Source organism: Atractosteus spatula, chromosome 2, assembly GCF_055471065.1.
Source record: "Atractosteus spatula isolate fAtrSpa1 chromosome 2, fAtrSpa1.hap1, whole genome shotgun sequence".
Classification (NCBI taxonomy): domain Eukaryota; kingdom Metazoa; phylum Chordata; class Actinopteri; order Semionotiformes; family Lepisosteidae; genus Atractosteus; species Atractosteus spatula.
In genome coordinates, this window is record NC_142707.1 from 58,325,026 (window position 1) to 58,613,383 (window position 288,358).

A 288,358-nucleotide genomic window follows, 5' to 3' on the forward strand; every position below is an offset into this window, starting at 1 on the left:
CTGAACCCCAAGTACAGTCAGAGCAGCCCTTATATATCCCTCAACCACCTGAAGTGTTGACGTAGTAAATTGTCTCCAGGTGATTCTGGTCTCCTTTCCAAACAGTGTCCACAGCATCCTAGGGCTGAGTGACAGGTGGGTAGAGCAGATACCGGCTGCATGTCCATCACAAGTCTGTGATGTTTGAAAAAACCATTTACATTTCCCTGAGAAAACAAGATGTTTTCATGTCCACATTTTCACTTTCAATGCAATAATCTGCTATTTTTCTTATCACATTCTTGGAATTATTATATCCCCTAATTATACGAAAGCATTTGTTCCTGGCAACGTTTGTGGCAATCCCTTGGAATTATGGTTTTAATATAGTTTTATAAAAGAATATTAAAACCTAATTTTAATGTAATTACTTGTTGTACAATGTCATATATATAATAAACACCCCCTCCACCAAATGTCAAAAATGTACTTTGATGTTATAAAATTAAGTATGTTGTTTGCCTGCTGCAAGCAAATGAGTAGAGGCACAGATACATCATTGATGAGTTTGCCACCAGGCATGAACAAAACTTTCTCAAGCTAAATTTGTGCAAGACCAAAGACATGATAATTGACTTCAGGAAAAGCCCCAATACCTCCATCTTAACCTACATCAGAAAATTTGTCAGAAGGTCATTGGTGCTGATCTTCCAGCCCTTTCCATCATCTATCATTCACAAATTTCGTGTAAAGCAAAATCCATCTGTGATGATCCTTCACACCCCTTGTTTAATGAATTCCAATTACTTCCATCAGACTGCAGATACCAACTCCCCAATTCCAAAACCAATACATTTAAGTTCTCATTTATACCTGTAGCCATATCCTTACTTAACACTTGATTTTCTATGCAATATATATGCATGCGTAGTGCTGTTGTTGTCATGTTTTTTTTCCATCTGTACATCATCTACTGCTGTAAAAATATATTGCCTTCTCTGGGATAATAAAGACCCTCTCTCTCAAAGGCTTTTGGTTTTCCTTCTACCTGAGCCCTTGAATTGCCTAATTCAGTTCATTATTTGCTTAATGTCCTTAACAAACTGGAGATTCAGAGAGACCTTTAAAGCCTGCTGGGAACCAGTCCTTGACAACCAGAGTTGTGCACCTCTGGACTAAGCGATTTAGAAAGTGGATGATGTATCGACCTTCCCTTTCAAAATGCGTTGGAACGCCTTTCACAGCACACAAAACCGGCGTTCAATATGTCCTTCTTAAGCTTCCTTAGTGCAATGTTTCCCACGTGGTATACGACAGAAGGTCAGTTCAGTCACACATTTTAAAATATGGCTGCGTCCATGAGGGAGGGATTTATGGTTTGTTCATTGCAAATATTAAGGAGTTTTGCACGAAACAGAGTTCAACAACGTAAGTTATGATTTATTTGAATTTATTTCAAGGTATGTTTAACAGCGGATAGAACCAGTGTTCTTGCGGTACATTTAGATAGGTTAAATATTATACAGTGATTTTAATTTTCACCTTGTCAAGTCTTAATTTCTCTAGGAGCTGGCGATGAGAGATGGACATTCATGATTTACAAAATGCTTATCTGATACATAATACATTAATATCTAAAATGTTTATAGTTTATATGTGATATGTTTTGAATACCTGTATATTTTGCATAAATAAAATAATCATATTTTGAACATTTACAGTGACTAATTAACTGATTAAGTTTATTTCGTTTGCGGGTGTCGAGGTTAATCGATGCCTGACACTCAACTCGTTTAGATGAAAATGTTTCATGTTAACAGTCTCCTCTTAGTAAATTATATATAAACTCTCATAATGTGTGCCAAGGTGTCCTGTCGTCGTCTGCGAGACTTCTGAGTGCGAACAGTGAAGATGGACAACCATCGAAATTCACGCCTCCCCCGAAACCTGTCATTGTGGACAAGACACAAACAGGGGAAACGCTCAGACGGTAAACTGAAGAGCCATGTTCCTGAGATGATCAGACAGCAAATGTTTCATCTTCTTGCGAGAAGAGAAAAAATAGTCGTCAATGATTTTTCTAATTTAACTCATATAACGAAAACTGTTCGTACGGCGGAAATTCGTAAATCGAATACCTAATTCCCGTTAGACCCCTTGTAAAATCATGTATGACCCTCACACAGAGCATCCCCCAACAGTATCTATACATTAGAACAGGACACCAGCCGGTAATATCAAACATTGTTTTACTTCAGAAAACTCATTAATACCCAGTTCATGGATGGGGATTATAAGGAATCTATATTAGTTCAGGTGGGTAGCTCCATCAGCATGGGTAGGCTGCAAAATTATTAGGAATCTATGACTGGCAAAGGCCTGGGGAAATTTGTCCAGGACATATTAAAATATAAACAAACCTAAACAACATATGCAAAGCACTAACAAACAGTGAAATCATATTAACCAGCCAGATAACTTTAGTAAATATGTTGATAAGAGTCTGGCTTTTCAGTTTCACAAAGCAAGGTTGAATTGTATCTAGTTATGAAGACCAATCATTATCATCAGCAACATGTCCTCTATTGTTAACCTGCTGTGGGCAGGTTAGTTCAAATTGAGCCTGAGTTTGTGATTAAAAGCTTGTCTCACCTGCACCAGTCTCAAGTATCTCAGCCTTATGCACAGAGTTTCTGTTGATGCCAAGCTAAGACAAGTAATATTAATAATGTATGGGCTTAACAGACCCTGAATGAAAATTACAATGTCTTTTGAAACAGTATCTTTGAAATAAAATATTATCAGTGATAGGTAAAGGGTTTTTGGCATTTTCTAAACTCTTTCTTTCTTCAAAGCTCTCTTGACAGTTTCTTTAATGTCAACTGGATCCTTTAAGAAAGGTGGTGTTATTTTTGCAGGAAACTTTTAAGTAAATGTAAGGGGGACTTACATTTGTATAAAAGAACGAACAATCATCCCTCTTTCCAAGTTTTAATGTAATTGTTAAATGTGGAAATAAAGAATAAATCTCTTGCCTTCCTAGTGTGATGCAGTTTCACAGCATCAACACTAGATTCTGCCATGCTCTTCATCTTTTCCTTTTACAAACAAATCACACAAAGTGTTGAAACAGCCAGATTCATAGCAACACAAATGTCTTTTTGATAGCCATCCACATGACTTATTAATTCCATTTTCTTAGCTTTCTCAGCAACACCCTGAGAGTTTTTCACAGGTTTTGGACCCGTGATGGATATTGATTACACAGATGATGCAGAACAAAATATAATAAAAGAGCATGCGCACAACACAACCAACAGAATGTGAACATGTCTAAACGGGGGGAAAAAATCAAAATAGTGGGATGAAGTCCTACGAAGCTGGGCACGTCTCCCTAGATTCACAGCCCTACCATGTATTTCTTCACGTATGATGACTTTGCAGGCCAGGAATACATTTCATTCATTGAAGCGAAAGTGTAGATTGTAGGGTGAAAATTAGATACATATTTAGTGGTTTCGCTGTAGCAAAAATTCGTAAACTAGGGGATGACTGTAAGTTAATCATTGTGTGCTTGTTAGCCATGCGTATAAATTCATCAGTGACAGATGCTTAAAGAAAGTATTTTTTTCTTTTGCTTTCCAGGTTCCTAAGTCCAGAATTTATACCTCCCAGACAGAGAACCAACCCGCTCAAATTTGCCTTGGAGCGAAAGGACATGATAGCGAGGCGGAAAGTGCTGAACATTCCAGAATTCTATGCTGGTGAGATGTTTTTTTTTTGCTGAGTGTTGTTTTCAGTAACTTGAATGCACCTGTCAAAACACTCTGTAGTTATGAAGCCTGCATCATTAGCATTTTAATGTAATACATTTTGTGATTAGCAAAGTGACTGTCTTTGGGAAGACTTAATTAAAAAAAAATTATCAGTGAATATTAACTGAATTTAAGATTACTTTATTAGTCATTTAGTAGCTCATTCACATTCTGAAATCATTTCAAATACAGCAGTGAATGGTTTCTCAAGATTGATGTACAGATTATAAATTAAGAAAATCATTATCATTTTTATTTCAGGGAGTATTCTTGCTGTAACTATGGCTGACCCTTATGCTAATGGGAAAATTAACCGCTTTGTGGGTATATGTATCCAGAGGTCTGGGAAAGGACTTGGTGCTACGTTTGTCCTCAGGAACATCATTGATGGACAAGGTGATGATTTTACCATGTCACTGATTAGAAAGAAGAGAGATTATTGACAATCCCAGGAATGGCCTATTGTTTGGATCAGCTAATTAAAATTCAGGCAACATCACTCGTCAGATAAACACCTCAGGGGAGGCATTTAGAGCAACTCTTTTAAAATTAGGTTTACAGCACACAAGCATTCCTGGCATACTAGAAATCCAAAATTGAGAATTATAAATACCAAACACTTTAAAATCTCTAAATAATAACATTTATTACAGATTACAATAAGAATTTTTAAATGTTTTTTTTAAATGTTGTGTTCCAGATTTCACTTTTATATTTTAATTCTTTCGGATCTGGTATTCTGAACTGCATCTCACTACACAATGTGATAATCCCAGTTAGTGCATTAAACTTCAAATTTAATTTCCTAAAATACATTTATATAATTAGAATTAAATCCCTCACAGTCTTTTTTTTAGTCTCCTGTATAACATACAGTATACGTATGGCATTACTCTTTCTTATTATGTGGTGTTCAGCTTTTACTGTTGGATTGCTGTGTTTGTTTCACAGGTGTTGAGATATGTTATGAAATGTACAACCCCCGAATCCAACAGATAGAGGTGCTGAAATTGGAGAAGCGACTGGATGACAACCTGATGTATCTGCGTGATGCTTTACCAGAATACAGCACCATTGACTTTAACATGAAGCCAGTGTTCCACACTGCAAATGGAGAAGTGCCTGTCAACCCAGTAAGCTTATTGCTTTTACTCAAGCCTGAAGCAGGATGAGACGTGATAGTTTACCACTTCTCAACTTTTCACTTGGGACTTTGCTTTAAGAAAATAGCTTTATTGTATACCCACTCAATTTGCTGCAATGCAGAGAATCCCAATCACAGTTGACTGGTAACATGAAGGGAAGATTGAACCTTTGATGTTTTAACTTTCAGATGAACCTAAGTTTGGAGTGAACAAAGAATAGGCAGGGGATTTTCTTTGTGTCAGTTAATTTACAATCATGATTCCGAAGTCAGGGATATTTTATCCAAAGCTGCAGATCTCTTTGCTGTGTTTATGCATTGCTTATACTGCTTGTTATGTGTTAAGAATACCACTCTTTTAAAAGTTTTCTTCCACAAAGAACTTAAAAAACCCCCACTAACTTGTATAATAGTTTATACATAATCTTTTGAGAATTTATGGCCAAGCATAAAAAATAATCATTAAAGTCATGAATATAAAGGTTACAAACAATAATAAAAAAGACATTTGGCTTCTCTGGCCTGATTGGTAATTAGTAGTTAAGTGATCCAAGAATCTCATCCCACTGTTTCTTGAAAAAAGCCAGGATATTGTCTTCAATAAAGTGGCCTGTGAAGCTTGTACCACATTCCCACAATCCTTTCTGTAAGCAAATGCCCCCCGTTCTAGGATTTAAATGCATTTTCATGTAGTCTCCACGCGGTTTGTGTTTCACTGTTTCTGAAAAATCCACTCGTTTGACTTTGTCAGTGTCATTGAGAATTTTGAACATAGCCTTCTCTATTCAGTACTAAAAAGGTTCAATTATTTTACCTAATCAGTGTAGGACATTGCTTTAATGCTTCTATTTTGCATACTCTGGAACTATTTTAAATATTACTGATACTGAACATAATGAAAAAGAAAAAGTCAGCTCAAGAAACCTTAAAATACATTGTACTGTTTTTGTACTGTATTAGTTACTAAACATACAACATACAACATAGTATTCTTTACAAAAACTCTTACACTATATAATTGTGCACTAAATGTCCCTTGCTTCTGATAGATTATCAAGTCATTGCTTGAAAAGTTGCTTGCATTTCATTATTAAACTGTAGTCTTTCTGCTGACACAACCTTTTTAATAATTTCATTTTTTTTTCTTTCCACTTCAAAGCTCAAAGTGAAAATGAAGCCCAAGCCCTGGTCCAAGAGATGGGAACGCCCAAAGTACAAGGTCCAAGGAATTCGTTTTGACTTGTGCTTGACTGAGGAGCAAATGGAAGAGGCAAAAAAGTGGGATCAGCCCTGGCTGGAGTTTGACATGCTGAGAGATTATGATACCACCAAAATAGAGGAGAAAATCTGGAATGAAGTTCAGAGAGAAATGAGTAAATAAACATTGGTTGTATAAATTCACCTGCTGTACAACAAGTTGGTGGCTGGCAAAGACTTTTATGAACTATTCCAAAGTCTGTTGTTTAGCCTGCTGAACATTGCAGACTATCATAAACGGCTAACTTACCTTCTGTTGTACATTTCAGAATGGCCATAGGTAATTGTTCCCAAACATTTTTCTCTTGTAGATCATTAAACATTACAGTGCCCTTTCGTGTTTATAAGTAACCATTCACATGTGTTTTTGTATATATGCAAATAAACTACTATTGCTGCTCATGTTCATTTGAAAAGTTAAAATTAACTTTAAAAAACTGAACATTTAAAATCAAACAAATGCTTTGGTTATACTGTACTTACATAGACTAAATGGTAACTGGAAGGAAGAAATGAGGATCAACAGGTAAAAATGTTTTAAAACACTTTTCTTCTTCTGATGGACTTTTGGTAGTTATGAAACATTTTGTTCATGGGATAAACAATAGTATGAATTTGATGAAGTGCAATGGTATTTTTACTGTATTTTAATGGTAATTAATTAAAAAAATCAAAAACAATATAATGTGGCTATCCAGAAACTGGGAAGAACAAAAAAGTACTCCCTGATCCAATAACAACACTTGATTGACATCAAGTCTTCTACTGATCTGTCTGCTTAATACCGATGACCTATAAAAGCATAGCTCACTTTGAGGAAATAATAAACAACCCATTCTTACTAGGCCACCCAGTATCACAACACTAAACAAATCCACTCCAGCACCTGTTAGCTGATAAGAGTGAGGGAGCTCAATCCCTGATCCTGAAATGTAGACCAATTCAAAAAATGGTGGTTGTTGTCGAGTTTATGTTCCAGAACAATGCAACACAGATGTGCAGCAGGAATTACAAGACAACCATATGCAGTCTTCCTGGCGTTAAGGTAGCTGATACTCTCCTTAAGGTCAACGTGGACAGTCAAATCTAGTTATCCGTGTCGGTAGAGATGACATCAATATAAACAGCACATTTTCAAGATGTAAGAAATTCAAATACATTGGAAGCAAACAAGAACAGGCCCAAATTGGTCTTCTCGGGAATTATAGTACCATTCAAGATAGGTGTAAAACCCAGTGACTGGGATTGCTTATGTAGTGACGATCTGAAAACAAAGAAACAGTTACAGAACAATAAGTCTGATTTCTGTTAAATGTAAGGTAATGGAAACAGAAACAGAATTTATTTGGAAATTTAATCCTAGGGAAAAAATGAACATTGGAAAATCTTGCTTAACATTGTGATCTTTCATCAACCTACAACAGTAACATGTGCAAAGAAAATGTTCCAGACTTTCAGAAGGCTTTTGATAGAAGTACCTCATAAAAGATTAAAGAAATTCTCAAATCTCAAAAGGGTAGGCTTTTGTGGTAACATTTGTGTTTGTATTAAGAATTGGTTAGAAATACAGTTTTCCTATTCAGGAAGTGGATATAAAACGATGAGAGGTCAATTCTCATGATGTAATTAGTGTAATCTAAACCCCTGTGGTACTGGACTGCTTTTCCTAAAATAAATCATATAGATTCTTAAAGTAATACGGGAGAAACACTGTAGAAGCAGAAAATGAAAAACAAACAGATTTAGATAAAATTCAAGACAGGTCAAACATGTGGCAGATGACACATGCAGAGAGTAAAAATAAACTATACATATAAAATGTTGATATTTAAGAGGCCACTTAGGTCTTTAAATTGACACATTTGCATATTTTAGACTCAAATTAAAAATAAAACTAAACAAACTGTTAGGATAGTTAAAAACATTGTATAGTACCCACATCAAAGAATGTTAAAATGGTAAATTCTTATTTAAAATAGTGTACAAATACATCAAAATAATTTGATTAAAGTACTGTGTATATTAAGAGTCACAACATCACTGAAAAGATTGCTTTTCTCTGGACTTGATTCCAAAGCAGCAACCACATACATTCCAGGGCTAATAGGAATGTGCTACACATTCCTTGCAGGACAGGCTGAACAAACTGAACCTTTTAAGTACTGAACAGAGAAGACTCTGAGTGAACCAGGTCCAAGTATTCAAAATCCTCAAGGGCATTAACAAAGTCGACCCTGTGAACTTCGTTAGCATCAGCAGTGAAACAGGATCCAGAGCTCACAAGTGGAAACTATGTGGAAACGCATTTACATCTTGGAACAGGAGGCACTTTGTTACACAAAGGGTTGTGGGAGTATGAAACAAGCCGCCCAGTCATGTTGTTCCATCTGAAACTCTGGCCTTTGAGAAAAGGCTGGATCAGATCCCTAGATCAATTATTTATTAATAATCAGGCTAGTTGGACTGAATGGTTTCCTCGCCTCTCATTTTAAACCTTTTTTGTGTTCTTTCAGAGGTTGCATGATTGAATCAAGGAACAGATAAAGGTTCACTCCATGCTGAAAGCTAAAGAGAAGAAACAATGTTTGGCAGCGGAGCCTTCTTCAGGTGTCAGAATGTGTCGGTTACCTTTCAGCGTGGAAATGATCTTTACCTGTTCCTTTGCAGGCTACTCATGCTGACACAGCTACCACCTCGAAATTGATTCAATAAAGCTTGTGTACTGCTGTCAGGTCATATAAACACAAAGAAATCAATTTTTACCCTCGTTTCATGCTGCCCATCTGGGAATTTTATTAAACAACAGAGGCTTGGGAGCACAATAAGGCCTTTTACAGGAGCATCTAAAAATACTACAAAATGTAAATTTACAAATCTGAATCAGTATATTACACTGTCATCTTGGTACAAAAATCACAGCTGAAATTATTTTAAAAAAAACCCTGCAAGGATGAGCATAACTCCCATTTAATGCATGTTGAGAGAGGTTTTCGGGTCTTCATACTGATACTGTTCAATAATAGCTGCCACATGGTCCAATGCATTAATGCTTCTCAGAAGAATCAAAATATTGACAACAATGTCCCTACAAGACAAAAGATGGATATTATCAAACATTAAAGCCTGTGCCAAAATACATACTAAGTAACTGAAACTAAAAATGCAAGAAAGTAATCTGTTCATCTTAAAGACATTGGGTACCTGATTTTATCATCACTGGGATTGCTTTTACACAGTGAATGTACGATCTGAAGTAAATGATTACTGAAGTTTTTGAGTTGAGAAATAGAGGACTTGGCTTCTGCATCTTCAAACCAGCTTCTTGGAAAGCATGCAGCTACCTTATTTTAGAGGAACAACAAAAAAGACAAGAATAAATCATTTGCCATAGACCTTTTTAAAAGTTTAAGGCTATAAATATATTCAGGTATATGGAAAATACAATATTTAATGAAGTACTGTGCCTACAACTGAATGAGGAAATGAACATTTCAGGTACTAAATCAAAATAATCCACATTAAATCTAAACACTACTGAGTTAGACTACAGTGATTCAAAAAAATCTAATTTTCTATTTCAACATATGGTAGTAAGGTAGGTAATATTGGTATTTTTTCCTTCTTTTAGGAAACAGACATGGGTATTTTTACTAAGTATCAGGATATTATTGAAAATGAGAACCTTAACGGTTGGTATGCAGATATGCTTACAATATCCACCTTTCTAAACATTCCTGCCACCTTTCTTCCCAGATTTTTCTCAAGATCCCAACTATCCTGTTATCAAGTTTGCCTACTTAGTGTAATTGTTCACTAGTTATCTACACATACTGTATAAATCAAATGTTATTTTTACTCAAATAAGGCACGCCTTGCAAAGATATATACAATTTTAAAAGGAACCATTTTTTGAAGAAAATACCTTTTTGCATTTCTCCACATTCTCTGCGTCAGGTAATGTGTTCATTAAAGTCATCATAATGTAGCGGTTTAAAACTCTGTCTAGACTCAATTCTTTCATAGTATCTTCTGGAACCAAGCCATCCCACAGCATAATGTTACCTAGAAGCTAAATCAAAACACAGGAAAAGGAATCTCAGAATGGCGTATCTAACATAAATGTAAGGACTGTACAGCCATTAAGGTCAGATATGATGTATTCATTATCACAATTTTCAGTTAACCTTATGCTACAAAGTTGTCCTTTCGAGGGACATTTCTGTAATTTACTACAATTTCAAGTCAGAAATGAAAATGAAATATTTGTGCGAGTTTAAAGAAAGAAATGATCACATTCCATGAAATTAATGGTGTAGCCTTTGAAGGGGTCTGCATGGCAGCATCCATGTTCCCAGTGTTTCCACTCTTTGGGTGGAAAAAACTAAGTGCCATTCTACAAATTAAAGAATTCTGTCTGATACGAGGGTGTATCCCAATACATAATCCCATTTAGAGCACAGTCTCTCAATATATATCTTTACCTTAGGAGCTTAAAAAAATGAGAACAGGCTTAAGATAAGTATTGGCTTACAACTGACTGCAATGTGGTTTCTTACCCTGACCGCCGACCAGAATTGTTTATCCTGAAACCTACGCTGTGGGGAACACCTGTCATCAACATATCTGTTTTATAAAAGAAAATAAAACATAAAGACGATATTTATTGGGCAGTTATGTAAGAAAATAGCCTATAAATGCTTAAGATACAGTAAATCACAATAGTTTCAACAAGCTGTATTTTAATAGCCCTCTGTAAGCTGGAAGTCCTTCCGATGAAAAATGCTTAGGTATTAAGGATCATACATATTTGGTAAACAATAGCATTAGTGTTGCTAACATAATTCAATAATTGTACTGATTGTACAATATTGTTGCCTGTTAGTTTTTCAAGGCTCTGTTTGAAAAATCACAAAACATGCACTATTGATATAAGTCAAAGAATATTATTAAGTAATAATAATGATGATACATCGATAATATAAATAGAAAAAACAAGTCACATCATCAAGATTTTTGTCTGAAAAAAATAGAATCTACTTACTTTTTTGGATAAATAGGAATGAATACATCTTCATCAACTGAACTTCTCATTCTCAGGACAACAGCATTTACAAAAGCCTAACAAGAAAAAAACAATTACAGGTGAAAGATTATCTGAAAACAGCCAAAACATAACCTTTAAGGAAACATTGGTAGCCTAACAATGCAATACATGGTATAAAAAGGGATTACCATATATTATAAAAGCTTAATTTGGTCCTCAAACCTGCCTGTAAGGTGGGAACTTATAATGGAAGTTAAACTCACATTGCTTCCCGCATTATAATCCTCAGTTGGTACCAGAACTAAAAAAGTTGGGGTATTTGAGTAAACTTTGTCTTAATATATTCTTTGTAATAATTTGAACAACACGCTTATAGTCACTAGCCATTGCATAAACACTTATGCTCATTTATGGTACAGTAGTTACATCATAGAGTCTTAGCAAACGCATAAATATTAGGTAATATCCTGAACTGTATGCACAACACACACAAGCCTTTATTTAAAAAATAAAAGTCCTAATCTGAGAAGATGTGGAAAACAAATAATCCTGGCATTGCGTTACTAGTGCCCGGCTCTTAAGAGTGAAAATCTGCTTGTTAAATTAAAAAAAGAGTAGGAATTATTACATCTAGTATAAATGAAAACTCATATAGCAGTGGCTCATGCAGCTGCGGTTTACTGTACTTCACTATAGTATAAACAGTACAGAGTGTCTTGTCTTTTGCTGTTGTGTATTGTCTTAAGTTCAGTTTTTGTGTTAAGACTGTTTACTCCAGAAAACTATTTTATTATGTTAAAATATTTTCAATTCCTGTCACAAGCTGATGTAAGGTCTTAAAAACATTAAGAATTCCAAAGAAAAACAATTTTGTGAATTTACATTTCAGTGAACACATTTTTATACTGGTAGGATGGTGTATTAAAACTTTAAAATACATATGTTTCAGCAAATAAAAACAACTAATGCAATTTTTTTCTTTCCAGAATCTCACTGATTTCTTCAGATCAGTGATGATACCTTCCCAAACTGACTGTACCTGCCTAGGGAAATGTATTTCAAGTCTTAATTCAACACTTTAGCTATGATCCAAACCTAACCTGGATAGATTTTATTAAAAAAACCCAACAACTTCACTTACTGATGTGGCTTTATCTGGTGAGTGATTGTAAATTGTCTTCTTCTACTTAATCAGAAGTTTACCCAGAAAATCAAGCACATTAATGACAAGATTAGATTTTTGAAAACAAAGTTAAATTTACCTTTTTAGTTTTGCTCTGCTCACTGTTAAACACTGAATAACCATCTTGTAATTTCTCACAATGTTTCACAAGACACTTTGTTTGTTTCGATGACAAAGGATCCCAGACCTGTTCCACAAATCCTGCAATGAAACATTCAAGATGAGTGAAATGTCCTTCAATGATGTTTGTTATTACACGGGTTTGGATACGTTATTTATTTTCTAGGATGTCTTCATGGTGTTCATACCCATCTAACGTACTAAATATTCTTCTCACTCTCCCTGCAAAGACACAGGAGCTAACCTTGAATTTTGGGCAAGATTGTTTTCTCTATGATGGATGGCAGAGTTTTAATGTCAGCAGCTTCAGATTCTTCGTATCCATGACCATGACAGAACGTTTCCACAGCTGAGTACCAAGGAAATGCTTCAAAATCCTTCCCATCATCCTGAAAAATACATCCATAAAGACCTTAACCGATTTAAAAATTACCTTCTCGATTGTTTTCACTTTTAACTACACAGAGAAACAATTAGAAATATAAGATGTGAAACAGGGCTCAAAATTGTATCTCCAAATAGCTTTAAACTTTTGTTTTGGGATGTTAACAGCTAAGGTAAACCTGAAGAGAAAACACACTATAGATTTTTAATCTTTTGTTTCTTCTTATTAAACAACATATATAATTAAAAAATCATAATAAGATGGCGCCTACACGTAAATTGAGATTTAATGATTTAGGTTTAATGGGATGCCATTATTCAAAATTACACAGTATTAAAATATATTAGAACTTATTATTTAAAACCATCGTTTTTACAATGAAAAGTATCCATTTCTCCTCGCTGAAATTTTTTTTCAGGACTATTTAAAAGAACTGAATTGCAGTGCTGTTTTTTACAGATATAAAATTAAATACAGTAAGTGAATTAAGCAGAGACTTTAGAAGACATGATACTTTTGCTGTTGCAAAAAAACAGAAAACAAAATACTCTTATGGTAAAGGCAAATACCTTGAGGGGATTCCATCCAATGAGTTGATGTCTGACTAAGGGACCCAAGAGTTTTGGTAAACAGAGTCCGATATAAGCACTATAGTACGAGTCAGGAAATCTGCATCTCCACTCATCAAATTTAGAAAGTATTTTTTTAACATCACAGAAGTTTTCTTGTACATCATCAAAGATCTTCTGATGCCTGTCTAGTATGTCATCTGGGAAAAAAAACAGAGTAAATGATAAGTAATCTTAAACATATTTTATCATTCTTTGAAGTGCTGTCACACTGAACATTAAAGATGTCATCTACTCAATCAACCAATTCCACAGGAACAAACATCCTGCAAAATAAATTTAACTGAATATGCAAATTCTATGTTATCTGGCACATACTGCAGTTCAAAGATGAATAGTTTTTCTATGTTGCGAATTCTGATTTGAACTTGTGTCCAGATATTCAGGTCTTGCTCATCATTATGTATTACAATCCTGCTTTTAAAGTGGTTTTAAAACAGATTTGTTGTCGATACTTCACATACATGAATGACTTGCCAGAACTAACATAACTGAGCCTCTATTAGCGAATACAGAAAGGCATGGCAGAAAAACATTAAAACAATTTACTGTCTTATTGTGTGTAACTGGTAATACTTCATTTGTCCTAACATTGATTTATTGTCACACAAAGAAAGCACTTTCCAAAATTATTAAAAAACAACAGGATACAATTAACCTCTTGTCCTCACATTAAGCACGGTTTGTATCAACCTTTGAGTTCCAACATGTTTGTCAGAGCTGTGTGTTTCCCAGTAACTTGTAAGGAGTCTGTGCGCCATTCTGACTAGCCAAGTTTAATTTTGAAACCGTTTCTGGGACATACGAGTATGAAAGAAAACCAGTAGGAGACAGAATAAGATATGTAACAAGCAGAAAATTCAACCTATCATTTGAGGTTCATAGTAGTTCTTTATTTGTAAAAGGCTATCCAGTTGCAATAGCACCATTTCATTCATACCTTTTCTTTTGGCAAAGTGTGCCTCAAATTCAGGCTGTGTTTCAGCAGGTGTTTCATCATCACTTGAGAGCCTGTCACAATGAACGCCTTCAGTGCCATGACTCTCCCTGTTGCGACTTCCGATGTCACGGTCAGTACTAGACACAGGTATTTCATCAAGCGATACAAATAACCTCCTTTCTAAATTCTCCTTATTTAACCAATTTTTAAAACAGTTTACTGTTTGGGGGTTTGGCTGATTGCTATGAATGTATGAATTCCCATCTAAGCATTCACAATTGGTCAATAACTGCCAAAATACCTGTTGCAAAAGTTACTGGCAGGTGCAAATAAAATACCTATATAAAAATTACATACCTATATAAATTACATATAAAATTTTGTATAGTCTTATCTAGATGTTGACATAACAGATAATTCATATGAATGCAACTACTAAAAAGGAAGCAATGTGACTGCGAAATGATTAGAGGAAATAGGAAAATTAGAATTATGGTCCGTTGAGTAAAATAGTTTTTCTACATACTGGAATGTGTCAAACTAAACAAACTAAACTAAAAAAAGCTGTATAGATACAATTACAATTACTTTATATAGTTCAAATTCCTTCAGCAACCTTTCCTTCAGCAAAGGTTATAACTAAAATCTATTTCCTAAGAGCAAATTTCATTTAAAAGCAAATTGTTACACTGGAGGAACTTGAAAAGGCAGCAAATTCTACCTGTTTATCTTTTCCTCCACAGAGCATCCCTTTCCGTCTCCAATGTTATTATTACTTTCGGTACTGGATGAGTCTCTTTTGTCTTTAAAAGAATGGGAAACAATCTTAAATCACTCAGCTTCCATGGCTTTTCAACAACTGACAGCTTAGAGAAGTGAGAACATTCTGACCTCACTTAATTATTTAATTTGGTTCTCTTTCAATGTTCACCTCTTCACTGAACTCAATTTCTAAACCGATTAGAGATAGTAATTCGAGTAGTCAGGCTTTATCTCTAACAGCTCACCTACATCTACATACAAATACACATGTATTTCAGGGACATTTTTGAGTAGAGCAATATTTATGATATTGCCAAGACATGACATATTTTGTAATACAACAAATCTGTTGAATACTTACAAACTATCCTAAAAATGTCACATAGTAAAATATGTATGTTTTACAATTATTATTGTTATTTACAATTATACTACTCAGCTTTGTTTAAAAAAAAGTTAAATTGTAAAACAAATACTATATACAGAGTTGAGCTTTTGGTTTGGTTTAACTGTACTTTTTTTACAATAGAGGTTGTATATCACTTTTCAGGAGAATGAAAAAGTAAAATGAAACACAAATGGCCATCCCTTCAAACTCAGTTATATGTCCAAACTCACAAGTGAGATTGTGGATGTATGACGATTCCTCTCTGATTTTCTCACGCCTGTGATTTAACAGAGATTCAGCCTGTTCCTTCAGCAAAAAATGCATCTCCGACTCCACTTCGTTAATAAGAAGGACCTTGTAGAAAATAATAATTGAAAAGAAGAAATGAATAATATTTACCTTAGCAATTTAATCTAGAATTGTTTCAGGTGCTAAAATACAACGATTGAGACATCAAACTATGAAACTGGGTATAGTGTTAACAGGAAACTCAATGGTGAAGAAAGACAGTTTGTTTATCAATCAATGTTAATAGTTCATTTAGCTTTAATAAAACTGCAGCTCCATTATAATGAAACAGACATTTCTAAATCCTTTAAAAAAGTAAGAGATTTCTTTATATCTGTAACTTTACTATTTTGTATACTATTCACTTTCGTGGCATTTTTTTTGTTCTCTTAGTCTTATTGTTCCTTAATATATGCTGCTGTGTGCAGTTTGTTGAAAATGATCAAAAGTAGGTAAAACTGTCAATATACTACTAATGGCACCTTTTCCTACCTTTTCAGTAAGGCAGTCCACCAGGTTCTGGACATAGATCTTCATTTCTTTATAGAACTTGTAACGCTGGTCTGTGGAGGCACCTTCCAGCTGCTCGACTGAAGCCTTGGCACTTTCAATGTCCATCTGGATTCTCTTCTGTTCCTGCTCATGTGCACGATGCACCTCTCTCAGGGAGTCTAACCTACCCCAAAATGTAATGTTTCAATTAGAACGGAGTTACATCATCACTCCACACACCTCTTGAGAAAATGTCTACTAATAAATAGAAAGCATTAAGAAGAAATATTATTATTTGTGCATGTTATGCCTGATGATGTAACTGTGACATGCTCAAGTGACTGAATGTTGCATAAACACAAAATCGCTTCATTAATGAGTATTGACTGGGCACAGGTGATGCGATTTAACCGTCTGAATACTTAGCCTGGTAAAAATCAAACATGAAATCACATTTTAGGAACAATATTCACAGATTAAGCGAACAACTACTTAATGCTACCAATATGCTAGAGCAATACTTCAGGTGGCTGGCAGAGAATTAATGTTTTTTATAGATCGCACCCCAATAGACAACATTAGATGTACTACTTTTTGTGTAAATGATGTTTGTTTCTCAGCATGTTATTGTCAATGTTATCTAAAAATGAAAATGTATGTTTTACATTCTGCTAATGAACACCTGCTGGAGCTCTGAAATGCAGCAGATGATAAAAACATATAACCATAAATAAATCTGTATTACTTACTTTCCAGTTAATCTCTTCTTTATAATATCAAAATTGACTACTGGCAGGGACACGGGCAAATCTAACTTCACTTTAACATCCTTTACAGGCTCACGGGAAATCTCCCCATCCAAGTTCTAAATATAAAGACATTTCAAGCTAGTGGTTACTTTTTCCCTGCAATGCATTTCAATAAATTTCAACATAATACAACAACAGTGCCTTGAAAATGTATTCGCCTCCTGGAAGTAATACATTCTGAAGAATATAGAAAAACCATTAGGAAAAAGAAAGCGCTTTATGAAATGATCAAAATCAACAGTATCCCAATATAGAAAAGGAGTACTGAAACTGAACTGCAAGCACTGTTTAAAAAGTAATAACGCCATGTAGGCTAAAATGTTATTTCACTATTACATCAGTTAAAGAATCATTCAGGATGAGGTAAAATGTATCTGTAACAAGTGATAAACAACTAGACGTTGAAAGGGAAACTGCAGATGTACCAGGTGTATTTCTCTCAGGTGTTCACTAAGGAGAGTGTCAACAACATGCCTCAAGCAGCAGGATGGTGTTATTTATTAAACAGTTTTTGTGTAGAAGATGCAACAGTGTTTCAGCTACCAGACGGACTCAAGAATAATCAATCTCCAGGGCCTGAGAGCATCTTACCAACCGTACTCAAGGGAACAAGAGATGCCACTCAGACGTCATTGATGCCACTCTTCCATGTGCCCATGGACTCGAGAACAGCTATTGAAGCTCTCATCCACACAAAGGGCAACAAAACTGACCCACGTGATTATAGACCAATAAGTCTGACCTCTGTTACATGCAAGGCTACAGAAACAATTGGTAGAAAAAAAAATAAGAGGTTGGACTGTATGGAAATAACACCCTAGGAGACAGCCAACAAATGTAGAAACGGTAGTTCCTAAATAAAGTATTAAGAGTTCTATGCACACAGAGCATAAAATATGTTTAGGCTTCCAGAAGGCCTTAGATAAAGTTAATCATTTATGGGGAATTCTTAATTTATAGGTTTTATTCAACAAAGGAGGCCAATCAGCCCATCTAACTCATTTGACACTTAGTAATGAATTGATCCAAGGATGCTCTTGTCTGAGCACAAAACCTTCTGCCACATGTCTACCTACCTCAGATTATAAATGTATTTTGCCACACACCCAAACAGAACACCACTGTACAGGGTTCAGGCACTGCTGATACATGAACAGTGACTCCCATCACACTATTTTGCAGATATTTCAAAGTTACTAATGGCATCACAGATCTAAATAACCCTTCACTAAAAATCTTGTGTTTGCTGTTGTTACATGAAGAAATGTACAGGACATTAATGCTAAAACAGGATGGATGAAATAACAGTAAGATGCCACGGAAGCAAAAGTTATAAAGAGCTTTAATTATACTCTGCACTATAATCATGTGAAAAGTTAAATTCAGAGCTTTGAAATATTAACGGCACAAAGACAAAAGCAAGACAGAAGGGAGTCCCACCTGAGGCCTCTTCACTCCTTTTCCAATTTGCTGTTCCACCCACAGATTCTGATCCTCATCTTGGCTATTTGATCTTTCATCTTCACTACCGCTCTCACCTGTGATTTTCCCAAGGAAAAGCGTGTAAGGCATAGAACATGACAAGACAGCCAGGTCTTTCCAAAAGCTACATTTTTTCAAAATACGGTAAAAACATCCAGGGAACAGGGAGAAGGTTAAGTGTGTGGAAAGTCTAAATAACAACATCCTTGTAAAACATTGCTTGTAAATCACAGCATGCATTTTATTACTGCAGCATTGCAATGGACACTACACACCTACTTCCCCCAGACAACCTGATTTCCACAGTGTATCTTGCTGCTAATTTCTGTTCATTTTGACCAAATGTGAAAACTGATGACATCACAATCCCGATAAACCAAGGAGACTAGGGTCCACATAAAACAGTGGTCTAGTTCAACTGAGGATCAAATGTCATTACCCTTTAGGTTTGCGCAATGTAAAAAACAAACAAGTTTTCACTTTCCAATACCCTCCTAAGAAACAAGTTATGGACTTAGTTTGATGAGCCCGCTGTCCAATGTGCAAATAAAAATTAACAAAAAACCAATGTTGTGACAGTTGAGTCAGGGCTGGGAATTAAACCAGGTTTGCTGGGACGCTAGCTTATCACCACACCTCTAAAAGCTCACGATTCTATAAACGGCCATTAACCTTATAGCTTTAATCCTGTTAGAATAATGGTACTCAAACATCCATTTTGATCAGTCAGAACTTCATCAGATTGTGAAAGGATATTATACAGCCTCACTCACTCATCTTCTCAGCTATTCTCTGTCTCAGGGTCTTCGGTTTAGGTGCAAATGGAATTCTCCGCTGGTGGTCATCGGGTTCATCATCGCTGTCTTCCTCCTCTTCATCTTTTAACACTGGACTGCTCCCATGTCTCGTGGCCAAAGGAATATAGTCCTGCCGTGCTCTAGCCAGTTTACGTTGCCTTCTTGCAGCCTCAATTTGTAGAGCATCAGGGATATCACCTGCGCTGATCAAAGTTTTACACCGTGTGTAAAAATAAACTACGTTCAAAAACCAGCAGCTGAAAGACTACATGCAAATTACAGAAACTTTAGAACACATTACACCTATTAAATTCTTCATAATCCGTTGATTTAGGAGATTCATCTTACTTGCTGTACACATACGAGGTGTCAAAAGCCCCCACAGCCATCTCACATATGGATGTCTGAGAAAGGAGTTCAAGAAACCAACACTTGTTTTTGGTTTTATGCCTCAGTATTTGTCTAGCCACAGTGCAGGTAGGCATACGCTTTCCGAGTTAAGTTCAGTCTGGTCTGTAAACTTTTTTTTTTACAAACTAGCTTCAGAAAGATGAAGCATTGAAATGCACCCCTCTAAACCTCAATGGAATATTATCCTGGACACTTCTCGGAAAACACTTTTCCGGAATGGAAATTTCAGATGACAACGATAGAGCAATATTGAAGACCAATTCATCACTTACTTTCTAAAAGATCATAAGAATGAGAAAAAATGCTCAAAATTTCTAAGAAACCTCCAACAAACCTGGCTCAGACACTGAAGAGCTGGAAGAACTGGATTTTTGGGAGCTTGTATCATCGTCGCTTCCATCCTGCTTTTTTTCACCTTCGGGTTTATCATCTCCACAGTCACTCTGTGAAACAGGACCCTTGGGGCCTATAAAACACAAGCAGGAACTGTCAAACTCACATCTTTTAATTTTGAAGAAGCAATCTTAACCCCCATTCCATTTTTAGATGCAGAAAAAAAAACATTTACAGAACTAATGTTAAGTTAGTTACTTAGAAATAAAAACATTACTTGTGCAATCAACTACAGAGCAATTAACAGCAATTAATTAACGCTCAGTAATATGACTGTAACATAATTTCACCTCTTTCCCCATCTTGCCTTTTGTTAATGTTAATAATAAAATGTGAAACTTAATTTTCAGTGAAGAGCTTTGCTTCTCTTGAGATGTTTTTTTTCCCCCTAACTGAGTGAGGTTTGTTTAGTTTTGAATGCTCCAAGAGTATTCGGTCCAATTCAGAGTTTGTTTAAATGGCATTCAGCTGAGCTCATTTTATGGCCTGTTTTGAGCAGTGATTGTTTTTGCACTCGGTAAAGTGCAGTTTATGTGGAGAACAGCATGAAAACCAAATGTCAATTGGGAAATAAATCAAACTGAAACAGAATAACAGAAAAATTCATTAGGACCATGCCAAAACTATTTCACAAATACAAATATCTACTATATTTATGGTATATTTACTATTTGTTTCTCAGGGGTTGAAAGACAAAGGGTTGCAGAAGCTGCAAACAGTGCAGAGTCTATTTAAAAAAGATGAGCCAGATGAATTTCAAAATCAAAGACATAATGGCCACATTTATGGCCACTGAACATAAAAAGGTTATTAACAAAAAAAGAGGCAGTTTGGCCTACATAGCCCACTGGGTGACTAGTAGCTAAGTGACCTGAGGATCTCATCCAGCTATTTCTTGAAAGAAGCCATGTTGAAGAAACCCGCTTCAACAACATGGCTGAGTAGTTTGTTCCAGAATGCCAAACAAAACGCAATGAAACTCATTTCCAGTTAGAATGCACTAACTCTGGTCCAGCAACACCTCTTTGAACAGCAAACAGGTTTTTCTTGGAGGTCTCCCATTTCCAGGATTAACCAAGGCCAGACTACTCAAATCACGTTGGCTTCTAGACTTCTCCATTTAAGACTACGGAAAAAAAATAATTTTGCATCTAACGCAACGAACAAATTACTACACATTATTATTGCAGTGTAGTCACAAGCAAACCAATTCCCCCTAAATATAAGGATGTTAACCAAGAAAACAAACCTCAGACCACTTCCACACAAACTCAGATAAGGTATGTGAAGTGTGAATCTTGCCTGGATTCAACCACAGTTGGGAGGGTCTGCCCATTGCCGGTGGTGGAGGGGAGTTATCATTACCTGTAAAGTGTCTGGAAAAGCGCTATATAAATGTAACAAATTATTTTATTTACCACAGTTGAACTGTACGACCCCCTAAAAAGTAGCAAACTTTGCTCGAATCCAAAGACCAGGTTTTCTATCACCCCAGATTTCTACAATGATGACCGTTTCAAGAAACGATGACATCATTTCAGGAAAATACACAGTGCCACCGAGCCCCGTTACGTCGAACAGCTAACATACACATCAGTTGTTATGAAACCCATAAGAACGCAGTTGGCAATTTACCTTGTGAATTAAAAGCGGGAGGATTGACCTCTTTTGTTCGCGCTTTGAAAACGACGGCCTTATCAACAGGCTTTTTAACCTTGAAGTCATCTTCGTCCACTGAAATGAAAATGCACCAGCAGGTTAGGAAAAAAACCGTGCACATTAATTTAATGCGAAAAACAGAAACGAAAAACAACAAAACAATGTCAATAACAGACTTTTGATTACATTTTCTATAATGCAATTATAGATCAGAATGGGACAAACTTTGTATTTGAGTCCCTTTTCGGCTGCATGGTTCAATTAATCAATGACTCCAGCAGGTCTGAGCTCTAGGCATGATCAGCGATGACCCTCCCTACTGTGTCTTGGCTTAAACAGATATTCTTCGTTTCTGCTTCACCTGGGTTACGCTCCTTCAGCTTTAATTTAAAAAACTGTTAAATTTAGAGTTGTTTTTTAAAAAAAATGTCCCTGTCTTGGTTTTGGTCCACTACACTTCATTTTGAGCTCTTCATCTTTATTCTCTTTTCCATCGGCGTACAAAAAGTTCGTCTGGGCGGAATCGTTATGGAGCCGAAATAAATCGCGATACAGCGACAGCCCGCTAAAATATCAATTCCGTGAAGAGATCCCATGCATGTAATTTGCATCTGCAGAATCTACAGCAGGCTGTCTCCATGCATGTACCACATCAGATTTACGCAGAAATATAAATACTGGGGCGTACCTTGTTTTTCATCACCGAAACTCAATAGAGTGATTTTATTTTTCGTCAGTTTCTTATCAGCAACATCTTCCGCAGCCGTATCTTCGCTTACATTTTCTGTGTGCGGATTTTGTCCGGCGACTGAATCCGACCTGGAGCTCCCGGACTCCCGCTTAGACGTGCAGGAAATCCCCCGGCTCTGCGGATGCTTCAGCAAGCGAGGTGCAACCGAGACCTTAACTTCGTCAGTGGCTTCTCCCTGCTTTTCTTGTGAAGGCTCATCTTCTCCGCTCGATTCTCCTTTCCTCCTCCTGAAGTTTCTCTTTGGTTTCTTACCGAACATATTCAGGTGGGAACTGCAATAATATCGCAACAGTGCGGATCGCAAATGATTATCTTATGTATTTAAAAAAAAAAGTACTAAGCCTTACAGCATCCCACGTGTTTCTCGGTTGTGAAGTAAATGAAAGACTAAAGCACAATGAAACACATTTACATTTTTAAATGCTAAGCAAGTTAGCATAAACCAATTACTCCATCTTCATTTATGGGGGAAAAAGTACACTTACTACACTCCTTCCGATTTGCTTCAACAACATTTACGTTTGTATTTTCCGGTTCCCTGCTCTCCAGCTGCATCATGGGTAATGTAGTCCATAAACAAGGTGTCGCTCTATTTCTTCCTTCAAGAACTCTGTGGAAATGAAAGTAAACTTGGCATTTTGAAAACCTTCAATACAAATGTTAAAGAAGAGCCTTTTTGAAAACGCTTAATACTGTTTAATTAGAAAAATAGGAGCTTGCCCTAAAGCAAACTATAATTAAAGGACAACCTGTTAGATTGCATCAATCTTAAAGAGCCTCTTAAAGTGGATCTCCCTTGGTCGCTGTCCGGGTGCAGCCAGTCCTTGCTTGTTAAAGTCAAATAGAGTTGTATAGCCACAGTGGGGCCCAGAAATCACACTCCTTAAATGTCCCCTCAGGCTGTGAGAGGCAACTTACTTTCACTCTCCCTCCTACTTATTTAAGAGAAGTTAAGAGATACAGAGCTGGCATCCTATGAGTCAGTGCCAAAAGGAAAACCTCTGAGTTGTCCATGTAGCAGGTTCTCCTCTGTAACGTCTTGATTGCAGATTTCAAGCTTTCAATGACTCTAAGGCAGAGACAGACAAGTGTGCTATCTGAGTAGCAGAAGAGTGACATTCATTCTATTATGATGAGGACTTGGAGTCCTTGAATTTCTTTGGAATAAAACAGACCCAGACATCTTGGTCTTTCTTGGGCAACCAGGACAAAGGTTTTAGGTTTGGCACTTAGGTGCCTTTTTGGTGTACTTCTAACCTCATGAAGTGGGGACATTGGTCCCTATTCAACAAGCATAATGTTATCACCAAGATCCCCATGACATTTCCTGGACACTTTTCCTGGACATGCCTTGTCCCTGTCCTGGCTCAAGGAAAGTGAATTTTACATATTCATCAGAAACAGGCTTAAAACATTGAATAATTAAAGTTCAGAGAAGCTGGACCTTGCTGTTTTCTCTTCCTATGGTGATTTCAATAGACATTTTAATCCAGTATCCTGAATAAGATGGGCTGAAGAAGGATGCCTTAAGACTCAACAAATAGTACAGTTAATGCTAAAGGGTTCATAGCTTTGCAGCATGGCTAGCTATTGTAGCCAGTATGCCTTCTGTATATCAGGAGTCATAGGCTCTGACCTGTCACCCCACTTCACAGCAGAGCAGTGGGAGCTCATTGTAGCACAGCTATTCTGTTCCAAGAACAATGGTGTCTCTTTCTGTTTTCATTCCAGCCCTTCACATGCTAAACCAGCTGTTTAGTTGTTCAAGTAGATTGATTTATCACCATAACCCTGCTCTTCAGGTGCTGCTGCTTTAAAGAGACCTTAAAAAACCTGCAGACGCACCAGGTCTCCAGGACCAGGAGAGCCCACCCCATGCTAGTACTGTATATATACAGTGGATACAAAATATTAGGTTGAAATTGTATGATGTACACGCTAATTTGTACATTTGTAAATGATCTAAAGTCTACTACATTGGTACTCCATTAATTACATCACCACAGTTTGAACAATCTTCCCTTTTCTATACTCTCTACTTTCAGTCCATTAACCAGTTCTTAATCCCAAAGCTGAAGTTTCCCCAAATGCATCTAACTTTTAATTTGAGAATTAATTTTTATGGGAAACGTTTATCAAAAGCCTTCTAAAAAATTTAAATACATCATAAAGCCTGCTTAACTGTTGCTTATTCAAGAACAAATCCCTTAGGCAAATACTTTTTACCTTCTTTAACTTGGTCCAGTTTTGTCACCCTTTGTACTGCCAGGCACTGTATTCACTATTTTTTGTCTTGTTCCACTAGATATTATCATAAAGCAGTACATTTTAGTGTGTGTATGATCTCCAGCAACTTGAGTTCCAATGCCTTGCAAAGTCAGATTTAGTCATTTCAGTACATTACAGTATATCATGCAGCCACATTTGAATGAATTTATTTTATCATCTGAGATGTGAATAAATATAATTTTAAAACTAAAAAGGAGTCTCTGTTGTTTCAACCAATTTTATTTTTTGCACGGATAGCTTTTAAGGCGTAGTCCTGCAGGTATGCTGACAATGCATAGCTTTTTTGCAATTAAGTAAGACAGGCTGGATGTGATTCGTACCTGAACAGTGAGAGGGCAGTATGTGCAAGGTTGCAAAAATGAGATTTCCCCTCCCATCCTGGGGTTGAATAGTAATCAGGCTCCGTGTTGTCAGCCATGTTGTTGGTGTAACACTACAGTGCTGCTTCTAGCAAGCAACAGGTACAAGACTGAAGCACGTTTTCTGGAAATAAACATTGAGTCTCACGTCTAATTACTTATTTTGACTGAGAACATTTGTTATCTGATAATGGGGATTTTCCAGAGTCGGGATTAAAAAAAATCCAAAATATTTTTGGTGTCCTTCCACGAAAAGTAAGTACATTTAAGAATTATGAATACTTCATTATACATATACAATATGTATATAAATTATTTTACCAACAAGGAACATATACTATATATGTATATATACATATACATAGTTTGGTGCTGGAATTTTATCAGCAAGTAATGTAATTAAAGCTTTAAAATTGAAACTTGTCGGTTACATTGAAAGCGAAGATGTAAACAAGCACGAATAGATAGGATGTTTTGAATCTAGTGTTATAAGAAACAGGATTACTTGATATATTGGGGTTTATGTTCTGAATCATTTATTGTGGTTGCAGCAGTAAAGAAATACGTATTTGTAAATTTCCGTATCAGGACTCGCTTGGCAGGTTGTTGCGAATTTGTAGCAAGTGTCTTGTAGCAGTAGGCAAAGGAATGAAACTTCATTGCACTGGTTTCACTGCTTTATACAAGGAATTGAATGAATTTCATGACTTTAAGAAATAGATTTGAATAACGATTTTCAATTTTTAGAAACATTTACACACTGTTTTATTGCACTTCTGATGTATGGGTTGTTTTTCTTTTTGGAGATTGAATTGTCTTTCATGTATTTTAAAATGTTAAGAAAAAATGGTCTACATGTTTCGAACCACTTTTCTTTCGCAGTTTTTTCGTGTTTAGAGCGTCAGTACAAGAACCCTCACTATTGTGACACGATGAATACTAGGAAATTAAACAATGATAAAGTCATTTGAGTCTAGTGAGTCATTTGAAGGGCATTTGTTCAATTAATGCAGGAATGTACTGTATATAGTGGCAAAATCGACCAGGTTCTTGCATTTTGTAAAACTTTTTACAGTGAACAGTGAAAAGAAATTTGATTATCTGGACGTTTTGTTACTTTGAAATCATTTGCTTTCTAACAGGACATTTTTTATTCTTCCTGGCAAGCTGTGTGAGAAAAAAAAATCAAAATCAAGACTCATTCGGTTTTCATTAATGGATCCCATCCCCCCCTTTCCTTATTTGAATAAGCGAATCTCGGGTCAGAGATAAAAATAGAATATTCATGAATCTAGTTTGTTGTGTCCCTGCACGGATGACATTTAGATGCACCATACAGTCCTCTTCAATAAGGTTTAGAAAAGACTCTGTGGAACTATTACTAGTACTATTAGAAACTGCTATTGGCTTTGTGTTGTTTAATGCAAAATAGGCTGAAAGTGGTTCGAATATTTTAACACTTCACAAGACAGGTGTGTTGTCTTGGGCAGCTGGGAGTCATGGCTGAATTTTTTTGAACTTCTGAAATTATTACAGTAATTTATCATGCAACGCACAATGTTTTAAGTTCCTTTCGTTCCCCTTTTTAGAAAGCCAAAATAAAACAGTGTCTTAAATTATTAGTCTTGATAGGTTCCTGCATCCTGTTCGTCAGTTGTCAGTGAAAGCGGTCATGTCCGATGTTACACGTGGTCAGACCAGGATGTGGAATATAACCAATCTCTTATTTCTTTGTATCTTCGAGTATTTGAACATATTGGGGAGTTTAATTCAACAACTGTTTTTTTACTTTATTTGAATAATTATTTTGTTACAGGATAACAGTCCACTTTGTTAATACTCTCATAACCTTAAGCCACAAGATGAGAAGGAATTTGCTGTAGATCTAGGATGATATTTTTCCTTTTTCTGCACTGTAATCCCTTTTGGTGTCTCTTAAAACCATCTCCCTTATGAATACAGAACACTTAGAGTTTGTCTGTTTTGTGTAGGAGTTGTGGCAGCCGGAATGTGGAGGAGGATGTGTATTTTGACTGATGAATTGCAGTGCATAAAGGGGTGGATTTATATGATATGAGCATAAGCAAGATTACAAATCTAAGTCTGCCATTTGGAACATCTAGCTCGTTTGGTTGCTAGTAGCTTACCCAGGTATTTTATCCAGCCATTTTATGAGCTATCGGGTTCAACAACATGGTTGCTGGTTTCCAGATTCCCACAACCCTTTATGTAAAATGTGCCTAACATTTTCATTTGTAAGTGCCTGTCTCCTTAGTTTGCACTTGTATCATGTAGTTCATGTTTCACTGATGGCTCTGGTATATTGGTTTGTCTTTGTCTGCACCTCAGGGAATTTTAGTTTATGCTGGCTGGTGACTTTCACTGGTGCTACGTGTATATGTGAATATTGTTGCAAGCCTGATGTTGTCACACATGACTTTCAGTTCTGTGGATGACGAATCTTTCCTTATTTTAATCCAAAGGGTGAGACAAGCAAATGAATCATTCTGTTTGTGAACAAGGAGGCATTACTGCGCTGAGAATAAACTACAGAAACTGACAACAGAACCTGCTCATGTTTGTTTCCTAGTAGCTGATTGGTCAAAGCATTTCGACTATCCATTTCTTTAAAGAAGCTAAGTTACTCTCTTCAGTAGCATAGCTAAGTATCTTGTTCCAGACTACCACAACCCTCTGTGTAAGAAATGCTTCTTGTTCTTCGTTTTGAATTCTTATCCATCTAGTTTCCACTTGTCCTTTGGTTCTTGTTTTGCTGTTGGTTCTCAAGAAGTCTGTTTTGTTGACTTTGTCTGTGCCTCACATGATTTTGAAAACCTCAGTCACATCAATCAGAATACAGTAAAAAAGAACACCAACAGCAAAGAAAAACGGCAAAAACATTTTTATCTCAAAGGTGCTTTACATACCTACATGGCTGTAAGTGAGCAGCACTACATACAGTATTTCTTTTGTGTATCTTAATGTAATTTAATATTGAAAATTCTTGAGTTGCTTTGCTCTCATTTTCTGAATAGCTACTTCTGTAGCTCCGATTTGTGATTGTGTTTTTGAAGTCTTTGGTCCAATGATGCTAGAAAATTAACCGTAATCACAAGAACTGGTCCTATACCCATTTGAACATGAGTGTGACCCACAAAGATATTACTTAATAAAGTGCGTTGATCTGTCTTCTCCATAGGAATGACAGATCATACTGAAAGTGATACTAATATAAAGATTATTGAAGATTATTGAAAGAACAGAATTAAATACAAAGTTTCAGAACTCCAAAAATAGCCAATAAGGTCAGTAGGTTTTATGTGAGAGTGATTGCATGAAATTCATTTCAGAAAATGTAATGGAACACAAAAATAAGATATTGATTTTACTGTATATCTTCAGCTGAGATATAGTAATTTATCACAAGCAGGTAGTAACATACCCTGAAACAGACTGATTGATATTACTGCTCAGTGATCCAGAAAGTTGTCTGTAAGAATGTGACATTTCTATTAATGCAGGCAAACATGATTTTTAAACATGAACTAAAACTAATCCTTACACAGTTTGGCAAGTTTGGAATTTTCATCTTGTTTCATGGAGTTTACTTTAGCATTGCCTGCATATTTAAAAAAACAATATTTTGCTGTTTTAGCAACTTTTAGTCGCCGCACTTTGTTTAAAGCAAACATATTTGAAAAAGATTTTTAGTTGTGTAATGCTGCAGATATGCGGTGATTTTTCTGTAGGACCAAAAGCACTTTGCATAACATTTTCAAGGCTGGAATTTAGAGAGGAATACTGATTAGAATGGAAAACAACCAGTTCTACCAGATGTTTTCTCTCAGCATGTAGATCAGGTTTTCAGAGATATGCAGGTTAAAGCTAATGTCTACTTTGTTGGTGTTTGGGATCATTATTAAATGCTGACAGTGGTCTTTTAAACTTTCTTGTTTTTCTAACATTCTTTCAACTAGCTAAATAAATGCAAATGTAGGTATGTATGCAACAGAAAAGCTAGCATTTAGCATTTGTTTGGAGAACAGGAATATGGTAACACACCTAATGGAAGTGTTTGCAGTGGATACATACTGTACATTGAAAATGGCACATTGCCCATACAATAACAGAAGAATCAATACAACTGGAAGCACTGTAGCATTACAATTTAACATCAGGCATACTTTCTCTTTAAATTCTATTGTTATATTATTAGTTTTGCCCTTTTACCAGAGGTGTTAATCTGACATGCACTATAGTGGCATATCTCTTGAAGAAATTATACTGCATGCTCCTATTAAATGATTTGTAGCACAACAGATGTTTTATAATTTATTGTACTGTCAGTATACTGTGATCAGCAGTATGTTATAACTGCACATCATACATAGCTTGGCTATATGTCTTCAGTCTTTATGATACCGGACTTGTAAGCTTCGAGCTTTCATTCATGTTTTCATCTCTTTTTTTCAGAGCATTAATTTTTAATCTAACCAAGCTGACCTGTCTTTAGAAGGATATCATTAAAACTGTGGAAGTTTTCAGAGTGTTGTATTTAAAAACAAATATAGGAAATAATGAGTAAAGCTACATGTGTATGCTTACTAGCCTGTGTTTTTTATTGTTAACTGAACTACTTGCGTTAAAATACATCTTTTACATCAATCAATTAGCCTGATTCAAGAAGCAAAGCTGCTCCGTGTGACTAATAAATTGTTTGGATAGGTTCCAGTGTTAATATTAATTATTTTATAATGCAAATATGTAATCATATTTCCTAGTTTTTGTCATTTCAAATTTAACAGCAGGTGTGCCCACAGAACATATTTTCTGAAACAGGCAGTGGATAGATTTATTTAGGTCGATGATTTCACTTTTTGCTAAAATAAAACAATCATGCAATTAAAGTTCTGATGTACAGTGAAAACTATAGGACCCTATAGTCTTTGGGTTTGCCCACACTGATGTAAGGGAAGGTGGAGAGAGGAGAAATAGAAGTGAAAGCTGTAAATACTAGAATAACTAAAACACTGGTGACCTCAGTACAGACTTTGGAGATTCTGGGAGCCAGAGGGGAGCTAGTAAAGTAAAGGGACTCATGGTCTGAGTGAAAGGAAACACTGCGGTTTCTGTGTGTGGCCTGAATGCAGACATTGTATTGAATCTGGTTTGCTTTGCTTGCGAGCACTATTTTGTGATTAAGGGTGGCTTGGCAGTTCCTGTGTCTGCCTTAGCTCTTGAATCCTGGGTCTGATTGCAAAATGGGATCCGTTCTTTGTGGAGTTTCCATATTTTGCAGGTTCAGTATCACTTGGGTTTTCTTGGACTGCCAGAGAATGAGAGTTTTTCTCACCTTCCAAAGATATACTGGCTTGGTGAGCAGGTGCCTCGAATCTAACAATCCCCCTGCTCTGTGTGCTTCTGTTCATGTGCCCTGCGATAGACTTGTATCTTCTCCTGGACATTGTTCATCCTTATGCTTCCTGTTTTCTTATGCCCTTACCAGAATTAAGGTGCTTTCTGATAATGAATGTATGTTGTGGTTAGTTTATTGCATTTGCCTACTGCTTTGATGTGTGTGAAGGTGAAATGTCATTACCCAATAAAATCTTAGAATTCTGCTTTACACCTATGGCTGGAAAGTACTGTGACATGTCTTATTTTCTACTTATTTTAGTATGCAGCAGGCCTCTCAAACTTTATTACTGGAGAGCTTAGTGTCTTTTGGTTTATTCTGTTGTTTCACCTGAACTTTCAAGTACAGAGCTGGTCTAATTATATAATTATCAGTACAGAGTTATCGGTTCTACAAATAAGATTTCTTTGTATTTGGCAAGTTTAGAGTTGGAATTTAGCTTTGTAGCTTCATTAGCGTTATAGCTTAACAGGACAAGAGGGTTAACAGCCATACTCTTTTGAACAGTGGTATGGGATACTTAATGGCCTAGTTTAAGTAAGTTAAGTTTAACATCTCATCTGAATTAAGGCATCACCTACAGCTCAGTGTCCCTGCTCAGCACACTTCAGTGCCTTGCAATGACGATAAAGACACTGGTGTAAATCATGTGAAACACCTCAGCTGCACACAGGTGGACTCCAGTCAAGTAATTATGTAAGTTGGAGAAGAGAGTTGGTTACTTCAGAGGTAATTTAGGTGTGTCAAAGCAAGGGAGTGAATACTTATGTATTCAGTTCTTTTCTATTTTTTATTTTTAATTAATTTAGTAAAATGTCTGGGTTTTTTTTCACTTTGACATTGTAGAGTACTTTGTGTTGATGAGTGGCAAAAATTCTCAGTTAAATACATCATGGTTCCATGCTGTAACACAATAAAATGTGAAAAAGTCCAAGAGGGGTGAATACTTTTGCAAAGCACTGTAGGAGCATTGGTTTCCAGTTGTCCGGTGCAATGAAATTATTTGCACATGTAATGCAGTGACTTGGGTAAAGTTCCTGTAATGTCATAAGAAGGTTAAAGATTCTGGCTTTTTGACAAGCATGGGATATTATTTTTGTGCCTGGGTGCTGTACAAGCTGGCACTGCACAAGCAGTTTGTTCTTTCTGCAAGAGTCGTACACCTTAAAGTTTCAGGGGCATTGGTATGATAAATAACTGACAGCAATTATTGTATCTGGCATTGTAAGCTTGGGGGCTACAGTGAGCTTTAAATATCTTCATTAAATTGCGAATTACTTTTCAAACTGTTTCAGGATGCACAACGTGGAAAAGGATCTGTATATCCATTTGAAAATTGAAAGTATTGAAAATGTTATTTCATGTACAAAATCAATATGTAAACTAAAGTTGAATGGTCTGATCAGGTCACCCAGAAATGCACATCAGAAAATAGTTGGTTAGCACTGAAAGGAGTATGTTTGACCTATTTTCTTCCCTGAAATGTGTTTAGTGTTTACAGCAGGGCATAGTTTATTCTGTAGAGATATTCCCTCTTGCAAAAGAACTGTCATACCTGAAAACAGTTCTTAAACGGAACAGCAGTACTTTGAATTGCAAGGCATTCAATTTTTTTGGTAATTTGAGTACAGTATGAGTTACATACATCGGTTTGGCCAAAAGAGGTTAAACAGGCAAATAGCGTAGCTGCATTCTCTAGTTAAAAAAGTGTGTGTGAGGCTATTAGATCTTGAATGTTTAAGATATGTATGTAAAATATAAAAAAATAAATGTAGATATGTAAAATATGTAAGTATTTTTTATTAACATCAGGCATAGTATCGTATAAAGGAAGTAGACTTTACTAAGTATCCAGTATGACTAATAAATTGAGGTCACTGCTTTATCCATGCTCTTTATAAGTACAGTTCACATATTTCAGAGAAATTTATCATTTATCGTTTATCATTTAAAATCATTTCTGCTGCTTTGCAAAGTAAATTCAGGTAGCATCTGTTTTATTTAACAAACATTACTACCACCATAAAAGGACAAATTACACCACAGCCACTAGATGTATTTGACCTTTTCAAAGTGTAACCAGCAAACTGTGTCAATAAAATAGTTGGGAACATAAAGGTGTGTAGATAAATCTCTTTTAACCTCATGTAGTTCATGGAATGAGACCGATAAAGTAACGTTTAATTCTACCTCCTTAAATCAGATTGAGTTCCACTCAGTTGGTTAAAATATGTTTTTTTTATCTTCCAAAAATAAAAACTGTGCATTCCTGCAATATGCCTGTGAAGCATTGTTGGTTTATAGATAAAAGCCTTCTTAGCTGCTAAATCAATAAAGTGAATGTAACTTCTGTAACAGAGATACTGGTTATGTGCTGCTGTCATTTCTTTTTATGTGCAACTGAAAGGCTGAACATTAGCAAGGTCATTTCAGTCTTGTTGGTGGAGGAGGAATATGATTATGTTATATAAGCCTAGAAAATTAACTCCTTGTACAAATCTATGGCCACAAAAACAAATGCAATAAGCTGTCCAAAACCCAAGCTTATAGGACTTGTTCCTCTCTTCAGTGGTTTGAAGATGTCTTTGGTTTGTATGCAATATAATGCATAATGCAATATAAGTTATTATTATTGCTCTCCTATATTAATTTGGTTGCGAATGGCCTATGCAGTTTATAAAGAGAATATAAAATCATAAGAAAATCTCTTAACATGTGGGCCTTATTCTGGATTAGCCTATTAATAGATATTGAACCCTAACTATTAGTCTTATTGCTCCATCTCTTCAATAAACCACTATATGGAGAATTATTATTTCTAATTAATAATTATAGCTAATGCAGTATTTGTTTTTTTATTTTAAGTAGATAATATTTTCTTTAATTTTTGTATCTCATTATTATTGCTATTATAATTGCAGCTATACCGGACTGTAATAAAGTTTATTACAAACAGTAATAATTGACAAGAAAGAAAATTTGCTAACTCCCTTTTCTCTATCATCTAACTTCTACTCTTGCAATTTGTCTACTTCTGTTTCTTAGAATTATTTTCGTATTCGTTTCCATGAGACTAGAACTAGAACTAAAACTAATAACTTAGGGGACCACTGAGGTTGTTTATATTTAACATTTATTTTGCAGCTCACTGACTCACATATAGGCATTACTCTGATAGCAGGTCAACATACAACACAAATCTAACATTTTCCTAAAGGAAAATGAATAACTAAGGGTTAAGCCACAATGCTCCACAACATGTTAATTCTTTACACAGCCTGTAGTAAACCCAAGCTGTGAGTTTACTACAGAGACCGATGCAGGTCAGGTGAAGTAGATCCACCCGTGGAGGTAGAAAATGCTGTGGAAGTGTCAGAGGACTCTGTCCAACTGTTGGAGCAGTTAAAATCCAGTCCCATCTTTGCTTTGAACCTCTGCACAGGGCATTTTCGTGATTTTCGAAATGATTCTGGAGAAGAACTGGATTGTTTGGTCTGGAAGTGTTGGGGTGTGCACAGGGAGTGTCGCCACAATGTGGGGAAACTAACTAAGGGCTAACCCACAGTACACTTCTACATAAATGTGTTTAAAGGTGGAAGAGGTGTTGGTGGGACCAGTCGGGGGCGCTAACCCTGCAGTCTGTGTGGGTCCTAATGCCCCAGTATAGTGACGGATGCTCCAGTGTCCCGGCTCTTAGTAGGACATTAAGGCAAAAGTCCTCATCATCGTCACCACTCACGGCATGCCTCATTGTGAAGAACTTGTTTCCATCTACATTGAGGACAAATTAAACCAGAAGCATTAAACAGCATTAAAGCTCTTCTTTGCTTTATCATGAAACAGGTGCTTATTTGGATAGCCTTCCACTTCTCTCAGAAGTAGGCTAGTTATCTCGATGGGCAGTTGTAAAATGAGAGTGTGACTTTTGAAAAGAGCAAATTCCTTTTATCAGGAAATTCTCCATTTGTCAGATATTTTGAAAACCAATCCTGAAACTCACGTACATGTCAGATGAATTCCAGATCGTGGCCTGTGCTTGCAAGAGAAATATCCGGTGTCAGAAATTTGGAAATCAAATGCCCTTTGGTTTCCTTGTCAGAGTTTTGGATCTATGTGAGTAAGGAGTACCCACTGGTAAGTGAAAAAACTACAATCAATGCCTTATACACTTTGCAAAACCTTGATTCTGTGAGGCAGGCTTTTCCATTTTTTCAGGACTTTCAATAACACAGTGTGTAAAGATGTTGAGAATGACATACAGTATGTCAATACTAACAGGAATGAAATCAGGTATTGATCGGTTAAGAAGGAACCATCAGGCCCATGTGTCACACTAGAGAGGGCAAGTCTGATTTTTATTATGAATTCTGCTTGACAAAGCAATTAGGGTTATTTTTTACTGTACACCTCTAATGATGATCTGCAATTAATGGCCTTTATTTAACGTGTCTCATTGCATAAGTGCATTTTACCTATTCTCTGCATAGCAAGTTGTAGTGGGCAGATCATTGTTTCATGGAGCTGGGGATTCCTGGGTAGAGTGCAATCATTTTAGGAGATTTTGGGTTTGTGAAGTCTGGGATAGGTGAAAAGTAAACTGAAGCTTAGTTGTGGAGTGCAAATGACTTTAATGATCTGTGCAAAAATTATATATAATTTGATAACGGCTTTTTGGGGGGAAAATATGTAAATGTGAACTATTCCGCAGTTACAAAAAATAACATAACCACATTTTGTATAGCTACTAAACCCAAACACAGTTGTATGCCTGAATTACTAATATTTCCTTTTTCTTAAAGAACACTGAAATGAAAGTAATCTTTCCTGGTAATGCCTTCAGTAGTGTCACTGTGGTAAAAGTATTCATGCGTCAGAGTTATGCGCCACAATTTTACCACAGTGGAAAATCATGTTTTGTGCAGCCTTAATTTAGTATTTTAGATTTTACTTGTATTAAAACATGTTTTTATTATATATTTGTTATTTATGCTTATTTTGTGTTAAATCTTTAATGATTTGCTTTGATTGTTGTTTCTAAGTTAATTTGTGTGTAAAGTTGTTGACAGTGCACTTACCCCTGTTTTAAGGGAGCATATCAGCTTGACCTCAGGCTGGATAATTAAACCTGTAATAGATGTATGGTTCCACAGCATAACTGCAGATGCAAAGCATAGTAACGAAAGCAAGAATGTACTGAATGCAAACTGGTTTTTTTTTTGTTAATATTTGATTGATACAGCTTGCATTTTTTTTGCATTCTTTTTTCGCAGTACAGAATTACAGTATATTAGGTTATCCCATATATAATAATAATTGCTTTCACTAGTGCTTTTCTGGACACTCCACTCAAAGAGCTTTACAGGTAATGGGGACTCCCCTCCACCACCACCAATGTGCATCCCCACCTGGGTGATGCGACAGCAGCCATAGTGCGCCAGAACGCTCACCACACACCTCACTTCCAGCTGCAACTTTAGTTTTTCCCAGGAGTCTCCCAACCACGTACTGACCAGGCTCACACCTGCTGAGCTTCAGTGGGTTGCCAGTTGTGAGTTAGAGAATGACATGGCTGCTGGCAAGTCATATGACTAGTATGACTCTATATGACTAGTAAGTGAAACCAGTTTTAGATTGTAGTCAGAGCTAGAATCATTTGACTTCTTGAATATCCAGACGTCATTCTGGGTAAACAGGAGTGCCACACACATCTGTGTTGGTGGCAGAGTCATTTGGAGTAAAGGCATGATTTCATTTTAACTGTGTGGTGTTCGATCTCATAGCCTTGTGGTTCTCTTGTGTTGCCGAGTGCTATAAATCTGAAACTGCTTGGTTGTGGTGCATTTCATGACTTATTATTGGTTTTGTCATTTAAGTATTTTATGGTAGTTTTAATCCTGATATGGATTTTGAAATTACCTGGCATTTGCTTGTCTGTCCTGTTTCTTTTGATTTTGAGCAAAGTGATAGTCATTACAGTAGAATTCAAATTCTGTGAAATATGAAAGATTCTATAATGCACAGACAGAAGTATTTTAAATATGCTCTTTGTCATTTGGTTGAATCCCCAGTGTGCATGAAGTGTCTGTCCTGCATCAATAACAAAATGTTTAGATAAGAGAAGTGAAAAATACCTGAACAACCATGATACATGTAGGTTTAATGATTTACAGAGAAGAGATTTTTTTACAACAGGGATTTTTTTCTAAATACCTTGAACAATTTAAACATAACCTGCAAAATGTTAATTGCTAAATTAACTGAGAGATCATATGAAGTTGGGTGTCCCCCAAGGCCCTGTGCTGGAATCCCTGCTGTTTTGTCTTTATACTTGTTCGTTATGACCTCACATCCCTCCATTTGCTCCCCATAGCTTCATTCATTCATTTATGAATGCTCTTGTCAACTACAGTCCAAACCAGTCAGCCCCAGTCTATCCCCAGTCCCTTGTTTCTCACTGTGCCCCATCCTGACCTCCTGGCTCCTCCTCCTTTGTTCCTCTTCTCTGTTCACCATCTCCAGGCTGTCACATTCTTGCCCCTGGCTCCTCCATGGTGCAAGGAACTACCCATTGAAACCAGAACTGCTTAGTCTCTGTAATCTTTTGACATCTCCTCAACACTTATCTGTTTAGAAAGCACCTGTAATCTCTTTTGCGCTGCAATGAACTTTTACTGCTGTCTAATGCTGTGCTTTGCTCCATGGCATTCATTCTTTCACTGTAATTCACTGTAATCAGTGACACCTTACTTAAAGTACATGTTGTTTACCGCTTGAAGGACATATCTTGTACTCAGAGTGACACAAGCAGTACCCATTTATCATGTGCCTGCCTCACCATTTTTTTTTCTAGTTGTGTGTACTGTAGTTACTTTTTGCTGTGTTTGAGTTTTCTGTATTGTTTTTATTCAACTTTGGTTTTCAAGTGCTGCTGCCCAGTACGTTTATAGGTCTCTGAAAAGCATTTTAAAAATAAGCAAAGTCTTCAACTGGTCCTGTTCAGTGCATAATGAGTTAATGTAATTAAAGATTCTGTTGGAAGGAAAACCTAAAACAATTTTTCCCCCCTGGACTGTTGTTCTGCCCCCTTAATGTAACTGAACAGACTACTGGCTTGATTGATTTATTAATTTCAATGTGTTCTGTTCTTAATCTTTATAAAAGAGCTGATTTGGGCGACCTATAAGAATAACTAGGTTGGGTCTCTTCAGGATCAGGGTTGGAGAATTGTGCTTTACAAGGATAGATTTCATCCAGAAATATTGGAATTATTTTACCATTCTGGACTTCATTCTCTCTTATCCCATCATATCATCATATCATCCCCTCAAATTTCTGCTCTGGTTTGTAAATTGTAGACTAGTTCACACATGGATTCACAGTGTATTCTCTAATTGATATTACATAGATAAAATAATGGAGTGGTGTACTGACACAATCAGCTACAGACCATTTTACCCCTGTGTATTCTTTAAGATTGTTTCCTTTTCTGTCTGATATTCTGCTGTAGGAAGTATGACCAACTGAACTGACATCTTCCACCCAGCCTGCTCCACCCTAAAGCAATAGAGGGTGACGCTGAAGTCATGCTGTAATGAGCTAGATTTAGTTCTCCTAAGCAGAATGAATATCTAAAGTTAGTAACTAGCTATTTGAGGAATTAAAGTTAATTTTTGCATGCTAAATGGAAGAGTACTTCCATAAGTTAGTATTTTGTAGCATAAGCTATGGCTTTCTTAAATAACAAAAGAAAGGTCTGCCATAGCTTCATTCAGGGTAAAACGCAAGCCAGACACACATGGAACATACAGGGAAGTGCATATTAAAATTGAATAGGAGGCACGTCTTTACACAAAGGGATGCATGAGTCCAAAACAAGCTATCCTTCCACGTTCTTAAACTTGCCTACCTTCTTTCAAAAGACAGCAGGATAAAATTCTTGGATAAGTTAACAAGCTTAATGTTGTGGCTTGTCTGAGGTTTTTGTTTGTAGAAAGCCATACTTTGTTTTTTTGATGGTATTTTAGAAGGATTAATTAATTGCCACCAGATCTAGCAAGTTCTTTCGAGTGTAATCTGTGCTACACATATAAGCTTGTGGCTAGGACAGTCATTAATTGAGCTGATTGTGTCATCTGTGCATTACAGAATTGATTCTTATGGGTCACTGTTTGGTTAGCTAACTCTCACCCCAGACAACTTATACTTAATAACATAATTGAATTATATAAAAGAGTATTATGTTTCATAAGTAACTGTAAAGGGTGACATAAACTTAACGAGGTAGTAGAGTGTTTTAACACAGATGTATGATGTGCGATGCAGATACACCATAAACCTAACTTTGCATGTTGGACAGTGAGGAAAAATAGAACACATGGCTAATTTTTAACAATGCTGCAAACAGTAATTGCATTATAGTACACTTAAAAAGGGTGCATGCCGTAGACCAGAGAGTTGAACAAAAGGTACTTGTGATCTGGTCTTCTGTGGTGCCTGGACTTTGGTAACGCAGTGCAGGTTATAAGTTTACACAGTAGGTGGCCAGGCTGAAAGGTAAGTTGTGAGATGTGCTACTGTGTCCTGGTGTTTGCAGTTGGTCACTTTCCCTGCACAGGGGTGAGTGAGGAGTGGGTACAATGAGCCATTTCTGGAACAGTGGTGTTCAAGGGAGAGAAAATGGGCTGGGGGGGGTGGGGTGGAATAAGATCATAATAGGCAAGAGCAATAATAATCTAGATGAGAGCAGATGTAAAAGGTGTCGTTGTGTAAATATGAAAAATAGTTCAGGTGGGTAGCTGCGTCAGCATGCGTGGTCTGCAAAGGAACAAGTAATAGGTTTATTCCATGCTGAAAAGAGAAAAGAAACACAACGTTTCGGTTGTGAAGCCGTCTTCAGGTGTGACACTTGAAGAAGGCTTCACAGCAGAAACAGGTGTGACACCTAAAGAAGGCTTCACAGCCGAAACAGGTGTGACACTTGAAGAAGGCTTCACAGCCTAAACAGGTGTGACGCTTGAAGAAGGCTTCACAGTCGAAACTTTGTTTTCTCTCTTCTCTTTTCAGCATGGAATAAACCTATTACTTGTTCCTAATATGAAAAATAGGCATACGTAGGTAACACATGTATAAACTCCGAAGAGCCAAGAGGAAAGAAATGTGGTGGTAAAGTATTAGATGTTGTCTGCTGAAAGCCGTATGTCTCTAATGCGGTGTATTGTACTTTGTTACCTCTCCTGTAGCCTTGAGCAATGTTTTCAGCTCAGTTTATGTTAGAACTTTTTTTGTAGTAAGCAACAATTTGTAAAAAACAATTGTGAGAACACTTAAAATTTACCAATTTGAATCTAGCCTTTGTATCCTGTTTCTGTGTTTGGCAGAGTGTTTTTCACTATGCTGATTTTCTGTGGGTGTGACACACACCCCAAGGGATTTTGATGAATAACACTTACTTTTGTCCTCCAGTTAGACTCCCAAGCAAGCCTTTCATTATTTCTACTGAAAGGTAAATTTCCACAGTGGCTGGTTTTCATGAAAGCTTTTCTGTGTTATATCAAATCTTGAATGTGTGTTTATAGCAGTTTCTTTAAAGGCTTCATATTAGGTTTGTGGTTCTCAGGCTGAATATTTTCTATCGGTATTTCCATTCATTTTCTATTAATTTGTTAGCATTTTATATGTAAAAAATGTGTTTTAAATGTTTATTGTTATTGTTTGTATTGTAAAATATTTCTATAGTTTTTTTCTGCATCTTTATATGCTATATTACCCATAAATAAAAGCTGAGATTGTTTTTGATGATAACAAGTTTTCTGTTACTAAAATGCATACACCAATATTTGTGAACGCTGACATGTGGTCATGTATTATTTGAATACATAATTGGTGTGTATTAATATTCCTGGAAACAGTCAACCATTCCATTTCTTATCAGACATATAATGGGCAAAATCCTACAACAAATCAGCTGATAAAATAATATTTACCACACTCTGCAGATCTCTACAAAAAATCACCCATCACCCTGAGGTGGTTGTGAATAGTCCTTTTATTGGAACTTGTCTTACAGGACTCTCAAATGTCTACACTTGTTTTCCTGCCAATCAACATGAATTTGCTTTTTTAGATTAATATTCCTCATAAATACTTCTGTAGATTTAGACTTTGCTATAAAGATGCATTTTATGTCCATAATGCTAGTTTTAATTTAGATTCTATTTGTGTCCCCTGGTATACTGTAGAATAATGTGCGGATCATGGAGAATTTATGGAAGCTCACTTTTTAAGTCCCTTTGGGTATTTGGACTAATTTAATTTAATTTTCATTTGTGCAAGTAGGAAATATCTTGTTTTGTTTTTTTTATATAAAACCACATAGAAAACCACATATAAAACCATAGACACTTCTTATGTAATTCAAGACTTAAAGTGGTTTCCCTCACCTCTGCATAGATTTAGATTGAGAGATTCGGCATTAGGTAAAATATTGCAGAAGATGTATTGCAGAAGACACCTGAACTGCTGCTTTAATTTCTAACAGTTTTAGTTCATTTATTTCCTCCATTCTTATAGCTTTGGACTGTATATTTGTGCCTGATTTATAACCCCAGAATGGTTACAGTCCTCTTATGAATGTCATATAAAAAAGTCCTACTTGTAGCCTATAGACATATAACTTAAAACTTGCATAAGTGTTGGGCTTCCATAAGATATGGGCTGTGTGATTTGAATATTTTTCTTAATGGAGTGGCACATTCTAAGATGAGAATTTCTACGTGCGGATTATGCTGGGTAGGTTTAATTCATGCCTCATTCATAACTCATGCCATGCCTCAGCTTCTGTTTCCAATAATCACATTCCTGATGGGAGGACAGCTCTGGTTTGCCTCCTCCTAACATTCTCTTACTCTTAGTCTTCTGACCTGAAATCTTAACAGATGGCTGCTTGTTTTTGTGGTTCTCAGTTTGTTCTGTCTCAGAAAAGTTCTGAATTACAAATGATTGTAATTTGTGCAACAAGGTACAGATGTGTTAAAAAGTTGCTTTCTCTTGGAGTAATAATATCCAGTTTCACATGTGAAATTAGCAATTTGGAAGCATACTGTACATACTGAGAAGATATTTAAATGGCACTTTTGTGCACCATAATTTAGCCATGGAGATTGTATTTATGTTGTAAGTTTTCCCTTGGTCATGTTTTAGTAACTTCTTAGTTTTACCTGCCTATGAATTTTACTGTAAACCATAATCTATTTCATACCTTTTATACATTTAGCTTTAGATCTTTAGCTTCATCAGTAGTTTTAGGTGTTATATTAATTTTAGGGATTGCTATGTGATTGTTTCCTGTTCTCTATACCTAGAAAAATGTTCATTAAAAAATTCTCCATTTTCAACATGAGAACATACTTTATATCCCAATTCACACAGGTGTCTTAGCCTCCCCTTTTCACTTCCTCTTCACTTTTATTACCTCCAGGAATTATCCTGATAGATTCAGAATCACATAGAACACCCAGCAGGCTTGCAAAATGATTTACCCCCTGTTAATAATGTCACATTTTGTAGAATTACAAATGATGTGCACAAATCCCTCAGTTTATGAAAGCAATTAGTTTCTCAGAAACCACATAAGTAGAGTTATAATCTCATTGCCAAGGTCTACAAAAAGCACGGTATTCAGTTATCTTATGATCACTGAATTTTCAAAATAATACAATTATTGCAAGTTTCTGATAAGTTGACAAGTTTCTTGCACCTTGGGGCAACCTTGTTGTGAAAGGCGCTATATAAAAATAAATTGAATTGAATTAATAATTAGCCTATTTATGTAACTGAGCACATAGGGAAAAGTGACGGTGAGATGCACTCTACAGTATATCTATGGGACACAGTAAGATAATGAAAAGCACTATATTAGAGATATTGAGGTATGAGTAATATTGTTTTATGTAACATGTTGTGCCATTATACATTCTTTCACTTTTCCCAAAAGCAAATTACTTATGGATAAGTAGCAAATGTTTCTTCTTGCAGCAGTAGGTTCCTTAGTGGAGGAAAGAAAACAAATAGGGGCTTTGTGAGCCTATTCCAATGAGAGCACTTTCCTGGTTTCCCAAAAGCCTAAAGTGTAGTTTAGTTGCTGTTTGTTTGTCAGTCACTGTCTAAAGCACCTTTTAGTGCTTATCCCTACTTCACTTAAGAAATGAATTGACTTTGCTGCTGGAATTATCAGAGGAATTTCACTGATGGGAGATTACAGGTTTTTGCCTCTTCTGGAGCAATCCAAAGTAACCAATCTAAAGTAACAAGAGTTTCTCGCAAAGCTGGTTGCCAGTCTGAAGGCTATTTAATCAAGAGCTTGTAGCAGAGTGCCGTTTGCAGTGTTTTTGTGTTTTGGTTTCACATGTAATTTCTCTGTATGGTTTAGTTGATTAAGGTAGCACAGGTTCTTTTTATAAATATTTGCATAGCTAGTTTTTGAAGTATACATTCTATGACTTGACGTAGATAGCAGTACAACACGATGTATAGGCAAATATTATTGTAAAATTTGAAAGAAAATACTTTTGTTTTTTGCTCTATTTTTAGTTTTTCTTTAAGTAGAGTTTTCATTTTGGATTCATTTTATATTTTTAAAGTGCTATATTTTCTTGGATTTAAAACATGGAACGTGTAAAAAATACATTTTTGATTTGTGAAAACATTTTTTAATTTCTGCTTTTTATAACATTATAAAAATTCTAAAAAGTGTATTTTAGAAATGGTTGAAACCCAATAGCAGTTTTAGCCCATTGTAGGGTCTGGAGTGCAGTACGACAGGCTTTCAGGATGGAGACATTCAGGGAGACTTCAACTGTGAATGCTGTCAGATGGTTGAGCAACTTGAGTCCAACAGCTATGGTGCTGAGACCCAACTTTCTGATTTCTGCTTCAACACAGATGTAAGAGAGTTGCAGGCTCTAGTAAATGTGCCGTATACGGAGACCAATGTGTATGAGAAATGTGAGGAGGGGGAAGGGGGATTCAAACTATAGAGCAGAGGGAACAGGTACAGTAACTGCGTGATCGCAGGCTATAGCTTCAGGCAAGGGCATTCACAGAGAGCCCTCAGAGCTCCCTGTGGAACACTACTTCCAGGGTCTCAACCAAATCACATATGGTCCCTGACTGTCTGCAGGAAAATGGGAGGACTGCCGAACACAAGGTCACCCAGGTGCCCACTCTGTCCAGTAAGAGACATACGGAAGGGCTGAATTATTAAAGATACAGATCATGTAATGCATGAGCATTTGGGAGCCTAGTATGTGTGTGGTTTGCCAGTCCCAGTGAATATAAATTTCAGACTGGTATCGATGGAGTCAAGGTGATATTGTGCTCCCTCATAAAACAGCCAGATGAAAATGTTGATTCTCTTAGATACAAAACCACTAAACAAGCGAAATGAACTGGACAGCCTCTTGTTTAGATTCTTTCTTATGTTCTTTTTTGTAAGAGGAAGAAAACTGTTACTTTCTCTGTGGTGTCTTTTTATATATATAACAAGATTTTGTTAATTTTAGTCAGAATGTGGGCCCTAAAGAATCCCAGAAGAATAAAATGTTTTGAATATAATCTGTAAAAGTGCTCTTGGAAATGACTTTTCCAGTGTGGCATCCTGTATCTACCCTGAATGTCTTCTGATAGTTCGTTTGAAAGGTGCTTTATATATAATCTTAAAAAAGGGTTAGTTTGTTTCACCATAGAGCACTTTTTGATAATGATATAGGGTTAAGTTTCATAGCAGTCATAAAAATCCACTGCATGATATAACTACACAATACCCTTCTGGTTTTGCAGGGTGTGGTTGTGATGCAGTGCTCAAATAACTTAAGAGGTCATAAAGCTTCTTTCTTCATGGAAATCAAAGAATAATGAAGACAACGCATAGCCTACTCCGTATTCAAATTTAAGAAGATGATATGACATCTGGTTAACTAGTGAATCACTCAGCAATTGCTGAAGATAACCTCGTAGTACGAGGCACTGTTTGCATCTCTTTGCATTTTATATGTTAATACTGCTGCTATAATTGCTGTAAATATTCCGTGCCCTGTTTGGCACAAATCTGAGCAAAGGTTTTTGCCTTAACATGCTGGAAAAGAATAAATAACCAGATGAAGAAGTTCAAGTAGGTAGCTGCGTCAGCATGCGTAGGCTGCCAAGAAACAGTTAAAGGTTTATTCCATACTGAAAGGAAAAGAGACACAAAGTTTTGGCAGTGGAGCCTTCTCCCAGAGCCGAAACCTTGTCTCTTTTCTTACCTGTTCCTAAATAATCAGATTATTGGAAGTTCATTTTTATTTTTTAAACTATGTAAAAAGTATTGAACTTATTTTCAATAATACGTAAGTAATTTTCAGAAATGAAAGAAAATAGTAATTGTTTAATAGATATTGATAAATACAAGAGGCCTTTGCTGCACTGTCACATAGAGAATTCTAGAAAAATATTTAGAATATGTTTTGGAAGCTGCAACATTTGTAGGCTGCATTGTACATTCATAATAAACCCTGTATGTCCTTTTCTCTGTAAATGTTTGCTTGAAGCGGTCCATGCAAAACAAAACATTGGTAACTTTATATAAAATTTAAAAAAGGGCTTAGATTATTAATTTTCAGAAAATTAAGTGGCTATGTGGTGAAATGCTAAAGTAAGGCCAATTGACCAATAATTCTGACTTCTATTATATGTAAAGTTATGAAAACAATTATTAGATTTAGAGGATCAGCTACTGTGATCAACTTATTCATTGAGCAAACAACAGTAATGGAATATAATATGATATATTTACATTGTCAGAAGGGCTTTGGTAAAGTTTTCCATAAAAGATCAATTCTCCAATTATGGGAAGTTGGCATTCAAAGAAATGTGTGCATCTGATTGGAAAATTAATTATTAAATAATAAAAGTGAGTACAGATAAGAGGTGAATGTTCAAATTGGGCTGATGCAATCCTATACCAGGGATCTGTACTAGGACTACTGTGCTTCCTAATTCATATCACTGATCTAAATTGTGATATACTGTAGTTAGTAAACTTAAGTTTGAAGACAATAACAAAGTAGAAAGATCAACAAATACTGTAGAAGCAAATCCAGGATTTTTCATGCAGGTAACAAAAAATAACTAAAAATACAAACCTGGGAGCACTAAGCTGGAAGAGGCTACTTATGAACACAACTTGAGTGTTTACTTTATACAGTATACTGTACATCTTCCAGACAATGTGGGAAAGCAATAAAATAGGCAAACTATGTTAGGCTAGATAGATAGATACTTTATTGATCCTGTGAGGGAAATCGCAGGCTAAATAGTAAATATACAATTCAAATTAAGGGACTATGTAAAAATTGTACTTAATACTTCTTTGTTCTCATTTAGAACAGTGCAGACTTATCCAAAGTCCTTTATACTTTATTCAAAGGGTTGGGGGGGGGGGATGTGTGTGGAGCAAGATACCCACCCATGTGTTTACCCTGTCTTCCTTCATGAAAAAGGCCGAATAAGTTATTTGGATCAAAAAGCTACTAACTACCAAATAGGTTAGATGGGCTGAATGGGCTCCTCTTGCTTGTTCTCATTTTTAAGTGAAGTGTATAATTTTCATCAAATCTATTCATTTAAACTGAAATGATCAACCTGAACAAGCAAGTAGTTGAACGTTAGAAAATCATGACACATTGCTTATACAGTAACACCTGGGAATATTGAACTCTGTAAACAGCCCTTTTAGATCACTGTGCATGTACTGTAGCACTTGCCTGCTGCAGATTAGTCTCACGCACCAGATGCCCAAATGCAATTCTAAATTGTATCTTCCAGCCCTTTCGACCCCTGATCACCATCACAAAATGGAAATGTTCTAACTTCCATGTTATGTTTATCTTGGTACTTGAACAGGTGACAGCCAACAAGTTGACATTTAGTAAACACTGATTAAATTGTTTCACTACATCAGTTTCAATTTACTTAAAGCATTTGAGCAATTTATTATGCTTTTTATAAGCCGTGTAGCAGGTATACATATACAGCAAAGAAACACTCAGGGTAAAATGGAATGGTTTTATAACATGAAACTCATAATCTAGATGATGTAGAGAATTGTTTTAGGTGCTTTTCATTTATGTCAGGTCTGGTCTGAAAGGTAGAATTACTGGATAAAGTTTCCATCTGAGCTGTCTGGTTTTTGTGTACACAGCACTTACCAATGAGTGGGTTTGAGTCTTTTTTTCCTTTTCACAGATTTTGGAATGCAAGCATATTTTATCAGTACAGTGAAATTTAATTCGTTGTATTTACTAAAGATTATGCATGTACTCATTCTGAAGTGTAAATAGCCAATTTGGGCTAGTAGTAATATATTTTTTCAGGCTAAACTGTTGTTTCTACTGGCTTTGGCCTATGAGCCATGCTCTCTGTTAATCTCTAACTGCTTAATGCCTGTTCTTGTTCATTTGTGATCTTAAAAAAGTCTCTTGGTTGACTTTGTTAGTGCTTTTCAGTAGTTTGTATCCTTCTGCTTGCAATGTCTAAGTTCACAGCATTTATTTAAGACCAGGATATTTTTCTGGTTACTTGACTTTGTACCATCTTCAGGACGCTCATATAGCATTGAATTGTGTAGTATTTTAACTTTACATCCATTTATTTTAAATACTACATTTCCATTGTATGGTGAATATCTGGGACAAATAAAAACTTAGCTGAGCCAATTTATTGAAGCTTTCACATAGAAATTCTCCAAAACAGATGGGTGAGATTTTTATAATATAATTGATAAGCTGTTAGCAGCAAAGAAAATCTGCAGTTTGTTTTTATTAATTTGTTAATTTTGTTAGTGTATAAATTTACAGACTTGAAGCAATTCCACAGTTTCGCTTATTAAAAAAAACCTTGCTACAGGAATTAAAAATGCTTCTTGTATCAGTTTTAAGGTCGTTTGGCATGGCCATGCAGAAGATTTAAAGGAATATTACATATTTGTGTTAACCTCTTTTTAAGCAATTTAATATCATTAATATTGTAACACCAAGAACACTAACATTTTAGAAGGTTTATTTATTTATCATTTGCTGCAGACCTAGTTAATTTAGTCAGCATTAAAAAAAACTCAGCTCTGAATGTAGGCCTTCTGTACCTCTCAGGATAATATTCATACTAGTAAAGTAGATCTATTTTAATTTTTTAAGTTTTTTTAAAAGATTGCTGCTGTGTTATCTCATATGTTCTAAAAAGTATTAAGCATATTATGAGAATAATGCTTTCAAATTGAGTAAGTCCCATATGTATTTCAAATAATAAAGCAAACTAGCAAAGAGAAATATTATATTTTTAGAATTCTTAAAACAAGGACTAGTGAAAGTGGGAATACCACAGTGAAGACCCATTGATATTAACTTATGCTGTCTTTTTTTAATCCTTTGTATTGTTTGCCTTTTCTGAACAAAGAAATTGAATTCATAGAAATATTATATGCTCAACTATGGAGAGGGGAACTATTGCTATTGGCAGTGCTCAGGCACCAAGCAAGCTGAGCTCCAACCTGCAGCAGTGGAACACAGAGTGTGCCCTGTTTTTCTGTCAGGATGTGCTAATGGGCCCTGGCAGCTCAGCGTATCCACTGAGGGCTTTTTTTTTTCCGTGTGTGGTGGACTCAGCTTGTTCAGCAGAAAGGCCTGAGGCTGTGCATTGTCTGCTTTCGGAAGAGTCTACCGGACTGGAGGGTAGGGAGGGGTGGGGGGGAGTATCTGATAGGGATTTTAATACCCCCCCCCCCATTCAGAGAGGGACTAAGCTGTGCACTGCCCTCCTTGCATTATTAATGGAAGAATGTTTTTTTTTTTACGTTGCAGATGACTGAGAGCTAGCCAGGCGTGTTCGACATCAGGATTGTTCAGATTCCCACAGCCATGAATGGTAAGCAGGTTGTTTATTTTTGTGTTTGAGTCTCTGTCTCTCGGTGTATGTGGTACTAGGGAGGGGGGTTTGTTTTTGTGTGTTGGAGCACTGCTGAGCCCAAAAGGACAAAAAGATCTCCTGCAACTGTTAGTACTTTCTCTAAGCCAGTGCTGAATCAATCCATACCTAGCAGATACTGTATGCACTGCAGCATAGCTCTTTTCTTCAAGACTGCATTTCACCATTCACTTTTCATTCCTAATACAGGAACAGGATGCACTGTGTTTGTATTTATATCGGTGACTGTTGTTTTTGTCAAGTCCTTTCTTTTCCTTTTGCACCTTTTCACAATATTGAGCTCAGGTAACTGCAAATAAAATATTAGGTAAAGTGCCCTTACTTTATTTAACATTTAAATTTTATGTTTCTGAAACAGCAGTAAACTGTAAACCAAATGTTCTATCTAGTGGTGCATTTAATAGGTTTTTTATTATCTACGTTACATGTGAATTGCATGTCTAATGTAGATGTGATGATAATTCCTGTATTTAAGCAAGCATTACTGTCATTATTGTATCACCCTTAATTAAGTGCATATTCTTTGAAATTTTGAGTAAAAGGACATCTACAAAGTGGAATACCTTATCTGTCAGTTTTTGTGCCAGCCCAGTTTTCTATACAACCTGAGCAAAATCTTTGCCGTTTGTAGTTCTTTTGGTTATATTAACCATATAATTTGAATAAGGAGATGCAAATTGAACTCCCCATTGTTCTTAATGTGTATATTTTACCCTGATTTAGTTTTTTTTAAGTGCTCATGTATTGTATGTATCCTGACTGGCACTAGTTGACAGGAAAGAAGACAAAGACTAAATATTTCAGACAGGTGGTTTGTCCATGAAAATATTCATGCGGTGTTTAGCCACTGTCATGAGCACTTCAAGAGCTTGTAATCAAAGCCTACAACATACTTCATTCTTTTGTACAACGTACAACACACTTAATGCTTTTGCAGTAAAATAAAACTGCAAGTGTTAGCTACAAAATTGGAATCACTCACAAGCTTGGGTTTTGACACACTTAATTTGAAAAAGTTATTTAATCCATACACAATACATCATATTTGTAAAACTGTATTTGATTTTTATCCTAGATTTACTGAGCACATATTCATCATAGCAAGAGGTAGTTGGAAGTTCGAATATGAGCTTTACTGATCTGAGCACATTATACAGTAAATATTTAATTCTTTATATCTGTCGAATTGTAGAAATGTAATATTCACATCCAATATGTCTGTGACTGCTTATCATATAAACAAATAAACTAGCATATAACTAAGACTTTTATGAACATTGGTAAAAGAATAGAGCAATATGGGGAAATCACTGCAGTTTTTCCTGTTTGGTACTAAGATGAGGAAGAAGTTCTAAAAAGGAAAGTTGTGGTTCTGGGTAGCGGGTTCACGGCTGAACAATTTTCTGTGATTAATCTGCTACAAAAATCTATCCTGTTTCGGGTCAGTCTGGATTCATTACATCTAACTGAATCTTTGCAGCCTTTTTACAGAATAGCTCCTGTGTAAACTTCCTACATCATCCCTTCCTGGTGGTGTAATGGTTTTCCCTTTTAATGTAATATTGTATATAATCTAATGTCCTTAATTTCCTTGTGTATAATTTCCTTTAGTTGACAACAGTGAAGACGCTCTATTGCTCTCAGTGCTCTTCTTTTTTAAAAAAAAAAAACTTTATTTGCATTTACATACTGATGAGATTTAGTGACCAGGGCTAGCTAATGAAGATAATGGTAATACAGTATGTCAACATAGATGGTGGTATTTTATATTGTTTGGTATTTACAGTACGTGGTTACACATGGCAAGTGTGATAAATGCCTGGGAGAAGTCACACTATGGCTGGTAGTAGGGAGCTGCCAGCCTAGGACCCTTGGCCTAAAACATCTTATAGTTTTCTATAACTGAATTTTCTATAACTGTTCTGTTGAGTTCAGGTTCACAAATTTTCTTTCAAATTATTCCACTGAATTCACCACATGCTTAATGTGTTTTGTTTGCAAATGTCACAAAAGTGTATTGGATTTAAGGATGTTTTGGCCAAAAAGTCACTTCACAGAACATGCTTCATTGTCAGCTGAGCCACTGTAAAGAAAATCAAATGGTAAATAATACCTGTCATATTTTCTGTTTTTTTTCTTTACTGCGCTCAGGATGCCTAATTCCTGCTCTCCACCATCTGCCAGTTTCAGCTTTCTCATTTGTGCCATATCCAACATAACAATCCATCAATTTGACAAAATGTAATGCAGATTATTTCAGAAATGAAGTACTTTATGTGTATGTATTTTATGTCATCTACCGATTCCTTCTTGCTGCTAAAATGGGGCTACTTTTATTTATTTTCTTTCCCTATAAATATGGATTTATTTCAGCAAGCAATAGTGAAAGCCAACTGGTGAGGAGGTGGAGATGTGATGAATTGGGGAGAAATACCCCTGGGAAAACAGTTTTTCTGTTCCTGAAAGAAGTGTTAGTTACAATGACGCAGCTTCAAAAAACAATTGGTTTTCAATGTTTTTTTCCCTGACCAGGTTTTATTCTTAATATTCCCAACTCCCAGCACCCTTGTTCTTCTGACCCTAATTGATCTCTAGTTTAAGTCCATCTTAAGAAGCTGGAAGTGTGTAGTAATTACTTTCACACCTGAACTGGTTTCTGGGTTTCATTCTTGCACTCCTTCAGGTTTATACAATGTAAGTAGTCAAAGCTGTGTGGCACAGAGGTGTATTATTTGTAAGTTTTTTTTAATACAGTGTCGTTCAGTAATTGTTTAGAGAGAAATAATGGAGCAACCACGTAAGCAAGCTGAGAAAGGATGAGTGAAATTGTGTTTGTTACAGTTTTTCACAGGAACACAACTGTAACAGCATTTTTGAAACCACAGGTTCAGTACAGGAAGAGGATGTATGTATATGTTGTATTGAGCACAAAGCTGATCAGTTAGCCCCCATTATCCCAAGTTCATCTGGAATGATAAGCAGGAGATACAGGGTGGCTCCAGGACCAGGTTTGCAAACCAAGGCAAAGCATCTTTCATGGGATGAACTTTGCCAATGACATAAGCTGGAGACGGCTGCGGCCGGACATCCTTGGCTGGATCCTTGTAAAGAACAACAGAACATCCCACAGCAGTCAGTTCAGAGGCAGATCAGGTCTGTGCTTCGTCACTGCTAGGATTGAGCTACTAGTCAGGAAGGTCATATCTAAAGCTAACTTTCTAATCTTTTTGTTTTGTTTTTGCGTCTTGTTTCAAACTGAGAACATATCTTGATTCCTATTTTTGTTCACATTTTCTGTGATAATATTTTGTGAAATTTAGTAGATCAAGATGTTTTTCATACATCAGTGTATTTTAATATCTAGTGTTATTATGATGAAGATAATGATGCCAGAGCAATACATATTTTTATTACTGTGCATATATCATTATCCATGGTTATGCATTGATTTAATCAATACATGTAGAATACTATATATCTATATACTATATATCATTGCTAGTACATCTGACTAATTTACAGCATCTCAAGTAGGGGGTATGCTTTTGTCTAGAAAATTGTCAGTCCGTATATCTTTTATTCTGAAGAAAAAATAAATGATTAAATATCATTCAGTACATTGGTCAGGATGTTAGCACAGTGGTTAACATGGCTACTTTGCAGTGTTGGGGACTTGGTTTCAAGCTGTGTGGAGTTTGCATGTTCTCCCTGTGTTCACATGGGTTTCCCTCTGTGAGCTCCATACTTGTAGGTTATTTGGATTCTGGGAAAAATTACCCTGGTGTGAGTGTGTGTGTTGTGACTCCAAGTGTCCTGTGATGCCCTGGCATCCCATCCAGGGTGTATCCTGCCATGTGCCCTTTGCTTGCTGGGATAGGCTCAGGATCCCCAGCAACCCCATATGGGATAAAAAGGTTAGAAAATAGATGGATATCATACATTGATTGATTTGTCTCAGCCATTATTAATAATTATACATTTGTTTTGTAGCTTCACCCAAGGTGATTGACAAGTTATATCACTGAATTAGTATAAACGATTTAGGAGTTGGTATAAGATACCATAGAAAATGTAAATACACAATAGTATAAAGCAGAAGGGTACATTGTAAGACACACAAGTGTAGATTTTCAGTGACATAACATTAATTCTTAGGATTGTTCTGATAGTTTTCGCTTCTGCTCTTTATAAAGAAGCAAAGTAGAAAGTAGTTTTTTGTGAGGAGGAGAGAAGGGATCTTTCTACACCAGTCACACCAGAGGAAACTGGTTGTGCATTTAAAAGCACTGTATGAACAATTTTCCAAGAACCCAGTTTCATATTGACTTATTTATAAAATAAATGCACCACCTTACTTCCAACATCGATTACATCACTGGTGCTGGTCTTCAGTCTTCTCACTCCAGAGCTAATTGGTGTTTTTACCTCCTTTTGGATCAGCACAACTCTTGTTTGTCGCTGTTTTCAGCCAACTTAAAAATAACATCCCCCGTTTTTTTTTCAAATAGAGTTTGGGAAGTTGCTGTGGCTCATATCATTGAAAAGTTCAAACTCTTCTTGGTTCTAAAAACAAAAAAGAAAAAAATCCAATCTTTACCCATCATGTTATGTGTGTGGGGAGATGCAGCATATGGGGCTATATGGTTATTTTAATTGATGAATGTCTGAATGATCTGAGGATGACATTGGTTATTACATGTTTTTATCTTTACCTTACCAAAAAAAAACATACACTCAATTTCTTTTCGGAATTCCTTTTCATGTTTTTGAACATGCTTGTTTATTTGTGTGCAGTAATTCCTTCAACTTTCTTTTAGAAAGTCATTTTTCTCTGTGTACTCAGGACGACATCCTTTTCCTGCAAAATTTCTTAATGATATAATCCATCACTGCCAATTTTCATACTCGGATTTGCTGACATTTAGAAAAGTTCTGGGACTGTTCTGTCACTAGATATATTTGGAGAAAATACCATCTAAATTAGTGAGTATGTTAATTTTCTAGGGACAAGGCTTTGACTTTTTCATGCATTTGATGCTGTAGCTGTGTAGGAAGCTTGGTTTTTGAGGTTTGCCTACACGTGGAACCTAGATGTTTGTCTTGATTCTTGTCTGAAGGATATGATGTCAAGGGCTCAGTGGTATTTCCTGTAGATAATGAGTAAATAAGCAAACACTGATTCAGATGGTAATTGTTCCAACTATATACAGAGATGTGAAAGGTTATGATTTTGTGGCTGACGTTTGAGACTAGTGCACAGCAAAAACATAGGCTGTAGGGAGAAAGGTATCATTTGAGAAGAATAGTAATAAATCACCAATATTATTTTTAGCAAAATTATAATAGTTGATGCATTATGTATTTGTGGGAAAGTATAAAAACCTGTCCTGCTTTAAAGTTTTTTGGGTATTGTATTGGAGCTTCATGTCAACCTTGACTTTGAACTATTTTGTTTTAGAATCTGTGCTAAATTAATTTAAATATTTTTGTGATGTAATATGTGTGTAGAATATTTATAATTCATTAGAAGATTTAACTTGATGTGGGAAGGAAGATTTAAGCATATCTTTTAGAATAAAAAATGTTTTCATTCCTAGTGGTATCTGTTAACTATGAACACAGTCAGAACAACAAACCAAAACTAACTTTTGAATTATTTATTACTTGAGAAGATATGCTTATAGCTGTTGACAGGTGATCTATAAAAAACTAACAACTTCAAAGTTGTTCAAGATGATTCAATATTCTTAAACAAGCAGCTGGATTCGAAAACACCAACCAGACAAGCAAGATCAGCCGAATGGTCACTTTGATGTTTTTTATCATTTCTCAGCTTGAAAGTGCTGGAAACTTTTTTGGGGCATGCATCGGTTGGTATTCTAAAACATTTATATTATGAAATATCTTTTGCCTTAATATTTGACATTAAGTTTTCATCTCTGAGACATGGTTCAGGTTTAGATGAAAGATAAAATGATCCTCAAGTAGACCATGTATGAGTGTTAAATACGATACATGTAAACTTAGTAAACTTAGTGAATATAGCTGAGAATATTGTATTTGCGAAGACAATTTTTGTAATGAAACCTAAAACTTGGTGTGTGTGTACAACACCCATATTTTTAAGTGAAACAGATTTCTGTCAGTATGTTTGGTACCATTATCCTATCACTCTGTGTAGTATCTCTCCACTCTTCTGTTTTCAATACGGTTTGGTCTATGAAGATTTACAGTATATATATTTAGTTTTCAAAATACACTTAAGGGCCTTATGAAGTTAGACAAACCAACTTTGACTCATTGCTTTCTTGCCAGAGCTGTCCACTATTAACAACTGTTAGGGAAGCATGGCTCACCATGTTGCAAGTCCTTCATTATGTAGCGAGAGCTACTTATCAGTACTTTGATATTTAAAATGTGCTTGATTTTGATGGCACATATTATCCTTATACAGGTAGTTACTAAGAAAAAAGTCCCTAGTCACTTTCTTCCTCTGTAATTTCTGTGTTATAACATTGATACTGGCGACATATTCCACTTCATATACCTTGCTGCTGTTTCCATAGATAGGGGTAGGATCCCTAAGAAGTCACGAATCTTGCATAAAACGTCAGTACAGAGAAATAATTATGTAATTCAGTGTGCATTTCACAGGCAAACTTGAAAGTTTACTTGTGATGAATATTTAGAGATTTCTTCCAACTGAGATTCCATCTCTCACTGCCTTCTGATGAAATATTTTTCATACTGAAAACCCACCTGGCACGTATTGACTGTTAGACAGCTATACACTTTTGTAATCCCATTTCTGTGCATATTTTATATTGGACTTGTGCTGTTTATTGTGTTCTGCCATTTTCCCTTGCATTGTGTAAACTCCTCTACTACACTTTGGAAACTACTCAACTATGTGAATTATCATATCATGCTGTTGTAGTCTAAATTTGTACATCACTGTGTCTTGCAAATCATCTTGGATGAAAGATTTGGCCAAATAAACAATTGCATGGATAACGGGAGTTTGAATTATTATTACTGTTAAGAGTATAGTGATTACTGTTGTAAAAGCACACAATTGTGCAGTTTAGGACTGAAATTAAAAGTTTACCCTCTGTTTCTTCAGAGTGTGAACAGTTTAATTAGCTTCTACAATATGAAAGACCTTACCGTTGAGAACAGAGCTTTCAAGAGAATCAAAAACTTTTGAACCATGATGGAAGTTAAAAGCTATTTTATTACATATTACCACCTTAAGGCCAAAACCTTGATAACTCAGTGTATATGCAGGCTTCTGGTGTAAGAGGAGTACTTACACAATTCTAGACAGCAGTAATTTGCTAAAATATAAATTAAGAGTTCCCTTAAACCAAGTAATTGTAATTGAATTAAACCAATTAAAAGTAATTGGTTTAAGGTCTTTCTATTAAAAATATTAATTTTGTTTACGTGAAGGTAAATATATTTTATGTATATTACTTCATAAAAATGTTTTTTTAATAAAATACATTAAATATGCATAGACCATTATAACTGGTTATAATTTATATTAGGTATTCACCAAAAATAAAGCTATATCCATCCAAATACATGTTGGAGATTAATATACAGTATACTTCATAAAGCAGCCATTTATATTGTCCCTGTGTTTTTATACATTTCTCTAAATTTATTAGTTTCATTACTTCATAGTCTTTCTAATATACACCAGACATGAGTCAAAGAACAAAACTAATTTGAGTCTTTGTGTAACTGGCTCAAAATCTCAGATGTAATGTAGTCTCATCAGTTCTATTTTAAAAAGTAATTGGGTGAGAACAAATCGTTTCTTAAGTGCTCGACACGTAAGAAAGTGCCACAAGATATATTCCTGGGCTAAAATGAATGCTCTGCATGAATCTGATAGAGTAATTGAATAATTTAAATCGAAGTACTGTACTCAAAGTTCTCAAAGGGATAGGCAAAGTCATTCCAGTCGTCTCCTTCAGAATCAACAGTGAAACATAAAGCGGAGGGCACAAGTAGAAGATATTTGAAAGTGCATGCAAGGACACTCCTAAGTGTCATGAATATGAAGCAGTTCTATAAGAAAGAATGGGACAGTGAGAGACTGGTGCTGGATTTATGTTTTTCTTTTCTTCTTATAGTTTACCTGTTCTAGTAAAACTAATGTTGTCATTATTGTTCTCTTTATAAGAATAGAATAGAAAAAGCCATTTTTATCCTGAGTATTGTTTTTATAATTATCAAAATTAAGTGAGTTTTATTGAACCCCACATCGCATATATTCCTCTTTTTCTAGGTGGTCGCAGCGTTTGGGCCATCACTCCTGAAGAGAGGGATAAACATGACAAACAGTTTGATGCCCTCCAGCCTACAATGGGCTTTGTATCAGGTAAGAGCAAAAACAAGATTCTGGTAACTGGTTGTGAGAGAACACCTTATGGGTGACCAGTGTCAAGCATTGTTTTGATCTTATTAACCAAAACTGAGCACCCAAAAATCTTACCATTCATCACTGGGCAATTTGAGTTACCCATGCTGATTCCATGATTTTTGACTAGTGTTTAGTAGGAAAGTAGAGATCTATTGAAAACCAGGTTTCTGCTCTAAGTGATGCTGGCAGACTAGTAGGTGTACCTCTGTAGGAGGTACCATCCTTCATACTAGATATGAATTCATGTAGGGGAGTTACACCCATGATCTGGCTTAATTCCACTCTGGACATGCAGAGTTTTACCTCCTTAAAAGACCAAACATACCTTACAGATAAAGCCATTGAAGGAGTTTGTGAAGTTTGCTTAGTAAACAGTATTTAACAGTGGTTTGAAGTTATGTGATATTGTGCCCTTTTTTCACTTGCAGTTTGGTCTGAGTACACTAGTTCACCATGGGGTTAGCAGGAAAAAAAAAACATTGTAGATTTCCACTTGAAAAAGTAATTATACTTAATTAGATCAAAGAAACCATAGATTAGTGGATGCTATCCAAGTTTATCAAGCTCATCTAGTTACATGTCTCTAATGTCTAATAGCCAGCACTAGGATGACCCCCCTCCCATGTATGAAATCCCTTTGAAACCTACCCAGGAAGGAACAATTTAGTATGGCCAATCAACCCTAACCTGTATATCTTTGGAAAGTGGGAGGAAACTGCATTTATTGATATAGTGTGTTGGTTCCTACGGTTCAGGCTCATTGAATTGCCTCTGATGTTACTTTAACACTATCTGAGTTATGTTCTGCATGCAACATGCAAGCTCAATCAAAATGCAAGGCATCTGTGCAGGTTTAGTGCTTAGTATTAGGTGTTTTCATAATAATGAAACATTACCATATTTACAAGTAGTTTGGGATTCTTTACAGAAAAAAATAAAAATGTAAAATAATAATTATCGTATTTTAAAGGTGACATGAAGTAGTTCAGAAAATCACATACTTCTAAACTCATTGATGACTCAACACCTCATTACCTATTCCCTACTGAGACTTTGGCCTTTTAGTTAATGTACTTGAATTTTAGAGAAAAAATAGAATACATTTTTGCTTCTCTATTGTATTGTTCAAGGAACTAACAGCTTCATTTTGGTTTCTATGTCACTGCATTGCTTCCTGATGTCTGTCTGCAGCTTTGTGGTGAAGTACAGTACAGTTGGGCACAGAGTCCCAACATGATCTCAGACCAACACAATGGCTTCATCATAAAAATATCTGCATTCAAATGAGAAGGTGGCTACTAATGTACTTGCGGCAATTATATTTTTTTCTTTTTCACATAATGTAAAACAGCTTTCCTTTATTGCTTCTTGCATGCTATTGTTCCTATGTGAGAATAAGTCCTAAACTCTCACATTCAGTATTAAAAGAACACAGAGAAAAGTAATTTTTATTTCACTTAAATATTAAAGATGTGATTAGATTTGTGTATCTTTTAAAGCTTTAAGCACAACAAATGGTAACCCAATATTTGTTTGCAGTGTTTTTTGGTATATTCACTATTGATGGAAAAGTAGGGAAGTTTAGTATCTTAAAAAAAAAGAAACCAAATAGTCTTCATACACTGACTCCCCCATTTATTTCCTTTGTAACAATTGTTTATGAAACGCTCTTTGTCATGAAAAAAAGATTGTGTTGATAGCATTTCCCAGAAATGGGATGTGGTGTAGGAGTAAACCTCAGGTTTCCTTTCAAATTCTTCTTTCTTCTGTGTTGCAACACCATATGGCCTGACAAAAAATAACTAGACACTAGAAAACGTATATTTAGTTTACAGGTACTTTTGTGTCCCTCAGATAATTTGTTTGTATGAATGTCATGTCATTCTACCATTAAAAGCTTGTTTACATTTAGCATTTTTATTTTTATTTGCATGTGTTTATTAAACTATTTAGTAGATTTTCTATTGTCGTTAGTTTTATTTCAACAAGTTATTTGCTTTTTGGATCTGGATATCTGGATCTTGATACCTAGTAGTAAGGCCTCAGTCAGCAGATCTCAGAATAGGTGCATGATTAAACCTATGCCATAAGACTTTAAGATGACCTAGAACTAGACTGCTCAGTGCTTTGTATGTGATCAGGTTAATTTTGAAATCTGTATTCGATTTCACAGGAAGCCAGTATAATTACAGAGGATGGGCATAATGTGCATAAATAAATATGAGTACAGTTACAGAGTACATTTACATAGCATGTGAGCCAGAATTGTCAACATACTGAAGCCTATTTTAGTACCTTAAACAATACCCAAGTAACTACTTATGAAAACAGACATGAGGAGGCCTTTCGGTCCATCTGGCCTGTTTGGTATTTCGTTGTTAATTGGTCCAAAGATCTAATTCAGTTGTTTCCTGAATTAAGTCAAAGTATCGGCTTCAGCAGTGTAATTGGGTAGATTGTTTCATATACCCACAACCCTTTTAAGTAAAGGTAGTTATGTAAGCAGTTGTCCTTTGATAAAATAAAGCCAATATTTCGGCATTAGATACATGGAGCATAAATCTTAACCAAGCAGTCTTATGCAGGCCCTGTAAATGCTATGCATAAAAATGAACTAATAATCCCTACTTCACAAACATCCTTGACATCATCCTATTGCTTAAATAGAGCTTGTTCATTTGTGTACCAAGAGAGGTTTGTGTAAAGTGGCTGGATGGGATGAAGGGGCTGCTCTCTTTTGTAACCTCTCTTATGTTCTTAAAGAAGAACAAGGAATGACACTGGTTTTTCTAGGAAATGCAGTAGATTAGTTGAATTCCTCAAATTCAGTCTGCAGAAGATGATAGATATAGAACTATCAGGTTCAGTAAGACAGCCCAGTTAGTATTTCATGTTTAAACACAATATGAATGGATTGAACTCTGAATGGATACAGTCAGTTTTAACTGCCCTGACTTGGTTAGTACAGTATGTTTATTGTATTTAGATCTTACAGAAGTTCTATAGCATGGAAAGGGTGGATTGTGCACCACCAGGCATCCTGAATAATCACATCATTGCTGTGTTTTTGTATTTAAGGGTTTTGCTGTATATTACTTATTCACTCAGTTGTATTGAAATCCCACAGCATAATGAGCTACATCCATCAACTGCAGAGGTGCAAAGTTTCGATTCAATCTTTTTGTTTGTTCAGGAGATCAGGCTCGGAAGTTCTTCTTGCAATCGAGTCTTCCTGCTCCAGTCCTGGCTGAGATATGGTGAGCCCAACGGCCAATAGTTTCTGATATTTTATCATGGACTTGACAGACTAGCATGGATAATTTGAAGTCTTTTTTAAATAAAAGACTAGAAAATGTTTATAACATTGTTTATGTTACCTTCAAGTTATCTTCATTTCTAAATGTTTATATTACCTTACCATGAAAGGTTTTCATTTATAGAACTTAATGCTCCGTTAATACAGAACCTAGAATGTCTATTTCACACAAATATTCAGTTTACACATCATTTTATTCCATATTATTTCTGGGGAAGGAACATTAAATGGGCCCTTTTGATAAAAACAATGTTTACTAATATTTTTTAAAATTGTTTAGTTTTATTTGGAAGGTATTAAAAAAAGTTTAGGATTGTAAAAGAAATAAACATTATCCACCATATATCACTACGCATTAGTGAAACAGGTTTGTTTATGTCTTTGTTGTGGTCCATTGCCAGGAGTGAAAAGGGATTTTTCAAAATGTTCTCCTAGCAAGTCACTTTCTGTCTGCAATCTGCATCTGTTTCTCCTGGAATTACTTATTAACTAAAAATAGCAGTTATCAGTGTAGAATTTCAAGATGTATGCATGGGAGAACTAACACCAGTTTCCATGAAAAAGACACATGGTTAACATGATAATGATTCCTGTTAAACGACCACTTCATTACCTGGCCTGAACATCACCATGTGGTGGCCCAGCTTCTTCCTTATGTGACTCTTAGACATGTCATATTTACCGAATGCAGTATATTGAACTTCAGCCTGGCTTCACAGCTAAAACAGATACCTTTTTGAACGTATATATTTTTTTTAATTTGTTTTTACAAACAGGGCCCTAGCAGATCTGAACAAAGATGGGAAAATGGACCGCCTAGAGTTTTCCATTGCCATGAAATTAATCAAGCTCAAACTCCAGGGCCACTGTCTGCCATCAGCTCTCCCAATCATAATGAAGCAGCCACCAGTGCAGTCGCCACTGACGTCATCACGCTTTGGTAAGGTCAAAGAGTGAAGGGTAGGGAAATCATACAGATTCCAGATCTAATCTAAATGAATAACTAGTCTGCTTGGTTAATTGTAGAGGATCATTTGACCATGATTTGCTTTGGATGAAGCCACTGAAGGAGACCTTGAAGCTGTGCTGTATTTGAGTTACCTTGCAGTGAACAGGGATTGGTCTGGATTCATCAGTCCACACCATACTTAAATTGACCTCAAATTAATCATTTTAGTTATAGCTAATCTTAAAATTGCACTTTTGATTTAGATTTCCAAAATAATTAAAGCCATGAACATACCGTATCTCTTCTGACCATTCCATAAATTTAGTTCACTTTCTTTTTAGAAGGATTATCGAAATGTCCATTGCTTTTACTAATTTAAATAAGCACTGTGGAAAAACATATTTGATTATCAAAGTATCTCAGATATTTTCAATATGTTTATGATATTTGAATATTTTTACATTTGGGTTTCCTGTGATTTAATGATGTACGACAAGTCTAAAATAACTTTACTATTCAAAGAATTTCAACTTAAATTGAAAGGCATTTTAGTGTTCCATTACATGGTCCCCAGTGGAAATCCCTTTATCCTCCGTGTGCTTCCTTTTTCATTTGCTTTTACATGAATTGGAGGAGCAAACTTGGTGATTTAAGGGCTTTGTTTTGCAGAATAAAATGGAATGCTTTAGGTGATGCATGCTTTCACAAAAAAAAATGTGAAAATGAAATAAATGACTGGTCTATTCATCTCAGTGCTTTTGGTTTGTGAAATGAAAATTAAAATGGCTTTTAATGTCCTGAGATCTGTCTTGTGAGGTTTGCTGATTTGCTTTCACCTAGGAATGGGAAGTATGCCAAATCTCTCTGTTGTTCCTGCCATGCCCATGACCATGCCCATGTTCGCTCCTTTGCCACTTACTACGTCGATGAGCCCCTTGAGCCCGATGGGGCTGAGTGCCCCCCTGGTGCCTTCTGTGAGCCCCTCAGCGTTGCCGAATGGGACCGCTGGCATCCTTCAGCCTTCCCCTGCCTCATTTACTACAAGTAAGCTGCAGCATTCGCTGACAATTCACATGTTCTCTGATACTCTCCTGTACTATCCTTCCCATTTCATTTCTCATCCTGCAGCTTGCTGAGCTTTATTGGAGGAGGTGCTGGAACCTTACGCGTGCTCTACAGTAATCTGAGGTTTCCTTTGTAGAACTCCATTTAGCATGAAGTGATCCAAAAGAAAAGAAATAGTATATCTAGATAGAAATAATAACTAAATGAGACTGAGCTGGTATAATACTTATCATTGTGCTTCTTTTGGAGTTCAAAGAAGGTTAATGTTCAAACCATAAAAGTAAAAATGAGCTCTGAGTGAACACCTGGTTTGGGTAAGGAAATATTCCAGATAAACCCCAGCTCTCATTTGTATAGTTTATCTTATATGTTGGGTCAACATCCACAGTGAACACTGAATACAGCGAATGTCTGTGGTGTGTATGTGGAGGAGGTGGTTAAATTTTTTTTTTCTTTGTAGTTTTTGCTGACATTTTCTTCTTTTACCCATGAAGTGTTCAGCTTGAACATTACAACCTTCAGCTAAATTATTATATTCACTCTAAGAAATGTGAATAAATCATTTGAACTTCAGCTAAATGGCATATCATTAGAAGGAGGCAAATACCTTTTCAAGTCACTTTAAAAATATTAAATGAGAGAGAGAGGGCAATAATCTATACATATGTTTCAGCTTTTAGTATATTTCCTATTTTATTTTTAGAGTTGATTAGCTTTAAAATCACAATGTAATCAAGCTACACATACTCCAGAGTTAATATTGTGTTATTGTGACTGTTGTTTCTGTTTTCTCAGTACTGCCTCTGACTAGTTCTGTACCGTCATCTTCAGTGGGATTAGGAGGTACCGGAATGACAAAAACACAGTCCTTATTAGACTTGGGGTCCAGCAGGTGAGACTGACCTTGAAATCATAAATACCATAATAGGAGCCCACAAATTTATCATTACTTCATACATTATGCTATGTGTGTTAGATTAATATTATCCCATTTTATTACAAATTGATCATTAATGCGTTGAAGAGATTTTCATTTAGAAAAGCAGCACTAAACTTAGATACCTTTGTAATACAAAATATGATATATACGGATGTAGTCAAATCGATATCTTCTACCAAAGCCAAAGTCCAGTTTTCAAATCTGCTGTCAGTCAATAGGTTGTTCTCATAGCAACAGAAGCCACTTCACCACAAATATCAGCCAGAAGCTGGTATTTCAGTGCTTGTCTAAAACTCAGTATCTACAGTATTTACCCAAATACAAAACAACATAAAATGATACTATTTCAAATTATTGTGCCTGAAGCACACTCATTTTTTATTAAGTGAACTATAAATGCATTGGATGGAAGAAAAAATTAAACTCTTGTGCAGAACCAGTAATACAAAACATGTAAAATATTAATGTCCCCATCATTTCTCTGGTACAGCAATTTTTTTAGAAGAACAACATCAAGGAAAATACATGCATAAAAATAAATGTCTTTTGCCTTGTGCTTGTAAAATTAAGCCCACATTTGACACATCATGACAACAGATACTGCACAATAACTCTGAATTTCATTTTTACTAGTGGTAATTAAGTAAATTAAGTCATTTTTAGGCTCTTATTGTGTCGGCTAGGCTGAGTTTCCATTAGATGTTCACCTTGCCTTTGTCCAGTTTTAATACAGTCATACATCAACTTCTTGGTCATTGATCTTCAGAGACTTTAGTTTGCTTTTGCAAACTTTGGCTTCTAATATAAAAAATAATAATTTAAATTTGTCTTTTTATTTTAAGAACACTGAACATTGGTTTGTTTTTCAGCCTACAAACATTTTATGAGTGATATCATCAGAACTATCAATTTATTCATCATATTGAAGCTGTAACGCCTCTAAGATGGCACTAATGAATAAAAGAAAATAGGGAAAGTTCTTACCAAATTAGTGTTCCATAAACTGATTTAGTGCACTAAAATGTAATGTCACATTGCAGTGGTGATTATTAAGGTTCTCTCCGTTCAAAATTCTTTTTTCATTACAGAACATTTACTTCCCAATAGACGATGGCTTACTGAGATTTGTTCTGCATTTCTTGAATAAGAATAAGGTTCTGTGTTCCTTCTGAATATTGTTTGAATGTTATAAAAGCAGGTCATCATATTGCAGAAACCTTTTTATAGTCAAGTTAAAAACTAAACAGGTTTATTTTCCTTTTCTTGCAGCTCAAATTCATCCTCAACAACCTCTCTCACAAGCAACTCTCCCAAGGCTGGTTCTGGTGACTGGGCCGTACCTCAGTCCTCACGGCTGAAATACAGACAGATTTTCAACAGCATTGATAAAGCCATGACGGGCTACCTCTCAGGTGATTGGTTAACATTTGTGTGTTCTCAGGACTGCACTGTGCAGATATTTCATAAATCAGGACATGAGCAACATATGCATTGATCAAAAGTTGTACATTTTTTGTTTATTAATCCAGGACTGATGTAACTGTAGTATGTTCAGTGTCGAATAATATCGCAATGCGCTCTTTTATTGTGCGGTAACTGAACTGAGTAAAAGCTATTAAAACACCCTACAGCAGAATGGTTTATTATAGTATTGAAATCTAAAACCATACTGGTGTGTCTGATGTCAGAAAACAGCTATGAGGTAATTACCTACAATATTTAGTGTCAGCAAACGTATTTCAAAATCATTTAATGAGGCATTTGGACTTTCTACAATTTAGCATCTATTTACATAAGAAATAAGCTATATATTCTTTGTGACCTGTAGAGAGACATGATTTAAGGAGAATCCCAAATTTCTCTAAAACACAAATGTCAGTGTTTTTGCTTATCCAAATTAATTTTGTATCGTGGGTTTTAATTATCAGTACATTATTATTCATTACATAACATTTAACCTGATTTAAAAATAACCAATTAAATATATCCAGATAAATTCTTTGTTTTCACAGTTAGTTTCCCTATAACAACAGGAGTTCTGAACGGCAAAGTGCTGTTTATTTCTTGGCTGTTACCTCATCAGCAAAAATAACTCTGTTCCAGCTAGACCAGTTTTATTGCAGCTGAGGTGTTAAAAGGCTGAATTGTAGTGGAACATTTAAATCTGTAAAAGGTTATCTTGTTCCTTGCCAGTGTAAAATGAATACTCTTATTGAGGTATTAGAAATATGTGTGGAATCAAAGAGGTGTTGCATATTACATGGAAAATGAGTAGTTACTTTTGGTACAGTACATTGTAGATTTAGACAATTATTCCAAATCGAACCTATGTTTTTGTACTGTTGCTTACTTAATATATACACAAATCCTACTCTGTTTTCAATGGAATATTTATTGGAAACTGTTTAGTACACCTTATTACTAGCATATCAGGAACTTTTTTCACAGGAAATTTCAAGAAATCAGATATTGTATAGAGTTTAAAAAACAGCGATATAAAACAAATTAAATAAAAAGTTTGTTTGAAATCATGAACCACTATTACTGCACACAGACAGAGGCCATTCATCCAATTGTGTGGCTTGTTATAGTGGTTTTTATCTACCTAAATTAATATTGGTTTGCCAAAGCAAAATTTTTGAATACTAAAACAACCATGACTTTTCCATTTTCCATTAATTGTTGCATTTATTTTTGCTTTGAAAGTGTAGAATAGGTTGTGAATATAACAAATTTTAATCGCTATTTCAAAGTGTCTTGACTGCAATCAGTAAAGCAACAAAATCTAAAAAATGTACAAATGTACATTCACACAAATGTGAATACTTTTGCAAGGCATTGCATGTGTATACTTGAATTATGTAACTCACAAGTAAAAATATAAACTTTTTTTAGATTTACTTATCTATAACCCTGTTAACCAGCTTTCAAATTACAGTATGATTCAAAAGTATTACTTGAGTGTGGTCACATTAGTGGTATTTGTCAGGATTAAAGGAATTTACAGAAAAAAAACACATTATATTTACTCTAGCATAACAACGTGTCATTTTAATATTTTCTTTCTACATCATAAAGGGTACAGTGGTGATTGGGTAATATTGGAATATTGCTTCATGATACTGGTGCAGAGCAGTACAGTGGTTAGCACTCCTGCCTCGCAAAGCTGGAAACAGGGGTCAAAATCCAGACATGGGTTGCTATCTGCCAGGATTTTGTATGTTCTCTCCATGTATGCGTGGGTTTCCTCATTCAGTCCAAACACGTATTTGTAGGTTAATTGGCTTCTGGGAAGGTGGGCCTTAGATGTGAGTGTGTGCGTGTCTGTCTTTTTGTCCCGACACACACACACTGAAGCTGCCTTGTGCCAGTTACTGTCAGACATAGGCTCTGACTCCTGATTGGAAAAAGCAGTTAGAAAAAGAGATGGATGGGGACAGTAGTAGAATCTAGCTGGAGTAGCTGTGTTTTTTCTTGGGTTAATGTCCCTGCTCTGAAGTATCAATTAAAGAAGATAAATGCCTCTTTTTTTGACCAGATGCTTACAGGAAAGGCAGCTGGCACCGAATCCTTGTGGTTTACATATGTTGCAATCATAAAAAGCTTGTTCTGTCAGTGGCTCACAAAACCTTTCTGAGAAAAGTAATACATAAAGGAAAGCTGAATCAATGGCCAGAAGTAACAAAAACGCACTCAGGGTTTTCTGATAAACATGTAGATTGTAAAGGCATACATTGTTAATACCTCAATCTAAACGTACAGTTAACAACTCCATTTCACAATATCACCATCCTTCTGTCAACACAGAGCACATTTTGAACACTCTTCTAGGCTACAGTTCAGGAAAATTCAAATCATGTTGTTATTGACAAAACTATTGAACTCATGTTACATGATGAAAGGAACTTCATGTCAGGAATTAAAAATATCTATAGACCTTTTTCGTTTAAATGTGGCGCATCATGTGTAACCGGTGGCCCATAAATCATTTTTGAAGGCCACCAGAGAATGCTCATCCCCAGCGCAGTCTGGCCATGTGATCCACACACCTGCGTCTGTTTTGTTTAATGATTTGACTCTTCTCATAGCACACCAATTTGTTTGATCTTAGCATCTGTTGGCTTTCTGATCTGCTTTTCTCCATTGATTTTGAAGTAGCATTTGGCGTTTTGTCAGTCTTTCGTTAGGAATTAATCTTTTTTCCAAGCTGAAGCAATTCTTTTCATTTAACTTTTCAGCCTTCCATTTAGATATCTGTCTTGAATCCTTACTGTTCTTCTTATCTGGACTCATTTCAGAGCAGTATTGGCCTTTTTGTAGTTTTGTGGAGGACAATTTTCTAAATGAGGTTGTGCTTTTAACAATTATGATGTCATTGTTATTTCTGACCAGGACCTTTCGTTTCCATGGACATGTTAAGTGCCAGATTGTATAGGAAAAATACAGTTTCTGTTGTAGTGAAAACAAAATCACTATATGCCTTGTTTATTCCTCGTGGTAGAGAAGAGGTCTTTACGAATACATTTGCATTTTCCAGGTCCTCAAGTTAGGAATGCTCTGGCCACATCAAATCTCACTCAAACTCAGCTGGCTACAATATGGTAGGAACTTTTTCTTCATTTTACTGTTTTACATAACAGCAGTCATCAAAGTAGTATTAAAGTACCATCTAGGCTTTATATTTTCTCAAAGGACTACTATTTTTAGTTTATGTAAAAAATTTTTTTAATTCAATCTTATTTTGATAAATAAAATAATACCTTAAAGGGGAACTGCGTCCCAATTTCTCAGACCAGTTATTAAATCTCAGTAACAAAATAAATTAATTTATGGTATTGCAAAATTTTACAAATTTCGCATTAAGTGCAAAATCATGAACTTTGTGAAAGTATTGTACTGTTGCCATGTTGTCGCAGGCAGACAAGAAACAGCTGGGGGGTGAGATTGAGAGTTCACACAAATTGTGAGGCGAAGGTGGCCCTTCCTGCTCACTAGTCGCTGTAAGCAAATGAGAAATATGGTCTACTGACAATGATAATCCTTCTTTAATTCTCTTTGAACTCACATATTTATAGTACATTATAAACAACACCTCACTGTTGTGCATTTGGGAGGTTCAGAATGTAATGGTCACACGGATTGGATCAGCAGAAAGTCTGTTTCCTTTTCCAAGAGATATTCAGCTAGCCAAGGGTAATAAGCATCGACCAGTTTCTCAATGAGATTCAGTGTGACGTAAGATCAAAAGAGTACAGGTTGTGCAGCAGACATTTCAACCCAGAAAGGTTTCAGCATGATCTGTATGCCGAGTTAACAAGCAAGTTATATTTGTCTGCAAAACCGTCTCAAAGTCGATATGCTGAATTCAATTCAATTGCACTCATTCAAATCAGCTGCTCTAGCAATGGCACGGGCTATGGTGCAAAAATATAAGTCCCGCTAGATTTTTTCTTTTAGGTGTAATTTATCATAAAATATCCACCAATGTAAATGACAGAGTCGTTTTGAAAAACTTCAAAGTGACTATGAGTGTATTTTAGTTGGTTGGCAGGTTGCTCTTTCTTGTAAAACTAAAATATCTAAAAAATGTCACCTTGTATGTGTCAATTTTATGAACATATTTAAAATTAATATAGTAGCAACATTTTGCTTGTTTTAGAGCATGTTCACAATGTAATAGGGCCGCTTTTGCATCACCAGAAGTTTCTTTGGCTCATTCTGTATCGGAAACAATGACGACAATATGGCCTTATGCATACATTGAAACGTTGTCTTTTTTGTGATGTAAATTTGAGGTTCTACACGTTACATTTTAATGTGGTTTGAAATGCACTCATCTTTGCCGATTCTTTATAATGTTGAAATATAACAAAGTAGCAATAGCATTGCAGTTCCCCTTTAAAACAAAGACACAAACAGTATAAGTGAGTGGGAGATGTTAGTTTTGTAAGAATAGATTATACATTAATGGATACAGTATTCCCCAAGACAAGAACTAAAGACAGGGAAAATCAGGTGATACATTCTTCTCCATTGATCAGAGCAAAGCCTCCTAGATGACACAAAATGAAATTTGTAGATCACTATAAACAACTTTCTCAAAAGCTGGTGTAGGGATTGATTTGTGTACGTAAAAGGTTCATTCAAAATATGGTAAAGCACTCTGCATGGGGAGGAAGAGATGCAGACAGCTGTTGTGTGAAATGCTTGCAGAAAGAGTATGTGACATTTCAGAGCAACTGGAAGGTGAAAAGTGCACTGTGTCACAAACACTATGGTATTATGTACAATTATGGTATTCTTTATGTTTGGCCTAAATACAGTATAGTTCAAATGTTTCTTTTCTGATTGAGACATTTGTGGTTACTCAGAAGAATATTCTGAGATATAAAAACTGTTTGGAAAAGTTTGTGTTTAGAACACTGCAGACAACAATATACATTTTGTGTTCCAGTCTTGCTCTCCAGAAAATGTCCCTTCTGTAAAATTAAACACAATTTAAAAATTCACTTAGCTGTGCTGTGACTTCTAGCATCCTTATACTGGATAAAGAAAAATGATTCATTTTCAGTAATCTAGCACAAGAAGTATTTCTTCTTGATAACTCAGAAACTGTTACTTTGATTCTGAGTTGTTTAAAGTCTTTATTTTTGATATCCTCTTCAAAACTGTATAAACATAACATACATTTAAAGATGTGTAGATAACACCATTACTAGGATATACACAGAAGTTGACATGTAGCCAGTCACACTTGACACATTTATTCATCTGTTACAGAATCAGACCAATGTACTTAGATTATGACATTTTTTTTCTCTACACTGCACATCCTTGTTTTACAGCCATTAGACATGATATGAAAGTTAAACCCTCACACTTCACACATAATTGAATATAATGTGTATTTTTATATATGTGCAATTTTATGTTTTGATCTGGTGTGTTTAATTGCGGAAGGAAAGTGTTGAAAGATCAGATTATCATTAAAAAAATACAGTCTAGTCTCATTATGTTCGGTTATCAATGTAGGTTGAAAAGGAGTAAAAAATGCTATATTATTTGCAATGTATATAATGAAATGCTACAGAAGTATAATATGAAGTAATGTCTCTCTTCATTTAGTGCATTTATGTTTTAGTTATTTTTATATTTTGCTGGAATGCCAGTCAGTGAAACCAAATTTTGTCAGTACAGATAGAAATCCTAAGATGCCATCCTAAGAGCCAAATTATAGAACTGTCTGTCTTCAGGAACCTTGCTGATGTCGATAAGGATGGAAAGCTCAAAGCGGATGAATTTATTTTGGCCATGCATCTTGTTGACATGGCGAAAACAGGACAGCCACTTCCTCTCACTCTGCCTACCGATTTAATACCTCCCTCCCTCAGGTATGGAATCATTGCTGGATTTGTTATACGTTCCTGTGCAAAGTGGTCAATATTGAATTTTGATTTATGAAAATAGATCAAGTAAAGCGGTACTCATCGGTGAAAACAACTGCTTTGTGATCTAATGTAATCTAATGAAAATGGGTCATCAGTGAAAAGAAGTTCCTAGTCAAGGATTTGGAGAAATGTCAATGGCCTGTTCAGTGTCTTCTCTAATTCATTGGCTATGAAAAGGCAGTAGCCAGGTTTTTGCCACCAGTACCAGTATAGCAGTTGTTGAAAGCAGTAACAGCCTTTAAAGAGGCACCTTAGACATGTTCCACAGGATTGGTGATTCCTTAATCTGGTCAAAAGTCCTCAACCACAACCCTGGCTTGGTGAGGACAAGAACAGTCAATTCAGATAAAAGTGAACCCACAACTCCAGTTGTTGAATCAGGAATCAGTTGAATGAACAGATGAACTATTAAAGAATAAACCAGTAGTTGCCTATTAAGCACATAGAAAGAAGTGCAGTTAATAACAAAGAAGACTCATTCCCTCATTTTAAGGGTAGCCTTCTCATACACAAGCATGTTTCTGAGCTCTGGTTGCACCTTGCCTGTATGTTGTCATGCAAAACCTATGGACAAAACAACTGCCTGAAAATGTAGTGACAGGTTTGTGTTTGCCTTTGTCATGAAATGAACATCCTATAAAAGTGACCATGTGAAATAAAAGTCATCTTCCCTTCAGACCATGTCTGCAGCCGTGGAGTGACAAGTTACTCCTCTCTTCCCTCCCCCTCTGCTGCCTGTTGGCAGTCTGTAAAAAGGAGCTTCTTTACAGAAATGGGTCAGAGTGTTTATTACAGGTTCTGTGTTTGGGAACTGCAGTGCAGCACTGCAGTAGTGTTTAAATGTGTGTTTCACATAAAGGCAACATGCCTTGGTTTTCATATTCACACAATATAGAGGTTTGAGAATATACTGTATGGGCAAATTATGACATAAATGATGTATGTCTGTGAGATTGCTGACTAACATTATGCCCAACATTTAATATTTTAAAGATAGTTTTGGAATAATCTCTATAATGTTATTTTGAGAATAAAAAACGTTCCTTTATGCTCCTAGACATTAGAATTGTCATGATTTAGTCCTAGATATTACTTTGTATACTGCACGAATGTAAAATAAATTTGTTATTGAACCTCCAATAATTTCTGAAGTTGTATATGATACACTAAAATGCATTGCTTTAACATTTTATTCCTTAGAAGTGGAAAATCAGGTGACACGGTGAATGGAACTGTACCTATTTCTAAAGGAACTCTAGAGGAAGATCCTGAGCCTCCACAGAAGAAAACTCTAGGTACTTACAGATGTTTGTGGGAATTATCTTTGTTGTGGTGTCATTTGGTTTGTATTAAAAAAGAGAATAAATGGTGTTCATCCAATCTCACTTATTTGCTTGCTAGTTGCTATTGCAGCAATTTTATTCATATTTGTGTTTCAGTTTCCAGTTTGAGTGAGAAGATGTGCTTAACGTTAGACACTGTAAGGCACTTTCATGATGCTGAACATGGCAATCAAAACTTCCTATCATAGATGTTGGGTTCTTTCAAGCTGTCTGTGAAAGCCATCCTTTCTAGTCTCTTTATAGGAGAGCCTGGTGTCTTTTAGAGAGTGCTGACCAGAGACCCTGTTGCCTCCCCTTATTTTAATGTGCACTTTAAGACATTCTGTTATTCTTCTTGTTTGTTGTTTACAATATCTTCTGGAAAAATTGGGCCATCCACAGAAAAGAGCTCCCAGTATTTTCCATTTTTCCTATTTCATGCAACATGTGCTAAACAATTTCATTGTTTAGATTCCCTCCTTCAGTCGTCAGGTTACTCTTGTCGTCTTTTACATATATACCGACGCTACACGCGGGCAGTGCGGTTAATCGCCCTCAGTAAAACCGTAAAAAGTGAATTAGGCGGTCCGTGTTAATGTCCCCCCCCGCGTCTGTGTGTTTGTTTCCGCCTGTGCGCGGGCCGAGCAGCCACGTTCGAGGACCGGCGGAAAGAGAACTTCGACCGGGGCAACGCGGAGCTGGAGAAGCGGAGGCAGACGCTGCTGGAGCAGCAGCGGCGGGAGGAGGAGCGCGCGGCCCAGAAGGCGCGGGAGGAGCGCGAGCGGCGGGAGAAGGAGGCCTGGGAGCAGGAGCTGAGGCGGAGGCAGGAGCAGGAGCGGCGGCTGGAGAGGCAGCGCGAGCTCGAGAGGCAGAGGGAAGAGGAGCGGCTCAAGGAGCTGGAGCGGAAGGAGGCAAGGGGGGGGGGGGGGGGGGCTTCTTTCTTTTAAAGTACAAGCAAATAAAAATGACATAGCGGTTCCACCTGTAATTTATCAGTTAAGCTAGAGGCCTTAGATCGGGAAACCCGATCGTAATACATCTCAGTCCTGTGTCGGTCCTGATCGGTGTATCTGTGTCTCTTTTCATCGTGTACTGTACTCCCAGTTGTAGACACAAATGGGAGTCCTTACCCTTCATATCCATTTCATTGTAATATTAGAACTAGTACTAGTGTTAATATTGCTGGGCCTCTGGGCACATTATTATTAACGCCTGAGACTTGCAACAAGTCTGCATTCCTCAGGCAGCTGTTTAGTATATGCTAAACATTACTGGTGGTTTCTGTAGAAGGCAAGGGTTCCTGCCTTAAGAATTACCAGAGTGATAAGCTTTTGGTTCATTTCTTACATTGTAGAATTTCCTCTATTTTCAAATACACTATACTATATGTTAGAGTAGTGCTGTAGGACCTATGGGTGACTTATACATTACACTCTGTAGCGTAAATCTTTTTTAGTTTATTTTCAAATCTGTTGTCATTCTGGCCAAATTGGGAATGAATATTTGAAGATTTGACGCACATCTAGTCTTGACAGCTCCTGTGTGCTAGAAGATGGCACTTTGACAGATCTCCTGATGTCAAACTTTGATCTTCAGCAAAGACATCCAAGCTATTTAAGTTTCTAATACAAAGCTTCCACAACATTATATATTCTTTGTGTATTGCTCCAGTCCGCCATAATGAAAACAGGAACAAATACAGAGATGTACTATGATAGTGGTTTTTCTTTCAAACTGTCACTGAACCAGAGATCATGCAGCATTAATGTACTTTAATGGATACATCAAAACGATTGAGGGTGTATACAACATTAAATATTAGTATTATTTTATGTTGAAAGAGTGGAATTTGAATGAAGAAATATGTATTGCTTGTAAACTCTTATTCTTTGAAGTATATGTTAGATAGAGGACATCTCTGGTGCTACCGTCAACAGGGCCCGTCTTGTGGTTGAAGTAATTGTAGTTGGTGGAAGTGTTCACCTGAGTGGGGATTGAGGTCTAAGATCCAGGTTTCGCAGGTTAGACCTCAAGTGCTGACTCTCTAGCACACTATGACCAGGATTTGTCAAACTGGGGAATCTCAGCCAATTGTACTCCACGGGGTAGAGAGGGAATAGCTGGCCAGAGTTCTTGATAAACACATAAGAACATCAGAATAGTTACCAATAAAAGGAGGACATTTGGCCCAATTCCCCATTGGTTGTTAATCAACTTATCCAAAAATCACATCCAACAGCTTCTTGAAAGAAACAAGGGTATTGGCTTGAATGGTATGGCTGAGCAGCGTCCATGCTCCCACAACCCATGGGACAAAGAAGTACCTCATGTTCTCACTTTTAAATGCACTTTCACTTACGTTTCCACTAGTTTGTGTTTCACTTTTCATTCTGTCAACACAGTGACCCCTGCTGCCTCCCAGGTGCTAGCAGGTTGTGGCGCTGCTGCTTAGGAATGTGTTACAGTCTCAGATGGCGCAGAATCCCCGCTGCAGATCTGTGCTTCCTGCGAGCTGTTAAAACAACTGGCTCGTGGATGTGTGGGTCAGAGTAGGTTGCCAACATGTTTTTGTTAGATCCTGCCTATGGTTGCAGCGTTTGTAGCCATGAGCTGAGAAATGCGAAAAACACAATTTGTAATTCCAAAATCATATGGGTAAAAGAAAGAAGGTGTATATTGATTTAAGGAAGACCAGTAATGGAACGGCAATTCGTCTCTCCTTACCTGCAGAAGGCAAAGCAGGAGCTAGAGCGCCAGCGCAAGCTGGAATGGGAGAGAACTCGGCGGCAAGAACTTCTAAATCAGAGGAACCAGGAACAGGAAGAAATTGTCAAGCTGAAGGCCAAGAAGAAGAGCCTGGAAATGGAGCTGGAGGCTGTGGTCAGTGGACAGCGCTCTCTATTGTCTTGAGGCTGACATGCCAGATTAATATACGTGTTGCTTTTTTATAAATGTAGGAATTTTTTAACACCATCTTGGTGTTTGATTAATATGATCATTGTATCTTTCTCTCTATCCGTAATGAGAGGTCTATGGCAGGGCAAAGCAGACACACTGAACTTAGTCTGTATTATTAAATTGACTAAAAACATAAAAATCAAGCACAATAATTTTTTAATTTGCTATTAGTTGGTTATGCATTCATTTTAGTCATCCATTATGCATGCAGTCTAAACCCCATACAAACCCTCCATATTGTAACTTTTGGGTAGCTCCTGAAGGGTCATACATGAATAGAGTGAACTGTCCAGAAAGACCATCCACTGTATTAGTTGTTTTTTTCCTTAGAGAAGTTTTCGTCACTAGCTGAAAATATAGTTTCAGCCTTATTTTGTGCCTTTCCCAGGGTGACAAGCACAAGCAGATTTCCAACCGTTTGCATGAAGCTCAGAGCAAGAGGAAGATTCAGAAGGGTGAGCTGGATCTCATCAATCAGAAGTGGGACCGTCGGATCATGGAGATCAATAACTTGCAGCAAGAATTTGAGGTTTGATATCAGTCATATTGTCATATAAAGAAGAGCTTCTCCAGAGAGCTTCGTGTTTTTTGATGCATTTATAACCTTTTTTTAAAAAAAATTAATTGGCCATAATTGGTACATCTAATATCCATAAAACATAAATCAGAGCTTGCATGTATAAGCTACAAGAATAAGCTTAGTTGGTGACAAGGTGACAAAATATGAGCTGGCCAATTGGGTCAATCACCTGATTTTTAAAGAGCCGATATGGCTGGCAGTTAAAGAAGCAGTGGAATTGTACTCTTTTCCTTTGCTGCTGTTATTGCATCCACATAAAAAATGAGCTGGAAGCAAATTTCTGAGGATGTATCATGAATTTAAAAGCTAAAAAGCTAAGCTAAAAGGACATTACAAATGGCTTTGAATGTTACTGTTACATGTCTTCATTCGTTGAGAGTTTAACTTCCACTTTACACTAAAATGAGCTTTAAGAAATGAGTTCAGGAAAGACTTCATATCTGTAAAACAAATAATGTGAAGAAGCAGTAAAGAATCACACCAAACATAAAAGGAAACAGTAAGATGCCTCAACATAGATACATATCATCAATTCCTTCTCTACAAAGATTTAACTTTTTTAATTGAATGTTTCACAGTCACATGTGTCTCACAGTAAATCCTGGTGTGCAAGCACTTGAAAAAGCAGTTTCTTTAGTGAGTTTGGTAGAGTGTCTACAGTATTTCTGCAGTTTTGATTTTTATATACTAGCGCATGCAAGACAAAAGGGAAAAGGTGGGTGGCACAGTGGCATAGTGATTGGCATTGCTGCTTTTCAGCGCTGGTCCAGTTCCTGGGCTGCTATTTGTTTAGAGTTTGTATGCTCTCCCCGTGTTTGTGTGGGTTTCATCCCACAGTTCAAAATCATACTCATTGATTAATTGGCTTCTGGGAAAATTGGCACTGGTGTGAGTGTGTTTCTGTGTGTGCCCAGCAATGGACTGGTGTCCTGTCCAGGGTGTATCCTGCCTTGCACTCATTGCTTGTCGGGACAGCCTCCAGGTTCCTTACAACCTTGTATTGGATAAAGTGGTTAGAAAATGGATGGATGTAGGTACATTGCACAAAAGTATGTGGTCTGATTTTGACTTTGATATTCTTAGCAAATAGCTAATAATGATGACACAGATCTTCAGCAGATATGGTGAATAGGAGTTCATTTTTAGTCAATCTGAAAAAAAAGCACTGGTGAAATAGTGGATCATTATGAGGATGACAGCTGTATACCCCATCATTTTCCATACAGGGAATACACGGATTGGGCAGCATTTCATATTCTAAGACTATAAAGACCATGTGCACAGTTTTTAATGTTGAATTTGTTTTTAATATTAAATTCTAAATTTGCTTCGGAAAGTATGTTTTCATCGATTAGAAATAATTATGTGCACTTGCAGTATCTATGAATTAAACTGCACACTGCCTTTATATTGTTTCCATGCAAAATTGCTGTCTTCACCAGCATCTTTATTATTAGTTGCTCTGCAAAAGCCCTTATGTAGAGGTAATTTAATTATAGTAAAATTATGAATACAAGGGAAAATTATGCACTGAAATTCCATGACTAGTAGAATGACTGTAAGGCTTGCATTAGCTGGAGGTGCAAAACAAGTGCTACTTAAACAAATGAAATAGGAAGGCTAAGACAATATAGAGGTAGTGTGGATACAGAACAGTAATGTAAACATCCTGTAGCTGTATACACCTTGTTTAAATGAGTAGGTATAAATAGCAGGTTACATTACTAGTATGATCATTAAAAACAGTGTAATGTGATACTGTATAGTATCTGTTGAAGGATGCTAATAAGTGCTAAGAGATCACAAGTGACATCTTAACGATGAGGCTTGAGCCGTTGTGGAAAGGTAGCCAGGGACTGAGTTGTTGTGATTTCTATGGGTAGTACATTTGCATTAGTCACAGGATACTGATTGATGAACAAAGGATGTAGCCTATATAATGTGCTTACTTTAATCAAAATAATGCTCCGGTATACAGCTGTCTATTTTTACTTACTGCCGTACAGTATGTTTTATATTACTATGGATTTTACTGTTTTAAAAGCTTACTTTATTGAAGTACCTTTGGTAACGGAAATTTACAGCATTACGGTATAATACTAACCACTATTAATTCGTGTGTCAGGTTATCTTTCTGATAGAATTTCCTTTTGTTCTTATCAGGATTATCAGAAAGAGCTCTCTCAGCTTGTTCCAGAACAACAAAAGCTAAACGACAAGCTTAGGAACATGAAATCAAGCAGTTTCCAAAGTAAGCATAATCCACATCGTGTTTTTTGGAATATGTAAGTAAAATGTAAACGGCCAATGAAATATACTGCATCTAACAATATGTCCTGGAGCCACCTTGCATGTAACCATTTTCTAACTGACTGTACCATAAAGTTAGCCAAAAGTTAAAAGTTTTTTCAAAAGTGAAAACAATTTGCGAAAAATTAAATTCCTATTACAAGAAATTGTATATGGTCAATAAAGTGATGTCTCTTATCTCTCTCTTAAGTATGGATTTTCATTAATTTGCTGTCCTGTGACTTTATAATCTCTGAAAGAAAATGGATTTAATTTTTACAGCTTCAGCAGTGACTACGTTAAAGAAGAATATAACAGAAAAAGATGTCTCATGTCGCAAACTGAAGGAGCAACTGGATGCTTTGGAAAAAGAAACATCAGCCAAACTTGCTGAAATGAATCAATTCAATAAGGAATTCAAGGTATGATTTATGAAATTATGAAAAAGAGGTGCACGAGAGGCAATACTTTGTGTCTTCAGTTTCTCTTCTTGCTGTATAAAAGTCTTTGTTTCCCCCACTATTCTTTTTTTACCAATGAAAAGATTTGCATTAGAATTTGAACTGTATCCCTTTCTTAGAACTCCAGCGCTATAGGGCTAAATAACAGTTGTCTCGGCTCCTGCTTCAGATGGATCTCTTCCCCATTTGAAATAGGAGCCTGTGGTGAAGAAGACAAAGACAATTGAGTATATCAATCTTTAAAAAAACACTTGGTCATAAAGTAATCTTAATATTAAAGGGATCAAGGGATCTATGTACATACATATGGTTCTGTAACAGTAAAAATATTGGGTTTAAAATATTATTGATTTATGTCATTTTCTTTACATGCTTCTTACAATAAAACCACATGTTGTAGCAGAACTGAAGGAGAATTTAGAAACCCTTATACAAAGTTGACGCTTTAAAGCCTCATCCAAGAAGAATATTAACCTCTCAGCTGGATAGGGAATAGGACCATCAGTCACCATTCCATTGTTAACAGCACATGAAACTAATCAGTAATCCTGCAGATGTCTCTGTCTGGTTAACATGCTACTTGATCCCTTTACTCTCTCTTCCTTCCTTGCCATTTTTACAGTTTGAGGATATGGATGACTGCGTCCTTCAGTGCCTTCTTTCTTTGCTGGGCTGTCTCAGCAATCTCTTCCTCTTAATTAAGGTTATTTTATATTCTTTCCTTATTTTGTGTTCCTTTCCATTCTGCGTTATTAAACCCCGTTTTTGCTCATTTCTTTCAACCTTGTGTGACTATCATTCCATCATAAAAAAACAGTATATAATCCGTTTTGCTTGAGATGTTTCTCTTCATTGCTTTTCATTGCTTGTATTCTGTTTTCTGAATTACTGCCTCACCTACTAATATTTGTAAAGAATCGGAACATGGAAGACATGAGACAAATTTAGAATTCCTGTGTCTTATACAATAATTGTATGTGCTTAAAATACATTATAAGCTTTCCAAAATTTATTTTATAGAAAAAAATCAAAATAGAGATTTTTCACAACAGTTGGTGAGTGCTGTTCTTATCTCTGAGTTGAGCATCAGAATACCATGTTTTTTCTTGGGTTAATGGAATCAATTTTCTTGAGTTCTTGCCTTTCCTGTTCCCAGTGAGTTTAAAGGAATGTTTAAAGGAAAGCAATATAAATACACACCAGGTTGGCAAGAACATAAGACATAACTGATTTTTTCATTACTTTAATTGTCGGTAAAACACAGTCTCTTGCCTGTTTTCTTTCCATTATGTGCTGAAAGGGTAGTTTGATAAAGAATGAGGGTTTGGTTTTTCCAGGAGCTCCGTGACAGCCAAAACAAACAGCAGACTGCCCTAGATAAGCTCTGCAAGATCAAAGAAGAAAAAATCAAAGAATTGCAAAGGCGCAAAGAGCAAGAACTGGAGAGGAAACAGAGGGAAGAGGAGGAAGCCATCAGGTGATCCTTCTGTCCTTTAATTTTAGAAAACAGGTTTTAAAAAGGAGAGAGTGTGGGCCTCCCTAGTGGCTTAACTGATACAGTAGCTTGTCTGCACGCAGGTTGAATTCTATTATCCAGAAGCTGTGGGTTTGAGATTGGGTCCTGTTACTAGCTAACTGTGACTGGGACTCCCGAGGTGGTGCTGCATATCTGGTGTGGTGTGCGCTTCCATGGTTATAGTGGGAAACGTCCATCCGTTTTTTGTCCGCAAACACTGGGACCTCTGCACCCTCCCGGTGTGCTTGCAGCTGGAGAGGTTGGGATGTGCCTGTCTTCTGTTAAGTGTTGAACCTCTGGTACGAAGCTGTGATGCTTGGGATGCACTTAAAGATGAGTGGTTTGATGGTGTCAGAGGAGTCTGTCTATTCTTCCTCATATATTAAGTAAAATATTTTGCATGGACAAAACCTGAAAACTAACATTATGATGTGCAAATCTTTATTATTAATGTAGTGAAGAAATAAAACTTTCAAATATTATTATTTTATTTTAGTTTCTTGTGTATTCTTATTCTTGTACTCACTGAATTAGAACAAAACTCAATATTAATAAGCAGACAGTGATGTTGGTGAGTCAACTAGTACAGTATGTACAGACTTTTTAAAGTTTTTTGTTCAGAAATGGTCAGTAGATAAAATAATAACAAAAAATAACAAAATAATATTAAAAGTTTTATGTATTCATAGTTTCTGATTTCTTGTTTTAACTTGTTCTGGCATGATATAGCAAACAGAGAATACTATATAAAATGGCTATTGTCCACAAACAAACACAAAAGACTCCTTTGCATCAGGTGTACGTACAGTATGTAAAAAACAGTTATCAGCAGCTGATGGAATGTGGAAAATCTTGGAGATACTCTTAACTGCAAGACTACATCTATGGTAACCACCACCAAATCCTTATGCTACTTGAAAAATATTACATCCTGGACAGGGAGCTGAAGGAGCTTTAAAAGATTTCAAGAAACTGAAGAAATGACAAAACCAAATTTCAGTCACTTTCATGGAAATGTGCACCCTGAATTGTCAGAGAAACAACAGATGGAAATTGAGAAGCTGGTCTCAGGTGGTGACAGGAAATAAAATCTGGCACTCCATCTCAACTTTACCACACAACAGTACATTAAAAACAACCAGGACCAGGCAGCCAGAATGCAGGAACTGAAGACAATAGCTCCCAGGACACCATCATAATGGTCTCTGAGTGACACTGGCTTACAAATTAGTGCTAGTACTGTCAAAATTTTTAAATGTTAAGTGGTCATCATTGGAGATGTAGCTGATATCATCCACAGAGTAGAGAGGCTCCCTAGTCTATGGAGGTACAGATTTTCCTTCTGTAACATATTGAAACATTTTGGAACCAAAATAAAGAACGTGAACAAACATGGTCTTCCCAGCAGTCATAACAGTACCAGGCAAAGGAAAATGCAAATGATATGGTGTGCAGAAGATGGTGTCAGCCATCTTGAAGACTGGAAACTTCCCATGTCGAAGGCCAACTGTGCAGACTTGATCATTGTATCTGGATAAAATGGGCACCAGGGGTCTTGGCATGATGATCCACAAAGACACCAGTAACATCTATACTAAAATGGAAAGTGGTAATTATGGTGTTAATGAAATCACAAACATGGCTTAATGATGAATGTAGCAATAGTAGATATACTGGAGTGATGTAGCATTATTTGTTAAAAGGAGTATTCAGATTATGAATTTATGTACAAAATATATATATTTTTTGGAGGACTTCCTTACACTCCATGTAGACTAGAAATAATTCTAGAATCCTATAGAAACTGTGAATGTCTGCTTCAGAAACTGAAATGGTAGTTGTGGTTATTAATGCAATTATTCATCCTGGCTTTTCAAACAAGGCAGTGAGATGAATACAAGTGACAGAATTATCAGCGAACTGTGGTCAGAATATGATATGCTTAGAAATATATTTTGAAATTGTATGGGTAGAGTCAAAATGAAAAAATCTACAATTTCAGTAAAGCAAAATCTGCAAGAAAGAGACAACTTAAAAAATGATATATGGAATCAGTGGATAATGGATGGATGTATCCCAAGAATGAGTAAATTAAAAAGCTCAAGAAATAGTATCTCATGGACAAATACATCTGGGAAAATCTAAGGGAAAAAACACAACAATATCCAGTAAAAGAAAAGGAGCACAGTGATTTGCCAGGGGCAAAATAAAAAGGATACTGGAAAGGCCCAGAGGGATAGAAAGAAATATTGCTGTGAAGGTAAAAATAAATAAAAAAGATAATTTCTGCACAACAACAATTAAACGAATGTGAAGGATGTTCTGAAGCGTATCTGGGACAATCATGGAAAACTTCTAATGAAAAGGAGAAGGCTAAGTAAATACTGAATAAGTATTTCACTTGGGTGTTCACAAAGAAAAAAGTAAATAGGCATAGAACAGGCAAAAGTGTTTCCTATAGGGACCCTAAGGAATACTCAACAATTAGCTGAACTAATTTGTTAGATTTCTTCAAACAAGCAACAATGGCAAAGAATTTACACAGAACCTGATATGATATGGTGAATTTAGATTTTCAGAAAGGTATAGATATAAAAGAAGAATTCTCCAGTTATATAGGTAGGCTTTTGGAGAGGTATGAATGTTTGGACTGATATTTGATTAATGCAAAGCATTACATATTAGAGAAGAATGATAAACTGATGCAATTAATGGAGTACCTCAGGGATCTGCACTAGGAGCATAATTCTTCCTAAATTAGATGAATTATCTGGATTCTGGTATAATTAGTATACTAGACAGGTTTGCAGATAAAACTAAATTGTTAGGAGGATTAGGTAACGTGGGGAAGCAATAAAAAAGACAAACAAATTATTAATAATTCCTTATACTTACATAGCGCTTTTCTGGACACCACTCAAAGTGATTTACAGGTAATGGGGACTCCCCTCCACCACCAATGTGTAGCACCCAACTGGATGATGCAACAGCAGCCATAATGACTAGTACGCTCCCCAAACACCAGCTACCAGTGGGGAGAAAAACAGGCTGACAAATTCATAGATAGGGATTATTATTAGGAGGCCATGATTGATAAAGGCCAATGGGAAATATGTCCAAGACGCCAGGGTAACACACTTTTTGTAAAACGCCCTGGGATTTTTAATGACCACGGAGAGTCAGGACCTTGGTTTTACGTCTCATCCAAAGGACAGCACCTTTTTACAATATAGTGTCCCTGTGACTATACTGGGACATTAGGACCCACACAGACTGCAGGGTGGGCACCCCACTATGGGTCCCACTAACACCTCTTCTAGCAACAACCTCAGCTTTGCCAGGAGGTCTCCCATCCAGGTACTGACCAGGCTTACACCTGCTTAGAGTCAGTGGATTGCCAGTTGCCAACCCTTATAAAAAAAACAAACCTTACTAACCTCTTCTGGTAGTTCAAGATATTAAATATAAGTATAAAACAGTAAATAAAAGTAAATATATTAAAAGTAAATAAGACAACTGTATAGGCTCACTAACTAGCTCTTGTAGGTGTGCTTGACAAATGTTTCAGAGAATAAAGCATTTCTTCAATATTGTTTAATTTCCGGAGCCAACCATGTGAGGCTGTGCCCACGTGAGTTGCGAGTCAACTGTTTTCAAAATCCTCCAAGGTCTTGAGGAAGTCAACCCAGTGGACTTCTTCAGATTCAACAGCTAAAACATGGAGTGTGGGAGTGTATTTAAACCTCCTTTACGCAAAGGGCTTTGGAAGAACGGAACAAACTATCCAGCTATTTCCTTGAAGCTGATACCATTGCATCCATTAGCTACCATGGGCTAGATGGTCCAAATGATCATCTCCTGTTTGTAACCTCACATTTTTAAAACACATCTCACATTTTTAAAAAGTCAAGACAAATTCTTCAGAACAGGTGTTCCTCAACAAGGGGGGAAAAGCAAAAATCATTCAGCATTTTGATAGCTGAGTTTTGACTACTGGTTTGATTGTTTTTTGGTGTTCAGCTAAAACAAAGTGATTTGCTACGTCCTTGCACATTCTTTTCAATGAAAGCACGATAGCTGTACAAACAGATATTTTGGTAGCAAGGAGTAATTTCTTTAGTTTAAAGAGCAGTGACATTAGGCAGATGGAAACCAAAATTTTGGCTTTGATCGCTGCGTAGCGTGTGTTGCAGGTTCCTGAACAGGAAGTCTCCCCCAGATGTTTGCCTGCTCAATCCCTGTCTGTTTTTGTCTGCACAGGAGAGCCAAGCTGGAGAAGGAGAGGCTGTGGCAGGAGAAAGTGAAGCGCGATGAGGAGGAGAGGCAGCGGAGACTGCAGGAGGAGAGGCTGCAGAAGCAGCGGGAGGAGGAGGAGCAGGAGGCCCTGGCTCGGCAGAGGGAGGCAGAGGAGGCCGCCGAGAGGGAGCGGAGGGCAGCTGAGGAGAGGAAGAGGAGGGAGAGGGAAGAGGAGCAGCGCAGAAAAGCTGAGGAGGAGAGGCGGAGGGAGGAGAAGAGAGAGGAGGAGAGGCGAAGGGAGGAAGAGAGGAAGAGAGAGGAGGAGAGGCAAAGGGAGAAGGAGAGGAAGAGAGAGGAGGAGAGGCGGAGGGAGGAGGAAAGGGAGAGGAGGAGGCAGGAGGAGAAGGAGAGGGAGGAGGAGAGGAGGAGGCAGGAGGAAAAGCGGAGGCGCGAGGAGGAACGAAGGCTAGAAGAGCAGCGTAACAAGGAGGAGGAGGAAAAAAGACGGCAAAGAGCAGAGGAGGCTGCAGTCAGGGATGCTGAGGAGAGGAAGAGACAACAGCTCCAGGAAGAAATGTCCAGGAAGCAGCAGCAGCAGCAGAACTCCGAGCCATTTACCAGCACTAAGATTCATGAGAAACTCTCCGCCCTTCTGAAGGGTATTGACGAAAGGCAAAATTCTCGGAAAGGTAAGGAAGATGGCATAATCACAAAAACATACCTAAGTGTTTGAGCCAGAATTTTCAGCATCACCCTTAAATGTACATTTGAAATGAGCAAAACTGCCATTGAAAGATCTGCTTTGGTTCTTAGTCAGTGTTTCCAAAATCTCACAACTGAGTGCTGAACAAGACCTCTCCTTATTAGCTTTTCCCAATATTTTAATATAAAAGCTTTCAGAAACATAGTTCATTATGCTGATATGTGGACCTTGTGTAAATTTAGAAACTAGGTTTGACTGTTTATGTGTTATGTGGTCAATAAAAAGCATAAAAATGAAATTAAGTAAAAATGCAGAACACAAATGAAAGCATTATTAATATGGAGCACCTAATACTTATTAGTACATTCAATATGGTTTCAGGCACAAGGCCAGTGAGTAAAGGACACCGGAAATCGGCATTTCTTGTGACCTACAGAGCTCTCTATCCCTTTGCCGCAAGAAATACTGATGAGCTCACCTTTGAAACAAATGACCTAATTGAGGTAGGATTTATTTCATTCTTACTTCACATTCTGTGTTGTTCATATACTTGTTACATGGAAAAGGAGTTAAGCTGCCATTTTGACTTAGCTTTAACAATGATGGATGAAATAAATAATGACTTTGTAGGAAGAAAACACAAATTTACAGGTGATTTAGGAGTCCTCCTCTGTAGGATTACAACCCAATCTAGAGAAATGTCACAGGGAGTAGTGGGGGCTGGGACTACTTTTACGTGGTTGTCTTTGCAGCATTCTGCCAATAATGACATGGACCTACTTCAAGAGAATTCATGTCCAGTGATTGAAAAAAAAAATTTTTTTTTGTAAAACATTGACTCATATTCATTCTACATCATCCTCATCTGAAAGCAACCAGAGAATCACCACAAGATAGGAGGTGTTCCCCTAGAAAATCTTTTTTGTGAAGAAAGTTCTGAAAATAATTTTAAAATATTTTAAAATTTACTTGGTGGCATTAAAAATGTAACAAATGCCATTGACATCATAACCTTGAATGCTTGATGGCGTTTATTCTGGATCTGCTAGATCCAGGAAACCTTAGTTACTTTGCTCAGAAAACCCTGACAACAGATTGAGGATAGTAGGATCCTAAACTTCAGCTTTGCAGAGACTGTTCATAATCTATTACCACTGAAATGTCTTGATTTGATTAATATTCACTCTCTTTGCTATGATGCTGCAAATCAAGTCTAAATGCATCTTATTTCCTTGGTAGCTCACGCTAAAACTTGAACGGTGTCCATCTGTTCAATTGGTTGACATGATTTTAGAAGAAATGAGGTCCTTCAGTTGACAGTGCATGTCAGAGCAGGAACTCTACCATGAACTGTCTATGCAACTCAGTGATGGGGTTGTGAGTTGTGAATTGAGAGGAGGCATAGATCTGGAGAAGGGTATAAAAACTATTTAAAAGTTCTCAACAGCACAATCGGGTCCAGGATTAACAAATGGAAAGAAAATGGAACCACCCTGCCTCTTCCTAGAGCAGGCTGTCCTCCTAAACTGAGCAACCATGCAAGACCTTTAGATGTGACCCACAACCCAAAGACCACTCAGAATTCTTCAGCATTTCGCCTCTATGGGGGAGTGGCTAGATGGAAGCCACTCCTGAGAAATGTCCACATAATAGCACACCTGGTGTTTGCAAGAGGCCATGACCCTGAGACCACACGGAAAAGCGATTCTCTGGTCTGGTGAAATAAATACTTGAAAGGAAAGCGCTCTGCCAGGTGCAAAACAAACAGTGCTCATCACCTATGTTACACCATTCCTGTTATGAAGCATGGTGTTGGCATCATCTTATGGGGCTGCTTTTTAGGGCAGGGAATGCTGAACTTTTCAGGATAGAGAAAACTGACAAATAACAGTCATATCCTTGATAAAACCTGCTTTAGTCGGAAAGAGACCTTACAGTAGATTGTAGTGAAGATCCACATTCCAACAGGACAACAACCTCAAATATATAGCTAAAGTTACAAGTGAGTGGTTTCCAGCTTGACAGGTCTTGCAAATCTGCAAAGAAGAATAGTCAAAAATCCCCAATATACAGATATACAGGGCTGATAGTCATAACCAAGAAGACTCAATGCTGTAATTGCTGCAAAAGGTGCTTATACGAAGTATTGATTCAGGTGTTATCTCAGTTAATGAGATTTCCACTTTTCATTTTTCTTAATCGTTTGTTACACCAAAAATAGTTTTGCCCCTTTACGTTGTTGTATGAATCTACTACTATTTCTATGCATTAAAAATCTGGTCTTAACATCAATACTTGGAATTGTTTGGGGGAGTCATGTGCTGTGCCTTAAAGTTATTTGTTGCAGTAAAAGCGAATTGTGGGAACTAAGAAAAATAAGTAACTTTGTACTATATTTTATGTACTATAAAGACACATACACTGGTTACATTTTCAAATAAGCTTACTATATGATCGTTAAAAAGTATATTCTTTTAAAATCCCCGCTACGCTTAAAGTATGTGTGGATAATAAGACACCCGGGAAATGCTAATGCTGATATTAATAAACCTTCCCAAATGAATAATCCTACAGGTTGATGAGACAACTAAGGGGGAGCCAGGCTGGCTCTATGGCAGTCACCAGGGACGTACAGGATGGTTTCCAGAAAGCTATGTGGAAAAGCCAAGTAATAATGAAACACCCTCCGTCACCAAACAGGACACACTGCCTCAGAACTCAGCCATTTCTTCTACCTCAGTCTTCTCTGGGTATGCTGGTTTCTTCAGGAGTTTTTTTTTTAAAATAGCAAGCATGCAAACAGACTGATGTGTGGACCTTGTTCTTTTCTCAAGTTCTTAAATAGAGGTTTAAAAGAGATCGTAAAACCCTCATTTACAAGAAAGCCTATCAACTTTCAGTAGTATACTGTAAATTGTTTACCTACCTTTTCCCTTATTAGTAAATTTTACGTTCCTTGAATTCTCAATTAGCTTTTTTATGTGGAGCAGAGATTCGTATTGAGTAATGAAAGGTGTTGTATAAATGAAATGTATTATTATTCGCTTAAGTTATTTTTAAATGGTCATATCACTGTATAATTGGTTGAATGACAGATAGTTTGTGCACAGTGATAATAGCACCAGGGTCCAGAGATTGATTCCTGTCTGCCCACATGTTATTACATTGCCACAGGTTCCATGAGATTGATGGTGCCTAATATGTTCATTAGCAATAAATAAGTTTTATGTAGACCACCCTGGTGGACATCAGTGAGTGTGGCGATGATATGCAGACTGGTAAAATGCAGAACACTCTGTGGGTTGGTCCAAGTGTGATTTTAAACCAGGAGAGTGTAGTTTCTACAGAATTCTGTAGAATTGATTGATGGCAACCTTACTGCATGGTGCTACATTAACCAAGTACTGGGACCTCACCCACCTCACTTCCTGGGGGGTTCATTGTGATGTGTCAATATTTCACAGATTAAAGAACATCCTCTTGCTGCTTGTGTAACAACGGCTTTACTGCAAGACGAATATCTGCTGTTAATTTCGTGATAGACTCTGTCGATGACAAATATTAATCAGCATAATGAATTTACCTGTGTCATGCCTGTTCAATAAACTGTAAGCGCACCACCTACAAAAACGGTTGTCATTTTCCCAATAATAACCTTGTGAATGTGTTGCAGTTATTTTATTTTGATGCTCTGTATGCTTTAGATACTGAAGCTTGATTATGCAAATTAGGTTAAGTTATTTTTGTTTGTTAATTCAACGTACCATGATACTTTACATCAAAAGATGTTTCAAATATCTGCTAGTGCAAGGCTACACTAATTTTTCTTATCATTTGTGTGCCTTGTATTGTGTAATAAAGCTCATTACAAAGCTTTTTTTTATTGCACTGCCTTTCAAGCCCTTGATGTTAAGAGGAGAAATAACAGGTGTCCTCTTTTTTGTCCATCAAGCAAATCTGAGGAGGAAGCCGGTTCCCAGCAGAAGCTAGTATCTGGCGTGGTGGGACAGAACTCTGCTTTCACTCCAACCCACTCTCCGGGCTCTTCGTCAGCTGATCGTGGACGGGTAAGCATGAAGGAGAAGCATGTTCACCTTCTTCCAACTTTCTTATTCCTGTACGTCATGAGTGTACTGAAGAAAGCAGAGAACATTCTTTGAAGTCTGAACAAGTTTGTAAGAAAGTTCACAAGTGAAATGTGAACAGAATCTTAAAATAGTTTTAAAAAAAATCTTCTCAAAGTTTCTCAGCTATGGTCCTCATGGCCCTGATGTTATCATCTTTCTCCTTCAGCCTTAGGCCTTTACTTCATTGAGCTATATTTACAAGGACTGGGCGTTGTTTTAAGAATGGGTCATTTTCAAATGTTTTAAAAACATTTTGTCTGAATTTTAAGTGTTAGTTCAAATTTGGTCTCATGAAAGTAGTTGAGAGCCTAAGTGGCACAGAAGCTTTCAGAGGGAGGCGGCAGGGATTAATTTTGCTTTTCAGCTTGTATTCGTGTACACAGTACAGTATGTCTGCTTTCATTTCCTTGTGTGTGCTTTGCAGCAGGTTTCCCTATTACGTTGCTTTGGATTGTTCTCTATCCCTCAATTGCATTTCCCACATGTTAAATGTTAAATACAGGATGACAAATTGTCAGGTATTAGGGAGTGTTTGCTTACAAGTGCTCTCATGTGGGTTTGGGAGGCCAGCTGTAGTAGGGAAAGCAGTTACAGCTGCCTAGCCTTAAAGGCCTCTATTGTCTGTCTATACAGTAGGTTCGCATGAGGTGCAGTATTTGTTTAATTAGTTCATTGGTGGAGGGCTAAGAGACACATTTTCACATGTTACAATAGGTATATATACTGTAGGCACTTGTGGTGGTAGTTAGTGCTGGGTAAGTCTTGTTTTGGGTGTACAGTAGGTTTGGCGGTGTGAAGATTGCTGTGTACTATATTCTTGCTGTCCAATGTGATTTCCATGTGCTCAGGTCCAATTAGCCACTTATCAGTAGGGAGATGTTCAAGTGGGGACCTGCGTCAGCTTGTTCTGCCTACAAAGGAACAAGTACAGGTTAATTCCACACTAAAAAATAAATAGGAGAAAAACAGTGTTTTAAATGTTGGGCCTTTATCAGGTGTCAATAAGGAGGCCTGGCATAGTAGGGTTATGTCAGTATGCGCTTCTTTAAATAAAATGCCAGTCCATGATATAGTGCATAAAAAGGAACATTAAGTATGTATTCCTTGTAGAATCTATCTGAGTTGTTTGCCCAGTGTGAACCAACTGTAACACTACAAAATGTACAGTCAGCACAAGGCAAACAGCCAGCTCCCTTCTGCCTGACTGTAGTGCATTGGTTGGAAACATTTTACATGAATACCTGCGCAACAGTGAGAAAAGACCTGACAATTTGATTAAACTAAAATGAACAATTTTCAGATTGGAAAAAAATGCAGACCAATTTTCCTAGAGACTAATTTTCCTCTGTGACTTAGTTAGGATGACATTAGACACACCCATTTTAAGAAATGGATTAGCCCAGTTTTTTTCTCATCGATAATCGTGTTACTCTTTCAACTAAAATTTGATTATGTAATTTATATATATAATATATACCTGAAGGCTCACACCTGAAGAAAGCTTCACAGCCGAAATGTTGTGTTTTCTCTCTTCTCTTTTCAGCATGGAATAAACCTATTACTTGTCCTTTGTAGACTACGCATGCTGACGGAGCTACCCACCTGAACTACTTCAATATATATTATATGTTTTCTTTTTTTCAATTTAAACTCAAGTGAACCCAAAATCAAGTTTCCTCTTTTTGCACAACCAATTTATTAGACCTTAAGTGTTTATTGCTGTATTTTTTTTCCTCTCCCTGTGTTTAGGTAGTTACTAACTTTCAGGCCCAGGCTCTCTGCTCCTGGACTGCAAAGACTGACAATCACTTGAATTTCTCTAAAGACGATATCATAACAGTGACAGAACAGCAGGAGAACTGGTGGCTTGGGGAGCTTAATGGAGTCCAGGGTTGGTTCCCTAAAGATTATGTGAAAGTGCTGAATGCTTCTGATGCACAAAATGAGTAAGTTATTTATTATAACTTATTATTCATCTTACTGTTATGAAATAATAAAATCATGTGTGCATTAGATACCAGGAAACCATTCTAATGTTTTTCTGATTTCTTTCTTTATAGACCAATTTATGCCTGTGTTGAAGGTTTTGAGATGCCAACAGACCTGACTCAACATGAAGGTAAAAGTCCATTTTCTGTGTAAAATTATATGCAGTCAGTAAAATAAAACTACATTTTTGTTACCTCCAAGATATTTTATGAACGCAATAAATGTTTGAGATGGAAAATTTCATTGTGTTTATCTTATCGTGTTTGGATATTGCCAACGCCTTTCTGCCTGACTGTAGTGTATTGGATTATATGGAAGTCTCTGGTCTGATGGTGTTTTTAATACCAGGCAGCAAGACATAATATGGACAGTGCTGATTGTGATGTATAATCAGACTGTATTTGAGAGGAATAACTGTTTTATTTTATATAAGAAGATAAAGTTAATGTTTTATTTCCTTTTACAGAGTATGTGGCCCTTTATACATATGAGAGTCCAGAGCCCGGAGACTTGACCTTCTGTGAAGGAGACACAATCCTGGTGACAGAGAGGGAAGGGGAATGGTGGAAAGGGTGCATTGGCGACAGAAGCGGACTTTTCCCCTCCAACTATGTCAAGCCAAAGGAGACTGATGTAAAAAACGTTTACATTTCTTCGTAGACATTTTTATCATAGATCTGTAGTTTAATTTTGAAGCTTTTTTTTGTTTTCTTTATATGATTGAAAGTGCAGTCCGGAGTGTCATTTTCACAGTACGATTGGAATACTTTGAAGTTCAGTCACTTTGTTGTGTTACCACCCTGTTGCCTGATTTAATCAGATTTCAGGAGTTAATCAGGGCTGAACCTGGTCACTACGTGGATGGGAGACATCCAAGGAAAACCATGTTTTTGCTGCAAGTGGTGTTGGTAGGCAAATAAGACTCTTCCCACTGGACCAAAATTTTCGAGAGTAATACCCCAGTATAGTAACCGGAGGTGTGATTCAACAAATTGGTCAATCCAATATCACTGTTTCTAAGAGTAGGGTTGTTAACCCCAGTGTCCTGAATGCATTTCTCACTGATCTTTCACTGTCTGGCATTCAGTTTTCCTGATCTATTGTGTAGTGTGTCTGCTGGTGCATATTGGCTGCTTTGCATCGCCCAAGTGAGTACAGCATTTCAGTCGTTGATGATGGGACCCTTTTCTTCTTTTTAATGTGGCTTGGGATCCTTGGGGATGAAAAGCACTATATACTGTAAAAGCCAGGAATTCATTATTTGACAGAGCACTCATTAGGGCGAAACACCCAGCTTGGCAGTTAATTAATAAAACTAGTAATATAACTCTTTTAAATAGTGAATTAAAAGAATTCGATAAGTATTTCATCTTACATTATGCATTTGAACTTCACTGATACACTTAAGGCGAACAGATTCAGTTTTAGTTTAATTTGAAATCAGACTGGTCAGAAAAAGGCCAGAAAATAATGTACTCTCAATAATGTTGTGATGAGGGAATCACAGAGACCAGATAGATAAATGCATTGCTGACCTCATTCCTGAGTCCCAGGTTGTCATCACATGATTTATGGCCAGCAGACTGTGGATGAAGCAGGAAGGCACATAATCAGTAACACCACCAAAAGTACATACATTGTTACACAACCATATCCCCATCTAACGTTTTCTCTTTGCAATAAAAATCCCGATCAGCAGTACGGGACTCTTGAGTTGTCAGTGTTACAGACCTCCGCTTGTGTCAAGTTCAAATGGTAACAGGTGATTAGTTGGACCTGGTAAGTGGGAGGGACATTGTGTTTAAATGTGTCTTTGTCCTGTGTTAATTGTTGGGTTAGTGGGAGTTGAGGATGTGAGGTGTTATTAGCATAAGAAGGGAGTTTGGAGAGTAACTGCAGGCAGTAGTTGTGTATGAGTTTATGGTAAGTGGAGTTGGAGAGAGAAGCAGGCTGGAAAGGAATCATGTTGACATGTTCGTGTTTACCGTGTTTTACAAATTTATGACAATGGATGCTAATATCACAAGTGCAATGTTACACGTATGTTCATGAAAGTATTAGAAAAAAAAGTCAAACAGAAATGTGATATGTGATGGATTGAAAGTATCAACAAACACATCATGAGCGCCACCACCATTGCCCCCAACTCAACAGAATTGTGATTGCTGATTTTTTCTTTTCTTAAATAATGCTAAATTATGTAGAAGTAGTTAAATGAGATATTTTTTTACCATGAGTGTTAAGAGTTCAGAGTGTTAGGATTAAAAAAGAATATGCATTTATTGTGTTTTATTGCTGATGTTTTTGTGACTGAGAAAGAAGAGTTACGTTAAAGCAGCTCTTCAAATGATCAGTTTCTGGAGTATCAGCAGTCTGTTTTATACATTTGAGCCCCCCCAGCATTTTTAAAGTAGAGAAATTGGACCGTTTTCATTTTTTCCATCAGTTGCATTTTATAATCCACATTTACAATTCGTAAATTCTATTAAAACCCTACTGTAAAGGCGTAGGGACAGAATCTTGATTCTAATCAACATGTTGTTGAACTTTCCTGTTCTTGTCTTGTCATTTTATTTTCAGAATTCAGGTGTTGCTGGTAGAACTGGGGCATCGGGCAAAAAGCCAGGTAAATTCCCAGTTTGCTCTTGTGTGTCAGTGTTACTACTGTAGGTTCACATGTATTCTAAAAACTGTAAAGGAATAACAGCCCACAGCCTCCTGTTCGTAAGTTGCCATGGTCGTGTACATTACATTAGTCTGGTTGAGTTCAATATGAATATGGGGGAATATCCACAGTAACTGCAAATCCAGAAATTGTTGAAAGGGGTAGATTGTGTGATTTTGTTGTTGTCTTTTATTGAAATGAGAAACAGCAATTATAAAGAACATGGGTTCCAGTGTGTTACAAGTTATTTGTTCGTGATATTCACATGGATCAGAGGAATTCTGTTAGTGTTTTAGCCCGTTGTACTTTTTTATCCAGGAAGATGATGAGTGGACAATAGAGAGCTGTTTGTCAGTGATATACTGTTAGTAAAACCTTCTCACTTTTCCAGTGCCAATACATAATACAGTAGTGTCACATTATTGCTCATCAGTTATTTACAAGTTTCCTTTACAATTTCAAATTTCAAATTGAATGAACGTTTGCTGTTTGAACACCTTGTGAGTAGAGATATCAGGTTAAATAGTATTGTGTACCCGTTGGCTTACACAGATGACCACATACAGTATCACTTAGTTCTCATTGATGTGTTGAGAGCACCCGATTAGGGTGTTTTTTGAAGAACAAGAAAAGATACTTGCTGATGTTCCAGAAGTTTTGAACAGAATTTGGATGTTTGATAGACGTGAGAAAATTAGTAGTTATCTTGTGCCGAAAGCGCTTACATGACTTAATGTTATATTAACCTGCTGCACGATATGGTTAAGGTATTTGTAAAAACGCTTACTCACCCTTTTATTGAGAGACAACATACATTATATTCTGCAACGTTGTATTAAAAGCACATGTATGGTTTCTATGTGCAGATCTGAAACTTGATCTCTTGCAGTAAGTGTTTTGTGTTTGTGGTTTCCAGAGATTGCCCAGGTGACCTCAGCATATACAGCGACAGGCACGGAGCAGCTCAGCTTAGCCCCTAACCAGCTTATCCTCATCCTCAGTAAAAACTCTTCAGAATGGTGGCTTGGGGAGCTGCAGGTTAGTTACATGTAGTCCCTTGTTTTTTAAAATACAGATCACATAGAGCTGGTTAACGTGTGAGGTAGGTTAAACACAGTCAGATAGCTGTAAGCACTAGTTGCCTTTTGTTTTGTTTTTCTATTTTTTAAAATAAACTGAAAGTGCAGCTACAACCCCTGTAATACACAAGAAAAAGGGAACTATATGCTCTCCTCTGACATGTGCACCTGACAGCCATTAGTCATTTGTCCTGCTGCAGGCTTTACAGCGCCTTACAGATGGACATTCGGGGACACTGTTTCATGGCAAACAGTTGCAGAGTCACAGTGTCAAGTCAGCTGACGATATAGACCAAATTCAAACTGGCAGCCATCTGCAGCATTCTGACAGTATCATCCTGTATTGGAGATGTTGTACATAGGACCTCCTAAATGGAATCATTGTTAGAATAATGTCAGATGTACTCAAAATTAGTAAGGAAACATATCCTTAAAAAATAATTGCATATGGGAATTACAAAATACATTCTCTAAAATTATTTTGAAGGTAATGTTATATAGTTTATTTTTGTATTCTCAGGCAAGAGGGAAAAAACGCCAAAAAGGGTGGTTTCCTGCAAATCATGTGAAGATTTTGGGCCCAAGCAGTGGCAAGACAACTCCAGCCCCAGCCCCAAGTAAGAATATCTACATGAGGGAGAATTGACCGCCTTTAAAAGGTCTTATGTTAACAAATAAAAGGGGAAAGTATAAATAGCCAATCAAACAGGGAATGGCATATCAGTTAGAAAGCTCTTCTGACTGACACTGGTAATCCAACTAATAAAACTGAGAACAAGAGGGTTTTCTTTACTCAAAAGGAGAGTCTGGAACAAGCTCCCCAGCCATGATGTCAAAATCAAAACCCTTGTTCCTTACAAGAACTGGTTGGATGCGATCATTAGCCAAACAGGCTAGGTATGGTAGTTAGTAGCTATGGATCTGATATCCTCCTCTCTTTTGTAACTGTTTTTCAGATAAGCTTTATTCTGACCTTTTTGTACATCTTCACAATTGGTGTATCTGTAGTGTATTAACGTGTTGTAAAATCCCTTGGTTGTGATTCTGATTCTGAGTAAAATGTGCGAACAGCTCTTGGTATTCAAAATAAGTGTGTGTATTTATTTTATATATATTCCTTATTATATCCCATATTTCCATTATCCTGTTTTAATAAGTCTTTTTATTTTGACACAGTTTGCCAGGTCATTGCCATGTACGACTATAAAGCAGCGAATGAGGATGAGATGAGCTTCTCCAAGGGTCAGATCATCAATGTGCTCAACAAGGACAACGCTGATTGGTGGAAGGGAGAATACAATGGCATCACAGGGCTGTTTCCAACAAATTATGTGAAGATGACAACAGATTCGGACCCCAGTCAGCAATGTAAGTGAAATGTTTAATAAACTTTCAATGCAAAGTGAACCTCAAGAACAACATAGGAAAGCCAAAAGCTATTCATTTTACTGTATTGAAACCCAGGGTGATAACTAGGATTGTGTTTTGAGGTGCACAGCAGCATCTGCAGCATAGTTTATATCATGTTTGTTAATCGCAGGTTTTCAGAAATTAAGTAATGCTTAGAATTTCATTTTCTGTAGGTTTGGGAACCACAAAGAGAAATCTACACCTTGAGAAATAAATATTTTCACATTTTTAGCATTTGTAGTGTAAATGTACAGTCAACCTGAATTTTCACTAGCTGTCAAACACGTTTACGTTTTTAAAAAGGGAAGAATATAAAAGCTGTTTGCTAAAAAGTCCCTGAACATATGAGAATAACACTGATCAACTCATGAAGAAATTGTTTCTGTCCTTGTTCGTTTCTTGTTGTTTTTTTGTCATGGTCCTGCAGCAAAAGCTTATATTTAAAGCAGTGCATTAATTGTAAAAACATTGTTTTACATAAAACTGATATCTGCCTTAATAATGAGTCAAGTATAAGAAACAGTGGAATTAAAACAGTGAAGCTTATTTCTGTTGTGAAGGGAAATAATCCAATCAGTAGAAAATGGTCACTTCCATCTGACTGCATATGGACTGTACCTCTTTGAAATAAAATGTCACCAAAGAATACAGTATATCCATACTTAATATCCATACTTAATGGGTCTTCGGAGAATAAGGAATCAAACTACCCAATACTTTAAACTGGAAATGAAAATGATCAAGATTTGAGCCAAATGTTAAAACATTCAAGAAAATGAACTAAAACTATAAACAATAAAGGGCCACTGCTTTTTGTACTGTATGTTTGAAAGTGTGAGACCTCTCTTTGACAGGGTTCATGATCACTCTCAGCTGCTGCATGTACCTGACAACAAGATAGCATGATTCCCAAACAAGAAGTTGATACATTCTTGCAGGATTGTCTTCTATAGCCTCTTAGACAGTGATCAGCTATAGACTGTTTCCACGGGATTCTTATTGTTATCTTGGCTATTTTTTCCTTTGCTCTGGTTTAGTGTTTGAACATATTGGCTCAGATTTTGTAAATTATAGAGATCAAAGATCATTATCTGTAAATACATGAAGTTTGATTATCTGATGCAAACTATAGAGTGATTGATGAAGGAACAGCTTCTGTCTATAATTGAAAAGTCACACTGACCTTTTTGGAAAGATTACTGTAATGCTCTGTGATCTCTCCTGTGCCATTACACTGCCTTTAAAGTATGAGTTTCATTTAGTCGCCACAGCTCGAAAATGTCTGTGAACAAGTGCTCTCTGTTTACATGTCTACATGTCAGTCCTCCCCATGAATAGTCCTCTCCTGGTACATGAGCAGCACTTTATTTAATGTCTCCTTCAGTACCCTTGCTGTGAAAGTACTTGTACAGGCAAGTACTTAACTTGAAATCACATGGGATTCCTGATTCTCTGCTCTGACAGAGAAGATCTAGTGACCCCTGTGGTCTCAGAACAGCTCCAGAGCAGTTGTCCAGGTCTATTTTTCTACAAATGTACAGTATGCAGTCTCTTGGAAATGTTCTTGCTCTCACTGGTTCAATTTGATTGACCTCAAAGCTCAGGCTGTGCCAAAGAACCGCACAAAGAACTTCTGCACTAACCGTTTCACTTCTTGCACTCCTTGATTCCTTCATATACTAATACTTTTGCAAGGCTGCTGTTCTTGTGTCTGTCATAAAAAAAACCTAATTGCTGTGATTTTGAAAATGTTTCTTCCAAGATTTGTGGAAGTGCTCTTTTATAGTTCTAGGGAATTTTCTGCTCTTTCTGCTAAGGACAGCCCCCTTTCTGAACTAAAGAAAACAATTCATTAATTTAATTTGTATTTGGAACAGTTACAGAATATTTTATGTAGTTGTGCTGCATATTCAGCAGTAGACCTTAATGTCTGCCATCTGTATCCTTCCATACTCCTTACATTCTGTGTTTCCTTCCCTCTCTGTTTTTGCTTTTTTCCTTCATTTTTTATAGGACCGTAATGTTGCCTTCCTCTCCACGTACGAAAGCCTCTCAAAGAGACCCACTATCCCAGCTTAACCACATGGTGGATGCTGAGTAGAGAGCCATGATCAGTGCTTCTTCTGCGATTGTTGCCTTTAGGAATTTTAGTTTGGTTTAATGGCTTAATGTTCATAGCATGATATGATTGGGGCAAGACAGTTGTTTTTTGTGTGTTGCTTTGTTTTTTTGAACAGTTACTAGTCTTTATATGAGGGCAGATGCTTCAGATTTCAGTGTGTTTATCTGTAATTAATATGCTCTTTCTTCAGTAGCAGAGTATTGCATGAAAGTAATTGGCATTTATCAAAGAGGAAAAACAGCTATCTAACCTAGATTTTTTAGATAAGGACATATGGAATTGCCTCTTTGCTCTCATGTAAAGTGGTTTCTGTTAATGTAGGCAGAAGGGACGGATAGTGGGTCTTTCTGTGGCTTTCACATCTGTTTCGCTATCCTCTGTCCTTCCTCCCTACTTTTTTTTTGACTGGGTCTGGTTTGCTCACATAATTCATTTTGCTTTGTTTATCCTGTCCGGTGGTGGGCATGTGGTCACAAAAAACCCACAACCGTTTTTTTATCTGTGTTATCCTTTGGATTTCTGTAGTAGTGATGATATATACAATCTGCTATTTCTGAGTCTTTTTTTAATTTGTTTCAAGATATGTTTTTAATGTTTCCATTAAATGCTTTTCACTGTATGGGACACACATTATAGATTGCCTGTGAGTTCAGTATTTCCTGAATAGTGGTTTCAGGTGTAAGGTATAGGAGTTTAGTTGTTAGATATTCAGTAGGTGGTCTATACAGTATCTGCAGCCCAAAATGTATCCAGAATGACAGCAGTCTTGAATAGCACCAGCAGGGGTCAATTTCTGTTGCACTGTATCAATTACAGTGACATTTACACTATTTACTCTAGCTGTAAATTTGTTACCAAACGATCTAATTTCAGATTAGAAAAATTACAGAAAAATAAATACTATTGCATAGGCGAAGGAGTGGCACTCCACAGTTTTAGCAGCAGTATCTTTGAACAGAGTTTTAATAAACTGGGAAAACTGTTTTCAGCCACTTTTCAGTATCAAAACACACAGTGTTACAGTATTCACTTAAGTTATTTCTCCTCTTTAGAAAGCAAGAAAAAGCTCAAGAAAGCTCAAGCTGAAATGTTTTTTCCAGAGTATTATGGGATTTTGTTCTATAGCTGCATGCATATACTGCCCTTGTGTGCAGTATGAATAAACTTTCTCTTTTAAGCACATTGGCATGTAAGTCGTAATATAAGTGCAGTATCCAGATCTCTTGAAAATATGGAATACACATTGATTTTTGTTTATTTTTGAGGGCATAATAAAAAAGAAAAAATATTATGAGACACTTTAATTTGATTTTTACATTATTGCCCATTTGCAATTTTATAAACAATGGCAGCATTGTGTTACTTAGCTACATGCAGCTAGGTTAATCATTAGATTGAATTTTGCCATGCAATGAGTTAAATCCCATTTTCCTGAAACTAAGTTATATGTCACAAAATGGTATTGTAGTCCCTCTGCCCTACATATTTGAATTCTGTCTTTTTTTCACATAGTTAGGGTTTATACTCCTGCTAAATCAGGTATTAACTTCACCTACCACTGAGTACTATATCAGCCCCTTCTCTTTCAGTTCCTCCTTCTTTTATACAGTGAATCCCAACACTCTCCTATTGCTAGAATAATCTAGGTTCCTTTTTAAATGCAAGAGCTTGTTTTGGACATTTGTAGCAAGGTTAGAAGTATAAGAAGGTAAAAAACATATATACAGTAAGACGGTAACATAAGAAAGGTTACAAATGAAAGGTCTTTCTGCTCACCTAGCCTCTTTGTATTGCATGAAGTACACAGTCTCTAGGGTGAAAGGAAATTCTGTAGATCTGTTTGCAAAAATAAAATTCCAATTCTGAAGCTACTGATCCTTAATTGGTAGGCTGATTCCCATATATTTTGTCTTAATATGTGTTTGATTACAGCTGAACTACTATACCTTTAATACCTGCATTATGAAATGTGGTGTTTGCAACTTACAATAAGAGTGTGAATTCTAAAAAAATGTCTTACAAATCACAAAAAACAGAAATTGCAAGACATGGGCACAAATTCCACAGCTAATACTAATCATATTGATATAGTTCAAGTAGGTAGCTGCGTCAACATGTGTAGGCTGCAAAGGAACAAGTAAAGGGTTTGTACCATGCTGAAAAGAAAAGGAAAGAAACGCAATGTTTCGGCTGTGGAGCCTTCTTCAGAAGGCTCACACCTGAAGAAGGCTCCACAGCTGAAACATTGTGTTTCTTTTCTTCTCTTTATATATTGATATAGTTATATATACAGTATTTTGCTTCAGTTTTGTGGTGGCTGCTATAACTATTGCTAGCATCAGAGTGTAGTTTTTTAACCATTCATAGAGGGATACAGTTTGCTGGCAGCTTTTTAAACATGATTTGTTTTTCATGTATTGAAATGTTACATTAATACTTAATGTCACTATGCAATTATTAGAAGAGGTTCTTGCTTTTATCTAAAAAAACATGGGTGGTGTTCTTATTAGCATTTTTATTTTAAGCTCAACACATGTTTATACATTTTCAGAATGTGCCTCATTTATATAGAGAAATACCTATAATGAATAACAGAAATAAACGCTTGGTTTAAAACATGTGCACCCTTTTGGAGTTTAGTGTTTTTTTGTGCTATGATGAAAATCATGGGTTCCTTATATCATATTCTTCATGTTTCCAGTAGTTAAAGTAGAAGTGGGTTAGGAACAAATCATATTAAACAAAGAATAAGAAAATCCACGTCTCCCACCCTTCTGTACAAAACAGTTGTTTTCAAGACGTTGAGAAGTAGTGTTTGTATATTAAGTAAATACAATGGTAGTTTGAATCATCTAAGAAATCTAATCTGTATTATTATAATAGTATTTATTTTAGTATCTGAAAACTCATGTTTATTATTTTAAATCAAAACAGAATATTTCAGTTATTATAGCCCATACCTATACCTCACAGTTTTTCAAAAGAATTTAATTTCAGGTAAAAAGTATGTTGTGAATCCATTTTGATATTTCTTTAAATAGTTAAATACAGTAGTTCTCTATCACTGACTGCCTCACACCCTAGTCTAACTATTAATATAAATAATAATAGGAGTTCAATCTTGATCCTAGAGTGCTGCGATCTAGCTGTTTTTATAGGTAACCATTACATTATAAATTTATAAAGACATGTAAAAATCTATGAGGTTTGATCAATTTAGTAAGTTAATTGGTTCAATTAAGAAAGTCGTTACAAATTTCTGATTTAGGGATGTCCCATACCTCTGGGAAACTGCTGGGCTAACTGCTTGGCTCTTAATAACCAAGGTTAACCACTCCAACTCTTAACAGTTTAGAGTCACCCCACCCCTGGGGTGGCTGTCAAGTAAATATCCTTGTCATTCTGCCTTTGGGAGTCTTTTCAGAGCCGTTGTTGGTAGAACAGTATGATAGAATGGCAGGTAAGAATGCAAGAGGAAAAACGAAGAATGGAGAAAGAAAAACAAAAAGGACATGCACTTAATAGAAATAAATTTATCAATTTTAAGCAATTAGAGTGAGAAAAGAAAATGCTTTCAAGAAAAGTTAAGAGTGTACCGTCAAACGTAGGAAACCTATCCATAATAACCTGTTATTAATTTTAGTGAAATATTTGAACATGAATACAGTTTGTAAGTATAAAACTGGGAAACATGATGTATTGATACATGTCAGTTTTCTGTGGCGGGGTCATATTCACACAGACTAAAGTGTGTCATAGAGACAGCAGAGATCACTGTCAATAGTAAATGCATCGTACAAAGATTTATTCAGGAAACAGAAAAAAAGCTAATAGGTGATGGTGTCAAAACATGTCAAAAAGCTAGAATGTAAATGCATGTGAAGAAACTTTCAAAAACTGAAAAAGTAGAAAAGATATCCTTCATGAATGAATGCAAGAATGACAGGCAGACTCCCTTAAGACCAGTTCACAATGTGTGTGTTTTTTTTCTTGCCTATGTGACAGCCCGTGGACAGCTTGTTAATTTATTTTTGTTTCTTAAGTCCTGCAATGTTCCTGAAGAACTTAGCACACAAGACATTTCTTTGTCAGACCACCTCTCATACACAGGAACTCCCTTGCTACCCAGTACACAGTTACTACCTGCATCTCTGTTTATGTAACTATGCTTTTATTGGTTGCTTTTCTGTAAACATGCTATTTTTACTTACAAAAATGTCATTTATATAAACTTACATAAATGTCACTTACATAAATGTCACCTTTATTATATTGAGAAAGGTTTCTTTATCAATATAGAGGCAAGTTACCTTGAAGCTCAGGTTCAGGATAACTCAGGAGCTGAGTTATCATATCTTCCTCTTCTATGTTCATTTTGTTCTTGCATGTCTGTGGAAGTGCATGAAGGAAAGTGTATAAAGGAATGGTGCTTATCAGCTGGACTATTGTTTCCTTATTGTTTTGCATATCCATTTGTGTGTGTCTTGCATGATGTATGTTATTTCTTAAATATTATTTAAAGTACTTTTTGCCTACTATATATTAGGGTTTGTTATATTCAAAGGGGATACATATTATGGTGGTGGGGGTTATGGGCAGTCTGTGAAAATACTAGAGGAATTGGTACAAAGGTGTTGCAGCAACCAGCTGAAGTGTGGGTCTTTCACCCATAGGTAAGCCTCTTTAATGGATTTTTGCTTTTCGATGTGTAAATTATTCCTGTATACAGTAGTGTAGTGCACAGCTCTAAATGTTTGTATTAAATGCTAAAAGACTGGGCTACAGTGGAATACAAATAGACTTTTGATGTACATTTGATCTACTTTTTAATGTCTTAAGCGTCTCAGCCTGTTAATACTATTAGTGCAGTATTTAAAAGTCTGTGATCTCTATTTAAAGAGTTTTTTTACAACCTGTTTGCACTGATGTGTGTGTGTATCTCTTCTTACAGGGTGTGCTGACCTGATGAGCCTCGACACTATGTCACCCCTGGAAAGGAAGCGGCAGGGTTATATCCACGAGCTCATTGCGACTGAAGAGCGATACATGGATGACCTTCAGCTTGTATTGGAGGTACAACAAGAAGCAACACAGAACGGTCTATATGTATAAGAAAGTTCGTTTAACAGAATTGTCTCTTCCCTTTATGAAGGCAGTAATCTCAGAAATGTTATCTCTTGGAGAAGTGGTTAGGGGATTATAATTCCTAACTGGGTCATGGGGGTCAGATTCCTAGTGGGATGCTCCTGTGGTACTCTCAATGAACTTCACTCAGATCACTCCACTAAATGTCCTACAGATTAAACAGGTCTCCAGTTTGCCATTGGAAATGAGAATTTCCTCACAACTAACTTACAGTACCTGGTAAAATAAAGGCATCAAAATATATATGGAGCAATATCCTTCAACCACTTCAGAATTAATTAAGTCCCAATTCTTCTTTTGTAGTTATTTGTAAACAACTTATTTTGCTTTAAAGCAAAGACTTGTGCTTTTTTCAGGTCTTTCATAAACCTATGGCGGAGTCTGGAATGCTTACAGAGAACGAGATGTCAATGATTTTTGTGAACTGGAATGAGCTCATTACCTCAAATACTAAGCTGCTAAAGTGAGTGTTCTTATGTTGTGTTTGTACACCCGTTGTTCAAGGCCTTCTGTCATTTTACAGAATATACATAGGAAAAAGTAGTTTGACTCAGTTGTGGGGGAGCTTAACCAGGAATGTGTGTCCATCAGGGCCCTGCAAGTGCGGAAGAAGACGGGGGGAGAGAAGATGCCAGTTCAGATGATAGGAGACATCCTGGCCTCTGAGCTTGCCCACATGCAGGCCTACATCCGCTTTTGTAGCTGTCAGCTCAACGGAGCGGCTCTTCTCCAGCAAAAGACTGACCAGGAGCCAGACTTCAAGGAGTCTCTCAAGGTGAGCTTTTGGAAAAAGTGAAGAAGTTAGGTCATTTAAAAATCTGAAGCAGCATCTAGAACAGATTTGATACATGTTTGAATGTAAATGAGGCTTAAAACTGTCAAAACACTGAAATAAAATAGTGTCTTTATCATACAGAATTCTGTAGCATTATTATTATCTTTATTCCGTGTTTGTATATAAAAGGCAGTAATCATTGCTGACTTCTGTTTATCTGTTTATCTAAGAAAAACAAGGTGTGTAGATTTTAGATATTGATTAAAAGTGTTTGGAGTCATTTTGATTAATCGATCATTCATGACTGGCTGTGAAGCACTTGCATGACTTACCTATCTAGGTAGCCAAAGAATTAAGTTGTCTTATAATTGAGAGAGTTTATTGGGCACAGGCATTGAGGTGATGTAACCTGTTGAACTGATATTGATTTTCTTTCATTTTGATCTCTCCCATATTATGCAGAGATTTGCCACAGATAACCGGTGTAAAGGGATGCCTCTCTCCAGCTTTCTTCTGAAACCCATGCAAAGAATCACCCGCTATCCACTCTTAATTAAAAATGTAAGAGTTATAGGATTCAGATTACATAACTATTTGTAATTTTTTTTTGTTTCTGGAGCAAACTCATAATTTATTGCCTTTTCTGCTCTAAAAAATATATGTAACCAAGTATTTCTATTGATTTCTTAAAAGGTAGGTAAACGATTTTGAAGTTTAGTTCTGTTCATTTCACTGCAGTTTTGCCACACTGATGAAACCCTTCTAGTACAGGGAGTAACTCAAGATTGATTTGTCCTTTAGTGTCATGGTTTTCCCCATACAGTACATTAACTAAGCAGCAGATGTAACTGATTTATACAAGCCAGAGTGCAAACATCAATCCAATTAATGTGCTGAATGAGGTCAATCATATTTCATACTGTTGCATTTTATCATCTCTTGCCGAAAGGGTCTCACTGACATTGGTTAGTGTTCCTAAGGGTTGAAGTACAGTATGTTTGCCAGTTAAGAATACTAAACATTGTGGCTGGAGTATAGAATGATCTTCATCATGAACATCCAGCCATTTTCTTCATCCAATACAGGGTTGCAGGGGCACCAGGACCTTTCCCAGCAAGCAATGGGCACCGGGTTTTATATACTCTGGATGGGACACCAGTCTATCGCAGGGCACACACTGGTGCAAACACACACACAGTCACACCAGGTCAATTTTCCCAGAAGCTAGTTAACCTAGCAGTATGTGTTTGGAAGTGCACTCAAGAAGAGCATACAAACTCCACGCAGATAGCACCCCAGGTCCAGAATTGAACCCAGGGCCCCACTGCTGTGAAGCTAACCACTGCACCACCACGCCACCCTCATCAGGAACATAAAATCCCAAACTAATAATGCGAATAATTATGTGGCATCATCTACGAATAAACTTTTTCCTACTCAGAAGGCAAACTACTACTATTTTTCATTTCTAATGATGAGTGCAGGTTGTCAGCGGAGGAACAGTGAGGATTTATTGTCTACTTCAAGCCTTTGCTTTTTGTATGAGCAGATTTTGGAGAGCACTCCAGAAAGCCACCCTGACCACAGTCATCTCCGGGAAGCTTTGGAGAAGGCAGAGGAGCTGTGCTCTCAGGTCAACGAAGGTGTGAGAGAGAAGGAGAACTCTGACCGCCTGGAGTGGATCCAGACACATGTGCAATGTGAAGGGATCACGGAGGTGAGACGGCAGTACAGAAACAAGTCCAAATCAAACTCTACTAAATTGCACCTCAGCTTTGGCAGAGAAAAACTAATAGCTGATCACCTCAATGTTTTTTCTTTCTGCTTGTTTTAAAACCCATCAATACACGTGAAAAAAACAATTGATGGTTCTATGCTACCAGTTTAAAATTGATTGTTACGTCTGTTGTATAGCTATTTTACACTAGTAGTTCAAGTAGGTACAGTAGCTGTGTCAGCATGTGTTGGCTGCAAAGGAACAAGTAAAGGTTTATTCCATGCTGAAAAGGAGCCACACCCGATGAAGAATTCACAGCTGAAACGTTGTTTTTCTTTTCTTCTCTTTTCAGCATGGAAACCTTGACTTGTTCCTTATTTTAGGCTTTGCCAGAAGCACAACATTAACTTTACCACAAGATTAAATTCGCACTCTGATCTGACTTCAGGGTTATTTACAGTTGATAATGACAAGGAAATCTGTTATCACTTTATTATTCATTAAAGCAAAACAGTGTTATTCTATATGGACCCACCTACAAATGGCAAATTTCCATTCCAAGAAGACGCTTTTATGCAAAAAAGATTATTTAGTTTGTGTAAAGATTAATCTGACATGATGTAAATGTGATCCTTAGTGGTGTCTTTTGAGATATGTGCATTCAGCACTTGCTTACTGTACTGGAACGAATCTAAAAGAATTGGTTAGCTATTAAAATGATGGTGCTTCGCCTTTTTTCAGGCAGAAAGACAAAGTATAAAACCTTCATTGAATTCTCTGTGTTTTGTTGCCATTTCACTCAGAATTTAGTCTTCAACTCCCTTACGAACTGCCTGGGACCCCGAAAACTGCTTCACAGCGGTAAACTGTACAAAACCAAGAGTAATAAGGAGCTGTATGGATTCCTGTTCAACGATTTCCTCCTGCTCACCTACATGGTCAAGCAGTTCACTTCATCTGGGGTGGAAAAGGTTTTCAGTCCCAAGTCCAATAGCCAATTCAAAATGTACAAGAGTGTAAGTTCACTTTCAGACATTTTTATGTTTTTGGCTGCATTATTTTATATGAAAGTTGGGAAACGTGAGAAACATCGGGACGTGATCTAAAGGGAATGAAACTCCAGTGTTGTTAGCTGAACCAATGATAGTTTATTCTAGTACTGTATTTGTTACTTACATTACATTCACTGTCTAAATTTTTTATAAAACGTTCCTTTTCAAAGGGTCATGACATTTAATAACAGTTTATTTTTTACAGTACACATTTGCATTATTTTGTTAAATAAAGATGGGATTTGCATTGAAGACATCAACATTTAGGAAATGCAGATTATTAACATACATACATTACTTTATATAAAACATTTTAATATGGTATAAGTACCCCAGACTGAATGGTACTGTATTAATCCTCTGTTTCTGGTTTCTGAAACTAAAAAAAGTTTAATTTGGATTTAGTTTTTTATTCTTTCTTATAAAGCCTTCCTAAAACTTTCTTATGCAAGTGTTTTTGTAAACTGATACACTGATTTTCTGGTGTATTCCCTCTTAGCCTGTGTTTCTAAATGAAGTGCTTGTGAAGCTGCCCTCTGACCCCTCCAGTGATGAACCAGTATTTCACATCTCACACATTGACCGTGTGTACACCCTGAGGACTGAAAACATTAATGAAAGGTGAATCCCAAAAAGCCAATGATACTGGCTTCATGTCCAGTTTAGTAGATGCTTTTCAAAGCTTTAGATGCTTCTAAAACACTGTTTTACTCCCAGAATAAGTTTCTTATCTGCCAAAAAGTCAGTGAAAATGTATTACTTTAACTTTTTCCATTTAATCTCAGGTTTTGACTATAGCCTTCTGCAGTTTCAGGAAATGACAGAAATTCATCTTTGAGCTAAAGGTTTTGTCAGCTGTTGTGTTGATGGAGTATTCACTTGTTGGTTTATTTTTCATAGAGCACATTTTAAAATGCTTTCTAACAGTGCAAAATGTCAGTTTCTGATTCTCCAGCTTCTTGCAAAATAGTGACACTATCTGCATCTGGGGCCTGAAAAACAAATCCTAAGTGTTGTATCTAAAGACACCGAGTTTTGTATTTTATTATTACTGTTGTTGATGATGGATATGTTAAGCTGGCTTCCTTAACAAAGGTAACTTACAGTGCATAGAAATATTTACATTACGCCTAACTACAAAGGATACAATCAATTTGGCTTGATTCAAAAATTCAAGTACAATAAAATAAACGACTAAGGCTAGCATAATCTTGGAACTGCAAGCACTGCACAAAAATGAAATTCTAAAAATTTTTAAGATAATGCAGAATCTGTGGATGCACATCAGTAATGAAAACAACCTGTTGTTATGCATTCCGTGTTTACAGTAAATAAGCGCGTTTTGTTAATTAAACAATTATATGTCTGTTCAATTACTTATTTGATTTTAAAGTCTTTTGGGGGTACCCTGCATACAGTATACTGATCTTAGAATAGGCCTAAAAACATATTTGAGTCCATATCATGAACTTCATTGATATTTTTTCACATTCACCCAAACTTTAAAATGATATTCGAAAGTAATTTGATTTAACATTTTCATTTCTCTCAAAGCAACATGTTTCCCTTCTTGTTTCACATATATTCCTAGGACGGCCTGGGTTCAGAAAATTAAAGGTGCATCCGAACACTTCTTAGAGACAGAAAAGAAGAAACGGGAGAAAGCTTACCAAGGTAAAACCATAACACACCAGCCTTTCTGGATTGTATACTTCTAGTCAAATGTGGCTGCAGATTTGCATGTACTGTAGCAGCAGTCTCAAAGCACGAGAAAGCAGGTCACGGGTTCGTAATATATCAGGTCAGACATGATCTGCCTTAATATAAAATAAGAATTGGATTATCTAATTGCTATTATGATGGTATACTGCAATCATCAGGTTAGTCTGTGGTAGTACTTAAAAGATCAGTCAGGGCTCAGTGTAAGGTCTCTTTACCAAGGGAGGGAAATGTTGATAGCATTCAGTCTGTAAATCCTGCATCCTCTGTTACAGCACGCTCTCAAAAAGCCAGTGGAATCGGTCGATTACTGGTAACTATCCTTGAAGCATCCGAACTGAAATCCAGCAAACCAAATGGTGAGGAATGTTGGCTGAATGTTTGCTTCAATATTTAAGTTGCATGACGGTCACCTTTATCAAAAGCAATGCATATGTACCCATTTAAACAGTTGAGCATTTTAAGGAAGCATTTTGCATGGAGTATATTCCTCAAAGATGCCATGGAACTCTACCTTGGTTTTGAACCCAAAACCTTCCACTTACAAGCCCAGAACCTTAATCACTCTTCAACTTTGCTGCCTATAATATATGGCACATTACATTTGTAATATATGGCACATCTGAGGAAATGAAGGGAAACAATATTATAACTAATGTACCGGGCTGGAAAAAAAATGAGTGTTATGTGCATATCCAGTGCTTGCTTTGGCAGCACATATACTGAAATTATGCCACGTATCCATTTATTCTGTAGAACACTTGTGATGTTAAAGTAATAATCAGGTTCAAACCTGGACAAAACAAATGTTTGCTAACATTGGTAATAAGTAATTAACACAACTAGGCAATCACACTATACACAGATATGTACAGTATGATCTGTGTGTTTCAGAGTCCTAAAACTTCCAGGATTCTGCACCTACATTATAATCTTAGCACGCCACAATAACAATTTCACAGGCTAAGAAGAGATAACATGCATCAAAATAAAAATGGATAACACCCAAGACTTAAATGGATAACACCCTGGAGTAAATCTTTCTCTTTAAAACATACTGTATACTGTATGTCCACAAGTGAATGAGAGCCCGTTTCCCTGTTCTGTCAATCATGAAAATAGGGGAGACATGTTTAGCCTGAAAAATACTCTATGGTCATAATGCTCAGATTACCTAGACAGAATCTTCTTCCCAATCTGTTTAGAAAAGATCTCTCATTCGCATCTTTGGAGTTGATGAAAGATGGTGGTGATGATTGATGATGTTCTACCTGCCTTCTTTTTTATTTTCTTCTGTCCTCTCTTCTGCTTCTTCACGGTTCTTGTTTTCTTACCACTATGTCTGCTCCTGTATTCATACTGTAGTCCATTATTCTGGATGCTGTTTATTCTTTAATATGGTGGTCCCAATGATTTATGTGAAGCTAGTTGAATTAACTTGAAATTGTTAGAAATACCTTTAGCTCATCAGTGCTTTCTTCTACGTTTACTTGCCTCCTAGTCCAAAGACAGCTAAATACAGTACATACAGTATATGCAGAAAAACAAGTTCCCTTTTTTTCTGCTTTTTAATTTAATTTTTTTGTTTTCTGTTTTATTGTACAGTGGCATGAAAGAGACTCCTGAGAGTGTACTGTGTAACGTTCTATGGATTTCATGTGATCACTTTTCTTTCAGGGCAATGTGCCTCTTGAAATTTATTTTTTTAAAGAAGAATAACGAAGCTATTATCAGAATTGTATTTGCAAAATAATTAGTGATTGATTTTAGGGCAGTTCCTTAAACAATCAAAAACAGTGCTGATTTTGGGGTTATTTCTGAAAACCAAGATGTTTCCAAAAGATAATTTCTGATCCTCAAAATAATGGATCTTAATGACCTTTGTTCTCAATTTGCAGGAAGGAGTAACTCATACTGTGAAGTAACCATGGGAGCCCAGTGTTTTACAACAAGGACAATAAATGACACCTCGAATCCCAAATGGAACTTTAACTGCCATTTTTTTATCAAGGACCTTTACCAAGATGTGCTTTGTATAACCATCTTTGAAAGGGATCAGTTTTCTCCAGATGGTAAGCCTTCTATTGTAAGAATCTATAGTTCTGCACAACACATTACATTTTAATTCTGTAATACTAAAGTTACCTCACAGTCAGGATTTATCATCCCATATATATTTCTACTGCATCACTTTTGCCATTTTATGCAAAATATATTTATATTCTATTTTGCCTGCAACATTTTCACTCAAGAGAAACTTTTGAGCAGCACAAACAGGATGTTCGCTTACAGCTTTCTGCAATTACTTGTGTTTCTGCTGCCCTAACAGACTTCCTGGGGCGTACTGAGGTTCCGGTGGCGACAATCAAAAAAGAGCTGGAGAACAAGGGAGCCGCGACCAGGCGCTTGCTGCTTCACGAGGTGCCGACAGGAGAGGTGTGGGTGCGCTTGGACCTGCAGCTCTACGACCAGAAGACTCTCGTGTGAGCCTGGGGCCGCAGGTCCCCTTCCCGGCTTACAGAACCATCACACAGCAGTTGGCATGAATGTGGGAAAGACACTGGGCCCCGTCTTTATCATGATACTGTGGCACCCCTGTTTCCACGGTGACCGGTGGCTTGGCTGTTTAACTATGCAACTAAACGTGACACTACTGAAGGGCTGCATCTTCAGTGATTGTTTTTTTTCTTTTAACTACTTAACTGTGATTTGCCAACTGTATATTTATAAAGGCCATAAAGGGTATATTTTTGAAAACTGTAAAGTTATACAAGGTCTTTCTAATGACTTAAATCTACATATGTAATTAATAAATAAAAAAAAAATTGGGATCTTAAGTTTGGTTTTGCTGAGGCCAAGTAAGTACATTTAGTTTTGTTATACTACTGGAATTATCTCAGGATTTATTTTTTGTTGTTGTTACTTAATATATATGTCTCAGTCTTGCATGTGGAAATCTTGAAACAATTTGCTACTGTTTTAGGCAGAGAACTGTAAATCTTTGTGTTCTGCACTGAAATGAAAGGATTTTTTTTTCTCTTTTGTCAAACATTATACTGCAGCAACAAAGTCACTTAAAAATACCATAGTCAATATTTAACCTGCCTTAAACATTGACCTATATTTCTTAAAAATAAATCAAATTATATTTTTTGAGATTCATTTTATTAACTGTACTGTACATCTGTATATATACAACTGTTTTCCCCACATATGTATCAAAACATCTTTAGTTTTGGTTCTGCCATAGTGTCATGTACATAAATTAGAACCACTAACTATAAAATAGTCAACTTTTTTTTTTCATTTGCTGTATTTGAATTTTTTTCAATTTAATTTTGCTGAAGGTACAATAAAGTACAATGGTAAGTGGGTGAGAATTCTGAGGATATAAAATAGAATGGAATTCAGTGCAAAGAATTTTATTTATTTTTAATTTAAGTAAAGAAAAAGATGTTTAAAGTACGTAAAACTTGATTTTATGCACAGTTATTATTTTAATAATTTTTATTTCTTTCATAAAGGAAAAGGACATATTGTTTTTGATCTTTTCATCAAGAGTATGAAAAAATATTTAGTATATATCCAGAGATGTCAGAATAAAATTTTCTAAACTTGTTAATGTGTTACTGCTGTGGAATATGACTGGATATTTAGTTTTATTAAAACATGGTAGACTTCCATGTTGATTGTTTTCAAGCAACTCAATATTTGAATGGTAGTTTGCATTATTGTAAGTGATAACTGGAATTGTTATACGTTGTGCATTGTGTTCAGAATGTCATTTGAAAATTTATGGAATGCCTCAGTTCCGAAATGGTTCTACAGTAATTGTTCTTGATATCAGCCAGTCCTTAATATGGTCATATGAATTCAGCCATATTCTTTTTAATCATGTTCTGTTTCTGAATAGGCTACGGAATTATAGAATGGAATGACTGGAATAAAGGTTCTTTAAAGGTTCTTTGCCTGGATTTATTTTCATACAGTACTTTCATAATTTCAGCAAGATTAACACATTCATTCACATAAAATGCATCCACAGTACCTGCATGTTGAATTTGCATTTTATTTCACTTAAATTAAAACAATCATCAGAAATATCAGGGCTGACCATTTTTTTAGAAAACATTTTTTCAAGATATTAATTTATTATATCTTTATTAAATTAAATATTTGGTTATATTTTTAATATTTAACTGGAAATCCAAAAGGACAATTAACCCTCTATTTCATGTGAAATATACCATGTATAAAAATTGTGAATGAAGTGAATGACCTTTTTCAGAGAGAAAGCAATATTACCTTCTGGCTTATTAGAATATTTGAGACTCTCATTAGCTATGTTTACTTTGCGCTGTACCACAAGCCCTAAAATAGAGACATCTGATTTTCTAAAATCAAATGAAAGCCTTCAGAATTATTCCAAGATACAACAGGTATGTAACATTTTTGGTAATATGAATGGCTTGGATATTTGTGTGTACATGTGTACTGCGAGCTGCAGATAATTGTCTGGAGTTACAGAAGTATTGGGAATCTGTATCATAATATTTACAAGATATTGTTTATCAACCATAATGGCATGTGTACCATTTCCAGGTCTTTTTTTGTGATTGAGCTTGATTGGAGTCAAAACATCAGCAACCAGGGGCGTCATGGTGACACAGTGGTTAACATTGCTGCCTCGCAGTTCTAAGGCTCTGGGTTCAATTCCCGACCTCGGGTGCTATCTGCATGGAGTCTGTATGTTCTCCTTGTGTTCACTTGGAACACAGGTGCTCTGGCTTCATCTCATAGTCAAAAACCATACCGATAGGTTAATTTTCTGGGAACACTGGCCCTGGTGTGAAGTTGTGCGTGTCTGTGTGTCTGCCCTGTGATGGACTGGTGTCCCACCCGGGGTGTACCCTGCCTTGTGCTTGTTATATGTTCTGCCTGTGTTTATGTGGGTTTTCTCCAGGTGCTCTGGTTTCTTCCCACAGTCCAAAAACATATACTGGTAGGTTAATTGCCCCTGGGGTGGGTGTGCATGTGTCTGTATTTGCCCTGCAATGGGCTGGCATCCCGTCCGGGGTACACCCTGCCTTGTGTGTGTCGCTTGCTGGGATAGGCTCTGGCTCCCCCCTAAACTGAACTGGAAGAAGTGGTTAGAAAATGGATGGACCTGCAGTGGTGTTGGGGATTTCTTCAGTTCACATAATTTTAAAAACACTAGTTTTTAAAATCTACTAATGCTACTAATGTACTTTATATAAGAACATTTGATTTATTATCTTTCCCTTTAAACAAAAATCCAATCCAACAACAGGTGGGTGACTTTGCAAACAAGAACCTGCTTTTTTAAGAAGACAAAAGCTCAGTTTACAGTAGTTGCACAGATGCCTGTGATCAAGGACAGACACTTTATAAGTTAGAGTAGTCTTAATGTCACTTTAAAACTTCCATGCTTGAAATATACTGACATGTGCCAACACTCTATGAAAGCATCATGCCACTTAGTTCAGAAGTCTAAAGAGGGCAATGCCACATTTAGCAATAGGAAAAATATGAAATTTCATCTGTTAGCAAAAAAGTCACCCTATGATTTTTATTTTGTGCTACGTCACATTTTTATTCAAAGGTTTAATACTAAAACTGCAGTATGGCCATGCATACATCTACTGTATGCTGGACAGTGCACTTGAAGAAGCAAATAAGGTTACCATTACTTCCAAGTTGTAATAGTTGTAGGAAGTCCTGAAAAGAATGTGAAGATTGGTGATGAAGAGATGTGATGAGAACATAGGCAGAATATTCTGAAAAACTGATATTCTTGTGCTTCATGTTTCTTCATGTTGCATGATACCCTCTTCATGGGGCACTGTACCATGCATAACTGCACTTGTAGTTGTCTTCTAGTTTATTTGCAGTTCTACGGGCCTTCTTTCTGTCCCTAGACACACAAAATAAGAAGTTTTTTGACTGACATCGACATTACATCTCTGTTATCCAGTGTTGAAAGAATGCTTAAATATTTTTTTACAAAAATATAACCAACAGAGCCAAAGAATATTGTTTTGGATATTGTTTTAAATGACAAAGATGCTTCTAAAAAGTGGAAAACTTATTTTTATAGTACAATTTTTTTAAATGTCAATAACAAGTAAAAACTTTTGGTGATACCCTTTCTGGTAGTTTTGGCACACTATTGGTAAACGTACCGTATCAAGCACTAATGGTTCACATTGTGTACGATTTGCTTTTGTGCCCCTGCTAAAAGAAGCATACATCACACTGACCTTGCACAACTCACCATTTCTAACCTTTCTAATCAGTTACAGCACAATTCAGAAATATGGGTAATGTTAAATGTTGTGACGGCATTAACCTCATGTGAAATAGAGGTCTTTTTAAGCAAGACTGCTGGTATCTTTTAAATTATTATTACTGGGAAACTTAACAATCACCTCTTTAAGATTTAATCTAAGTTAAAATATTGTGTTTTGTTTGATTGTATGTGTTTTAGCAGCATGTGTTGTACCTGCTTCGTTGCCACAAATCACTTTCAATATCCCCAAGTGGCATTCGTACCCATTTAATACTGTTAACACCATGGCGACCTTGTGGTACTAGAGGCAAATTTGGTTTCTGAAGCTCCTCAATTTGTTTGAAGGAGTATACATTTCCTGTAATAAAAAATGGATATAGCATTTCCAAAATATAGGTAGCTGCCAAATTAAGTATGTATCTTTAAACTTATATCTTAAAATGTAGTGGTGAAGCTGTCATCGTGGCTCTTGTTTTTGCTAGTATGGATTACACAACAGGATTTGGAAGTGGTTGTAATGCTGAACTTGTTAACCAGCCTTTGAAATGCCTGACTCACTCTGGTTTGCTGTTATTAGGAGTTTGGTTGCTTCACTTGTAATGGTGTTGAAACTAGTATCTGCATGAATGCAATGAAGTCACCAGGCATGATGTGGGAAAAGAGCAGCTGACCAAAAAAAGTTACTTCATCTTCATCAACTGCCAGAAGATTAATTGATTTGCCTTAAACTTGTTTTGACAGCTTCATACTGTATATTGCTGTTCAAATAGCATGTTCAGTGCAACAGTCTGTTCTCTTATTAGTCCAAGTGCATAAAATAAAAACATTGTGTTATTTAATAAAACTGAGTTATTTATGTTTCCACTCAAGATGACACATAAAGTAACCGCAGATGCTTAGTCTGGTCTTTTTTCTCTTACTTTGTAATCCAGTTCCTACAAATATGTAGTAGTATTCATGGCCTGAACATATTACATGAATCAAACAAATAAAAAGCTATTGTATGCAATATTTCCTGCTATGTGTGGTACTTGTATGGCACTATACACCTAGACCACAAATTACATTTTTTTAAAAGGGACCTGTTTGACATTGAAGGACAATTCCCTTCTCCCTCATTCGATCCTGATGTTGAATCAAAAGAGGATCTTCTAAAATTGGAGTTGAAACCTACAGGGATAAAAATGAAACACATGAAATGTTGTTACCTTATTGTTTTTTAGCACTGATTTTTGATTGGCTATCCAAAGTTCAAAGTCCATTTGCCATTTCATGAAAAGTACATTGGAGTTCTTAATTCCAAAATTAATAAAAAGTAATTGGAGTTCTGTGCTTGTTCTCTTAGTGCACAGACAGGTGAAAACAGCAATAAATACAGTAAAAGCGTAGGTGAATAGTGCAAAGACAGTCTCTCCCAGTACACAATACAATACAACATATAATAATTCACAATGTACAATAGTAAACAAAAAATGTGCAGTATGCAGTGCAAAAATGCATCTTCAACAGGCGGTGAGTAGTCAGTCAGTTTCCAGTTAGCTATGAGCTATTTAAGCTACAGTATTTAAGATACTGCTTGCGGATAAAAATTGTTTCTGAACCTGGTGGTCTATGTTTTGATGCTGTGGTACTACCTGACAGACCATAGTGGTGAGAACAGTTTGCTTGGATGATTATAATCCTGTATTATGGCACAGGCTTTATACTTAGGATCTCATCAATTGATGCCAAGTAAGAACCTACTGTATGTTTAAAAAAAACAAGTATACCCAGTTTGTATAATAGACCTCTTCATGTGATAGGGCACTGGCTCAATTTACTTCAGCTGAGAATCTGATTTCAGGTCTTGAAAAGCTGAGTGGGGTTTTAAATGGTATCAATCCTCTCCAATTACTAAGTTTCATAGATTCCTTTATTCTTATGTGTTAACTGAACAGGAACTCTTTGGAAGGAAAAAAAAACTACTGGGAGCGCCTGATACATTTTCACCCCCGTTTCTGTTAATCAGAAACTCAAGACCACTTAAGACCTCTTATTTCGTAATACATTATTGAGAGCTTGTAAAACCTCATATACCTATGGTAAAGCTGATTGGACACCAACAAGTCTGACACTTTTTAAAACACGGATGGAGTGGCGTAACAGGTAACAAGTCTGAACAAGCAAGTTCTATTTAAAGATATCAATTATCATCACAGATTAAGTGCTCAACTGGAACAAAAACCAACAGGTTTCTCCAGGACTGGGGACTGGAACAACAAATGACAGAATGTAATACCTTGCTCAAACATTCAAGTGTATCAACTCAAAAGCTCAAGTTTTGCATCTTGTAGATTTGCACAGATAAACTTGTCCACCTACACAAAATATATTGAGAGCCTTGCAAAAGAATTCAACTCCTTTCAATTACATCCCATTTTGTTGTATTATGAATGCACACATTTGAGAAGGGGAATATTTTTAAACGAAGTTTTTAATGCTCAAACAGAGAAAACTCTGGGTGAAAGAAATTGTGTTGGCAAATAATAAATTATATTGATTGGATAACTATTTACTCCCTTTACATGTACTGTACCTGTACATACATGTACAGAACATATCTAGGGGATATTCAATATGTCATTGGAAAAGAGGCTCCTTTACTACCCTGTTAGACTTCTTTGAAAAAGCAATAAAGAAAATGGACACAAGGTAATCATATATATTGTATATTTAGATTATCAGTAGATGAAAAGTTCATTATAGAACATTAATTTTTAAAAAATACAGGAGGCAGGCCAATAAATGTACTGATATTAGAGAAGGGGGTAAATTCTCAAGCTGAGATGATGAAATTGTTGGGAGTACCACAGGGATCTGTATTAGGACAACTGCTTTTCCTAATTTACATCAGGATTATACATGGGAATAGTAAATACAATTGTCAAGTTTGCAAATGATTCAACACCAAGACAGATTAGCAAGTGAGAAATTTAAAATATTAATGTCCTTATTGATATAAAACTACAGAGATACTCTTCAAGGTATAGTACTTTTCTATTTCTCAGACTTCAAAATGACAATCTTCATCACTATTAAGTAAGTCATTTGTTGAAGTCTTTCCTTAAAGAACACTTACCTTAAAATAATGCGGTCTGTTTATGTGTAGAAGAAAGGGATTGTATTCACGTGGATCGTAGTCTTTTAAAAACACAAAACCCTGTAAAAAATATTATTAAATAATAGTGTGGTAAAGAAACTTTTTTAGGATTTTTTTTTTCATTTTTACAAAAACAACGCCATTTAAAGACATGCAAAATTAATGCCCTTACTGATATTTTATGCAGTTTCAGAAATACTGTATTGAAACAAATTAAGTCATTCAGGGAAGAGAAAAATGATACAGTTTTAGATAAATACAAATACCTAGTGCCTCATACTAAACATGAGTATTTATCTTAAACAAACATTTAAACACAAACCACTAACTTGGAAAGCATTTTGGTTTTCTACTACTTCTGGTGGTTAAATTAGTTAATTTAAATTAAAAAGACACATTAAAACAAGAATGTTTCTTTTTAACAATTGTCTCTACAATTTTAGTCCGAGAATTTTAGTTAGTAAAAGAGTAACTTTTTACTGTTACTGCAGAATGACTAGATGAATTTTTTATTCTGCATTATTATTCATGAAAAGTTTTTTTTCAATTTTTTAATTTGTTTCACTACTGTCTACATTCTGTTTATTGCCAGTTTTACATGATTTTTTTAAACAATTAAATTCAGAGAGAAATTTAATGTTACATACTGTATGGTTGTGCAATTTTAAGAGTACAGTATGTTTTATACTAAAGACAACATATTTACTAAAATGTCCAGAATAATCTGGTTAGTCAAACCTTATGCAACTTGGAAGTACAGCAATTACTATAAAATTACTATAAAAAGGAATGAGCAGTATTTAAATACAACAGTCAAAACACTTCCTAAAACATTGCCATCAGAATACCCATAAAATAGAAAAGACTTTCTCTTCAGGAATACCAGGATATTAGTAAGCCAAGGATCAGTGTGAAGAAGAACGAGCAAAGCTATATTTAACAACAGTATCTCTGCACATCAGATACTTTCAAATATGGTCTGGACAGCATGTTGCTCCATTGTACTTTTTTTGGACACTCAATCTTTATATACCTATGCACATTTTGCACATATTTTATTGTTTTTACAGGGACTATGAGCATATTTTTTGCACACACCTATGTATTTGTTTTTTATATTTATTTTGTATTGCTCTGCTAATTTTTCATCTATTCTGATGTCTGTTTTTTTTGCTTGTCTTGGGCTGGGCTGCTGTAACATATCAATTTCCCTTTGGGACCAATAAAGTCTTATCTATCTATACTGAATAATTTATGCTTAATTATACACACAAATATTTTATTTACAAACATGACATCTCATATATTAACAGCAATCTGACATAATAAGCAATCTTGTGTCTATTGGTATTTGTAGATTGTCTCTGCATTCTTGTAACGGGCAGTCTTGCAATGGAATAGGTACATTTATAGTCCCACCTTGTGATCTGCAATATTAGAAGTCTTACCAGAACTTAGTGAGTTTCAGAAAAAATGTTCTTAAATTTAAGCAGTAATAGTTTAAATATTATGAAAATTTTTCATATGTATCCAGTTTCCTACAATTCAGGGTGTGACTGTGTGAAAAGTTTTTCCACTGCACACCACTAGAGGGCTCCCAAACTCTTCCCTCTCTAACCAGTTTCGCGTGAGAATGGAAATTAGCTCCAACTGGGTCCTCATTAGAGAACCCTATAAAACATTCTCACGCCATTCTCCTTGTGTTCGCCTGTAAGACAGCGGACGTCCGTATTATTTCACGATCAGTGTCCAAGAGTCTCTAGCTGTTAGTTTAAGCTTGAGGGCAAGAAGAAACGCATCTTAGAGACTATGCGCGGGCTCTCTAATTCTGCCAGAAGTATCGACCCTCTGTCAGCGAAAGGCAGCCCGAAAACCCACTCTGTCACAAGGGTCACAAGGTAGCTGGAGCCTATCATGGCAAACGACAAGCACAAGGCGGGGTACACCCTGGACAGGACACCAGTCCATCAGGGGCCAGACATGCAGATACACACACACTCACACCAGGTACCCATACCTCAAGTTTTTCTTTTTCAGATTTTACTTATATTATACAGTACATACTTATTACTTTACCTTGGTATTACAGTAATCCAAATATTGCAAAAACATGTTTCTCATCTGCTCTGCTTCTTGATAGCAGTATTTGTTTATGTGCTCTTTAATTTGTTTCTGAATTGGCTCAGAGACACATTCTTTCCATTTCTTGTGAAGAAGTTCTTTTTTACGCAACTCAAGGATGTCTCTGTAGTTCAAATAATTGTCCAGCTCCTGTTTAAATATAGCACAGGCTATTACACTACATATAGTGGGGAGAAATGTACATATTAATTAACTTTATTTCAGAATCACATATCATTTTTGTATGAAATTATCAAAATAATTTGCAAAAAAAAATAATTAGCACAATATTTACTTACAGTACGTAATATTTGAAATTATTTATTTATTTTTGTGATGTTTTTTTTGGGGGGGAATAACATCAGTACAAACTACATGAAAAATAATCAATTTTTTTTTACCATCTTACCATAAAAATACAACCCATTCCCCTCCCTCTCGAGAAAGATTAGAAATAATAAAATGTCTTACCTTAACAAACCCATTTTCTGTGTCCAAAACAGACTGTGCAAGCAATTTTGTCTCATGATTTTCAGCATACAATTTTGCCTATAAGGGAATGAAAAATTTGTACATACTACTTAAAGATGTGATTTTTTAGTAATCTACTATAATTTCTTTAAAAGGCAAAACAGATAACTGTCTTGATTTTAAAAAAATACAGTAATCCTTTGTGGTTTATTAAAAGTTAACCTCCTAAGAAATAGCAATTGTCATATTATACAATTTAAGCACTAAATAGAGACTAGGTTATACAGCATATTACTTGTTAGTTTCCATCTAAGGGAAGAAATGTATAATTACTTCTATGACCATAATATCCTTAGGGACAATCACTAAGGGGACTCAGAAAAGGGCAGGTTCTGTTTAATCATACTAATGTCTAAGCAAGTGGTCATAACAGTAAATGATTGGGCATAAAATATAATTTCTGTAGAAGTTCTAAAGGCAAATTTTAACAAACATCAGTAGTAAAGGTTAAATATAGATTCGAAACAGCAGAAAGTAGACTACTAATTACTGTGTATGAGTGTTATTTAATTGATCTTAGTGCATACTTAGGTAAATGACATTTAGTGACATTAGACGAAAAGCTTCTAAAATGATTTTTGGCTAAAAGGATCTCTACAAATCAACACTGATACTGTATACTGCTTTATAATATTTGCTCTTCAAATTTGAGAAAGATTTTAAGTAGGTAATCAGTTTCACAGGGAACTACAACTAAGTTACACAGCACAAGATCTAATATAGCCGGGGTACATCATAACTTATTGAAATATAGAATGCTTTCTACAGAAGTACAAAGTATAGAAACGTCAAAAGTTCAGGTGAATAAGATGAGGCATAATATGATTCAACACAGAAACTCTAGTTACAAGCATGATTTAACAATTTTGGAGAAAGTTATTGATCTTGAACCTGGTCTTTATTTATTTAGTGTGTCACATAAGAATCTAAGTAGAATCCACAAAAGAGTGTCCCCCATTACATACAAAACGGTTAATAGCAAATACAAGGACATTTGAGAGAAATGCAAATGCACAGCTACTCTAAATGAATATTGAAATTTGTTTTAGACAGGTTAAAAGTTTCTTGAAAACTGCAGAATTGTCTTTGGTACCTGCATACGTGTGAAAGGGTTGCGTGACAGCCAGTCCACTGCATCCTTTCTTTTCAACACACAGTCAGACACACAGGGGATTTTGTTTCTAGCACTATGTGATCTCCTTGACCCAGACATTGATACCACCTGGTCTTTATCGAGATTTCTCAGTGGCTGTGGCTGTGGAACAAAACAGTTTAATACCTCTCAGTTACACATATTTTTACACTAATGGTCAAAAAATTAAAATGCCCAGAAGGACATGAGATAGATACAATACAACTCCTTTTCTCCCATGATGCTCCTGGGTAAATAATATTTTGCTTTATCTACTGTATGCAGATAGGTAATGCCTATTTTCAAATATACAATAGATGTTTATAAAAAATATATTGTAAATACGTTCTTAACATGCCATCCTTTTTCTACAGTAAGCTGTATAATCACAGAAGGTATTACTGTGTTTAATTATTCTAACTATTTTAGATACATTTTTCTTATATGTTGGATTCTGAGACCAGGTTTGTAGAATGACTGTGGTGTAGAACCTTCTCTATTTGTAGACTGTCTGTCTGACAGTGGACAGGTGGAGCACTAAATCCTTAGAAATGGTTTTGTAAACCTTTCTGGACAGATGAACATCAACAGCTCTTCTTTTCTGAGGTACTCAGAGATTTCCTTAGATTGTGGCATGCCTGTATGGTGAAGACCAAACCCACAATGTTTCTGATCGTTTTATACGGTGAGGCCTTCCGAACTCAACCCCCAAGATCTACCTAATTTTTTAAAAACTTGATTCTGATTATTCCCTTAATTGAGCTAATGAACTTAGGGGTCCACTTACTTTTTCATATCCTCTGTACCACAATTACTCATTGTTTGTTTAATTCATGCATGATTTTGTTTCAAAAGACATGGAAATGTTTCATATAAACCCTATTGGCTTACATAAAGACTAGTTTTGATTCAAAAAGGCTATCCTGCTAAAGATGTTAAATTGTCATATTTACCTTTGGGTTTCACAAACTTTTTCTTGGCACTTTTAGTGAGCTAACAGCTAACACTGAACTGAACTGGCCATGTCAAAACTTTAACCCCATAAGATTATACAGTAAATTATTTTTTATAATATTACGTTATATTTAACACAGCAAGCCCTGACAAGAGAAAGACTACAAAGGAAACAAAGGTGCCAACATATGCAGGGTAAAGTGGCAAATAATCAAGGCTGGAAATCATAGATTAGCTTTAACATAACATCACTTTATTAGCCCTATACAATTTCTTGCATTAGGACTTCATCTTTTTGCATACCCCAGCTTGCTCTCCATGAGACACAGACACACAGACAGAGAGAGAAGCTTGGGGTCAGAGCACAGGGTCAGTTATTGTACAGCACCCCTGGAGCAGTTAGGGTTAAGGGCCTTGCTCAGGGGCCCAATGGAGTAGGATTCCTCTGCCAGCTGTGGGATTTGAACCAGCAACCTTCCAGACACAGGCGCAGATCCTTAGCCACAGAGCCACCGCTTTAGATTAAGACTGTTAAATGTTAGATTTGATAAGAAATATAGGAGCATAAACATCTGGCACCAGATCTTCTACAATTGTCTAGAAGGAGGAGTATGCTACAGACTGCCAAACACAGACATCAATTATGCAACAGTCTTAAATAATGAAATAATTTAAATATGTGTAAAGTAGGAATAGGGTATCATGGGAGACTTGAATTTTCCTCACATAGAATGGGAAAAAACACAAGAATATTATCAACTGAAATCAAAATGGTAAACATGGCAAATAAGTAGTTTTTTTATTTTTTGTCAGAACAGATAATAGAGGGAATATTCGTATTGATCTACTATTTTCAAAATGGTAGGCATAAATAGAATACAGTACAATAATGATTGTAATATATGTGCTTAGTATGTGTTACAAGGTTACACACTTGTAAGAAAGTTCCAAATTCAAAAGGTGTTTCTTTTGCTGTTTCCTTTTTCATAATTAAATTAACCTTTACTTTTTTTTATAATTAACCAATATTGTGTGCAATTTTGTTTTTTGAGACGAGCTCTTATCTTTCGAGAAGAGTCTTAATTGGTCTTGGTAATTTAGATTTTTAGTAATTTTTTTCCTGCAGGCCAGAGTTTCAAAATACTCTACTTCGAAGATACTTTACTTTCCCTAACAACTACAGCATACACAATTTTAAAGCATTTCCCTCAATGTGATTACTCCTATTTCTGCCTAAATAGTGGGTCCTTAATGGGAGATTAATTTATGATGAATAGACACTGGTAGAAAAGAGAATGTATCATATACTCTCATGATTAATATTTTTCCTTGTACAGAGAGCCAACTGTTTAAATTTTAGACATCAAACCCGAATGAGGATAGTTCTTGAAAAGTAGTACACTCATACCGGTATGTGAACCTAATTTGTTCGTGAAAATCTGTTCGGAAGGTGGGAGATCGTAAATCGAAAATAGATGTTTGCAGAAGGTTCTTGGCCAAAGTCGGTCACTTTTGAACTTCAAAGTTCGGACTAGCGAAATTTTATTCTTGTAACGAATTACAAGGTACAAATTCTTCATTTTTGGATTACAGAAATTTCGTATACTGAACGTTCTTATACAGGGGTATGAGTGTAATTGGTATAAAGTTGAATACCAATTACAAATTCCATTTGACCTTTAAAGAGCTGAAAGCAAATGTAATAATATGCTTCAAATAGAAAACTGAAGTTAATTAAACTCTGATTAACAATCCAGCTGGATATAAAAACAGAAGATACTGTACAGTGGTCCTCAAAACCAGAATTAGGACCCACTGTGCTATGACACACACTTACTGGTGGCTCCTTTGTGTCAGAATTCTGGAAAAGGATGGGGTCAGTTGAGTGCATTATTATTGAACCTTTTGAGATAGTGTTCTTCACCTTCACAGGCATGTCTTACCTAAAACAAGAAAATGAACAAACAAGACTCCGAAATCTAACTTGCAAGCTTCAATTTTGAAAGAAGAATCAACAGATCATGTTGCATTTCTTAACTGAGTAAACAGCTGGTTTAATTACAGCTTCATTTTGAAGGTAACTTAGAATGTATCACATAGTGCAACAAACTAATTTAAAAGTCATCTTTACACAAAGAAAGTACAAATCTTGGTTTGTTGACCAGTTTTTGACTACAAAGTAAATTAAACTTTACACAAACACAAAAAATTGACATCACCATACAGCATATACAGTATATGTATAGTAACACTTCACCATAGATAGTGCAAATCCATGTATAAAATCCTTACAATCTTTAATACATACAATGGAAATAACATTTATACAGTTGCAACAGTGTGTTAGAAAGTGACACTTATTTATAATTGCATGGCTATTAATTGATGTCAATTATGCATCATTTAAATCTGTGCAGAGAACTGTGATTTGTATCTCCTGATATAGCTATCAGCTTATGTTTTAACTTGCAAGAATGTTTTTTTTAAATATACATTTCATCAAGAAAATTTAAATCAAATTTAGAACAAACACATTTACCAATGAAACATGTTAATTCTTTGTACGACATTCACTTTAAAAAAAAAACCCACCTTTTAATTAATCTAAAATTCAAATTCAAACACAAACTCTTTTATGTGACAATTTTGTTTGATTTGAAGGCTCAGTTTGCACATAACATGTTATATCTCTATTATGAAAAGCTGCACTCTTAACATGCTCTGTTAGTTTAAGAATATAGGGAAAACTGAATCCTGCTTGACAACCCGCTTGTTTGACCACTAATCAACCACAAAGCCATTTTCTGTCTTTCTTTCGCTCCCTCTCTTCAATAGAGGTGAAAAGGGCTGCAGAACAGACAAAAACGAAGGAGAAAAGGACATACTGTAAAACTGTGAATGGTGGAGTTAAAGAAAATGTGAGTACATCCAGGAGGAGATGGCACTGAGGCTGAGACGCAGGAAGGATGTGTATCAGTGAAAGGAAAAGAGAGAAAGAGCTGAGCATCAGCAGCATAAAAAAGACACGATAATCCAGGAGATAAGATCAACGGGGAGTGGGTCTTGAGAAATAGTAAGAGCAGGAGACCCAGGCCAGAACCCTGGGGAGGACATGAGTGGAGAGAGTCAAGTGAGGAAACTTAGTTATGTGTCATCAGCAAGACCGGAGGAGAAATAGGCGAGAACAGTGCCAGGCTTTCCTGGGTTACAAAATGCTGACAGAAGATTCAAGACAGGACAGGAGATCTCTAGTGTCAAAGATGGCACAAAGATCCAGAAGGAAAAAGCCAGAGGAGAGGGAGGTGAGCTCGAGTTGAGGGATGAGAATAAGGAATAAGAGAGCAGTTCCTGCTGAGTGTGCCAAGTGAAGGACAAGTGAAGTGAGTGGTGAAGGTCAAGCAGTGAGTGCTCCATGAGACCAGCTCAAAGCACACAGTTCAACGCCTGCGAGGGTTTTACAGAACAGAGACAGAGAGATAATTCACAGATGATCATGTAGGGATTGGGAATCAAGGGTGTGTTTTACTTTTAAGAGCAGTTTAATGAAGGCCTGTTTAAAACCAGGACAAACCATCTGAAAGCAGAGAAATATTAAAAGTAGTGAGGAAAATAGAGATTGAAGCTAACAGCTAGAAGAGGGGAATGGGGGGGGAGGTCTTGAATGCAAGTGGTATACCTGTGGCCCTGGAACAAGGAGGAGAGCTCAGAGAAAGGAATGAAGGAGGGAAAGAAAGGAGAACCAGTGGGAAATGTAGGAAAAAAACCTTGATGGGGTGACAGAGGAGATGAATTGTGGAATGGTCTGCAAGAGTCCAAGACTTCACAGCAGAATAAATAGAAGGCAAAGTCATCAGATGACTCAGAGGAAGGAGGAGGACAGAGAAAGGAAAAGGCAGAAAAAAAGCCTAAGAGAACCGCTGACTGACAACTGGGAAATTGAATGCAATGTTTGGCAGAGGTGTGAACTAAAGAGAAAGATGGACGTTTTGTAAAGTTGCATCATACTGCAGATAAATGGATGTCTACAGACGCTAACCAAATGTGAAGGACTAATCAAAGAAACATGACAAATTTATCATTAAAACAAGGGTAAATTCTGATTTTAGAGAACTGAGAAAAATTAAAACATGAAAAAAATGCCACCTTTTGTATACGGTATATTAATGGTGTCACAGAAGGTAAAGAACCATACTTATTTCACAAATAAAAGGCATAAATGTTCATTTAGTACCATTTACAAATATCTCAATAATGCCCTAACGTTATGTTTATTTTCAATTCTAATACACAGGCATCTAAAAAAGCAGTACATATTTTCTTTAGTATGCACTTCGATTTACAAGGATAGTATACTTACATCCAGTAAACAGCTCGTAGGAAGCAGCTACGGTGATCATAGTCATTCAATTTGCCAAGGCGTGTGGTGTCCACAGAAGAATGGAAGTGCCACATGGATATTGAGTACAATATGGCATAAATACTGTACCTACATGGTTCAACTGTTTAATGTTTCATGGTTTAACGTAATCGTTTTACAGATTATTACATTTTAGATGACGTATTTTCTAAATACGACGTATTTTAGTACGAAGGTAATGACAACTTTCTTCTCGTCACTTTTTTTTTCTATTTCTTATACAAATGTTATCTCCACCACAAAACAACTCACTGCGTTATGTTGGGTACTGAGCAGCAGTACCAATGTATCAGTAATAATCAAACTCCAACAACCGGGCTGTTAAAGCATGCCAAAAGTCCGATCATTGTTGCATACAAGTTTCACGACTAAATCAACCTGAACTACAGCGTGTGACCTGTTGCTATGACAACGTCACACGATGACAAGAGGGCTGAACTGGCCAGTTGATGACGAACATATTCTGTTTTAGCCAATCAAGTGTTTCAACTGAGTGGGGCACTAAAAGATTTGTTCCCATGGGAATGGGTAAATAAGAAAATGAATGAAGCAGTAATCATTACTTAATGCGCGTTACTAAAGAGTACGTTTTAAATTTCAACGGATTAAATACACTGTTGATAAAGACGTTCATGGAGACCGTGAGTCGCATTTGATACTGTGCTATGCTATTGGCAGTCGACTATAAAATTATTTGGTAAGTAGGAATGTATCGTGATACCCTTATGCACGGGAATATTTTCAATTTTTACCGAAAGCATATTAACTTAGAAAAAGAAACGTATTCAAATAACTACATCCCCAATGCTTATATATGTGAAAGTCCAAAATAAAATTATGCCAAGAATCTTTGGATTAAATACACTGTACAAACATGTAAAGAAAACATCCCACATAAAAAATACATAACATACTTAAAGTAGAATTTTTGTCATTTTCAACAAATGCATGCAGATGCACAACATTTGTTTTTAAGTTGATGTTTTGTTCAATGGCTCGAGCGCACTATAGTGTTCTGAAGGTCTTTAGACGTCGTGCTTCTTTCTTACCGCTAGAGGCCGCTACTGGTCCACCTAAATTTACTGCCGACTCTAGCTTCTATATGCGGGGTAGCTCATTGCATTCAAGCATGCAGAGAATGCTGATCTGTGATTTTTGTTTTTGGAATTGTGATTGCTGTTCTTAAAAACCTTATCCCGTGAGTGGTTTTAAGTATGTCTCATCTTCATATTTAGCCCTTGTCAGTCCACTACCTGTGTCTTCCACAACCTTTCTTCACCAGCTCTTGTCTAAATTGCTCCAGCAGTAACTAAAAAGCTCGGACCTTTATACGAGTCTATGTGATTCTAAAGAGGAATATTTTAGGTGGAACAGCACAATTACAACCAAATTGTCTCCATGAATTACAGGATGACACAAGATGAACCAGCTACACAATTTACTAAACGACTGTCTCATCGATACAAAACACGTGGAAAGTGCAGCTGTTATTAGTTTGAAAGGTGCAGCTGTGTTGGCGACCTCTGCCCGGTTTAATGTAAGTAACCCTAAAAGCTGACAACACCAAAATACTCAGCGGGCCTCATTTACTTCAAATCTGTTAGCAAACATCGCACTATATTCTGAATATACAGGGCAGAATGAATAAAGAGCTGCAGGTATGGTTGGGGAATTGGGATAATGTGCTAGTAGTTGGCCTTAAATTAAAATTGGATATAAGAAGGAGACTTTGACCTTACAGTAATGCACATTTCCTGTTTTGTACAATCTGTACAAAGGGGAATACTTTTATGTGGCTTGGTGGCACAGTGGCTAGCATTGCACCCCTGTAGCACTGGGGCCCTGGGTTTAATTCTGGACTTGGGGTGCTAACTGCCTGGAGTTTGTATGTTTTACCAATATTGGTATGGGTTTTCTCCAGGTGCTCTGGTTTCCTCCCACAGCCCAAAAACATGTACTGGTGGGTTAATTGCCCCTGGGGTGGGTGTGCATGTGTCTGTATTTGCCCTGCAATGGGCTGGCATCCCGTCTGGGGTGCACCCTGCCTTGTGTCTGTCGCTTGCTGGGATAGGCTCCAGCTCCCCCATGACCCTGAATCGGAAAAGCTGGATGGAAATACTTTTGTTTTAAACTTTTCTTTTCGTTATAAATGTATCGCAGATTCAGCCACAACAGGCCCACATGTTTGCAGAAGCATTCAAACACACTGCAGTCATCCGGGAAGAGGGTTTCTACTTTCAGGATAAAAACTACTCCTGCGTCAGAGCTGACAAAAACTCAATCTACTCCAAATGCGTAAGTATTTAAAAACTAAAAGCACCATAGCAACTGTCATATAATGTGGAACCTAGAAAAAATAAACTTTTGTTTCCTACTGATTTGTTTTATAATAGAATGGCCAGGGACTGGTAATGGTTAAAACGGGATCCTATATACTGGTTGCTACGTACAACGAGGGCATGTACCCGAGTGTTTGTGTGGAAGCTGTGGAAAAACTAGGTAAGAGGAACCACAGTCTTGAGTTGGCACTGATCATATTTATTACATTTAATGATTGTACTGAGAAGCAGGGAAAGGATTTGTAATATAAAATCTTTTTAATATCGTATTTTATTTTTTATGTAAAAGGACTGTAAACCTGAACAATTCTTTCATTTTATTCACTTCACTTTCACTGTGACGTAAACAGTTACTGTAACATGCCCATTATACCATAATTATCCTATTTGTCCAGGACAACCTGTTTTTTACTTAATACAAATAGTAAAGTAAGTCCAGATCCCAGCCTGGTGACTCATAAGGCCACTACCAACCACCTTATCTGTACTGCTGTGCAAACAAGAGTACAACAGTCCACCCTCTTGATGGGGTAAGGCCCATGAACTTTGTTCAAGGACAAAACTGCTGCTTCTGCAATAGGGCACTTACGGTAAGTGTAAACTCAAAGCCCTGAGTTAAAACTCCAGAGCCCTTACTGCTACTCTCTGCTTCCCAAAAACTTCTGCACTTCTGCATGAACGTCTGCATACTGTACAGTCTCAAACTATTTTAACTTGTTTGGGCAGTTGTTTCAAAATCAGTACAGTATTTCCTGAATTAGACAATCTGCAGATACAATCAGTTGCGAATGGCATTGTGCAGAGCAAATATGAAGAAAAAAAATAAATAAAGGTATAAGGAACTCATGAAAGGCTCCTGGTGTAATTACAAAAAGAATAACATACTGTATTTCAGTTTATTGATCAAAGTGCCTTCAATTAGTTCAGACAATTATTACATCTATATTCAAATAATGCAGTATGATTATTTTCTGGTCACAGTTTATTAAGAAAAAAAATCAAATAATACAAAATAGTTAATAATTGTTCATTCATAAAAGGAAAGCTTAAAACACTTTTGCTTAAGTTTTATAATCAGAAACCTTCAGTGTTTTACATTGTTGGGAACATTTAATATTAAAATTACTTGCATATTATATTCCAACTGAATTATGTTTATTCAACAACATTTACCTTCCTTTCCAGCTGAATATTTACGAGAGAAGGGAAAATGAAGAAAAAAGAAAATGAGAAGATTAATAATACACTTGCCAATACTAATTTGTAAAAAGTTAACTTTGGAATGTGTTATCAATAAACATTCAGTAAAAACACTTTATTAAATTTGTAGCTTTCTCATTTAAAATGTTAGTAATTATACAAGAAGTGTTTTTAATTAAGAAAAAATACTAGAGTGACTTACTTTAAGAAGTGGGGTGTAAAAGTCAGGTACCTAATTAGTACATAAAAGTACTTAAATGACTTTCAAAACTATCGTATTTATTCTCAGACAAAATCATATTTAAGACTGTATCTATCTACTGTAGGTTCAATATGTTTTGCCAAAAATAAGGCTGCTCACAGTTTGTTCTGCTAGTCTCTTTTCTTAAATTTACAGGGCATTTGTAATAAGAAAAGCTAGGAAACACATAATTAGCACTGTTCAATGGCAGAAATAACTGAAAATAACTGAATGTGGCAACAACACTTTTGAAACAAGTATGTTTCTTATTACCCATAGCCAATACATTTTCTACCACATTAAATAATCCTAAAGATTTAATTTAATTGCAGAAGTATTCAGAATCTTCCTATGGTGTCCCATTTTTTGAAATTACAAAATGATGTATTTTCGTAAAAACCCAAATGCCCAAACTGAAGACTTCTAAGTCTAAGATATGTTACAGTCAGCAAATGTCAGCAAGAAAATAAGAGAAAACATAAATTTGCTTATTGCATACTGTAAGTATTAAGACCCCTCCACTCAATATTTGGAAGAAGTATTTTTGTCTGCAATTATAGCCACAAATCTTTCTGGAAGTCTGTACCAGCTTTACACACTGGTTGGCACAAATTATTCCCATTCTGCTTTGCACATTTGCTCAAGCTCCTCAAATTGCTTGTCTTTCACTTATAGACAGCAATTCCTAAACTCTTTTCAAATTCCCAAAAGGATTCAAGTTAGAACTTTGAGTAGGTCACTCAATGACATTCACCTTTTTCTTAAGTTATAGCAGTGTAGGTTTAGTCTTGTGCTTTATATTTGTGGCCTGACGAAAGGAGAATTTTTGTTATAAATTTAGGTCTGAAGCAGGTATTCCCTTTAAGATTTGTCAGTACTTTCTTCCATCTATAGAATTTTGATGTTATTGCTCTTGACAAGTTTCCTAGTTCCTGCTGATAAGAAGCAGTACTATAATATGATGCATGACAGAAGGGGTAACTCATTTCAGATATACAGTACTGTATAGTGTTTTGAGGAAACACTGATGGAAAACGAGAGTGAATGAGAAGCACATTATAATACAGGCAATAGAACAAAAGTTGGCTAACAGGTAGCCACCAAACCCTGCAGTAGGTCACTTGAGACTGGAACTCTGTTGTTTGTAGTGAAAGACTCTGTGGTGAGACTTTTTATTGATATTGCAAGGGTACTTGCTTTATATATTTGCTTCTTGCTTTACTGGTCAGTTTGGGGATCAGGATAATATAGATAATGTCAGTGTGCTTTTCACTTTTCGATGATCAACTTCATAAAACTCAAAGGGAAATTAAAGGTAAATCCAAAGACTGGTATATTTATTCTGAAATAATGTGAACCACTATTACTGACGGAAGCCACTCAACTAATTGCTGGCCCAGTAAGGTCATTTTGTGCACCTAAAGTAATTTCGGTTTGCCAAAGGAAAGAATGTGAATACTTTCGCAATCGTTTTAAAATTGTTTTACTTTCAAATGTACAGTATGGTGTTAGTAATGTATATAACATTTATTATTACATCAAAGTCTTATGACAGCAAGCTTTAAAGCAACTAAATGTGAAAATGATGCAATGATGAGAATACGTATGCAAGGTACTGGTTATTGTGTCACTGTATGTTGTTTTATGCTTTCCTTTCATACTTAAGAATGTTTCAGTTCTTCCAATCCTAGTGTTCAGTTTTTATTTAAATGTAACATTATTATCATAGGATGGCAGGGTGCTACAGTGGTTAGAACTGCTGCTATGGAAAGGTCCTGAGGTGCTATCTGCATGAAGTTCATGTGTTCTCCCCATGTTCACATGGGTTTCCCCTGGGTGCTCTGCTTTCCTCCCACAATCCAAAGACATACCACTAAATTAATTTGCTGCTGGTGTTTGCATTTGTGTCTGTATCTGTCCTGCAATGGACTGGTGTCCCATCGAGTGTATACCCTGCCTTACCCCCATTACTTGTCTCTGGCTATCCCTTGACCCTAAATTGGATTAAGTGGTTAGATAATGGATGAATATATTATTAGCATACTAAAAACAAAGATTTATGATTCAAACCTTGATTTTCCCTGGAGAGGAACAAAAAAGGTGAACATCCACATTTTTTTATTAAGTGATTGAGAATCCACACGAGGTACTTTCTGGAGAGTTTTATACCAAAGGCGCATGTAGAAGTGGACTCTGCTGTTTACCAGATATGACACTGTAGTGATTCTGGTACAGGACTAAAGCCTTGAAAAAGAATCCTTCGGAAGAGGTAATCTTCCCACTGTAGGGGATAAAAGAAAAACGGAACTCTTAACAGTACTTGTTTCTGCTTGTTGTCATATGAAGTAGCTGTTCATTTTATGCTATTTCCGTATGCAATTTATTATTTCCTGTTAAATTTACATGTGATAGATGGATTTGTAAAAATAATATGTGGATTTTTGTATATTCTCCCTTATGCATAGTAATAGTTTACTTTTGATGTACATAATTTCTCATGATTCATGATTATCTAATTTATCTCTTAACACTGTAATACAGTAGCTGCACAATTTGTGTGGGCTGAAATGCTTATTAGCAGGTAGTGCATCATCTATAACTAATAATTACACAGAGGTAATATTTAATATTTTTAATTATGTAAAACCCCCACCATGAGGTGCTTTGTGGTCAGATTATTAAAAATCTCAGATGATGTTAATACATTATATACTAATGTTATTGGTTTATTTTTAAATGATAAACATTACCTAGCATATCTTCCAGTTTCTTGACAGCTGACTTGTTTACTTTGAAATTAGTCTGTTCAGTTCTGCAAGGCAAGCAAACATGATAAGGATTTATAGAACACAACACAAACGTTATTGTCTACAGCCTTTATTTTGATCAATTTCAATATGATATCCACTAATTGACTTAAGTATCACTTCAGAATTGAAATATATTAAGTGCATATAAATCTGGGGTCCAAATTTAATTTTATGACTTCACTCACACCCCACCTCCTATCAAGTGCACCTCACACACTCCAGTTTACCAGATGTACTACAGTAGCCACAAAAGTATTGTTGTGTAGGACTGTGGGTTGTTTAAACTTTTTAAAATAGTTTTTAACAAATATTAATTCTAGTTATTTTAAAAAGGTAATAGGAAAAAGAAGTAAGGATAAAATATTGATTTATGTTAATACAAGAAAGAGAATAGGCATTTTGCTGCAGTTTATGCTTGGGATGAAACACAGACACCAGTGGAAATCCACATTAAAGTTTCATTTTATATTTTTTTACTTCCATTTTGCTAGCTTTCCTTTTTACTCACGTCTTAGATTTCTTCACTGCATCCAACATTATTAGTCCTGCCAAAGCATTCCTCTGCATGTCCGATGAAAGAACGTCATATGATTCAAGACTTCCTGTGTGTTAACATTAGCAGGTTAATAGGAGGTACTGTATAGTTCTCCCTTGACCAAAAAGTAGCACTCTTGCGAAGGGACATCCAGCCCAAGGAAGACTTTGGAAATCAAGATTTAAGCATATTTTTCAGTGGGAAAGGTATTTACTGAATACACCGCTGCAGAATTTAAGTAAAAACATTCCAATGAAGATACACAATTTATGATAGAATCAGGGGAATAAACTGAGCTATAGAAAAAGACAAATGCCGAAGAGCAGAAGAACATAGACCAGAAGTGTGATGAAAACAACAAAGAATCCGAAAATAAATGTGTAAATTAAAAATGCTGAGCATCAAAAGAAACACATCACGATAACTGCAATTAATTCACAAACGTATTATCATGAGAATTACATTTTTGTTAGTCGGGGCACTGACATTTTATTACTCGACAAATATGATATATCCAAATTAATCACAGGCCAGTAGAGGTACAGTATATTCACCTCTGAAAACAATACAGGCATGCTTTGCAGATGATAACTTGTAGGATGGACAAGCAAGAGCTTTTTCACTGGTCTCTGAGCCCTTGATGTCACGTAACCATTGATTAAGGAGATTCTATTGTATACAATTACCATGTTATTCTGCATGTTTGTGTCTAACATCCATCAGTGGTCTATACAAAACCTTAAGTCATCATAAGCCTTTGCTCCATGAGTGAAAAGTCTACCTGAGACAACCTAATCCAGTCTCCAATATGCCCATGGTAAAATGCATTGTCCTCTTGATAAGTGGTGTCCAGTTTGGTCTTTTCTACATTTTTCTTTCTTAATATTTGCAGCCCTGACATTAAACCCGTTAATTACATCATCATCTTTGCCCATTCAACTCTCTCTACAAAACATTATCAAAGTGGGAAGATTTTCTATGATTTTTTGTGAAACCCTACAGGAATTAAGGAAAAAAAACCCCACCTGACAGGATGCGTTGTACAGCAAATCCACGGACTGCAGAAACATAGCGATTCTCTGTAAAGTCCTTAACATTCTCCTCAATCAAGTACCTGCACACCACCTGGACAAACAGAAGAGCCAGTGAGCCACAATCTCCTGAGCACTGACTGCACTTAGAGTTTTCACTGTAGCAGTGGTAATTTCATGACACTCTCATCATCCCTTGGTCAAATAATGTCGACAAGCAAGTTCCAAACTGTGTCACAGGTTTTCCTTCCAATTTAACAGACTTTCATATTCCATTTACAGGAATCATCAGCATCTACTTTTCAGGCTGTCATGACCTACTCAGTTAGTCACAAAGTCTTAACGCATAGGGCTCTGAACTCTCCTTTTCAAAATCATTCTATACAAAATATTGGTTTATCTCACAAAGGGTCAATAAACATACAAGTACCTGGTAGCCTTGTATAAAGGGCTCCATGATGGCCTCGAGGAAGGACAATATTGTATGGCCATTTTTGGTCACTGTAATGTCCTGATTTATTACTTGAATGGCACCGCACTTCATGAGCAAGTGACAGCCTTCTTCGAAGTCCTAAGGGGGAAAAATAAAACAGAAAATGAATTAATCAAAATCACCCGTGACTTGCTTTTGTTTTCACAATAGTGTTTGAAATTAAAAATGTTATCTGAAATCAGAACAAAAACAACAACATGCTTTATTATCCAAATGATATGGGAAACATGAAAAATTTCATGACACTCTCATTATCATCAAGATTAAAATATGTTACATACAAGGTACTGTTGGAATCTTCCAGATTGCACTTTCTGCATCTAAAATACGTTGTTTCAGCTGATGCTAAGCCAGTCACACCTCAGGGCCTGTTATTTCTGGTATACAGTAATCTACCTAAAACACTGTACACGTCTTATTACTACATTAATGTGATTATTTTTTTGTTTTGTGACTACACATGCACTTTCTAATTTTAAAAAAGAAGACACCAGTGAATGGAGATAGAAAAACAGCAGCTTCTTCTGAAAACTGAAAAAATGATGCTTTTTCATACATGACAGCTTTTCATGTCCTACAGTATGTCTTCAGATCAGTTCAGTTTAAGGCATCTGCTGCTTTATATAGTGGAAGAGATCTTGTTGCTTATATTTCCAAATTGGATAACACATTCTTTGTATACATAATTAAAAAAGATTCAACACATTCAAATGATTTCCCAACTCCTTTATTCCATAGTTATAGTGTACTTCACCTGCACTGTCCTACCAGGAATGAAGATAAACTCATTGGCAAAAACAACTTGAAGAAATCTGAAGAACCTAATGACCTCCTCTGCAAAAAGAAAAAAAATTACTAAGAACTGTTAAATGAGCAAATCAAGCTGAACAAAGCCATTAACGAAATATGGCAAATGAATGAACTATATGTCAATATAGTTTTATAAAACTGACTGCAGACTCAGGAAAATTCTGTTTTTTTTCACTTAAACAGAACTTTGCTGTGTCCGTTCATTTTATGGCACCAGAAATCTATCAAAGAAATATAATAACAAATGCTAGTACCTGCATTTCATTTGAGAACAACACAGTCCCGACCAACATGGTTTTGTTTTGTTTTTATTTTACAACACAATTGCATGCTTGATCAAATGTATTATAAAAGATTGGACTTACTAAACGTTTGATTTTTTCTCCCTCATAAAATTAATCAGTATCACCTTACCTTTCCTGGAACTGGCCACTGTATGTAAAGCAACTGCTACCAGCATTGGACGAACAAAGACATGAAGTGCCTGGTTCCTGTAGGAAGCGCACATGAGCACAGTGACAGCATGTTGGAATACCCCTTCCTCTGGACTGGCTTCACGCTGTGGCTCCTCAGTCAATACTATCTGCCCTCCCCTGTTGTGCACTATGTTCTTATGCAGAGTAATACTAGAAGAAACAATCTCACTGGTGGGCACACAATCTGGAAGGAAACAGAGAAAAACTTTTCAATTCTGCTTAAAGACATTCTGAAATCTTCTGAAAATCACTGTTGTTACAAACTGAACTTTAACCCAGTGCAATATAGTAATATTTATAAACGGGTATGCACAGTAATTGGTGATAAGTCTTCACACCTGATCAAGTGTCTATGCTAGTTGGGAGCTGTCAACAGAATGGCTCGAAAAGGTACAGTCCATATATTTTTTAAAAAAATATGAGTAGATCTATAAGTAGATCTCAGATTTGTAATATGTTTGATTTTCATTGGTATTTGTCTCTGAACTCTTGAAAAACATGTATACTCATGAAACACCAATGACAAATAAGTGCGTTACTTTAATATGAATAAACTGACAATACCTTTAGGTATGTTTCATTTAACCAGCAGCTACTGTAAATCACCGTTAATCAGGCGTGAGCCTGCCCAGCTGAGAGACCTCCTGAGAAAGTTAAGTTTGCTGCTGGAAGAGTTGTTAGTGGGACCAGCAAGAAATCTGGGTAGGCCCTACTGCTCCAGTATAGTGATGGGGACACTATACTGTAAAAAGACACCCTCCTTCAGATGAGACATACTGTAAAACCGAGGTCCTGACTCTCTGTGGTCTCTAGTGGTGTTAACCCTGGTGTCCTGGCCAAATTTCCCCCTGGCCTTTACCAATCACAGCAACTTAATAATCCCCTTCTATGAACTGGCTTCATTATTCTGTTTTCCTCTCCACTGATAGCTGATGTGTGGAGAGCAATCTGGCACAATTTAGTATTGCCAGGTAAGATACACAAAATAGGAAATGCACTACTTATATGTCACTGTATAAATAATATCTCCTTTTCACATTCAATTGTAAAAACAAGGTAGTGCTGTGTTGTATTTAACCACTGCAAATGTTCTTTCAATATTTTTTTTTCAGTTATTACAATAAGGTCTTTGGAGGATCTCACATTGGAAAGTCAAATTATTTTTATTGTATAAGCTAAACTGTTTCAACTAATCATATTAGTAACTGTCAAAATAAACAGAATTGTGGTGGTGACAGCAAAATATATATTTCAGCTATTATTTGTATTTTTAACCCAAAACACCATGGAAGAAAAAGACAGCACTAATCCTGATTGTGGATATTCTATATTTATTTTAGAAACAGTCTTTACTGACAACTTACCAGGCCAGTCCAAGACTGCTCCAAATGTCTGCGCTAAATTTCCCAGCCAGACTGTCTTTTCTATGAGAAGAGAAAATTCTATTCCTCTCAGATTCTGCATCAGAATTGTAGCAATCAGAAACCAAGGGCTTAGCACCTGCTTCTCTTCTTGTAGACGAACTATTCTGTGGGCTGTTTCATTGACAAAAACCTGGGTGTCTTCACTGGGCATCCTGGGAAGATCCCTGAAATAATTGTTAAACATAAGGAGGTAACAGAATATCTACTAACTGGAGCATCACTGTACGCTAGGATGTTAAAAGATATGTCAAACACTTCTCATTAATTTTTAATAATTTTTCAATCCAAAGTTAGACATTGCTTATAAAATGAAAATAAAAAAGTGTATGTTACTACAATGTAGTTAAAAGTAGCTGTTTAGTGCCACGTTTTACTGAAGTGATAAAAAAAATTGTACCCAAAGACTGCTTTTCAGAGCAGAAAGTATATAAAACACTTACATCCTTTAGATGGTAATGTGCCTACTCATTTTCAAAACCTTTACTGTTCAATTAAAATCTATTTCTTTTCTATAATTAAAATGTTTGTTTTTTTATTACACTAACATAGGGTTTAACTAGCCAAAGCCTAACATATTTTTGTATTCATTTACACTGACATCATGAGCGATCAGTTCAACTGTGTGGAGCAGTGGTTAGGTTTATGGACACATAACCAAAAGGTTCTGTGTTCAAGATGCAGGTAAAATGCTGCATCTGTACCCTTGCGCAAAGTACTGTATATCAGCCAAAGTGTTCCAGTGAAATGCCCAGCTGTACTGTGTAATGTAAGTTGCTCTGGATATAAATGTAGCCAAATAAATTAAATTAAATTAAAAACAAAAAGATACCTTCCAAGTAAAGAAAATGGGCTAGATGGGAAAAATGTCATCCTCTCATTTGTAACTGTTCTTAAAAATTGGTCAAACAAAAGACTATTCTGAATTAATATCAAGGCCTCAAAATTAATCTAGAATCAATGCAACTATTGAACAAATAGTCTTTCTGCTGATAAACTCACTATAGTGGAGAGAAGAGAAAAAACAGAAAGTATAGACACCAAATCTGCTACCTGGGAAGCAAGTTGAAGTGGCACCGATTGATCCTCCCTTTTGACAAATGTCTTAGTGACAAAGGATGTCCAAAGTATACATGCATAGTGCCAAAGTCCTCACTCAGTACTTTCCTGGCTTTTAAAAGGCCCTTCAGAGTAAAATAATATGATGATTAATTAAAAGTAATAATCAAATCAAGTGTCACTTAATTATTAAGTCAATAAAAAGCTTTAGACAAATCAAATTAATTTCTCTCCGTCCTTCAAATCTGGACTTATTGTATTACAATAGACAAAATGAGAAGACAGGCATACTGAGGTAGACTCTCTAGGTTTGGGTGTTCCAAGGAGCTCGTAGGCAAGCAAGGATTCTTCCAGCACTCTCTCATAGCTGATGCTGATTGGAACTAAGCTGACGTCATACACTTCCCCCTTAAAAAACGGGTCCATCACCATATTCATGAGACCTAAAAACAGAATTGAAGGATTATAGTAACAGGGCAAGATAGTTTTTCTGCTTTGCTCCATTATATCTATCCCTGGGAGAACACCAGATCTTACTATTTTACCGGTGAAAACAGCAATCTATAATTCAATCTTTAATTTGGAACAGAATTTCTACACATCCAGCCGTTATCTGAAAGTTAGTTATTTCTGGGAAGGGTCACAGCGACCTGGAGCCTACCTCAGGACATGGGACTGGACAGGACAGCAGTCCATTATTGTGCACACAAACTAAGAATAATATACAGTTATCAATTCACCTAACTAGAATGTCTTTGGAAAATGGGAGTGAACCCGAACACTGAGAGAAAATTCAGAGGGAAGCTATCACACCCATGACAGAAGGTTTCCCTATCTGAAATTAAAACCTCAAACTCAAGAGCAATAAGACTGATGTGCTAACACACAATTTACAGTATACCCCAAATTATTCATTTTCATATAACATACAAATTACCTATGCGCTTGTCAAAAACTTTCAAAGTATTCTGTCAGATCAGAAAAAAAGACATTTCTCAAAGATTTGAACATAGTTATTTAATAATGAAGAAGGACAATACTATCGATTTCTCATGTTTTTCCAGAAAAATATCATCTTAATAATAAGATAATATATCTTCAAATAACAGGTTTAAAATGATAAGCATTATTCTAGGGTTCAGGATAGGGCCTGAATTTGGGAAAATAAAATGCTGATTCAGTTTTAGGTGCTGCTGGAAACCTAATACAAATAAGGCTAACAAGGCATCAGGGACTCCTGATTTATTAGATACAACCTAGTATCTGTGCTATTAGTGCTGTCAGGTTTTTCGTGTGCTAGATTTTAGTGGGGGTAAGTACTATACTATAGAAACCAGAGTCTGGCAGAATACACTTTAGAAGATAGAAAAAAGCTTTTTTTTAGTTTCCATACTTGCCTAGCTTTGGTCTCATTGATTTCACAGTGCGACTTCTCATCCCTTCCACAAAAAACAAAACTGGAGCAAAACCTTTCTAAAAGACAGAAATACCTGCAATAACTCACTGGCCCATATAGAGAACAAGAACCACAGTTGTTAAAAGCTTTTCTGATTTGACAACTTACAGCAAAACAATATAGTTTTAAAAGGTCTTCGGAAAGTTTTTTATTGTAAACTGTAATTACACCTGTCCTAAAGCGTTTTAATGAAATAAGCAGCAGTTATCTTTAACTGTAGTTTAGTTTATGGAAAAAAGACTGGCACATCTCAATGTGTTAAAAAGTACAGTATATCACATTATTGATTTTGTTATTTGATTACTGATTGATACTGTTTTGAACATGACGTTTTTATGGAACAGAAACAAGTTAAATATCAAATTAATTAAATATTAAATAAATAATAAATATAAATGATTATTGATTTGATTGATTTAATACCAAATAATAACAACTATTATTGATTAGATTACTGATCTTTTTGGGGTTGTGATTTGTTGTATTTTATATTTTCTCATAAGTATTCTGTATTGATTGTAACAGGATCCCCATGAAAATTAGATGTATGTGCACTTCAAGGTGTTTTATTCTGTCAATAACAATAATAATAACAATTTCATTGATACAGGTTTTGTACATGATGTTTTCACAGACAAAACAAGCTATTTTAAAATATGTCTATTTTCATAAAGGGACCATATGGATTGAGAGGGCTACTGATCCAAAAGATCCATGTGATAGGGATGTTTCTTCTGGGTACTGGAAATCTTATAGATGACAGTGTCACTGGCTGCTCTATTGCACATTCCCTCTGAAGAAGGGACTAACGTTACAATACAAGGCTGGCATGAGAGACTTCTCCTTAACTCCCTATAGAGGGATACTGGTGAAAGCTGAAGCATGAAGGGTATGAGGAGTATGGTGAAACTGTGTGTAATGGAATACAAAGAGAAATTAACTTAAATACAAGGAGATAAACATTATAGTACTACAAAGCATGTATAAAAAGGGATTTTTTTTAACACCAAAATATTGTTTTTCTCAAATCCATGTACAGTATCTCCAACATGAATCTGAAATCTTACCTGTGTAAGAGAAATTAGGCATTACTTTAGGAATTATTTACCCGTATTATGGTTTTCACATACTCGGACAGCACAGCCCAATAAAGCTTGTCCCCACCAATGGAACGGCGTATGTAGAAGGCACCAGACCTACGCAAAATCTCTCCAAAGAACTTCATTCCCAGGAGAGCTGGAAGAGAAATTAAGGGGTTTCTGAGGATGCCTAGTTAGGACAGAAAACAAATCACCCCAGGAGATCACAAGATTACACACTAATTAATTATACATGGAATAGAATCAAAGGATGAAGCCATAATAGATACTTGCGGATTCCTGCAGCAATGACTGGCAAGGGAAGATCATAGGTGAAGAGAATATAGGACAGGACCAAGAAGTCAATGTAGCTCTTGTGATTGGGAAGCAGCACTACTGGGTATTCCTGAATAGCTTGCTGAAGCTGTAAAAAAAGATGAAAAGAAACAGCAATTAGTCAGCAATTTCAAATGACAAAGGAAATCATCACATCCATCCATATTTCTAAAATAACATACAAATCTAACAATGCTCAGCGAATACCAGTATTGCATCCACAACATGAATAATTCCATTCATTTTTAATGGAAAGATTAATTATAGAATGCAACAATTTATAAAGACATTGAATTAAAACTAATCTCTACATGCCATTCTTTAAATATGATACATGCCATATGTTTTACAAAAGCTTTTGTTCCAGATAATTATTTTTAAATATTTATAAATATGCAAATATATCTGCTAGCAACTATAATACAATAAGGTCAAATCAAGAGCCATCGGTACAGCAATCAAAACTTGTTGGCTTTGGTTTGTTCAAAGTAAGTCCAATATATTGACAGAATTCTTATACAGTAAAGGAACAAAGCATAATATAGGGTTTACATGGACAGAGTTTGACCTGAAAAGATTTGCTGTTGATGTTTTGTTTACTTGTATCAGGAAATGTGTTGCTATGCAGTTATGTTTTAGGAAAATTAACATCAAGCATCAATGTAAATTAAGCAATCAATATTAATACAAGGGAGAGGGAATTTAAATATCTTTGTGTGATATAAAAAGTGGCAGTAAATATTGTGAGGAAGGTTTGTGTATTAGTATGACAATTATTTAACAGTTGTGAGTAAACACATAGATCTTTTTATAAGCAGCTTTTACAAACTGTTTGGCATTTTATATCTACTCTATACTGTAGGTTATACAATACCTACATTACCCTCATCAACAGCCGATAACTACCTGTTAATTTACTTCATCAACAAAACACATCCCTAACAAAGCAGCTGGGTGTTTTGCTTCAGCAGACTCTTTCATCAATCAATGAAATAACCCAATTCTTGAACTCTTTTCCATTCCTAAAATACATGCTGTAGGTCCAGCCTCACCCAATGAGACCTCCAGGCACTCTAGTCACTCAACAACAGAGATGATCTTTTCATCAAAACAGCAGAAAAACAAGGTGCTCTTGTTAAGTACCTATATTGTATATTGCAGAAGCATTTAGACAACTAAAGGATCCTACCATTGCCTAAAAAAAGGAAGATCTATCCACAATCTCATTTCTCCTCAGGAATGAAGAATTACCCAAGGACCCTACTGTCTTATTGTTGAGCATTTTCAAACATCTCAGTTCTACTGTATCTCCTTACAAAGATCCACAAACCTGACACCTCAGGGCAGACAGCTCCCCTACACCATTTAGTCTTTCCTTGACAGTCTAATAAGACCTGTGGTTAGAGTGTTTCCTTAATATATTAAAGGCACCAGCCAAGCTCTACAGCCTTCTAACAACTTTCAGTTTCAGAGTGCAGAATGTTTCATTTTCATCATGGTCATCACATCCCAAGACAATGGTCTCACAGCCTTCAACACACATTCAACACTCAGGGTTTGATCCTTCAACTTGCAGAAATGGTCCTCACACTACTTGCAATTTCTTTCAGTAATCTTTTCTATCATCAGGTTAACTGGAATTCGTCTGCATTGCTGAAGCAGTTTCAGTGCATAATCCATCAGGATGTGTTTTGTGTTCAATATCTTAAATTCAAAGAAATAAATAATTTTACTGGGTTCTTTGTAGTCTGACCCAGGTCCCCACTCAAAATGCTCTCTGAGCAAGTCTCCACTGAAAACAAGACTGACTGATGATAATCTGCAGGCAATACTTAGAGTTGCTATGAACTCATTAACGCTCAATAGCCAGCATCAGGTGTTAGAGAAGTGATGCTACAGTTTTATGCAAAAGTTTGGGCACCCCTGGCCAAATGATGTTTTGTTGATTTTCTAAGTGAAAAGAAGTTAACACAACCTCTGCAGCGAACAAACTTAAACTTGTTAATACTAATATTAATACACAATTACTATTTATTTGCTGAATTTAACAGATTGAAAAGAAGAAAACAGTAATCATGTTTGGGCACCCTTCCAGGCGATCCACCAGTGTTATTTGTTTGTAAGGTCTCAGAACTTAATTGAGTCGTTAGGCCTTAATCTATGTCACGTGATGACAATTCCAGAACATTATACATTATTTGACTCTTTGAACATCTCAGGGTGTTGTGCTTACACTCCACAACCATGGGCTCCTCTAAGCAGCTGACTGAGGATCAGAAAATAAAGATAACTGACTCTTACAAAGCAGGGAAAGGATAAAAAAAAGATATCTAAACACTTCCTGCTTGCAATTTCCACTGTCTGAAATGTCATTAAGAAATGGAAGTTAAGGGGAACTGTTGAAATCAAGACAAGATCTGAAAAACCAAGAAAAACCTCAGACAGAACTGCTCGTAGACTGGTCAGGAATGCAAAGCAAAACCCCCATATCACTGCAAAGGACCTGCAGGAAGGTTTAGCTGGCACAGGAGTAGGGGTGTACCGGTCCACTGTGCAGTGTTGCTTGAACAAACATGATCTGCATGGAAGAGTCATCAGAAGGAAACCTTACCTGCCATCTCATCACAAAAGTCAACGTCTGAAGTATGCAACACAACACCTAGATAAGCCAGAGGCATTTTGGAACCAAGTGTTGGTGGTCTGATAAAGTAAAATTGAACTCTTTGGTTACAATCACCAAAGGTACGTTAGGAGAAAAAAAGGAAAAGCATTTGAAGAAAAGAACACCTTGCCAACTGTCAAGCATGGGAGTGGATCTATTATGCTTTGGGGTTGTGTGGCAGCCAGTGGCACAGGAAATATTGTGCAGGTAGAGGGAAGAATGGATTCTACTATCAAGAAATCCTGGAAGCTAATGTCCCACAGTCAAAGAAGAAACTGAAACTGAAAAGAGGTTAGATATTACAACAAGACAATGATCCAAAACATACCTCAAAATCAACCATGAACTACTTCAAGAAAGGAAAGATTAAGGTTTTGGAATGGCCTTCACAGTCCCCAGACTTGAATATTATTGAAAATCTGTGGGTAGATCTCAAACATGCAGCGCATGCAAGACGACCTAAGAATATTTCTGAACTACAGTAGAAGCGTTCTGCAAGGAGGAGTGGGGAAAATTTCCTAAAGCAAGCATAGAGAGACTGTTAGCTGGCTACAAGAAACGTTTGGAGGCTGTGATTTCAGCCAAAGGTGGTGTTATTAAGTACTGACTAATAGGGTGCCCAAACCTTTGCACATGTCACATTTACTGTTTTATTTTTTTCAATCTGTTAAATTCAGCAAATAAATAGTAACTGTGCACTAAAAGTTGCAAGTTTAAGTTTGTTCGCTGCAGAGCTTGTGTTAACTTCTTTTCATTTAGAAAATCAACAAAACATGTAATTTGTCCAGGGCTGCCCAAATGTTTCCATGCAACTGTATATACCCAAGTGACTGAGTTACAATACATTATAGTATACACACTCACATTTTGACATCGACTATTACAGCCTATTGTACATGTTCTGTGTGACTGCAAGGGTAGGGTAATTGATTTACTAGTTTGTGGCCCTTTGGCTGGCTATTCTGGAACTGGAACTGTTCCAAGGTTCAAGGCTGAGGTACTCCACTAATTATATCACCATAATCTGTGAATTCACCTTTATCTGCATTATATTCTAATCAATAACCAACTCTCAAACCAAACATGTTACTGTACCTTGAATTCCTACTGCCTGTAACTGCCAGAGAATTCAAATAAGTGCATTGTGTCCCAAAGTCCTTAGTGTGAATTTCAAGTGAATATACAAATATACAATAAATCCCAGGATGGTTTTCTTTTTCTAGATGGTTGTGGTGCCGTGCTTAATAATTATACACAAGTTTAAGTAAGCAGGCATCTGATAAACAACACTGATCATTAATTTACTTTTAGAATAGAGTATGATTTTCATATTTCTCTTTATGATAAAAATTAAGTATACTCATTATATTAACAAAATGATTCCAATAAAATAAAAGTTGATAAACATACTAATCCAGACTGATCTCTTCTGCATAAGACACTTATAAAATCTGCCACACCCAAACTGCACAGGCACCTAAAGAGTTGCAGAAATTCGATAAAGGTCAAAGGTTACAATTATTTTTAATCCAGTTATCCTCTTGTTAGGCTTATTAGTTATCCTAAAATAATACTAATAACCTACAGTATACAGTAAGCAAACACTCACTCTCTGAATGCCTTCCTCGTTAACTCTCACTCTCCGAAAGACCCTTTTGAAGACTTTGCTTAGACTGTAGGCAAGGAATCGGATAAAGCTTAGTTGTAGGTTTTGAGCCATTTCTTCAAGAATTACAGCAGCCTCTTCTTGGATGATGGCTGGCGACTCCCCTGTCTCTGCTGACATCTAAGAATAGATTGAACACAGTGTTACAAACCTATGCCAGCAACCTGCTGCGACTCTGCTTACAAAATGAAGGAGTCCAGTTTATTTTAGAAACAATGTCATACTGAGCACAAACATTAATAAAAAACTATTAACCACTTTTAGGTTCTTTATTCATAATAAAGCCCATAATACCTACAAAAAATGATGTGGGAGCATACGGGGAAACAAACTATTGTGACTGATTCCAATACTCTATGATCCTATATAAGCAGCGGCATGGATTAAAAGGCTTAAGAAGGCTCTAGGAGACTGTCATACTAGATTATTCTTAGTATAATTTAGAATATTTTGTATTTCTGTGGTGCATTTTCATCCCAAAGGTTCCCCAAGCACTTTATATTTAGAGAGGAGCCTCATTCATCCACCCCTGAAGTGCAGCACCCACTACACAGAAGATCACACAGTGAGAAATTAATTCACCAACTAAATGAAGGCTGAAACGTTAGATAAACCAAAGTGTGCAAAACCAGAATGAAATATTGTAGCACTGAATTATTATTCGATTATCATATCTGAATTGCATGTGTTCTGTATGCGTTAAATAGTATGCAACACTGCTACAACATACAATAATCAATAATTCCAACCTAAGTGTGACAAAAAATCTTCACCTTGTTGGCCTTACCTGCTGTATAACAAAGTGTAGACATTGTGACTGAAGTACAGCGGTCTTCAGCATGCCAGCACTACAAGGCATGACTCCTTTGTACAGCACTGGGGTGAAACTTCTCAGAGCATATCTGATATCACTCGAGTTTCTTCTATTCTCTAGGATATCCTCAAAGTCATCTCTTTGACTTAATCCTTTATAGCGAATCTTTACAGGAACAACACAAAAGTCAACAAATCATTGTCATAGCCAATTCTTTTTCTGGACATTGATGTATCACATTTCCTAACGTGTAATTACAATATCTAAAATCTTTTTTTTCTGTTGTTTGTTAGGGTTGGTATTGTGGTACAGTTACTCCAGAAAGATTAAGAATGATGTGGCCCTTATACTATATAAGAATTTGCTAAATAAAACCAGTAGAACTCGGTTAGTGTTTCCAAAATCAGGTGCTGGAGTGCCCCTATGTCTTCTGGTTTTGTTTGAAGTGAACTCTTCATTATTTAAGCTAATTGAACCTTTTAACTGTTTTCTTTTATAGGTTTCAGCCCTTGAATGGTAAAAGAACTTTAGTGGTTAACATTACTATCAGTAGCTGTGATTCAGAATTTGTGTCATACTGTATACTTTAGTTTAAATGCCTGTACATCATTAAGAATGCTTATGATGTCAGTGTTTTAGTTTTATTCCCACTTGCCACATGGGGTGATGGAAAATTGACTTCTTATTTGTCCGTAGTAAAGTCTGATATCTTCTGGAATCTTTTTGCATGATTTTGTGAAGACATTTTAACTAACAGAGCTCTCTTTGAATGAAAATGGGCTATTGTGAACTGATTTTAGTCCCAGTTTTTTTAGTTCTTGAAACAAGAATAGTTGCTTTCTCTGACCACCAGTGTACACCATTTATCCAAATGCTCAACCCTCACAGTAGCCAAAGTGCCTTAGTGTCAGACACCTTCACTGGCCGTTTTTTGTACCTTCCCGTGGCTTTCATTTAACCTAATTTCCGTATCATTTTATACCTGAAAATCATTTATAAAAGTGGCATTAGATTATCGCATTTTAAACTAAAACCCTTGGAAGTATGAGTTTTTAATGCTTACTGACGATTTTTAAAAATGTTTTAATAATCAGGAAATGCGCAAAAGGTTTCCATATTATGAAATATAATATTAGGAGGGCGGCAGTTAAAAACTATATTAGAGAGGTGTGTATTGAAAGCTTTAAAATATTACAATAGACAATAAACAAAAACTATAACGACTGCGAGTAGAAGCAGTCATGGTTTTCGTAGCTTGGACATTGATAAACCAACAGGAACTTAAAATCGAATTTAAGACGAAATGTACAACATTTCAGCAGGTGATATAAGTGTAAAAATACGTAGTAGTACAACTTCCGGTATGTAAATATTTAGAGGAATGTTTGCTTACCAAATTCTCCATTACTTCAAAAAAACCTTTGTTTTCTCGTGTTCTACTAGTGTTTCTTAGACGCCGTTTAGATTTGCTAATTTTTTTACTTAGAAATTATATATCTGAGCACTTCATATACTGTACTGTAACAAAAGCAATCTTTCGATTTGTTACAATCTGAAGGAAAGCAGTAACTGTTCTATTCCGAAAACCAATGAACGCGCGAGTAAATTAGGAACCACCCCCGCAAAGCTGGATTACCACTTCAGTGACATTATTTCATAGATTTAAAGCTTTCTCTTTCAAGATGGCATTCTACAAAAGTAATTTTCTATATGGATCTTGAAAAGAGCGTTTAAATGCGTCATATGTAACATTTTGTTTTACTTAAGCGTTTAGATTGCATATGCTCTCTATATTTCCAGTGATAAAAGGAATAAAAGTAGAATATAAAATCTTAAGAATATAAAGTTTTATCTTAGCAACCTATCTGCCTCATACTGTCAAAATAGTTTAATACTTAGAAGTGTAAGAAGCACAATATAATAATATATGCATACGCAGAAGATATAGGTTTGGAGCAGTTTCGTACTGGTGAGAATGTGAGAGAATGCATTGAGCATTTATCGTGTGCATTTTGCTTGGATTTGCGGACTGAAACTTTGCTCCATTTATGTTTTCTGGGAGAGTGTGGTGTGATACAAGAAATGTGTTTAAGTCAGTCCATGTAAGTGCAACGTGTCAGGTTAGAAAAATCATGGATTTTAATCCCTTCTTGGTGTAGTTGAGCCTCTTTTTTTTAAAGGTGGAACTTTGGACAGTCCCATAAATCCTAAATTATAAGAGACATTGCATAGTGTCTAGCTGATGTAATATTGTTAATCTTTTTATTTATCAAGTTTTATTTATTAAGTTGTTAAATTTGCTTATTAGTAAGGAAAGGTTGCACTGGTTGAGAGAAAGGTTAGTTTCCCAGTTTGTTGTAATGGGGTGGAATTATACTTGGTCCATTTTGAGTATTTCCTTAACAACCCACCCCTCTGCAGGAATAGTTTAGTTGCTTTTGTTCAAATACAGGCCAAGCACTGGATGAGTATGGTGTCACCACCTTTGTTTCCCAGGAAATTCTGGGTTAGATCAAACTTCACACCCAAAATCGCCACACGCAAATTACACTCTGAACAAGAACAACAGGGGTAATTATTCACAGTTTTATTGAACAGAGGCCATGAGAAGGGAAAGAGTAAATTACACTACAAATCACATCACAAGAGATATGATTCACCAACTACACAACTACAATTTGTCACCTCTTAATCATTGTAACGCTACACTTACCCAAATATTGTTCAATATTGCCAAGAACAAAGTTTGTATACTTATATAAATTGTATACTAATGCAATAAAGTTAAAACAATAGTCCAAGTAACAGCAAGAATACATATATGGTTAAAAGGGTTAAAAACTGTCTGTTAATACACAAAGTATGGGAGTAAAAAATCTTTAAACAGTTCAAATCACATTGTGCTGTGTCTACAATTGCTAAAGCGCTAAAGAGCTCATCATTCTGTTACGAATTCACCAAGATGCTCCTCCCATTTTCATAGTCGATAAAATCCCTCCCTGCGCTCTCTCTTCCAGGACTGCTGTCCTCTCTGTCACCCAGTGCTTCCTTTGCCTGTACATTGACACCCAGCTTGCTCTAAACTATACAATTTTGGCCCCACACCAGCCAGGATAATCGAGTGCCTCTCGTCTAATACTATGTCTGTATTCAGATCAGTGACTCTCAGTGGCTCTCTTAATGAGGGGACAGGTTTTATTACAATATTAATCCAAAGCAGAGAGACAAGGCTGTGTACAATTACAGTACATTAAGTGTATAGCCAAACCGTCAATGTGTTTTCAATAGTCAGTCTCAGATGTCACCATCAAGACTCTAATATGTAAGCAAACATCAATTCAAACAATTATGTAAGACTTTCACAGCCAAGAATTGAGACCAGGCCTGGCAACCCCCCAGCATTTAAACAGGGTTAAAGACATATTTTTACCCCCATATGTCTGCCACATACTATTATTATGCACCCATTTACAGTTATGCACCCTGCTGTCTACAATGCAATAGTATGCATAGTAATTATTTATAGACTTTCTGTCTTTTTCATTGTATAATCTGCTCTATAATGCAATGTACGTAATTGTATTCATTACACTTTCTTAACAGCCCACCTGCCCCAGCCAGTTATACAGTAGGATGCTTTCAAGTGTGCTAATGACCCCAGTTGCTGTTTTTCCTGAGCTGTGATTTCAGATCTTGTGGCTGAAGTGTATTACCTGTTCATAAGGTCATGGGCCATGTAAACCATAAGGTGCCAAGTCACATCTCAGTTGTTTTCTGCTTTCAGTGAAAAGATTTATATAAAAAAATTGAAAATGTAAAACGGTTAAAGTGGAGAAATAAAAAATCCTCCACTTCTTCTGCAGTCCTTGTCAAGAAGCGTACTGTAGTACTGGACCCTATGCAGTATAATCCAGAAATGAGTGGAGTAGGACAATGGGGAGGAGATGACGAGGATCAGGAGGGGTTGAAATCTGGGGCGAAGTCCAAAAGTCCAAAACCGGGTGATCCAAATGAGACAGGACAAAACAGAGTTTTGCCGGAACGGGATCCGGTACAGGGATGGGGAATAAAAACGGGATGACGAGGCCAGGCGCTCTGAGCCCTGGACTCAGCTAGGTCAGGACGCCGATAGGAGGCCTATGCCCTCAAGCTGTGGAGGTAGGGTGACTTGATGGTAGGTGGGCCTCCGGGCAGCCATCTTACAGTGCAGAGCCGGGAGAAGCGAGGGCGCCAGGCTTAAATAAGGAGGGGCAGGATTAGAGGCAGGTTCATGAAATCATCAAAAATGTGAAAGACCAGGAGTGCCCTTAAGAGGAGGGATTACGATCCTGACAGTCTTTCATACATCACAAAAACTTGCTGTCCAGAATGTCATTTCATCATCTGTTGCTCAATGATTGTTATATTTAAAAGCCGTAACAGTTCAATTTCCATAAACTGTAAAATTGCAGTGTCACCAGAGAAGAGACCCCTCAGTTTTAGACTGTCCTTGTGTTGCACAACTTATGCACCAAGCCAGTCACAGAAGTGACATTGCCGCCTCTGAAATTTAAAGTGTAAAACTCTGCTGTGGTAGATGACTGGTCTTTTGGTGAGGCAGAGTTATCCACTGTCTAGGTAGCACTGCATGATCTCAACCTGATGAAGCTCAAAAAGTGGTTGTATCATTTTATGAAGATAATCCTTGTGTACTGTTTGCTTCAGTGCTGTGCTGTACCATTTAATGCACTATCCTGCTATCCTGCACCCTGTTGCAGGTGCCGATACCAGGGTTTGCAAGTGGGTTGTTGCTTAATACTTTCTTTTTCTGCACTCACCAGGGTTTGTGCAGCTTTTATTTTCCTTAACAACACCAATCGCAGGATTTACACACACATTAGGGGACTGATGGAACACGTACAGTACACAGGTGTATGGTGGTAACTCGTTAACAGACTCTACACACTTACTAAGCTTCAAAGAACACTTAAACTAACATATGTTTATTTACATGAGGAGGCTCAGCTGCTGGCCATCTTACGGACCCTCCGACTCCCTCCAGCTACAACTCCCAGCCGGCTTTGTGGTACACTCAGCACCTAGGTGCACCACCGGGCGAGGGCGCTACAGTTACAATCCAACTTGGTTTCCTATGCCCAAATCAGTTTATGGCAAAGAAGGAGGTTAGTGGAGTTAGTCAATTCTTGAAAAAAAATGCTTTTCAATGCCTACTAATTTGATAGAAAAAGCTTTGTAACAGCTTTGATGAACTAAGATGTATGTTCACCTTTTATAAAATAATGTTCAGTACTAACCACAATTACTACCTCCTTATATCAGGAAAGTGAATGTCCATAAGAATATAAAAATTTGCAGGTGTCTCCAGTTTTCCCTTGTCCCAGGTTTTATTTAAAAGTTCATACTTATTCCTCTCTGGAAGTGGTCATTGATCCCAGTCCCTTTTTTAGTACAAATACCTGAATAAACAGCAAGTATTATGGAAACACTGTTCTAATTTTTGTAAATTGTATTTCTTTTAGGTTTTCAGGCAAGACACAACGATCCCATAAAGAAAGCACTGTTTAAAAAAAATAAAGAAGGCTATTTTGTGAGAAATGAGTTCCAGAAGTGTAGACAATATTTTCCACCAAAACTGGAGTGCTGGATTTGTTCTTACTTTTCTCAATAGGCTGACCTTTGACCTTTATATTTTTCCTTTTTCCTTTTCCTCAGTTTCCTCTCTCTGTTTCTCCTTCCTCCTTGTTAAACTAGCCCCCCTTTTTTAGTAGCTAACCCCTCAAAAGATGTTAATTAAAACAAGGACCAAATCACCTTAAACAATTAAGACTTACTGTAAGAGGTTCCTGGCCAGGTTTTTAAAAAATAAATCACTATAAATAATAAAATAATTTAGGGTTTTGTGGAATAAACCCACCCTCATATAGGCATAAATACGTTTCACTTTCATTCTTACAAAGCAGGAATAGAAAGGGGTTGTTGTTGCACTTTATCCTTTGCTCAAAGAGAGCACAGCTGAAAGGGTCTGCCTAGTATTCATTATTGGGAATTGCAAAGAAGATTAAGTAAAGATGACTGAAAATCAGGTAAGTTATTTTTTCAGCCTAGGTATCATTATTAGCTTGAAGTACTTAAAAGCACTGACAGTGAATAGCATTCATTATGGCAAATTTAATATCACTTTTTTCAATGAATATGATTTAAAAGTATTGGGTGCTCAAATAATGCCAGACAGGTGGGGGCAGACTGCAGACATCAACTAAAGAAAAGGGACAGTTTAGATATTTTAGCTTATCTGAGAACATGAACATTTCATATAGTATTCTTTTTTATTCAGTATTTTAAACTTTGCAAAAGGTACTTACTGTACATTGTTTAAATGTTTTCAACATTTTTACCTCAGCTGTAGGTGTAACAATATCCTTCTAACGCTGTTAACTGTGTTCTTTTGCATTTTTATTTGCTAATAAATAATACTATTGTTATGTGTTAGGAGAGTATCAGAGTATTTGGTTCCACCTTACAGTACCCCGTTCTTTTCGTTCAGGCATTGAACATCCAGTAGTTCGGTTAGATCCTAATGAATGTGATACAGGGACAAAGATAGGGACAAAGATTTTTGCTGTAACTTGCTTAGCTGAGAGAATGGCAGCCTGAAGAATATGGGCTGGTGAGAGAGGTGCAAGAGAAACATGGAAACAGAAGTCCAAAAGTGTATATATATATTAGATCTTTAGGAATGCAATAGAGAGATAATGTCACGTAACACCAGCCTGTGGGAGGTAGGACCCTGTGCGTGGCAACTGTATCTGTGGTTCAGTGCCGAAACGAGGGACAAAGACGTGGACAAAAGCTAGGAGGTCAAAAGGCCGGGAAGGTTCCAAGAGCGGAAGGTACAAAAACGGGAAGCGAAGGAGAGTAGAAATTATAAGACTAGGGCTGGGAACGTACAAGTACGGAGCTCAGGGAGGAGACCTCAATCGTGATCGAGGAAAAGAAGACAAGTGAGGGTTTAAGTAGTGCTGAGTAAATTGGTGCGTGGGCGTTAATGGGGAGTAGAGCTCGTGGAAATGTGGGAGCGCTTGCATGCCTGCGTGCGATTCATGACAGATAAATGTCTTAGAAGCTATATGGCGTAACTCTTCTTGCGTTGAGAACAGCAGCCTGACCGTAAGGATGAGGCTGACTGAACATTTTGGGGGAAGAACCCAAGAAATATAGAATATCCAAATTTCTTTGTGATAGAATTTGTTATGTGAGCACCTCAGGCTGGCTGGATCGGTGAGGATATATGCTGTTGGCAGAAGATGCTGTGCCAATTTTGAGAGATCGACTAGAGAAGTGAGCAGTCCTGAAGTTGACTTTTGATAGCACACCATGGGGGTGATGTAGGAACCAAAGCCAAGTAACCACAAATAAGCTGGCTGAATCAATGAAAAGAGAAGTGGGAATAAAGAGACTTGTTGGGACTGATAACAAATAACAGATAACGGAATCAAGCGTAAAATATTGAATGCAAATACCTTGACCTAACTGCTTGTTTCAAGGTGGAAGTAACTGTATCTTGAGAACACAATGTAAAGAATGTAAGCATGGGTGGCAGCTACAGTATGGCTAGCAGCAGGTAATCTGACACATAGCAAAATCAAAGAAAGACAGAAATAATGATTCAGGAATCAAATTGAAAATAAAAAGGTAATAAAAATGGTATAGTAGCTGCTTCATAGTGAGTGAATGCCACATGTTAGCATTCCAATGGTTATAGGAAGGCATTTTCATGGAGAAGGCAACTCTGCTTTCAGGAAGGGTTTTTGGATCCCCTCCCTTAGTTTTTTTTTAAAAAATTTTATTTATGCTTAACAAAAGAACAAACATTACAATACAAACAAGAGTACATATAACAATTCAAAACAAAAATATCGTCAGGGGTACATACTACTACATAAATTCAAGTTATGAAAAAAGATTAAACAAATTAAATAAAAATAATGTCCGCACCGCTTTCATATTTTTGCATTTCAAAATAGTCTGCAAATACCCCTTTATTTCCATTTTAAAATACTCAAATCCCCTCCCTTAGTGGCATAAACAGATTTCAGGTTTAGTTTCAGTTTCATTCTTACAAAGCAGAAATGTCCACAGATTCTACATTCACAGCATTCACAGAGCACAATCTGTGGTGACACATTCTACTCTGCAGATAAAGCACATCTAAAGGGACAAGCCTTTTATGCATTACTGATTAGAACAGAGAAGATAGTAAAAAGCTAAGAATAAAATATTGACTTAATATGACTGAAGAGCAGGTAAGTTTATTTCTTTCCTCCTGGTATCATTTAGAAGCAATGATAATAATTATGGTTTCCATTCATTATTGCAGATTTCATGTACAGTACCTCAGATTTATAACATAAACAGGATACCAAAAACAAATATACTTATTTACTTAATAGACTTATTCTAGTGCTATTCTAGGGCTATGCATTTGGATCTCAAATAATGCCAGACAGCTGGGGCCAGGCTGCAGACATCAGCAATAGAAGGGACAGCTTGAATATTTTAGCTCATCTGAAAACATGAACATTTAGGACAATATTCTTTTTCATTCAGTGTTTTAAAACCTTGCAAAAGTACTAAACATGCTAAAATACTTAACATGTTGCAAATGAACAAGTAAAGGTTTATTCCATGCCAAAAAGAGAAGAAAAGAGACACAATGTTTTGGCTGTGGAGCCTTCTTCGTTCAATCTACTTAATATGCTGTTCATCTCTGCTGCAGTTGTAACACTACCAGATGAGCCTATGGATCTGCCTGCACATAAATTTGAATTGCAAACCTGATAGGTCCTGACAATATAATGGTCAGTAAACATCCCATAGCTGGGGTGCAACTCATTGAGGGCTAAGAATGAGTTATTTTCAAGGACCTGATATTTTCATTAAATTCCATTTCAGACTTCAATTTAGCTTTCTCCAGTTTCTTATAAGGAAGGAAGTAATTAGTATGAGAGAGGAGAAGGCATATTATTAGGCAATATATTGCAAAAGACTGTATGTCCTTGCATTGCATTGCCTTTCATAGTGCAGAATATCCATTCAACCACACTGAAAAGCAGCCCCAGGCAAGAGAGAGGTGTGCATCTTATCATCTTAGATTGCAAAGCAAGCAAATGGGAGCTGCTGAGTGTTTGTCCAACCTTACTCACTGTTCCTCAAGTAGAAAGATACTGGAGACCTGCACATCAAGGCTGAACCCTGATCTGAACATCATGGGTTTTGGAGTCCTTCACTGCAGAATCATCTGTCTTACAAACCTATACCAACATACCGGACTCAGACTCCTAGCATGATGAACTTTGCAAAATACCTAGCATGGTGTAATCTTGTGAACACAAGTCTCACACAGTTTAATGATAGGCCTGAGAGCTATAGGGCATAGCAGTCACCTTTCATTAATGCTATCAGATATTTGGACCTTACTGGTAGTGAAGAGCTGGATTTGTTAGCAAAATGGCTGGGCAAAGAGTCATCACTGCATGTTAAATAGATGCAATCTGTGCATATCAATGACCTCAGAGCAGTTCTTTTTAAAACGGTATGGGACAGATTAAGAGAATGGTACTACGCACCAGAAGTAATTGAAAGTGCACTTTTCCCGAAGCTGGACAGCTTCCCAAGAATCCACACCAAAGACAATCTCAAGCTGAGAGAGCTTGCAGATTTTCTTTTGGAACTGCTATCTTGATAGTGCGGATCAATCCCAAAGTGGAGAAACTGCCTTGCGTTCTCCAGGAGAAATGGGTCTCACAAGCCTAGAAGTTCAAATAGGTGCATAGCATGTTCTTCCCTCCATTCTTCTCATCTGCCAAGAAGTTAAGACCAGAAATAACACCAGCTTTGCACTCTCTAGCTGCAACCCTTCTCGAGCCGAGAGACCCTTGATAAAGAACACCAACACAAGAACGCCCTTATCTGTCCACAAGACAGATGTTGCTACAGCTGTGGAATCCTGTGCAGACACCGTCAAGAGGGAGGAGAAACCTGGAAAACAGCAGAAAAGAAACACAACGTTTTGTCTGTGGAGCAAACGTTTTGTTTCTTTTCTTCTCTTTTCAGCATGGAATAAACCTTTACTTGTTCCTTTGCAGCCTACACATGCTGACACAGCTACCTACCTACCTACCTACCTACCTACCTAGGGGTGGTGCGGTGGATAAGGATCTGCACCTGTGGCCGGCAGAGCAATCCTACTCTGTTGGGCCCCTGAGCAAGGCCCTTAACCCCAACTGTTCCAGGGGCGCCATATAAATAGCTGACCCTTTGCTCTGACCCCAAGCTTCTCACCCTGTCTGTGTGTCTCATGGAGAGCATGCTGGGGTATGTGAAAAGAACCTACATACTTAATACCCCTCATACTTGCTAATACAAGAAATTTTATATGGCTGATAAAGTGATCTTATCTTATCTCTCTTACTTGAACTACTGGAAAACAGTGCCTCATTCACAATAAGCCACACCTCCTCAGTAAATGCAGAGGCTTCAGAGAGAAGAACTTAGAAGAGTGTAAAGTATACCTAAAAAACAACAGGCTGTTCTAGATTGTTATATACAATAGCAAGCAAACAAGTGGAATTTGCTGTTGATACTAAAATTGATAAAGTGGCAAACATAAACAGTGGCAAGGGAGTTACAAAAAGACTGAGACAAAATCATGGATTGGACTGACACTTGGAAAATGAAAATCAACACTTATAAGAGTAGAGTGATCCACACTGGTATTAGGAATGTATAGTGTAAATATCCACATATTTTGTGGAACAGTTGGTATCCAAAAGTAGTAAAATATCATGGGAGTGTCTTCCTTATGCGGCACGGCTATAGCTACAGACCGCGGATTTAATGTTTTTTTAATGCAGTTTGCAGGGGTACCTTTATGTTATTTCTGCTTGCAGGTTTCTGTTTCCACAGCTTGACAATGAGTTGACAATTAAGATAGAAATGCATTTTTTTTTTCAGGATACAAGTTACATATGGGTGGTGAGTATTTGTTTGCTTAATTCTCAAATGTTTATTACCTTATTATTGTTTTGCATTGCAGTGAGCACGTTAAGCATGTCTATATTCATTAAACATCAAAAACCTAAAATCTAGGAATTTAAGCTCTATAGGAGCTGGGGGAAAGAGGAGCCCTTTTCTTAGATACAGTAAGTGGTGCTAATCAGTGGGGCGGTGCGGTGGCTCTGTGGCTAAGGATTTGCGCCTGTGGCTGGAAGGTTGCTAGTTCGGATCTCGTGGCCAGCAGGGGAACCCTACTCTGTTGGGCCACTGAGCAAGGCCCTTAACCCCAACTGCTCCAGGGGTGCCATATAAATGGCTGACCCTGCACTCTGACCCCAAGCTTCTCTCCCTGTCTGTTTGTCTCATGGAGAGCAAGCTGGGGTATGTGAAAAAAGACAAATTCCTAATACAAGATTTTGTATATGGGCAATAAAGTGATCTTATCTATCTATTAATATAGGAATAATTTGACCCACTCACACACATGCATATAACATGGAAATAGAACAAAAAGTTCTATGGTGTCCATTTTAGGATGTCTTCACACATCAATCATCACTCACCTCTCCCACCTCCTTGAAACATTCCAAACCTATTTTATCTTTCCTTCAGCCCAGTCCTCAGTGGGAACTGGGGAAAAGTAAGGTTTAGGTGTGCCCTTAACTACCGCAAAACAAACTATAACATTCTGTTAGAAGATTTAAATAGTGTACTGTACATTCTATAAAGATGACCTAGTGTAGTAACTAAAAATCCAGGGCACTAATATTTATAATTAGTTTACTGTCAAGGTTTTATGTATACAGTTACAGACTATTATTAACATGCTGTTTTAATCTTTCAGTCATATATTTGGCCTGATAAGTCAAATGAGAGCAAACTCTTCTGTACAATGATGACCTGTAGAGTATTCATTATAAAACTGGATGTAATGTAATGAGTTCTAGAGTAAAGAGTACTAGAGTAGTAGTGAAGTATCCTTCTCAAGGGTAGAAAACCTTTGGCTGTGTTTGTCAGAATACACCTCCAGGGGATATAGTGATATTTATCACATGAAAACTGTTATTGATAGTATTATACAATGTGCAAACAAACAAAAACATGATTATGAGCACAATTGAATTTGATTTTGTTTCATGTTTGATTTAATATCAAATGTGTCAATGACTTAATGTAATGTCTTTGTACAAATAAAGCATAATTAGCTCCATGATTGAATTTGATTTTGTTTCAAGTTTGTCTTTGGTTGAATCTTGCCCTGCTGGTGGGTAGATAAGAATCACTGAAAATATGCATAATGTCCAAACTACTATGGCACTCCTCCTGAAGAAAACTAAGACAGAGTAACCCAGAGAAGACAGAGGATAAACCTGTAATAAAATGTATTCCATTAAAAAGTGATGAAAGACTATGCATTCGATGAATCAGCCTGTGATGGGGGCTTGACAAGTTCATATTGACCAGTCGTTGCCCTCTTCCAGTCAATATGGTGAAGATGTTTAAAAGCTAAGGTAATACTAAGCATTGTGGAAATTGTAACTTAAACTAAAAGAAGTTATATTAATACCATAAAAAGCAGTAATTAAAACTCCCCTAGTATGCAGATCGGATATTAATCTTAAAGTGAGATTCTGGTCTCCACACTAGAAAGTGTTTACGATAGAGCAATGAGAATCATTCCAAGCCAAAAGGGAATGTAATACACAAATATACCGTATTTAAGGAAGTGAGGACTTTAAGAAAGGACTTACATTTCTGTATCAGATATTGAAAATCATGAAAGGGTTTGACAAAGTCTATCCAACAAATTAAGTTATGCTCATTGTAATCAATTTCTCTGTTTTAATCAAAACAATCAATTCAAGTTTTTCTTACAACACCTGAATTTCATGAGTAACAATTTACTTTTTAATTGGAGAATTTGCACTCCTGACAGGAAGACAATTGTGAAGTGCAATTGTGTCAACATTTCTAAAAAAAAGCACAGTTCAAATCGCATCATCAAGTTTGCCGATGACTCGACAGTGGTGGGCTTCATTAGCAACAATGATGAGTCACCATACAGAGAGGAGGTGGAGCAACTAGTGGACTGGTGCACAAACAACAACCTATCTCTTAATGTAAATTAAACAAAAGAGATAATCATTGACTTCAGGAGGGCCATGCTGATCACTCCCCACTGTACGTCAACGGCTCCCCTGTGAAAATAGTTAGAAGAACCAAGTTTCTTGGTGTACACATTACAGGTGGCTTCACTTGGTCCCTCAATACCACCTCCTTAGCCAATAAAGCACAGCAGCGTCTCTACTTTCTGCGGCGACTGAGGAGGGCAAACCTTCCCCCACCCGTTCTTACCACTTTCTACAGAAGTACCATTGAGAGCACCTTGACCAGCTGTATCACTGTTTGGTTTGGGAATTGCAACGCTTCAGACTGCAAGACCCTGCAACGAATTGTGGAAACAATCATTGGAAGATCATTGGAGCCTCCCTCACTTCCATTTCTGTCACCAATCTACTTGCACCCACTCCAGTTCCAGAAACAGGGTTTAAATTCCCCCAGTGTCTTGTGTATATTGTATTATGTACAGTATTTGCCTTGTAATTTGACTATCTGCACTTTGCACTATGTGTATCCTGTCTACAATGTCTATGTCAGTGTCTTGCCTGTCCTGTCTGTATTTGCACCGTGGACCAGGAGGAACGATATTTTGTTCCACTGTATACTTGTATATGGGTGGAATGACAAATGAACATGAACTTGAACTTGAAAGATTGCATGTTTGTATTTTTGCAGTGTTAAAAAGAGACAATAGAATTGCTTATTATTTCGGTTATACCTACCCAAATACACCGGAGAAGGAAAAAAAGTATTGACAGTCCACCCACCTTTGAGCCAGTGGTTCAGCACTGATTGGAGGAGTGTCATGATCATGCATTTATCAGGACCCTATGCAGATGGCAGAATCTGGAAGGGAGTGCAACAAACACGGGGGAGAGAAGACTAGGAACAGGGCTGGTAGACGAACAGGGGAGCATGTCGACGGTGCGCTGGTGCTCAGGGGGGTGTGGTCCAGGCGAAAGTCCAAAGGGAGTCTGTAGGGAAATCCAGGGTGAGCAAAAGTCCAGAGCCTGGTAATCCATCCTTGACAGACACAACAAAAGTTAAAAACCGGAGCGGGATCCGGTGAAGGGTCGGGGGAATAAAAAGGGGTAACGGGGCCAGGCACTCCAAACCCCAGACCCAGATGGTCAGGACGCCATTGGGAAGCCTATGCTGTGGAGCCTCTCCTGGACTTGCTGGTAGCCGGGCTTCCGGGCGTCCATCTTCCAAACCTGAGCCCAGAATGGTAGGAGCGTTTGGCTTTTATAGGGAGGGGCTGGACAGGAGTCAGTTGCAGGAAAATCAAGCAAAACGGGAAAGAGCCGGAGCGCCCTTAAGAGGAGGGACTTGCGATTGTGACTAGGAGAAGTTCGCCTCTCACTGCTTACTGTGTCACTGAGAGCACGGGATGACTGAGCCCAGCGTACACTCAGTGGTGCTCAGGATATGGTGCTCTACTGCTCGGGGAGTCACAGTCAGCTAGTGACATGACCCAAGCCCATACCCATGATCATAAGCTCAACATACAGTACACATCTTTACTGGTGCCAATTGAGAGGCCCAATTAAACAATTTTATAATACTTGTCTGTTTTCTTTTTTTCAGGTTCTGGTTCTGGTGAGTATTAGTTTTCTTTTTTCAGTTTGTGTTTGAGGTGAGTATTAGTTTACTAATTTCCCAAGTGTTTTTTTTTTGTGAAACACAAAGTCTAATATTCCATTTCCTTCACATTTGAATTTACAGGGTTCAAAGTTTTCTTTGACTGTGATACAGGACAATACTAAGCACTCTACTGACATACAGTATAGGGTGTACTGCATTTCTGATCGAAAGTCTCTATGTGCTATTTCTCCATAGTGCCATTTTCTATGTGCCCTAATAGATGTTTCAAGTCTGTTATTCATAAGAGTAGAAGAGCAGATTTGGGGGTGAAGAGGAAATAACCAGCTACTGTATAATTACAATGTAATTACTCTGAAAAGTTTGCATTTTGTATTAACAGATTACATTATACAGAAATTAGGAAAGACTTAATGTGGACTAGGCCTGTTTTTGTACATTTCTCTTGATTATTTTAGTTTATACTTAAGTTTTTACATCAAGAACATCAAGAGGCAGTAGCCATCAGATAGAGTTTCTTGCAATGGGGATGATTTTCTATATTCTCCTGTTCACCTGAGATGTATCTTGTTATTTTAGCCCCAATTTATTCATTTTAATTCTGAACTACTGATTGTCCCTCAGCTACTCCACTACCTTTCATTCACTATAATTGACACTAACCTTCCTTTTATAAAAAGTTGCATCTGGTTTGTTTATATTTTGTTTCCTCTTTCCTCTTTCCTTTCCTGTTTTCTCTTATTGTTTCCTTAATACACCATTCGAAAACAGAAATCTTACTTGTACAAATGTTTTCACCAACTGCACACCCTACTTATTTAGCTGGAAACTTGAAGTTGGTGCCACAGTGGAATCAAAGTTAAATAAAGTAACGTCCAGGAGCAGATCTCCATACACTGGTCCTGTTCATCCTGTTTAGTGTTGGAACAATTGTACAGATAATACACACTACATTAATTAATTGAATCCTTTGGTTTTTCCTTAAATTGTAGTCACATATGTGAATGTAGTCATTTGCATGGAATTCTAACTGCATCATGACCTTTCAAATGACTAGACTGTAAAATCAAATGCTAAAAAACTGGAGAATTATTTTTGTTATGCATATTTTCTTTTTTTTTCAGGTTTCAGTATTCCTGATTGTGTTGGTGAGTTATCAATGTATTAAACACGACAGTAATGTGATCCATCAATTTAATATTCTATTGAAGTTCACAGTGAAGTACAGTATTTGTTTTTTAATTTTTGCTGTATATTAATGACATTCCTGTTTTTAAATCAAAAGATTAATTATCGAAATGTAGAATTTTCCATACATATTTAGTCAGGTTAGAACACTTTTTCGGACAGTTTGGTGGCAGTGAAATGAGAATCTTTAAAAAAAAAAGTTATGTGTAAAATGTCCAGTATATTAATTTTCATAACAGAAATTTTGCCTTGTAGGACATCCTGTTGAGGAAACCTAATTCAAAAAATCTTAATTTTTATTTTGATCTTCAAACAGTTTCTCTTTATGAATGCATTACAAATTTGAGGATACCTTAATACCTCAGGAAGTGAAAACTGAGAAGTGCCAGTGAATATTAGTGTAAAGTGGAAACAAATTGGTTAAATCAGTGGAATTAAAATTAATGGTTACCCTATCACAGTTAGCAAACTGGTTTAAGATGTGGCAGATCGAACTAAAAATCTTCAAGTTCTCATCCACATATTATGAAAAAATCAAGCTTGGACCTTTGTGTGTCACAGGGAACAATTTGTCTTTCTATTGAAAGAATAAAAAATAATGGCAATAAAGAACAACTGCCACTATATATGCACTACACAGAGTGTTGGAAATACAATTTTTCTTAGTAGAGGTAGAGGTGAGGCAAACATCTCTACTTCTGTGCTCAAATGTGTAATTGTCAAATATCAGATAAAATTTTAAAACACGCCATGTTTTACATGCAATGAGTTTTGCAATGAGTGGGGCAAAGTAGCGGAAAGTCAACAGTGTCACATTTTAAACAAAGAATGGACGGACAAATACTGTGCCACAGTAAAGCAAATTGCAAAACTGAGAAAGTCTTTCTCTGAAGGAGAGGTTTGGAAGTAATATTTTGTAGAGACAGCAAGCTTTGTCCAGCAAGTAAAATCAAATTAAAAAACATTTGGTGATCATGCAAAACTGACACACTTGCCATGATAAATTACAGAAGACTTAGGCAGTGGCATTTAAGTTTTATTCATTAGCATTGGATGCCAGCACTATCTTAAAGGAAACTGCATAGCTCTTGATTTTTGACAAAGGAATTAATGACAAATTTGAAATTACAGACGAGTTTTTATTCTTTGAAAGGCCAAGGAGAGTAAAGGGCTGTGTCAAGAGGCTGATGATACGGTGGTGTCACCTGGGGTATAAAATGTATGTGGGAAAAATGCTGAACTGCTGAAAATAATACAAGACAAAATTAAAGAAGAAACCCCTGCCTCATACGTAATATTCCTAAATTGCGTTCAGGAATGCACAGGATGCCACCTGCAGGAAGTATTGCAGTTTGATCATGTAGAAAGGCTGTCTTGATTCTTGTGAGCTCTATTCAGTCGAGGAATTTAATCATTGCATCCTTGCAAATTCATTAAATTGCTTGAGGACTTTGTTGCTGAACAACATGACTTACTTACAAAGTCTGTTGTAAAAAACTGGGGACAGTATGTCAGTGCCTAGAAGGGAGATTAGCTTCTTTTTGAGGGGTGATGGGAAAAGCCGATGATTTCCCCAAAATGTGACCAACCAAGTTAGCTTTGTTCTCAAAATGGATGAAAAACAAATTATTTGCTCATTTCTTGACATTGAAAAGCTGGAAGAGGAGTCTTGACACTTTTAGAAAACAGCAGATCTGTAACCAACTTTCATGGAGAATTTTCTACTGTGTTTCTAATATGCATTGTAAAGATGATCATGGCCATGTGGGACAAGGTAATACTCTTGCAGTGAGGGATTCACAAGGAAGCTAATTAGCTGATTAACAAGCAAATGTCTTATCTGATCCTTTAACATTAGGGTAGTAAAGTGCTGCAGTACCCTGTAGTGAAGTGCCAATGAAAAAGAATGGTCTGTGGTCAACAATTAGAACACTGCTATAGTTTTAAATTAAAACAGTTACATCTTGTATATTGGATGTTTTTTTTTGTCATTTTCAGCTTCTAGTAGGGGTAAGTGTTTTCAAAAAGTCTTCTTTTGTCTGTGTAATTTACATTTATAATTTAATTTATATTTCTAAATTTGCTTACTTCATACACTGTAAGCTATTTAAAACAATGCCTTTTATTTCCCATGTCAAACATTTTACTGCTTTAAAATATCTATTTTTATAATGTATTCAAACTGGCAAAATATGATTACATTGCAATTTAAATTGCGTATTACTACCTACTCTGGGTTATGGTTGTATTGAACAAGTTAATCAGCCATGAAGTTGAAGCTGATACCCTGGCTTCTTTCAACAAACAGCTGGATGAGATTTTTTACCTTTGGATTAATTAACTGCTAATTATCAATTAGCTTTATGGGACAAATTGCTTCATCTGGTTTTACCTTCTGTTATGTTCTTCTGTGTGTGAGGGCAAAAATGCTACATATCACACATATATTGAAAGAAAAAGTAAGTTGTCTTTACATATTATTTTGTATTTACTAAATGACAGTGTAAGTACTTCTAAAGCACTTCACATTATTTTGTTTTGGACACAGCATGTACATTAATGCTGAAAAAAACATCTGCCACTCACAATATTTCAAATTACTGTAACATCTTTGATATGGTCACAGTTATAACATTTTCTTTGAATTTTGCTTTTTAATATTGTCATTACCCTAATCATACCTAAAACACATTCTGAAGTAACACTTTTTATTTTTATATTAAAATGTGTTAGAAAGGTATGATGTACTGTACTAATATGGTACTAATATATTACATATATCATTTCTATTTTAGTGTTATCTAAAAAGAAAACTGGTTCGAGGTAATTATGCAACCCTTTTCAGATTTTAAGAATTTTTTAACTGCTCCACAAGTGCTTTAATACATGCACATTCAGTTTCAATCTAAGAAAATGTCTTATTTGTAGGTATTAGCATCAATATGAATGTAAATACAACAGATTGTTAATTTTAGTTTTTGATTATATTTCAATGTAAGTAATATAACAGCTTGCATATACTGTAACTGCTATTACATATGTTATATAAAATTATTTTTTCAATGAGCCTGTAAAGAAATTCAAATTAGACTTCAGAAGTTTCCCCTGTCAGAGAAGTAAACTTTCTGAGTTTCGTTTTCAGTCTACTGGTTGAAAGAAAAAAATTCTCCAAAACAGGGAACAATAATTATTTTTCTTTGTTTCTAAACTATGCGAGCTAAACAAACACTCTACAGCTGTAACACTCTGGATGCCACCAATGCATTGAAAGTACTGCCTTGGATTTTGTCCTCACCATGGCAATAATGCAAATATATCAGATTTCAGTTTATACAGAGCTGTGAGAGCACTGTCATGGGGAATGGTGGTGTATGGAGATTGTAATGGTAATGAAACATTCTGCAGTATGCAGTCACAAAGCTTTCGAATATTTATTATCTACATTTTATTGGAAAAAAAAACAAAACATCCAGACCATGAATGAATTTCTTCTGCAGCTGACTTTGTGTGTTATACAGTTCTGTGCAATAGTCTTTTTAAAGCATAGATATGAACTACATTTGTGCTTTGCGGTTTGATAAAATACAACCATAAGTTCTTTGTTTTATTTTCAGATTTATATGTCTCTATTACTTCATGGAATCAGACATTCCTGGGAGCTCCTCTGCTAGGCAAAGGTAGGATTCAAGGGTTCACGGTGAGACGGTGTATATTCTGGAGAATTGCGTTAACCATTGTTGTGCCAAACAAAGGGCTTCAGCCGAGAGTTTGTGTGTTAAAAAACAACATTTACAGTGCTCTTTCATATAGTGAAACAAACAATACAAGGTACACTCCCACATGACTCTCTGCTTGCATTGTGGCTATATACAGTATGGTATTTCTAAAAAGCTGACCAGTAAATATATTTTCTTTACTGCCAGCACGGTGACAAGCAGCCCCTTCTGCCGAATAGACCATTTGTTCCAGGAGAGGTCACTCACTGGTCATTTCCCTGAGAACTATGCCAGCTATGCGTAAAGACATCATGTGGCTATGTTATCTTTCGAGACCAGACATCCTGAGACGGATTTAGTAAAATATAAGTAAAAAGATACATAGTCAACATGATACAATATACTGTAATACAAACTTTTAGTGAAAACGTTTAGTTAATTTCCTCACCTTGAACAACAAAAAGAGGTTGTAATATCAGAAGAAGCATAAGTTCTTTTTTTATTTTTGTCATTATGAAAAAAATAAATAACGAAGAACAGACATAACAGGAATTGCAAAAAAAAACCAGAACAAATACATTCCCCAAAAAGGTGAACAATAGTTTGTTTGTCAGAGGAAGTGTCCAAGTCTGGACAGATATTGTAACAGAGCAGCTGCTCGCTTGTCACCATACCGATGCTGTTTTTCTGCTACTCGAATTTAAGTTTGTGGTGATTTTCTTTGGTCCTATCATTACCCAGCACTGGGGAGAGTATAAAATGAAGTTTCTATCCATTCCTCACAAGATGCATATTTCAGGACAGGACACCCAACCTTTGGTGACACCAAGAGCTTCAATAGGTCCTGCAGGCATTCTTGGTACTCCCCGGCACAACCAATCGAGTTAGTGTAGTAACTCTACCACTTGAGTTACTACTCTGCCATAACCATTAGAGTTAGTAACAGGATTTTACCCTTCGAGTCACTACCCTAACATAACCCATGTGTGATACTAACTTATGCTTGAGTTACTACCACGATTAACACTCTCAAGTCATTAATCCCCAGAGTAATTATTGGAACTCATGGAATTATTATTTTAAGTAATTATTATAATCGTAACATTTTTTCAATCATCAATAACATTTCAACAATCATCAACCTGCTTGAATCATCACATTTATCATTTCATGCTTTTGTAAAGACGGGGTGAAAAAACAGGATGACATAGGATGAATCAGATCTGGTTTCCACATTAATCATCACAGAATCACAGAATAGTGGACGGTGGGCTTTTTAAAAAAGTTTTTTATTTAAACACCAGAAATACAAAAACGGAAACAGAATATGAAATAAGATACAGAAATAGACACTTCACATCCAGAGAAATTCAAAATTATAAAAGCTGAAACTTATACTTTTTACATATTTCCATTGTATGTCCTTTTTTACTTAAAAAAGGTCTTCTTTAGCTCAGCTGGCAAGACCTAGGTTCGAGCCAATGCAGTGAGGCACGAAGTAGGGTGGGAGCGGCAAAGGCACAAGCCCTAGAACCCGAATCCATTGCAATAACAAAAGGACAGACAATGAAATGTGGGCTATTTCGAAGTCGGAATTCTGAGATGCTAAGTTGCAATTCTGAGATACTAAGTCGGAATTCTGAGATACCATAGCGCGTTTTTTTACTCCCTGGCGGAAACGGGCTTCCATAGCATATCGCAATATATAGCACAAACACATCTTTTTACATTTGTCTCATGCATCCTTTCACCACCTGATCTCCACCTTTGCAGCTACCCCACAATTAACTCCACTTCCTGAATGGAGTTTGAACCTCCTCATCCTGTGGATAGGGTGCTGCCCCTTGAACAAGCATGTTATTCCTGGACGTCATTGTTCCTTGTGAAATCACTTTTAACACAGTGGTTGGAAGTTTCTGATGAAACTTCCAAGAACTATCAATTTATAGTAATAGTTTGATGATCTTTGATATTTAAGTCATGTCCCCCTGCAGTCTTTCTGCTCAAGACTAACAGCATTAATTTCTTTTAGTGTAGTATATTACTTTCATCAGTGTTCTGTTTATTGTTCCAATGGAATGATTCCAGAGCAGCAACATCTTTCTTGTTCCAAAATTGAACACAATATTCTGAATGGCATCTTAATGGTCTCATGGTGCAATTTTAACTTTTGATTTTTATTCTTACACTTTAACTATATATTCTGGCATTACATTTTTATTGCTTTCACAAATTGCCTATAAAATAAAAATGATGTCACGACAAACACCCAAGTCTTTTTAATAAGTATCTTCAAGCTCAAATGGATGCTTTTCATTTGAAATTTGTAATATTATTTTGCTACTGCATTCAAAGCTCTGCACTCATCTACGTTAAATAACAGACTTGGAAAAAAGATCCCTGTCTTAATTACATCATCCAAATTTGACTATTCCAGCCAGCAGCCATATCACTCTGCAACTCACAACTGGCAACCCACTGACTCTAAGCAGGTGTGAGCCTGGTCAGTACCTGGATGGGAGACCTCCTGGGAAAAACTAAGGTTGCTGCTGGAAGTGGTGTTAGTGGGGCCAGCAGGGGTATAAGTTGATGCCCAGTCTGAGGGGCAGAGACACTGGTGTGAGGTTAGCAAAAACCAAAAAGTAAACATAAAAGAAAAAGGGGAAAAAAAACAACAAAAAGGAAAATGTGCCACTGTGCACCGAGGCATCCAGGCTGGACTTGCACTATCTAACGGGGTTCAGCCTGGGAAAAAGAAACGCTTGGCACAGCGGTATCCAGACTGGACCTACCTTATTTGATGGGGTCTAGTCTGGAAGAGTAGGGAACCAAACAAGGCTAAAACAAAAATAAAAACTCAACCTGTCCCAGTGGAAGACACATGGCGAGACATGTGAAAAGAAAAAAATGAACAAAAAGAAAAACAACGGCCTTACGCCCAGTCACAATCCCCTCCGAGACTGTTGGTGGAATGGTCTCCCCTTGCGGGGTCCGCTCATCCCTCCTAGACATGTTCGGTGCATCTTAAAGGTCCGCACCACTGCGGCTTGTCCTTAATCAGTCAGAACAGCTGTGGCTGCTAAGGCAATGCGTCCCCCTTAATCCAGGGCTCTGCCTCCACACTGAAGACACCCCCGTGTAATGACACACGTTTCTTAGTAGACACTGAGAAAAAGCTGAGGAAGGAGGGAACGGAGTGGGGTATCATTCCAATTTTAGTTGATGTGCTGCCAAAACATGGAGTAGAGTAATGCCTTCTGCTGCACAGTTTTGGGTGGCATGAAGAAGAGCAAAAGGGTGCCCCCTTTTATAGAGGCAGGGAGAGGGGAGGTGAGTTTGCTAAAAGAGGGGAAAGAGGTCAGGGTTTGGAGGCTCCGATACCAACCACTACAGGGTCTATACTGATTTCAACAAATCCCAGTGAAAAACTGAAGTGTTCTTTCAGTAGAATACTTAAGATAGATTGATACTTTATTGATCCCGTGAGGGAAATTGCAGGGAAATTAAGGCAACCTTTGATGGGAACCTGTGCTGTATTATAGTATTTAAACAACAAAAAAGTGACATGTCCAATTTCTGTGCATTAGTCCATAAAATTGAAAACAAAACTGGTTGCTTACTTAAGGTAGTCTTCTGTTTCAAAACTAGAAGTGAAAAAAATGCACAAAATGAGCATTTATAATATAATAATTATTATGGTATTTTTGGAGTGGCTCTGTAGCTAAGGATCTGTGCCTGTGGCTGGAAGGTTGCCAGTTCGAATCTTGGGGCCGGCAGAGGAATCCTACTTCGTTGGGCCCCTGAGCAAGGCCCTTAACCCTGACTGCTCCAGAGGCATCATATAAATGACTCACCCTGCACTCTGACCCCAAGCTTCTCTCCCTGTCTGTGTGTCTCGTTGAGAGCAAGTTGGGGTAAGCGAAAAGACAAATTCCTAATACAAGAAATTGTATATGGCCAATAAAGTGATCTTATCTTAAATGAAGTCACAGAGGTTTTCATATAAATCATTAAATCAAATCTAAAAATATTTAAATTCATTCCTCATCTATGGAGATTTGTTTTTGTTAAAACAGAAATATATCTGGGCAAGTGATCAAAATAGGCAGTCAATTTCTTATGTATTTTCTAAATTGATATTTCTTTAGAAAATTAAACTGCTTACATTTTATATCCTTGTGTATCAGGAATGAATGTGTAGCCACCAGGTGTCAAGGGGTCTATGGATGGTAATTGCATTGATGGGCCAGTAGCTCCCCAGTGTTGATGCGGTTTCATGCCCTGTCCTCTGTGTTTCCTGTCCTGACCAAAGGCCCTCTTAACACAGATGCTGGGTAATTACCACTCCATTCAGTGGGTAAACAGACTAGAATGGATATGTGACTGAGAGGGGGGGCGTAAGGTCAGGACGCAGTGGAACAATGCATCATTACACGTGAAGTAGAGACAAGAGCAGAAAGGAAGGCTTAAAAAGCCCCAGTCAAAACAGAACAAAGACCCCTTTGAAAAAGGAAGAATTGTGGGTCAGATCTCATTGGACCCAGGAGAGGACGCTGACAAAAAGGACTCTACAGGGAGCAGGTGATGAAGGGTTTTGAGATCATCTTCTTTGCTCCCTATCTGACATTGATCTAGGAAAAATCAAGGTGGGGGAGGGCAGGTGGGAACCACATTGTTTGGAAAGGCCAGGACTGGACAATATGTCTAAGAACCACCAAAGGTTCTCAGGGTCCCGCAACCAGAAACATTCATCCACTCAGGTTAATTTGAGAAGGCACAAACCTCGGAACTAATTAACCAATCAATGGTTACACTTTCCACCATACCTCGCTGAACCAGAGTACTCAAGTGCTACTCAGTAGATCTCCTGTGCTCAGTATTGGGTTTTCCAAGAAGAGCGATAGTTCCTGCGGTAAATGGACTTGTAACTTTGTGTACCTATGTTCCTGAACTTGGATCTTGCCCTGACGACGACTCTCCCATCACGGTTAACAGATACGTTTGCTAGTTTTTGACAGACGACCATACTGCATATGGTCCTCCAATACTTCTCATCTCGGCCTGCACAACTTTACAAAAGGAACTACACAGAGATCCATCCCTTTTCTTAAGTGAAATGGAAGGAGTCACACCAGGTTACTTACTGGTGCTGGTTTATAAAATAATCCTGATGGAAGTTCCCTTTGGAATATTGGTTCTGGTAACTGGGGTCCATGGGATTTCTTTGTACTCTTGTGTTATTAAGTGCCTCCGAGATGAGATGTATTATGTGTTCTGTGTGTTGGGTAGGCAGTTATAGAAACTGTTGTGTTATGGTATAATTGTTATTGTATAATTGTTGTGCTATGATATACAGTGATTGTGAAATTGGTAAAATGACAGACTATAATAAATGTGATATTATATATGAAAGCTGTCTTGTCTGACTTGTAGATGCACTGGTGATTCCGAAAGATTAATAGAATCCTTTAAAATTGCTAGGTGGAGTATAATTCTTGGTTTTAAGGGTCACCTTACTGTGACACTTGTGCTGAGAACCTTCATTAATTCTACATTCAAGCTTCTGCCTTTGACTGTGGTCAACTTCTTCACTCTGAATGTAATGGGAAATATTTACACGTGGCAATTCTAATCTATAAAATAATCCACCTATCTGCTGCAAATGTAATATCTAGGTTTTTTTATTCTTTGACTAGATATCTTACATGAGATGTCTCCTTCAATCTCCCTTATCTCTCTTCTATACATATTTTAGTTAAAATCCAGGTTGTTGTTGCTGGAAATACCCTGGGTGCCCACCTTGACTTCATAAGAAAACTTCAAGAGCACACACACATTGAAGAATGCAGTGGAGAAAACTGCGATGTGATTGTGGCTTTCTGCCCTGTCAGCTCTCGTATAGGGACTGACATTGATGCAGCACTATCGCAGATTTCAGGTAGGCTTTTGAAGACTTCGAATGTACTTCTGAGGTTAGAAACTGTATGAATTATTTTTTCAAAACTATAATTTTAACTTTATTTTAGATGCAGGAATGTTTAAAAAAGTAAACATTACATTTATTTTACTTTCTTGGAATATTTTTTGATGTTTCCAGGTAAGTTACGCTTCTTGTGGCTACATGACAGGATACACGATGAAATCTGTCAGTGTTGCTCTTTCCTGGATGCAAAACATTTCACCAAACAATTTGTGCTTTTCTTGTCACACTGAGAAATCAGTCAATCAACAAAGTGAATCAACAATGTTCAAAGCTATTTGTTATTGGAGCAGTCAGTTGCATTTTTCTACAAAATAAATTTGGAACAATAATCATACGTACTATGTATTAATTTTAAAAAAGAAACTTACTTTTAATTATATTTTAACATTGTACTGTGCAATGTCTGAAACACTAAATTGTTATTTTCTGTCTTTACTCCATGTACTTGAAAACAAACTATCTAGAAGTTATTAAAGGAGCCTTAGTCTAAAAAATTATATAAAAAGAGATAAATGAAAGAAGAAATGAGGTCTTATTATGATGGAGAAAGTGGCAGACAAGGACAAGAATCTTTAAATTGAATTTCAATGGAGATAGCAGTTTTGAAGTGCTCAAGGTCATAAAGCATGACTGACATTTTCTGCAAAAAAAATTATCTTGAAAGAAACTCCTTTTCCTAAAAATAAAACATATTCTCTGATTTTTTAAAATAATGTCACATATACACAGAAGCAATGTTTACAAAACATCAATCCTTTCAAAACACTAACCAATGTATTTATAAAATTGGTAGAAATGTCCTGTAAGTAATTCTAACAAATCAAATAAAACATGTAATTGATTTACCTAATATAATTCTCTTGTAAATATACTATACTGTTAAAAATATTTTTTCAAATTAAAATGTGACTCACAGAACTTCTGAATCTTTAAATTTAATTTAATGCAGCAGTAAATCGGTAAATACATTTGTCATGTTCCAAACTAAGGTACTCTATCTGTACATGCTGTACTGTATGTAAAACTATGTTGTTGTCTTTAGACAAATTGTATCTCAGTAGTTCCATCAAACATACTGCAAGTTCAAGAACCTCTTCAAAGAACAGAATGAACAGTGGTGTCCGTGTAATTATGTAGTTTTTAATTTCAAAATCAATTTTCTTTTGTTCCCTGAACAGATTGTAAAGCTGCCATTCTGGTGGTGATGCACCACACTCACAATCAAGATGCTATTGTGGTTGACAGTGCAAGACTGGTGAAGAAAGACAATGTAAAATTAAGTGTTGACTGTCTATTCTTTGAAAATAGGGGACTACTGGAAAACTGTAGTATCAATGAGAGAGCTGTGAATTTAGTATCCAAGATGCTAATCCATTATTCATCTTAAAGGGCTTTAACACAGGAGAAGAAACATACAGCCTAAAGACTGTGTTTGCATGCTTTTCACAATTAGGTGCATTCTTTTCTATTCTATTTTTGAAAGGATGAATATACAGTATAACATTAATTAAAATTAAATATATGTTATACCTGTGATGATTGATTATGTTTAATAATAATAATCCACGTTTAATAAGTTCATATGTATCCAAATGTATATGATGTATTCACTAGAGCATTCTTATTATATAAAAATGTATTCAAGTTTCTAGATCTACAGTACTTGGTTACCTACAGTAACAATTAAAGTGGAAATAAATATGAAAGCAAGTCTTAATTATAAAATTTATATAATATAAATATTAATCCAATCAGATTGGTAGTAAAAACGTATTGATAGTAAATTGCAATGTGTGTAAATATTTGTTTGAAATTGTTAATTAACATTGTGCTTGTCCCTCTAATAAAGTGAATGACTCTCATGAAATATCTGTGCCCCTGAATGAAAGGACTAAGCATTTTCTTTGCTAGCTGAAGAAAGAGTAGAACATGTCTTGCAAAATCATTTAGAACATAAGCTGAAATTTGTATACATGATCATTTTTAATTGTTTACTTCATTTCTAAGAGGTCATATTTCTTTTTTACTTTCCAATATTTGTATAGCAACTTGTCACGATCGCAAACCCCTCCTCTTAAGGGTGCTCCAGCCCTTCCTCGTTTGCCTCTTTCCCCGCACCTGTACCTTGTTTCCACCCTGTTTCAGTTCACCTTTATAAGCCAGGCGCTCACTTCACTCGTGGCTCTGCACCTGATCTCTGCATCGTGCGAGCCCGGGTCCTGGTTGTTGTTGCTTCCTGCTCCTGTTCCCCCCGCCGGTCCTGACCTGGCACCTGTTTTTAATCCCTGGTTTTCGGATGGATTACACGGCCATGGACCTTTGCTTTCGTTTTGGATTTCCCCTGTGGATTTCTACTTGACTGTTTTCCTCAGCCACACCTCCCCCGTGCACCAGCGCACTTTGGACATGTCCCCCTTGTTTCATCCCCATATTCCTGCATGACTCTTTCCCCAGTGTTTCCTCACTATTTCGGATTGTGTCGTCCGCATAGGGTCCGGAAAGAACTGTTCCGTTACACAACTGGAAAATTGTTCAAAATAGTGACCGGTCAAGGCCCACAGCCACAAAAATCACACAGTTGTAAGGTTAAAAAAACACCCTAATGGGCCACTGCTACTGTAGGTGGCATCACATCTCTTCTATCCTCCATGTGGCTGTGATGATAGATTGACTTATTGCCATGTTTTAACAAAGTAGATAATCTGGGATGGTGATTGCAGATGGTAATGACATTTTGTAACTCATTCCCATTCCTCTGGAAATTTACTGGAGATGTGATGTCATGTAGCAGCGGACAGCTGAACAAGCTGTACACACCTGCTCAGCAGAGGCAGTCATGCAGCCACTACGCCTTTAATAATGACTGTACCTCGCAGGCAGGGACCCAGGTGTACGGAAGAAACTCATAACAGTGAGATAAGGGTGGTTGCAAAAGACAAAGGTGGCAGAATCTACCACTGAATTTTAGTGGTATGCTATAAACACAACATTGCCTTGGCTGTTTGTAATATTTTCTATACTTCAGTGTGAAGTTCTGTCCCTGCTGGGATGTGCTCACAGTTCTTAGTGTGACCAGACGACTCGTGTGTCAGTGCAAGCTGAGAGCACTAAAAGCATCATTTTCTTTCTGCTTTACATACTGTATCACACAATGTACGGCTTATACCAGCAATACTTGCTGACACTACTAGAAAAACAGAAACAGAAAGTATTTAGATGCTAATCAAATTCATTAAAATAATTATTTCTAGTTTGAAAAAGAAAATCTTCTTGAAATTGTGTTTTGTACACCAAATGGACCAAATAACCAAATACAAAAAAATGGGTGAAAAAACATTCAAACAGTCATAGTCTGTATCTGTAAAATATAAGGGTTTGTAAACCTAGTCCTCCCCCCCTCCTGAGGATGTGGAGAGGTTTCAGTTTAACTCGTACCATTATAACGGAGCTCAAACAGAAAGCAGCTGTGAAAGTTTGTTTCACTTTTCGTTGAGTGCAGCTCTTTGGCTGACAGGTAAAAAGTACAGCCTTGTATTCATTAATGCATACTGCAAAGAAGACATTTTAAATAACAGAAGGTTCCAGAAGAACATTGACTTAACATGATTGATCAGGTGAGTTATTTTCTTCTATCTAGGTGTTAGTCAGTGTCCAGCAATTAGCAAGAAGTAATAATGTCTGTGGGCAGAATTTTGTACAGTAGATGAACATCTAATTTAAAACAATAAAGACAGGAAGCTCAGTGAAATAGTACACATTAGGTAAAGGCTATTGTATGGAGAACTCAACAGCAGTTGAATGTGCTCTCTAGCACAGTTATTAACCCCACCTGTTTATGCACCTGCCATCGATCTTGTTGTTAGATGTGTCTAGAAACTATCGAGCTTAATTTCAGTGCATAGGCCATTCCCAAGTCTGCAACTGTTTCATTTTACCATTGTTAACGGTACGAAGACCACATGCTTTAATATGTATAGAAGATCTGTCTGCACTCAGGGGCTATATGATTTTTCTTTTTTCCTTTAAATTGATCTTTCCTTTTCTTTACTCAAATGTGTCTTCGTTCTTTTTTAAGATTTTTTTTTTCATATTTGAAAAAATATACATATTGCAATAGAGTGGCATTGTGATTTTTTATGGCTTTGTAAATTTCCAAAAGTCTTTGAAGAATATACAGCTAGTCATGCTAGTCATTCTTTCTACCGAGAAAGAATAAGGGTAGAAAGAGAACCAGAATCAGAAGCCATTAGAAGATCGTACGTGACTTTAACCAGGGCAGTTTCTTTGCGGTGAAGTCTTTGAAACCAGATTGGAGGGGTTCAAAGAAGTTAAAATGAAAGGAGAAGTGTTTTTGTACTTGGGCTCTGTGGTTCTGAAATTCTATGCCTGATCAAGTGAGATATTCAACCATGGTGGCTTTTAAATTGAGGGTTAAAACTTTTTTATATTTTTTTATATTTATGATATTGATATATGAATTTAATTTTAATTATAGTAACTGTCATTGTTTCTTGTTAAAATATTTTAGCAAGTAGTTGAGAACACAGAGATGTAAAAGATATAATGAGAAGAGCCCATTCATCCCATTTAGCCATCTTGGTTGTAAGTATCTACAGTAATTAATCTTAAAGAAGCTACGGTATTGATTTCCACAACATGGTATGGTAGCTTCTTACAGACTCCCAGAACCCTTTATGTAAAGAAATGCCTTCTGATCTATACATCTATATGATCATGTATCCATACATCAATCCATTTTACATCCATCAACTTATTCCTGACAAGAGTTGCGGTGGTAATAGGCTGTGGAGCAGACGAGACTTTTGTTTCCCAACTCCAGCACCTCCTGGGCCATTCCAAGGACCTCACAGGCTGTCTGAGAGATATAATCCCTCCAAAGTGTCCTGTGTCTGCCCCATGCTCTCTTCCCAGTGGGCCATGCCTGATACATCACCAGGAATCCCAGACAGCAGAGCTCCTTATCCTCTCATGGAGAGTAAACCCAGCAGCCCTACGGAGAGAGTTAATTTCTGCTCCTTCTATCTGCAATCTCTTTCTTTCGGTCACTACCCAAAGCTCATGACCATAGGTGACCTTAGAATATAGATCTACTACACAAAAAAAACGAGAGCTTTGTCTGAAGTCTCAACTACTGCAGCTATTGCACCAATCTGCTGGTCAATATCATGATCCCCTCTACCCTCAAGACCCCAAGATACTCCTCTACTTGGGGCAGCTGTCCCCCCCTTACCTAGAGAGAGCAAACCACTGTTTTCCAGGAGACAGCCATGACCTGGGAGGTACTGTCTCTCATCCCAACCACATCATAGTCAGCAGCAGACCTCACCAATGCAAGATCACAGTCAGATAAGGCAAAGAGGACAACAATACAGAGATAGCAGAGATGCATCCCTTAGGCATCCCTTAGGCCCCCCAAACTGGATACAGTCCAGACCTCAGCTGCACCTTGATATCCTGTCCATGATGAACAGGAGAGGAGACAAGACGCACCCTTGGTGGAGTCTGACGCCCACCTTGAACGGGCTTGATTTAACACTGGAAACACAGACACAACTCTCACTTGAAAAGTACAGTGACCAGATAGAACATAGCAGTGACCCTGGCACCCCATCTTCCTGCAGCACCTCCCCCAAGATACCCTAACGGGTACACAGTCACAGTTTCCAAGTCTGCAAAACATGTGTAGACAGGGATGGCACACTTCCATGTCAGGACAATGTTGGGTTCAATTCCACACCCCTTGTGCTATCTGTATGGCTTGTGTCCACCTTGGTTTTCACCAAGTGCTCCTATTTCTTTCCACTGGGATAGTTTCTTGCTCTCCCCTGATCCTGAATTAGTTGAAGGAGTTAAAGTGGATGGATGACTATTTACTTCCACTTAGTTTCTTTACTGTTGCAGTACTGAACCTTTAAGTACTCAAGGGTACTGACCCTTTAATGCAGTCTGTATTGAACTCACTTCCATTTGATTTTCGTTTTTTAATAACTGCATTGAAACATTATATCTTACTTTTCTAAATTGTGACTTTATTGGTTTAGGGATGAATTTGTTTCAGCCTTTTTTATTGTTTTTGAGTAATACTATTATTCTTTTGCTAACTTTGAATCTATCTGTTCCCAGTTCACCACTTCTATTTTTGGACTCAAAATTTCCCAGTGGTTACCATTACATTTGTATTCTATTCGCTTAATTACATCTTTGTTGTTTGAAAACATGAAATCATTAAAAAATCTTTGTTAGGCAGGAAATTATTAACATTTTCAAACATATCAGCTTCTGCATACTCCTTCACGTATTCCATAATCTACACTACATATTGCTTTCTCTCAGCTATATAATGTTACCACTGCGACTGTACATACATTCCTTGTAATTATCATACAATAAGATACTACCTCGTTCTCAATTCTGTGTTAGATGGCCTATGAACAGTGAAGGCTGGAATTATTAACTAGAGGTACAGTATTACAAGTCTCCCATGGTGAGGTTCTCTGCCAGGATGTAGTGAACTTGTGCATTGTTGAATTTACGTAATACTTAAACAATATAAAGACTAATACATGTTGATGTTTTGTTTTGTTGCAGACCCTATTCGTGGTGAGTATGTTTTGATGAAAACACTCTTAAATCCTGTATCTAAAATCCATTTCCTACTTTGCCTCTGAGAGTTACTGTATGCTAGCCGTCTGATCTGTCTTTTTAAAATTGAGTCATTGTATGTTTAAATTTTTTTATTTTAAACCATCAGAAATATATTTTTATTTCAAAGGCACAAATATGAATAATATTGAACATGCAAAAGTATAAAGAATATAATGTAAATAGAGAGCCAAAATATCCAAAAAATTCCCAAAACATGAAACTCAGAAAGATGAATATCATTGGAAGGAATAGTCTTATCTCAATTATTTTTGCATTATTCACCAATTTCAGAGCACTATAAATCATCAAAAAAAGGTCTCTTTTTCTTCTAGGAACTTGTTTTCACCAGGTGCTGCGAGTGTGTACGTGACTATGTTTGTGTGTACCCTGCGATGAACTGACATCCTGTCCAGGGTGTATCCTGCCTTGTGCCCTTTTCTTGTCAGGATCCAATCCTGATTTCCTCTCCCCTGAATTGGATGAAGTGGTTAGAAAATGAATGGATGGATAATTGGTCTCGGTCTTGGATTGCACACTACTGTTTATTGTATAATGCTACAGGAAAATATTTTGGTTTTCCAAAATGCACTGTAGTTTATGTAAAAAGACCAAAGAAAATTAATGTTTCTCTTTTCTTTCCAGATCCTAGGCGTTGTGAGTATTTTTTCCAAAATGATCTGTTTATTTCTGTGCTGTTACAATTTAATATTTCATACATATGACTGTTAATGTCATTTTTACAGTCTAGTAACACAGTCTCACTAGTGTTTTCATATCTTCATGAAAGAAACATTACTGCCGAATGAATTTTGACCAACAGCATGCAAAGCAATAAAAATTAAAGCATGTGTAAAACTCAAATGAAAAGCTAAAAAATTTCAGAGATTAGTAAATGAGAATGTCATAAAAAATTAATTTCAGTTTGTGAACAAGTGAAATGAATAAGACAATTTGTGTCTTATTTGTTTTCACCTCTGTGCTATAGCACAAAGGAAGCTCTGTTAATAAACATTTGGGAGTACATATAATTCTGTAATGTTTATTTCCCAGTCCCATCTGTTTAAGAATGATGCCAAATGAATGTACTGTAATATAATCGTTCAGCCATTGTTTTTAAAAATAATAAGGCTGTCACAGATTGCACACTAGACTGTTTTTATATAATATGTGTTTTTCTGGAGTGTTATGTAAATAGAAATGGGAAAAAAACGTAATTCTTTTCTAAATACACTGTAGTTTTGTGTAAGAAAACTAAACAATGTATGTTTTTGTTTCCTACAGCAAAAGTTTTTTTTTGCAATCATCGGAATGTGCTGTCACAATTTAATATATAATTCAAATGGCAATTAAAAAGTTTTCTTTACTAATCTCTGAAAAGAGCACTGAAATGTATTATCTGTGCACTTTTATAGTGTTTTCAAGCTCATACAATATTAAATAATTTCATGAACATTTTATTAATATATGAATTTTGAATTTAAGGATGAAGTGAACAAATCTTATACTATAATTTATTATTTACAGTACTGTATGTGTACAGTATGTAATACATACTGACATCCTGTCCATGGTGTACCCTGCATTGCTCTTGTTGCTTGCTGAAATAGGCTCTGGCTCCCCCACAACCCTGAATTGGATGAAGTAGTTAGAAAATGGATGGATACAATATTTAATATATGTAGCTCTGCATCTGCCAACTTTCAATGTTGCTCGCGGGCTCAGCTGTGTTAAAAGACTTGTACTGTAACTGTGCCATGACATAATTCTACATTTGTCTAGATAACAAGTACAGTAAGTAGCATCACCTCTGTTATGTATTCAGTAAACAGAGTTTGCTACGTAGGGTATTGTATAAGAACAATAAAACATTTACAAATGCTTGCTTTCCTCTCCTTTCCAGGTGCTTGTTTTGGTGAGTTTGTTTTAAAAAATAACATCCTCTGGGTGCATACAAGTAGTAAGAGAGAGTAAAGACTTCGCCCTGTTTGTGTAGGAGAGGAAGAGGAGAGAATGAGCCTCGTAAAGGAGAAATGCACCAGGGGTGCAGAATTATAGAATATGTTTTCTGATTTGCATCATTAAAAGAATGACCGCAAGCAAGAACCAGTCAGATTTCTTTTTTAAACTAGGGATAAAAAAAAATTGCTTTTATTTGTTGAAAGAAAAAAATAGTACTACTGCTATGAGGGGTTGACAGCTAACATAATTTCTTATTTGATTTTTGCCAAAAAAGGCATTATAAAGCTACAATTCCATAACCTCCTATGTTTACCGAAGATAAATCTTAGTTCATTTAAAAAAAACTCATGCTTCTGTGAAATTCTTTAAAATGTCAATAATTTCAGTAATTTAAGATATACATTATTTTTTAAAATTAGAATTGCCAATCATTTGCGGTACACCTAATCTCACAAAGCTGAGAATTAGTATCCTCCAAACCACCCACCATCGAGCCACTTGTCTTTAACACATCAAAAACACCACACCACTGACTGGTGGGGATACGCATTCCTCACCTACAGCAATCCGAAAGAGCACCCTGGCTGACTATCCCCATGTCCTCAATACTCTTTACCTGACAAAGCGCTATCTGAGTCCCACACACACAGTCGGCTCAACCTAGGCTCAAATGAGCACTTTTATCAAATTAGACTCTGTGGTTTACAATATTTACAAAGTATAGCTGTTTTGAAATATGTAAATGAAAGCTCTTGGTCACTGTTTGAAGCCCTAACTGGACTTTGAACTGCAGTACTTTAAATTTCTTGAACAGTGTTTATCAAATAAATACTGATATTGTGTTTCTAAATTTGGGAGGACTAAGCAATGTTCTAAAAAATGAAAAAACAAAACTAGTGTTTTTCTTTTCCCAAAACTTTCTCAAAGTATACAGTCTTTGCAAGGCTACTTTCCTGGCATTTCATTCCACGCATCTCATTCCAAAAGCCTTGTCCTTATATTCACAAAGGGTAAGCTTTAACTGACAGCCAGGATGGGTTAAAGATCTACAGTATGTGTTACCCTCCACTGCAAAATCCTTTGGGGAAATGAAGTCTGATCAAGCCTGCTTTTATTCTGTCCTGGCCAAACTTCCCCCTTTTCTTTACCAGTCATGGCCTCCTATTCCCCATCTATGAATTGGCTTCATCACTCTGTTTTCCCCCCTCTGACGTGTGCGTTCCTGTTTTGTCGCTCTCATACCGCACTTGGGTTCACCTTTAGACCCACGGTTGCTGCTTCATTCCACCTCGAGCAGCTTTGTATGATGCTTTTCATCCACATGCTATAGTACATACTGTACTGTACTCATTATGATTTATAAAGTTTTTGGTTGAAAATGTATAAAGTTAAATTTATACTAAACAATTGAAAACTGTATGACTGCTTCTGTTTTTCAGGTTGCACTTTGGGTAAGTCATTTGTTCATTTTTTGTTTAAAAAAAGTTTTTTTCCTGTACCTTAATAATTTAATTATTTGTACATTATAATTTGTACAGTATATATTACTGTAAAACATATTTTAGCAGGCTTTTCCCAGATTTATGCTGTTGTTTATTTTAATTTTATGTATTAATTGTTTGGTTATTATTTCTAAGGGATAAATATTATTAATGCAGTAATGTATTGAAGAAACTAGCCAGGTTTCTCTTAAAGCTTTTCAACTGTATATGTCACAGATAATTAAGCTGCTATGTTCGTCAAAGTCATTCATACATTTTTTAATATTACTTCAAGGTTGAGAAAAAAATGCTTTTTAAAAATTAAATGTGTAATTTACCACTAAAAGATAAAACAATTCAAGTGTAAATGTAAATATCACATGGTTAAATCTGTGTGTGACATATGTCGGTTCCTTGATTACTTACTCTATAGTTTAAAGAACACACTGGAAAAAGTCATATCCAGACTGTTATTACAGGATCTAATCATTAACTAAGCATTAAAGTGAGATGCATTAATGCATAATTTATTAAAGATAGTGAAATGTGATTTCTTATGTTCTATACAGTACATTTATTGGAAAATATAAAACTAAATTCACAAGTAATTTCATCATTGAGTTTGTGCTGAAATAGTATTTTCAGATAAATTACTAAAAACAATCGACAATATTTGCAGAAAATATAATGATCATGTATGGATTTTCTGTGCTATGTTCTATACTTTGTAATATGGAATGATATATACACTGCCTTGGATCTGTCTGCATAATGCATATCTATAGTAATGGATAAGAATAAAGCTTAACCCATGTCTGTTTTTTCTAGGTTCTCTGGTTCTGTTGGGTAAGTTGTTTTTTTCTGATACACACATGATGATGCAAACTTGAGGCAACTGTACATTAACATTGCATTAAGATAAAGAGGAATTAATATAGACACACTGACTGACTGAACACTCCAGGACATGTGCAATGCATTGATGGAGAAAGGTAGTACAGACTCATTGATTGGGCACTCGCTAATCAACACATTTCCTTTGCCTGTTCTTTCACAATTTGTGTACTGTTACAAATGGGGGGGGGGGGGTTATGAAAATGGTGGAAATTAAAAATTGACTGAGCAGTTAAGTCAATAAGAAAAATACTATTATTCATGACCTCCAACTTGTAATTTCTCCAGAACATACCCGAGTGGTTGGTATAATAAGAGGCACATTAATTCTTCTCTGGCACAGCTTTGGTGAAAACAATCCAGGCACACTTGGTTAAACAAATGTTTTTTTAATAATGACAAGACAAACACTATGCTACAGAAAACAACAACACACAAGTTATGTATGTATACAGTATTAACAGACAAGGTGTTTCAGAGGCCTAACATCCTAATCGCCCAGAAAACCTCAGACAGCTACTAAGTATTGAACTCTTAAATAATACAGACAGAGGCCACAATAAGAGATAAGCCGCCTTCTAACTAAATGCAATACAACCTGCAGTTAAATCTCTCTCTCTGCAAACCCAGATGCCACAACATAAATGGGAGCCTATCTCCCTATTGTCTCTAACCGAGGTATCTTTTACTTGGGAAACCCAAGTTCCCTAAGAATACAGAATAGAAAGCTTACTCTAGTAAGCTTCAAATACTTAGCTCCAATCAGGTTTTGCTTGGATGATCATGAAGTAAGGGCTCTCGCCCAGTGCAAGCTTCAAGTTCTAACTCCTCCTGCCTCCTCTCTAGAGGTCTGAGCTTCTTTCTTTCCTTTTCCTCTCTCTTCTTCCCTTTCTCCTCTGCTTCTCCTGTTATCCTTACTTTCTCTGCAGTCTTAATGTGATCTTATATGGTGTGTTTCTGGACTGCTCATTGACAATGTTTAACCCAAAGCTTAATTAACTAGGTAAACAAGGTAAACTTTCCAATTGTCTTTGATCAGGGGACCCCTTACATCTCGGCAAACACCTCCTCTGCCTTGGAGCTGGAGATATTTATACTGCTAGGTGTTAGTAACTTTATCTAAACTCTTAGGGACACTTCCTAGTCCCTATAGCTGTAACAGTACACTGTATCTGGAATGCATATTTTATCTGTATTCATGTTTTGTATGAACAGTAGACTTATGGCACATTATACTTTAACAAAGCTAATTACAATTTCATCTTATTTTTGTTTTTTTTCCCTCAGTCAAGGAAAAGAAAACTAGGAAAAGGTAATTTTTAAGCTTATAGTGCTGTTCAGCAGTGTCCATCTAAACAAGGAATATCTTTTAGGATTATAGAGCCTTTTTACAGCATGCAGTAGCTATGGATTAAGTGTATTAATATTAAATAGCTCCTGCAGTTTCAAATGCTTTGGAAGTGTAACTGACTAAAGTACTACTTGGAATGCAGAGTTTTGTATATGTAACATGGGTAGCTAAATTCCTAACCCTAAGAACTGTGTACCAACATCCTTATACAATTGAGAGTCACAGTTTAAGGCAGGGTGCATCGTGGATGAAACCCCAGTTTATCATGCACAAACAAAAACACTCACTTACACCAGGCCCACTTTTCCCAGAAGCCAATAAACCTAGCAGTATATCTTTGGACTGTGGAAGGAAATGTACTATGTACTATGTACAGTACAGTAATAATACTTTATGACTGATGACAAGACTATATGCAGACCAATTCTAACTACAGTGTCATAAGAAAAAAATATTTGAAATGTACCAAAAATCATCACTACCCAGTTAAAATGATTGAGTATTTAATCCTATATGTTAAGTGAGATTTTATGTTAGAAGTTTCATTTAATTTCCTGCATTGTTTATCTCTGTTTTATAGATATTCCAATTAAACTTCATGTCCTGGTAACTGGAACTACAATGGGAGTTCAGGCCACGTTCCTGGGAAAACTTCTACAGCGCATTAGATTTGAGCTCACCAGTACAGACGGAGACTGTGATGTGATTATAGCTTTCTGTCCTGTCAGCTCCCGAATTGGGACTGATATTGATGACGCTCTCAATAAGATATCAGGTACAGTATTACTGTTTCAAATCACTGACTTTAGTTTCACTGACTAATCACTGACTAAGTTTAAAGAATTTACATATTTAGCAGCACAGAAAACCAATAACTCTGTTTATGCATGTTTTAAGAAAATAAATAATGCCTTTTTTACAACGTGGACTAAACCTTATGATTAATTGATCATTTGTGTCTGACTGCGACACACTCAAATTACTTTGATGAGGTTGACTGTTGTATAAGAGCATAGTTAAGTGAGAGAGTTGATTTGGCACAGTTCATGAGGTGATTTAATCTGCTGAATGTTAAAACTACTACTAAAAGAAGGAAAAAAAGAAAAAAGAGGTCATTTTTTTCACAAGAATGATGCTTCTGTGTCATGTGCATGTAGAAAACAAGACTAAATCCTCAATAGCAACAAATCAAGGTTCTTCGTTGACCAACCTAACAGACATCAATGAATGTGTAATATACTGTAAGCAGTTCCTGAGAATTTAAGAAAAGGGGAGTTCCACAATGACTCAAAAAATTAAAGCACTCATGAAGAGGGCGGTATGAGACCTAAGACCTAAACATTGCGGGTTTGAGTCAGGTTGATATACAATTTGGAAAGTGCTACCAGGGTGATACATTTTCTAAGAGGACAATTGTCATCTCATTTCTCTGATTCAGTTGGCAATAATTAATACTCCAAAAATCTGCCTTTAGTCATATCTGACCTTACTTAAAAGGCTGAAAGTAACCTTGTTGCACTTCTTTAAAGGGCAATTTCACTGCAAACATTCAAACAAGAACTGTACCAGTTTGCAGTTCCAAATACTGTTATTGTATAATAATCATGTACTCCAAAACACCTCTGTAATGCCATCATGTAAATCTCAATCAACCAGTCAGCCAGAGACACAATAGCCTTTACTTAGTACAAGAAAGAGAGGTATTTGTGTTAAAGTATCCTAAAGCATAATAGTGAATCTAGGTTTATGAGACAACATTTACCCTTCTTCATCAACTTTTTAATATGTCCATGTCCTTCTTCAATGGAGGGAAGGAGTCACAACACATAGCACAATTACCTCTCTTTTTTGCTACCTTGGGAGTTCCCTAAACCCAATTCTTATTTTAAGTTTGCACTGCACTTCTCCATTAACTTCAGAGAAACTATATAATTTTAGTAACACAAGGGCCAGCTGTATACAGTAGTCTTAATGAAGTTTTATCTGTAGTATACAGTGTATTGTATAATTTTAACACTCTCCTTAAACGCTTTTGCTTTTCTTTTTAACACTTATTTAAAGCTCTCTGCAAACACGTGAACACATTTTCTTAACCAATTTTTATTAAGAATATTGAATGATTTTATTCAAAACAAATATGTTAATCTATTTTTTTTTCTTTTTCTATCTCAACAGATCACAAGCCTGCTATTCTGGTGGTGATGCACCACACTCCCTATCCTGACAGTATTGTGGCCTCAAGTAGCAGACTGGTGAACAAGAGCAACATATTAGGAACTGTTGACTGTTTGTTCCATGAGGAATATTTCCACAGCTGTGAAATGAATAGAAAGGCTTTGAATTCAGTCTACACCATGTTAGACACCATGACTTTGGTTATCAGCAAATGAAAGTGAGATGGGGATAAGAGCCGTGACATAGAATAGTGGATTGAGGGGCAGGTGGTTAGGCAGTTACAGAGTTAGTGTAGTAAGAGTTATAGAGCACTGTGTTAATAAAGTGTACGCTCATCATTAAGAAGCTGTGTGATTAATGACCGCCAATAAGAACACAAAAAGAGAACATAACAACTCTTATGTACCAGGACCTTAAATGCTATTTCTTTTTAAAAATAAAATTGCTATAGTACCTCTATTGGACATTAGCTGGTGTTTTTTGTAACAACTTACTAACTCCACTATAAGGTGCAGTATATGCAGTACATGCCTTTGTCAATCGTTATTATACCTGTAACTAACTCACAACCTCAAACCGAAAACATCCACATATTAAAATCTTAGATGAAGTGCAACAAATGCAGGTCCTGAAAGCGAATAAGACTTGTGAATATGTAAATGTAGTGTATACATAAAATTAAAACACCGATGTGTTCTCTTATTCATCTGAAGGATCTTGGTATGAAACTTTATAATTTATCATTTATTTAAGTAAATAATAGCCAATATATAATATAATATAGTTCAAATAGGTAGCTGCGTCAGCATGCATAGGTTGCAAAGGAACAAGTTTATTCCATGCTGAAAAGAGAAGAAAGGAAACAACTTTTTGGGTGTGGAGCCTTCTTTGGGTGTGAGAAAGACAGGGAAGTCAGCAGAGATTATAAACCATTGGAGAACAAAAGCCGGGAGTGTGGAGGAGGCAGGAGTAGGGGGGAGGAAGAGTGGACACTCAGGAGGTGCGAAGTCGAGAGAGGTGAAGAAAGGTGTGAAGTCGAAACCTGCAAATGAATAGAGAGGATTAGAAGAAAACAAGTCTGTTGTTGAGAGAAGTGGGAAGGTGTGAACCAAATTTCAGGATAATTTTGGTCTCGGATAAAAAAGGTTATTGAATGAGAATGCATTCAGTGTGAGGACCAATTCTGCAAGACGTACGAGAGTGTGGGTCGGTGGATAAAGCACTCTGCGTTTGTCCAGCGTGCGCTGATATATGAGGGAAGCCTTTCAACCAGCGGTCTCATAAGGCTGTCGAGAAAGGCCGAGATGTGAGTTATGGGACAGATGCATGCTGAGACAACGGGGCATAAAGGAGTGTCGGGTTTGTGGATTTTGGGGAGGAGGTAAAATTGGGATACCTGGGGATGTTCAATGTTGATACGGTTCGCTTCCTGGGGAAGTTCCTTGCTGCTGATAAGAAGAGAGATGGTGGATACCACTTCCTTTTGGTAGTCAGTGATAGGATCCTGTAGGAGAGGATGGTAGGTGGAAGTATCGGTTAGTGTAGGCTTCATTAATATACAGGTCTTTTTAAATACAAGTCTTTCATTAATATACAGGTCTTTTTAATATGCAGGTCTTTTTTCTGATATTTCCACCTACTGTCCATTCCAACATGCTATTTCTATATCCACCCACCCACACTCTCATCCGAGACAAAAACAACCCTCGGATCATCAACTCAATCAGGAACTCCCGGTCTCATAACTGCATTCCTTCCCTACCTAGGATAATTTTGGTCTTAGATGTCTTTCTGCTATGGGAGTTAAGAAACCCTTGTTTGAGAACGCAGACGGGGAGATCAGTCTGATCATTGCCATTGGAAGTGAAATGAGAAACTATGGGCTTGGAGAAATCTATGATCTTCACAGCCCTTACATGTTCTCTGAAGTGGTCTCCTAGTCTCCTTCCTGTTCCCCCAGCGTAGATAGCTGGCCATTTTCCGCAAGAGATACAGGAAATAAGGTTTCTGGAGGTACAAGACGTCATCTGAGTGATCCAGAATGGTCCAGAGGGGCATTGAATGAGCATGGTGTTAGATATGTATTTGCAGGTAATGCAGCAAGTTCTGTTGCAGGGAAAGCACCTGGTGTGGATGATTGCTGAGTGTGGTCAAGGGAGCTATGAACAAGATTAGATGGTCTGCGATATGAGATGATGGGGTGGTCAGAAAAAGGGTACCGGTGGAGGTTTGCTATCTCCCTGAACAGGTAAGGCAACAATAATTTCGATGAAGCAGCACACTTTCCATCCAGAAAAAAAACAACTAACAATAACAGGAAACTGAAAAAGTGAACTAAATCAGTAATTTGTTCATTTGTCAATTTAATACATGCATGAGGACATGGAGTGTAATATCTAAGTCGGATGGGGGAGAAACCAAGGGAGACCATGCTTCAAAGCATGACCAACTAAAGAGGAACGTGCAGGGAAGAGAAAGTCGCCACACCTGATCCTGCCATAACCAAATCACAAACCATTATTCCTGGATTGAAAGTTACTGGAGAACACACTTTGTTTACTTCTCTCCACTCTCAACAGAACCTTGGCAATCTGGATGATTTTTTGAATGTGAGTGCAGTGAATGAAAGTGTGTGCTATCACTGCATCCACTGCTGTCTGAGTATTAACTCCACCTTTAGTTCTAGATACTTAGCTGTGGGAGTGAGTTTAAATGTAAACAGAATTGTCCCAAACATTTTGCTGCCAATCATTATTGCTCTTGGTCAGCTAAATTAATACAGTTGGATCTTTTTGTCAGTAGTTTGGATATCAGAGCATATTCAATAATAACACAATAGCAGGGACAAACAGTTCTCCAAACCTGTCTCATTTGTGTCTGACACAAAGTCAGATGTTGTGCACAGACTTAAGAAAATTTTTTAAGTAAAGTTCAGTGCAATGCTAACTTCCCTGAGATGCAATTTCAGCACAAAGCAAATCACTTTCTCTCTGCACCCTGAGATACCCCTGGCACATAGCCAGCCAGCAAAACAAAATTGAACAGCTACAACAAACCCGGCACATCTTCGTCTTCTTCAGGAAATTTAAATTCCACAAGGAACACCTGGCCAGGGAATCTTTGAGTATAAACTTCAATATTCACATTATAAATCCTGGAACTATTATTCCAAACAATTGTTGATAAGGTTCAGTTCATGACAGTAAATCATAGTCATGACTTGTCTTTGAGAATACTAAAGTAAATAACTGTACAAAATGTAAGTTGTACATCATAAGATTTTGCTTATAACGTAGACAATAATGTTAAAGGCTAAGGTACTGTAGGTGACAGTGGAGATGTCTAAGACTCTAGATAAAGTGTGTAACACCTGTCAGTGTAAATATTTCCAGCTTCAAAGCAGAGAGGATTTTTGGTGAGATATAGGGGGGCAGAGTCTGTGATCAGAGCAATCAAAGTTTACCCAGGTTTACCTTAGATAATTAATGTGGGTAAATGATTAAGAGTCAATCAACAGTCCAGAAACACAATATAAGACCAGCTCAACAGAGAGATAAAAGGGGAAAAGATGGTGAGGCCACAAGAAAGAGAGGAGAAGAGGAGATGGAACTTGAAGCTTGTGTTTGGTGATAGTTCCTACTTCATGATCATCTGAAAAACCAGATTTAAGTATTTAAATTTTGCTAGAGAGAGCTTTCTATTCTGTGTTTTTAGGTAACTTGGGTTTTCTGAGTAAAGCATGCCTTAGTTTTGTGGCATCTGGGTTTGCAGAGAGGGGTATAAATGCACGTTGTATTGCATTTAGTTTAGAAGGAGCTTATCTCTTATTTTAGATTCTGTAGGTATTAATTACTCGGTAGCAGTCTGTGGTTTTCTGGGTGGTTAGGAGATCAGGCCTCTGAACCACTTTGTCTGTAAATTTATAAATGAAGAAGCTTGTGTGTTGTATATTTATGTTGTGGGTAGTGTAGTTTGTGTCACTATCATTGTTAATAAATAGAGCATTCTTGACACCCGAAAGCTCCACAGCCGAAAAGTTGTTTCTTTTCAGCATGGAATACTCCTTAATTGTTCCTTTGCAGCCTATGCATGCTGACACCACTAACTACTTGAACTGCTATTGTCAATAAATGTTTGTTTAACAAAGTGTGCCTGGATTATTACTCTTTTCACCAAAGCTGTGCAAGAAAGAAGTCAAGCTGTGCCTCTAACTACAGTATACCAACTGCTCAGGTATATCCTGGAAAAATCGTTACAAGTTGTGGGTTATGATTTATTGTTGACTAATATGGGAATATACTGTTCCCAATTGCTACATAATTAAGTAAATAAAATGCTTGCATTCACAATACAGTTTTTATCTGCAAAGGAACAAGTAATAGGTTTATTCCATGCTGAAAAAAGAAGAAAGAAAACACAATGTTTCAGCCGTGGAGATTTCTTGAGGTGTGAGCAAGTTTTTATCTGTCTTTCTTATGTACATATACTGGACACTTTCACTTTTGGTTCCTCCTCTATGATAAGAAATATTTTAGTTTCTCAGAAAAGCCCTGAAATTGAAAGTAAGCACAAAGGCTAAAAATATTTTCATTGACATTTAAAGTTTTATTGGCTTCTGTCTATAAAGTTTTTCTTTATAGACAGGTCTTAAATCAGCTAATTTATGGTTTATATTGACAAATCTAATTACTTATTCCAGCTTTTCAGGTGCTAGAGATTATTAAAGACACAGCTGTCCAAAACTTGAAAAACAAAAATGAAATGAAGAGGACTGACAACATCAGAACAATCACAACAGGAAGAGCTGACATCACAGTATTATAATAATAATAAACTCTACTCAAAGCACTTTACATGTAATGGGGACTCCTCTCCAATACCACCAATGTGGATGATGCCACCACTACCACCACCTGGATGATGCAACGGCAGCCATAGTGTGCCAGTACGCTCACAACACATCAGCTATCAGTGGAGAGAAGAACAGAGTGATGAAGCCAATTCATAGATGGGGATTATTAGGAGGCCATGATTGGTAAAGACCTATGGGAAATTTGGCCAGGACACAGGGGTTACACCCCTACTCTTTTCGAGAAACACTCTGGGATTATTAGTGACCACAGAGAGTCAGGACCTCGGTTTTACATCTCATCCGAAGGACTGCACCATTTTTACAGTATAGTGTCCCCATCACGTTAATGGGGCATTAGGACCCACACAGACCACAGAGTGAGCACCCCCTGCTGGCCCCACTAACACCACTTCCAGCAGTAAACTTTCCCAGGTGGTCTCCCATCCAGGTACTGACCAGGCTCACACCTACTGAGCTTCAGTGGGGGTGTCATTCTGAGCTGCAGGCTGATATGGCTGCTGGGAGTTGCAGGGAGTTGTTTTTTTCCAGTGTTGACAGGTAGAGGTTGTAGAGCTGCCTGTTCGAGGTAGAATGTGAAAATATACGGTGGTCAGATCGCAAAGAGAAAATGGGGTGAGAGCTAAGCAAGAAGCATGGGGAAGGAACAGGAATAATAGAAGATGAAAAATAAGGTTTAACAACACAGACTAAGAGAAACATCAAATACATCAAATTTCCCCTCAAACACTGTCAAGTAGATAATTCTGGAAATGTACAAAGTATCTTGTTGCAGTCTGCTAATGATGTAAAACTGAGATGAAAATTCACTTTTCAGCACAAGGTCAGAGCTACAATAGAGTGACTTAAACAAGAAGACGGTGGATGCCCATGAGTTGCCCTGTTAATATCCTGACCTGAATCCAATAATAAATTGGGAATGGAGCTTAAGCCAGTTTGCAAAGATGAATGGGCAAAAATTGTACTATCCCACTGTGCAGTGTTGGTAGGCGTATCCATAAAAAAAAATGCCAGCTGGAGCTGCTGTGAAAAATCCTTTCATTGATTATTGAATCAGGTGGATGAATACTTTTCCAATCAACACATTTAATTTTTTTCAGGTTCTTTGCAGTTCTTCTTTAAGCCATTAAAATGTTTAGTGTAAGCATTCAAGTTTTGATTGAAAGTATTCACTTAAAAAGTACAGTACCTATACATTAATTTTAATTCAACAACATGGGACATACAGTAATTGGAAAGGGTACAATAATTTTGCAAGGCAGTTAGAATTAGATCTATCTTTAAACTTATATTTATAAGGAATTATAAATTGTGTAGAAGAAAAATAAAATAATCATAAATTATTTTTTTCTTTTTAGGCATACCAGGTAAGTACTTTTCTTTCTTAACAACAATTTTTCCCTGTACTGTAACAGTTTAATTGTTTACTTAAATGGCTATTAAAACTGTTTTCTTTACTAAAGATTTTCTTATTATGTAAGTAAATTCTGTTTATTTAAGTGTTGCTGATCCTGCTGATAACCTTATTGCTTAATACAATTAGTGAAGTTTAATTTTATTTATAATAAAAGAGATTTTATAATGATTCTAAAGTGAGGGTTTCTGTCAGCTTTCAGAGAGCTTATCATACTGAAAAATACATATACAGTATTATCTACAGATTATATTTTTCATAATGTGTAGTAGCACCACATACAGTATCAAACTTAAAATAATTTAATACTAAATACTGTATTTAATTACTTATTTGGAGAAAAGGTATTCATGACTTAGTGTAATTCATTTAGCAATAGTTTGTTTTTTTATGGTGGATACAGCAGTGATTTTGATTATTTTATATGTACACAATGTTTTATTCTGATTTTGGAGAACCAGTTGATATTTTAATGGAGAAAATAATGCTTTTACATGACATTGTTGACAAGGAGACAGTACTACAATTCTTAAAACACATATTTACAAAGACTTTCAATATGCTGGAAAAATATGTCTGTGTGAACTGAAAAAAGAGAAAATTCTAATCAGCTAAGAAATACACTTTTGGCTTTCCTTTAAAATCTGTCTTCTGTAAGTACACTGGTAAAAGTAATCTTTTTTTTAATTAATGTAACTTTTAAATGGAAGATGTCATCATGAATAAAGAGTGCATCTTAGAAGTCTTGGATGTAATAGGAGTGGTCATTGGAGAAAATATAAAAGTGTATAAATGCTTGTATTGTAGACTTTAAGGCTATAGTAGGGTCATTTCTTTCATTGATATTTTTGGTTATGCAAGGACATTTTTATTATGAAGATTTAACTGTTCTTGAAACACACACAAACAGAACTGAAAGCATTTGAGGTTACATTAAAAGAAAGGGAGATTTATTAATCTTGAAAATGACTAAGAGTCTGATTCCAGAGTCTGGTTTGACTAACTGAATGTTTTCTCAATTGGGTGATAAAAAAAAGACATCAGACAACAATAGTGAAAATAGACATTTTTCTTTATTGCTTTTGTCCGGTGTAAACTGTGGGAAAATGATTGAATGAACACAAGCTCTGGGAGTATAATATGGGATACACTGTCTGTTGATAATGTGTAGCCAAAACCAATGCATTCTAGAAAAGCTTGAGCACATGTAGAATACTGAGTTCAGTTTTGGTCACAATACCGCAAAAACTATATTATGGCCTTATAAAATGATTATTGGTTTCAGGACTGCCATATATAACAAATAGAGCAATTTGTAAAGTTAGAATTGCCTATTTTTTTGGTTGTACGTACCTGAATACACACACAGGAAAATGAAAATATAGTCACAAGCTCCTCGGATCCACCCACCTTCTTTGAACCAGAGGTTCCTCACGTATTGTAGGAGAGGTGGGCCTCTTACTGACTGCTCACGTGCCTGCAAGCACCTGGGAGGCTGGAGGGGTTACTGAGTCACTGAGAGCACGAGATGACCGAGCCCAGCCTGCACTCAGTGGTGCTCAGGATATGGTGCTCCACTGCTTGGGGAGTCCTGGTCACAGTCAGCTAGTGACACTACCCAGTCGGATAGTGACCTGACCCAGGCCCATACCCATGATCATAAAGCTCAACGTACAGTACTTCTGGGTGGACATCTTTACTGGTTCAGCCACTTGAGAGGCCCAACAAAACAATTTTATAATACTTGTCTGTTTTCCTTTTTGCAAGAAAAGGTTCTGGTGAGTATTAGTTTTTTCAAGTTTCTGTTTTCAGGTTGTGGTTGTGGCGTCAGTTTATTAATTTCCCATGTTTTTGTTTTCTGTGAAGCACTGTGTCTAAACTTCCATTTCTTTCACCATGATACACTCAACGAAATCATACAGGACAATACTACAGTATGCACTCTACTGCCATATGCACTGCTTTTCAAAGGCTCTATAGACCAGTTGCAACGAACATTACAGGTCTATTATTTAGACTTGCTTTGTGGGTGAAAAGAGAATATCCAGCTGTAATTACAATGTAAAAACTCTGAAAATCAGAATTTTATGTTTACACAACACATTATACTAGTAATTATTAGGTAAGAACAATGTGCACTAGTCTTCAAAATGCTGCTATGATTTTTGTATATCTCTTGATTTTTTAGTTTCACTTTACTTTAATTTCTTCATCAAAAACATCCAGGGACAGTAGCCATGAAAATACTTAACATTCACCTGAGACTGATTGTTCTACCTCTTATCTCTGCTTTTTTTCCAATCCTGAACTATTTTACTAGTCATAGAATCATTCCCAGCTACTACAGTATTTTTCAATCACTGCAAATAATACTGTGGGGTTTTTTCCCATCACATTTAGCAGGTTTGTTTTTTTTATTTTTTCTGTTTTCTCTTTTCTTCTTTTTTCTCTCTTCTCTTTTTCCTTAATAAACAGAAATCCCAAGTACAAACTTGTACAAATGTTTTTACCAACTGCACAAACAACTTAATTAGCTGGTATCTTAAAGTGGGCACAGCAATAGAATCAAAGATAAATAAAGTTACAAACCCAGAAGCAGTTGCAGTTTTTGTTATCAATATTTTTCTTTTTTAGGTTGTATTGCTGACAGTGGTGGTGAGTATTAATTTATCAACAAAGTAGCTTTGTATGTGCTCTACCACTTTAATATTACATTGACTTAACATGTACATTAAAACAGTGTTCTGTTGATAATTTTTAGAGTTAGATTTTTTAGTTAATATAACACTGTCAGTGGCCCTTTTATCACTTTTAACTATAGTTATGTATTCATGATTACTTTTTTTCTCAATTGTTTGCAATTGGGTGCAAGCACAAATGTTAATGACACTACTCAGCTCTTGATTTTTGTCAAATGATTTAATATAATCTTGACATTCCAGAAGAGTTTTTATCCATGAAGTACATGAAAGGCTCAACCTGAATATTGGGCTGTATACAGTAAAGACCCTGATGCTACTGCGGTGTAAATATACAAATGTTTTACCAAATCTGAGAGAAAAATGTCAGAGTTAAAAAGAATGCAGGAAATAGTCTATGAGGAGGTCCTAAACCAGGGAATTTAATCATTGCCAACTCATTACATTGCTTGAGGACACTGCTGCTAACCAGTGTGTACCACTGTAATGTTAGATAAAAATGGTTAACATTTTTCAGTGAGTGCAGGAGGTTAGGGGACATTGCAGTGAGAACTTGCAGTGAGAGATATAGAAGGAAGCTAAGTAGCTGGTTAAGAACAAAACATATTTCTTATCAGACCTTTTCCAGAAAAGGTATTTTGGAGCTGCAGTACAAAGTATTGCAGCATCTTTAAAAAGACTTTTGATGTGGTGATGTGTTGTGGTCAACAAACCAGAACACCTGGTTTCTAAACTAAAACTGAATGTATTTTAATATCCTGCATATGCTTTTCTTTTTGTCATTTTCAGATCATATCTGTGAGTATGTTTTCAAAGAAAATTCTGCTTCTGTCCTTGCAATTTACATTTGTAATTTCACTGTAATTAAGATTTTTAGATTTGCTTACTTCATAAAGGCTTATCAAAGCTTTCATCATTTTAAAATACTATTGTTTAATAATCTAAATTATTAGATATATCTAATATATATAATTTAATTGATTTAATTATTCTTACTCTGCTCCCTTTGGGCTGTGGGAGTATGGAACAAGCTACCCAGTGTAGGGGTTTTATGAATTTACTGGGACAATTTATTAATTGTAGTAGCAGCAATCATGAGATGGCTTTTAAAAAATCGATCGATCAGCGACGCACACGGATTCAATAAACAAGATACATTTATTAATACATAAATTGTGCATAAAACATATAACAGTCTGCCTGGATACAGGTGGCAGATCTTACTGTGAGGGTTATCAAAGTGCAAGGTACAGTGGTGTGAAAAAGTGTTTGCCCCCTTCCTGATTTCTTATTTTTTTGCATGTTTGTCACACTGAAATGTTTCAGATCATCAAACAAATTGAAATATTAGACAAAGATAACACAAGTAAACACAAAATGCAGTTTTTAAATGAAGGTTTTTATTATTAAGGGAAAAAATGGCCCTACATGGCCCTGTGTAAAAAAGTGATTACCCCCCCTGTTAAAACGTTTACCACAGAATTTGAGTACCAACCACTATTTCTTGTACAGAGCAATCAGTTTGAATTAGCAATGTTGAGAGCTATTAGTGATTGGAACACTCTATGCAAATAATTGCCAATTACATCTTTTACAAAGGGGATATGAAATATCAATTTCAATCTGTGCAAGTGAAAATGTGCCATGAAAAGGTTATCTACAGTATGGAAACACCCAACTCACTAAAGCACTAATTGTATAAATCTACTGTAATAAAGATCACTTCATTAGCCATATATAATTTCTTGCATTATTTTTGCATACCCCAGCTTGCTCTCCATGAGACACACAGACAAGGAGAGAAGTTTGGGGTCAGAGCGCAGAGTCAGCCATTGCACAGTGCCCCTGGAGCAGCTGGGGTTAAGGGCCTTGCTTAGGAGTCCAATGGAGTAGGATTCCGCAGTATTTCTATAATTTATGAAAAATATAAGTCATCCATACAAATTTAAGAAAACATTAAATGATTCATACTGAAGAATCTAGAATAAATGCTTTTTACAATTTATTTCCTAAAGGTTAACCTGCATATTCTTGCCTGTCAACAGGAAATGCATAGCAAGTGCTGTCTGTTCATGATTTCAGATAACGTTTACTGTATGTGGAACTTGTAACATCCTGTTTTGTGAATGCTGAGTTCTGACAAAGTGCCATATAAGGAGTTCTTTTCTGTTAGACCAGCAGAAGAACGGAAAGGACTGAGTCAACAGTTAGCAAGTCATGTGATGTATGTGCTAATACTTTGTTTGTTACACTGTATAAAAAGACTAACTTTATAACCGTTCGGAGATACTGGCTTTGGTAAGCTACTCTCCTGCTTGCCAGCGTAATAAACAGCTCTTCTTTCACCAACACCCGGACTCTGATATTTTAATGTTTCATCAATACTGATGGTAAAAAGAAATGCAACATTTTCATGAGAATACTAGGGGCGGAGCGGTGGCTCTGTGGTTAAGGATCTGCCCCTCTGGCTGGAAGGTTGCAGGCTCAAATCCCACGGCTGGCAGAGGAATCCTACTCTGTTGGGCCCCTGAGCAATGTCCTTAACCCCAACTGCTCTAGGGGTACCGTATAAATGGCTGACCCTGCACTCTGACCCCAAGCTTCTCTCTCCCCACCTGTGTGTCTCATGGAGAGCAAGCTGGGGTATGTGAAAAGACATACAGTATTCCTAATACAAGAAATTGTATATGGCTAATAAAGTGATCTTATCTTATAGTTATAGCTTATGTACTTTCACAAAAAGTTGTCAATCTGTTTTAAGCCCTCTGCAATACAGCTTGTGCAGTTGTAAGCATTGCAGCTTCCCAATCACATGAAAGCTCGTTAGGTGCACTTTTACCCAATGAGATCCAGGTGGAACAGTGCCTGATCAGGTCACCTTTAAAAATGCCTTAATTCAAAGCTTAGGTCACTGCAAGAAAAAGGCCACAATTAGTCAGTTTACTGTGCATTCCATAATGCCTCGAATGTCACCAGAAGCAAGGGAGAAGGCCCTTGGCATGCTGCAGGCAGGCATGTCATGTGCCAGCGTTGCCAGACACTATGGAGTGAGCCGCTCCATTGTGTCCTAACTGCAGAGAAGGTTTCAGCAGACCGACAGGACAGATGACTGTCCAAGATCCAGTCGCCCTCGAGTGACCACACCAGAGCAGGACCGACACATCAGACTGGTCCATCTGAGAGATCGTTTCAGGTCTGCCACTCGTATTGCTGCTGAAACTGCCAGCAGACACAATGCCCGCATCAGTGACAGGAGAGTGAGGCTCCATGCTGCTGGCCTCAGACCAAGGCGACCTGTCAGAGGCCCTCTGCTCACACCTCCTAGACGTCAAACTCAACTGGCTTGGGCCAGACAGAGGCTGTGATGGACTTGTCAGCAGTGGCATCAGGTCTTCTACATGGATAAGTCACTCTTCAGCCTGTTCCACGCAGAAGGAGGGAGTGTGGAGGAGGAGAACTGTTAATGTATTCTTATTCATTGTAAAACTATGTTGTTGTAATGTACCGTACAGAATAGTCTTTAGACAAATAATTGTATCTCAGTAAGTACACCAAACATAAGTTCAAGAACTCACAGAACAGTGGGGTCCGTGTAATTATGTAGCATTTAATTTCAAAATCCATTTTCTTTTGCTCTCTGAACAGATCGTAAACCTGCCATTCTGGTGGTGATACACCACACTCACAATCAAGATGTTGTTGTGGCTGACAGTGCAAGACTGGTGGAGAAAGACAATGTAAAATTAAGTGTTGACTGTCTGTTTTTTGATAATAGGGGTCTACTGGAAAACTGTAGTATCAATGATACAGCCATGGATGTAGTATCCAGAAAGTTAAAAGTCTTATTCAACATAAATAAATACAGCCTTAACTCAATAACTATATTTATAATAATAGCTATAATTGCTTACACTTATATAGTGCTTTTCTGGACACTCCACTCAAAGCACTTACAAGTAATGGGGACTCCCCTCCACCACCACCAATGTGCAGCATCCACCTGGATGATGTGACGGCAGCCATAGTGCGCCAGAACGCTCACCACACATCAGCTATTAGTGGAGAACAGAGTGATGAAGCCAATTCAGAGATGGGGATTATTAGGAGGCCATGATTGGTAAGGGCCAATGGGAAATTTGGCCAGGACGCCGAGGTTGCACCCCTACTCTTTTCGAGAAACACCTATTTGCAAGCCTTTCATTGCTTATTAGAATGATGTGCTAAACAAAAAATATGTAAGACTGCATTATATTTATAATTTAAAAGCATATATAAATGTACATGAAACTTAATAGAGCATTGTAATCATTCAATAAATGTATTATTTTCAGGTTTATTTAAATTCATAGACCTACTTTAAAAATTAAATGGAAAGAAATTTACACGTGTCTAAGATTTTATTATCACAATTGTATAATACAATGTAAATGTTAGTCAATGTTAGTCAGATAACATTTGTCACGAAACAGTTCTTTCCGGGCCCTATGCAGACGACACGATCCGGAATTGTGAAGATACACTGGGGAAAAAGTCATGCGGGAGAGGGTCTGGAGACAGGGGGGTGTGTCCAAGGTGAGCAGGTGTCCTGGGGAAGTGAGTCCGGGGCGAACAAACAAAGACAAAGTCCAAACGGAGAATCCAAAACAGAAGAGTAGAGTCCAAAGTCAGGAGATCCATCCAGGGATTAAAACCATGAACCGGGTTGGGATCGGCGGGGCGGGGAATCAGGAACAGAAAGATAAAACCATAACGGAGCCAGATGCAGCAGGACCCCGGGCTCTCACGAAACAGGATTCAATGAGGAACCAGGAGTGGACTCTGCGTCTGGCTTTTAAGGGGGAACGGAAATAGGGTGCAGGTAATGGGAGAAAACAAGGGGTTAGCGATCGTGACAACATTTGTGTCTACTGTACTTCTTCGCAAAAAAAAAGATCAGTAGTAAATTGCCATGTTTATCCCAAACGTGATAATTAACATTATGCTTGTCCCTCTAATAAAGTGCACGAATCTTGTGAAATGTCTGTGCCCCTGAATGTAACAAGTATACACTTCCATCGCTAGCTGAAAAAGAACAAAATACACCGAAACAGGATTTTGAACACAAGCTTTAATTGACATCCAAAGATTTCTCCAAGCCCATAGTTTCTCATTTCACCTCTGACAGCCACGGTCACACTAATCTCTCTGTCTGTGTTTTCAAAGACAGTTTTCCAAACTCATACATCAGAAAGACTACAGAAATTAAAATTATCCTGCAAAGCGGCATAACAGGTCCACTGATGATGCTATTTCCCTGGCTCTTCACACTGCCCTGGTTCATTTGGAAGATAAAGACACATATGTCAGAATGATTACAGCTCAGCATTTAACACAATAGTTCTTTCCAGACTAGTCAGGAAGCTTAACGACCTGGGCACCTCTCTATGCAGATGGATTATGGATTTCCTGACTGGCAGACCACAAACTGGGTAGATGGAAAACTTTCTTCTACGCTGACCATCAATATAGGTGCTCCTCAGGGCTGTGTGGCCAGACACAGCTCCAATTCCATCTACAAATGACACTACCATCATTGGCCGAATCACTGCTGATGACGAGACAGACTACAGGGATGAGGTCAGGAACCTGGTGGAGTGGTGCCTTGACAATAATCTCTCCCTCAACATCAGGAAAACCAAAGAGCTGGTCATCAATTTTAGAAAGCACGGAGGGGACCACACTCCTATTCACATCAATGGGGTGGCTGTTGAGATGGTTAGCAGCTTCAAGTTCCTGGGAACCTTCATTGCTAATGATTTAATGTAGTCCCAGCATGTAACTGGAGCTACAAAGAAGGCACAACAGTGCCTTTACTTCCTCAGACAGTTGAAAAAAATTGATCTATCTTCAACTGTCTGTACCACATTTTACAGGTGCGCTGGTATTACAGTGTGGTTTGGCAGCAGCTCGTTGTCTGACTGGAAGGCGTTACAGGGGGTGATCAGGTCACCAGTCATCCTGGTTTCTCATTTTTCTTCCCACTTCCCTCTAGTAAGCGTTATAGGAGCATAAATGTCCTATAACATCTCACTTGTGGTGGAGATGGACTCATCTAAGGTTTCTGCTATTAATGGTGTCAGATGTACTCTGGACCTTTTGACCAGGGACTTCTGGTGGCCCTCCATGCGAGCTGATGTCGCCAATTATGTTCGGGCGTGCCCAATCTGTGCCAGGACTAAGACTCCACATGCTAGGAGAGCTGGTCTCTTTCACCCCCTTCCTGTTCCCCACCACCCTTGGTCCCATTTAGCGGTTGACTTCATAACGGATCCCCCTAACAGTCAAGGTAATACGGTAATCATGGTGGTCTCCGACCGCTTCTCTAAGTCAGCACATTTTGTTCTTTTCCCAGCCTTGCCCACAACCCAGAAATTGGCGACACATTGGCGACAGGGGTCCCCAATTCATCTCTGCCTTTTGAAAGGCCTTTTGTCAAGCACTTGGAATCCGGGTATCTTTAACATCTGGATATCATCCTGAGGCCAATGGACAAGTTGAAAGGACTAACCAAAGCCTCCTTACTTTTCTGAGAGCCTTCACCTCCACATCGCAGGACAACTGGACATTGCTGCTTCCCTGGGCAGAGTATACCCACAACTCACTTACCTCCTCCTCCACATGTCTCTCTCCATTCCTCTGTTCCTTGGGATATCAGCCTACTCTTATCCCCAACACACCTCCAGATACGGCTTTGCCTTCTGTACAGCACATATATTTCCAAATTGCAGAGGACCTGGAGAATGGCCAGGACAGCCCTCACCAAGTCGATTCAGCGCCAAGCCAAATTCGCAAAATGGCACTGCAGATCCCCCCCCGTTTTAGGAAAGGGCAGTTCGTCTGGTTATCTACAAGGAACTTATCGCTAAACCTGCCCTCCAAGAAGCTTGGCCCCAGGTACATGATTATCTCTCGGATCACCCCAGTCATATATCGTCTCGCGCTTCCTCCCACCTTCAGAATCCACGCGTCATTTCACGTCTCTCTCCTGAAACCCTTCCACTGTTCGCCTCTGGCCGCTCCCCAACATCAACCACCGCTCCCACGTCTTATTCAGTCAACACAATTTCGGTTTTGACACAATTTCGGACCCAATTTCGCCCAGTATACCCTCATCTATTTTACCCCAGCATGCTGGGTCCGAGCTATAGGAAGCAGGAGCTGCTGTTGCGGCCTCTGTTAGCTCCACGGCAGCAGGTGCAACAGCCATGGTGGCGGCTCGGACGTGGATTGTTTATCTTGTGGAGATGGTAGCGGATGGCGGTGGCGTTTTAGTTGGCTCTGCCTCTGACTCGTGTTCCTGTGACTCCGTTGCGGGAGCTGGCTCGCCCTCAAGAGCAGCATTAATGTAGACTGCACCCAGGCTAGAGCTAGCTGCAGCTAACTTTTCAACCACGGTTGTTGTAGCACTGTCTGCAACGTTAGCCATAAACCCAGGATCGGGGTCCGGCTCTGCAAACTTGAAATCTTTTTAAGTAGATCCTGCTCACACTGCTCTTTTAACCGCCGTGCTTTTCGATTTTGCGCACTACTATCATATTTTCTATTGCACATTAAAGGCTGGCTACCGTAAACTTGCACCAGAGATCACAATGAATCCGCCAAAATAAATTTGAACTGTGAACCCATTGCAACTAACTAATCAATTGTTCACAAATTATTCAACGTTTTTATGGACCAATGGGGGCCCACAGGTCTGTTTAAAAAAAACCCCGGCCAATCAGGGGCCAGTGATCAGGCCTACATGTCCGTTTAAAAAAATACTCTGGCCAATCGGGGGCCCCTCATCAATCCAGGGCCCCTAAGCTACAGCCTATGCTAGCCTGTTCGTTAATCTGCCTCTGCATCCTGGACACGGACATGGAACAGTGAGCCTGAGAGCAGTGCTCCCACAGAAGGCACTGGAAGGTGAGCGTGCTACAGCCTATTACCTTTGCACATTCACTGGACAGGAGTGTAAGTACTGCATTGGAGTGTCACCAGGCCAGAGCTCCTGGCGGTGGGGAGAGTGGTTCACCATTTCCAGTTTTACATCTGTGTACTTCCCTTGCACTGTACTCCAATCCAACCACGCTGCTGTGCGCTGGCTTCTCTCAGTCCAAGTGCCGGAACATCAGGTGGTTTAGTGGATCACTAAGCTGCAAGAATTCAACTTCACTACTCGAGATATGAGGCAAAGGACCTAGGATGAGAACCACCCTTAACTACAAGCTGCATGATGCAGGTTCCTGACCCCAAACCAGCTTGGGGAGAAAGTCAGAATGCCGATCCAGCAATGTATGATAAACAGCTGTGATTGATACTCCTATTGGCTCATAATTTAAAATATTCAAGAGCTGTAATCTTTTGATGCTTAATTGAGTTTTCAACAACCATTATTTAAATTGCAAAATGTATTGTACAGTCTAAACCAATTACCTGGCCAGGATGGATTCAGGCAGGTATTAGCAAGTCGGGTAATGTAATTAGTAATAAAAAGCTTATGTCCTTCTCAAAATTGTCACATCTAACATCTCTCTCAGGAAAACAAATTATCAATTATACAAACCTTAAAACCCTACTGTATAAAACTTCTATTCTTAGTTATCTGAATCAACAAATAAATAAGTGAAATGATATATTAACACTAATATATAATAATGTACAGACTGGGGCAATATATAGTCAGGTAGGGCATTTCTCTGTGGGGTCATACAAAATAAATGGGGAAACAGTCTGGAATATTGCTGTCTATTTAGTGCAATGCACAATAAATTCCTTCAGTTGACCTCATGAACCTGGCAACTGTGGCAGACTTTAAGGGCAATGTGAAATGATAAGACATTAATTTACAGTATGTCTTTTTTCTCTATGTCAAAAACATAGTAGGGTTGAGGCAGCAGTTCCTCACTTGTGTCAAAAGCCTGTGACATACTGTAATAGCAACTGTAATTTCCAACACAAAGTGTGAGAGGCATATGATAAGGAAGCCAATTCTGTTGTAAGGCAGTGAAGGCCACATAGTTGCACATTCCATGCAAAATATAAAATGGGTTTTCCTCATATGGTTTTGCCATATAGTCACTTTTGTGCAATTAATGGGACATTTTCCCTTATCTAAGTCATTGATTTCTTAGAGTGTTCATTGGTCTCACAGTGGCATCCCTCACCAGTTTCCTTCTTGCCTGGCTGCACAGCTTGAATGGATGGCCTGATGTAGACAGTGTCTAGTTGGTACAACACACCTTCCATTTCTTGATTATTGAGTACACTGTACTCACAGGGATATTCAGATATTTTAGTACTTTGTGTACACCTCTCCTGATCTGTGCATTTCAATGACATTATCCCGATTTTGCTTTGAAAGGACCTTAGTTATAATCTTGAGATCTTTAATCTTTGGGTTTTTGTTTGAAATTCACAGCCTGACCAAGGAACCTCACAAATACAAATACTTTTTTAAAATTTTGACATCACGAGTATCATTATCATTGCACAAATAGGCAACTCAACTAAATATGTGGCGTTGTTAAGGGTTGTTAAGTTACAATAATTTTGTGATTTTATGAATCTATTATTTATTTAGGTTTGCTACAGCAAAATGTTTAAAGGTACACACAAAATCGAATCTCTCTAAGACAGAGAGTAGGTTATCTACAGCAGGCTTTCTAAGAAAGCATTTAATGACCAAGTTCTAGGCCACTTCAAGAATATGGTAGACAAAACGTTAAGCTTCACTAAGTTAACAATTGAGCATGATGGTTTGAGATGTCTCCTTTTGTTTGCAACTTGTCTTAGGTTATTATGCACTGTTTATCTGTATATAGTAATAGATCTTGCAGATCACATGTACTGCGTTCAAAGACTGAAAAGAATACATAGATGCAGGATAATTCTGGGTCAGCAATTAAAATCTGTCATATTTTCTATTTTAAAATCCAAAACAAATACATATAAAATACACCACACTGTGCATGGAAATTGCATGTGATTTTTACTTTGGGCTACAGATTGATTTAATATTTATGTACACTTTGGTATACTTTCATAATTTCTGTTGCAATGTTTGGATAGATCTTTATATCAATTATATACTAAACCCCAAAATAACTACTTGGCCAAATGGCCTGCTCTTGGTTGCAAAGTTCTACTCTTTCTTCTTAAACTCTTGATATGTTCAGTCATCATGTCAGTAAAGAAACTAATGCATATTAAATTCACACAATAATCCTGGGGACAAGTTTAATTAAAGTTGCAATTCAGAAATTAATGTGGAATTTCACCTCTCCTGCCATGATAATTTCTCAGCATACTTAGCTGACATTTCATTTTTTAATTTGTGAAACCTCCTTCCTGCATGACAACCTAAGAAGCCTGTCAACACTTGATCCTAGTTACCCAATTTTGAAATCAGCACATTATGTCTTCTGAAAACTTCAACACAAGAATGCTTCAGTTTGTGTCTTAGTGTTTTTTTTATCTCGGAGCACCTCCACTTCTTGCAATCCCAGAGAACTCTAATCATAGTCTTCTTTCTGCTAGACACACCTGAAGAAGGCTTCACAGCCGAAACATTGTGTTTTCTCTCATCTCTTTTTTCAGCATGGAATAAACCTATGACTTGTTCCTTTGCAGATTACGCATGCTGACGCTACCCACCTGAACGAATCCTTTCTGCTAGACATACTGTATCACAGAATGAGGAACCTGCTTTTCTATTGATTACTAGCAATTCAGAAGAAGAAAGTATTTTAGTCACATTTGTTAAAATAAATTAATCAGGTAAATTTGTTTTAAAATAAATTCTGGAAAAGGATGCAAACCAAAAGCAAAGAAAATCTGAAAAATGGGATCAAACAATCATATTTTAAAAATGCAGATTTTGTAAAACTGTCCCCCCACCCCCCACCTGTGAACGTGAATAAGTTTCAGTTTCAGTTTTTACAGTCCTAACGGAGCACAAACAACACACTTGTTTTGCCGTTACTTAAAACAGCCTTGTATTCATTACAGCATAATTTAAAGAAGACATTAAGAAGACATAGAGGAACCCAGGAGAATATCGAGTTAACATGAATGATCAGGTGAGTTATTTTTCTTTCATGTATTATTAAGTTTTAAGCAATCAGCAAGCTGTAATGTTGGTGGGCAGAATTCTGTACAGTAGACTAACCTCTAATTTAGAACAATTAGCGATGAATTAGAAGATCAAATAATAAAATACAAATACTTTGTCACCAATTGAAAAATTTCAGTATTTCATTTTTAACTCTCTTTTGCTATTCTGTCTGATATCCAACAGCATTTGTAGTGTATCGCATGTGCTCTCTGGCAAGATTGCTATATTAATCCCAGCATTGACTTTCAAAAACGTTTGTGCTCCCATCATTTATCTTGTTCTCAGATGTATCTAGATAAAAAATATTGGGATTCCTTTTGTGTACATAAACGTTTTCCACGCTTCCAAATCAGCAATGCTTGTAAGGAGTTTGCCATTGTTAAGGCCATATAGATCAAATATTGTAATACTGTATGTCGTCTAAAATGCTTCCTCTCTATTCATGCTGCCTTTGATTCTGTTAGAAGATCTGTTGGCACACAGGGGCTATTTATGACTTTGTTCTTGTTATTTTAAAACATATATACTTTTATATTAATATAGCATTTTGTTGTTGAATTTTTGGGGGTTAGTACGTTTTAGATCGTAAGTGATTAATGTAGTCCAAATAGGTACATGTAGGTGCGTCACATTGCGTAGGCTGCAATGGAACAAGTAAAAGTTTATTCCGTCGTGTATACACCCGAAGAAGGATCCAAAGTCGAAACGTTGTGTTTCTTTTCTTCTCTTTTCAACATGGACTAAACCTTTACTTGTTCCATTGATGAATGTAGTAGTATGTAGTTTGAATGTAGTTTTAATGAATTCTTAAAAAGTATTGGACCAAGTACAGCCCAGAAACTAACCTTAATCCTAACTTGAATAAAATGCAGAGCACACAGTACTCTTATGATAGCAGCTCTGAACTGTCTTCCATTGATATATAGAATTCAATTTAAAATCCTGTTGATTACATTTAAGTAGAAAATATAATGACCCAGATCTGTTACCTGCTATCAGTCTTGCCATGCTTTGAATTTAACTGCTTTTATGACTGGCTATACTTGGGTTATCTAAAAGTTAAACTTACTGTAAATAGAAAGGAGAAGTTTTTTTGTGCTTGGGCTCTGTGGTTGTGGAATTCAATGCCTGAACATTGAATTCAACCGCATTGACTGTTTTTAAATTTAGGGTTAAAACTGACATTCCTATTTGTATGATATATTGATATTTTACAGTTGTTAACATATTTTATCCGTTTATACAGTTTTAGCATTTTTGTCATCTGTAGACTTTTATTTTACTTATAGTAAGAAATAGTAAAGTATTAATAATACATTTTTGTTTTAACAGCTCTTGTATCTTGATAAAATAATTATAGCAAGTTATGTGAGAGCATGAAAAATAAAGGTCAACTGAGGAGAGGGGTGACCCATCTAGCCCATTTGGCAGTTGATAGCTAATTCGTTGAAGAGTAGCCATGGTAACGGGTTCAACCGTATGGCTGGGAAGCTTGTTCCAGTCTCTCACACCCCTTTAGGAAAAGAGTTGTTACGCCACGCCCCCGGAGGAATCGGCATTCCACCTCACATTCCAGCACAGTTCCACAGTTCTCACACTCTTCCCCGTGCTCAGTATTAAGGTTTTCCTGGATAGAGCTACTCCTAGTCTCATTGTTATTCACTACTTAGTTTTTGGCTTCCTGACCCTGGTTTGCTCTCCGTCTACGTCTCCTGGTTTCGGTTTTGGTACTTTTGCTATCGTTTTGGTTTTGACTCTTGGCTCCCTTACAGATTATGGCTCCGCCTCTGGTTATTTGTACTTTAGCACCGGCTAGTTTACCTATGGCTTTCGGACCTCGGATTGTTCTTTCGACTACGCCTTTTGGAGTTTGCCCTGGTTTTCTGCCTAGGGTCCTCACTACTGATTCCTAACAGAAGTGCCTCCTTGTTACACAAAACCATATTTTTCTTTCCATTCATTTTGAAACTGTCAAGCTTTCCTTGGCTGTGATATTTTTTTAACTGAAAGCGTTTTAGCTATACATACTGTATCACACTCATGAGTTAGCGTACTTACAGAATATCATTGAGAGACAACCAGTTAATGTCATGGCAAGGAAACTAGATTAAACAGGACTGGAAGCTACCATGCAGAGCACCAAGTGGCCGTGATGTGATTCTCATCTCTTAGTTCAGTGTCACACCATTGGCACATCAACATTTCTGCACTTCCTGGATTTACATGGCTACTAAACTACCAAACAAGCAAGATAGGATTAACAGCTACCTCTTGTTTGCAGTCCTTTAAAGGGTTCTAATAAAATTCTCAATTGTTTAAACTACACATTCACGAATGACACATTATATAAATTGATTTCTTGAAGAAAACCAGAAAAGAAAGGGAAATTGGAAATCTGAAACTTTATATAAGTGTTATTATATGTAAATTATATAATAAATGAGTGAGTACTATATCCTGGCATCTTTAGATGTGCAATAACAATATGTTTTGCAGAGAAAAGAAAGCCACAATCAATACCAACAGATACAATAATCACAACTTAAAGTTTTCTGTATATGTTTTGCAACTGTATCTTTCAACTATGTCATTCTCTAGAGCTATTCAAAAAGCCAAATTTTTAAGACTCAAAAGACAGCAAGAGCTCTGCAGACTCAATCTAAATCACATTTTTAAGATTGAGGAAATGTGACATGAATGAATTGAAAAGCATTGAAAAATAATACAGTGTAAACTCTAAGAAAAAAAACTGTAATAGAATTGATAAAAGTAATAGAATTGATAAAAAAATATTTCAGATGTAGAAGGTTCACTAGATCCTGGCAGAAAACACAGACCTAAACTGTAACATTATGGACAATCTGAAAATAGTGCTTTCCATTATTCTTAAAATCACTGCTTGAAGCTTTGTTACAATTTTGTATCAAATCTTACCCAATCTCAGTTTTTTGTCAGAAAACTGTGTAAAGAAGATACCGCCAGCAGCTAAGTATAGTACAAATGTAACTGCACAAATGCTTGGACATTCTTTAATGTATTGATTTTTTTAAATTGTATTATTTTAGGGCTGTACAGCGGCAAAGTGGGTAGCATTGCTGTCTTGCAGTGCGGGGGCCCTGGGTTCAATTCTAAACTTGAAGTGCTATCTGGGTGGAGTTCGTATGTTACCCCTGTGTTCATGTGGAATGCCTCTGGGTGCTCCAGTTTCCTCCCACAGTCCAAAGACATATTAGTGGGTTAATTGGCTTCTGAGTAAGATGGCCTTGGTATGAGTGAGTGTGTGTCTGAGTCTGTCCTGCAGTGGATTGGCATTCCACCCAAGATGTATTCTGCCTCGCACCCGTTGCTTGCTGGGATAGGCCACCGCACCTTTGCAACCCTGTATTGGACAAAATAGTAAGAAAATGTATGGATGTATTATTGTGATTCAGAAAGGCAGCAAAGGCATTGGGATTGTAAATCTTGAATGAATTTTCCAGAATTTCCAAATCATTTTATTTAAATTGTTTCCCTGTATGGCTATGAATGGCATAATTCCCATCTTGCTTAAAATCTAAGTGAGATGATCAATGAAGGCCAGACTTAATATTATTAATATAATAATTATTATTATCACCATATATTAATATTTGGTATTATATGGTGAGGTTCTCTACCAGGATCTTGTGATTTTGTACATTGTTGTATTAATGTAAGCCTAAACAACATAAAACCTAATACATGTTGTTTTTGTTTTGGTTGCAGATCCTACTCGAGGTGCGTATGATTTGTAAAATTTCTTAATCTATTAAAATCCATTTCCTAGATGACTTACAAGTGTTATGCTAGAAGTCTGAAGTGTCTTTTTAAAGTTAAGAGTCATAATAAGCAAGTCATAATCATCGTTCTATCTAGGAAGATTATGACCTCAGAAGAAATGCTAGTCTGAACATTTTTGCGCTATTTATCAATTTCAGAACAATGTAAGTTATTGAAAAGAAAAATTCAAAATATATTCAAGAAATTTTGAATGGATTTACATTATCATGAATGGGTGTATCCTGCCTTGCGCCCATTGCTTGCCTTATTATGGATAAAGCAGTTAGAAAATGGATAGATGGTATCTTATTGTTCTTCTTCAAGATGTACCGTGGCACAAAAAAAGCTCAGGTCATAAAATATTGGGTATACAGGTAACAGTAATTTGTTTCTTGTAATGTATGTACTGTACCTCTATCCGGATGGTTAATTAATTTAATTGAAATATATACAAAACAATTTTAACTTAGTTGTTAAACCACTTTGCTAAAATATAATTTTATATTTTAAATTTGCTTAAATTTGTGTAATGGTACTGGAAACCTTTTTTCCAATGTGGTTTTATGTAAGAGGACTAATAAAATTAAATCTTTTTCTTTCTTTTACAGATCCTAATCCCCGTGAGTATTTTTTGTAAAATGATTTTTTCTGTGCAATCACAATTTTATATTTGATATTATATATGACTATTTAAGTCATCTTTACTCAGATCTTGCTTACTCATTCATTTAAATCTGTCGATTTGTGCAGTTACAGTATGTAGTGTTATATAGTGTTTTCAACATTATAATAATTCCTTACATGTATATAGTGTTTTTTTTCTGGACTCTCCCGAGGACTCCCCTCCACCACCACCAATGTGCAGCACCATCTGGATGATGTGACGGCAGCCATAGTGCGCCAGAACGCTCACCACACACCAGCTATCAGTGGGGAGGAGAACAGAGTAATGAAGCCAATTCATAGTTGGGGATTATTAGTAGGCCACGATTGGTAAAGGCCAGGGGGATATCTGACCAGGACACTGGAATTAACACCCCTAATCTTTTCAAGAAACGCCTTGATTTTTAATGACCACAGAGAGTCAGGAAGCTAATGCCGTCAGGCCACTTCTGGACTCGCTGTTAGACGGGCTTCCAGGCGTCGTCTTCCAAAACTGAGCCCAGATTGGTAGGAGCGTTTGGCTCTTATAGGAAGTGGCTGGAACAGGAGGCAGGTGCAAGGAATGAACAGAAACAAGAAAGAGCCGGAGGGCCCTTTAGAGGATGGACTTACGATCGTGACACGACTACACCACCTAGCAATTATAAAGGGTGCTAGGCCCCTTATCAACTTGGCACAAGCTCTTTCCCTCTCCCAGAATCACCAATGCACTCATAGAAAAGAGAATTATCATATACAATATCCCATTTATTTCAGTCTATCATTCTACTCATTACGCATAATGCAATTCAGTCACCAGAGTAATTTACTGAATGAACAGTAAAATGAAACCCCATGGAACTCAGTTACCAACATATGTCCTCAGTGAGAAAACCAGAAGCAGTTTTCTCTGAAACCAGCTCCGGTCGGCAACCTGGTGTCTTCCATCACACCAAGGAACAGGAATGAAACTCTGTACTCCTTAAACTGAAACTCTTTAGGCAGCGTCTCCAGTCCTGGTCTTCCCCAACAACATGGTTCCCTGCTCCCCTTGATTTATCCATGTCCAATCCATGTAGGAGGGGAGGAAGATGATGCCGGAGCCTTCCTCAGCTGTTCCCTGTAGATTCCACAGTGTCAGTGTCCTGTACTAGGTCCAACTGCAGTGATCTGTCCCACAAAACTCCTCTTCTAAAAAAAATCCACTTTATGTACTGGGGCTTTTTAGTTCTTTAAACAAAATCCCTCCTTCCTCTTTCCCTTTGGGGAGTACTCTTCGGTGTTTTGGTGTGGCTGCCCAAATAAGACTAAGTGTGTTGATGCACACATTGTTCACTCAGTTCCTGTTATCAGTCACATTACTGACTGGCAGTAACTGGCAATTCACCTCCATACAGCCTTCAACCCCTGGTGTCCAACACCCAAACTTTCCAATTGGTGACATATACTGTGCATTATTACTCAACATCACAAAACAGTACTACACATATCTAGATGTGATATCATGGCCAAGGGTCAAGGGGCAAGGGTAGTGGAAAGGCAAACACTCTAGTTTCAAGCTTCACACATTTATAATTTACAGCCACAATGAATCAGACAACGTTATGTATAATCATCTCTAAAGCCACCTTGTTTTTAAATCAACAGACATTGGCATTCATTAATAATGAAATTCAAAATAAATGTCTTTTCCAAAATTAGAAATACATTCTGAGTTGTGACTTATCGTTCTTGTTCAAAAATGTGCTGTAGCCCAAAGGAAGGAAGGCATGCTGAAATAATCTTTTCTATATTGTTACAAATATAGAGGTTAAGAAAATAGAAAATACTGAGTGGGATAATCAATAATTAAATAAATAATCAATATTTATATTATTAACAATATTGTTTATCCAGTAATAGTATTTATTATCAAATAATAAAGTATTAAAAGATATATCACAAATATACCTGAGCAATTGGTAAAGTTAGAGGTAACAGAGGTCTTTGTTCTCTGGCACAGCTGTGACAGTTCAAGAGTAAAAATTCAGAGGCAAAATGGAATAAACAAATATTTATTAACAATAACACATACAGTACTAAGTAACAAACAACATACAACATACAAGTTACTCTACAAATAACGTGTCTCAGAAGCCTTGTCCTGGCCAACCAGAAAAGCCCAGACTGCTAAGACTGTACGACTATATAGTACGACTGTACTATAAGTCCTATATAATAGATTTATTCCATGCTGAATAAAGAAGAAAGAAAACACGTTTCGGCCATGGAACCTTCTTCAGGTGTTCTTCTCTTTTCAGCATGGATTAAACCTGAACAAGCCAACAAGAGACTTAAACCTGTGTCTTAAATAAATAAAACAGAATACAACCCAGAGCTAAATCTCTCTTCCTATAAATTTGGATGCTCCAAAGTAAATGGGATCTTTATCATTCTTTTTAAAGGAAATTTTTCCTAAAATAAAAGGATGGCAGGCCCTGTTAAACAAGTTTCAATGACTTGACTGGAATTCTGGTCTTTACGGTTGATTTGAACATGGACCTCTTACCTGGCACGTTTCTTCTCCTCCCTCTCTCTTCTTTCTCCCTGTTTCCTCGTCCTTCTTCTCTTTCTCTATTTGTGTTCTTCTGCTTCTACCTACTGTACCTCTCTTTTATCCTGTGTTTCTGCACTGTTAATGACTAAATGTTCTACCAGAAGTTAATTCAAGTAAACCCAAAGGCGCCTTTTGATCACCTGGTCTTCCATCCATTGTTTCTACTGATTGCTCTGGAGCCTAAGAAGTGGCTATTATGACTATTGTAATATCTGGAACAATACACATAATGTGATTCTGTAATGTTTATTCTCAAACCTGTCTGTTTTAGAAAATCATCTAATTGAAACTGATGCACAACAAGTATAACATAATGATTCAGCCGTTTTTTAAATTAATTGCACTGTGTACGTTTTTATTTTTGTGAAAACACACAGTAGTTTCATCTAACATTTTTTGTTTCCTCTCCTTTCCAGGTCATAGGCGGTGCTGTAAGTATTTTTGTTCAAAATCATCTGAATGCGCTGTCACAATTGAAATATATACAGTATAATTCATATGCCTTTTAAAATGTTAACTTTACAAACCTCTTCCTTACACATGCACTGACATTCATCACCTGTACAGGTTTTATATTTTTTTCAAGTATTTAAATTAATTGCATGAAACCTCAATTCATATATGAATGTTGTATTTAAGGATGAAGTGAAAAATATCTCTCACAATCATGTCTGATATATATCAGAAATGTCACTATAATTTCTAATATATTGTATGTATATAATAAATGGAGCTCTGCTCCGCCCCTGTTAATATTCAATCACTGTGGCTCATGGGCTCCACTGTACCAAAAGACAGATCACTCTGCCATTGCAAAACTCTACCCTCTCTAGATTACAAGGGGGTGACACCACTCTGTGATATATTGACCAAACAGAGCTGTGTTGTGTAAGGTATTGCATAAGAAGGATAAAACATTTACAAATGTCTGTTTTTTTCTTCTTTTCAGGTCATTTTGGTGAGTTTGTTCTAAAAATAATTGCTTTTCCTGTGCTATACCAATTTAATATTTGATTCATATGTCTATTAATATTGGTGTCTTCATCTTTACAACACACAATCATGCGCCTAAATATATGATTATATATCTTTTATTTTTTTCTGATTTGCATGCTATAAAAATGACTGAAAGAAAGAATGACTTAGATTTATATTGTGGGCTTAAAGGTAAAGAACTAATTCTTATTTACTTGTATTTGTTTCATGTAAAACATAGTACATGTTTCACTCACGTGGTGAGTGAGAACGCCCACCCATTCTTTCTACTGATTGCAGGAAATATTTTCAAAAAGAAATTGACATTTTATTCCTAAAACAGATTCTGGAGCAAACCATACAACGTACAAGCTGTAGCTGTATTCAAATATTTGAGATTAAGTCCTTGGTCCCTGTATGTAACCCTAATTACAGGACTTATTACAGGATTTCTTGAATGGTACTCATAAAAAATGCAATAATAATATTAATCATATCCATCTGATGGTAGAAGGACAAAGCAATGTTTTAAACTGAAAAACAAACAAAACATTTTATTTCTATTTTTTCCAGTACCTAAACTTTTCTCAAAGTATATAGTATAATAATAATCATCCACATTACCACCATCATCATCATTCTTACACTTACCTGTATATATCACTGTTCTGGACTTTCCACTCAAAGCACTGTACAGGTAATGGGGAGCCTCTCCACCATCCAATGTGTAACATCCACCTGGATGATGCAATGGCAGCCAAAGTGCACCAGTACACTCACCACACATCAGCTATCAGTTGCAATGGATAACCTTTAATTGACAATCAGGAGTGGGTTGAATATCCATTCGCCATCCTCCCCTCCAAAATCCTTCAGGGAAATGCAATCTTATCAAACCTGCATTTTTCCTAGAGGACTAGACTTTAATGAGCAAAATTACAGAGTGTGTAGAAGATTTGTATCATACAAATAATGGTGTTTGTTTAACGGAAGTTCAGGAGAAGGTCACTCTCAGTTCACACTTCCACTTCCCTAGAGATACAGTATAAGTTATCTGACTGAACATGATGCTGTGTGTATCTCAACTGTCACCCACATCATACATGCGTCTCCTTCACTACATTCATAAAACTGCAGTGTTCCTCCAAAAGACAGCACAGCCTATCAATCTTTGTGTAGAAAGATATTTACAATTGTCCACAAAATTAATAATGTAGTTTTATTTATGAGTAATTATTAGACATTCTAATAATGGGTGATTCTCTTGCATGGAGCTTTTCTACGTTACAGGCACACACTTTTATTTAAAAAGTTTTTAGCTTCAAAATGTTTCAAGTTTCAAGTTGAATGCTATAAAAATCTAAAACTGTATGTCTGCCTCTGCTTTTCAGATTCTGTTATTGGTAAGTATTGTGTTTAAAATTATTCACATTTTGTAAGATACATTCTGCACCTTAATTTAAATAAATAATTAAAGTTATTTGTACTGTATATGCTTTAAAACAGTTTAGCTGGCTTTTCCTGAATTATTTCATTCTGCTGCTGCTTTTCATTGTGCTTATCAGTATTTAGATTGTAATTTCTAATAGAGAAATCTTAATAAAAACAATCAAGATTTGGTAAAGGTACAAACTGTTAATTTCTGTTAAACAAATTTCTGTTAAAACCTCTCAGTTGAATGTGACAGACAACTAAGTTACAATGTTTTAATGCCATTGTCTCCATTTTGTAATATGATTTAAGATTGAGAAAAATGCTTTTTTAAATTTAAATGTGTCATTTCTCACAAGGAAACAACTGCATTTATTAATCTAAAAAAACACAAGTTTGAAACTTATGTTTAAACATGACTCTGACTTACGTAAGTGGCTTGATGTCTTCATGAGTCTTAAATGATTTGTAATTTAAGAACATATTTGAAAATGTTATACCCAGTGTCAGGAGTTAAGAACTGGATAGGTCCTTATCCATTGCGCTGTAGGCCTCCAAGGCTTTGCCTGTAAGCAGAGACACTTAAGCGGCAGGCCACTCCTCCTCTGCCCACTTCCAGGTCCTGGCCATGCGCTCAAAATGTAAGAGATAATTTTCAATGTCCTCATCCTGTTGGTAGGAGGGCATTTTGGGCTCCTTTCGAAAAATGTGTTCTGCATGGGAGCATGTGTCTGTTACAGGTGTTGAGTTCTGGGGTCCATTATCCTGTGAAACTGCTGACGTTGCTGGGGTACGCTGTTGTGGTGCTGGTGTGGGCAGCTCAAGTCCACAGACTCCCTGTGGATGTCATACTTCCTGGTGTTGCTTCCAAACCTTAAGGCACAATAAAGTTGGGACTGCTCCACTCACTGGATGATGGCTCAATCACTCCCATGTCTTGCATGGTCTGAATTTCCATTTTCAGGGGTCCCGCTAACCTCTCAGGCACTCGACATGGTCGCAGGCGAATGGGTGTGGGATTCTTGAGGTGGATAGCATGGTGAAGGATGTTGGTTCTACCTGGCTTCTGTGCAAACAGTGCCAGAAACTCAGCAAACACCTGCTGCAATTCAGCTGCCTGCCTCACAGTTAAATGTAAATTTGCCTCTGTATGACTTCTAGGTCAGCCATCTCATTCTTGTCCTATTTTTCCACCTTACATACCATGAATGCAGTCCCCTGTACAGGACCTCGTTCTTTCCACTCTTTAATCAGGTTTATGTGGTACACTTGTTTCTCCTTCCCCTTGTCTGGGTGGTGTACTTCATACGTAACCAGTCCCACTTTACGGAGGATGGTGTAAGGTCCTTGCCATTGGGTTAGCAGCTTACTGTTGGCAGAGAGAAGCAGGAGCAAGACCTTCTGCCCTGGCTGATGCTCCCGATGGTGAGAGTTCTGGTTGTACCAATGCTTCTGGGCCCGCTGAGCTTCCTTCAGGTTCTCTTGGGCCTCCTCCCGATACTTCTCCAGGCTGTCCCTCATCTGCAAGACATACTGCAGAATGCCTTTCTCAGATGTTGAGGCAGGAGTAGCTACCCAGATCTTCCTCAGAAGATCTAGGGGCCCTGGGACCGTCTGCCCATACAGGAGCTCAAAGGGGAGAACCCTGTAGAGGACTGTGGCAACCAGAATTGGCAACCATTTGTCCCAGCCCTTGCCTGTATCAGAGACAAACTTCCTCAGCATGTTCTGGAGGGTTTGGTTGAAGCGCTCAACGATGCCGTCTGTTTGCGGAAGGTAGGGACTGGTCCTGATGATGGTAATGCCATGCTGCTTGCAGAGTCGATCCATCAGTCGAGATGTGAAGTTGGTCCCCTGGGAGTGATGATTTCATCTGGAATTCCTACTCAGGAAAATAACTGCACCAGAGCACTGATGATCTTAGGAGTTGTAATGCAGCGGAGTGGAAAAGCTTTCTGAAACCTAGTGGCATAATCACATATTACCAGTATATTGGCAACCGGCATGGCTCTTCTCCAAGGGGCCCACTATATTGATGGCAATGTGCTGGAAGGGGGTGGAAATCACTGGCAATGGATACAGAGGGGTTCTGTCAGACCTGCAGACAGCACTTGTTTTTTTAACACACAGGACAAGTAGCACAGTATGCTCGAACATCTTTGTACATTGTGGGCCAATGGAAATGTGAACTGATGCGCAAATAGTTTTTTTGGTGTCCTAGATGACCTGCCCATGTGATTATGTGCGCAAGATGAAGTACTAATGGCCTGCAGCTTCCCGGTATAACCAAACGTTTATTCCCAGTCTCCCCAACATACAGTAAATCATTATCAACAGAATAAACCTCCCCACAGTAAGGCTTCCCACTCTCCACACCTGTTTTTTCAAACAAAGGTTTCAAAGACAGGTCGTTATGCTGCAAAGAAGCAAAGTTTGATCAGACCCATCAATGGTAGGAACTGGGGTACCCAAATATTTTGCAATGCACCGCTGACACCGTGTTTTTCTTGGCCCTTTGGTCCCGGTCTTACATAGACTATCATCTAAATCTAGGAGTGGCCAAACCTGCTTTTGCTTGGGGTCTGGTAACCACCAAAAAGGACATTTGTACATTAGTTGGAGTTTTTGTATAGTTTACATTTTGTTTACATTTGAGATCCCTCCCCAAGATTATGTCCTCTGCCAAATCTGGGACAACACCTGCGTTTAATAAATACCTCTGGTCCTCTATTCCCACAGTAAGTTCAGTCATACATTACCATGTATGCACTCTACAGACATTTCAAAGCCAATCCTACTATCCGAAACCATGGACGTTTTCACAAGAGTCATTGAACTGCCAGTGTCCAGTAAAGCATTTGCTTTCTGACCAGAACAGAACAATTAGAAAAATTGTTAATATTCTCTCCACCTTCTTCCCACCCAGGACTGTTACCCTCCCTTGGAACACAACAAAACCCAGTCAGTTTTGGCTTGTGCACTGGGCAGGCATAAGCTTTGTGTCCTGGCTGCTGGCAGTAAAAATAGGCCTGTGTCCTCTTTGACTCAACAGAGTTACCTCTGGGCTCCTGGTTGTCTCTGGTCCCCCTTGGCACAGAAGATGGATGTCATGGGGGACCCCCTCGTCGAGCGTTGATATTTTGCAGAGCCAGCTTGGCTGCTGTTAACCCATCAACTGAATCATGTTCCTTCACCCAGGTCCTGGTGTCATAAGGGAGGGCATTTAGCAGTTGTTGTAAAATAATGGCCTCACCAATCTGTTCCTTGGTCCACTACTCTGGCCGAATCCATCTTCTGTAAAGGCCCTTCAGGCGGTGATAGGTTTCAGTTGGTAGCTCCCCAGGTGGAATTGAGACATCCTGAAGCACTGTCTGTAGGTCTCAGGTGAGATGTCAAATTTGGTTAGTAGTGCTTCCTTCAAGGCTTTATAATAAGCATAAAAACTATGCTTAGAGAGTTCTAATCAACAGGAATCCCATCATGCCCAGACTGCTATTGTGAAAATCAATCATGAATTTCTTGATTAATATCAATGTGAGATACTTTAATGCATAACGTCTTCTTCAAAGAAAATGGAAGGCATAATTGGATGTGTTTCTGCGTTTTAACACTATGCTTCCTTTTCAACTACTGGAAAATCTATAAACAAAGTACACAAGCAATTTCAATCAGAATAACATTTTGTACTGAGACAACATTTTCAGATAAATTACTGAAAGCAACCAACAACAGTTTAAAAAATATGTTGTGGAGTTTCTGTGCTATGTTCTATCATTTATCGTAATTAATAACATAAGCCCCGCCTTGAAATGAATGGTGTTTCTTTAAACAGAAGTTTGGATGGAGGTAAAAAATCCAACATCATATTTCTGCTTCCCTACACATGCTTATAAGATACCTGGCTGCACATGGAAATGCATACATCTTTTCTAGTACTTGGCATATCACTCCTTCACAGATGGAGGTTTTGCATTTGGCATTTCTAGGATCATAATTCACTGTTATAGTAATATATATGAAGACAACTTTTAATAACCTGTGTATATTTTTTCTAGGTTTACTGGTTCTGTTGCGTAAGTTATTTTTTTATTTATAATACAGATGTACTGGTTGACTGGAGGCAACAGTACATTAACACTGCATTAAGATAAAAGGGATTGATATAGACACACTGGCTGACTGAACACTACAGTACATGTACAATGCATTGATGGAGAAAGGTAGTACAGACTTATTGATTAACACTAGCTAATCAACACATTTCCTTTGTCTTTTCTTTCACAATTTCACATTGCCCCCATTATATACTGTATCTGGACTGCATGTTTTACCTGCATTCATGTTTTGTATGAACAGTAAGCTTATGGTATATTATACTATAACAAAGCTAATTACAAATTCATCCTATTTTTTGTTTTTTTTTTCCCTCAGTGGAGGAAAAGAAGAGAAGGAAAAGGTAATTTTTAAGCTCATAGTGCTGTTCAGCAATGTCCATCTAACCAAGGAATATCTTGTGAGATTATGGAATCTTTTGATGCATGCAGTCGTTTTGGATTATAGTAATAGTAATATTAAAAAGCTATTGCAGTTTCATATGCTTTAAAGGTGGAATTGACTAAATTACAATTTGTAATTCTGATCTTTGTATCAATTCATATTTCTGACCCTAGAAGCCGTATTGCAAAATTTAGGTATATCCGAGAGCCACAAGGCACACCACAAACGTATGTAAATGCTGCACATATTTTCATTGCTTTTAAAGTTCACTCCAACATTATTTTAATTCCTATAATGTTCTGACATTAATTATACTAATTATACTAATTGTGCTAAATTGTGCTAAATTTAATAAATTGCTATTCAGCTGGAGGTAAATGAATAAAACCATTAAATTAATTTTTCATTGAATTGGAAGACATGTTTTACCTCATCTAAATACCACTTTTTGTCCATTCAGTAGAACCACAGCTTGTTTTAAATATTTTTTAGAGCTTTTATTGTGAATGACAGATGCAGTGCCCTAACATATTAGCTAGAGGGTTTTCCTCTTAATTTACCAATTGACATGTTCATTGTGTAGTTGGTCTATTTAATTAGTTCCATCAACTTAATGCTTATAACCAAGTTCTGGGGTGTTTATAGGTACATGTAAATGTAATAAAGTTTATATTTTGAGAAATATTTTGTAAAAGACCTTATGAAAAACATATTTTTATTTAATAACATAATGAAGTAAACTGATAAATTAACTACTAAGAATGGGACAAAAACCAAAAGGGACTAGTCAACTCAGGAACAAAGTATGAGACCCATGATTTAAGTATTCATTCATCTTATGACTTACAGTGTTATATTCACATGTGCTTGACAGATAGTTAAACCAAAATGCAACATTAGCAGTGAGAAAAAGTTGTGTGCCTGTGGAGATGTAAAATGATTAATGTCTCGTCTCTTTTAATCTTGGTTCCATAATACTGATTATTTCTGTAATACTCTTGACCTAAACATCACCACCTGAATAAAGACACAGGCATTCCCCTTTTTCCATGTCATAACAAAACTCTCAATAGTTTTTTCATCAGGAGATTATATTTTAAGCATCTTTATGCATTATGCATCAATAGCAAGGCTATGTGAAGACCATTTCGAACTACAGTACGTATACTGTACTTTAAAAAACGAATTAGAAATATACTAAAAATGATTACTAACCAGTTAGCTTGAATACTTCTTTTATTAAAAATATTAACTATTTAGTTTATATACCTTAAGTGAGATTTCATGTTTATCTCATTTCATTTCTTGCATTTTTATCTCGTTTTTTAGATGTTTCACTTAAAATTCACGTGCTGGTTGCTGGAAAAACTAATGGTGTCCAAGCCATATTCCTAGGAAAACTTCAACAGCGTATTAGGTTTGAAGTCAGTACAGAAGACTATCACGTGACTTTAGCTTTCTGCCCTGTCAGCTCCCGAATTGGGACTGATATGGATGAAGCAATCAAGAAGATACCAGGTATGACTGTTTAAAAACATTGAATTTACCTTTTTATAAGCATTATATATATATAGTGTCAAACAAAACTGCTAGCTCTTTTTATCAATGCTTTGTTAGAAAAATAAAGCCTGCTGTATTTACACTAAATATTGACTTAATGATTTGGTAGCTTTTTAAGTAATTAATCATTCATGTCAGATTGTGACACATTATAAGGACTTTGATGGAGTTGACTGTTGCTTTAGTTCAGTGGTTCCCAGTCCTGTCCTGATAATAATTGAAGCCTCAATTGAATATTTGTATTTTGTTTCTAATCACGTGTTTGGGATGTTATTTTGCTTACAAAATACAATGGTTATAGCTACAACATGTTTAAGAGCTGGAAACAAATTCTTCAAATTAATCTTATTGTTATTAAGTCAATGCAGGGTTTGGTTGTGCAACTGAGGGTTCATCTTGAACAAAAAAACAACAGGTGTATGGGTCATCAGGACCAGGATTGTGAACCACTGTTTTAGTGCTTCCTTAATAAGAGAGTTGGGCACAAGTCATAAGGTGATTTAACTTGTTGACTGTTCAACTTTGGTGAAAAGCAAGAAAGAAAACATGGAAAGGAACACATAGGGCATGCCTATCAAGAGAATATTGCCTTTGTGTCACTGGTATGGAGATTACATGTGTCACTATGATGTGACTAGCTTAATAAGGCACATCAGGCAGACTCAACAGAAATAGATTATCATTTTTGAAATTGCAAAATTACACATTCATTTTTAAAAAGTTAATATTTTATTCAAAACCTGAATTCTCAGATTAAAGTCTAAGTGTAAGATAAGTTACAACAAATTAATAGTAAGCAAGACCTAAATAGAAAACATAACTGAAAAACGTTGACTGCATAAATATTCAGTTTTTTTTATGGAAATTTGATGGAAGCACCTTTGGCAGCAATTAATGGTCATTATCCTTAGCAGAATTTCTTATGGTTCCTCAGGTTGCTTGGAGATCACTTATGGATAGCACATTCACTTTATTATTCTTCAGGCACCCCAGTGTAGCTTTGATCTTGAGCTTTGGATCATTGTCTTACCGAAAGATGATTTCTTCACAGTTTTAAGTCTGAAAAAAAGTGTTACAGGTTTTCCCTCAAGATCAGCTTGCACTTTGCTCTCTCTGTGTTCCCATCAGTCCCGAAAGGTTTACCATTCACAGTTGATGAGAAGCAGAACTATAATACAATATCCTGTATCCTGGCTTTCTGTCAGTGTGGATCTGCCCTGATCGGTGCATCTGGTGGAAACTTCCCACATTAATTTTGTACAATTGTTCAACAGGTTGTGCATGTTTTTGGACAATGGATTAAACTCATAATGTTTACAATGTTGATCAGTAACAAATGCGTAGAGGGTAGTTTGAGGTCCTGTGGTCCTGATGTTGCCAAGTCAACATTTAGTCAAAGTCACTGTCAATGCTGCTAATAACCAGGACACTGCATGGTTTACTAAGAAAACAATGTAACACTGAAAATTACCAAAGTAAGAGTGAAATTAAAATACTAGTAGGCCAGGTAATGAAAATAGAATAGTTGTACTCCAAATACCTAAATATTTTAAATATTCAGACTTTCAACAAAAGATGGTTATTCAACAAATTTATAATCTAAATGCTTATACTGTTTATTTAAATGTAATTTAAAGTAATAATGAATTCATCCATGTTAAGTAATGGTGTATCTTATAACAAAAAAAACTGCATGTGTTGCTGACTTGTCAAGTGGTGATGCAAGAACAACCATTTTTTTAATAATATGTACTAGAAATGAGTTTGGTAAGGATGGTTTGATGGCATCATCCACACAATTTCCATTTTACAGCCATTTAAGTCCTTTCCATCTTTTAAGAGGTTTTTGAACATGCAAATAGTTCACACTGGACACTAAAACTTGAAAGAATGATGTACCTTTTTTAGCATCCTGAGAAAAGATGTTGGTGTACTGTAACTAGTATCCTGAGATTGGATAAAACAGTAAAGCCACTCATTAAAAGAGCAGATGTTTCTCTACAATGCCCCAATACAAATCTCAAGATCAATCAGTTTAGCCTTCTAAGACACAGCAGTGTGCCTTTAGTACAAGAGAGGAATTTGTTTTAACATATTCTGAAGCATCACAGTGTCTATACTATATGGATATACTAAAACTGTGAAGAAATGCTTTAGGCTGGGAACAAAAGGCAAAATCATTCCTGTAAATCTCTAGATTGGAATATTCATACTGTACATTTTACCAATATTTTATAAATTAAGCTATATTTTTACACATTATGATAGACATTTACATAGACCTAGCCCAAAAGGTAACTATACAGTATTTAACAACAGAAAATAGAACCAGAGATTAGGAGTAACAGTCTCTCAGAGGAGCGAAGTAAAAATGAACAATGACTTTTTGTTACCTGTTTGTTAAAGCTGTTCAGGAGCACACAATGCAATAGAATGAACTACAGTTCAGTTAATGTTTGATTTTTATTTTGCACTGCCTTTTTTTATTACCTTCAGAGCAACAAAAAAATGTTTTTAACTCAAAAAACCACAACTGTACACAGTAGTCTTAATACGATTTTACCTATTGTATACATTATATATTTTAAAATATCCTTCCTTGATCTAAATATCTTTCTTTTTATTGCATATTTAAAGCTCTTTGTAGAGTTTCGATAATAATTTATGTAAATATTCTTGCAAATATTGATTTTTTTATTCAAAAAGGTGTCTTAATCAAACATTTTTCTTTTTCCATCTCAACAGGTGACAGGCCTGCTATTCTGGTTATGATGCACCACACTCCCTTTCCTGAATTGGTTTTGGCCTCAAGTAGCAGACTGGTGAACAAGAGCAACATATTAGGAACTACTGACTGTTTGTTCCATGAGGAATCGTTCCACAACTGTGAAATTAATAGAAAGGCTTTGGATTTTGTTTATACCGTGTTACGACACGTAGTTAAATAGTTAAGGAATGTGAGATGTGAACTCCCACAACACAGGCTACAGCACATGTGTGTATTTTAATTTTTATTTTGTGTTGCTACTTTACATGCTTGCACGATGAGTAATTGGCACAGTGCTGTTCTGTTCAACAATATTCTAAGTTCTGATGCAGTGTATTCTACAATTTCCTTAACTTGTATAATAAATGCAATGTTTAGTAAGAACCAATATCTGTAGTGTTGCCTCATCTTGTCTCATCTCATCTCTTTTTAACCACTTACTCCTGGTGAGAGTTGCAATGGTAACAGGCTGTGAAGGGCAGACCAGACTTCCCCAGCAACAGTCTACAGCTCCTCCTGGGGGATTCCCAAGCGCCCTCTGGCTAGCTGAGAGATGTGATCCTTCCAGTCTGTCAATCTCATTCTTTCAGTCACTAGTCAAAGCTCATGGTGATGATGGTGGTGATGTAAATCAATTAGGAAACTGAAAGCTTTGTCTGAAAACTCAGATACTGCTTTACTACCACGGTTCAGTATATTGTCTGCATTACTGCAGCTGTTGCACCAAACCACTGGTCAATCTTCCGTTCCCCTTTATCCCCTGATGGATAAGTCCCCGAGGTACTTAAATTCCACTACTTGAGGCAGCTGTGCCCCCCTCACATGGTGTGGGGCACAAAATGGGGACCACCATCCTAATATGCCAATTCAGAGTAACTGTCCCTGCCTGTCATGCAATGTTGCAGAGGCACATAAACCACAACAACCCAACACAATGTCCAGCGCAACAAAGGCAAGCATACCATAGCACTTCAATGCAAAAGTATTTATTTAGTGTAATATATATAGTGATCTAGAAAAAATAGCAAGAAAGGCACAAACATAAACTAGGTAGGGCAGCATGGTACAGTGGTTAGCTTTGCTCCCTCACAGTGCTGGGACCCTGGCTTCAATTTCTGGGGTGCTATCTGTGTGGAGTTTGTATATTCTCACATGGTTTTCCTCTGGGGGTTCTGGTTTCTGCCCACAGCTCAAAGACATACTGATGGCCCTAGTGTGACTGGCCCTTGTGTCTGTGTCTGTCTCCCCTGCGATGGACTGGCATCCCTGTCCGGGGTGTACTCTGCCTTGTGCCTTTTGCTTGCCGAAAATGGATACATGGATAATTTAGGTATTGCAACAATGTTGGTATTCAACTTCTCTGTCCCTTTTTCCTCAAACAACATTCACAATTAATGTCTCTAGCTTCTTAAACAGGAGCAAACCATTCAGGCTGGAGTATGTCACAAGATGCATTTAAAAAGTTCCCCATTTTATAATTTTTACACTGTACCTAACATTTAAAACTTACTATATTTTAAACATGTCACAATATTTTAGTTTGGATTCCATAAATATTTTACCTCAGAAGTAGCTGGTCTCTCCCAGCTCTGCAGAACATTTTCCTTCAGGTACAATAGACAAATAGTATGATATGGTTCTGGTTCTTCAAACAGTATTACTGTTATGTCTTATTTTATACAATTGTTTGTAATAATTTCACAGATCTTTGGTGTCTTAATTATTCGATATGTTCACCCACAAAGCAATACAGGAACAAAACAAGTTAATCAATCTATTGTTTGCTTGCACGTGTATGTTTATCTTTCTTTTCCTAGTGTTTGGATTTTCATTACATAGTGGTGACTATAGGCTGAAGACTGTCTGTCATGATCCTTCTTCTGAACCAAACCAAAAATAAATTACATGTAGGAACGTTGAGATGAGTGAACTAGTTTAGCCTCAGAAATATCCTGGGAAGTACAGTATACAATTTCCTTACTGTATAGAGACCATAACACTAGATATGACAGCCAGCACAGACACTACTAGTTCCCAACACAATGTTATTTTATTTAAAACAATAAAATAAAAATAAGAATATAATATAACAATAAAGAGCCATGGTAGCTCAGACGGCAAGGGCGTCCAGCTCCTCACTCAATCCCAGGTAGGGCCAAGTGATGTAGCTTGCTCTAATTCCTTCTGGATCGCTCCCTGGTCCACTCAGCCTGCTTTCCAAGTGAGTACCGGGGGTTAATCCTTCTGGGGGTAATAGGGCTGCCGGAGCGGGATCCTGACCACATCACCTCCACCTCCAGTGTCGGGTGGTCAAGAAAAGTGGTGGCCCTTACCCCCCATTTCCCCCATGGGCCTTTATGGCCTGAAAAGCGAACCTACCTACCTATATAACAATAAAATAAGAAGGCTCCACAGCTGAACTGTTATGTTTCCTTTCTTCTCTTCAGCATGGAATAAACATTTTACTTGTTCCTTTGCTGACTATAATTATATACTGTAACTAGAAAAGAGTTAACCAGCTCTGAAGAACACATGATAAATAACTTTGTTTATCTTATTAATAAGACAGAATTAAATGTTGCTGTTCTTTTCCCAGTGAGACCCTCTCTCTCATCTCTGTGGTCCAAGCCACAGAGAAGCCATTCATGTTGGTGCACTGATTTAGGGATGTTTGTCTTCCTGATAAGGAATAGTTCCCAGGAACGGGATGCAACCAGCTATCATGATAGATGCCCACTCTTGGTGCCTGGTTGTCTAGTGAGACTCTAAGCACAACTGGATTGTGGTCCTAGAGTCAGAGGTCATGGTCAATCATTCCTCAAGTTGATCAACCAATCAGGAACCTGCAGGGCGTGGAAACGCCAACTGCCCGGCAACCTCTTGATCAATCACCAACCGTATTGTCCTCCAGTTAAAAGGCATTGCACAGAGCTTCGAGATTGCTCCTCCGTGCACCCTCGCGCTCCTCCAGACTCATCTGAGCAAAGGTTGACAATTGTAACGAACAGTTCTTTCCGGACCCTATGCGGACGACACAATCCAGAATCGTGAGGAAACACTAGGAAAAAGTCATGCAGGAATACGGGGATGAAAACGGGGTGTGTCCGAAGTGTGCTGGTGCACGGGGGAGGTGTGGCCGAGGCAAACAATCCAAAAGTAATCCAGAAGGGGAATCCAAAAAACACAAGAATAAGCCCGTAGCCAGGTGATCCATCCAACAAGGAGTTAAAACAGGAACCGGGTCGGAACTGGCAGACAGGGAACGGGAACAGAAATTAAAACCTTAATGGGACCACGAGCTTCCAGGTCCCGGACTCGCACGGTGCGGAAACCAGGTGCAGAGCCAGGATGAACGTCAGCGCCTGGCTTTTAAGGTGGACTGGGAACAGGGGTCAGGTGCACAGAATTAAATCCAAAGTGAAAGAGCCGGAGTGCCCTTAAGGAGGAGGGACTACAATCGTGACAACAATCACGTGACTGCCAGTGCTGCTGTATGAGTGTGCTCTGTCCGCGCAGTCACCTGTGTGCACAGATTCAGTAGTTCAGTGCGAGGCGAACTAACAGGTGCCCGGAGAGTAACGACCGTCCAGCATGAAGCCAACGGAGGAACTCCCTCTCCTTCTCCCCACGACTCTGAGCCGCACCAGGACTGGGTGTGCATCGAGCCAGGAGACCACGGATTGGATACCGCTTCCACAGAGCCTGTCAGCTGTTCCTTCCCTGTCTGTGCCGGGAGATACAAATCCATACTGAATGAGTATAAATCCAATATTCTACATTACCAATGACGAGAATATAATTGTTACCTCAACACAGGTTGATATCAATTTAATTTGTATAAGTAACATATTTACTAATGAGTATCTAATGTAGAATCTGTATTAACAAGGCTGATTAACGAGATAGTGTAGCCGAATGGTATACTAAATGCATATTTCTTTGTTTTGTGTCTCTTTGCAATTGTGATATATTCTGTATCTTGGCAACCATCACAATAAGATTTGCCATCTGTATCCTGGCAGACTGTTATATGTTTTTATTAGTACTCTTCCAGTCAATGGGTGTTATTCTTGTCTTAATTTAATGATGAAAGAATATTGTTATAATAATAATAATAATTAAGTTTATTTTATATAGTGCCTTTAAAGGTAGCTTCTCAAAGCGCTTTACAGACTGGCAACAGCAACAACAACAATTAAAAATAAACAATAAAAAATATACAAGTGAAACACGATGAGAATACACAGAGGAGACAGAAGATGGTGGTACTAAATACAGTAGGAGCAGAGTGGTAAAAAAGGCTTCTTCAAAAGAAGAAGGTTTTGAGTCTGGATTTAAAGGAGTTTAGAGAAGGTGACTCTCTGATATCCTTGGGGAGAGAGTTCCAGAGCTTAGGGGCATAACAGATGTAGGCCCTGTCACCCATAGAGTGTAGGCGGGCTTGGGGGACAGTTGGGAGACCAGAATTAGAGGATCAAAGGTTGGGAGACAGCAGCCAGAATTCTAAGACTTCACTGAACAAATTACAGCACTTTCAAAGTTCAGCATCTAGTATTTTAGGACCTGCTCTAATGGCTATTTTCCTTGTTCTCTAAGCTCTACAACAGCTTTCAGTTTAGTATTCACTTTAAAGACCTCACCCATAGTTTTTGAGACTCTGAATGGTTTGTCTCCCCTGCTACATATCTAATTTAATGTCCAGTTATATCACCAGCTGCTACTTTCTCTTGTATTGTAATGCTTTGATCAATGTCTCTTGTCTGTCCCCAGGACCAGACCTCAGACCATAGATGTGGAATGCACTCCAAAATAGTATTTGAAAATAAAATGTGTTTTTAAATCTATTTTTAATAGTGGGTTTTATTACTTACATTGTCTATGTTATTTATGTACAGTTTTTTGGAATTCTTTACATGAAAAGCATGTTATTATTATTTTAATAATGATGATGATGTGATATTTGATCAGGACATGAAGCTACCAAAAAAGAGAAATGGAAATTGGTCAGATAATGTCTTCAGAAACTAGCAATGCTGTAACCTTAGCTCCTCCTCCTGTTTCTGCATTGAAACATTTAGGTTTCAGTTTCACTTCCATTCCTGCTACTATGTTGAGAACAACAGAAAGTCACTTCTCAATGCAACTGCAGGCCTCAAGTCTTATTACTTTATATCGAGCTTCAAGGAAGGAACATTTGGATTCAGTTATACTGCATTTCGTCTAAGATAAAAGAAGATGGGACAAGCAAGCTCAGTCATATCTCAGGTAATTCACAGTCTTACATCTAGGAAATGTTTAAGTTTAAGTTGCTGCCAATACTGGTAAGCATGATTTAGCATGTTAGCATGTGAGGTAGAACTAGATATCAACCTTAATGGACAATATTTGTATATTACTATATTAGATATATCTTCATCAAAGTCACATTTTCAATGTGTTTCTCTCTGTGGTTGTACCAACAATGACCTTCCAAATATTACATTTTACAGAAGCTAGAAAAGTACTTCAGAAATATTTTTTTTTTTAATGCTTTTATTCTGTTCTGTATTATGAAGAACATAGCTTATGACCTTCATCCAAAGAACATATATCATGTGGCAGTTTTAAGTTTGAAGACAGACAAAAGCTACATTACAAAAGCTGTTTAAGCAATTAAAGCAATGCTGCTACTCATAAAAATTAAAAAAAATTCAAACATATAGCACAGAAACTTAGTTTTTTTTGTTGACCATAATGTGAATTTATTGTGTGCAGCACTAGCTGTACCACTGATACAGCTACCACAGAGACAGACCTGAAAGCAAAAACCTTTTTTTCTACCTTATTATAAAGTTTTTCAATGATAAATGTTTTCCTTTTATGAGAAAAATAAAAAAATTGGCAATAGATGAATGAAAATGTGCTAATTGCTCTCCTATGCAAGCTTCACACTGTTGTGATGGACCATTTCAGTGGACTTACTTGTACAGATGCAGCCATCTAGAATGCATGTCAAAGTCCATATCAGTGGAAAGCACACCTTAGTCCTGTCTGGCACACTGCTTTCAGCCCTTCATAGCTTAAAACGAACTGGTAGGTGGCACTTGTTAACAAAAAGCTAGATGGCACTTGCTATGTTAGATATTACCAAAATGGTAGCTTCATTTAATCTGTTTAATTTATATTTTATTTACTACAAATGATACAAATAAGATTTTATTGGTTCATCAAAGCCATGGAAGTTGCCCAGGTAAATAACATCAAGCATATGTTAAATAATTTTAAGACATGAAAACACACACAACTATACATTTTATTTTTGTAATGAATTACAGTAGCTGGTGATGTCTCTTTTCTTTTCCCAAGTCCTATTATGCAAGAAATTAACACGATCATGAAGGAAAATGGTGAGCGATCAGCAGCTCAAGTCCAGAGATAGAAAGAATAAGAAATAATCCTGCTAGAAAACACTGTGTGTCCTAGTGGTAAGAGGAAGCATTCACACAGATTCAAGACAAGCAGGATGTGGGAAATGTGGTGGAGGCTATCGATACTGAGCCAAACTGCGCCTTTTATTACCCTTGCATTTATTTGCAGATTCGCTCAGCTCTGTGTCATTGTTCAGGCAATTGTCTCAGCATGCAATATGCAATATGAAACTTTCAAACTGGCATGCCTTTGCTTAATTTAATTTAGAAGATAGACAATGGCCAAAATTGACCTTATCTATCCCCTTACTGAAATGGAAGTCAAGGATTATGTCCTCCGAGAAAGGACGTCCTCTTTAATATCTTGAATTATTTTTGGAAAGTATACACAGTGCAGGCTTGGTTAGGGTCTTGAATTAAAGAGTACCCCATGGACATCCTGGCTGAACCTTCAGATTTTTTTATTATTCTTACTCAGTACACACTCTAGAAAGAAATTCCCAGAACAAAAACATGAAAACAACACAGACACATTCTATTGTCTTTCTTCAAAAGTCAATTTCTCAAACATCTACTTCAAAGACCCTCTCTAGCACAGATGAGCAGCTAAACTGCTTACTGGCCTCAAACAATTCAGTCTTCCCTGAAACTCTTCTCAAAATTTTCAGATGTTCAAATCCAACCCCTCAAATTTCCCAGAAATCAGAGATCCTTCGGACCATCAGTCCACAGTCAGTCCTTCTCCCTCCCTTCTCAGAAATGTCCTGCCCTCTGCCCTTCAAACAGCAGGCATCCACTGACTGACAGAGGTAGTCTCTGCTTCCTGGTTTTTAAACAGTCACCTGACCAATTGTCATTCTCCTACTGGTCAGGTGACTGACAGCAGCAGCTCATTCTGCCAGAGGCTTCTGGGAAGTGTGGTCCTGATAGGGCTGTGTTCAAGTTCAAGTTCAAGTTTATTAAGTCATTATACTCATATTCAGGTATATGGTAGAACAAAATGCTATTTAGCTAACTCTCAGATGATACGTAGTACAAAAAACAACAACAATACAATTGTATAATGAAAGAAAGACAGAGACAACAGGCAGTGTGCAAAAAACAACAACAGGCAATGTGCAAAACAACAAAAAGATAACAGGTAATCTGCAAAAACAACATCAGATGTGCAAAAACATGCATGAACAGAATGAAATAAAAGGATAGAATTTATGGGGAGTGAGCCTTTTGAAATGTAAGGTAGAGGTAAATTTCAATGTGTGAGTTTTTGGTAAGAAAGAAGGCACTGTGAGGTTCAGATCATAGGTGAGAGTGAGAGAGGCTGGGAGTTTAATAGTTTGATAGTGCGGGGGTAAAAACTGTCTCTGAGTCTGGTAGTCCGGGCCTGAATGCTCCGGTACCGTTTTCACGATGGTAGAGGGTCATATAGTCTGTAGCTGGGATGTGTGGTGTCTTTGATGATGCTTAGAGGTTTCCTCAAGCACAGTCTGTCATAAATGTCCTATATAGATGGGAGGGCAACCCCAGTGATGGACTGGGCAGTTTTTTACCACCCGCTGTAAGGCTTTGTGGTCAGCAATACTGCAGTTGCCATACCACACTGTGATGCAACTTGTCAGTGTGCTTTCTGTAGTGCATCTGCAAAAGTTAGTGAGGATCTGGGGACATATCTTAGCCTTCTTCAACCGTCTTAGGAAGTACAGGCGCTGTTGCGCTTTCTTGATCAGACAGGTGGCATTGAGAGACCATGTGAGGTCCTCAGTGATATGGACACCAAGGAATTTAAAGTTACTGACCATTTCCACTTCAGTCCTTCTGATGTGGATAGGGGCATGTCCGTTTTGCAGTTTCCTGAAATCAACGATCAGTTCCTTGGTTTTGCTGACGTTGAGGGTGAGGTTGTTGTCTTCATACCACGTTGTAAGGAGATTGACCTCCTCCCTGTAGGCCCTCTCATCATTGTCTGTGATCAGACCTACAACTGTGGTGTCATCGGCAAACTTGATGATGGGGTTGGTGTTGTGTTTGGCCTTACAGTCGTGGGTGTAGAGTAATGGATCAAGCACACACCCCTGGGGAACCCCAGTGTTCAGAGTTAGTGTGCTGGAGGTGTGGTTTCCAAGCCTGACAGCCTGAGGTCTGCCTGTCAGAAAGTCCTGAATCCAGTTGCAGAGGGTGGTGTTGAGACCCAGTGCACTGAGTTTCTTGACTAGTTTCTCTGGAATGATAGTGTTAAAAGCTGAGATGAAGTCGATGAATAGTAGTCTTGCATATGTGTTCTTTTTATCCAGTTGAGATAGGGCAGTGTGTATGGCAATGGAGATTGCGTCATCTGTGGATCTGTTGGGCCGGTAGGCAAATTGGTACAGGTCCAGTGTGTTTGGAATGGTGCTCTGACAGCATGTAAGGTAAACATACCATCCATCCATCTATTTTCAAACCACTTCTTCCAATATAGTGTTGTGGGGGGACTGGAGCCTATTCCAAAAATGAGCAGGCATGTACCTTAATTAAAAAAAATATTATGGGACCCCTGGCAGGTATTTATATAAATTCTAATGTACATTAGTCAAGTTTTGTGCAACCCTGGGAGAGGGTGCACTTAAACTTGTTTATATTTATTGTATAAAGAACTCATGTTTCATTGAGGCTCATAACCCGAAAAAAAGGATTTCAGGCTGTGCTACAGTACATAAAGAGAAACTGTAACAATATTTTAAGTGTGATTCATCTAACAGGTTCCAGTGTGATTATGATACATAATTATATCTGTACTGAACTGAACACTTCCTTTTATAAATTATTTTAAATATGTACAATAAGGATAAACAATTTAAAATCACCGTATTTTTTCTTTCAGGCAACAGGGGTAGTGGTAAGTATTGTTTGGAACTTCATCATTTTTACTCAATGTAAATTTTAATATTTTAAATGCTCAGTTTATATGCCAATTAAAATGTATTTCTCATTTCTTTAGTATCCATATAAAATGAATTTCTGCATACTGTATATGAAAATGTACTACCAAATGTTTTAATCTATCTTTCAAATCTTCATAGATTATCTGTATTTCAGGATCTCATTTTTTAATTTCCTAAATCACACATGATCATGAAAAATCTTTATGAGTTCTCTTTGCCTTATTTTAAAAAACTGGAAATACCCTACAGACCAAAACACACAATTTCAAAATAAGAAAAATCATTTAATTAATTAAATTACATTAGTATTCACCTCCTTTGGTACAGTATACTGTATGTCATATTAAACCATGTCTCAAATATATTTTGCATCTATACTTTTTCCGTTTTTATTCTGTAGGTCTTATCCTGCAGTTACCAGATTATGAATTTAATTTATCAAACTTGTATTTTTTTTTACTTTTTATTCCTTGAAGAAACAGCATACATGTGAAACATGCATACAATGTTTAGTTTTTTTCTTCAATTTTTTATCAGTATGACTATGCCCCTTTTACGACCTGTTTTATGAGAGAAATAGAACACTTTATCAAACCCATCTGTTTAAATTTGACATGTTCACTGTCAGAAAGATTAATCTCTTGCAGAAGTATGACCTATTATTAAACAATATTATCATGTTAAATTATATTAAACAATTTGAAATTACATTTATTATACTATGTTCATATTTTATATGTCATATTAAACAATTCAAAATCACTGTATTTTTTTCTTTCAGGTCTTCACTTTGGTGGTAAGTATTAATTTTAAATTGTAAACAAGTCATTTTAGCTCTATGTAAATTGTTATATTTTATACTCTTTGTTCATGTTCATTAAAACATTTTTTACTGAGTGTTCAGATAAACCAAATTTTTGAATATATAAAAATATACTACCTTTTTTTAATTACTTTTCAAATCTTCATTGTTCATCTCTTTTTCCTGGATTTTTAAAATGTTCTTGATTTAACCATTTTTATGAAAATTCTAAAATCTTTATGAGTTCTCTTTGCCTTATTTTCAAAAACCGGAAATACCTTACAGACCAAAACACATAATTACAAAATAGAGAAAATAATAAGAAAAAAACATTTAATGAATTAAATTACATTAGTATTCACCTCCTTTGGTACAGTATATGTCATATTAAACCGTGTCTCAAATATTTTTTGCATTTACGCTTTTTCCTTTTTTATTCTGTAGGTCTTATCCTGTAGTTATCAGATTACGAATTTAATTAATTGAACTTGTAATTCTTTTGTACTTTGTATTCCTTGAAGAAACGGCATACATGTAAAATATGCATACGATGTTTCGTTTTTTTCTTCTTCCATTTTTTGTCAGTATGACTATCCCCCTTTTACAACCTGTTTTATGAGAGAAATTGAACACATCTGTTGAATTTGACATGTTCACTGTCAGAAAGATGTATCTCTTGCAGAAGTATTACCTATTATTAAGCAATATTATCATATTAAATGATATGATATTAAACCATTTGAAAATAAATTTATTTTAGTATGTTAATATTTGTCATATTAATATTTTAATATGTCATATTAAAAAAAATTTAATCACTGTATTTTTGCTTTCAGGCAATACGGGTAGTGGTAAGTATTATTTGTAACTTTGTAATTCTAATTTTTACTCAATGTAAATTTAAAGATTTTAAATGTTCAGTTTATATGCCATTTAAAATGTATTTCTCATTTCTTTAATATCCATATAAAATGAATTTCTGCATATATGAAAATGTACTACCAAATGTTTTAAGCTCTCTTTCAAATCTTCATTGATTATCTGCATTTCAGGATCTTATTTTTTAATTTCCTAAATCATACGTGATCATGAAAAATATTTCTCTTTGCACACATGGAAGAACATTAACAAATTAAATGTCAGCAAAAACTGCATACAAAAATTGACTGCATAGGTTTTCATCCCTTTTGCTAAACTTACAGTTTTTACCTTAATGTGACAATACAAGTTTATGGATAGGATAATGTATTATGGGTGTATCATGGCTCTAAGAGGGCAGCTGGATCTAGAGTGTCGGTTAAGGAGTTAACCCACTAAAGAGCGCTAGTGAGATGCGCCAGATGCCTTAAGATCACATATGCACGAGATAATTAGAGAACTGGCCTCACCAGTGTGAAGCCAAACTCCCTATATTAGGTTAAGTGGGTCCAGGATGACTCAGGGGTGTTACACCCTTCATTACTGAGTAACAATATCACGGGGGAGCCTCTGAGGGCTGCCAGATGGGTGAGTCGACTCAGGGGACTTGGACCCCTGCTGTCAGGTGTGGCAGTGAGACACACAACCTCACAGGGAGACTCCCCTGTAGGTCAACGCCACTGTAGGGGTTTTGTGAAAGTGAGCTTCACACCCTCGCAACCTGAAGAAGGCTCCACGGCCAAAACGTTGTGTTCTCTTTCTTCTCTTTTCAGCATGGAATAAACCTATTACTTGTTCCTTTGCAACCTACGCATGCTGACACAGCCACACACCTTAAAAATATCTGAACATGTTAATATTACAGTTTTATTCTCGAGAGGTTGAATACTGAATTATACAACAGTGGATTAAAAACTCCCACACAGTAGGATGGGGGAACAGCTGACATGTCCAATCCGTGCTCTGCTGGCTTGGTGCCACTCCAGCCCTTCGGCAGCTCGAGGTATCAGGGAAAGAGACAGAGATCCTGCTGTAGCCTTGTGTTGAGAGTCAATTCCGTCAAATGGATTGTTTGGGGAACAGCGCTGAGATGAAATGGGGACAAAGTCTGCACAGGGTGGTGACTACTCGATCGGGGCAAATCATACAAAAGGGGGAGAAACTATGTTTGCTCCCAGCATAGCAGCTATTGCTGAATAATGTTGTATTCAGGCGAAAACTCCATATGATGAAAATTACAACTGTTTTCTCCTGTGATCAAGTTGGCACATGGTGGTAACTAGCTGGCTGCAAGGCCCTACTGCAGGCTAGTCCTCGGGCAGAATTCTGTCTTTAGGTACAGGCTCACCCTCTAACTCAGCACTTTGGAAAAACATTTATGTCCCAATGTTCAGTCAACAAGTTTGGCAGGCATGTGGTTGTTGTTTTAAGTCAGCCAAGTTGGTTCAATGGAGAAAGGAAGGTGGCGAACTTAGAGGTGATGCACTGCTTTTTAATGGTTTTTAATTTTTAGGGGAAAATACGGCTGGTGATTGGTCAAGAAGCTACCATTTGGAGTGGGTACCCACACCCTGCAGGTCCCTGATTGGTTGGCCATCTTTCTGGATTATTGACCACAACCTGTGATGTTTAAGATTATTTCCAGATTTGCCTATATCCCTCTACCAGACATCCAGGCACCAGCAGTGGACGTCTATCTTAAAGGAATATTGACACCCAATCCGAACTGTCCTGAGAAAGATCCTTATCCAAAAGATAAGCTCAACTCCCTAACTTGCTCACATGCAAAGACCACTAGGGCATCCTGTGGCTGAGATCACAGAGGGGGGCTACATTCCTGTGACAGGCAACAGGCTGCTTGGTCCAGGCACAAAGATCACTTAGTAATATTTAATATCACTTAATTCTAAGTGAGATAATGTGTCTTGTCCCTACACCACTGTCACAGAGACAGTAAAAAGCAAGCTCTCACAGTGAGAGGCCGGGAGAAATGTCTAAACTCTGGAAGGGACAGATTCCACCCACAGTTGCTGAAGGGGACTGAGCAATGATGCACGTAACCTGTTCTAGGGTGAGAGCAGGGCTGTCTGTGTAAAGAGAGACAGCTTGTGATGAGGCACCTGTCCATGTCTGCTCTGGTTGAACTGGAAGGGGTATGTTCAGTCTTGTGGTGAGGCAATTAGTTGGTAGTGGAAGGTTGGGACTCCATTATGAGTTATGAAAATCCTGAAGGAGAGACACAAAGATATGGCATTGTGGTAGGCTTTGGTTACCCAATGCAGAAATAGTGTAGAAATCAAAAGTGAGTAATCTCTTACTGATTCTAGTCAGTGAATGGATGGAAAGGCAGAGGAATAAAAGAGTAGGATAATTAGAATAAAAACTCATAGATCTGATGGTGAAATCACGTGCCCTGGCCTGTCTGATCCACATCTCTTCAGCTGCAACTGAATGAACGAGGACAGAGTCCAGCAGGAACTCCCAAAATAACAGAAAAAGCAATGACCCTTTTAGGAAAACAGGAGTCAAGAATGGTTTAGATGGTCTCTGCCAGGGCTGTGGGTGGGAGCTTGAGGGTAGTGTGGACAACAAGGTTAAGGGCCAAAAATAAACCTGATTGTCAGCAGCAAAGAGGGGGCAAGTGACAGGGAGGCAGTCTGTAGCTGCAAATGGCGTGGAATCTGGAATCCTGGACCTAGGAAAGACTCTGTGCACTCACACCGATGTGATGTAGTGAATTTCAGTGGCTGGACAGGCTTCTACAAGGACAGCAGGAAAGGAGGATAGGGGCAGGGGAAGAGACACTGGTGATACAGTATGTTGGAACTGAAGGTGTGAGGAGTTGGACACCTAACAATGAAACAGGGCTGAAAAGGGAGAGATAAGTAGTATAAAAAGTAAATAAAAAGTATTCATTTAATATACTGTATGCATTATGCAAAAATATATACAGTAGCAATTTAGCACATGCGTCTAAATTGTAATGACATACTACTCCAGATGTACATTCTGTGCTTCAAAAACTGTAGCTGTAAACGGGATTTTTGTCAGTATGTAGGAGGTAGTGTAATTAATGATTCTGTGGTGGAGTGCTCTATTGGGTAACAGGGAGTGTGTCATACTGAATGATATGCTGTATGACTTCAAAGATCTTTACATAACATATTGTAGAATTGTGTAAGACTTAAGACTACCTGTATGTGTTCCTTCTTCTATTCCTTTACAAGTTTTCATTCCTTTTAAAAGTTTCAGCATATTGAAACCTATTTTAGGTAATCTTTTTCTACAATAGCTAAATTTGTAGATTCAAAAAACAAAACAATTTTTTTGACAGCAGGATACAATAATATTTTTACAAAAGAAGTCTCACTTATACTTCTATTTTGGATTTAAGGGTGAGTTTGTGTTAATTTGCGTTTGCCTTCCAATATCATTTTGACAGGGAGTAATAATCTTGCAGTTTGGGTGCCATCTAGTGGTAAATAAAGACGGAAACAAGATTAAATTATTTTCTGTAATTTCTAAAATAAAAACTAAACAGAAAAACTAAAATAGAAATATAAAAAGAAAAACTATAGATTAGTTCAAAGTCAGAGAGTTAAGATACGCTACAATTATATCACGCACAACATGTTTGCCCCTGGTGGACAGTCTGTTGGTTCTTCTGCTAATAAGGTTTACAAAAAACATAACTCTGTTCTAATCAACAACATATACTGTATATATATATTTGGTTGTCTAAAATTTCTTACCGGTAATTTCAATAAATAAAAATTCTACAGGCTACTACCTAAATTGTAAATATATATTATTTAAAAAACATTGCTTGAAACATTTGATGTACTATATTAAATCTAAAAGGTTTTTATCTTTCTCACAGCTTCGCTCCACACTCTCCACCCTGCCAGGTAATTATTTTCACCTTACAATTCTATATATATTGTATATTTTGTCATATTATACATTATACACTGTATATTTTAAATTGAATAGTATCATCATTTTAAATTTTGGCAAATTTGAATTGGGTTGAAAATGTTAATCTTAAGTGCATGGAGGATAGATTTGATTGATTACACTAAATTGTTCCTCCTGAATTCGTGTACCCATTAACTGATTGAATTAGGACGGTGCCACACAATAGACTGCAAATCACTTTTGAAAAAAGTACGAGCCAGATAAAAGGAAAATCCATGAAATGTGCATTTAATTTATACCAGTGGAAAAATGCCAAACTAATCAGTTCTCTCTTTTGTTTTTACTTTCATTCTACTCTTTTTTTTCTGATTTTTGTACTGAGCTTCAACAAGAACTTGAATCACTGAGCAACTGGATCTTTTTGTGATTTAAGCAGCGTGGCACAGATGAGTCTGTTGTAGAATAATACTACAACCCAGATGGCACTTTATTAACATTTTCTCTAAGAAAGAATATTCATATTGGATAACTCCTTCCTTAAAAAAAAATAAAAGCAATGTTAATTCTATAATGCAACTACATAAAATTACAAAAAAGAAAGAAAATACTGTATAAAATTGCAATGAAAGGAGGAAAAGGAAGATCACCTTCAACATCGGTGAGCACAAGAACAGGGAGTGACTTCAACCCAAGGACAAAAAGGGCTGTCATGCACACATGGCATTCCTCATCCTATCACAGAATATGTGAGGGTGGCGCATGATTCTGATTGAGGAAGATTGGACCTATGGCCAGATACTCACAAGCCATTGGGCACTACAGTACAATTTTCACAGGCCATGAATAGTGTGACTAGGAAAACTGCTTCAGAATTAAAGCTTCAGTACAAGACTAATTAGGAGCCAAACTACACAAATGAGGAGATGGGTGACTTGCATCTATCACAGATGTGTATATTAAAGGCTACAAATGAGAAAACTCTATTTGGTCTGTCTAGTCCATTTGGCAGTCAGCAGCTAATTCAAGGATCTAACCCAATCATTTCTTAAAATAAAACAGGGTTTCATATCAACAACATGGCTAAGTCATTTATTCCATACTCCCACAACCTATTTTTGTAAAGACATGTCTCCTTTTCTTAGGTTTTAAATGTACTTTTTGCATAGCCTGGATTGCTTTTCCATGCAATACTAATTGGCCTCCTAGTTCTATTTTGTCAGTAGCTGTATATGCTATAAAGGAACAAGTAATAGGTTTGTTCCATGCTGAAAAAAAGAAGAAAGAGAACACAACGTTTCGGCCGTGGCGCCTTCTTCAGGTGTGTGTGACACACCTGAAGAAGGCTCCACGGCCGAAACGTTGTGTTCTCTTTCTTCTTTTTTTCACCATGGAATAAACCTATTACTTGTTCCTTTGCAGCCTACGCATGCTGACGCAGCTACCCACCTGTATATGATATATATGTGTGGCTGTATAAAGAATTTCCTGCTTACCTCGAAGAGTTTGTTAATTAAAATTCATGACCAACTATGTTCAGTGATATCTTATATTAGAAATTATATTGAATTGTTAATTGTAGGCTGAAAAGAAAAAAAAGGATAAACACTATGTTTTGACTTCAGCCTTTTTAGTTTAATTAATTTCAGGAGCGTTGTTTAATTTTCTTCATTTTATGTGGTATATCTCTGTATAATATCTTTCCAGTTAAACTCCATGTCCGGGTTCTTGGACAGACCCTGAATGCTCACATCGACTTCATTAAAAGAATTCAGAGAAGCATAATAATTAAAGAGTGTGAGTGTGAAGAAGACTGTGATGTTATTGTGGCTTTCTGCCCTGTCAGCTCTCGAATTGGAACCGATATTGATGCTGCCATTAAGAACCTTCCAGGTGAGAGTACGAACTAATAACTGTCTTCTTTAGTAATTTAAATATTTTCTACTAAATGTCTTGAAAGTAAAGGAGAGGAAATGACATTAGTGCTGTATAACTGTAAATTCAGAACACTTTAACAAAAAATGTGGGCTGACTTTTCACATCAGGGTGCGTTTTAGAATTGTAGAAGAATCCCAATAGCATTGCCAATACCAGTCTTAAAATAATATGAAACCAGTAAGACATCACAAGAAAATAATATAATTTAATTTTAGTTCCTTTAGACATTTTTATTTCTATTATTTTTCTTAGCACATGCCCCTTATCTATGGTGCCTTGCAGTTTGTTAATGATCAATACAATATGTGAATAAACAAAATAGATAACATTAATATACAGAATAGTATGTATAGGAAAACAAGCATATTTGTTTTATGATAAGGAGGGTCACTGATTCCAGGTGCAGGATAGCCTTAGTGCTTTTATTTGGAAACAAGCTGGGGAATCATGGCAGTAGATAAAGAGTAAGGTGCCTGAGAGAGGAGGCAAATACAGGTGCTGTCTTGAGGACGTGCTGGTAGGTGGTCAGGGGTCGTGAAGTTCAGATCTCTGTAGGCAAGATATTCCATCACAACAGCACAAGATTACAGAAGGAATGGATCTAACAGGTTAGTGAAATGAGACCTGTCTTTTCTAAATCCATACTGAATATGGTCTAGAATCCTGCTTCCAAACAGATGACCCTTAAAAAAATAAATCCTTAACAGAAGACCTACTGGCCTTTAATTAATTGGTTCAGTTTTACTACCCTCTTTAATGGGAACTACAGAACATTAGCAATGCCGAGCTTCCTATGGCTATTACCCCTCGAGTTACTGCTGGAAAAGTGTTATTAAAGGCTTAGGACAAATTCTGTATCTCTTATCAAAGAACAATTGGCAGAGTATGATCAAGACCTGGAGATTTATTCTTGAGTGCTTCTAGGACCCATAGTACTTCAGTCTTTTCTAGCTGGTTGTATTTAATTTAGTACTTTGTTTTTCCCCAGCATGAGGCATATTTTCTGTTTACTGTAAACACAGTAACAGCACAGTAACTACAGTATTTGCCTATCATCTTTGCCTAATTTTACCTGAAAATATTTGTACTGTATGACGTCATGACTACACCAGCATGATGTGGACATAAACACAGCTGTATTGTGCTTTCAATCACACAGACTTTAGCAATAAAGGGACTGAAGAAGGGTGAAAATGATAACTTGATGAAGGAATTCAACACTGTCTAATAATACTATAATTTAATTCTATAAGCTTTAGTGTTATAGGTTACGTGATAATACACTTAGATCTTCACTAACCATCATGTATGACTATCCAGCACCTCCTTCCCTATGGATGCTTTTAGTGTACTTCAAAATGACCTCAATGGACATGTAGCTTTTCAGAAACCTTTGCTATGAAGAGGCAACAAAAGAAAAATATTCTTTAAAAACAAGTACATGACTGAGCTTTTAGGCAATGATCAATGATTTGGTTGGGGTGGTGGGTATAGTACTACATGCATCTCTGAGCAAAGGTCTCAGACACGCTTCAGTAAATTTTCCTGTATAAATGGGTAAAAATATGTATATTGTATGGATGAAGGCATAACTGAGAAAACTTAATAACAGCATGTAACAGCTACAGTAAGGCTTGCTGGCATGGAGCTGTAGCTTAGCTAAGGGTGTTGGAAATATGAGTAAAGTCAACAGATACAGGCCAGTTCTGATCTGCTGGGATGTTTATTTCCAGTGCTCCATATCATAAGCTTTGAAATAAAAACATGCGTGGTGCAAAATATAATAGAAAATACAATAAATGCAAAAAATATATATTATTCTAACAACTATCTGACCTACATCATAATCCAAGATGACTTTCAATAATACAATTGCACTATATGCAGAAACAGTACTGAGTAGATAATCAAACAATCAAAGCAGCATCAGCAGGACTCGCAGGCCTAGGCATTCACTCTTTTCACTATTCACTATTTTTACTATTTTCATGATTACCTTTTGAAGCCATGATATTCTAATCAAACAGGAAGCTTCAGACAGAATACTGTCCTAGGTATTTATATATAGATATAGGGGCTATCATAAGTATTCACCCCCTTGGACTTTTTATATGTTACTATGATAGAATATAGAATCACAATGTATTTAGTTGGGATTTTTTGCCGTTGATCAAAACAATGCTCTATAATGTCAAATTGAAAACAAAATTCTACAGATCTTCCTAAATTAATTATAAACAGAAAAAGTAATTGCATAAGTATTCACAACCCTTTACAAACCTAAATAGGCACTAATGGTGCTTCACATGAGTTTAGGATAAATATACATATCTCTGGGAGGTCCCACAGTTGACTAGTACTGCCCCCCCAGAAACAGTACTGTACTGTTTATTATGAAGACAAACATTCTAAATAAATCTGCGATAAAGTTATTGAAAAGCACCAATCAGGGGAAGGGTATAAGGAAATTTCCAAGGCATTATACTTCCCCCAAAGCACAGTAAAGTCCATAATAAAAGAAAGGAATAAAATATGGCATAACTGTGAAGAACAGGGTGTCCTCAAAAAAGTATGCAGGCAAGAAGAGCACCAAGAGGCCTGTGACAACTCTAATTATTAGAGTCTTCCATGGCTGAGATGAAACTGTGCATATAACAATTGCCTGGGTGCTTCACAAATTTGAGCTTCATGGGAGAGTCACAAAAAACTCTCATCAAATCTCGACTATACTTTTCCAGAGGGCATATGGGAGACTCCAAGACCAAATGGAAGAAGATTCTATGGTCTGACAAGACCAAAATTGACCTTTTTGGCCTCTGTAAGTGTTATGTTTGGTGCCAGCGTAACAGTGAACATGTGACAGTGTAAAAGCGAGGCATGGTGGTTGCAGTGTCATGCTATGAGGAAGCTTTGTTGCATTGGCCTCGAAGACTTGTGAAGATAGAAGAAAATATTGAAGCAGCAAAGTGAAATCCTGGTGGAAAACCTGCTGCAGTCTGCAAGAGACATGGGACCTGGGAAAAGGTTCATATTCCAGTAGGACAATGACCCAAAACATACAATTAAAGTCACACTGGAAGAATTTGAAAAGAAAAAAGTCAATGTTCTGGAGTGACCCAGACAAAGCCCAGTCCTCAATCCAATGAAGAAACTGTGGCAGGAATTGAAAATTGCTGTGTACCAACTTTTTCCATACAATCTGAAGCAGTTTGAGCACTTTTAATAGAAAAATTGGAAAAACGTGACCAGCCATTTTCAGTTTTATAATTAATTTAATAATTAATAAACACAATAAACTGTAGATAAGTCAGAGGGGGTGTATACTTTCCATAGCCACTGCAAGTTAAAATACTTCTAATGCACCCTAATGAGTATCTTAAACTGTTAATTTATGAAACACTGCTCTTGATTTTTATAGTACTGCTTTAATGTTTTTTTAAAGTTATGTGTAAAATCTTGATCATAATTTTGAGTTTATTTTCTTTTAAAGAACAGGGATATTTCTGCAATTAAAATAAAAACAGTTGTTTAATTTGAAAACAAATATTTCACTCTCTCTGCAGATCACAAGCCTGTCATTCTGGTAGTGATGCATCACACTCACAATGCTGACTCTGTTGTGGTTGAAAGCAGCAGACTGGTGTACAGAAGCAATATACAATGTACTGTTGACTGTCTGTTCCACGAATCTAAGGGATTGCTGGAAAATTGTGAAATCAATGATCAAGCTGTCGTATCAGTCTACAGATTTGCATCTGGCATAAAAAAATACACAACACTGGAAAGAAGTCTTCTGCATTTAACAAAAGTTCCAGGTTTCTTTTGGTTCATGCAAAAGTTTCTTTTGTGTTAATGTAATGGAATACTCATTAAGAACTTCCAATACAATTGTATTGTCAAGTAATAATCAAGAGCTAAAAAAAGCAACATATGATCAAATACTTGAGAAGCTTACAGCGATCAACAATAACCAGACTTTAGTGGTCAGTGATAATTCATCTTCATTGAAGTTAGTTATCTTGAGCATGTAAAAAAAACAGGAATAACTTATGTCATCACCATGTGTTGTGTGTTTGTATACTAGTGATTTTAAAGAAATGTAACAGTTGAAATTACATTCTACTAATAAAAAGAGATACTGAAAATAAAGCCTCACAGTAATGTTATGGTATCTTTAAACTAGCACACAGATTTCACCCTTGCATCATCATCATAAGAGGAACATTTATAGATGAGATTTCAAAATACTTCAGAGGATGTTTATACAATATTCTGGTGTATTCCCATTTCGCATATCATCAATATATTTTATAAGATAAATTAGAAATACTCAAGCAGTGTCTGGATAAGATGTTTTGACAGCTCACAACAATACCAAACATACATGCTCATACTGTATATTGCTGAGTTCTACAATGTTGTTATTCTTTTATACAAAACAGTACTATTCTGTGCCTTAAATGTATGTGCCAAATGAATTATAAATAAACGTCTTGTTTGGCCTCTTGCTGTTTCTGATCTACAATATCTGAAAAACCAACACATAAGCATTCTAAAAGAACATAGAGAAAAATAAAAGAATTAAGTGCAGATATGTCTCAAAAAGCTCAACATCATATAAACCAAGAAAAAAATCAATACTGCACAAAACTTTCAGCAATAATTGTTTAATCTTTTAAAATGTAACACAAAGACTCCACCATATTGAGTGAGATTGTTGTAAACCCATTATACATATTCTTTCCTCACTCACTACAGATTTCCTTCTTTTCATTTAATCCTCACACAGGCTCCAAACAGTTGACTCAGCATTTTTTTCTTCTATTCTTTTCACGCAAACAAACAGCTCACAGTCTGATATGTACTCACTTCTGTCAAGGTCCCTCTCTGTCCCTGCAGTGGAAACATGACAGATGTCACTCATCGTCAGAGAGCCAGGATTTAGATAGGTAGCCTCTACCTGTCTTCTTGTACATTCAGTTTCCTTTTGGCTGCACTTTCTGCTCTCTGGTCTTCACCGGCAGAGACAACCAGGAGCTGATAATCAGCCCTCCCACCCTGCTACATCATGGCTCCAGCCCTCCAGTTTCCCTAGTACCCAAACACCACACACTGCTCACTAGCAGAGCCAAGAGCGTGATACTCCGTTCCTCACCCTTCCTATATCAAGGCGGAGGTCTCCCAACAGATTTTCTAATCTAGTCTCCTGTCATTCTGGCCCAAGCAGCTCAACGACTACCATTCAAACACACTCTTTTCTCACATACTGTCCCTTTGAATTATCCCATTACTTGAATTTATCAATCACTCAAGCATGACAAGACAGGAGACATGACCTGCTAGAGTCCAGGTCTTTTTCTGCAGGAGCATCTCAGAGCTAGATTAGATGATGTTCACTTTCTGGTAAAAAACACTGCTGAGTCTTCTCCACTTCCCGTCTTCTCTCACACAGTTCTCTCTCAGAAGCACACGAGCTACACCTCCTGACAGTCTACAATCTAGGATACACCTCTCTAGTGCCTCAAAGCACTAGTGCCCCAATCTGTTCATAAAGACTGGTGACAAAATTTTCATTCTTCCCAGAAGAATTCCAAAACAATCATTTTCTGTAATCCCTAAAAGTTTGAAAGTAAATGTGTGTTGTAATGTGTTATTGTAACAGGTGACTGTTACCAAAATGGTAATTCACGTTCACCTGTTCCAGTTTTCATCATTAAGTAACACACTCCGTAATGGAACCTGTTCACAAAGAACTTGCTTTCAAGATAAATAACCTAAAAACACAACACTTCTTAGACTTTGTGAAAGCTGTCTGATCTTAACCTACTCTGCTAATCTCTGGGAGATGAGTATAACTGAAATAGCAACACACTGCTAAAGCTTTTCCAATGCACTTACCAACATGACTGCTAAAATAAAAACAGATCAGATGAATGAAAAAGTGTGATAAAAGTCAAGTAACTTTTACCTTTTCAGTAATATTTTTCTATAGTTTATCATATTGGGTCTTCTTTCTCAACTGTCTTTCAATAAAATAGTATCAGGGGATTAGTACAGCTCCCAACACAAACTTTATCATGAAGCCAAAGAAACATTCAAAGCAAATCTGACTTAAAGGAGGCTCTCCAGTCAAAACTGTTTTACTCTTCCTACTTTTAAACATTGGATTAACCTCTACTTGTTTCTTTCAAATTCACACACTGATGCAGCTTCATGATATATGCTTGCATTAAAAGAAAGAGCTGTGTACCTTTTATTTTTATACACCTTTTATTATCTATAGAATTCTTTTCCAATGCTTTCTCTCTTATGCCCGCTTTTTCAATGCCATTAATCATGGTATCTTACATGAATACAACAAATCACTTCGACATTTGTAGTCCCATTCTTAGGGATATACTCTTAGAGGTGATGATAGCTCTGAAGAGGACCATAAAGTACTTCAAATTAACATTTTTAAAACAACATTATGATTTTATGACCATGTGGTTAAACATTATTTAAAAGGTACTTTTGGTTGACTCTTATTTACAATTTTTGACTAAGACAAATATTAACTAAAGCAACGATGCATTTGAAACAAATGAAGAATTTTGAAAAAAAGACAGTTAAAATATTGTGCTGTTTTTATTTTGTGTAAAAATCACACAGCTGCTAGTTCATTCTGCAGAGATACATCCATGCAGTTTAACATCTATGATCCCACAGCCATAATATAAGCAATTAAATAGAATATTTGCTGTTAGTCAGCAATTAATGCAAATTTACATATGAGATCAAAAGGTGTGTATCATACAATATACAACATACCCCTTATACAGTACATCAACCTGAACAGCAGGAAATAAAGGCTCTCCTTTCTTCCATACAGGGAGAATATCTTAAAGAGAAAACCTGACTGAATATCAGGAGTAAGGCTTAGAGAAAATGTGAAGAAAAGGAAACACAAAAAGGTCCAGAAGACAGACAATACTGGACTTAGAGCTGACGGCTATGCGAGTCAAGTACCAACACAAGTGAAGTTATAGTAAAGATATACAGATACAAACCAAGTGGTTGGTTTTAAGAGCTTTTACACTAGATAAAGACAACATGCAGATTAAACCTGTGTTGAGGAAAAGAAAAAGTGCAGTTATTAGATCTCAGTTTCACTTTTACAGTTGGTACATTCTTGGGGAAAGCTGTATTGGTGTAGATTTGATTCTGAACATGAACCACACAAGATACATGCAGAGCCTGCATGATTTTTAAAAAGTGCGGTTGTCTTGGGTTGAGTACTGTACAAGGTACATAACTTATTGTATTACAGTTTCAACCGCTGAGGACTAACAAAAATAAGCCTGTTGCAAGATGCTTAAGATTAGTAATCAATTCCCTGTTGCACACCCAGATAAAGTCTTCACTGTTATTGCAGCACAAAGGTAGGATTGAAGTACGCTGAATGACTGGCACAAAATTATTCAACACAGTATTGCAGAAGGAAAGTAGCAATTGAGCCAGTCCTGGGTGTCCTGTCTCACCATTTTCTGGCCAGTGTGATTATCTGCATTCCAAGTTAAAATATGCCACCTACAGTATTAATGTAAATGTGCTATATTGGCATACTCAGCTGAAGGCCCACAACAGAAGGATGAGTCCTACAAAGACAAACTGTCTAGATGTGCCTTAAAAAGCCTGACAAGTCTGTTCCAGTTTAATTGTGTGTTCTTTCTGTATTTTAAACACTTGAATCTGTGCTGTAATAAGGGGTTTAGCTTCTTTTGCTTTAAAAGTTCTCTTTGAAATGATAACATTCCTACTCCAAACCCTTTAATATGTTCTTAAGCCAATTTCTGTGTCTCTTTCAGAAAGCTGCATGTTGCAAACGTTTTCCTTGTATACGCCGAGATGGAATATAAAGACACAAAGCTGAGGCACACATGAACATGAACATCCTGGAACAGCCACAAGCCCTGTAGGCCTCTGCATTTTCCCAAACATCGGCTTACAAATGTGAAAATGGTCTCAGCTGTTCCAGTTGAACCTCCAGAGATATTCTCTCTTCAAGCACATCCTGTAATACAAAATAATACTAGTCTGAAATCAGGACTCCAAATCTCCTTATTCCAACAAGGTTATTATTAACGTAGACCGAGTCATGAATACTTTTCAGTGTATAAATGTTCATAAGGGAACAGGTCTTGATAATACAGGTGCATTTATTTTGAAGTTCTTTGCAAGAGAATTAGCTCCAGTGCAGCAACCAATTTTCCAGATGTCTGCAGACACACATGCTATTCCCGTAGCATCATAAACTCCCATATTATACATACTAAAGAATTCAAGCCCAGGAGAACACAATGATTTCAGGCCAGTTGTTCTTAAATCAGTTTTAATGAAATCACTGAAGGGGATCTTGGTTCAGAATCTCACCCAGTCAGTAACAGGTAAAAGTGATTCATTTAAATTTACTTATAAACAAAAGTGAAGCACAGAAGATGCTGTAGTGGCCCTCACACAGATTATTTCAAAGCATTTGGAAAAATGTAAAATTTATGCTAAGATACTTTTTCTTGACTTTTCTTCAGCCTTTAACACAATCTGACAGGATATTTTATTATCAAAAATGATTCAATTCCAGATATGTACTATACTACCAAGATATGCTTATTTTTTAGTATAGCCACATGACTTTCTAGGTACCTGTGATTAAAGTGCTATTGTAATGGGTTATAATGGACACTGTTATTTTGTATAGTTTTCACTGGGATGTTATTTTGTTCAATCTTTTTATCTGTTATCTACCCGTAGAGTCTACAGTTTTAATCGATAATTTACTACTTGTGTCTGTGAAACACAGTGAGAGGGAGCTCCCATTGCCTTTCCTCATTCACACTAAAAGCCACTGATGAGGAAACAACGAATTGAGTGACTGATTATTTAATCATTTCTCTCTTCAGGGGCGCTACACTATCAGTGTAAAGACTGTAAATCATTTGATACTAACCCTAGTATAGAATACATTGTGAAAAACAGCTAACAGTTATAGGAGCATCCATACAGGGGAAGTATGCACAGTTTCTATCTGTCATGCACTAGTATCTGAGTATTCCATTTTATTGTTTGAATGGAGATCTTATAAAACATGTTTGTCTTACAACTTTGTGCACCACTAAAGAGTTTTAAATCCAGTTTCATAAACCCAAAGGACGTTTTAGTAAACAATTTGGGTTGTCAAAATCTAAAACTTAATTAACAGTATGTGAGATATTCCAGTTACATACATAATTAAACTTTTTGGCATTATGCGTTAGGCATTTAAATGTCATTACAAAGAAGCAAGCATTAGTCTTTGCAGACAATCTGAAAAAGTCCTGCTACAGAAATACTTAGAAGAAACTGGCTTAAAGATTATGTAGTTTAAAACAAAGACAGATGTTGTCAATTTGTAATTAACACAAATTTAATTGAATTAAGGGAACATGACTGCAACGCAACACAAACTCAATGCTTTGAATGTTTTAAATCATCAATCCAATACCACTAATAATTGTGAAGTCAAAATGGTGTTTAATTTGAATAGCGTACTATGTTAAATTCCTGTTCATCAAATTTTAAATAGGCAAACAGCAACTGCCCAAATATCTACAGCTGAATTCCAGTTTCTCAGATTTAGATGAGAGACAAATAAGAACAGATAGAGACTTTCAGTTCCACACTCTTTACAGTATAGCATGCATTTTTCATTAGGTACAAATAAAAAGTCTTCCTTACCTTTAATTGTTGCTGTAATTCACTGTTAAGTCTGGCCAAGACTGTATTTGTTTCCTTGTTTCTTCTAATTGAAGCTTGGATGGCTTTTTTGTCCTTGCCAAATGATCTGAAAATGTAATACATTTTTTGTATTATAATACAGAACTATAGAACTGAAATGGGAATTGTTAAAGAAGTTGCAGACCTTGCAGTATGTATTTTATTTTTAAATGTGTAATTCATGTTAAATGTTTTTATGCATTTTCACCATACAGTTGAATGAAATTAAAAAAAAGTATACAGGACAACATTCTAAGATTGTGCGCAGAGAAAAGGTTTAGTTTCTGAGACATAAAAAATATGAATTCCTTAGGTCAGGCTTCAAGTAAATACTGCTGAAGTTGAACTATTTCATAACTTTGTTATATTTATCATGTACGAGTCTAATTCTGTAATATGTTGTCTTCACTGCACTGCTGAATTTAGAAACACCAATATGTAGTAACATTTGATTGGAGATATTTACACAATAATTCAACTTAATATATAAAGCAAAAACAACTAGAAACAAAATACTGCCCTACCCAATATAACACCACAAAAATCCGGACCCTCTTAATACAATCACTAACTTAAAACAAATCACCTCTAACTGTCAGAGAGCGCAACATCACAGTAGTTTTCATACCTGGGAATTGAGGCCTGTGTAGCTAGAACAGCAGGTATGACATTGGATTTCTGTGAATGCTCCTCAACCTCTGGTCTGAGCTCATCTTCGGATTTTAACCTTCGGCGGACAGGCTTTGGAGGAGGGGCAAGAGGTGTGGACCCCTTGGCCTGCTTTGAGATAGGTAAGGACAGCTAATTGAAGTTTACCGACCACAGAAAAGGAAGCACAGGAACACAGGAATGTATCCCACATGTAAGCACTCAATGAATATTTTTAATCAGAATAGAATGTATTTAATTACACAGGTGAAGAAACACAAATCCAGCTTTGTTGGGAAAAAATGAGGTGTTAAAATATTGGAGTATATGCACACTCCACTCTTTGTGACCTCTCAACGTTTTCAATTACATTCACCCATTATTGGCTTCCTTAAATAGAACCCGTAGACTCACACAGACGCTTTTCTTTTGTGCTTCTTGTTTTCCCATTTGAATTGTGAAACAGCCTAATACTTAAGTGACCTTCTTTAAAGAAAATGTAGAAATGTAGAATTCCATGTCCAATTTACTAGGGTTGCAGCAATGAAAATGTTTTAATTGTTTGACAGCTCAGCAGTTTACTAATTAATGGCTGTACATTTGCATTCAGGTCATATATGATTTTAGATTACAAGTGAGTCATAGAAACCCCAAAAAATTGTATTTTTTTAAATGTTAAATGGAACAGTAAACATTTTCAGAAACTGAATTAAAGTAAAAATACATCATATATCTACACATAACAGTGATCCTGGCATAAGGGAGCAGTTCTGTTGTGATTCCAAGTAAACGTTGTATACATTCTAAGTCAATGTTGGATAAGGATGCGTGCTTAGTAATTACTAATAATATGAGTTAGCAGGTGGAAGTCTAAGACAGATAAGATCATCTTGGAGGCAGAGAAGGGGCTAGTTACTGAAGATATTTTGAATGCGTGGGCTGTATTTACTGACATTTCTATCGGCAACACTGGCAAGCTAGCAAAATAATTTAGTTAGGGAGTACATTTCCCGATTCACTTGCACTACTGTATTAATAATAAACTTTTGGAGGTTCAGAACTGCCTTCCAACTAGCAAGCAAACTTTGGAAGCCTCAAACCTTTGCCCTGAGTCCTGAAACTGATTTATGTAAAGTCATCAACATACTGAATTTGAAGTTGCTGTTACTTTTTCTTCTCGGACTTCCGTTTTTGCAGTTCTTAAAGGTCCCACAGGTTCTCCTGGTTTATCAATCTATATGAAACCAAAAGAAACAGAATTCCATTTTCACAATAAGGATACACAACATTTAAAATAAGAGAGGTTTGTCAGAAAGCATCTATTCATTCTTATTTTCTGAAATTGAATTTGTCCAATGTTGTTGACATGGAAATTACTTAGTATTACAAATTCTAATGTTTATTCTGAACAAATATGCTACTTATTATATTGCAATGTTTTTTTTTTGCCAGACACTCACTTTACAGATATTGCTTTATGCATCATATTCATTCAAAATGACTTTGGATCTGTACTTGAAATAGGAATTGTGACCTATTTAAAATTAATTTTAAAAAGCATTAGAAAACCTAAATAAGCACATTCACTCTAATACAGAATGCTCTGAAATGTATCAAATGCACTACTTTGAAGGCAAAGCATAATTTAAAAATACAATTATCCTTAATTTTTTTTGGCTTTATTCCCTAGTCTATGCTCCATTCAGTATTTCAACTGGTTGTATCTAGTTTTGGAGAAGCTGGAGAAAAATAAAACATTTGTTTTCAGTTGTTTTTACATTAAAACATTTTGGGACTCCCAGTGAAATCTACACACACAGCGCAATTTCCCCTTAATTTAATTGGTGACGCATGATGTTGCATGTCACCCAGGTGAGGTGAGATACAATACGTCAGTGGTTTAAGAAGTGTGCTTTGGGATTTTTGGGGATGAAAAGTTCTACACGAATAATAAGAGATTATTAGTATTATTGTAGTAAAACTCACCTGTTAAATGTTTAATAATATCATAATAAAAATCAAAGTATAAGTTTAATGAAACCACTATAGTCTGCACAAAGCAGCATTAGAGCTTTTTAAATTTATTTTGAAAAACAGGTTACTTAAAAAAACAATTATTAATTTTTACTATGGCACATGTACTAATGCACTGCAACTTTCAAACAAGTTATTTTTATTAATAAAACATTTGCTAAATATATTTTTTTTAATTAAAAGTTTACGTAGAGTACCTTGAACCCAGAACACCAGCCACATTAGTGTATTTTCAAAGACTACTTTGAAAAGCATTATTAAGATGTCAGGTTTCGTGACAAATAGCAGCTTTTGACTTACTTGTGTGCTCTCTGACTGTTTTTCACTGTCATCAGACAGCTGGTCTGTTGCTACTGATGCAAACGCTTCAAACTGGCTGAAGTCTGCAAAGTTGGGCTGTTCAGGAATCTGCTGAGGTGAGGTACTGGAATGAGCTGCTAGACCATCGCCATCCACTGAGCGATGTCCATGGGACCCAGCAGCCTATAAGGAACATCAAACACTTAAATATGGATAGTCTGAGAAATATAAAGATGGTAAGAAAAATGGTTAAATAAAAACTACTGGAAAAGTTAAAATAAAAGAACCTCCTGGAAGACTGTTTCCTCTGTATGTGCATCACTGAGGGTTAAAGGAGAAAATTATGCCAAACTAAAAATCAAACCTAAATCATACCAAATTGCAATTCCATATGTAAAAGCACTATAGTGGTGCAATGCACAACACCTCACTGCAAATGTCAGAGATTCATTCTTACACTAGATCAAGTGCTTTCAACCATTTTTCCAAAGCTGTACACTTTCTGTCCCAAAATGCCAGAACAAGTATAACCTGCATAGTTGTTTTCTCTTTGGATGATTAACCAAGTTATGAATGATAACAACAACCAAATAACATTTTTCACTATATACTTTCATATTAAACACTTTGTCACACTGCACAGTTACCAAAATACCAAACATCCATCCATCTCTTAACTGCTTCATCCAAATCAGTCGTGCGTGAGCCAGAGAGCCAGGGCCTATCCCTGCAATCAACAGACCCAAGACAGGATACACCCTGGACAGGATCCCAGTCCATCACAGGGCACACACAGAGACACACTCACAAAAGGGCCAGTTAACCTTCCAATAGGTCTTTGGACTGTGGGAGGAAACTGGAGCACCCAGCGAAATCACACAAATTCAATGCAAATAGTAACTCAGGTCCAGAATTAAATCCACAGCCCCAGTTCTCTGTGGCCGCAGTACTAGCCTCTGTGCCACTGTGCCTCCGAATGCTAAGAAGCAGTTCTTAAAATTTGTAATTTAAATTTAAAATGTTTTTGGGTGCTTAAGTTTCTATATGGCAAAGTTATTACTGAAAGCGGCCAATGTTATTTTTTTCATGCTAGTCTACAATTTGCCTTGTAATAATGGAATTTTTAATATTCTTAAAATCAAGCATCATAGGAAAGATAGCCTATTGACTTGCAATAAAGAGTGTTCAAAACTACAAAGTTTAATATTCTAAAAAGTCTTCTACTGATTTATTTTCACCTACTGTATGTAATGAAAATATACTAACCACAAAAAATATTTTGCACATTTATGGTTTCAGCATTGCTGAGAGCATTTGCAGAGACGTAGCTTTATTTCTGAAATATGTGCAATATGAGAAGCTCTTTCTGCATATTATGTGAAAGTGGTAACTGTTCCATTCCTTCATCCATTTTCTAGTCACTTTATACAGTAAAGTGTCATGGGAAGCCAGTGCCTATCCCAGCGTAAGGCAGGATACACCATGGATGGGACCTAACCCATCACAGGGGACACATGCAGACAAACACATACCAGGACCAATCTTGCCAGAAGCCAATTAACCACCCACCATGTTTCGGGATTGTAGAAGGAAACCGGAGCACCTGGAGGAAACCATGCAGGTAGCGCCCAGGTCCCAGCGCTGCGAGCCAGCAATGCTAACCACAGTCCCACCGTGCCCCCCTGGGATCTTTTCATCTCTACTTAATTGCTAGCTATTAAGCATTATTACTGTACTTCACATAGCTGAAAAAAAATTACCAATCATTTATTCTGTCATTTTACAAGAGAATACCTCCTAATTTCTTACAGCTTTACAGTTATAGTTTAAAGTATTTATGAAGTAGTGTTTTTTGTCTCCAAGTACATTTTAATCATTATTGGTAAACAGGAAACTAAAAAGATCCTTCAATAAAAAAGACAAGCATAAGTTCATCTCCAGGACAATTTATGAACTGCGAGCAGGCATCGCTATTCTTAGTTTTGCTGAACTTTCTCTTTGTTTTCACTCCTTTTTATCTTTTGCAATGGATACATTTATACCTTTTCAGTTACATTTAAACTTCAGGTTTAAGTATTTTTATTATGTAGCTTCTTTTAATTCAGTGATGCAAAATGCACAACCCTGCAAATATGACAGTACAGGAGTAAAAGAAGAAACAGTGATTTGAGTAATAGTACATCCTATTGTATAATTAGGTACCATAAGACCTGCAAAAATGCTAATAATAAAATAGAATGTACTATTGATGAACATATGATGAAGCAGATCTCTTACCTGTGATGGCTGAGGTCTTGGGGGAACAGCTGGAGGGCAGGCAACAACACCAGCCTGCTGTTGTACTGAACGAGAATAAATTGAAAAACAAATTAAAATATTACAACTACTGAAGTGTCTTAAAGAATCTAGATAGAATGGGTAACACCTGGTTAGTATCAACATCTCCTGTTATCAGAAGCTTCAAAACAAGGTAATGTTTGCATAAATTCAGTGATTAAAGTGATCAAAGTTTACCTTAGTTAAATAAGTTTCGGGTACACAATTATGTGCCCATCAACAGTCTAGGAAGACAGCATAAAACAGGCAGGTGGGGGAAAAAATGAGAAAGAGACAGAAGGGACAACAAGGAACAGAAAGGCAAAAGGCAAGAGGTTCTCATCCAGATCATCCAGAAGGACCAGACTGGAGTTAACCATCTTGAGAGAGTCTGCCATTCTGTTGTTGTAAGGGACTCCAATTTCCTGTTTAGAAAATCCCTTGCTTACAAACAGCCCCTCCTGCTTAGTGGGTGCATTTTTATTTATATAGTAGCAGTCCGGGCTTTTTCTGGGTGGTCAAGATGTAGGCTTGGAAGCTTAGTCTGTGAATTTGTACATAGTGTAACATGTGTGTTGTATGTTTATGTTGTATGCTGTTCAGTTTGTGCATTAACCTTATTAATAAATATTTGTTTAACAGTGTGCCTGAATTATTACTCTTTTCATCAAAGCTGTGTCTGAAAACTGTCTGAAGAACTCATATGCCTCCAATTATACCGGCTGCTTGGGTATATTATTGGCAAATTCATTTACAAGTTGGGGGTTATGATTATTTAACTTACTTATTGATTAATCTGCACTGCCCAATTTTTTATTTTCATAACCTCCTATTTGTAAGAATATGCATTTCAAAACTCTAGAACATCATACACAATTGTACAATATCAAAGATCTAAAGGCACCACCACTTAACCTGCAAATAGAACAGAATTCAAAAGGCACAAAATATTCCTTCTATATTTTTTTTATTATTCTTCTGTTTAAATATGAGAAAACATGCCAAGAGAATGTCCTGGTAAGGATGAGTTTGAAGCATCCAAACAGTTGCATCTCAACAGTCATAATAGAGTAAAAAAAAATAAAGGGTTTTAAAATCAGTTATGTCAAATATGGACACACTTTGGGAACACATCAATAACACCAGTGGCATAACGCTCATGGCAGTAAGAGCTGCTTACCTGTGGGCCCTGCAGCAAAATTCCTGTTCATATCTAATGATGAGGAGCGCGAGTGGGAAGCATGGGGTCTAGGTGGGGGAGGTGGTGGTGCACCTGTTTTCAGTCCTTCAGGGGAGGTTCCTGAATGAGACCTGTAACATTATAATGCATCTTAATGCATCTTTCCTGGTGTAAAAAATTCAAACATTTTACAAATGCGCAAATGCTCATCGGTTACTCAATATTACATCATAAAGATCAAGAATAAACACGAATCATTTTTTACTATAACCAGTCAATTATTCTTCCCAACACAGGCACCTTGGGAAGAAAGAATTCAGTTCTTGTTTCCTGTATATTATTGTTCATACCTGAAAAAAAAAATGGCTCACCAAAAATGCAAAACTAGTCAACCCTACTACTAACTCTGCTGTTATCCTGATTAAATATTACTCATCTAGAAAATGTAAGAGGTCACATCTAATCCTGCACTTACTATCTCCTGACTATAAAATAGCAGTTGGGGTTTCCCAAGTGCCTCAACCAGTAAAGGTGCTCAACTCCAGCACAGGTTGAGCTGTTATTGTGGGTTCAACTGTGGGTCATGTGACTGATTCCCTAAGTGCAGGCACATAATTGGATCAACACTAATAAGGGATTAGTTGGTCAGGGCTCTAGCGGTCAGTGAGAGACATGCCTCGTTTTCAATCAGCACTGAAACCCCTCTGTGGGGCTGTGTTGGTGGTGACATGATAAAAGACAAGTGGTTCAAAGAACATCCTCGTTCACCCCCGGGTGAGGGTGATCTGGCCATCTCCCTAACATTTGATCATGGTAAAGAATTTTTTGTATAAAAAAGATTTGTGGAGGTCTGACTAAAAATACAAAACAGCCATGGTTTAAAAATATCCCTCTTAGCTCCAACTGGAACACTTCAATTGTTCACGTGAGAACAGCAAAGGAAAAGACATTCGGAAGTGTGTATTGCTGTGCTCGTATGTGGTGGTATTGTTTCATTTGGAAGGGAAGAAGGTAGCACAACAGGAAGCCAAAAGCCCCCACTAGCTAAGGTTGAAGGTGACTTTTAAAGAAACAGTATCTGTATCAGATGAGAGTGCCTTCTAGCAGTTAAGAGGAAAGCTGGTCTCCTCGTCCTTTACTCGAAACTGTGCCCATAAAATAATACTTTATCCTGAGCTGAGTTTTAGATAACAGACAAAAATAAGTGTACACATAATAGTTATAATTTTGTGAGACGTGGATTTAAATAAGGGACTTCATGGATCCTTATGGTGGCTATTCTGGTAACTGGGCCTTTAAGAACTGCTTGTGAACGGGGGAGGGCCCATGGTAAAAGCAACATTTATTATTCTGTGCAATTTCCAGAATTATTCCCACAGCATGTTTTAAATGCAGAGTCTATTAAATAAACATATTTTGTCTTGCAACAAATACAGCAATTCTTGCTCATATGACATAATTTTAGGGTTGTATTTTAAATGCAGAAAAACTAAAGTTTTATGTTTCATTTGACATTTTTGATTATCATGGAAAACTAGGAACCCAGCTTGAACCTTTTCAACTTCCTTGTTACAATCATCCCAAAAAAACCTGAAATGATAATGGTGAAAACTAAAAGTATAATCTAACTTCAGCCCACCTAATGTTCATCTCACATTTAGTGGAAAGTTTCAGTATGTATTCCATGAAACAAACATCAAAATAGTGGCCCAATATGAATATGATTTACTTTATTAAAGATATGAATCTTGATTATGAAAGGAAACATGAAGCTTAGAAGCCCCTATTGACTTTGACAAAAATACATTCTTAAGAAATTGTAACCTACCTTTGGCGTGTTACAGCACTTACAATCTGTTCTGGATCTGATGCAAAAGAATCTGAACTACTGTAGCCATCTCCTAAGAAATAATATAAGCATAGCACTGAATATGATCACTGATCATAACTACTGTACAATACAGTCACTTGTAACTTTCAAATGACATAATTACATTGACTTTAAAGATAAATATAACATACACAGTAAGAACTTCCTAAAACACATATTTATAAGCATGTACGACTGATGATTCTCATTTAAACAATTACATAATTCATTTAAATCATTAAATACAATTGCTTGGTAACTATTAGCACATTAGTACACACATCTTACAGAAACTAAGGCAGTTTGCAAAACTAAGGCAGTTTCTCTCCACTCAAGACACACAGAGATTAATACATGCTCTTGTATACACCAGGTTAGACTACTGCAATGCCCTACTATAAGGGAGCACCCATCACTCTTTCAACACCTTACAGCAAATTCAGAATGCAGCAGCTAGAATTGTTACTGGGAGCAGAAAGTACAACCATATAACCCCCATACTTAGCTCTCCTCATTGGCTTCCAGTCAGGTACAGGGCGGACTTCAAAATCCTTCTACTTATTTATAAGTAAAGGTAAAGCCTTTAGTTACAGGGCCCCTAGCTTATGGAACAGTCTCCCACCCCATATTCGGGATGCCTAGTCAATCTCAGTATTCAAATCCAGACTGAAAACCTATTACGTCAGCCTAGCCTACTCACTCCTTACATCATAGCCTGCTGCAACCATGGCTGCTGGTGCTGCTGTACTGTACATGCCACTGTGTATCTCTGTGTTGGCCCACCAGGTAGATACATCTGTTCTGACCAAACTATCCTATTCTCCTCCCCACATGTCCAGATGGCGCCCAGGCTGGGCACCATCTGAGTTGGATGCTTCATCACTGCCATGGATCCAAGAGGGACATCATGGATATAGCTATCGTTTAGGAGGATTTTGCTGGTCTACAGAGATCTGCATGGAGTACTGATATACAGAAAACAAGATGGATGGATTAATATTTTTATTCATTTTTTCCCTTTTAATTGTATAGTGTTAGCATGTCCAAAGGGGTTGGGCAGCCAGTTGACCTTGGACCCCTAGAGGTTTTTTTCTCCTTACTAAGGAGTTTTTGGTTCCTCTCCTCCGTTGTCTTCTGTATTCACAACATGTATGGTCACTTGCTTTGTTAAGCACCTTGGGGCAACCTTGTTGTGAAAGGCGCTATATAAAAATAAACTGCATTGAATTGAAAAACATTCAGTAAAAAGACTACAGTCCATGAGGAACACAGGTGAGATAAATTGGTCATACCCACAATTACGCTACATGAAACAATTGTGTGTGTGGTACTTACCTACAGTGTTGCCTGCTACAAATTTTATAGAAGTTGCTATCTTATTTTCTTCAGAAAGCTCAGGTGGTTTAGCCAACAAGGGACTAGTTGGGTGTGCATGATCTGTGAAAATATAAATACAGCCAGGGTTAAGTATTTTGTCAAAAATGTTAAATAAAACCTACAGGCAAGAGAGTGGCAAAGAGCCACTTGATTACATCACAAAACGTACAGTACAGCACTTGTCTTTCAAAGTGTTTTTTTGCCAGTCTAGGGGGAAAATTATTGCAGCATAACCATTTATGAGTATCTGTATTCCACTTCCACTTTAGAAAAAATTCAAGTGAGATCACTCTTAATTAAATGGCATGCTTTTCTATAACGCCAAATATATTGCCTTCTGGAAAAGACTCAAAAAACCAAATGTCTTTAAACACAGCCTTTGACGTTCTGTTAAGGCAATATGTTAGTAATAAATGTATTTTATAGTTACATTTTAAGATTCATTCGTCGTTAACAGAAAAACTCAAGTATAAATGGAATATGTTTGTTTAATATTCATGCATCACACAGGCGATTAGTTTCTTTCCGAGTGCTACTACTGATTATCCTCCTCCACTCTTTATTCCTTCTACTTCCTGAAGAAACCTACAATGGCAAATTACACAACTGCTAATATTAGTAAGACAACACCTTGATTGTGCATCTCTTCATGATAAAAGACATGCATTGGTTAGAAAGATACATGTAATTTATATATGTCAAATAATGAATCTGAGGTTCATAGTCTGACATAAATGCAGATTACTGGCACAAATGTACACAGCCTTTCAATTGCTGGACTAAATGGTAGCAACATAGTACAGTGGAGATTCCTGATCCTGAACCAGCTCTGGGCTTCTAGATTACAGAGCTCTACAAAACGTAAAAGCAGAGGAGGACTTCACTGGTTGAGCCAAATAGAAGCTGGGATAAAGTTTCAAATGCAAATTAAATCCTTAGAGAGTGTGACTTTCTCTGCCTCAGTGGTGACATTAGAATGAAAAAGTATGTATTCTTACCACTTCCTGTTCTCTTCAGCTCCATCTCCTGCATATGAATTTTGCTGGGTGTCATACGAATGGGAACAGGATGAACAATTGCTGTGTCCTGTAAGGAAATACATTTCCAAGTCGTTTCTTTGTATATACATTTTGTAATCCTTTGAGGTTAACACGAACTTTGTTTTTAGGCTGTAAAAACTTGTTCTGGACATTTTATTTTGTAAAAATAAGGTACAGTTATCACAGAACCCTTTTAGTCAAAATGCTAAATGAGCACAGTTTATCTCATTACAAAAATAATGTATTGATAAATAAATCTTAATGTGATTAATGCTAACATCGAACTTTCATACTCAGTGAAAAAAAATTGTTTTAGGACTACCATTTACAGCATTTTTAACACATTAACACAGAAACATTACAATCTCTAAATTGCATAGATTTGAGAACAGTAAGCAGCAATAACTAGGAGATTCAGCAAGCAAGATCATGTTTTCTCTACTGTTTAAGCAGATCACCACGAGCCCATGCATCTTAGAGAGACCACTTTAGTGGACAAATTTAGTATTAATAAAATAATTAATATGTAACAGGCATACTGAGTGATTGACTTACAGGATCAGCTGGTGCAATGTTAGAATCAAATTGGGTCAGAGTTTGTGAGCTCGAAGAGCGTTCACTAAAAGTCTCCCACTGCTGAACAGACAGAGCAGAGACAAATTGGCACAAATCAACAAATTACTGGTAAGCTTTTCAGAAATGATTCATAATCTAAACTTGTTTTTTTAAATTACCAATGAAAGCATTTTTCAATGAACAATTAGTACAGTGAGGAAGCAATGGCTGAATCTTGTTAGTAAGAACTCTGATACAAAGAGAACATCCAATTATGTGTAAAGACCATAGAATCCTTGCAGACAAAAATAATAAAAGAAAAATCACTGCTCATAATAAATTTTCAGTGTACAGACACAATGTCAAAATTATCACTAATCACAGAATTATACTAATCCTGAAAGATTACTTCTTCCTAAAGTTCATTACAATTAATAAATGGGACTTAGACCAAGGATTAATTTGAATAACTGAACCTACAGTTCAATTCCATATCCATAGGAACAAAACATTTCTGTCTTATCAAATCTCTCCTCATTATCAGGACCTAATCATGTGATTTAAAGTTATTTAGAGTTAAAAAAAACACAAGGAAACAACAAACCCTGAGAGGGAAAGGAAATCACTGAAACACTTTAAACATTTTTAAAAGTATTAATAATTTAACTTAAGGGTTTGCTGATAATTTATCTGGACAATGCTCCTGAAAACATGACCATGATTAACAATGCCTGGGATTATATAAATGTTGTAATTTTCCAAGAATAACAAACTACATTTTTAAATGTAAAAAGAGTAGAAGCCAATATTCCAACGCAGTAATTTAACCTTAAACCCTGTCCATCAATAGTCTAAATTATCAAAGACATCTCCAACAGTTGGTTTACTGAATTACTATTGTAAGCTATTGATATAGTTAAGTACCTTAAAACAAAGTGTCCAGTAAAGAAAGAGGAAAAATACCAATAATTATAATATATTAAACCACTATAAAGGGTGGGTTTCTACCCACTACAACAATATGTTTAAACAAGATTCTTTAAAAAAAAGCCCCACACGAGCTAACGGCTTTGGTTTTATTTTGTTTCAGAAACCGGACTGTTGGGAGTTCAGCCCTGCCTTGAGCATTATTTTACATCTGGGATGTGCAGTGTGAATGGAGAACAGCGACAGGAGAGGAAATGACAAACCTCACTGCTCTGGTTTAACTCCGGCCAGTTCTGGTTTAACGACGGCATAGATGGCGATTTACTGGGCGGAACCTCCACTGGGGAACTGGAATAGCCCACTTCAGCTGTCTGGTCTGGGACTTCTACAATACATCACAGCACACACAAATAAATACATCTAGACAGGCTGTTATTATTGAAAAAACAAACCGGCTTTACTGTGATGACAAACTATAGCCTGTTTTTGTTCTTTATTATTGATTGCACATTTAATTAAGTGTGTGTGGAACCCCACTCTGTATGCACGATCTGTGCATTCAGTACCACTCTTAACAATTAAATTATTACTCATGGTATCCATTTACTTTAATTTCTATCCTGCAAAATTCCAAAATATACATTCATTGATTTGTATTGTCAGTTTATACAACTCTCCTTGCCCATAGATTTATCTCAAGTTTGTACAAGATTAAAGATCTGTTAGATCTTTTCCTCATACATGAATGCGAGTGAATGCTGCCTTTTTAGAAAATACTCTTACCAAGTTCTCGAGCTAATCTTCATTACCCATATTAAGATAAAGGTGTAAATCTACTGTCATATTTCAGTGAAATATAATGTGAAATTCCAACAGCATCGCATTCATTCTGCAAACCACAAAGGATAACTTCATTTTCATTATATTCATGTCACTGAAATTTGTAAAACGATAGAGCAGTTATGGCAACTTGTCAGATTACAGAGAAAGAAGAAATTGGAACACGGAATGGAAGGTTCAGGAAAATAAATCCATTTGTCTTTTTAAAACAGTTATATCATCTGTACAATAAAACAGAAAAATGCACAAAAGTGTTCTATTCGTTTTTTGCACCCTCAGTCTAAACTGAAGTGACTGTTCACCTAACATTCAAGTTATTTAAATGAGCACGTTTATGCTGTGTAGAGCTATGGTAATGCACAATCCTAAGTGTTTCACATTTTAAATTTTCTCCTGGTATTACGTGACTTAAAAAAAAAGACTACTTAGCAGTCAGTTCGAAAAACAAAACTATGATGTCAACAATAATGATCCTGAGCATATACTGTTTCTTCTGTTGTAGTACGTTTGCATGTGTATTTATATTACATACAGTGCCCTCCAGAATTATGGGCACCTTTGGTAAAGATGAGAAAAAATTGTCTTTGTTATATATCAGCTTGATCTTCAACTGAAAATATATGAGAAATCTAACCTTTCAGCGAGGTAAAATTATTCAAAGAAAAAAAATTCTTTTAAATAAAGAAAATAAACATTTTTCTCAAAAACACGCATCACAATTATCAAACCACAAAGCAACAAAAAAAAAGCATCAGATATAAATGTAGAATTTAAGACTTCATTAACACTTTGTGAATATATTCAAATACGTTCAAAGAATTTTAGTTAAGCAATAACCTTTTATCCAAAAGAAATGTTTACCTGTTGAATCATCCAAATCAATAAGCTTTGGCATGAGACTTTCTGGCAGTTTTTCTGGAAGATCATAACCATTTTTCCTTGCTACTACCAAATGGAACGCTGCACAGAACTCATCCAACGTCAATGCACCATCTTTGTCGAAGTCTGAAAGCTCCCTGGAATTCACAGAATAAAAAATAATGTAGGAAGGACAAAGAAAATAATAAGAGCGAGAAAAGTCGCACAATGATTATGGTTACGATTTATGTATAGAGCCAAGTTACACAATTTTACTGCAGCATCTGTTTTATTTTTAAGCACTTGGTGTGGCATCTGCAAGACAGGACACTGCAACGAGATGAAAATTGTAACGACTGTTTCCAACAAAGCTGCTACCATAGTCATTACTGTAAGGCTAAATGCAACGCACCTCCAGTTTGACCTAAAAAAAACCTAAGGGAAGATACACACTAATGAGGACTTAATTTATGTTAACTGTTTATTCTAGTACACAAAACAAGATATTCTTTGGTAATTGATAGTTATTCTTTAAAATTACCACAGTGTGCTGAACACACCAATTGTGAGACTGCCAATACACCAAAGACTTACTACAATCTACAGCACGCTGAGATGACTGTTACAATTCAAAGTAAATAAATCTAGATAATTTATTATTCATAAGTCTCTAACTTTCTGGAGGAAAGAATGGTCAGCGGCAAAAACAGAGTACTGGATAATAATATACAGTCATTTATAGCTTCAAGCTCAGGAAATTAATTCTGAATTCCTTATAATAAAAAATCATACTCACCAAATGTGAGAAAGCTCATGAATAGGTAACTTTGATTTAGTAAAAAATTCCTTTGCAGCAGATCCTGAAAAGTAAAAAGAAATTAGACTATTTGGAGAAGAATCAAAAGCAAACCATTACCTTCTTTCACAAAAGTGCAAGAAATCTAATTTATTTACTTACCAGGGATGAACCCGTTTAAATCAGGCTGAATTGTTTTAAACTGATTGATGTAATACTGCCTTTGTTCATCTGTTATTTTCCAGGGGTCATCATAACCGCTAGTTTGCCTTCGAATTTCATTTGCCATTGCAGCGGATGCTACAGTTCTTACTGTGGTACTCTCCTGAAAATACAATACAAAAATAACACACAAAAAAGAAAATACAAAAATTTGCACAAATGGTCAAGGAAACAGACAAAATGAGTTTAGAGGCAGCTCTTTAAAAGCTACCATGGCCCATTCAAAATTGGGCCAAAAACCTTGTTTTTCAAAGCAATAATGGAAGCTGACTAAATGTTATATTTTGTCAAACACAACTGGGTGATCAACTTGAAAAGAACCTAAAACCTCCCTAAAATGAAGTTAAACCTGAAAAAATAAAGCACGAGGAAAAAGAATAGCAGACAATTACAATGAAAAATGCAATGCATGGTGAACACAAAATCCCTAGTAAGGCATGAAACACGTGTTACTGATCTATCAAGCAATAGTACAATATTTATTTCCGAAGCATGCACATTCCTTGGTGTGTTGCAATGTAAAATGCTATTCTGTGAAATCTCATGAATTTACTGAACAAAGTAATATCTGTCTGTTTTTGTCCTCATTTAGAGGAATCCTCATTTAAAGGAATCAGACAGGAAGGAATTTACAGTAAAATTATTAAATCATATGTAGCTACTGTGCCCGTTTTAAATGCTTTATCCAAGTCACAGAGAACACAATCAGAACGCATGCTCAAAGAAACCTTGGAATAAATGTGCATTTGTCAGACTCTTGCTGCCATTAATAAAAAATGATCTCACAAGCTCTAGACAAGTTTTAGACTAAGAACTGAGGACTGTTTAGCCATTACCAAGAAAGCTTATATATCCATTGACCCATGTGCTGCACTACCTGGACTGATGCTGGATGCATTGGTGGAAGTGTGCTGGTGGGTGGAGTATCTGTAAAACTGACCCAGCTTTCTTGAACTGGAGGAGGAGAGTGGGCAGACCACATCCCATCACCTGCCACTGGTCCTTTCACGACAGGATTAAACAAAAAGAAAACAGAATTAGAATCAATGAACATTTCGTTATTTAAAAAAACACAATAACACCTGCAGGTAGTGAACTAGCTTATTTCAGTTAAGCAAAAATGACCTAAAATTCCTTAAACAAGCAGTTTATTAGTAATTTTCTCTATTAGTCCACCATGTTGCTATAAACAACACCTCATCCCAAACAAACAACTTTTATAAAAAGGTATTTTTATTCTTGTTACTATTTATTGACATTCCGATTGTTGATGTTTAATATTACGGTCCTTAAACCCACGTGAATCGCAATGGATGAAAATAAGAAATTAAAAAAGCTCTTAATGAATACAGTAAAACCACATTATCTGTCTTTCTGGAAGCTGCAAGTGACGTCAATCTGCCACCAACAGGTTCAGCAAACTCAGCACAACAAGATTGTTTAAATGAAACAGGAAAATAACATTGCTGTTCTAGAAGAAGAAGCCATAATCTGTCTCACATTTTTAGGTATCTATTTTCTTCTCTGGAAACCAACATCTCCATGTGAGAGACAAAGACAAGGAGTTAAAATGCAGAATCATACTCAGTTATATGAAATGTATGCTTTAAAAAAAGAGCCACATTATTATTAACATCATCATCATAAGCAGGTGATACTTTAGCCAAGTGTTTTGCTATACCTTTTTGACAGCAGGGACTGGCAGGCTGTCATACTAAACTGTTTGTGATCACTTAATCCTTTTCAGGTCCAGGCTATTTTCACTATTTTCATTTACTGCTATATTTTGTTTTTAATTTAAACTTTTAATTGTAAGACTTATATGTAAAAGTTTCACATAAAAATCCAAGTGCGCACAGTGGTTCGATAAAGTCTGAATCTCAGCCTGTTCAGTATACAAGAAAAAGAAAGATAAAGGTCTAAATGCCTTACATGCAGTACAGTGAAAGTTCTTGAAAGTACAGGAACTCAAGCCTGTGTTTTTGCACAGCACTTTACAACACAGTAACAGTTTTAATTACATTTTTAAACATCCTACTATAGAATTGCCATCCACATGGTTGCACTTTGCATGAAAGCTAAAGTAACTTAATACAGACCTGAAGAAAACAAGACAGATAAGAGATCACTATTCTATGCACCTCCTATGCTCTATGTTCTATGCAAATCAGAATAGCTCACATATACATGAAACTATACAGTCGCAGTCTGCTATACATTGGGGATGTGCTTTAAGAAAGAGCGCTGTCTGTTTTTTTCCACATGGATTCATGTACATAGAGATCTGGGTCTGCACACTCACATACGTATTTTGGTACATTTCTTCATTTTCTCTTAATACATTAACATTGCACATACAGGAATGGTTTTCAAGAAATTATTAATGCAATATAAGAATGAAACATAATACAGATGAAATAATAATAAGCTCAGCTGTGCAATACTGCAAAACCATGGTTTGACTACCTTGAACTGGACCTTGGAAATGTTTTTTCTTTTTTATATTTTTATTGGTGGTATTTCCTGCTGATTATTTCCACTGTTGCTTAATGAAAAATATTTACATGTTTTACATCTCTTCATTTGGAAGCCACTTTTTCCAAATGTATTTACAGATGCAAAGGTGGATATGACAATAGTATTTATTTAATGTGGTATGACAGATTCTTATGCTCTGTAAATCACATATTTATGAATATTGAATGGCAAAGTTGAGTTGAGTATTAAAATGAATGATAAAATGCGGTTTATAACACAACAAAGTAGCTCCACAAGTTTGTCGTCTGAGCCAAATGCTGTCTTATGACTTGATCATTGGAGCAGTATTTTCAAAACAGAATTCTTGAATTTTGGTACAAGAATAGTGGAAATGTGTTTGTAAATCAACAAATAGGAGGGTTTAACTGTATATTGAACACCAAAAGCAACATAACACGCACTCCTGAAACACATTCACAAAGTTACCATAAAGAAAATAATCTTTTTTGTGCTGACATTATTGGACAAATTCATTATGTTGATTCATATTTTTCCATCAACAGTGAGTCAACACGGGATTTACCATTCAAGTCTCTGGCTAGTTGTCTGGAGTAAACTACATCATGAGGTAGGTGGGGAGGTCTTGTAGAGCCTGAGCTACCATGATTTCACTGGTCTCTGAACCCAAGATGTCACTCATCATTCTAGCACATCACACAAATATCTAGTGGGGCTCTAGTCTGGTGAGTAGGCCATCCACATCCTACCCGTCACATTCTCATCTCACAAGTCATTTCATTACACAAGCAGCATGAGAACACATTGGCCAAATCCATTAAAGATTTTGAGACTAAAGAGCACTCTTACAGTTAACTTATTACAGTATCTTACCTATTTGTTTTACAGTAGCTTTCAGTGTACAATTTTGTTATGCATGGCCAATTTATTGGGATGTATTTACTTCTCTTCATGTTTTACATGTATAATATTGTACTGCACTTTTGAGATTAAGTAATTATACATAAAATGTTGTGTTAATACAAAGCCGTCCTTTAATTATCCTTTAATTAGACAACAACTTGTCTACTCCCTAGATTTGAAGTGTTGCCAAAAATGTTCACATTTTAAACTAATTATAGTTACAATTAAGAACACTATATATAAAAGAAAGACTGTTTTAGTTTGACCAACAAGTATATACTGTTCAGTATCGTCCCAAAACAGTTTATCTAAATATCTCATATGCACACATGACATTTTGTGATTACTGGATAATCATTCAACATAAGACCACAATTGCTTGCAACTTTGTAACTCATGACACTGCAACTGTGGTGCAGAAGACGCTTTGCAGTGTCAAAACCCTGCAACCCTTAAACTCATCATTCATTGCGTTTTTTTATACCAGGCATATTAACATACAATGCTTTGTACAATGTGTATAAAACACTTTCCTTTTTTATAGCCTCTTAGAACTCTAGGGATTCAATCATCAGTGAAACACTGAAAAAATAAGAACACCTTTGTGTTGATCATAAGTTCTATAAATAGCTCATAAGACTATCAGTCTCTTGATTGTTTAACCTTCATGTGTCCTAGATCTTAACACACAATGGTGGTAGCAACAAGATCAAGTCTAAAACTGTAATGCAGGTTGTAAAATCATTACACAACTAATTGTAATGAAGCATCTAATTCTTTCTTTACATTTTATTTGCTAGTAAGCAAGACAAATCAGAATGGAAAAAAGGATGGAAAAAAGGATGTAAATACAATTACATAATAAATAAAACTGATAATGGTCTTTGGAGTCATAAGGGTACAATGGTAAATATTGATAATGTTAAGCTCAACAGATTTAAGTGTGGATGGCAATTTGTGTAGCATTTATCTGAAATGAACAGAAATGAAGTACCACAGCACAGTGACACATTAACGGGTATTCCAAGGAACTTAAGTAAAATAAAATATGAATATGTTAAATGTTATCCATACATTAGTTCTGTAGACTAACCAAAGTGTCAAACTGCACATTTAGCATATACATGAGACAGAGGCCAGCCCCTGGAACTCATGTGTGGTGCAAGTTTAGTTTTTCAGGTTTCACACACTTAAAAACAGGAAGCCTGAGAAAGAGCTTTGTATGTCATTATCATAAATTCCTGCCAGTATAAGGTGATTATGCAGTTTAAGTTACCTCTGATAAAATATTTAAAAAATGTTTTGCTTCTAATATTAGTAATAATGTGATTGGGCCGGTGATGTATATGTGTGTGTGGGAAAGGGGACAGCATGCAGCAGAATGTCCATATTTACGCAAGTGTGCCGTGGAACATGTTAAACACTGCTTCTGTGATAGGCTGATTGGTCAACTAGTGCGCTGTATCATATGCATCTGTGGGGCACTTTAGCAGAAGCTATTTTTGGACAGAGCATTTTGTTAATGACACATATAAAGAGAAACAATATAATATAATCTCTACAACATAAAATATACAACTGTGGTAAACCGAGATAATGAAAAATGCTGCCTATGTAAAACTTCTTCAAAGTACCACTTTAACTACCTGATTGTGCTTCTCCAAAGGGAGTCCAGACGGGCCCAGCTGTGACAGGTGGTCTTTCTGAGTTGCCACCACTTGGGTGTCGTTTGTGCTTTCTCCAGGTGTGAGGGGAGGCTGGTGGAGATTGATGAGGGGAGACTACAGGAGAAGTGGAATCTGGCTAAAGGGGCACAAAGAACAAAACGTTAACCAAAAAGCTTGGGAAAGCAAGGAGGTAACAACGAGAAATTTTATTAAGATATGTTTGACATTTTCTACAGGAGATCTGAGAACCTGAGTTTCATTTCATACCCTCATTAACCAATGACCAGAATAAGAAAATCCATTGTTTAAGGATTGGTCTGATTTGGTCAAACTGGCTGTTAATATTTCTTTCAAGTTATTTTCATAGCTTTTGTATTTAATCACTTCAAAGGATGTAGCTCAAGAACTCCAATCCCACAGAAATAGTGCCAGTGTGTATTTATCCTATTGTTTGATTACAACAATAGTATATTTTCATACTTCAAACATCAACGCTTCTGTCACTCATCTGAACGTGGTCTTGTTTGAAAATGTATAATGGTTAGAAGGTTATGAAAACTCTGCTGTCTCTGCTGAAGAGGCAATTTTTAAAACCACTGATTGCAAAATCTTGTTGTCTGAATACAAGGTCTTGAAAGTCCTCAGCCTCGCATCAGTGTATTTGGCAGATCTGCTTGATGTTTACTCTTCTTCTCAATATTTACATTCAACAGACTGGACTGATTTGTATCCCAAAATCACAACTTGCTCCATGGGAGACGTTTAGCACATTTGCACTGCTGTGCACCAAAAGTGTGAAGTCCTTTATTAATTTTGAAATGTGCGTTTCAATTCATGATTTAAACATTTTATTTTTCCGTTTTCATTGTTATAATTTGCAGCACCTTCGCAAAAATGTACTCACTTTAACAAGTTCTGACTTATAACAAGATGAATTTATGCTTGCTAGAGATTCATCTTTCTGTACAAAGTGAACATTCTGACCTTCTAAGTCATCACCTAATTTAAACAATTTACTTTTAAATAAACTCTGTTCATCTACTGCACAATTTGTTGTATTTTTACGAAGTTAAGCAACTTGTAAATCACACTGTAAAAATCTTCTAAAAGTTGCTTTATTTCTTGATTTCTCTATTCATGATTAATATATGTATATATAAATACAATAAATTGTGCAGTTCCACAACTAGTGAGTGTCCACAATGTTGCTCCAATTTACTTCACTTTTATTAAGTATTTTCCAGTCTTATAACCCAGGCTTTCTAAATGTCTTGTCAGCTTTGTAAATAGGTGACCGTGTACACTACAAAAAACAACTATATCATCCCTTTTCAAACAGTTATAACAAGGACCTGTGCTGCTTTACAATAAAACGTTTTGTATAAAGGACATAATATATTTTAACAGATTTTAACAGATAACTGATTTGAGGCAAGCAAATGTTTTATATGCTGGTATTGTCAACACAAAGATGACTATTCTGTAAATCCCAACAGCCTCCAGTGTATGTCTATTGGGAACTTCTCCTATACACTGCTGTAGCCAAGTAACTTGTACAACAGATAATGCACTTCAAACGTTTTGATTCTTTGACTGGAATTCTCTTTATTAGAAAGCAAAAGTAAAATTACAGAATTCTCAGAATTAAATGAAGGGTTAGAAAAAAGAGCAGAAATAAAGCACAATAAATACATAAAGGAAATAACTCTACCAGGTGAAAACACACCATTTGACATAAATGTAAGTGCTACTGATAAAAAAACTGTTACAGGACCAGGAGCAAACTGATGGATATTTACCTGTGCCTCTGCTGTTTGAGCACGAGGCTGGATCACCTCATGCCCCGAGACTTTCTTTACTTGTATTCTGCCAGGAGGAGGAGGAATGACTCCAGAGTAAGTTCCTTGGTTTTCTGCATCCGAAGAATACATTGCTGCATGTCGGGATTCTTGTTCATTTTTCCCAACCACAAATCGAGGCAGAGGAAGATCCTTCACTAATTGGAAGGATAAAACACAAACTTTTACACGAACCAGCAAGACCAGCTTCTTAAAACCTAATCTTCCTTCCTGTCAAAGAAGACTTTTATGTAGAATACGATTTCTGAGGAATTATTATAGCATTTTGGTTTTATGTTTATTTCATATTTCTGTCCACGTCTTCTTAATTTAGGATACTCTTCACTTTTATAATAAATAATACAATGTAGGAAGCTAATTTGTCCAATACATTGTACAATATATTACTATATTTAATTAAGGGGCCAGCATAGCCCAGTTGGTAAGACTATAGACTCATAACCGAAATGTTGTGGGTTCAAGACCCTGCTGAAGCCACTGCTACTGTACCTTGAGGAAGGTACTTTACCCCAGCTGCTACAGTCTAGTCTTATTTAAAATTGGGGATCAACATTACTGGAGAATAATCCCTGCACACTGGCATCCCAATCAGGGGGAGAGTCAGATGCTCTGTAGTCCACTTAACAGCACAGAAACAAGGATGAGCTCTGGCCTAATGTGTTCTGTGGCTTGGGTATCAACTTCGTTTAATAAAACCTTGTAAGTCCGCCAATATGGTGGCTGAAAACCTTGACAAAATGTTTAACTTTTCAAAACCTCGTTGGGAATTCCTCACATACATGTCAATATTCAAATGTGATAAGTATTGGCCTGGAATGTGGTACCTCTTTAAACTCTTTCAAGTTCTAGACAATATTTAATGCATGTTTTACCCAACTTTACATTCCGTTTCAAAGATGTACAGTAAGTCTTTCTAAACAAACTAAAGAAAAGTGAAAGTCTTAAAATAGCTAAAACCTTATCTTTAAACTGTGCATCACAAGAAGAAAAAAAATTCTATAGATCGTATGATGCCGATAACAGCAAAAAATTATCTTTTGGCACCTGAACAAGCAGAAGTTTGATTACTATACTTTTAAGTTTAATAAGGTAGTTTAAACATTTCAATATTCTGAAGTGTTACAACATCACATTTTAGTGCATTTCATAATAATCACATAACAATCATGCAATGTCTTGTCTAAATTAGATATTTTTGTATAATAAACACAATAAACATCTACACCCTTAGTTGTAGTAGAAGTTAACAAAGATGGATGGGATTAAATTGCTAAATGCATAATATTACCGCTAGTTACTGTATTTTCAAGACATCTAAGACTATTATATGATGAAATAATATTCTGAACTGCTGTTTGAAACAAGATTTTTGTTTCACATAGTATTGCCCAATTAATTATACATCACAAAGCTCTTATGGAGTTCACACTTTCATAAATAAGAGACAAAATGTAAGGCTAGAGCAGATGATGCTGGATTCTTGTGGCTAAACAGGACTAATGTTTCATAAGGTGTAAGACATAAAACCTTCAATTACAACCTGTAATAAAAATCTGTCAATGTACTAGTACCACCTATCATCTAACAAAGCTGTGTGGCTTTTGTTCATAATATATTATTTCTGGACCAGTTCTCTCTTTTTAGGTCTCAGAAACATTCTGCTTTCTCAATTTTCATTTTCTTTCAGTATCTTTAACACTATGTCAATGTTTTCATTCAGGTATAATAATTAATTTTCCTCCGACATCAATTATTTCATCTTTGCTTAGAATCCATTACTTATTTCAGAGCATAACAATTTATAGAAGTTCATCTTTCTTCAAAAGCCTTACTTTGCAGACTTGAGATCTGATAAGATCTGATCTACACGGTGGTACTTATTAGATACTATAGACTACATTTTGGTCTCATAACTACACAATTAAAATCTGGCATTCAACACAATAACTCAAGAAATCACAGAAGATACAGCATTCCCATTCTCATGTTTCACAAAATAAGAAACTGCTTATAGGCAATTTCCCTCTCTTTTTCACAATGGAGTGACAATGGAATTCACATTCTTGAATATTATAAATTAAGAAGGCCTTTACTCATTCCATGACATGCAACCGCAATAAAAGCTTCTTTCTACAATTACATCTCCATTTCACAATGCCTTCTTATTGCATCCTCTCGGGGAGGGATAGGCTAGCAATACACCCATACCCTGTTTTAATACCAGTGGTAATAGAAAATGATTGGATTTATACATTTACCTCTATTGCAGGATTTTTATAAGCCCTTAGCAGCAGTTACTATTTGGGATAGGGACTTAAATGCTGCCACTCTGACCATTGCCTGGGACAATATTTGGCATACCAAATTCTGCCTCCAAAAATCTTAACCTTCGAAAGACTCCTCAAAAGAGTATATGGGACTCTTTGTAGATGGTATCATATGGAGACTGCTTCTAGCTCCCTTAGTATGCTCTAGCAAGAGGGGACATTTTTATGGGTTTTGAAAGTGTCCAGTGGAGGTAGGTTTTGGATACAGGTCTCTTCCCATCTGTCCTTCAATCTAAATTGAGATATTTAGCACTCCTGCTAGATAATTATGCTAATCCTGAACTCTGACAGTGTCAGAAATAGGTATGGCTGACTATTCTGATTGCAGGTAAAAAGCTGGCTTTGGGCTTGGTACCTGTGCATTCTCTCACTTCTGGATCCTGGACTTTCTTGATAATGTGGGACTTTTAAATGATGCCACGTGAACAGCTTATTACTGAAGAATAAGGAATGAATTATAGATCAGAAGTCCCAAAGGTCAGGAATGACAATGCCCTAGCTGTATGGAACTGCCATTATGCTACACACATTCGAAAAGGGTGCGGTTTGGAATTACAGTATTTTAAAATGTCGGAAAAAACAACACAACAAATGACTACAAAGTTTACACCGTACAAATTTCACAAATCTATGGAGGCATAACAGGCAAAGATTTCAACAAATTTAAAAGATCACCTCAAAGATTAGGTTACCCAAGACAAAAAAGAACCCAACCCAGCTGCTGTTGCTTTAAGTAAGAAAACTTTTGATCAATTTAGATGAATATTCCAGGGAAATCAATTTACCAGCAAATTATAGCCATGGACGATCAGCCATTTTCAGCTGTACGAAACTTGTTATACATTGGCCATTTGAAGGTTTATTTTGAACCATGAGCCAACTGAGCTGCCTGAACTGTACAGTGCCAGTTTAAGATGGATATTCTTGCTGCCTAAAGATGATCATCTAAGTGATAAGGTGTACAACTGATATTTGAAGCTCTGAGTAACACCAGTAGCAATGTATTTAGCTACACAATTGAAAGACAAGGGCTATAACAGAAGGCAGTAATATATAACCCTGAGTTAGTGAAAGAACTTATTGAATAAAAAAGCCCGTGGCCCATGACTCCAACATGCAGATTCACAAAGGCATGGGCTGCTGATCTTGTGCTGTCCAACACATGCTGCTCTCTAACGCTCTATAAGGCACAAAGCATTACCATTAGGTAATAAACCTACTTATAATTTGTCCGTGCTATGTATAGGTCCAGAATAAACAGGTGTTCTCCGAGACTGAGATGTCTGTTTACTTAAATAAAACCTGTGTAAAAGGACACACTAATAATACAGCACAACATAATAGAGCACAGCAGCTTTCAACAATGTTTTGTAAAGTGTCAGCTTAAACAATGCAATTAAACCCCATGTTTATTTACACTATAGATTTTTATGAATATATATATTGTGATCTAACAATTAAGCATAACTATTTTTGGAATGTCAGGAGTTCTATGAAGTGCCTTTGAAAATGTGCAGGCTGAACAGGATGGGGACAGAACCTCCTGAAAACAAAAAAGCCTCCATCAGGTGACTGCTGGTGAAGAGTGAGGCAAAAAAAAACATGATTAGTTCTTCAGAATAAAAACATATCCTCTATGCAGACATGCTTTGATTCTAATCATTAAAACACTAAATTTTAGAAACAAAATTAAGCTAAAACAATTCTTCTGGGATTCCAGTTTCATCTTACCCGTGTTTAAGCTTTCTACCCGCAGTGGCAGTCCAGACTGTGCAACAGCAATGAGTTTCAATGCAATGTAGAACTGGCTTCGTCCGAAATATCCAAGACGAGTTGCACCACATAGTTCAGTGATCTGGAAGACAAATGAAAGCCCTTAGTATATTCAGAGGACCTTTTTACATAAGATTCAAATTTTTTACTCTTTTACTGTTCTAAGATTACATAAAATAAAACCTAGAAAGGTGTGGTTGTTAGTTTTAACATAATACTCTAGGAATGTGATAGTATAATTCTTAGTAATAACATTTTAAATTACTTATAAGAAATACAATACCTATTTATCAATCTGTTCTTTCATGTTTTCACCTTTCCAGTTCTGTTGGGAAGAACCACATTTGTTCTGCCTTTAATTATCAGTATTTCAGAACCACTGAAAGCATCTTATTTATGTTATAAGAGGTCTGATAAGTTCAGAAGAAAAAAAAACATGAACAGCATCACTTAATATCTAATCCAAAATATTTAATCTGAAATAAAATACAATGGCCCTCTACAAAAAAAATCAGCGTACACTCAAAATGTAATGTACTTTTATAACAAACAGATGCAAATGTCTAGACTAAGACAGGTACCGTGAAACATGTTATTAAGCACAGGAAGCCCCTGGTCAGTTTTCAAATACAAATACAAATCCTACCAGAATGAGAAGAATGTACCAGCTCAGGGTGTTGCATGCCAAATGCTGTATCTGGGATGCCTTATAACTTAGCTGGGATTTTGCAAGGAAACAGACAAATTTAGCCCTGATGAAAAAGGCATCTATTGCAGAATCTATCTGACTACTGCATTAATCATACAGCTGAACAGCTGGCAATTAACAATCAAACTTTGGGCCCTCTAGTTTAGTTTTCTTAAAATAAAAGATGAGCAGACTCCAAGTTATGCTCAAAATATCACTTGCAACCATGAAGAAAAAACATTACATAAGGAATGCTCAATGTGAGCTTATCCAGTTGCATCCAGATCCCAGTGAAATCTTTGAATTCAGTAAAACTGTATGATGTCCAGCTAAGTAAGCCCATAAATACTGAGATAGAAGACATTTTCTTTGCAAAACGTGGTGCAGGAGCCTGAAACAAGCTATCCAGTTAAAAATGTGAAACTCTAAAACATAAAACCTGGCTTCCTTCAAGACAACAACAGGGTTGATCCCAAGATCAATTTCGCTATTAGAAAGAAAATGATCCCCGATGTTCAAATTAAAAAGTCAACATATTGTTCAAAAACAAAAGTGCCTAAAAGTAAAACATTCTCTTATACGTTAAACCGAATTTAATACCTACAGGTGTGTGAATAGCTTAACTGTAAATAAAGGCACTTACAAAAATACTAAAGACAGAACAACATATGGAGATTTGTTTCACATGATAAGGGTCTTCGTTATTTGAATTTCTTAGTTTGCTGTTACTACTTACAATTTCACACATTTACACTCATTGACTTTAGAGCGTTAAAAACATTCCCCATTTAATAATTACTATTGTATGGCAAAATTGGAAAGATTTCAAATCATGATTCACCAGTTACTATTTGTCATCCCCTACTGACGAAAAGGTTATGAACTGTATAAAATTCAGCTAAAAACAATTCCATGCATTTACAGAAAACTTTTCAGACTAATCCATCTGATCCATGACCAAATTGCAAATGTGTGTCAACGGGAGAGTTAAAATGAAAGAATATATTTAAGACCGGGGTAAACCTAACTGCATGGAAGTCCCCTAAACGTAAGACGTATTCAGTGCGAAAAACAGATTGTGTTCTGGGATCATGTGACCCGTTCTAACTTGAACAACGCGTTGCATCTTATGAATCATCAACTGACCTGTGTGTCACCGGTGTTAACTTAAAGGGATTCAAAACTGCTGCCCAACAAAACGTGTTTTCGCTTAGCCATTTCTTATCTGCCTCATCAACCGCTGCAACAGCATGAAGTGGCAGAACGTGACAAAACGTGCTGTACTGACACTTAGAAAAATGCTCATTCAATACCCGACACACCCCTTTGACACTAGTGAGTCGGAATTCTATGCACTGCTTGAGTGCATTCAGCAAAACAAGCATCCGCTACTTAAAACATGCATGTGACAAAGTGTTTTGACTAGCTCAAGATCCCATTTCTTTAAATTAAGCCTGTCATTGGTTCTTCAACATCTGGACACTGAAGCAAGACAATACATCAGCCACCAGCAAGTATATGTATGAGTACACAACATGCTTAGCATAAATGACGTGATGAATTATTTCAGCTGTTGTTTGGACTTCAAATCCATTTTTTTCCTAGCCTCCGAGTATTTGGGTGTGCACTGACAGTACACTAGTTGAAGGGCCTAATAGTTACATTTACACTTTTTAAACGAACAAAAAAAAAAATAGGTACCAGCCGCGACACAATTTTCCAACCATCCAATCCCTAAAATCAGTGTGGTATCGATGCTCTGACGCTAAAGCAGTAGGCCGGAAGCTGCTCACTGCCACAGAACTACAGACCAGGTTCACATATAATATAATTAGATACTAAAATAAAGGTTTTTGGTGTACAGATGTGCAAAACGGAACAAAATGATTCCCGGGTGTCCGTTAAACAGTTGTTTTCATGTGGTGAGAAATCATCCCGTGATCAAAAAAAAAAAGGAAAGGGGCAACGTCTCCATAGCCACACCTATACAAAAGGGGTTTAATACCCCCCAAAAAACATCGTGCACATTTAAGAACTGACGGCTTGCTGTTGGAAGATGTCGATGAGTGAAACTAAGCTATTTACTTCTGCGTGATTTAAAAAGCACTTGCCAAAAACAGTGCGGGTCTAATAGGAGTAAATCACTCATTAAGAATGAAACTCTCATCTCTCTCTCTCTTACGCACCACCTACAAATAGTCAACATTACTCGTTTAAAACGTAGCATACACATTATTTGTCAAAATATTTGCCTGTAAGACTTCACGCCTGATTTAACCAAATCCCACAAACCTAACAGAGTGAAGTTACCAATAAACGGAAGAGCGCCGGTAGGCAGATCTACATTGTTAACGCCAAGCCTACCCCCCAGTTTAAAACCGACCTCGGTTTCAACCAGGCGTGCTGCGGAAAGTTTCGCCGCTATGTCGGCTATTTACGGTTCGGGCAGATCTGTTTATACCTGCAGGACCACCTCGCTGGGCAGCTGGGCCGCTCGGAAGAGATCCAGGACTCTGCCGTTTGAAGCCACTTTCTTGGTGTTTTCCGTGTCGCAGTAGGTGAACAAGTCCGAGTAGTATTTCTGCTCCACATCACTTAGGGTTAAACTTTCCATGGTAGTATAAAAAAAGACAAACGGCTAAAAGCCCAGAGACGAAATATACACCGATTCCCCGCACCAAAAGGTCAGAAGGGAAAAATTAAACTTTTAAAAATAAAAGAAAAAAATGGGCAGGATTTCTTTCACAAATGCACCGCTACATCAAGTGAGCCAGCACCCCCCAGACGTCGATAATCACAAGGCCTGCGGTACTGGATAAAGTTCCGTATATTTCCTTCCGTAGCTGTGTAAAGTTTCTCCTTCTCTTTCTTTCTTCTCGTTTTTAATTCAGTGATTGATGGTATAAATAAAGTTTCAGGCTCTCTGGGCTCCTTCCTCTAACAGCCAGCGCCGCCATTCCTGCGCCCCGTGACGTCACTACACAGACAGAGCGAGTCAGCGAAGGTCTCGGGACTGCGAGGGGGAGGAAGAGAGAAGACCCGGATGGAGCGTATCAACACACTCAGTCGCCCCGTCTGCCAGCCATGCGGGCTGGGCATGGCTACTGCATGCCAGCAACTGGAGCAGCTGCTGGTTCTGTGCCGTGTCCATATGGATACGGCAGTGAAGCGGCATCTCCTGTTACATGAAAAGTGACGAGTCAGCTTTCTTTCTTTACCACGCCTAGCCTCAAATAATAACCGTCTAGCTGCTGCGAAAATGAGTCACCGTGAGGAAGGAACATACCAATAAACTTTTTTTTATTCATATTTGGTGTTAAAATCACATGTTTATGTGATTCGTATCAACTGCCCCCTATATTATTTATTATTTATATTAACGTATAAAAGGCAGCAAATATTCAGGGCACATGGATAATTTAAAAAGCAGTGCACCTATAAAAATAATTTTTTTAAGTCAATTGCATTATTTTTATTTAAGATTTTGAAACAATGTTAAAATATTGACCTTATACGTCTGTGTGAATTGGAATTTAGTAATAGTCTCTCCACCTGCAAGTGGATATACAGCCTCATCACCCTGTCAACTATGTTACAGCACAAGTGTGAGTGTGTAGATTTTCGCTATACATGAACACTTAGGTTTTTTTGCTCAAGGCACCAAATATTAAAAAGAAAAGGATGAGCACTGAATAGGCATATGCCTGGTGTTTAAAAAATACCAGCAACACACTACTTTTTGTTCAAATATGTCAGAAAAGGGAAATGCACAAGAACTAAACAGAGCAGTCATAGGGAAGATGAGAGGAAGCTCTGAGCTGTCAAGATTACGAGGGTCACAAGGCTATAGTGTTTGTAAACAGATCCACAGATATTGAAAACATGCTTTTCCCTTTACACACCATATAATACTTCAGTTTACCTAGTGTCAGCTGGTGTAGAAGGAACGACAGGAGCTGGATCACCACAGGGCTGCATTTCTTCTCCCATATTGTACATTTTGTACACTAACAATTGTAAGAGCAAACACAGACAGACTTTTCATTAAGTTTTCTGATGACACAGCCCTGGTCACCTTATTGCACTGAAATGGAAAATCATCAGGGGCTCATTCTGAATGATTTTACTAAATGGTGTGATGAGCTCTCTCTGATGTTAAATATTCTGGAAACAATGGAACTAATCATCAGTTTTAGGAGAAATGTAACATTTCCCCCAGCCTACTGTGATTAAGGCTGATCAACAACTTCAAGAACTTGGGACTGGTAATAGACAAAAATCCATATTGTGATATCATTTCAAAACAGGTTCATAGAAACTTTTTCTTCTTTGGAAGCTTGGCTTCTTTAAGGTAGAGGGAACTAAAAACAATTTACAAATAAATTGTTGAAAGTGTTATTACAATACTACAGCATTTACTTGATGGTTTGGCACCTCGGCACCATAAATTGAAAGAGCAAGATGTTTGTGAATTTAAACATCCACCATCTGCGAGATACTTCTATGTCCCAAGGTGTAATGATCATAGACTAAAGACATCTTTCATCCCCTCTGCAATATCACTCCCAACCAATGTAAAATAACTCTTATCCCCTATAACTATGTGTACTCTAGTCTTGTTGGTGATGACTGTTTGTTTCTCTGGAATTGTTTGGTTGGACTCTGCCATAAAACAATTTTCCCCCAGGGGATAATAAAGCTTGCATTGAATCGAAATGAATCAGGCTCACACAGGTTTATTGCTTATAGAGGGGCTTGCGGGTTGTGCCAGCGAAAGTGCTAGAAGCAGAAAGAAAGAGATATAGGGGCATCTGCTCAACAGCGATGAAGACAAAAAGAGAGCACAGAAGCTTCCTCTCCCTTATATAGGGTGAAGCAGAGGAAGAAATGAGCCTGGTCAAAGGTGAAAGGGAAAGGGGCAGGGGCAGTCCAATGGCAGGGATGCAGAAAGCCACAAATCCATTAAAACATAGGTAATATGAGAGAGAAGACGCTTGCCAAAGCCACAGTAAATGAATTAATATATTTATTAAAGTACAAAGGTTTCGACTTTATCTTGAATTTAAACATCTAGAGGGGTTACTAATGACAACTGAACAATGGATATTATATTTATAAAAAAACACACCTCCATAATAAACATCACAAGCAATAGACATAAACAAAAGAGGTGACATTTTTTTTTCAGCTCTCATGATTGATGCTTCCAATTCATTGTGAGTCGGTAATTCATTATAACAATAAAATAAAAGTAAAGTGGGACTGTATACCAATGTTTTTGTTCACATCCAAAGAGAATGACAGGCTGCCAATGTCTGCCAGCCTGTAAGGTGCCATAGCAGGTGTGCCTTCAGAGGGCAAAACTATAATAATAATAATAATAATTGCTTACACTTATATACCGCTTTTCTGGACACTCAAAGCGCTTTACAGGTAATGGGGATTCCCCTCCACCACCACCAATCTGCAGCATCCACCTGGATGCTGAAGCTATCATGTTAGTTATTGTGCATAAGTTGATTAAATTGGAATAAAGAATTTCATTATCCCAATTTAAGCATTCACCAATTATCTGTACCCTCTCATTACTTTCCATTAACAAATTCTTAATCCAATAACTTGCAGTATCTTGAACGCAATGCCTACTGTTTACAAAATAAAAACTAATCTTTCATTAGTTACTTTATCTAAAACCTTCTGAAAATCAGCATGTCCCATTCTCTATTTGTATCAGTTGGTATTGTTTCTTGTTCTACCTCCTAATACAAGTTAGTTAAGAGAGGGAGTAAGTGGAGGAAAAAATAGAAGAAATTCAAATTCTCAAGTTCTTTCACTTTCAGATTTTAAGACTTCGACTTCTGTTCTGTCCTTAGATTTAACTTTCATTTGTCCTCACTGATATAGACAAGAGGTGAAATTGTGAGATATCGATAGCATAAAGAAGCCTACCAATGGCGACGGTCCTTTCAGTGGTTAATCTTTGTCAGAGTGCAGAGCTATCATTATCATTTTTCTTACTGGTGCCCTTCTCTGTTAATACCACTGTATTTGCAATTGCAGTTCTTCATATTTTTTAAGTAGTACATTTGTCCCAATATCATCATCCTGTCAGCAGTTTTCAACTACTGTAATAATCTTTTTATTTTATGCTAAAATTTGCTAGAAGGCAGGTCTGTACTGCCTTTATCTTTCTTCCCTGAAAAATGGTACAAAGAAAATATTGAGTTGATGTGAAGAATGCTTTCTGACAGTTTTCTAAATAAGCTTTAAAGTTACAGATGTAGAAGCAAATTATACTTTTTTTTAATGAAAACCAATTCAGTTCAATTCAATTCAATTTTTATATAGCGCCTTTCACAACAAGGTTGCCCCCAAGGCACTTAACAATGCAAGTGACCATACATTTTGTTAATACAGAACAGAAGACCAGAAGACAATGGAGGAGAGGAACCCAAAACTCCTTAGTAAGGAGAAAAAAAAACCTCTAGGGGCCAAGGTCAACTGGTTGCCCAAACCCTTTGGGCATGCTTAAATTATATAATTAAAAAAAGGGAAGGAAAAAAAAAGAAAAAAAGGAAATAAATTCAGAGTCCATTAATATTCTTGAAACAAAGGATAAGCCTGCAAATGTGCCTGCTGTTCCAAAATTACTTAATCCAAGAATTCACAATCTGTTCCTCTAATGGCTGTCATGACCTGTGACATTCATTAGCCGTCTGAACATTGTTCTATTGTTCTGTGGTTGTGCAGGGACTGTAAGAAGAAGAGAAGGTTGGACCACAAACAGGATATATACCGTCTTCCTTTTCTAGCCACAAGTGCACGTTTGAAGGGGAGTGAGGCTTTTGTATTCGCATTCATTCTAATACTGCCTTTAACTATTTTTAATTATTTTAACTTCAATTTGAACAATACAGAACATCTAAAAGCTAAAACAAAAAAGCAAAAAAAGTTATGATTTTACTATACTCATACTGTATATGAATTTATCAGAAACACAAAATAAACCATCTATGTCAATCCTGCTTAATTCTGTTGCATTTGTTGTCCTATTTGACACTTCCACTTAATTAACTAAGAATTATTTTGAGTAATGTCGTACAATGGAATAAAAAGGGAGTCCAAACACTGGCTTCTCTTGATTTACTTTGAGTCACATATAAAAGAGTGTTTGGAAGATTTTGACTGGTAACAATCTTTAAGAAGTATATACTGTGTGTAATAGGTTTACTTTTATTTTATAGGTTTTACTTAGTGAATAAAATAATGGAATTTACTCCAAAAATTTAGTAATAAAAAGAGTAGTTTATACTGTACAAGCATGAAAACTGCCCTAGAACACCACGTTATAGTTAATTATGTTTAACCAGCATGAATCCAGGTTTTCCATCTTTCAAGCAGTCATAAAAAACAAAAGGTGATTTATTTTCCTTTAAGAGGACATTTCTTAAGCTTTTTTTGATTTTATTCAAAGAAACTAATAACCACATCATTGTGCCACATTTAATCTCTGGCCAAAGGAACTGATCAATCATGTTTGCTTTCCAAGGGCTCAAGGGCAAATGAGTCACATGTTGGCTGTGGCAGCAGAGAAACCAGCAATGAGACATCAAGAGTGTGAGAAGGAAAAAGACATCGATAAAGAGCACAGGAGACAGGGGAATACACTATCAAGGACTTGGAGAGGAAGCCAGAAGAAAATTAGTCAAATGTATTTTTTCCCTGAAGCGTACATCACAGTATCTACAGTAAAAGGAGAAATAAAAACTACTATGTATACTGTACATCATTAAAGCACATTTCCTTATTTGTATTTGATTCAACTAAAACATTTCATAAATGCAATGATGTTCGCCATAATGTTCTTCATTAATAGAGTATTTTAGAGCAAATGATTAGGTAAATTTTTGTAAAAAAAAGTAATTCTTTGGTTTCTTTTTATTTGAGTTGGATGGGCCATCTCCAAATTTATTTTTGACTGTAAATAAAAGGTTTACGGGCAAATTTTGCAATTGTTTTGCATATTTATTTTTGTAATATTGTGAACATGTCTATGACAAATAGAGTTATTTCCCACATTATGGAAATATACTGTTGCTCCTATGCATGGAGAATTGGTATAATAAATTCAAGGCATAGAAGCAACTGCAACAGCATAAAATTATCATGTAACTGAAATCACGGAAATATGGCTAACAGAGAATTGTGCTGGGAAATACAACATTATTTAATAGCACTCTGACATGACAGAGGAGTCACTTCAGGAGGAATAACATTTTATAACTTATATCTTTTAATAGGAAACGTAGGGATTCATTATTAAGTGTGTTAACAAATATGGGCACCCTTATGTACTTAAGCATAAGAATCAGCCTTATCACTGGGTACATGGAATCCTTAGTGCTGACACAAAGCTGAGATGCAGGAAAAAAGACTACCTCTCTGAAACACCATAGCACTGATCTGGGAATACAACTGGTGCATAGAAAAAAAAACAAAATTCAAAAAGTAGAAGAGGTTTATGATTATATTTTACACAAATAAACTAACAAGTCTCTT

The 288,358-nt window shown here is 36.7% G+C and overlaps 11 protein-coding genes and 2 long non-coding RNA genes across 26 annotated transcripts; 9 read left to right on the plus strand and 4 right to left on the minus strand.

The window, feature by feature from the left end:
• The first annotated feature begins 1,322 nt into the window (after nucleotides 1-1,322).
• Nucleotides 1,323-6,827, plus strand: mrpl19 (mitochondrial ribosomal protein L19). Its single transcript, XM_088908462.1, has 6 exons — nucleotides 1,323-1,407; nucleotides 1,846-1,969; nucleotides 3,625-3,743; nucleotides 4,056-4,190; nucleotides 4,746-4,927; nucleotides 6,098-6,827. The coding sequence occupies exons 1-6, from the start codon at nucleotides 1,326-1,328 to the stop codon at nucleotides 6,317-6,319; spliced, it is 864 nt and encodes a 287-aa protein (XP_088764588.1). The 5' UTR covers nucleotides 1,323-1,325; the 3' UTR covers nucleotides 6,320-6,827.
• Nucleotides 6,828-8,951: 2,124 nt separating this feature from the next.
• On the minus strand, nucleotides 8,952-23,227 carry gcfc2 (GC-rich sequence DNA-binding factor 2). Of its 4 annotated transcripts, XM_088909165.1 has the most exons (19): nucleotides 23,214-23,227; nucleotides 22,666-23,000; nucleotides 21,954-22,052; nucleotides 20,260-20,391; nucleotides 19,491-19,712; nucleotides 18,676-18,773; nucleotides 17,176-17,291; nucleotides 16,427-16,610; nucleotides 15,877-16,000; nucleotides 15,218-15,299; nucleotides 14,497-14,633; nucleotides 13,497-13,696; nucleotides 12,787-12,931; nucleotides 12,502-12,623; nucleotides 11,237-11,313; nucleotides 10,752-10,818; nucleotides 10,118-10,264; nucleotides 9,397-9,536; nucleotides 8,952-9,280 (listed from the first exon to the last, which is right to left on the minus strand). In XM_088909165.1, the coding sequence occupies exons 2-19, from the start codon at nucleotides 22,985-22,987 to the stop codon at nucleotides 9,163-9,165; spliced, it is 2,532 nt and encodes an 843-aa protein (XP_088765291.1). In that variant the 5' UTR covers nucleotides 22,988-23,000; nucleotides 23,214-23,227; the 3' UTR covers nucleotides 8,952-9,162. The 4 variants fall into 4 exon arrangements, with proteins under 4 accessions (XP_088765291.1, XP_088765297.1, XP_088765298.1 ...); XM_088909171.1 differs by having other exon boundaries at nucleotides 9,397-9,532; nucleotides 22,666-23,214; XM_088909172.1 differs by lacking the exon at nucleotides 23,214-23,227 and having other exon boundaries at nucleotides 9,397-9,532; nucleotides 14,497-14,567; nucleotides 22,666-23,207.
• A 2,224-nt stretch (nucleotides 23,228-25,451) lies between these two features.
• On the plus strand, nucleotides 25,452-114,372 carry itsn2b (intersectin 2b). Of its 2 annotated transcripts, XM_088908704.1 has the most exons (40): nucleotides 25,452-25,631; nucleotides 48,684-48,747; nucleotides 57,107-57,199; nucleotides 60,435-60,498; nucleotides 61,334-61,497; nucleotides 62,347-62,550; nucleotides 63,367-63,463; nucleotides 64,781-64,923; nucleotides 68,049-68,112; nucleotides 70,765-70,902; nucleotides 72,160-72,254; nucleotides 72,930-73,192; nucleotides 75,012-75,161; nucleotides 75,628-75,768; nucleotides 77,983-78,070; nucleotides 78,391-78,530; nucleotides 79,192-79,272; nucleotides 79,907-80,046; nucleotides 84,346-85,010; nucleotides 85,406-85,527; nucleotides 87,599-87,774; nucleotides 88,977-89,091; nucleotides 90,901-91,097; nucleotides 91,212-91,270; nucleotides 91,607-91,773; nucleotides 93,721-93,766; nucleotides 94,722-94,843; nucleotides 95,405-95,501; nucleotides 96,061-96,252; nucleotides 103,368-103,489; nucleotides 103,918-104,024; nucleotides 104,153-104,336; nucleotides 104,799-104,897; nucleotides 105,886-106,053; nucleotides 106,857-107,069; nucleotides 107,605-107,726; nucleotides 108,697-108,779; nucleotides 109,100-109,183; nucleotides 110,723-110,896; nucleotides 111,154-114,372. In XM_088908704.1, exons 2-40 carry the CDS (start codon nucleotides 48,741-48,743, stop codon nucleotides 111,309-111,311), a joined length of 5,544 nt encoding a protein of 1,847 aa, XP_088764830.1. In that variant the 5' UTR covers nucleotides 25,452-25,631; nucleotides 48,684-48,740; the 3' UTR covers nucleotides 111,312-114,372. The 2 variants fall into 2 exon arrangements, with proteins under 2 accessions (XP_088764830.1, XP_088764838.1); XM_088908712.1 differs by lacking the exon at nucleotides 79,192-79,272.
• A 249-nt stretch (nucleotides 114,373-114,621) lies between these two features.
• Nucleotides 114,622-127,835, minus strand: fam228a (family with sequence similarity 228 member A). The gene is made up of 9 exons (XM_088908716.1): nucleotides 127,369-127,835; nucleotides 124,849-124,954; nucleotides 122,019-122,180; nucleotides 120,866-120,943; nucleotides 120,350-120,544; nucleotides 118,253-118,333; nucleotides 116,217-116,304; nucleotides 115,348-115,492; nucleotides 114,622-114,759 (listed from the first exon to the last, which is right to left on the minus strand). Exons 2-9 carry the CDS (start codon nucleotides 124,945-124,947, stop codon nucleotides 114,678-114,680), a joined length of 930 nt encoding a protein of 309 aa, XP_088764842.1. The 5' UTR covers nucleotides 124,948-124,954; nucleotides 127,369-127,835; the 3' UTR covers nucleotides 114,622-114,677.
• A 232-nt stretch (nucleotides 127,836-128,067) lies between these two features.
• On the plus strand, nucleotides 128,068-131,044 carry pfn4 (profilin family member 4). The gene is made up of 5 exons (XM_088909633.1): nucleotides 128,068-128,125; nucleotides 128,838-128,965; nucleotides 129,589-129,723; nucleotides 129,822-129,927; nucleotides 130,953-131,044. Exons 2-5 carry the CDS (start codon nucleotides 128,849-128,851, stop codon nucleotides 130,979-130,981), a joined length of 387 nt encoding a protein of 128 aa, XP_088765759.1. The 5' UTR covers nucleotides 128,068-128,125; nucleotides 128,838-128,848; the 3' UTR covers nucleotides 130,982-131,044.
• Nucleotides 131,045-132,674: 1,630 nt separating this feature from the next.
• Nucleotides 132,675-149,420, minus strand: LOC148839944 (dihydroxyacetone phosphate acyltransferase-like). Its single transcript, XM_088909635.1, has 16 exons — nucleotides 149,250-149,420; nucleotides 147,830-148,021; nucleotides 146,986-147,162; nucleotides 142,673-142,802; nucleotides 142,408-142,535; nucleotides 141,241-141,316; nucleotides 140,135-140,286; nucleotides 139,838-139,968; nucleotides 138,728-138,951; nucleotides 137,302-137,547; nucleotides 136,832-136,911; nucleotides 136,015-136,155; nucleotides 135,579-135,678; nucleotides 134,527-134,620; nucleotides 133,959-134,020; nucleotides 132,675-133,489 (listed from the first exon to the last, which is right to left on the minus strand). Exons 1-16 carry the CDS (start codon nucleotides 149,259-149,261, stop codon nucleotides 133,446-133,448), a joined length of 1,989 nt encoding a protein of 662 aa, XP_088765761.1. The 5' UTR covers nucleotides 149,262-149,420; the 3' UTR covers nucleotides 132,675-133,445.
• Nucleotides 149,421-162,158: 12,738 nt separating this feature from the next.
• Nucleotides 162,159-175,123, plus strand: LOC148839945 (uncharacterized). The gene is made up of 9 exons (XM_088936311.1): nucleotides 162,159-162,260; nucleotides 162,620-162,631; nucleotides 163,759-163,782; nucleotides 164,976-165,032; nucleotides 165,776-165,832; nucleotides 166,618-166,645; nucleotides 167,437-167,499; nucleotides 173,294-173,476; nucleotides 174,700-175,123. Exons 1-9 carry the CDS (start codon nucleotides 162,159-162,161, stop codon nucleotides 174,906-174,908), a joined length of 735 nt encoding a protein of 244 aa, XP_088792437.1. The 3' UTR covers nucleotides 174,909-175,123.
• Nucleotides 175,124-177,025: 1,902 nt separating this feature from the next.
• LOC148839946 (uncharacterized) lies at nucleotides 177,026-180,893 on the plus strand. The gene is made up of 3 exons (XR_016088385.1): nucleotides 177,026-177,135; nucleotides 180,131-180,142; nucleotides 180,830-180,893. It is a non-coding gene; the product is annotated as an uncharacterized LOC148839946 (long non-coding RNA).
• A 2,587-nt stretch (nucleotides 180,894-183,480) lies between these two features.
• Nucleotides 183,481-188,497, plus strand: LOC148839947 (uncharacterized). The gene is made up of 5 exons (XM_088908822.1): nucleotides 183,481-183,597; nucleotides 184,456-184,473; nucleotides 185,809-185,833; nucleotides 186,453-186,647; nucleotides 188,048-188,497. The coding sequence occupies exons 1-5, from the start codon at nucleotides 183,565-183,567 to the stop codon at nucleotides 188,260-188,262; spliced, it is 486 nt and encodes a 161-aa protein (XP_088764948.1). The 5' UTR covers nucleotides 183,481-183,564; the 3' UTR covers nucleotides 188,263-188,497.
• A 19,133-nt stretch (nucleotides 188,498-207,630) lies between these two features.
• LOC148839948 (uncharacterized) lies at nucleotides 207,631-215,643 on the plus strand. 2 transcript variants are annotated; one of them, XR_016090167.1, is made up of 5 exons: nucleotides 207,631-207,827; nucleotides 208,059-208,129; nucleotides 211,909-211,920; nucleotides 212,571-212,582; nucleotides 215,617-215,643. It is a non-coding gene; the product is annotated as an uncharacterized LOC148839948 (long non-coding RNA). The 2 variants fall into 2 exon arrangements; XR_016090166.1 differs by lacking the exon at nucleotides 207,631-207,827 and having other exon boundaries at nucleotides 207,992-208,129.
• A 3,967-nt stretch (nucleotides 215,644-219,610) lies between these two features.
• Nucleotides 219,611-226,818, plus strand: LOC148839949 (uncharacterized). Its single transcript, XM_088936323.1, has 6 exons — nucleotides 219,611-219,697; nucleotides 221,662-221,679; nucleotides 222,038-222,062; nucleotides 222,277-222,330; nucleotides 223,433-223,621; nucleotides 226,409-226,818. Exons 1-6 carry the CDS (start codon nucleotides 219,611-219,613, stop codon nucleotides 226,609-226,611), a joined length of 576 nt encoding a protein of 191 aa, XP_088792449.1. The 3' UTR covers nucleotides 226,612-226,818.
• Nucleotides 226,819-231,545: 4,727 nt separating this feature from the next.
• On the plus strand, nucleotides 231,546-247,838 carry LOC148839950 (uncharacterized). 2 transcript variants are annotated; one of them, XM_088926960.1, is made up of 7 exons: nucleotides 231,546-231,695; nucleotides 235,698-235,712; nucleotides 236,540-236,554; nucleotides 237,397-237,411; nucleotides 241,359-241,386; nucleotides 243,101-243,286; nucleotides 246,895-247,838. In XM_088926960.1, the coding sequence occupies exons 1-7, from the start codon at nucleotides 231,666-231,668 to the stop codon at nucleotides 247,182-247,184; spliced, it is 579 nt and encodes a 192-aa protein (XP_088783086.1). In that variant the 5' UTR covers nucleotides 231,546-231,665; the 3' UTR covers nucleotides 247,185-247,838. The 2 variants fall into 2 exon arrangements, with proteins under 2 accessions (XP_088783086.1, XP_088783096.1); XM_088926970.1 differs by lacking the exon at nucleotides 246,895-247,838 and adding an exon at nucleotides 246,070-246,855.
• Nucleotides 247,839-249,934: 2,096 nt separating this feature from the next.
• reps1 (RALBP1 associated Eps domain containing 1) lies at nucleotides 249,935-282,789 on the minus strand. 8 transcript variants are annotated; one of them, XM_088937899.1, is made up of 20 exons: nucleotides 282,261-282,789; nucleotides 279,070-279,193; nucleotides 274,952-275,148; nucleotides 273,132-273,288; nucleotides 268,964-269,088; nucleotides 268,027-268,189; nucleotides 267,865-267,928; nucleotides 267,072-267,226; nucleotides 265,634-265,755; nucleotides 264,444-264,524; nucleotides 263,847-263,934; nucleotides 262,807-262,908; nucleotides 261,430-261,502; nucleotides 259,602-259,732; nucleotides 258,383-258,447; nucleotides 256,106-256,288; nucleotides 254,919-255,005; nucleotides 253,752-253,903; nucleotides 253,085-253,190; nucleotides 249,935-251,384 (listed from the first exon to the last, which is right to left on the minus strand). In XM_088937899.1, exons 1-20 carry the CDS (start codon nucleotides 282,411-282,413, stop codon nucleotides 251,316-251,318), a joined length of 2,397 nt encoding a protein of 798 aa, XP_088794025.1. In that variant the 5' UTR covers nucleotides 282,414-282,789; the 3' UTR covers nucleotides 249,935-251,315. The 8 variants fall into 8 exon arrangements, with proteins under 8 accessions (XP_088794025.1, XP_088794050.1, XP_088794040.1 ...); XM_088937924.1 differs by having other exon boundaries at nucleotides 253,752-253,900; nucleotides 269,027-269,088; nucleotides 282,261-282,783; XM_088937914.1 differs by having other exon boundaries at nucleotides 269,027-269,088; nucleotides 282,261-282,783.
• Nucleotides 282,790-288,358: the final 5,569 nt, after the last annotated feature.

Bases quoted from the DNA above. Each gene is read 5' to 3' on its own strand.
- reps1 (XM_088937899.1), bottom strand. From the start codon at position 282,413: ATGGAAAGTTTAACCCTAAGTGATGTGGAGCAGAAATACTACTCGGAC. The intron at 273,289-274,951 runs GTAAATATCCAT...GTGCCCCTTTAG, and splicing joins CTCAAACAGCAGAGGCACAG to CCAGATTCCACTTCTCCTGT. The intron at 261,503-262,806 runs GTAAGTACCACA...ATTATTTCTTAG, and splicing joins TGTAGCAGGCAACACTGTAG to GAGATGGCTACAGTAGTTCA.
- LOC148839950 (XM_088926960.1), top strand. From the start codon at position 231,666: ATGGGACAAGCAAGCTCAGTCATATCTCAG. The intron at 241,387-243,100 runs GTAATTATTTTC...ATATCTTTCCAG, and splicing joins CACACTCTCCACCCTGCCAG to TTAAACTCCATGTCCGGGTT. The intron at 243,287-246,894 runs GTGAGAGTACGA...CTCTCTCTGCAG, and splicing joins TGCCATTAAGAACCTTCCAG to ATCACAAGCCTGTCATTCTG.
- LOC148839949 (XM_088936323.1), top strand. From the start codon at position 219,611: ATGGCTCTTCTCCAAGGGGCCCACTATATTGATGGCAATGTGCTGGAA. The intron at 222,063-222,276 runs GTAATTTTTAAG...TTCTGACCCTAG, and splicing joins GAAAAGAAGAGAAGGAAAAG to AAGCCGTATTGCAAAATTTA. The intron at 222,331-223,432 runs GTATGTAAATGC...CTCGTTTTTTAG, and splicing joins CCACAAGGCACACCACAAAC to ATGTTTCACTTAAAATTCAC.
- mrpl19 (XM_088908462.1), top strand. From the start codon at position 1,326: ATGGCTGCGTCCATGAGGGAGGGATTTATGGTTTGTTCATTGCAAATA. The intron at 1,408-1,845 runs GTAAGTTATGAT...ATGTGTGCCAAG, and splicing joins ACGAAACAGAGTTCAACAAC to GTGTCCTGTCGTCGTCTGCG. The intron at 4,191-4,745 runs GTGATGATTTTA...TTTGTTTCACAG, and splicing joins GAACATCATTGATGGACAAG to GTGTTGAGATATGTTATGAA.
- itsn2b (XM_088908704.1), top strand. The intron at 104,337-104,798 runs GTGAGCTTTTGG...CATATTATGCAG, and splicing joins ACTTCAAGGAGTCTCTCAAG to AGATTTGCCACAGATAACCG. The intron at 107,727-108,696 runs GTGAATCCCAAA...ATATATTCCTAG, and splicing joins ACTGAAAACATTAATGAAAG to GACGGCCTGGGTTCAGAAAA.
- LOC148839944 (XM_088909635.1), bottom strand. The intron at 138,952-139,837 runs GTAGCAGATTTG...CAATTATTTCAG, and splicing joins CACTTCAACTTGCTTCCCAG to GGATCTTCCCAGGATGCCCA. The intron at 135,679-136,014 runs GTACTTGTATGT...CTGTTTGTCCAG, and splicing joins CCTTTATACAAGGCTACCAG to GTGGTGTGCAGGTACTTGAT.
- gcfc2 (XM_088909165.1), bottom strand. From the start codon at position 22,987: ATGTTCGGTAAGAAACCAAAGAGAAACTTCAGGAGGAGGAAAGGAGAA. The intron at 13,697-14,496 runs GTATGAATGAAA...TTTTTTTCCCAG, and splicing joins ACACTTTGCCAAAAGAAAAG to ATGACATACTAGACAGGCAT. The intron at 12,624-12,786 runs GTTAGCTCCTGT...GTTTCATTGCAG, and splicing joins AATCTTGCCCAAAATTCAAG to GATTTGTGGAACAGGTCTGG.
- pfn4 (XM_088909633.1), top strand. From the start codon at position 128,849: ATGAACCAGCTACACAATTTACTAAACGACTGTCTCATCGATACAAAA. The intron at 128,966-129,588 runs GTAAGTAACCCT...AATGTATCGCAG, and splicing joins CGACCTCTGCCCGGTTTAAT to ATTCAGCCACAACAGGCCCA. The intron at 129,724-129,821 runs GTAAGTATTTAA...GTTTTATAATAG, and splicing joins ACTCAATCTACTCCAAATGC to AATGGCCAGGGACTGGTAAT.
- LOC148839947 (XM_088908822.1), top strand. From the start codon at position 183,565: ATGACTGCTTCTGTTTTTCAGGTTGCACTTTGG. The intron at 185,834-186,452 runs GTAATTTTTAAG...TCTGTTTTATAG, and splicing joins GAAAAGAAAACTAGGAAAAG to ATATTCCAATTAAACTTCAT. The intron at 186,648-188,047 runs GTACAGTATTAC...CTATCTCAACAG, and splicing joins CGCTCTCAATAAGATATCAG to ATCACAAGCCTGCTATTCTG.
- LOC148839945 (XM_088936311.1), top strand. From the start codon at position 162,159: ATGGTCAGGACGCCATTGGGAAGCCTATGCTGTGGAGCCTCTCCTGGA. The intron at 166,646-167,436 runs GTAATTATGCAA...TTTTATTTTCAG, and splicing joins AAAAAGAAAACTGGTTCGAG to ATTTATATGTCTCTATTACT. The intron at 173,477-174,699 runs GTAGGCTTTTGA...TTCCCTGAACAG, and splicing joins AGCACTATCGCAGATTTCAG to ATTGTAAAGCTGCCATTCTG.
- fam228a (XM_088908716.1), bottom strand. From the start codon at position 124,947: ATGCCTGTGAAGGTGAAGAACACTATCTCAAAAGGTTCAATAATAATG. The intron at 120,944-122,018 runs GTACCAAAGACA...ATTCCCTTATAG, and splicing joins ACCCTTTCACACGTATGCAG to GCAAAATTGTATGCTGAAAA. The intron at 118,334-120,349 runs GTAAAGTAATAA...TATTTTTTACAG, and splicing joins TGGATTACTGTAATACCAAG to GGTTTTGTGTTTTTAAAAGA.